This window comes from Rhinoderma darwinii, chromosome 3, assembly GCF_050947455.1.
Source record: "Rhinoderma darwinii isolate aRhiDar2 chromosome 3, aRhiDar2.hap1, whole genome shotgun sequence".
In the NCBI taxonomy this organism is placed as follows: Eukaryota; Metazoa; Chordata; class Amphibia; order Anura; family Rhinodermatidae; genus Rhinoderma; species Rhinoderma darwinii.
The window spans coordinates 126,920,385-127,208,742 of record NC_134689.1 but is presented as its reverse complement, the minus strand read 5'-3'; the positions used below and the strand labels follow the sequence as shown (position 1 = coordinate 127,208,742).

Below are 288,358 nucleotides of genomic sequence, written 5' to 3'. Positions count from 1 at the left end.
TAACGGACAGGAACAGCGATCGCGCTGTTACAGGAGCCTGTAAAAATGACAATATACTGCAATACATTAGTATTGCAGTGTATTGTACCAGCGATCTAATGATCGCTGGTTCAAGTCCCCTAGGGGGATGAATACAATGTGTAAAAAAAAAAAAAAATTGTAAATAAAAGTTATTAGTGGAAAACATGAAATAAATATTTAAAGTCCAAAAATACACAAAATTGGTATTGCTGCGTCCATAAAAGTCCGAGCTATTACAATATACCATTATTCAACTCACACGGTGAACGCCGTAAAAAATAAAGAATTTAAAACGCCAAAATTGCTGTTTTTTGGTCACCTTAGATCTAAAAAAAAATAAAAAAATAAAAAAAGTTGGAAAAAGCGCTTAAAAAGTTGCATGTAAAACTACAGCTCGTCCCGCAAAAAAAGAAGCCCTCACACCGCTCAAATCGACCAAAAAATAAAGTTATGCCTCTCGAATAACAATTATTTTTTTAACAAATAGTTTTTACTTTGTAAAAGTAGTAAAATATATATTAAAAAAAACAACTATATAAATTTGATATCACCGTAACTGTATCGAGTAGCAGAATTTTTTTTAAAGTGGTCATTTTTACTGCACGTGAAAGCAGTAAAAACGAAACCCAAAAGACAATGGAGGAATCGCAGTTTTTTCCAATTTCTGCTTGCAAAGAATTTTATTTTCAGTTTCCCAGTACACTAAATGGTACTTTAAATGGTGTCAATTGAAACTACAACTCCCCCCACAATAAATAAGCCCTCACACCACTCTATTGATGGAAAAATAAAAAAGTTATGGCTCTTGGAAAGAAGGGGGGGGACGACAAAAAATAAATAAAAAAAAGTGCGTCAGTCCAGAAAGGGTTAATTAATTTCTAATAAAGAAAAAACATGTGGGGTATAGTCGTACTCGGGAGAAATTGCTTTACAAATGTTGGGGTGCTTTTTCTCCTTTATGAAAATGAAAAAATGCAACATTTTAGTGGAAATAATGTTGATATTCATTTTCATGGCATAATTCTAATAAATTCTGCAAAAGAACTGCGGGGGTTTAAATGCTCACTATATCCCTAGATAGATTCTTTAAGGGGTATAGTTTCCACTGTTTTTAGTCCCTTAGGGGCTTTTCAAATGCGACGTGACACCCGAAAACCATTTAAGATAAATTTGTGCTCCAAAAGCCAAATAGCGCTCCTTCCCTTCTAAGCCCCGCTGTGGGTCTAAACAGCAGTTTATTACCACATATGGCATATTGCCATAATCAGGTGACATTGCTTTACCAATGGTGGGAAGCTTTTTCTCCTTTAACCCCTTAAGGACGCAGCCTTGTTTTGGCCTTAAGGCTCAGAGCCCATTTTTCAAATCTGACATATTTCAATTTATGTGGTAATAACTCCGGAATACTTTTACCGATCCAAGGGATTCTGAGAATGTTTTCTCATGACACATTGGGCTTTATGTTAGTGGTAAAATTTGGACGATATATTCAGTGTTTATTGGTGAAAAATTGCAAAATTTAGAGAAAATGTATAAAATATAGAATTTTTCAGAATTTAAATGCATTTGCTTGTAAAACAGACGGTTATACCATCCAAAATAGTTACTAGTTCACATTTCCCATATGTCTACTTTAGATTGGCATCGTTTTTTGAACATTCTTTTATTTTTCTTGGACGTTACAAGGCTTAGAACATAAACAGCAATTTCTCATATTTTTAAGAAAATTTCAAAAGCCTTTTTTTTTTTAAAGGTACCTGTTCAGTTCCGAAGTGGCTTTGAGGGGCCTATGTATTAGAAACCCCCATAAACCACCCCATTTTAAAAACTAGACCCCTCAAAGTATTCAAAAGAGCATTTAGAAAGTTTATTTAACCCTTCAGGCATTCCACAGAAATTAAAGCAAAGTAGAGGCGAAATTTGCAAATTTAATTTTTCTTGCTTCATTTCAATTGTATTCAATTTTTTCGGTAACACAGAAGGTTTTACCAGATAAACACTACTAAATATGTATTGTCCAGATTCTGCAGTTTTTAGAAATGTCCCACATATGTCTCTAGTGTGCTCGTGGACTAAAACACAAGCCCCAGAAGCAAAGAAGCACCTAGTGCATTTTGAGGCCTCTTTTTTATTAGAATATATCTTAGGCAGCATGCCAGGTTTGAAGAGGTGTTGAGGTGCCAAAACAGTAGGAATCCCCCAAAAGTGACCCCATTTGGGAAACTACACCCCTCAAGGAATTAATTTATGGTTGTTGTTACCATTTTGACCCCACAGTTTTTACACAGCATGTATTTGAATTGGGCTGTGAAAAAAAAAAAAAAAATGAAATATTTTCCAGGACGACGTAATTTTTTATCAAAATTTCTTATTTTCACAGGGAACAAAATACCCCATTTTGTTGCCCAATTTCTCCTGAGTGCAGCAATACTCCATTTGCGGTGATAAACTGCCGTTTGGGCCCATGGGTGGCCTCAGAAGGGAAGGAGCGCTGTGTGTTCTTTGGAGTGCAGATTTTGCTGGATTGGTTTTCGGGTGCCATGTCACATTTGCAGAGCCCCAGAGGTATCAAAGCATGGAAAGCCACCAGAAGTGACCCCATTTTGGAGACTACACCGCTCAAGGAATTAATTGATGGGTAATGTGACCATTTAGACCCCATAGTTTTTTCACATAACTTATTTGAATTGGGCTGGGAATTCAAACAAAATAAATTTTTTCCAAGAATATGTAGTTTTGGCTAAAAATTTCTTATTTTCACAAGGAATAAAATACCCCATTTTGTTGCCCAATTTGTCCTGAGTGCGGCAATGCCCAATTTGTGGTGATAAACTGACATTTGGGCCCATGGGAGGGCTCAGAAGGAAAGGGCCACCATTTGGCCTACTGGGGATTTTCTGGTGCGAAGTCATGTATGCAGAAGCCCCTGAGGTACAAGTACAGTTGAAACCCCCAAGAAGTGACCCCGTTTTAAAAACTACACCCCTTAAGGCATTCATCTAGAGGTGTAGTGAGCATTTTGACCGGAGACATACACCCCATAAACTGTAATGTGGGTTCTCATGGGTATTGCAATACCCTCAATGTGGCGGTTATCAGCTGCCTGGGCACACAGCAGGGCTCAGAAGGAAAAGATGAGGGGGACAAGCGGTGTGGAGTGTATCAGGGTAAGTAAAACTGGGATAGATTAAAAATCAAGGGATGTAGGATAGATTTTTAAGCACTCTTTCATACGGAGCCTTAGTTTTTCGGGACACGTGTCACATTGATATATTGTGTCCTTCCTTATCCCCCTCTTATAGCAGACTTTGTACCTCTTTTGACTTTTTCCTTTCTTGCCAGTTTGTGGAACTTCTCCTGGAAAGTGTTGCCCTGGTACGATACGTGTGGCCCCGCTTCCAAAAGTACTGGGTGCCCCCCCTTCTTGGTCCCTAAAAATTAGTTTCTTGATAACCAGCTCTTGAAATTCCAGGAAAGTTCCCGTCTGGCCTGCACATCGACGTAGCACGTACGCGTTGTACAATGCCATCTGTATGATGTGCACGGCCAGCTTCTTATACCACACCGCGTGGCGCTGTAGGGCTTCAGGACTTGATCTGACAAGTCCACCCCTCCCATGTACCTATTGTAGTCCAGGATGCAGTCTGGTTTGGGGGTCTCTGTACTGGTACCTCGTACAGGTACATGGGTACTTGTGCGGCATCGCTCTTGTCTTGTACTTGACCCACAAAATGTTGCTGCTAGATTGTGCCCTGCTCTCACCCCTTTTGAGTGTTTGCCCAAGCAGAGTCTTAGGGAGGCCTCTCAGATTTCTTCTAGCAGTGCCGCATGCGGCAGGACTTCTGGAAGCGAGGCAGTTGAAGAGTGGGACGCTAGTATAAAAATTATTCAGGTAGAGGTGGTAATCCTGGTCCAGCAGTGGGTGCACCAAATCCCACACAATTTTTGCATTAACTCCCAGTAAGGGGGGGGGGGCATTCTGGGGGCTGAGCACTGGTGTCCTTCCCTTCATATATCCTAAATTTGTAGGTATACCCTGATGCACTCACACAGCTTATACAACTTCACGCCATACCTTGCCCGCTTACCCGGCAGGTACTGGTGGAATTGAAGCCTCCCTCTAAAATGTACCAAGGACTCATCAATAGAAATACACGTCTCGGTGGTGTATGCTTGGGAAAACCAGGCACTGAAACGGTCTAAAAGGGTTCTCCGTTTATACAAACGGTCAAAAGTGGGGTCATCTTGGAGTAGGCAATGCTCATTAGGAGAAGCGAAGTATTGCCTCATTTTTATTTTTGTTCCAGTTCAGTTCTGAAGTTGCTTTGAGGGGCCTATATATATTAGACACCCCTATGAAACACCCCATTTTAGAAACTAGACCCCTCAAGGTATTCACAACAGCATTTAGAAAGTTTATGAACTCTTTAGGTGTTTCACAGGAATTTAGAGCAAAGTAGAGGTGAAATTTACATATTTATTTTTGGCAGAAAATCCTTTTTATACCATTTTTTTCTATAACACAAAAGGTTTTACCAGAGAAACGCAACTTAATACTTATTGCAAATTCACCGCCTGAAAGAACGATTAAAAGAAAATGTTATTATTGTTTCATTAAAATATGGCTCTACCAGCCACTAGGTCCAAAAAACAGGCAAAAGCAAGTGGTAAGCGAAAGGAGAGGTGTCCAGGAGTGATAGGTATATTGCACCAAAAGACCACCTTTCCCTATTTGTTTTATAATTACTCGCTACACCCTTGCCACAGAAGTCAATTGATCCTACGCGTTTCCGTATCACCAACAGCGTGATACTTCATCAGGGCTTCATTGAAAACATTAATTTTATAAAAGCACAGGATAGCACTGTTTATGTGCGGATTATAGCCTCCTGGCGCGTGTACGACACAGATGTAATGGCCGCACACGCGCCGAGGAAACCACGGACCTTTAAGGTCAAGGGCCCGCCTCTCTAGAGTTGTCACAACGGTCAGCCGCCAATCCGCATTCCACACGACAAGTCCTACGTTCCGGACGCGGAGAGCCTACCTACTGGCGACCAATGCTACTTCTGTGGCAAGGGTGTAGCGAGTAATTATAAAACAAATAGGGAAAGGTGGTCTTTTGGTGCAATATACCTATCACTCCTGGACTCCTCTCCTTTCGCTTACCACTTGCTTTTGCCTGTTTTTTGGACCTAGTGGCTGGTAGAGCCATATTTTAATGAAACAATAATAACATTTTCTTTTAATCGTTCTTTCAGGCGGTGAATTTATAATTTAAAAATTTTGAACGACATTTTGTATCAATCATACTGTGAATTATTAATACTTATTGCCCAGATTCTGCAGTTTTGAGAAATATCCCACATGTGGCCCTAGTGCGGTAATGGACTGAAGCACCGGCCTCCGAAGCAAAGGAGCACCTAGTGGATTTTGAGGCCTCTTTTTTATTAGGCACCATGTCCGGTTTGATGAGGTCTTGTGGTGCCAAAACAGTGGAAACCCCCCAAAAGTGACACCATTTTGGAAACTAGACCCCTTGAGGAATTCATTGTAGTTTTCTTGGGCTGCATGCGACTTTTTGATCAGTTTTTATTCTATTTTTAGGTGGCGTGGTGACTAAAAAACAGCAATTCTAATATTGTTTTTTTATTCTGTTTTTTTTTTACAGCATTCACCGTGCACTATAAATGACATTCACTTTATTCTGCGGGGCGATACGATTCCGGCGATACCATAGGTTTATAGTTTTTTTTAATGTCTTATGGCGTTTGCACAATAAAATAAGTTTTGTAACTTTTTCTGTTACCTTATTCTAAGAGCCAGAACTTTTTTATTTTTCCATCAAGAAAGCCGTGCGAGGACTTATTTTTTGCGTAACGAACTGTAGTTTCAATCATTACCATTTTTAGGTACATGCGACTTTTTGATCTCTTTTTATTCCATTTTTTGGGAGGTGAAGTGACCAAACAATTGTGATACGGTTTATTATTATTTTCTTTTACGACGTTCACCGCGCGGGATAAATAACAAAATAATTTTGTAGTTCAGGCCGTTACGGACGCGGCGATACCAATTATGTATAGTTTGTTTATCTATTTTTATTAATAATTAAGGACTGATAAGGGAAAAAGGGTGATTTTTACTTTTAAATCTTTTATTTTCTTATTTTTACACATCTTTTTTTAACTTTTTCTTACTTTATTACTTTGTCCCACTAGGGGACTTGAGGGCAGGAGGCCCTGATCGCTATTCTAATACACTGCACTACATGCGTAGTGCAGTGTATTAGAGCTGTCAGCTACTCACGGACAGCAAGCATAGTGGGTCCAGACTTTGTCAGGACCCACTAGGATTCCGTCGATGGCATAGCCGGACACCATTGTTTGGTGTCCAGTTGCCATAGTTACAATCGCCAACCACTATCGTGTAGCAGGCCGGCGATTGTAGCTTAACCCCTAAAAAGCTGCGATCCCTATTGAACCTAGGGTTAATCAGAAGGGACACCGCGATCGGTCCCCGCTGCAGCAGCTGCAGTACGAAACAGCAGCTGTCACAGCTCCTGTATGTGTCGGGAGGACGGCCGAAATGGCCGCTACTCCTGTGACGTACTATTAGGTCATGGAGCGCGAACGATACAGCTACCTAATAGTACGTCCAGGAGCGGGAAGGGGTTAATCCTTGTAAAAATTAAACATTTCTGTGTTTTTTCAGGAAAAAAGTAGACTTTCATCTTCACAGATTCATTAAAATACATTTAGAAAAAAAAACCCTGTGGGGTCAAAATGCTAACTATACCCCTAGGTAAATTCCTTGAGGGGTGTAGTTTCCAAAATGGGGTCACTTGTTTTTTTTTTTTTTACTGTTTTGGCACCACAATTCCTCTTCAAACCTGACGTGGTGCCTAAAATATATTCTAAAAAATAAAAAATAAAAAAAGAACGAGGCCCCAAAATCATCTAGGTGCTCCTTTGCGTCTGAGGCCTGTGTATCAGTCCAGTAGCACACTAGGGCCACATGTGGGATGTTTCTAAAAACTGCAGAATCTGGGCAATCAATATGGAGTTGCATTTCTCGGGTAAAACCTTTGGTTTTACAGAAAAATTTGTATTACAAATGAATTTTGGCAAAAAAAAAAAAAAAGACATTTCTAAACTTCACCTCTACATTGCTTTAATTCCTAAGAAATACCTAAAGGGTTAAAACACTTTCTGAATGCAGTTTTGGATACTTTGAGGGGTGCAGTTTTCAAAATGGGGTGATTAATGGGGACTTTAATATATAAGGCCCTCAAAGCCACTTCAGAACTGGACTGGTCCCTAAAAAAAAATAGCCTTTTGAAATTTTCTTGAAAATGTGAGAAATTGCTGCTAAAGTTTTAAACCTTGTAACGTCCTAGAAAAATAAAAGAATGTTCAAAAAACTATGCAAACATAGTAGACATATGGGATATATGAAATGGTAGCTATTTCGTGTGGTATTACCATCTGTTTTACAAGCAGATTAATTTAAATTTAGAAAAATCATAATTTTTGCAAATTTTCTCTTAATTTTGGTGTTTTTCCACACATAAATATTGAATTTATGGACAATTTTTTTTTACTAACATAAAGTACAACATGCCACAAGAAAACAATCTCAGAATCGCTTGGATAGGTAAAAGCATTCCCAAGTTATTACCACATAAAGTGACCCATCAGATTTGAAAAAAATCGGCTTTGTCCTCAAGGCCAATCAGGCTCAGTCCTGAAAGGGTTAAACTTCAAATAAAAAACAAATAATAGCTATAAAAAGTGTAGCAGTGTGTCGGTCATTTGACACTGACAGATTTTCTCATTTTGTAGAAGGGCAGGGAAAAGAGGCATCCAAAAGCCTTCTAAAAACAGCACAACATTTGCATTCAGACTAGCAGACAATACGTAGGGAAGCAGCTGACTCTGGTGTAATATTTCCGTTATTTGGCATGGATCATTCTGCTATCCAGGAAGAGCAACTTGACATGAACATATTGCATTTCATATTAATACTCAGCTATTCTGGGATAAATCACCCCCCCCCCCCCCCCCCCATTAGCATCAGAAAACTACAGATGAAATCATTACAATATAATTAATAGGTCAGTGTCAGGCGCACCTTTAATGTTGCTCAGAGCCAGGTAAACTAGCTGGTTGTCCTCTAACAGTAGGACCATACCCGCATGGAGACGGGATTGTGTTCTATACAACAAAGAAAGTAAAGCGGAAATTTGTTGACACCATTATTGACAAGCAGTCTAATCTAACATCTGGGACTACTGCCACTTTCAGACACCTAGTATCTACTGCCCCTCTTTAATGCACAACAACCTGGAGATGTTTTTTGGCATTACACATCAGCACAATGTGTTGTGTACACCTATTACATGGTGTGAACACAAAAAGTGCTCACATGTTGTAAGTTACATTATGTTAATCTTTTACCACTGAGAGGATCTGCCTCTGGGAGGCAGAAAAGAAGCTCAGAACTGCTGCAAGATTGCTCCGCACACAGCAGGACAAAACTTTACATTAAATAATTTATACAAAATACACCAGTTATATCTACAAACAGAATGCAAATGTCATCCTTCTGCAAATAGAACAAAGACTTACAGAGAAGGGCACGGCACCCTGTGCTATTCTGCTCCAAATGATGGAGAGTTGTAAAGTTTCTAACATGTGTCGGCATAGCTGTGAAGAACTTTGATGCTGGGGGACTTTAGAGTGCTGTGCACCCTGCCGTTTATGTCACATATCCCAGATTACTGGCAGAACATGGACACTGTTCTGGACAAAATAGACGTCTGAAGATTAGACGCGATGCAGAATATTTCTATATTATGTGACTAGACATTTCACTTGTAATCTTCTGTACTTGTCACTTTCATATCCCATGCATGTAGTATCAAAGGCCACAGATATTGTAAAGCAAAGGGCGCCACCTAGAGCTTGAAGTGGCCACAAGTACTGTGGCACATCAGAAATATAACTAAACTTTCATCAGTTTAGAAGTTGTAACAGTGCAAACAAGGGTCGGGCTGAGTTCAAGAAACTGTGTAGTGCTCCGCTGTTTCTGTAACTCCCATTCACTTTTATAATAGTTTCGGAAACTGTGAAGCAAAATGCAACAAAAAGGTGAGAGGGTTTAGGGACCCCATTGTAGAAATTCACAAGCGACTACCGAAATGTGTACACATGAAATCATGTTACAATCGTAGACCAGGTCCATTTTGTATCGCCGAGGCCGATTGTAATAATACGTAATTTAAAGTCATCTTAATGTGACATTCCCAAGCTCACACACATGCGCCCACACACACATCTAGGATTTTACCCGCGCGATACATTTTGTGTAATGCTAACACCGGCAGTCGCCGATAATGAAGATGATAACTTTAAAGTTAAATATCTCAGCGAAAAAATTATATCTCAAAATCGATATATATATATATATATATACACACATATACTGTATAGCTCTAACGATTAGTCTTCTCTCTCAGTCACCCTGGATCGATGAGGGGGGGAGAATGAAGAGGGCTATATACACACATGACCGTGAAAAAAATGGCAGTCAACAACGCATCAACTGTCAGTTTTTCATGGCCGTTTTGCATCAATTTGTCTCAAAATTTGAATCCATTTCCCAGCCGTCTGACCAATTTTAACCGCCATTTGCAATCCGTTTTTCATGGACGTTACAAAAAAAAATAAAAAAATGGATGAATTGTAATCGTCATGGGCTTTTTATCCCAAACCCCTGAAAACGCCACAGTGCCCATGTAGATAGTGACGCATTACCACTGTAAATAGTGCCACATTGCCCACATAGATAGTGCCCACTGTAAATAGTGCCAGTGCCCACAAAGTGCCATAGTTCTCCCTGTAGATAGTGCCACACAGTGCCCATGTACATAGCACCACAGTGTCCCCTGTAGGTAGTGCCAATATAATGCCACAGTGCCCAGGTAGATAGTGCCACACCCCCGGTATATAGCACCCCCTGTAGAGAGCACCACACCCACTGTATATAGTGCCACCACCTGAAAATAGTGCCACCCCCTGTAAATAGCGCAAACCCCCCTGCAGATAGCACCACCCAACCCAGTAAATGGCACCCCCTTCCTGTAAATAGCACCACTGTAGCTCCTTGTAGGAGCGGAATCCCTCTAGCCGGGGATTCCGTTCTGTCCATATATGGACAGTGACGTCACGGGTTAACACTAAAAGCGGAATCCCCTGCCAGAGCGGGGATTCCGCTCCAGGAGTAGCCCCTGACGTCACGGTCCATATATGGATAGTGACACCAGGGACTTCACCAGTAGCGGAATCCCCGGCCAGAGTGTCGGCCTCGGATTCCGCTCCTAGAGAGAGCCACTAACGTCACTGTCGAAATGGACAGTGACGTCAGGGGTTCTCTCTAGAAGCGGAATCCCCGGCCAGTGCGATCTGACACAGAGGATTCCGCTCCTAGAGGGGGTTCAGCTGGCGCGATCTACAGTGGGGGGGGTTGCTATCTGCAGGGGGGTGGCTCTATCTTTAGCGAGGATGGAGAGACGGCGGGGGCTCCCTCTAGTATGGGAATCCTCGGCCAAACCGCTGGCTGGGGATTCCGATGCTGGAAGGAGCTTAGGTGGCGCTATGTACAGAGGGTTTTGCACTACCTACAGGGGGTTGTGTGTGGCACGATCTACAGTGGGGGTGTATTCCGGGGCTCTCAAAGCCATGGCAGCCATGAGAGTGCAGCGCTGCTCACACTGAATCAGCACTACACTCATTAAACCCACTCCAGGTTGTCAACGTCTATATACGTGACAACTGCACGGGGCATTGGCAGTTGGAACATATATAGCCGTATGGCAGTATTGAAGGGGTTAAATATAAATGCACAACCGCTTTAAACTTTTTTTATAAACTGTTTTGCGCCCTTGCTTAATACTGAAATATTGGTAAATGTGGGGGGTTGGCTTACAGCTAATGGACACTAACGTTTCAAACCACTTATGCGAATATAGTATACCTGATATAGATCAACTATGTAATTTATCTATGCAAATTCTCTACATATTTACAGCCACTTGGTGCCTCCTCTCCTGTAATCTGCTGCCCACCCCTATTGTCGAGCAAAGTCTGTCCCTAGTTACGGAGCAGAATTGACAGGCTGCAGAAGGTGAGAATGTGTCACTTCGCTACCTGCCCATAAAAGTCTCTGGAGAGGGGGGGAGAAGCAGGGTGAGGAAGCAGAGCGAGAAAGACATAGATGTGCTAGTAAGTCACCACAGTGCTGGACTCTCAGCTACACTGGTTTGTACCGCTGTATACTCTCCTCCAGGCTGCCGCAGCTTTTATATATTGCATGTGCAAATGTTTTAAGCAGTTGTGGAAAAATAGAATGCTTTAATGTTGTTGTTTTTTTTTGTCAATTAACAAAATGTAAAGTGAACGAACGGAAGAGCAAATCAAATCAATATTTGGGGTGACCAACCTTTGCCTTCAAAACAGCATCAATTCTTCTAGGTACATTTGCACACAGTTTTTGAAGGAACTCGGCAGGAGGTTGTTACAAACATTTTGGAGAACTAACCACAGATCTTCTGTGGATGTAGGCTTCCTCAAATCCTTCTGTCTTTCATGTAATCCCAGACAGACTATGTTGAGATCAGGGCTCTGTGGGGGCCATATCATCACTTCCAGGGCTCCTTGTTCTTTACGCTGAATATAGTTCTTAATGACATTGGCTGTATGTTTGGGGTCGTTGTCCTGCTGCAGAATAAATTTGGAGCCAACCAGACGCCTCCCGGATGGTATCGCATGATGGATAAGTATCTGCCTGTATTTCTCAGCATTGAGGACACTATTAATCCTGACCAAATCTCCAACTCCATTTGCTGAAATGCAGCCCCAAACTTGCAAGGAACCTCCACCATGCTTCACTGTTGCCTGCAGACACTCATTTTTGTACCGGTCTACAGCCCTTCGAAAAACAAACTGCCTTCTGTAACAACCAATATTTTACATTTTGACTCATCAGTCCAGAGCTCATGTTGCTATTTTTTTGCATCCCAGTTCCTATGTTTTCATGCATAGTTGAGTCGCTTGGCCTTGCTTCCACATTGAAGGTATGGTTTTTTGGCCACAATTCTTCCAAGATGACCACTTCTGGCCAGACTTCTCTGAACAGTAGATGGGTGTACCTGGGTCACACTGGTTTCTGCCAGTTCTGAGCAGAGGGCACTGCTGGACACCTTCAGATTTCAAAGGGAAGTAAGAATGATGAGTCCTTGATCTACTACACTAAGTTTCCTTGGCCGACCACTGCGTCTACCGTCCCCAACGTTGACTGTACAGCACATCTTCAAACCCCAGTCCGCTCTGAAATCTTTGCCTGGGAAAGACCTTGCTCGATGCAATATAACTACCTTGTATCTTGTTGCTGTGCTCAGTCTTGCCATGGTGGGCCTGTAACATGAAACGGTCTTCCAATATCTCACCTTTGTAGCAGAGTTTTGCAGTTCCTCACCCAGTTTTAAGGCTCCTACACAGCTGTTTCTGTTACAGTCAATGAGTGTGTTTCAACCTACATATGACGATGATCATTATCACCTGTTAGGAGTATGATTGACCAATTATACTAGATGATAATCCAACAAAATCTATGACTTTGTGCAAGTGTACCTAGAATTTATGCTGTTTTACACACACACACACACACACACACACACACACACACACTCGTAACCATCTTTAGCTTGATTTTTAACGCATTAAATAGTGTCAAGAAACTTTGCACTTTACTTTTTCAATGGCTTTTGTTTTGTGATATGATGCTGCAGCAAGTTATCAGAGTCTAGATAAACTTGGCTACATCTGTGTATGTATGTAAGTAAGTTAGAGATATGAGAGCAGGATTCTGATCTTTTCTATGTGTGCAGTGTATAAGACAAGATATGCTCTGCGCGCTAGTTTAGAGACAAATGAGAACTAGATTGGGAGCCTGCAGAGGCAAAACTGCTAAACAATGCAAAATACTTGTGATATATAGGCCAGAAATAGTGTTATTCCTCATATACACACATATGACCGCTTATTCTGAAAAGACACCTAAAAAGTAAGGTATGCTTTAACATTTGTATTATTACTAGCAAGGTTTAACTTTCAGACAACACAGGGCAAGTCAGACTGCTTAATTCCGCAATACACTAGAATTAGCCAATGGCCGGATTTTGTAGCGTTGATGACAAAGAACTAACAGCACGGAGCAAGCAGAATAGAGCAATTATTATTGTAAAAGGGCAACACCATAAGGGGTAATTTTACAGTTGCTTCCCCAATAGTAAAAACATGTTTACACTATATAAATAAAAATTGTCGCAAAAGGTTTACCAAGGATGAAGCAAACGCTCAACCAAAGAGTGACAAAATATCCCTAAATAACATGCAAAGATTGGTGCTGTAATGCTGCATATGAGGACAAATATGGCTGTTTATTGGAATAAATTTTGGCTGAACTGTCAATTTTCCTGTAATGTTGGTGAAACGGATTGAGATTAAGTGGTAAGGGGCTGTGCGGGGGGATAGGGGAGGGGGACTGTTGGGCGATGGTTGAATTCATATGTTTGTTGCATTATTGCGTTCATGTAATGAGATGCATATGAAGAGACTGATATGTTCTGTTGCTTTTCATGTATGCTGAATTGTTAATAAACTGGAGCGGATAATTTTTTTTTTTTTTAAAAACACATGCAAAGAACTGCAGATCTCATCTACAATTTCCTCAACAGCTGGTATATGGTGTCATCTGGTGACCATTCAGACACAAATAAGTACTTTCTGTATTTTAATAAGCTCGGATAACCCCTTTAAAAATTTATTCTCATCTACAGTATTCCTTAGCATTGGTTGAAAGGCATGAAAAGGCAAAATGCCTAGTGATACAGAATAACTGAACAGTTTTCTTACTTGTTTAATCTTCGAGGACAGACTTTCTGGTAGTTTTGTTTTCAGCTGATTTGTGTCTTTGAATGTTGATGAAAATCCACTAAGGTAAACCAGGTCCTGCATGAGTACCAACCCTGGAGAATCTTTGTCTGTGGTCTGTAGAAAGAAAGCAAGACATTAACTGGTATAGTGCATATAGGTTATAGAGTACATTGGGTAAAAAGAAAACCTCACATTTATACAGTATCCCATACAATATAGTTCAACTCTATTTCGTTACATTTGAGGGGTCATCTGGCTCAGTGGGTATGCAGAATATTCCATATCTGAAGATTCTGACTATTTCCGTATAAAGCGAAACACTGCAAGCCTCCAGATAATGCCTTCTGTCATTTACATTGGAGAAATTAGGTGATAATAGAGCCTTATAAAGTCAGGACCGAAGTCAGAAGTTTAAAGGGGCTTTCCAGTACTAAGAAATTGATGGCCTATCCTCAGGAAAGGCCATCAATATCTTATCAGTGGGGGTCAGTCCCAGCTACCCCGCCAATCAGCTGTTTTGTAGGGGCTGCAGTGCACATCCGAGCGCTGCTTCCCCTTCATTTCAACCTGCTCGTACTGTGAATCGTCACCAAACTTATATCGGCGGTTCACAGTATTACAGCTTTCTCCCATTCAAGTGAATAGGAGAAGGCTGTAGAACTGTGAACCGCTGCTACAAGTTACATAGTTAGTACGGTTGAAAAAAGACACATGTCCATCAAGTTCAACCAAGGGATGGGAAAAGGGAAGGGAAACATTTCTACACATAGGAGCGAATATTTTTTTGTTTTAATAAATTATCTAAACCTTTTTTTAGAGCCATCTACTGTCCCTGCTGTGACCAGCTCCTGCGGCAGACTATTCCATAGATTCACAGTTCTCACAGTAAAGAAGGCTTGACACCTCTTTCACCATATTTTTTGTATGTGCCATTTATATATGTTAATAATTTCCGCCCTTGGTCGTCTTTTTTCAAGGCTAAATAGGTTTAATTATTTTAATCTTTCGTCATAACTTAGATGCTCCATGCCCCTTATTAGCTTTGTTGTTCTTCTTTGTATTTTTCCAACTCCAGGGCATCCTTTCTATGAATTAGAGCCCAGAACTGAACTGCATATTCTAGATGAGGCCTCACTAATGCCTTGTAAAGTGGTAATATTACATCCCTGTCCCACGAGTCCATGCCTCTTTTAATACAAGACAATACCCAGCTGGCCTTTGAAGCAGCTGATTTACATTGGATGTGGTTATTTAGTTTATGATCTACAAGCACACCCAGATCCTTCTGAACAAGTGACTCCCCCAGTGTAGCTCCCCCTAGGACATATGATGCATGCAGATTGTTGGTACCCAGTTGCATAACTTTACATTTATCTACATTAAACTTAATTTGCCAAGTGGATGCCCAAACACTTAGTGTGTTCAAATCAGCTTGCAATTTACGAACATTTTCCATAGACTGAACAATACTACATAGCTTGGTGTCATCTGCAAAAATAGAAGAAGTAGTGCTATTAATCCCATCCTCTATATCATTAATAAATAAGTTGAATAATAGTGGTCCCAGCACTGAACCCTGGGGTACACCACTTATAACCGGGGTCCATTCAGAGTAGGAATCATTGACCACAACTCTCTGGATACGGTCGTTGAGCCAATTCCCAATCCAATTACAAACTATACTTTCTAAACCTATAGTCCTTAAATTTACCCATTAGAAGTCTATGAGGGACAGTGTCAAATGCCTTTGCAAAGTCCAAAAACACTATATCCACAGCGGCCCCTCTGTCTAGGCTTCTTCTCACCTCTTCATAAAAACAGATCAGGTTGGTTTGACAACTTCTGTCCTTAGTATTATAAATGACAGTCAGCACGGTTTTACTATTTTTTGTTACATAATCCTGTATATAGTTCCTCAATAGCCCCTCAAACATATTCCCCACGATGGATGTTAAGCTTACTGGGCTATAATTTCCCGGGGAAGACCTAGAGCCCTTCTTGAAACTAGGCACCACCTTTGCCCTGCGCCAGTCCCTTGGCACTATACCAGTCACTAGAGAATCTCTAAATATTATGAAGTGGGGGACAGAAATAACTGAACTAAGCTCTTTAAGAACTCTAGGGTGTAACCCATCTGGCCCATGGGCCTTGTGTACATTTATTTTATTTAACTTAGCTTCGACCATATCTACATTCATCCAATTCAGTATATCAACGGATATATTAACAGCACTGGCACCAGCTACATCAGCTGCTCTTTTTCTGTTGTATATACAGAGCAAAATAACCCATTTAGTAACTCTGCCTTCTCTTGATCCCCTTCAACCAACTCCCCATTACCATTATTTGGGGGTCCTACATGTTCAGACCTTGGCTTTTTTGCATTTACATACTTGAAGAATTTTTGGGGATTTGTTTTACTCTCGTGCGTCGACGATTCACAGTACGAGCAGGTAAGGAATAAAAGGGGAAGCAGCGCTCGTACAAGCTCCTTCAAAACAGCTAATTTGCAGGGGTGCCGGGAGTCTGACTCCCACTGATCAGGTATTGATGGCCTATCCTGAGAATAGGCCATAAATTTCTTTGGACTGGAAAACCCCTCTAGGTTTATGAAAAAAGGTTTAATGCTCCCCATACCCTATATCCATTTGCACCCATGAAATGAATGACATCAAGATAAAAGCGTAAATCAAATCAATAAACCGATAACCTTTAATAAAATCATAAACTTCACATCTGTGGTGACAATCTGATTCTTTTGGACCAATGGAAATCAGTTTTACTATAATCAAAATGAGTTACAATGGGAAAACTTATTGCCAAATTCTTAACCGCTCTTCCAATCATAACTGGTCTTGCAGAAAAAAAAAAAAGAAACTCAAGCAGATTGTTTGCCTCATAATTCAAGCTAAATCACATTGTATTGTTTAAAACAATGTTGTTGTTTTTTTCTTTATCTTCTGACAGGTAATGGAGACATGTTGAAAGATTTATCAGCCCCTTTATTCTTGAAGTGGCCATGCACACCAGAAAATTTGTGAAAAAAGTGCATGGACCCATTCTGCCACCAAGAACAACGAGGGTTATAGCGTTTCAATAATGCACAGTGATTACAATATAAAGATAGCCGTTCATTAGCAGGCATCTCTCCATGAAAAAGTTGGAAAACACTTTTAATCCCTTAATGACCAGGCCTGAAAATACCCTAATCACCAGCTAAAGTTTAAAATTTTTGCCTCTCAGCAAGAATAACTTCTTTATTTTTACATTGACGTGGCTATACGAGGCCTTGTTATAAGCGGGAGAAACTGTATTTTTTTTTCTGCCAGTTAGGCTTCGTTCAAGCGTTCTGTCTGAGCTTTCCGTTAGGGGAACCCTTGACCGGAACCCTGACTGAAAGAAACGGAAACCATTGGTTTCCGTTTGCATCACCATTGATTTCAAATGGTTGAGTGCAAATGGTTTCCGCTTGTCACCGTTGTTTAAGTGTTCCGTCATTTTGACGTAATAAATACTGTAGTCGACTGCGCTATTGTCAAAACAACGGAACCCTTATACAACGGCGACAAACGTCAACCATTTGCACCGGATCCATCACCATTGAAATCAAGGGTGATGCAAACAGAAACCTGTGGTTTCCGTTTGTTTCAGTCAGGGTTCCGTTCATGGGTTCCCCTGACGGAAAGCTCAGACGGAACACTTGAACGGAGCCCTGACACAGATGTGAACGAAGCCTTAGGGAATACAAATAAATTATTGTGTCACAAGTGATTTTTTTTTGATTTTTTTTTATATCGTTCACATTTCACACTGAATACTCTGTTAAATTAATTCTTCAGGTTATTGCAGTCGTGTAGATACCTAATATGTGTAGCTTTTTTGTTTTTATGTAATTTATGGGCCATAAAATATATTTCATGCTAAATAATGCCTTTTTTTTGCAGACTTTTCTTAATTTTCTTGTTACATTTTTTTTCCCATGAAGTGATAACTTAACAACTTTCTTATTTACTTATAATGTATTAGCATACTCCTGTAAACTAATACATTATACTGTGTCACTATGACATAGTGTTGCCTAACAGAAGGCATACAGAACAGACAGCCCTGGGCATCTTTCTAGGTCCCCATGGCTGACTGCAGAAGGTTTGCATCAACACGAATAATTAAAGGGTTTGTTCGGGCCCGGCTGCCATGGTAACCAAACAGCACCCGCAAATCGCATTGCTGGGCGCCGTTGGGCATACAAAGGGAGCTTCCTCTATCAAGCTCCCAAGATGCTGTGGTGGTTACAGCCTGTGCAATAATCCTGATGCTCTTGTGTGGATACAGCATCATTGAAACAATCACATACATCTACACTCCCTTTACTTGCAATAAAACACACTTCGACATCATCATACATAGAGTCACTTAACCATTGTGAAATAAACCTACCATATAAGCTCTCCATATAGTTTCCTTGCTGGTTTCAAACAGCGCATTCAGCTGTGCAGTTTCCGCTACACAGAAGCCAAAAAAAAATAATATTTTTAGGAAGCCTAATTTATTTTCAATTAAAATACTTGACAATGATATATGACATTAACAAAGATATTACATTAAAAAATGAAATCACACTATTACAGAAAGAATGTTGATGAAATGATTTTATGGATAGAGGGAATAAACATTCTTATTTATTTTTTTTGTCTTGCATGCCACAAAAGGTTTAAAAACCTGGTGTAACGGGATAAAAATCCTCATGTGTCACCAGCATTAAACTTATTTACATGTATCAGACAGGTGATTATTGGAAATTATATGTAATATTTCACCACCAGCCCAGAAGGAATCAAGAAGCTAATAATCCAAGCAGACCGTGAAACTACCAAAGTATCACTTCAGAGGTTTGATATAGCAGCAAAGATCCATAGTAAATATTGCCTTATTATATTCATGCATCTAGAGGCAAAAAACATCAGGCATCACAAATAGTGTAGCACCTACGGTACTTTCACCAGATTCGGTAATTTTAGCTTCTTGGAAGCTGGTGAAGAAACAGAACATAAAATGTCCCATAACAGTAGTTCCCATGATACATTTACGCTGCATTGATGGCACGGGCTTAGCAGCCAAAAATAGAATTGCTGTTTTTTCAACTTAGCCCACAAAAAACAAAGCCCTCACACAGCTCCGCTAAAGGAAAAAAGTTACGGCTCTAAAAAAATAAATCTAAATGTGGTTCATAATCGTACTGACCCGCAAAATAAAATGACATGGCATTCATAGCGAATGGTTAACACCGTAAAATCAAAACCCAAATAACTATGTCGGATTTGCTGTTTTTGTTCACCCCTCACACAAAAAAAAAAAAAAAAAGTATTTCAATATATATGTTCCCCAAAATAGTACCTTTAAAAATGCAACTTGTCTCGCAAAAAAAAAAAAGCCCTCATTTGGCTACGTTTTCAGAAAAAGAAAAAAGTTATGGCTTTTGAAATGCAGAGATGAAAAAATTGCAGTGTCCTGTAGGACAAAATATGCTGCGTTCTTCAGGGATTAAAGCGGGTTTTCTACGTTCTGCCGGATAGGTCATCAGTATATGATCAGTGCGTGTCAGACACCCAGACCCCGCACCGATCCACCACTCCGGCTACCGGATGTTTGGAACGGGATGCAGTAGCTGGAGCCAGAAACAGATAGCTTCGGCCACTGCATAGCGGCGTTCGGTAGAACTGCAGCTCAGCTCCTATTCACTTGAATAGGAACAGGGCTGCAGTACTGCAGTTGGGCCACTATTCTTTGACCGGAGTCACCTGCTTCCAGCAATATCGTCCAGTGACCAGAGGCAGCCGAAGTGGCTGATCAGTGCGGGGTCCGTGTGTCGGACACGCACCGATTATATACGGATGACCTATCCGGTGGATAGGTCATCAGTAGTCAGAACGTGGAAAACCCCTGTAAAGTCAATGTCCCCATTTTAATACTATAAAATTCAAACGACAAGGCAGCACAACTAAAATAAATGGGAATTTATTCATCCACAAGTGCAACGTTTGAGTCCAACAGGACCTTTCTCAAGCATGTGAACATACAGAAAAATCCCAGTATATAAGGACTCAGAGAGTCATAAATACCAATAATACAATCACTTAAAAAGTGTAAAAAAACATAAAATACATCCTAGTATATATCATAAAGTACATCACATAATGCAGATTAACGATAATAAGGGGTAAATATAGTATATGTGCAAGTAATGAGTTTAAGGCCATCATATAATATATAAAAACAGCTAATGTAGCTTATTTACCCAGGTGGAAACAACACAGGAGTGTAGGGTCAGAATCAATAAACACAAGTCGACCATTGGTACGAAGAGACTTGATCTACCGGTCTCCAGTCACTTTGTTAAAGCTGAACACAGTATTAGGGATCTCAAATTCTGGATTATAGACCATGTAGCGCTACATAGGAGAGGGGGCGATAGGACAGCGGAACTCAAAACGTAAGGAATTGGAATGGATCTTCCGGCTCAATACATTATCACCAAATGGTTTTAACCTTGACTTTAAGGTTACCAATGGCGTCACATGAAGGGTATGTTGAGCTATGTTGGTTTCCATGAGAAACGCCTGTATTTTCTGGATATGTCTTGAATACGGTATGGTAAACTGAACCTACATATACTCTATGATAATCTGAACATTTTATATTATATGATCCGATATATAGATTGTATAAATATATATTCATTTTCTCTTTGTACATTTTTTATATTTCTCCCTAGATGGAAATAGATGTGTGAACTTTCCCCTCTGAACTCAATTGTTCCATTCTCCTTATATGCGGACCATCATATTGTGCGTTGTTTCTTGGACCTGTGTAAATTGTACCTTATGTATAAATAGTACACATATCCTTTCAGCTTTTCTTATTAGATTTACATGTTAGGGATATCCTATATTTTTATCCATCAAATATTAACCCATTTTGGGATTAATTTGGCGGCTGGGCATTGAACTTTATTTATGGGGTCCTATATTATAAAAAATGTATTATATACACATACATACATACATATACACACACACACACACACACACACACACACACACAACCGTTCAAAAGTTTGGGGTCACCCAGACAATTTTGTGTTTTCCATGAAAACTCACACTTCTATTTATCAAATGAGTTGCAAAATGACTAGAAAATATAGTCAAGACATTGACAAGGTTAGAAATAATGATTTTTATTTCAAATAAGAATTTTCTCCTTCAAAATTTGCTTTCGTCAAAGAATGCTCCATTTGCAGCAATTACAGCATTGCAGACCTTTGGCATTCTAGCTGTTAATTTGCTGAGGTAAATCGGGAGAAATTTCACCCCATGCTTCCAGAAGCCCCTCCCACTAGTTGGATTGGCTTGATGGGCACTTCTTGCGTACCATACGGTCAAGCTGCTCCCACAACAGCTCTATGGGGTTGAGATCTGGTGACTGCGCTGGCCACTCCATTACAGATAGAATACCAGCTGCCTGCTTCTTCCCTAAATAGTTCTTGCATAATTTGGAGGTGTGCTTTGGGTCATTGTCCTGTTGTAGGATGAAATTGGCTCCAATCAAGCGCTGTCCACAGGGTATGGCATTGCGTTCCTTATTCAAAATCCCTTTTACCTTGTACAAATCTCCCACTTTACCAGCACCAAAGCAACCCCAGACCATCACATTACCTCCACCATGCTTGACAGATGGTGTCAGGCACTCTTCCAGCATCTTTTCAGTTGTTCTGCGTCTCACAAATGTTCTTCTGCGTGATCCAAACACCTCAAACTTCGATTCGTCTGTCCATAACACTTTTTTCCAATCTTCCTCTGTCCAATGTCTGTGTGCTTTTGCCCATATTAATCTTTTCCTTTTATTAGCCAGTCTCAGATATGGCTTTTTCTTTGCCACTCTGCCCTGAAGGCCAGCATCCCGGAGTCGCCTCTTCACTGTAGATGTTGACACTGGCGTTTTGCGGGTATTATTTAATGAAGCTGCCAGTTGAGGACCTGTGGAGGCGTCTATTTCTCAAACTAGAGACTCTAATGTACTTGTCTTGTTGCTCAGTTGTGCAGCGGGGCCTCCCACTTCTCTTTCTACTCTGGTTAGAGCCTGTTTGTGCTGTCCTTTGAAGGGAGTAGTACACACCTTTATAGGAAATCTTCAGTTTCTTGGCAATTTCTCGCATGGAATAGCCTTCATTTCTAAGAACAAAAATAGACTGTCGAGTTTCACATGAAAGCTCTTTTTCTAGCCATTTTGAGAGTTTAATCGAACCCACAAATGTAATGCTCCAGATTCTCAACTAGCTCAAAGAAAGGTCAGTTTTATAGCTCCTCTAAACAGCAAAACTGTTTACAGCAGTGCTAACATAATTGCACAAAGGGTTTTCAAGTGTTTTCTAATCATCCATTAGCCTTCTAACACAGTTAGCAAACACAATGTACCATTAGAACACTGGAGTGATGGTTGCTGGAAATGGGCCTCTATACACCTTGGTAGATATTGCATTAAAAACCAGACGTTTGCAGCTAGAATAGTCATTTAGCACATTAACAATGTATAGAGTGTATTTCTGATTAATTTAATGTTATCTTGATTGAAAAAAACTGCTTTTCTTGCAAAAATAAGGAAATTTCTAAGTGATCCTAAACTTTTGAAGGTAGTGTATATATATATATATTTATATTTATTTATTTCACTACCCCTTGTAAAAGAACAGCCTGTAGCTATGCTCCCCACAATAATGTTGTCCACTCTTAGGTGATATTTGATGTATTTTCGGCAGCACTCTCATTAGTAATATCAGAATGATCTATGCTGATGTATTATAGACTTACTTTTTGGTTCTTAGGGCACGCATGTGCCGTTTTACCTGTTAGTCCCGATATATGCTCTTTCGTTGTACGTATATATTTTTTTATTTCTCAGTTAGGATATCATTTGATATTTCTTACTTATATACAAGTCTATATAATAGAGCATATACTGTTACATGAGATGGTAGCACATAGACCCGTCTTTTGATGCGACTGCAGAATATTGATCGTGGTGCGCATAACACATTGACAGATGAATGACTTACATGGATATGATACAGATGTCTGATCGGTTTCCCGTATGCGCTCTCTGATCTTATTGCGCCCTCTAGGGGTGATTCATCAACAGGTCTTGGATGGACATGCGCAGTAGAGATTTGGAGACGCCAAGACGGAGGCACAGGAAGTCCACACACTCTAATGTATATAGTAATACATTGCAATTTTTGACTCACTCACACCTGGGTAAATAAGGCACTCTAGCTATTTTTAGATAATATATGATAGCCTTAAACGCATTACTTAAACATTTAATATATTTACCCCTTATTATCGTGGACATGCATTATGTGATGTACTTTATTATATATACTAGAATGTATTTTATAGTTTTTTTTACACTTTTTAAGTCGATTGTATTATTGGTATTTATGACTCTGAGTCCTTATATACTATGATTTTTCTGTATGTTCACATGCTTGAGAAAGGTCCTGTTGGACTGAAATGTCGCACTTGTGGGTGAATAAATTCCCATTTATTTTAGATGTGCTGCCTTGTCTTTTGAATATTCCGGTTTCCATTTATGATACCTTCGATCGGGTTCCTGTTGGGCTTGCACCCATTATAATGTACTTTACTCTTTTTTTTCTGCCCCTTTTAATACGGTCTAGTTTTTAGGTCAAACATTCTGTGATTAATTTCTTAACTGGTTGAGGTCTGCCCACTGTATATACGGTGCAGATTTAATTAAGCTTTCTGCCCAAGCAGGCTGAATGTCTGGTGCCAAATCAAAGACTGCCAGGGACCCTGAAGAGAAGACACAAGCAGTTTTCACCAATTATGTCTTCTCTGTACTCACATACACAGCGCTCAATGAGCGATTGGTCCCGGTGATCTCATGAGGACTCACCTCTCCTAATGTACTTACACGGCCTGGTTCTTTTACACTGCCGCGTATTGCATTAACTGTATTCGTATGTGTATTGCTGTCGACTGACAGGTCAGGAGCCGCGTCTAGCGTCTCCTTGTTACTATGGACGCGTTCGGCGTTCAGGAACCCTCACTGGTTGCTAGGCCCGGGGGAGCCGCCTCCGGCACGTCACAGGCTGTCGTGTAGGACGCGGATTGGTGGCTTCCCCCGGGGATGACCTTTTGAGGGCGGGCTCTCAGCCTTTTAAACCATGGGTCTTTTCGGCGCGTGTACGGACAGTGCATTAGAGCCGTGCATGCGCCTGGAGGCTAATAATCAGCACATGAACAGTGCTATCCAGTGCTGTAACATTGCAATCATTGAAACACTTTAGAATTTAACTACAATTTATATCTATGAATCCCTGAGGAAACATCACTTTAAGTGTGATGAGGAAACGCGTAGGATCTATATAGATAGTGATTTTTGGCAAGGATATAGCGGAATTTATACTATTAGCAGGGGAAGTGTTATTTAGGTGTGAGATACATCATTCACTCTGAACCATTTTCTCCTGTCGCTAATCGCTTGCTTATGCCTGGTCTGGTATCAGTGGCTGGTTGAGCCACAATTTTATAAATACTATTAATAAACTTTACATTTTAATCGTTCTTTCAGGCGGTGAACTATATTTAACAATATTGGAACGACATTCATTATCAATTTTTCAGTGAATCTACTATTTAACGATATCATTTAGTGGGGATGGCAGGATTCCTGACGAGTGACATCAATACCGACAAATGGTTTACAGATGCGAGGGAGGTTTTCTCAGACAAAGAACTGATACCGCAGTCTCAAAATTTAAGTATTACTGCTTCTTTTCGACAACTAACTAAAGTATATAAAGACCACATCAGATCCTGGTGGGAAATTCAAACTCTAGAAACGTACATTAAAAACAAAATTGTTCCAAGGGGCCTGAGAATTTCCCTTATCCCTGCAGTGAGGGTTCGCTCCCCTGAGCTTTTAAAAAAGTGGGAGAAAGAATCGATCGAATCCTCATTGAGGTTTATGGGAATTTTGTTAGAGGAGGAACATACCAGCCTGGCACGTAGTAGTCAAGAACTAAAAGAGTGTGTTACTGCAGTTAAAAAATTTAACAACAACTCAGAATACGAAAGAAAGGAGGCTGTTCTACAACAAACAGTTGAGAAGTTCACGTGTCACATTAAAGAAAGGAAACATTTCCAATTTGTACGTGACACTGTGGACTTCAAAGAAGGAAGAATCTTTGACTATAGTGCTAGGACTGGTCTGTCGCATGAACCTGATACCGATCCTTCCTCGTCTGAGCAGGAACAATCGGACTCAGAGTTTGGTAGAAATCCACCCAGAAGAGGTCAGGGAGGGAACGAAACTGGTAGATACCAGACCCGTCAAAACTTTAGAGGCAGAGGCAGAGGAAAGAGTCAGCATCGTGGTGGTTTTTTAGCCAAGAACCACCCGATCTCAGACTACCTTTTGCGAGACAGAAGGGAGCTATAGGCACTTCAGTAGGGAACAGTGATAGACTCCAGATAGTGAACCTCTCCACACGTAATCTCACAGGAGAGGAGGTGGAGGTACTCAGCAAGGGCCTCTCATTTGTCCCAACAAATAAATTTAATCTTTTCACGTGGGTTAAGGATCTCAACCTCTTTGCCAGGAAACTTAAGTGGAAAAAGTTTTTCAAGATGCATAACAAACGGCAATGCCTTGAATTAGGAATCATGGAAGAAGATCTCCCACATTTTAGATTGCTGGAGGATCTATGGGAGGAGGGTCACAGGGAGGAGGGCAAGGGCCCATTTACAGAGCTAAGGGTCCCGTCAACCAAATATGCACCCCTTAGTGACAACACCCCCATTGATGTTTTTGTTAAGGTAGTGGAGGACCAACTTAAATTAATCAATCAAAAGGAGCATGGCTCTAACTTTTCCACTAGAGAGATGGCAGCTCTGTTATCTCTAGAGAGGGATGACAATATCATTATAAAACCCTCTGACAAAGGGGGGAATATAGTGGTGATGAATCGGTCACAATATAGCAGGATGTGTCACGACATTTTGGATGATCATAACTGCTATGGGGTTCTTACCAGTAACCCGATGACCACCTTCAAAGAGAAATTAAAGGACATCCTTGGTCCGGCGAAATCGGATAACCTTATTAATGATAGGGAAATGAAATTCATTCTAACAGAGTACCCGCAAACGGCAACGTTTTACAGCTTACCTAAGGTACACAAGGGGGTGAACCCGTTGAAGGGTCGTCCCATTGTATCGGGGATTGAGAGCCTCACACAAAACGCTAGCCTGTACCTTGATCAGGTGCTTAGGCCGTTCGTTGTGTCCCTGCCATCCTATGTGAGGGACACAATGGATGTGCTGAGAAAGCTTGAGGGTATACGCTGCGATGGTGAGACTCTATTGGCATCTCTTGACGTTGAGTCACTTTATAGCTCCATTCCACATAATCAGGGGTGTAGAGCTATTGAACACTTCTTGATGGATAAAGGGATACAATACCAGGCCCACAATAAATTTGTGATTGAACTACTCAGGTTTGTCCTAGAACACAACTTCTTTTTATTTGATCAGAAGATCTACCATCAACTCAGAGGAGTAGCTATGGGTAGTCCATGTGCACCCACCTTTGCCAACCTATATCTGGGTTGGTGGGAAAAGGAGGTTGTGTTCAGTGAGTTGATGGACAAATGGTCATCATCTATCTTGCTCTGGCTGAGATTTATAGATGATGTCCTTATCCTGTGGACAGGGACCAGGGAGGAATTTAAGGAATTTGTGGAGATCTTGAATGCCAATGAATTAGGTCTTTTCTTTACATCTGAGATTCAAGACACTAGGATCACCTTTCTTGACATTACGATCTCTAAGACGGACATGGGGATTCTGGAGACCAATATGTATCGCAAGGAGACGGCGACCAATAGCCTACTACGGTGGGAAAGCTGGCACCCTTCTAACCTAAAGAGAGGGATACCAAAGGGCCAATACCTCAGGGCACGGAGGAATTGCTCTACTATTACCGATTTTAGGATATCCGCACGTGATCTAGAGAATAGATTTAGACATAGGGGATACCCCAGGGACGTATTGAGAGGGGCATATCAGAATGCACTTGGGTGCAATAGAGAGGACCTGCTTAACCCAAAACCGAGGGAAACAAATGAAGAACAAATCAGGGTCATTGGTACTTTCGACTCGGCCAACAGAGAGGTCAGGGAAGTGCTCAAACGCTTCTGGGGCATTCTTAAGGCAGATCCAGATGTGGGGGCCATGGTTGGGGATGCCCCGCTCATTACCTATAGAAGGGGACGTAATCTCAGGGACCGACTGGTCCATAGCCATTTACAACCGATGACACCGTGTAGTACCTGGCTGGTTAACAGTACCAAAGGGACATACAGATGTGGAACATGCAAAGCCTGTGTGTCCATATTATGTAGCAAGAACTTCACGAGCACCCAAACTGGTAAAACCTTTGACAACAGGTCATTCATAAACTGCAAAACAAAGGGCATTGTTTACTTGATTACCTGTAAGTGTGGCCTACAATATGTGGGTAAGACCAAAAGGGAGTTTAGGAGAAGGATTCGGGACCACATTGGGGATGTCAGAAGGAAAGTGGACACCCCGGTATCAAGACACGTGTGGTCCTGCCATGATGGGGATGCTACTGCCCTTGTCTTCCAGGGAATAGAACATGTGAGACCCCTCCTGAGAGGTGGGGACCTGGATAGGAAGATATTACAAAAAGAGGCAGAATGGATTTTTAGAATGCAGACAATTAACCCTCATGGCATTAACGAACAAATCTCTTATTCTTGTTTCCTTTAATCACATAATGTGACCCTATGGCTTGCTGGGTCATGTAGGGAGTCTTCCATATTTACAATATATGCCACTCCTGGGTATTTGTGGATCAATCGGCCCTTGTCCTCCATGCACACCATGCGTTTTTTGAACGCGGTTTTCCGCGTTTCTCACATGTTCTAGCTCTCCCGGCTCTTCTGACCCAGTATACTCCTACTTGAGTATGTTACCAGTTGATTCTTCCTGTATATCACTGGTCAGTGGGCGCGAGTTGTGCATGTGCGTGCGATCTTCTAAGGAAAACTGGGACGGGATGATTAACATTGTGGATCCCCCATACCTTGCATCTAGCATACCTTTTTGGTGATGCTATATACGCTGTCTGGATGTATCTGTGATCCCTGGCTGACGTCTGGGATAATAGGACACTAACTGTGTCACGTTCGAGAGCGTTGTCTCCTACTAAGACGGCTCTCATGAGGACTCACCTCTCCTAATGTACTTACACGGCCTGGTTCTTTTACACTGCCGCGTATTGCATTAACTGTATTCGTATGTGTATTGCTGTCGACTGACAGGTCAGGAGCCGCGTCTAGCGTCTCCTTGTTACTATGGACGCGTTCGGCGTTCAGGAACCCTCACTGGTTGCTAGGCCCGAGGGAGCCGCCTCCGGCACGTCACAGGCTGTCGTGTAGGACGCGGATTGGTGGCTTCCCCCGGGGATGACCTTTTGAGGGCGGGCTCTCAGCCTTTTAAACCATGGGTCTTTTCGGCGCGTGTACGGACAGTGCATTAGAGCCGTGCATGCGCCTGGAGGCTAATAATCAGCACATGAACAGTGCTATCCAGTGCTGTAACATTGCAATCATTGAAACACTTTAGAATTTAACTACAATTTATATCTATGAATCCCTGAGGAAACATCACTTTAAGTGTGATGAGGAAACGCGTAGGATCTATATAGATAGTGATTTTTGGCAAGGATATAGCGGAATTTATACTATTAGCAGGGGAAGTGTTATTTAGGTGTGAGATACATCATTCACTCTGAACCATTTTCTCCTGTCGCTAATCGCTTGCTTATGCCTGGTCTGGTATCAGTGGCTGGTTGAGCCACAATTTTATAAATACTATTAATAAACTTTACATTTTAATCGTTCTTTCAGGCGGTGAACTATATTTAACAATATTGGAACGACATTCATTATCAATTTTTCAGCGGTCTAGTTTTTAGGTCAAACATTCTGTGATTAATTTCTTAACTGGTTGAGGTCTGCCCACTGTATATACGGTGCAGATTTAATTAAGCTTTCTGCCCAAGAAGGCTGAATGTCTGGTGCCAAATCAAAGACTGCCAGGGACCCTGAAGAGAAGACACAAGCAGTTTTCACCAATTTTGTCTTCTCTGTACGCACATACACAGCGCTCAATGAGCGATTAGTCCCGGTGATCTTGTGACTGGTCATATGATCGCCGGGATGCCGGTAGTAGGAGGCTACTGTTGGGTCTAACAAAATAGTCACCATTATAAGGATGATTTACCCGGTAACTGGGGCTGCTCTGCAGTGCCAGTTACAGTGGAAAAGCAGACAATGACATAACAAAAAAGCCTGTTTTAGGGTAACAATATATTACCATAAAAAAAAAGGCTAAAATGTAAAAAAAAGCATGTTGCTATTACTTGTTTTTAAAAAAAAAAAAACAAAAAAAAACAACAACAATTATCTGTATAAAAATAAGAAAAGAAGCCTGCATTGATTAAGAAACAACATCACAAATATAACATCGGTGGCCCATCAAAAATTATAATTTTTTAGCCGTTTAACACGCATGATAAAAATGACTATACGATGCATGATCCTGAGCCAGTTAATATACTCAGCAAGTCATAGAGTTAAAGGGGTTGTCTCAACAAGACAAAATAGGGCATATGGACTGGGGCAGGGTTAAGCGAAAACATTCTGGTAGACTGAAGCCGCCACTAGGTTGAGCTTAGTTATTTACGAATTACAGTTTTAATGATCAATTCCAATGTATAAATCATACGCAGTAAACTCCTATGCTTCCTCCAGTGTGGGCCGTAGGCAGACATATAATTTAACTCTATGTCAATGTCTTAATGCGCTCTGTAAGCGGAAAATTGGAGCTCCTGTAATAAAGATACATTTTTATAATAGGTCTATGTAGATTTAAAAAAAAGCAAACAAAAAACAAAACAAAATGGTATTCCATGGTGAACATTTACTTTAACCTCCTAACGACCAGATTATTATTATTTTTTCATCCTAACTTTATTTTTCCGTCAACGTAGCTGTATGAGGGCTTGTTTTCGGGGTACATATTTATCGATTAGCTTTTGTTTTATTTTGGAAGATAATACAAAAACCAGCAATTCTACCATTGTTTTTGCGTTTTTTTTTTATTAGTCGTTTACCTTTTATTTTACAGGTCCGTATAAATGCGGCGATACCAAATATGTAAAGGTGTTTTTTTTTTACGTTTTAGATCTTTTGCACAATAAAAGCAAGATTTCTCGTTTAATTCATTGAGGGCACAGCACCATGGGTAAATACTCCTGCCACTAGGAGGAGACACTAGGTAGGAAAGAGTATTGGCTCCGCCTAGGCAGGCCATACCCTTCCCACAGACACTAGATAATTCAGTTTGTACAAAAGGAGTAGGAAACAAGGACACAAACATTGTCCATAGTCCTGGGAGAAAACGAAAACCAAGTACAGGTCTCAGACCTAGAATAAACAAAAAAATCTTTTCTCGTAAATTATTGGGGACAGAGCACCATGGGAGGTCCTAAAGCAGTCCCAGAGGGTGGGGGAAAAAACTAATTGTAAGTACAGCCATGCAAACCGCCTAACACACAGCTGCTTGCCACACGGTGACCTAGACTTGCATTAGCAAAGGCAAAAAAACTAATTTGATTTAAACTTAGTGAAGGTGTGCACAGAACCACAGGTAGCAGCAGTCTTGCAGACCAGAGCAACTGAAAATCAATGCCTGACCGCCCAGGAGGCACCAACAGCCCTTGTAGAATAGGCAGCAACCCGAAGGGGAGAAACTTTACCCTTGGACTGATAGGCTACCAAAATAACAGAACGGATCCCACACGCCATAGTGGCATTGGATGCTGTCAAATGTGTGGCCTTTTAGAATTAACAATCGAAGTGCTGAAATGACTCCATAGAAGCCAGATAGACTCCGACTGCTCTTACCAAATCAAAGCAATGAAAGCCTGTTCCCGCGGATAAGATGGGGAGGGGCAAAAAAAAGGAGAACAATCTCTTCATTAATATGGAAGGTAGAGACTACCTTCAGTAGAAAAGATAGAACAGGTCGGAACACATCCTTATGGATGACCAAATAAGGTGACTTGCAAGACAAGGCAGCAAGTTACGTAACCCACCTGAAAGAAGTGATAGTCACCAGAAAAGCTACCTTCCAGGAAAGGAGAAACAGTGAAATGCATCTCGAAAGGAGTTTCCTTAAGAGCTCAGAGAACAAAATTAAAGATCCTAGGGCTCAATGAAAATAGGGAGTGCATGAGCCACCCTGTGCAAAAAAAGTCGTCTTCTGAGAACGAAAAGCCAGTTTTCAGAAAAAGAATGGACAGAGCAGAAATCTGACCACTCAGGGAAGATAAACCAAGTCCATGTTCAAGGCCTAAATTGTGAGAAACATTTCAAAAGGATAGAAATTATTGCGTTCATACCAGCAGAAATAAGCCTTCCACATACGGTGGTACACCTTGGCGGATTGAAGTCGTCTGGCCTTCAACATTGTCTGGATGACTGGCTCAGAGAGATCCGGAGCCCTCAGAACCTCGGCTACAAAAGACACACTGTTAAATTAATCGGAGATAAAGTGGGGTGGAATAGTGGACATTGGGAATGGAAGTTGGGAAGAAGGGAAAGACACCATGGCCCGTCCGCGAGGCGGTAGATTAGATCTGTGTACCAAGACCGGCGAGGCCAGTCCAGAGACAGCAGAATTGCGGGACCGTCTTACCTCTTGAGCACTCTGGGCAAGAGTGGAGGCAGAGGGAAGAGATACCGAAGAGAACTTTCTCCTGTGAGTGACCGGCACGTCAACTGCGATGACCTTGGTATCCCGTGCCCTGGCCACATAGTTTTAAACCTTGTGGTTGAGAGAGGATGAGATCTACATCTGGGTCAGTTGATGAAATACCCTTGGGTGAAGAAACCTCTCCTGGATCTAGTCTTTTTTAGCTGAGAAAACTTGTGGCCCAATTGTCCACTCCTGGTATGTGGATAGCTAACCATGCTGGAATATGTTGCTCTGCCCAGAGTAGGATCTGAGAGGCTTCCACCAGAGTCACCCTTCTTCTTTTGCCATCCTGGTAGATGAGATAAGCAATCGTCGTGGCGTTGTTGGTCTGGATCCTCACCAACCGACCCTGAAGAAGAATCTAGAGGGAGAGGGCTAGGATTATTGTACTCTATTTTAACAGGTAGATCTGCACGGACCTTTCTTCCTGCAACAATGTCCCCTGAACGGTGTGAGAACCGAAAACTGCACCACACAGTGTGTCCGGAAACTTGTCCCAGAATGAAAGAATTGCCCTCTAAAAGGGACCTGGGGTGCAACTGTGCACATGGAATCGCGTCAATATTTCTCACCATTCTGCCCAGCACTCGTATGCAAAAACAGATAGATTAAAAAAATAAAAAATAAATAAAAGAAGTGTCCTGGTGAAGAGGAGCCCCCTCAGTTTGCATAAAGGCTACCTTGTCCACTGGAAGAAAGCCCATGCTGTCCTGGTGTTGAGTATCATTCCCAAAAACTCCATACTCTTATTTGGAACCAATGAGGATTTTTCCTCCTTGATGATCCATCCGAACCTTCTCGAAGTGTTCAGAGAGATCTGGAGACTAGTCGCCATGAGAGTTGCCAGGACCTTGGTGAAGACCCGAGGAGACGTGGCAAGACCACAAATAATTGGAAATGTAGGGAACCCACTGCGAAACAAAGGAAATATTGGTGGGACCTTGCGATGGGGATATGAAGGTATAGACCCTGAATGTCGATGGAAGAGAGGAATTTTCCCTACTCCAGCGCTGTGATGACTGACCTTACGGATTCCACATAAAACTGTCGAACATGAACAAAGCTGTACAACAGCCTCAAGTCCAGGACTGGGCGAAGAGACCGTCCTTCTTGGGAACTGTAAAAAGATTTAAATAGAACCCTTGAAATCGTTCCAGCTGGGAAACCGGTGCAATATCTTTCCGCAGGAGAAAGCAATAGACCTAAGCCCCGTCCCCAAACTACACCTCTTGAGAAGGTCTTCCTCCAAATCAAGAGCAAACAGGCCATAGGCTGAAACGGAACAACTGACAGGCCGGGGGGCGGAGCCAAAATGAGACAAACGCGGCTTAGGCCACTCACAGGCCGGGGGCCAGATTAGAAATCAAGGCTACAGCAATGATGGGACGAGAATCGAGAACCGCAAAGGAGCAGAAACAAAGCTTCAGAGGTAAGTGGGCACTAAACCGCTAGAAATGCCACTAGAGTAGGTATCACTTCCCAATGAAAAGCAGCCCATAGAGAAGGGACTCACAGCACTTCCCCAGACATCAGGAGAAAGAGGGGGGATGGCAAGATACTTATCCTCAGACTTCTTTGGGTGCATGCAGGGTCACTACTCAGTGACTTCACACACACACACACACACACACACACACACACACACACACACACAGTGAGGTATTTGCTCTTCATCTGCAGAGGCAGAAACTGTAAGTTAGGTCACCGGCGGAGAGGGACAAACAGAACAGAGGACTGCCTGGTTTCCTGACACCCACAGGGGGTTGAAATAGTTTGTAAACAAACTGAAAACCCACAAATCGAAAATAAAAAACACCAGTGGATCTGAGTATCAGGTCATGTCTGCCTCCTATGACACTAGGCTAAAAATTTAATTAGCAGGTATCTGTAGAAAGGGTATAGCCTGTCTGGGCAAAGCAAAAACTCTTCCCTACCTAGTATCACCTCCTAGTGGCAAGAGAATATACCCATGGTGCGTTTTTTTCGGCAGATGAGTTGTAGTTTTTATTGAAATTTTTTTGGGGTACATTGCCAAATTTTTATTAAGAAGATTTGGGGGGGAGGCATGGAAAAAAAATCCATCAGCGTTTTTTTATTACGCCATGCACCGTGCGTAATAAATATGAAATTATCTTTATTCTACTGATCATCACGATTGCAGTGGTACTCAATATGTATATTTGTTTAAGAAGAACCATTTTTAACAAAAAGAAAATATTTTTTATTGAAGAAAGGCTTTGATTTTTTTATCTTGTTCGGTCATGGTGCTTTTTAGTTTTATTAATCTTTATTAAACGAAATTTTTACAAAAAATGTTGTCCCACTAAGGGACTTAAAGGCTACGTACACCTTTGAAATCGTTTGGTTTTTTTTAAAATAAAAATGCCTATCAGTGTGTTTTGTGCAACTTTCTAAATACTTTTTATTAAATATTATTTTTACTTTTTGAGATGCAGCCGCTTTGTATTCTGTACACAGAGCAGCTGTATCGTGTGCGGAGACCTGAATCCGTCAAGTCAGCGGCACTGACGGGTCCAGTGTCAGCAGGTTCTGCGTGTCTCGGACATGCAGGATCCACCTGTTATCGATCACATCTAAGTTATGAATTTAGATGTAAATCGGTAACAACTCAGTCCTGTGTGTCAGAGGCACGCAGGACCCGCTGACACTGAATCAGTCAGTGCCGCTGACCTAACGGATACAGGTTTCTGCGCTAGATACAGCTGCTCTGTATACAGGATACAAAGCAGCTGTATCTCTAAAAGTTAAAATAATTTTTTATAAAAATTATTTAGAAAGCTGCACAAAACACACGGATAGGCATTTTTGTTAAAAAAAAAAAAAAAAAAGGATTTCAAAAGGTCTATATAGTCTTTAAAGAAGCGATTCTTTGATCACTTGTATAATGCATTAGAATATAAAAGTATCACTGATATGTAATCTATTACGTTATGCCTCCGGAATAGCCTAATAGGAAGTTACCGATGGTAGATCTGGGGGACCCTTAGGACCCGGCTGCCAAGGTAACTCATCGGCGCCATTAGATTGCGTCAAGGAGCACTGATAGGCAGACAGAGGGAAACACCTTAGTTGCCGCAGTCGATATTGTTTGCGGCAGCTAGAGGATAAAATGCCGGGGTCAGAATTCTCTACAATTGCAGCAGTAGCCCTGCTGTGTACAACAGCAAAGCTTCTGCTGCTGTTTTTGTCGGTACAGTGGCAGTACCCACGAGATCCTAATGACGGATATATATATCATGATGACCAACTAGAACCTGCTCATGGCAGATATATCCACCATTAGTCATTAAGGGGTCAAACTTTTGAGGTGAAAAAAGAAAAGTTGGTGTGGCGTCGATTTCCCTTTTTTAGTGTTTTCTGTAACAAGAGCTTTCATAATCAACAATAGCAAAATAACCCAAAAGAGTTGTTCTGGTTATACATGATCCCCAATGTGAGAGCTGCTAAAAATATAAACCCTAAATTATCTGAATCAAAGTTTATAGGAAAATTCTGCTTTTGAAAAATAATTTGTTACATTCTGCAATTTAATTAAATGCTTAGTAACTTTAAAAATAGTTTATTTGACCTGCACTGATATTGATGTTGTGTCTTCAATCATGTCTGAAGCTTAATTGAGAAATCTGCTATTTCCTGTTACCCGACCGCAGTGTATTGTGGTAGCTTGGATGACAGTTTATGAGCTAAGCAATTTGTAGAGTGGAGCTAAACTGCTGTCTGTTTCCAAGGGCACCACACACTTTCAGAGTTTCAAGAAAAAAAAAACAAAAAAAAAATGCACAATAGGTACAAAAACAATAAAGGAAAGTTTGAAAAATGTGAAAGCGTGAAATTTTGAAAGTGGAATTACATTTTAATACACATATTCCATATACTAAACCAAATAAATAGCAGTGCATTGAGTAAACAGACATTATACAACAATATTACAAAATGACACAGACGTGGAGTTGCACATGCTTGTGAAAGCGACTGAAAAAAGTGATATAGCCAAATGAAGACCGTTTGTAATGCACTAGGCTGAAATTAAGATGAGATCTTAAAGAGAACCTTTCACCTGCCCATACAGGTGCAGCATGTAATGGGCAGGGCTTCACAAACACTGCCTCACTTGAAATTATTTACATATCGGTGCTGTTATATTTGGCGCCCGATATGTAAATAAGCCCCTGAACTGTCAATGGGGTGTTTATATCTAACTAAATGGTAAGGGGGCATGATGTCTTCGCTCTGACTCTGTCCAATCAGCTACGGACAGTGTCAGGGCGGCTTGCGCTGTGTTCCCTCCCGCGAGAAAACACAGACTGAGAGCGCTCTCTGCAGAACCACCAGTCTGTGTGTGTTCTCGCGAAAGGGAACACAGCGCAAGCCGCCCTGACACTGTCTGTAGCTGATTGCACAGTGTCTGAGCGAATACATCACGCCCCCTTGCCCTTTAGCTGGAGAGAAACGCCCCAATTGACAGTTCAGGGGCTTATTTACATATCGGGCGCCAAATATAACGGCACCGATATGTAAACAAAGGAGGAAGATCGGAAGAAAAAAATGTAAAGCGAGATAGTATTTGTGAAGTCCTGCCCGTTACATACTGCACACGTATGGGCAAGTGAAAGGTTCTCTTTAATTAAAAGTGCTCTTACAATAAAATGCTTACCATCTTGTTGAGATTCAAAGACAAGGATCGTGACATTAGTTGATGGGTTCTTAGGTTTTGCAACATGAAATAATGATATAGTTGCGTGAAAGAAAGGCATGGTTGATTGCAAGTCCTTCATAGTGATGTTGGCAGGAAGGGCTGGGTCCAGCACAAGCATTGGGACACGAATGCAATGTGTAAGTAGACACTCCAGCATCTTGTCACTAGAACTAGAAGACATGCAAGTGTTAGGGTATAAGCAATCTTACATGACCAGCATGCTACGTAGCCTGCTGAATTTGTCACTTGAATTTGAGGCTACATTGTTAGTATGTTATGATAGTTTTCAATTATTCTCTCTGAGTTAAGACAATGAGGTAGATTTTATCTGCAGTCCTATGTAAACCCAGTGTAATAATTTCTTCACCGTGGGTTGTGCCAATGACAGATAAACTGTGCTGCCCATGACAAACTCAGCTATGCTACATTTGTATGGAATAGGAGGGGGTACACTATGGAAGACATAAATACATGTAATATTGATTTGAACAATTTATCTAGGATTTCAAAACATGTTTTCAACATTCTAATGTCTTCCCTCTGCCCTATACTCCTAAGGTTAACCTTCCTGAAAAATGACTGGTCATGTCCCCAGAAAAAGTAAATCTGTCGTCATACCTGTACTGTTGACTTGCCCGATTTCAGTTCTGTTTATTGCATGTTGCTATGTGCCTCCCCGTAATTAGCCTGTGTCCCCCAACAATCAATCCATTCATTTCGGCATCCGATTTGCTAATTTTTTAATAAATTGACAAGTGAGCAGTCTCAACAGGGCACGAGACCTAAGCCGCTCTGCTCTTTAAAGTGTACGTCTAGGTATGTGATCCCGGCAGAAGTTTACATGTGGCATCCGAAGAAACAGTTGCTTAGGTGACTGCACAACAATGAAAGCCTCTCCAGCAAATATCCTATTAACAGTACCAGTGACCAATTCAAAAGTTTATTTGTCCATTAGAATGTGTCATGTGTCAAGCTGTGTTGTGGCCTTCTGGACAGCACAGCCAGGACAACGTGTCAAGATCTCTAGCAGATTCGGAGTCCAGAGCCTGAAATGATCAGGCCGGAGGGTGCTAATAGAAAGAGTAGTTGAGTAACAGCACAGGTTTGATACACAGATAAGCATCAACAGGTTGTAGCTTAAGATTGTAGCTTAAGATAGACGTAGTCAGGAAACAGCCCAAAGGAACTAGACCACAGGCAGGAAGCTCAACAATCTGGCAATCAGGAAGCGCAAGGGCTAGACTTTTATAGCAAGTCACAGGAGGATAACCTGAAAAGAAAACCTCAATAGCAAATTCAGATGTAGATCTGTCCAACATTTTGGACGGCTCAATGACATGAACCACTGCCGGAGACGCAGGAGTCTCTGGGTTCAAAACCTGACAGTACTCCCCTTCTTCAAGGATGTCCTCTGGAGATAGGGGCTGGATTGTTAAAATATCTTTTGCAAGCCTAGGAGAAGGAATGAACACCGGGTGAAGCCCTGTATTCGCATAGAAAGGACTTTGTGATGTTGAACTATGCTCAGTTATAATATGCATAGAAACAAAAAAAAGACAAAAACAACAACAGCAAGAGCCACTGGTGTGCTCACCACATACTTCATCCTGGAATTTGTGGTTCATCAATGGAGTGCAGTCGGAAAGGGGGGCTTGCAGGCACACAAGGAGTTCAATATGAGAAAACATTTAGAAAAATCCTCAGCACATTCAGATTAAAGAATGTAAAAAAAAAAAAAAAGAGCTTTATTATAACATAGGTTTAAAAGTGGACACAGGTAGGGCATGTTACCGCTAATGCGTTTCGAACGAACAGTTCTTACTCATGCGTTTTAAAATCAACTTTAGCCAATCCTGACACATTAAAATAAATAGGGGCAGTATGATCACCATTTTCAGAAACAGATTAATTATACACTGAAATCATAGTGTGGATGAACGTGTATAGAGTTTAGTCTAGGGCATTAAGTGTCAAATCACAGCTTATTATACATTGCTATTTAGAAAAAATACAAATATATAATATGAAAAATGCCCAAAAAATGAAGAAAAAAAATATCACTGTCTATAACACTGAATTGGGGAAAAGTTAGAGATACGCAACTAAATTTATATAAATGGTGGTAGAAGATACAACATTAGAACTTCACTATAAACGTTTTTCGTTCAAGAAAAATTGCATCTAACGAAAATAAGTTGAATTACAATATCGCTATAAGCTGTCGCTTTACAGTACACAGATGTGATATACAAAAAACAAAGTTCAAACTGTTGGAGTTGTACTATAACAAAAAATATGTTTTTTTTAAGGAGAAGAGTATTAGTATTGGTTGAAAACTAGGACCCCCTTATATAAACTTAAATAGAACAAGTATATGATCGGAACTAATAAATAAATCAAAACATTCATTTATTAAAAAAAACCATAAATAAATACGTTTATTATTAATTGTTACTATTGGTTTATTAATAAAACCATATTAACGAGAGTTGATGGAAAAGAGCCTTTACAAAAAATATAATTAATAAAGATATAGGAGATCTCCTCTCCAATTTAACCCTTTGGGATAACGAGTGTCCATTTGGAGAATCCAAAAGACTTCCCTATTGAAAAGATGTCTGTTCCAATAACCCCCTCTAGGAGGTTTTTTAACTAGTTCAATACCAAAAAATGTGAAGTATTCTAAAGAGCTGTGGTGTTTATCAATAAAATATTTGGCAGCTCCAGATGCTTTTGGAGAATTTTTAAGTATGTCTGAGCTGTGTTCTGCTATATGTGTTTTAAGTTTTCTGGTTGTGCAACCTATATAATTAAGATTGCATGAAACACATGAAATTACCGTATTTTTCGGACTATAAAAGGCAGTTTTTAGCAAGAATAAATCTTGCTAAAAAGTCAATAGCGACCGCGGCATTTATATTGGGTTTCCTATGAAGGACATTTATGAAATATCCACAGGATATGTCATAAAGGTCAGATAGATGCGGGTCCCACCTCTGGGGCCCGCATCTATCTCTAGAACGGGGCACCCTAAGCCCCGTTCTATCTTACCCGGCTCCGCTGTCTTCAGTCTACTTCACTTCCTAGTTACATGGCCGAGTTACGCACATAGCGTAACTCTTTGAGCTACGTAGTTTCCGTAACTCCCATAGAACTGAATAGTAGTTACGGAAACAGCGTAGCATGCTATGCTGCTTCTGTAACTGCCATTCCCTACTATGGGAGTTACGGAAATAGCGTAGCTCAGGGAGTTATGCTGTTTCCGTAATTCATCCATGTATTGCAGTGTATTCGAGTCCGCTAGGGGGAACTAATAAAATGTGTGTTAAAAAAAAAATAAAAAAAAATAATGCAATTTTTCCCCAAGCACAATGTAAAAAAATAAATAAAAAAATTGGAATTGCTGCATTCGTAAAAGTCCGAAACTATTACAATATAGCATTATTTTACTCACACAGTGAACGGTGTAAAAAAAATTAAAAAATTAAAACCCCAGAATCGTTGTCTTTTGGTCACCGTAGCGCTAAAAAGAATGAAAATAAAAAGTGATGAAAAAAAATCGTATGTACCAAAAAATGGTGCTAATAAAGCTACACCTCATCCCGCAAAAATAAGCCCTCACACTGCTCAAATGATGGAAAAATACAATTTATGGCTTTCAGAATGTGGTGAAACTGAACAAATTATTTTTTTTTTTACCAATAGTTTTTCTTTGTAAAAGTAAAGTAAAATATGAAATTTTTTCCTATTTTCGGTTGTCTAAAACCTGGGTGCGTCTTCTAGTCCGAAAAATACGGTATACACACACACACACAACATGGTGTGTGTCACAATTCATAACAGAATTGATTGTATGTGTTTTGTTACTTGGTAAATTAAATGCTTTCGTTTTAGTACTGTATATGCAGACATTGCATCTGTCGCCACCACATTTAAAGAAACCCTTTTGGGATAAGCATATTTTGTTGGTGGTACTAGATAGTATAGGCTAGGTGATAAAATATCACCTAGACTTTTGCCTTTTTTGGACACATATTTACAGCCTGAGTTTAAACTTTCAGATAGAATTGTATCCTGGTTTAACATGGGGATATATTTTTTTTATAATATTAATATCCGTATAATTAGAGCTATGAGCAATGGAAAAGACTATAGGGGATATTGGTGGAGGGTTTGTTTTTTTGCTATCTTTCAGAAAGGACTGTTGTGATCTGTTTTTAACATAATTCTAGCCTATATTCCACATACTGTACACTTTTTATAGCCTCTAAGTAACGATCTTTGCTCTAAATCTTTACTCTGTGTATGAAACGATAAATCATCTGAGCATGCTCTTCTAGCTCTAATTAAGTCTCCCTGCGGTATCGCTTTGACAGTGTGACTGGGGTGACCGCTAGATGCATGTAAAATGGTGTTACCTGCCAAAGGTTTGCGATACAAAGAGGTGGAAATACCTTTGTTAATGGTATCACTGCTTAGAAGTACGTTCAAAAAGGCAAATTGAACTTTAGATGTATGAAAGGTGAATTTTAAATTTAAAGTATTCTCATTAATGAAGCTAACAAATAGTGGTATTGACGCTGTGTGTCTGTCCCACACCAAGAGCAGATCAATAAAGCATCCATACCACATGATAATCGCACCAACAAATGGGTTAATTTCAGTATAAATTAATTTTTCCTTCCAATAGGACATATATAAATTAGCCATTGAGGGAGAGAAATTCGAGCCCATTGGTGCTCCTTCAATTTGTATATAGAAAGTGTTATCAAAGCTGAAAAAATTATGATTTAAGAGATATTGAAATCGACCTGCAATTCTAGGGTATATGTGCTATATTTCTCTAAGGCATCATTTACACGAGCGTAATATATGCGCGTGCGACGCGCGTGCTTTTCACGCGTGTCGTACGCACCTACATTACTCTATGGGGCAGTGCAGACAGTCCGTGGGTTTTGCGCAGCGTGAGTGCGCTGCGTAAAACTCGACATGTTCTATATTTCAGCGTTTTTTGCGCATCACGCACCCATTGAAGTCAATGGGTGCGTGAAAACCACGCAGGTCGCACGGAAGCACTTCCGTGCGAACTGCGTGATTCGCGCAACAGCTGTTAAACTTTGAATGTAAACAGAAAAGCACCACGTGCTTTTCTGTTTACAAACATCCAAAAGGAGTGTCATAATGATGGCGGCTGCGCGAAAACCACGCAGCCACGCATCATACACTGATGACACACGCAGCTGTTAAGTGCATTTTTTGAGTGCGCAAAACGCACACGCTCGTGTAAATCAGGCCTAAGTGAAATTCAATGGCATGACGCGCCAGGTCGTTGGGAATGCAAGAATACAGTCCCTCAACATCGCAGGTGAGCCAAGATTTAGAATTAGACCATGTAAAGTGTTGAAAAGATTTGAGAAACTCTTTGCTATCTTTCAAATAACCTGGACATCGCTGGACCAAAGGTTGTAGCAAATTATCTATCCATGCACTTCAATTCTCGTTAAGGGATCCCATGCCTGATATAATTGGGCGTAATGGGCAAGGAAAAATTTCTTTGTGAACCTTTGGAAAGCCATGAAAAATGGGCATGACTGGGAAATCTGGTAAAAGATATTTCAATTTGTTGTCATCTAGAACTCCCAAGGCTACACCCCCTTTTAGTAATTTATTTAGGGATATTATACGCATTGCAGTTGGATTAGACGATAATGTACGATATGTTTTAGTGTTGGATAATAAATCTTGTACTTGATTTTTATAAAGACCAGAATCCAATATTACTACTGCCCCCCCCCCCTTATCAGCTTTGCATATAACAATTTTCTTATTATTCTTAAAACTGTCAAGAGCAACAAATTCATCTTTTGTAAGGTTATATCTCTGACTACTTGAATTTAATTTGATATTTTGTAACCGGGGGGTTGAAGTTTTATCGTGTAGGGATTTTAAATCTCTTTCTACGCAAAATTGGAAATCATCCAAAATACCAACCCTTAATTGGGTGGGATAAATTTTTTGGGTTAGACTTCTTATAACCAAATTGTATGAGAATCATCATATACAGGTACATTACTTTTTTATACAAGGTCATTAGATGTAATAATGATTTTTGTTCTAAAAAATTCAAATTGGTAAATTCGTTGTTGAGCGAAGCGCTTGCATGTGAACCATGGCCAACAAAGTCAATGCTGCTAGGTATTGAAGGAGTTGAGCCAGATTCAATATCAGTATTGAATGGATTTACATCTTGGAAGTTCAATACTCGTTAGGCTTCAAAAAAATGTTTTACTGTCAGTAGACGAGCAAATTTATTCACATTCAATATAGTTTGAAAAATATTGAATTTCGCTGTGTGTACAAAATGGAGTCCCTTTGAAAGAACATGGATTTCATTTTTGTTTAAGATTGTGGGCGATAGAATAATGACACTTTTATTGTGAGAGTGTCTTACTAGGTTGGTCTTTTCATCGTTTGATATCTTTTTATTCCCCTGCCTCCCCTTCGTGTTCGTTTTTTGAACGTGTAATCATATCACTATAGATTGGAGGTATAGATTATTTGAGAGTGCTGGCCTCTTTGTCTGATTCAATGAAATCTCTGTTAGAAATCAGACGTATCAGCTTCAGTTGAAGAAAAGCTGACATGAAGGTCTTGTGAACGATCCTTATTTCTAACAGATTTATTTGGTTGTCTCCTTTTAAGAATGGATCTAGGAGTATTTTGTTTCTCTCAGTTCCAGTTATATACTTGATCATTTGCATAGTCATCAATATTTCCTTTTTTTAATGTCCATAATGACAGTTTCCAATTTAGAGAGGTTATTTTTTACTTTACTTTGCAATGCTTCAAAATCTGAGAAACTTGAATGTTTTTCAAGAGACACTTCTGTGTGTTTCATTTCTGTTTTAATTTCATGAAGTCTCACTTCTTCATATTTGACAATCAATTTAATAAGATGGATAGAACAATTTGTCAAGATTTCATTCCATTCAACCACAAATTGCCAGGAATAGATAGCAGTGGGAATTTTTTTTAGTTCTGAGGCCTCTCTGTATCAGGTTTCGTTCCACATACATTTTTAGGGTATTATGGTAACACCACGTTCGTTGTTCTGAGCTTAGTAGCTTCTTCAGAGTAAGAAAAAGCTCCTTACATTCCATTGTACTGGTATCATGTGGGACTGATTGGCCAAAGACCTGTTCTAATTTAGAAAAGCGTATATCTGTAGTAGTGGTATCATGTATAGATAGAATATTTGTTTCTTCAGTGATCGTAGAAACCAAATCAAAGTTGGAATCGAGCTCGTGATATTTGCGACATATATATATATATATATATATATACACACACACATCTCTACATGTATCTCTACATATATTGAGGAAACAATTGTATCTCATGAATGAAATGGGAGCACCACTAAGTCAAATAGAAACAAAAAAAAAAACAGAGAAAAAACAGCAGCAAAAGCCACTGGTGTGCTCGCCACATACTTCGTCCTGTGATTTGTGGTTCCTCAATGGAGTGCAGTCAGAGTTGGCTTGCAGGCAGACAAGGAGATCAATATGAGAAAAAAACAAAATGTAGAAAAAAATCCTCAGCACATCCACATTAGAGAATGTAAAAAAAGAGCTTTATTATAACATAGGTTTAAAAGTCCAGTTGGTTGGTTTCTACTATCACTGAAGAAACAAATATTCTGTCTATATATGATACCACTACTACAAATATACGCTTTTCTAAATAAGCGTAGATCTACTACAGATATACGCTTTTCTAAATAAGCACAGGTCTTCGGCCAAATCAGCCCCACATGATACCAGTACAATGGAATGTAAGGAGCTTTTTATTACTCCGGAGAAGCTACTAAGCTCAGAACAACGAACGTGGTGGGACTATAACATCCTAAAAATGTATGTGTAATGAAACCTGATACAGAGAGGCCTCAGAATTAAAAAAATTCCCACAACTATCTATTCCTCGCAATTTGAGGTTGAATGGAATGAAATCTTGACAAATTGTTCTATCAATCTTATTAAATTGATTTTCAAATATGAAGAAGTGAGACCATGAAATTAAAACAGTAAATTAAACACACAGAAGTGTCTCTTGAAAAACATTCAAATTTCGCAGATTTTGAAGCATTGCAAAGTAAAGTCAAAAAGAACATCTCTGAATTGGAAACGGTCATTACGAACATTAAAAAAAGGAAATATTGTTGACTATGCAAACGATCAAGTATATAACTGGAACCGAGAGAAACAAAATACTCCTAGATCCATTCTTAAAAGGAGAAAACCAAATCTGTTAGAAATAAGGATCGTTCACAAGACTTTTCTTCAACTGAAGCGGATACGTCTAATTCTAACACAGATTTCATTGAATCAGACAGAGACCAGCACTCTGAAAAAATCTATACCTCCAATCTATAGTGATATGATTACAGTTAAAAAAAAACTAACACGAAGGGGGGGCAGGGGAATAAAAAGATATCAAAAGAGGAAAAGACCAACCCAGTAAGACACACTCACAACAAAAAAAGTGTCATTATTCTATGGCCCACAATCTTAAACAAAAATGAAATCAATGTTCTTTCAAAGGACTCAATTTTGTACCCTCTATGAAATTCAATCTTTCAAACTGTATTTGAAGTAAATAAACTTGCTCGTCTACTGGCAGCAAAGAAAACATTTTTTTGAAGACTATCGAGTATTGAACTTCCAAGATGTAAATCCATGCAATACTGATGTTGAATCTAGTTCAACTCCTTTGATACCTAGCAGCATGGACTCTGTTGGCCATGGTTCACATGCAAGCGCTTCTCTCAACAACGAATCTACCAAATTTAAATTTTTTAGATCAAAAATCATTATTACATCTAATGAACTTGTATAAAAAAAAGTAATGTACCTGTATATGAGGATTCTCATTCAATTGGTTATAAGAAGTAGAATCCCAAATTTTTTTATCCCACCCAATCAAGGATTGAGATTTTGGATGATTTTCAATTTTGCATAGAAAGAGATTTAAAATCCCTACACGATAAAACTTCAATCCCCATGTCACAAAATATCAAATTTAATTCAAGTAGTCAGAGATATAACCTTACAAAAGATGAATTTGTTGCTCTTGACAGTTTTAAGAATAATAAGAATATTGTTATACGCAAAGCTGATAAGGGGGGAGCAGTAGTAATATTGGATTCTGGGCTTTATAAAAATCAAGTAAAAGATTTATTATCCAACACTAAAACATATCGTACATTATCGTCTGATCCAATTGCAATGTGTATAATATCCCTAAATCAACTACTAAAAGGGGGTGTAGCCTTGGGAGTTCTAGATGACAACAAATTGAAATATCTTTTACCAGATTTCCCAGTCATGCCCATTTTTCATGGCTTTCCAAAGGTTCACAAAGAAATTTTTCCTTGCCCATTACGCCCAATTATATCAGGCATGGGATCCCTTAACGAGAATTGAAGTGCATGGATAGATAATTTGCTACAACCTTTGGTCCAGCGATGTCCAGGTTATTTGAAAGATCGCAAAGAGGTTCTCAAATCTTTTCAACACTTTACATGGTCTAATTCTAAATCTTGGCTCACCTGCGATGTCGAGGGACTGTATTCTTGCATTCCCCACGACCTGGCGCGTCATGCCATTGAATTTCACTTAGAGAAATATAGCACACTAGTTTTTATACCCGGCGTTGCTCGGGAGGTTGACTTACGGTATAGATAAAGTAAAAGCTCACTATTTAAATACCTCTCGATATGAATTTAATTGCTAGAGAGTGTAAATAATGCTATTGGAAGCATAAAAGAAATGAAATGAAGCAATATATTCATTACAGATTTATATAGTGTTGATTTAGGACTGCATGTTTCTAATCCAACGCTTTATTGCAAACAATGTTTTTCGTCTTTTGATCCGGTGAGAAGATGTAGAGATTCTTTCCAGTGCCGACTCTGGAGCAAGCAAAGGAGGCAAACTTTGTTCAATGTCTAATCAAAAATAGCTATTCCCTGATTTTAAACCAATGAAAAATCGGGCTTCAAAACAAACAAACTCTCGAAAATATATATTAAATATACCCTAGAATTGCAGGAGTTTATTATAATGTCGATTGAATATCTCTTGAATCATAATTTTTTCAGCTTTGATAACACTTTCTATATACAAATTGAAGGAGCACCAATGGGCTTGAAATTCTCTCCCTCACTGGCTAATTTATATATGTCCTGGTGGGAAGAAAAATTAATTTATTCTGAAATTAACCCATTTGCTGGTGCTATCATGTGGTATGGACGCCTTATTGATGATCTGCTCTTGGTCTGCATCTAAAGTTCAATTTGCCTTTTTGGACCTACTTCTAAGCAGTGATTAACAAAAGGTGTTTCCACCTCTCTATATCGCAAACCTTTGGCAGGTAACACCATTTTACATGAATCTAGCGGTCACCCCAGTCACACTGTCAAAGCGATACCGCAGGGAGAATTAATTAGAGCTAAAAGAGCATGCTCAGATGATTTATCGTTTCATACACAGAGTAAAGATTTACAGCAAAGATTGTTACTTAGGGTCTATATAAAGTGTACAGTATGTGGAATATAGGCTAGAATTATGTTAAAAACAGATCACAACAGTCCTTTCTGAAAGATAGCAAAAAAACAAACCCTCCACCAATATACCCTATGGTCTTTTCCATTGCTCATAGCTCTAATTATACGATTATTAATATTATAAAAAAAATATATCCCCAAGTTAAACCAGGATACCATTCTATCTGAAAGTTTAAACTCAGGCTGTAAATATGTGTCCAAAAAAGGCAAACGTCTAGGTGATATTTTATCACCTAGCCTATACTATCTAGTACCACCAACAAAATATGCTTATCCCAAAAGGGTTTCTTTAAATGTGGTGGACACAGATGCAATGTCTGCATATACAGTACTAAAACTAAACCATTTCATTTACCAAGTAACAAAACACATACAATCAATTATTTTATGAATTGTGACACACACCATGTTGTGTATATAATTTCATGTGTTTCATGCAATTTTTAATTATATAGGTTGCACAACCAGAAAACTTAAAAACACGTATAGCAGAACACATCTCAGACATACTTAAAAATTCTCCAAAAGCATCTGGAGCTGCCGAACATTGATAAACACCACAGCTCTTTAGAATACTTCACATTTTTCGGTATTGAACTAGTTAAAAAACCTCCTAGAGTGGTGATTGGAAGAGACATCTTTTCAATAGGGAAGTCTTTTGGATTCTCCAAATGGATACTCGTTATCTCAAAGGGTTAAATTGGAGAGGAGATCTCCTATATCTTTATTAATCATACTTTTTGTAAAGGCTCTTTTCCATCAACTCTCGTTAATATGGTTTTATTAATAAACCAATAGTAACAATTAATAATAAACAAATATTTATTTAGGGATTTTTTCTAAATGAATGTCTTGATTTATTTATTAGTTCCAATGTTCATATACTTGTTCTATTTTTTAGGTTAATATAAGGGTGTCCTAGTTTTCAACGAATACGAATACTCTTATCCTTAAAAAAAAAATTTTTTGTTATAGTACAACTCCAACAGTTTGAACTTTGTTTTTTTGTAGATCACATATGTATACTGTAAGCTACAGCTTATTGCAATATTGTAATTCAACTACTTTTCCTGTTCATCTAGGTTTTGTGAAATTGTTTGTTGTATTAGGCTATCCATTCCGCTTAGTTTTCGTTAGATACAATTTTTCTTGAACAACAAATATTTATAGTGCAATTCTAATGTTGTATCTTCTACCACCATTCATCTAAATTTAGTTGCGTATCTCTACCTTTTCCCGATTCAGTGTTATAGACAATGATTTTTTCTGTATTTTCTTGGAATTTTTCATATTATATATTTTCTAAATAGCAATGTATAATAAGCTGTGATTTGACACTTAATGCCCTAGACTAAACTCTATACACGTTCATCCACACTATGATTTCAGTGTATAATTAATCTGTTCCTGAAAATGGTGATCGTACTGCCCCTATTTATTTAATGTGTCAGGATTGGCTTAAGTTGATTTTAAAACACGTGTAAAACCAGTGACATTATGCTAGGCGTAACAACACTTTGTTCGAAACGCGTTAGTGGTAACACGCTCTACCTGTGTCCTCTTGGACTATTAAACCTATGTTATAATAAAGCTTGTTTTTTTACATTCTCTAATCTGGATGTGCTGAGGATTTTTTCTACATTTTCTCATATTATAATATGCAAACTGCTGTGGGCAAGTAATCCAACAAATCGTCCTGACAATAACTGATGAACAATAGAAGGTACTGTTCAAGAGTTTGACTAGCTTTTTCAGTTTGTCCATTTCATTGGGGATGAAAGGCAAAAGACAAATTTACTCTTACACCAAGAGCATAGCAATTTTTTTTCCAGAATTTGGAAGTGAACGGTTTCCCTCGATCATAGTCCACATTATCTGCAATTCTATGTCATTTGAATACTACTCAAATCATTAGTTCAACAGTTTGTTCCGCCATGGGTATTCCCTTGATTTAAATAAATTGGACCATCTTTGTAAAACGATCTACGAAAGCCAAGATGGCGTTTACTTCCATTGGTAGCAAGAAGGTCAACCACAAAATCTGTATAAATTGGGCCCCAACGGCGAGATGAAACACGGAACAGCTGTAGCAAACAAAAAGGAGAAGAGCATGGACTTTTATTTAGAGCACAAACCATACATGCAGAAACATATTATTGAATATCCTAATTAAAGTTTGGCCACCGAAAGGAACAGGAAAGATGTTTTTAAGTCTTTTTAATTACTAAATGTCCAGCCAGCTTAGAATCATAGACTAAAAACAGCACGACTTGATGTCGCAACAAGAATATATCTTTAACCCCTTCCCGACATCCGCCGTATATATACGGCGCAGTGATGGTGCGGGCTCAGGAGCAGAGCCGGCACCATCACCGCGGGGTGACAGCTGTATTATACAGCTGGCACCCTCCTGTAACTGCTAGGACCGGAGATATTCTCCGATCCGGCAGATTAACCCCTCAGATGCATCGCTCAATAGGTTTTAACCCGACCGGCAACCCAGTGACGCAATCGCTGGGTTGCTATGGCAATCGGACGCCAGAAAATGGCGTCCGGGTCTGCCTTGTACGGGAGCCGATGAGGACCCGCCTGCGGCGGGTCCTCATAGGCTTGCTGTCAGTGAATAACTGACAGCGCTAATACACTGCACTACGAATGTAGTGCAGTGTATTAGAGTAGCGATCGGGGCATCAGGCCCTCATGTGCCCTAGTGGGACAAGTAAAAAAAGTTAATAAAAATGTGGTAAAACAATAAAAACACACACATTTTAAATAAAAATAAAGCTAAACTGACTTTTTTCCCATAGTAAGGCCTCATGCACACGACCGTAAAAACTCCCGTTATTACGGGTCGTAATCACGACCCGTAATAACGGGCTCATAGACTTCTATTGGCGACGGGTGCCTTCCCGTTTTCTCACGGGAAGGTGCCCGTGCCGTTGAAAAAGATAGAACATGTCCTATTTCAGGCCGTAATAACGGCACGGACAGTCCATAGAAGTCTATGGAGCTCTCGTAATAACGGGTGGCTACATGTGTGCACCCGTCATTACGGCAGCGTTGCTAAGCGACGTCAGTAAATAGTCACTGTCCAGGGAGCTGAAAGAGTTAACTGATCGGCAGTAACTCTTTCAGCACCCTGGACAGTGACTACCGATCAGTATAAACCTGTAAAAAATAAAAATAAAAGACGTTCATACTTACCGACAACTTCCTGCTTCCTCCAGTCCGGTCTCCCGCCCGTTGCCTTGGTGACGCGTCCCTCTCGACATCCGGCCCGACGTCCTGGATGACGTTTCAGGCCATGTGACCGCTGCAGCCAATCACAGGTCAATCACAGGCTGCAGCGGTCACATGGACTGCCGCGTCATCCAGGGATGTCGGGCTGGATGTGAAGAGAGGGACGCGTCACCAAGACAACGGGCGGGTAAGTATGAATTTCTTTAACTTTTATTACAGAAAAGGCTGTCCCTTCTCTCTATCCTGCACTGATAGAGAGAAGGGGCTGCCGATTAGTGCAGTGCTATTTTGCCGCCAAAAACGTGCTCGTAAATACGGGTGGAATACGTGTGACACCGGACCCATATTTACGAGCACGGGTTCGTAAATACTGGTGCAAAACGGGTGGAATACGTGTGACACCGGACCCGTATTTACGCCAGTATTTACGGGTGGGAAAAAATACGGTCGTGTGCATGAGGCCTAAGTCTTTTATTATGGGAAAAACCGTAAAAATTAAAACAAAACTATACATAATTGGTATCGCCGCATCCGTAACGACCCAAACTACAAAACTATTATGTAATTTATCCCGCACGGTGAACGCCGTAAAAAAAACAAACATGAAAAACAACGCCAGAATCTTTGTTTTTAGGTCACATCTCCTTCCAAAAAATGCTATAAAAAGTGATCAAAAAGTCACATTTACTCCAAAATAGTACTAATTAATAAACGACAATCCGTCCCGCAAAAAATAATCCCTGACACCGCTTTGTGCACGCAAAAATAAAAAAGTTATGGGTCTTAGAATATGTCGACACTAAAAACAAATGATTTTATAAAAAAAGTGATTTTATTGTGCAAAAGCTGCAATACATAAAAAAAACTATATAAATTTGGTATCGCCGTAATCGTATCGACCCGCAGAATAAAGCGAACATGTAATTTAGGGCGGATGCTGAAAAAAACCCCAATAAAAAACTATTCCAGAATTGCTTGTTTTTGGTAATTTCCTTTACCAAAAAATGAAATAAAAAGTGATCAAAAAGTCGTACGTGTTCCAAAATGGTACCAATAAAATCTACAGCCCGTCTCGCAAAAAACAAGCCCGCACACCGCTCAATCAACTGAAAAATAAAAAAGTTATGGCACTAGTAATGCGGTGATGAAAAACATCTCAATGCGCAGGCCGGAGGGGAACATTCATTCAGTTTCAGGGCCCTAGTATTTAGGAACTAGGAAAGGGAAGGCACATAGCACATCCGCTGGAAGCGAGGGTGCCCGTATTATACCAGCGCAAAACTTTCCCAGCAATATTTCCCAAACTACGAAGGAGAAAAAGTCCTCAAAAGGTGCAGAGTGTTACAAAAGGGGGATAAGAAAAAAAAACGTTTATCAGTGTGACACCGGCCTGTGTATAACGGATCGCTTCACATCGTAACACACATCTATGGATAATTTTATTATTTACCCCATTATTATACCCTCTTATTATGCCCTGATGTACTCCGCACAGATTACATATGCCCCCACATTATAAACTGAAATACCAGCAAAACCCCAAACAGAACTATTACCAAGCAAAATCCATGCTCAAAATGGCGGTCTTTCCCTTCTTAGTCCTACAGCGTGCCCAAACATCAATTTATGGCCACAAGTAAGGCATTACCATACCCGGGAGAACCCGCTTAACAATTTATGGGGTAATATTCTCTAGGGTCACAACATCTTGTGCGGTGAATAAGCAGATCAGTGGAGAAATTGCAATTTTCACCATGCACTGCGTATTCATTTCTGAAAAACACCTTGTGGAGTCTAAATTCTCACTACACCCCTTGATAAATGCCTTTAGCGGTGTAGTTTCTAAAACGGGGTCACTTTTGTTTCGTACATCAGTGGTTTTGCAAATGCAACATGCTGTCCGCAAACCATTCCAGCAAAATCTACGCTCAAAAAATTAAATACCGCTCCTTTTCTTCTGAATGCCCCCATATATGTAAACAGCTGATTATAACCACATATGGGGTGTTACCGTACTCGGGAGAAATTTCTTTACAAATGTTGGGGTGCTTTTTCTTCTCTATTCCTTGTAAAAATGAAAAATGTTGATCTAAAACTACATCTTGTTGGAAAAAAAAAATATTTTTCATTTTCATGGCTTAATTCTAATTAATTCAGCAAAAAACCTTTGGGATCAAAAGTTTCACTATACCCCTAGATGATTCCTCAGGGGGTGCAGTTCCCCAAATGGAGTCACTTTTGGGGTGTTTCCACTGTACTAGGGGCTCAGCAAATGTGACATGGCGCCCAGAAACCATTCCAAAATCCAAATGGTGCTAGTTCCATTCTGAGCCCTACCGTGTGTCCAAACAGATGTTTGTGACCACATGTGAGGTATTGTTTTACTCGGGAGAAGTTGCTTTACAAATGTTGCGGTGCTTTTTCTCCTTCAGTCCTTGTGGAAATGAAAAAAAAATACCTAAACCTACATTTTATTTGAAAAAATGTAGATTTTCATTTTCACAGCCTACTTCCAAAAATTTCTGCAAGAAACCTGTGGGGTCAAAATGCTCACTGTACCCCTAGATAATTTCCTCAAGGGGTATAGTTTCCAAAATGGGGTCACTTGTTGGGGGTTTACACTGCTTTGTCACCTCAGGGGCTTTGCAAATGTGACATGGCCTCCGCAAACCATCCCTGCTAAATTTGAGCTCCAAGAGCCAAATGGCGCTCTTTCCCTTCTAAGCCCTGCCGTGTGTCCAAACAACCGTTTATTACCACATGTGGGGTATTGTTTTACTCGGGAGAAATTGCTCTACAAATGTTGTGGTGCTTTTTCTACTTTAGTTCTTAGGGAAATGAAAAAAAATTAGCTAAACCTACATTTGAAAAAAGATTTTAATTTTCATGGCCTAGTTCCAAAAATTTTTGCCAAAAAAACTGGCGGGTCAAAATGCTTGCTACACCCCTAAATAAATTCCTCGAGGGGTGTAGTTTCCCAAATGGGGTCACTTTTGGGGGGGTTCCACTGTTTTAGTTCCACAAGATCTGTTCAAAGCTGACATGGTGCCTAAAATATATTCTAATAAAAATCCACCAGGTGCTCCTTTGCTTCGGAGGCCGGTGCTTCAGTCCAGTAGCGCACTAGAGCCACATGTGGGATATTTCCTAAAACTGCAGAACCTGGGCAATAAATATTGAGTTGCATTTCTTGGGTAAAACCTTCTGTGGTACAAAAAAAATGGATTCAAAATGAATTTCTGGAAAAAAATAATGAACTTTGTAAATTTCACCTCTACTTTGCCTTAATTCCTGCGCAATGTCTAAAGGGTTAATAAACTTTCTAAATACTGTTTTGAATACTTTGAGGGGTGCAGTTTTTAAAATGGGGTGACTTATTGGGGGTTTCTAATATCTAAGGACCTCATAGCCACTTCACAACTGAACTGGCCCCTGTAAAAATAGCATTTTTACATTTTCTTGAAAATGTGAGAAATTGCTGCTAAAGTTCTAAGCCTTGTAACGTCCTAGAAAAATAAAATGATGTTCAAAAAACGATGCCAATCTAAAGTAGACATATGGGGGATGTTAGTTAGCAACATTTTTGTGTGGTATAACTGCCTGTCTTACAAGCAGATACATTTAAATTGAGAAAAATGCTAATTTTTACAAATTTTTGCTACATTTTGGTGTTTTTCACAACTAAATACTGAATGTATCGGGCAAATTTTGCCAGTAACATAAAGTCCAATGTGTCACGAGAAACCAATCTCAGAATCGCTTGGATAGGTAAAAGCATTCCGGAGTTATTGCCACATAAATTGAAACATGTCAGATTTGAAAAATGAGGCTCTGTCAAGAAGGTCAAAAGTGGCCAAATAGGGAAGGGGTTAACCCCTCCCGGACATGCGCTATATATATATATATCGCAGTCGAGAAGTGGTTCCTGCAAAACGTATATTACAACTGACACCCTGCTGTAATGGCTAGGCTCCAATCCGGTCGATTAGCCCCTTAGATACCGCGGTCAATAGCGACCACGGTATCCAAGGCGTTTGCAGCCGATCGGCCCCCTGACGACGCGACTGTTAGGGTGGTGATGGTTGCTATGGCAACTGGAGGCCTATCCATGGCCTCCTCGGTACGGAAGCCTAGTAGGACCCGCCAGAGGCTTGCTACTAGGCTTGCTGACCGTGTCGATCTGACCTTTGAATATATTGCACTACATAGGTAAGTGCAATGTATTCGTATAGCATTCAGTGATGTAGGACTTCAAGCCTCCTAGTGGAACAAAAAAAGTTAAAGTGAATAAAAATAAAATTTCAAGTTTAGAAAAAAAATTACTAACATTTAATAAAAATTGCCTTCTTTCCCCATAATATTATTATTGGGAAAAACAAAAAGTTACAAAAATTATACACAATTGGTATCGCTGTGTCCATAACGATACGAACTAAAAAAATATTGTGTCATTTATCCCGCATGGTGAACGTCATAAGAAAAAAAAATATTAAAATATGAAAAACTATACCAAAAAAGTTCTAATGAAAAAAAAAAAATAAGCCCATCCCGCAACAAAAAAGCCCTTACACAGCTTCCTCGACACAAAAAGAAAAGAAAAGTTATGGCGACAGTGAACAATTTAAAAAAAAAAAATAAAAGATTTTAATTGTACAAAAGCTCCAATACATAAAAAAAAAAATATATAAATCGTATCGACCCACAGAATAAAAAGTTAATATGTAATTTATGGCTTGCAGTGAATGTTGAAAATAAACCAATGAAAAATAATTCCAGAATTACAGTTTTTTTGGTAATTTCATCTTCGACAAAATGAAATAAAAACTGATCAAAAAGTCGCAAGCCCCCAAAAATGGTACCAAAAGAAACTACAATTCGTCCTGCAAAAAAAAAAAAAAAAAGCCCTCATGCAGATGCGTAGATGTAAAAACAAAAAAAAAAAAGTTAGGACTCTAGTAAGCCGGGGTTGAAAAAACATCCTGTTTCTTTCAGTTTTAAGAAGTGGTTATCAAGACCGTAGTATTTGGGAACGTGGAAGTGGATGGGCGTAGCACATCTGCTGGAAGCAAGGGCACCCGTATTGTACCAAGACAACACTTTCCCACCAAAGTTTCCCAAACTGCAAAGGAGGAAAAGTCCCAAAAAGGTGAAGAGTGTATTCCAAAAGGAGGAATAATAAAAGGACACCATTTATCTGTGTGACACTGGCCTGTGCACAACGGTTTGCTTCAAAGCGTATTACACATCTATGGCTAATTGTATTATTTACCCCATCATTACACCTTCTTATTGTGCCCTGATGTACTCCGCACAACTTACATATGCCCTCATATTATAAACTGAAATACCAGTAAAACCCCCCAAAAAAATACTACCAAGCAAAATCGGTGCTCCAAAAGCCAAATGGCGCTCCCTCCCTTCTACACCCTACAGTGTGCTCAAAAAGCAGTTTATGTCAACATGTATAGCATTGTCATACCCAGGGGAACCGACTTAACAATTAATGGGGTAAGACTCTTCAGTGGCTCAAGCTGGGCACAAATATTGTGCACTGAAAGGGCATACCAGTGGAAAAATTTACATTTTCACTTTGCATCATTCGCTGCACATTCATTTACGAAAAATACCTGTGGGCTCTAAATGCTCACTACACTTCTTGATAAATGCATTTAGGGGTGCAGTTTCTAAAATGGGGTCACTTCGGTACATCAGGGGTATTGCAAACACAACATGGCGTCCGCAAACCATTACAGCAAAATCTACGCTCCAAAAGTCAAATGGTGGTCTTTCCCTTCTCAGTCCTCCCATGTATCCAAACAGCAGTTTATAACCACACATGTGGTATTTCCGTACTCGGAAGACATTGCTTTACAAATGTTGGGGTGCTTTTTCTCCTTCATTCCTGGTGAAAATGATTTTTTTGTAAAAAAATGGTAAAACTACATCTTATTGGAAAAAGTGTAATTTTTCATTTTCATGACTCGATTAAAGGGGATTCAGAAAAAAACCTTGGGGGGGGGGGGTCGTAATTCTCACAATACCCCTAGATTAATTCCTCAACAGGTGCAGTTTCCCAAATGGAGTCACTTTTAGGGGAGTTTCCACTGTACTGGTACTTCAGGGGCTCTGCAACTGCGACATGACACCCTGAAACCAATCCAGCAAAATCTTCATTCTAAAAGCCAAATGACGCTCCTTCCCTTCTAAGCCCTGCCGTGTGTCCAAATAGCCGTTTCTGACCACATATGGGGTATTGCGTACATTTGAAAATTTTCTTGAAAATGTGAGAAATTGCTGCTAAAGTCTAGGCTTTGTAATACCGTTCAAAAAAATCATACAAACATAAAGCAAGTACAGTAAATGTTAACTAGTAGCTATCTTGTGTGGTATAAATATATTACAAGCAGATACAATTTAGGAATATGCTAATTGTTCAACATTTTCGTTAAATTTTGGCGCTTTTCACAAAAACACTGAATATATCTACGAAATTTTAAAACGAACATAAAAGTAGAATGCGTCACAAGAAAACAATCTCAGAATCGCTTAGATAAGTAAAAGCACTACAAAGTGACATGAGATTTAAAAAAAAAAAAAAGAGGCTCTGTCAGGAAGGTCAAAACTGGCTGTAGCGGAAGAGGGGTTAAAGAACAGATTGACATCACTTGGAGGATGACTGAGCAGTGTGTAATTTTCACATCCAAACTTAAAGAGGCTCTGTCACCACATTATAAGTGGCCTATCTTGTACATAATGTGATTGGCGCTGTAATGTTTATTTAGAAAAACGATCATTTTTGACAGAGTTATGACCTATTTTAGCTTTATGCTAAGGTCTTTCTTACTGGACAACTGGGCGTGTTTTACTTTTTGACCAAGTGGGCGTTGTGGAGAGAAGTGTATGACGCTGACCAATCAGTGTCATACACTTCTCCCCATTCATTAACACAGCAAATAGCGATATAGCTATATCGCTATGTGCAGCCACATAAACATACTAACGTTACTGCAGTGTCCTGACAATGAATATACATTACATCCAGCCAGGACGTCATGTCTATTCACAATCCACTTCTGTAGAGTCTCTGTGAGATTTACAGCAAGGAAAGCGTAATCTCGCGAGATTACGATGTAACCTGTCATTTAAAACGAGATTACGCTTGCCTTGCTGTAAATCTCACAGAGACGCTACAGAAGTGTCAGAATTCTGAATACACATCACATCCTGGCTGGAGGTAATGTATATTCACTGTCAGGACACTTGAGTAACGTTATAGTGTGTTTATGTGGCTGCACATAGCGATATAGCTATATCGCTATGTGCTGTGTAAATGAACAGGGAGAAGTGTATGACGCTGATTGGTCAGCGTCATACACTTCTCTCCACAACGCCCACTTGGTCAAAATGTAAAACACGCCCAGTTGTCCATTAAGAAACTCATTAGCATAAAGCTAAAATAGGTCATAACTCCGTCAAAAATGATAGTTTTTCTAAATAAAAAACACTGCTGTAATCTACATTACAGCGCCGATCATATTATGTACAATATAGGGCACTTATGTGGTGACAGAGCCTCTTTAAGTAGAGTCAGAAACCCTTGAAGTAGTAGTCTCTAAATGTTCTTTTCAGATATAATCTTGCGGTCACACTTGTCTTTCTGTGTGATCTCCCCTAGTGGGACTGGTAATAAAAAAAAAAAGTTTAATAAAGAGTGAAAAAAATAAATAAATGAAAAACCCACTTTTTCCCCTTACAAACTGCTGTATTATTAAAAAAAAACTAAATAAAGTAAAAAAGTTACACATATTTGGTATCGCCGCATCCGTAACGACCCAAACTATAAACTTATTAATAATTTAACCCGCACGGTGTACGTCATAAAAAATAAAAAACAATGCAAATATTGCGGTTTTCTTTAAATCCAGCCGTACAAAAAATGTGATAAAAGGTGATTAAAAAGTCGCATCTACTCCAAAATTGTACCGATAAAAACTACAAGTCGTCCTGCAAAAAAAAAAGCCCTCATACAACTGCATCGGCGAAAATATAAAGTAGTTATGGCTCTTCAAATATGGAGACACAAAAACAAATAATTTTGAAAAAAAAGCGTTTTCACTGTGTAAAAGTAGTAAAACATATAAAACCTATATAAATTTGGTATAGTTGAAATCGCAACAACCCACTGAATAAAGTTATTGCGTTATTTATAACACACGGTAAACAGCATAAATTTAGGACGCAAAAAAGTGTGGCAAAATTGCAGGGTTTTTTTCTATTCCACCCCCAAAAAAAGTCAATAAAAGTTAATAAATTCCATGTACCCCAAAATGGTGCTATTAAAAATTACAACTTGTCCTGCAAAGAACAAGACCTCAGACAGCTATGTCGAGGCAAAAATAAAAAAGTTACAGCTCTTTGAATGAGACGATGGAAAAGCGTAAAAAATGGCTTGGTCCTTAAGGTCTAAAATAGGCTGGCCATTAAGAGGTTAAAGGGAGAGGACATTGTTTTTTTAACGGACACGTTATTAAGCTCCCTATAGTCAATGAAGGGACATAAGGTGGAATCTTTCTTCTCAACCAAGAACAAAAGGGGCTCCTTCAAAATACTCCAAATTCTGTCCAAATATTCTGGTGAGGCTTTTAGTTCTAGTTCAGAAAGAGATGCTCTCAGGTAGTGAAGTAATAGGTTTAGGCAGACAATTTAACGAACAATATTTAGAGGGGAAAAAATGTATACAATGTGTTTACCAGTTAATGGATGGATTGTAGAAGAAAGCCAAGGAATTCCTAAAACAACTGGAGACTCTGAAAAAGCAATCACTTGAAGCTGCATAGTCTCATAAGTAACAGGCACTGATAATAGGGGTGAAGACACATCAACTATTTTCACATCTACTGGTGCTGACTTTGCTGACGATAGTATTACATTCTTAACAAAGTCTACAGTATGTACATGAAATTTTCACCAGCCCCAGAGTGAAGCATAACAGAACAAGAAATTAGTACAGATGTGTATTGGCACTTTAAAATTAGATGCTGGTACCAACTTGTCTTCATTCCGTACCATAGGAGAAATTGTATGTATTTTTGAATCCAACAGATCAACTGTTTCCAGTTTCATCTGTTCTTATACATCAGTGACAGCGATTGTCCTACAAATCTTATTCGGGAAATAAATTGCATAGTGCCTCAAACCCCTTCAATAAAGGCAAAGATTTTCTGTATGTTGTCACTTTTTCTGCTGTAGTTTCGAATAACATCAATTTGCATAGGTTCAGATATAGATTCAATATTTTGCTGGGTCTTCAGTGTTGATCGAAGGAGAAGACAGGATTATTTCCAAACTGCTTTTGCCTTTTGAGCATTATCAAGCTTTTGTTATGGATTCATCACCCACAGTGTTCATGTACACAGACGATCACGTTGACCGGATCATGCAAGGCATTTCAGGGGACATATCCTTCCTCAGTGTACCATCTGTTGACCATGTGAAGAAGAAATGGGAGATGGAATCCAAGCGAGCCATCACCATATATTTACATCTAGTCACCTTGGGGGAATACTTCAAGGTGGACCGTATCCCTAGAGGTATAAAATCAAGCTTGACACCCAATCTTTTTCCCAATAATGCCGAGTTTTGCCATCGCTTTTGTCAGATATCCAACAGATATGCCAGAGGTATCATTTTACTCAATATTGAGTTTCTGCAAATTGAGTTACGGAGCGTGAATGGCGGATTCATGATCTTGAGGAATCACTTACAGCCCTGGTACCGATTGATGATCTGCAGAAGATTAAAGATGGCGCTAAGGAGTGATTTGACAAATTCAGATTACATCTGGAAAACACTAAGCGACAAAAATGGGTACGCGATGTGGAGGATTACATGGAAGGTCGTATCTATAATTAGCAAAAAGAACCCAAGATTGTTAAGGGAGCAGTATATGGCAAAGGATTTCCACCGAACAGGAGACGTCCCCAATCCGTAGTGGATAGTCCCATGGACATTACGGATTATTTTTTGGGGGGACAGTGGACGTAGAAGGAGGCGGTAAACATCGTAGGCGGTTCAAATCCAAGACCAGAGAGAACCAGACGTTATTGGCAGTCAGCACGAAGCAAAGAGAGGAGAGTCAACTAGAACCACTGGCGGTAAATATCTCCTCACGTTCCCTATCCGATGTTGAGTTGAAATTATTGAACAAGGGACTTACAGTCTGCCCTGCATCTAAAATTGACTTGTTTCAATTAGAATTAGATCTTCATGCTTTTTTTCGCAGGATTAAATTGAAACAATTTTTTTGTGACCAGGTTGTGTCTCATGACAATACTGTATCTTGTGAATTTGCTTTAGGCAAATTTGGTCTTTATTCTGCATTCTATATTCAGGACACGACGGATTTTATAGTGCAGTTATCACATGTATCCTTGACTAGTGACATAATTTTAGCGTCTTTTGACGTCTGCAGTCTATACACTTCCATCAACCATAGTAAAGGGCTTGGAGTGGTTAGTGAGGCCCTTGAAGGGTCCGAATATTCAGGAGTAGGCATACAATTTTTGATGGATCTCTTAGAGGTGGTATTTACAGAGAACTATCTCTTGTTCGCTGATTCCTTTTACATTCAAAGAAGGGGGACCGCCATTGGCTCGAATGTGGCTCCTACATATGCCAACATGTTCATGGCGGCCCTCGAGGAACATCACGTCTATGTGTCGCACCACTTCAGTCATGTACTGAGGTGGTGAAGATACATAGACGACGTGTTTGTCATCTGGACTGGCACTATGGTACAGCTGGAAAAGATTTTGGGGTTCTTCAATTCCATCGATGAGAACATTAAAGAAGCTCTGTCACTACATTATAAGTGCCCTATCTCCTACATAATCTGATCAGCGCTGTAATGTAGATAACAGCAGTAGCTTTTAGTTTGAAAAACGATCATTTTTGAGCAAGTTATGAGCAATTTTAGATTTATGCTAATGAGTTTCTTAATGACCAATTGGGCGTGTTTTTACTTTTGACCAAGTGGACGTTGTACAGAGGAGTGTATGACGTTGACCAATCAGTGACCAGTCAGTGTCATACACTTCTCATTGTTCCAGCCCAGCTTCTTTCACTGCACAATCACACTGTGCTGTGGATCTTGCTGTGGACTGTTCACTGATTGGTCAGCGTCATACACTCCTCTGAACAACGCCCAGTTGGTCAAAAGTAAAAACACGCCCAGTTGGTCATTAAGAAACTCATTAGCATAAATCTAAAATTGCTCATAACTTGCTAAAAAATGATCGTTTTTCAAAATAAAAACTACTGCTGTTATCCACATTACAGCGCCGATCAGATTATGTAGGAGATAGGGCACTTAAAATCTGGTGACAGAGCCTCTTCAAATTCACGATGGAATCTTCAACCAGAAGTTTGCATTTTTTGGATACCCTTATTTATAGGGTGGGTGACAAGCTACTACTGATTTATACCACAAGGCCAGTGACCGCAATAGCCTATTACGATACGATAGTCAACAACCTTGGCGGATGGTGGAATCACTGCCCTTTAGCCAAATGCTAAGGGTTAAATAGATAGTAGCAGAACCCCAACACCTTAAACCAAGCCTTGATGAAATGAGCGATAAGTTCGCTCAGCGTAGATACCCATTGGCCCTCCTACAAAAACAGAGGCATAAGGTGGAGACGGTTACAAGAGAACAGCTATTGACATCCCGTAAACGAGAGTCTTCTGGTAGATTGGCTTTTGTTTCTACATAAAAATTGACAACAACCGGCATGATAACTCCCAGTCCCCTAGTAACATCAATACCTTCCAGCCCTCCCTCTTCTTTACGTTCAGCATTTGACCCAAAAACAGAAGAAGTCTCAAGGCTCCTTTCTTCTTCTCATCCTACTACCTGTCCTAGTGATCCTATCCCCTCACACCTTGTCCAGTCCCTCTCCCCGGCTCTCACTAGTCACCTGACTTAAATTTTTAACCTCTCCCTTTCTTCTGGAATCTTTCCCTCCTCTTTTAAACATGCCATGATAAATCCATTACTGAAAAAAAACAACTCTTGACCCATCCAGTGCTGCTAACTACTAAACTGTCTCTAATCTGCCCTTCATCTCCAAACTCCTGGAACACTTGGTCTACTCTCGCCTTATCCGCTATGTCACTGCGAACTCCATTCCCTTACAATCTGGTTTCCGCACTCTACACTCCACAGAAACTGGCCTTACAAATGTCTCAAATGATCTCTTGGCGGCTAAATCTAACGGCAAATACTCTCAACCGATTCTTATGGATCTCTCTGCAGCCTTTGACACTGTAGACCACAGACTCCTACTTAACATGCTCGACTCTTTTGGCCTTAAATACACGGCTCTCTTGGTTTTCTTCCGATCTCTCTGACCGCTCATTCAGTGTGTCATTTGCTGGTTCTACTACTTCTTCTCTTCCCCTTGCGATCGGGGTTCCCCAGGGATCAGTCCTAGGTCGGCTTCGGTTTTCTCCCTACACAGCCCCTATTGGACAAACCATCGGCAGATTTGGCTTCCAGTACCATATATACCTCTTCTCATTACATCACCCCTGCTCTAATACAAAACACCAGTGATTGTCTATCTGCTGTCTCGAGCATCATTAGATATTAAGATTAGCTCCTATGTGTAGAAATTTTACCCTTCCCTTTTCCCATCCCTTGGTTGAACTTGATGGACATGTGTCTTTTTTCAACCGTACTAACTATGTAACTATGTCCTCTTTCTATCTGAAACTGAATCTTCCTAAAACGGAGCTCCTTGTTTTCCCACCATCTACTAACCTACATAAACCTGATGTCTCCAGCTCAGTGTGTGGCACTACCATAACTCCTAAGCAGCACAACCACTGTCTTGGGGTTATTTTTGACTTCCCCAGAATCCGCCCTTTTCTTACTGTGGAAACAGTCAAAACTCTCATTGTCACTCTGATTCACTGTCGTCTTGATTACTGTAAAGCTTTACTAAGCGGTCCTCCATTCACTAAACTCTCCCCTCTCCAATCGATCCTTAATTCAGCAGCCAGGCTCATCTTTCTGACCAACCGCTACACCAATGGCTCTACCCTCTGCCAGTCACTGCACTGGTTGCCAATACCATTCAGAATTAAATTCAAACTTATTACTCTCACCCACAAAGCTCTCCACAGTGCTGCACCTCCTTACATCTCCTCCCTCATCTCAGTTTACCACCCTATTCGCGCTCTATGTTCTGCCCACGACCTCAGATTAACATCTGCCATAATCCTAACCTCCCATTCCAGTCTCAAAGATTTTTCTCGTGCTGCACCAGTCCTCTGGAATACGTTACCCCAGACAATCAAATTAAATTCCCAACTTCCATACTTTTAGACGTGCCCTGAAAATACATCTTTTTAGACAGGCCTATAACATTCCCGAAACTAACTCCTTTCCCTGGCCCCCCTTTACATTAGTAATGAGGCCCGTTCATTCAGCAGTATCCCCCACGCTCCTTGCACCCTAATACACTTCATGTCTGTCATACACGGACACTGGCTAGTGACCGGCTCATGCAGCTTTATGTGTACTACCCCATATGTATAAAAGATGGCTGGACCATTGTACTTAAGCATTTTTTACACTTTGTGTCTCCGTTATTTCCTCATAGATTGTAAGCTCTTGCGACCAGGGTCCTCACTACTCTTGTTTGAATTGTAAATTAGTTTTTGTCAATATGTAATGTCTGATTTGGTCTGTAGAATGTACCTCCTGAACGGTAAAGTGCTGCAGAGTATGTTTATAAGTAAAAATTATTACCCTTTCTTTGTCGGCTCTGTTCCGTTACTTCCAATAAGTTCCCTATATAGAGATTAAAGGATAATTAATATTTATTTTTTTACACACAGTATACATTAATGCACTAATAAAGATCCACTGTTATTTTAGGCTGGGTCACAGAGAAAACAAGAACTGCTCTCTTTCCCTGCCGATTCTCTATAGGCACACCATTTACAGGAGTCTGCATTTTGAGAGGCGAGATACAGCTTCTGTGCATTATATATAGATATATATATATATATGCGCATTATATAAAAAATCCCCCCAAAAATTAAGAGGCAGCACTCCAAGGAAATTAGTGAAAAAAAGTGGTGTGTTTATTCACCCCAGGCAGGCAACGTTTCGATCCGTCTCTATGGGATCTATGTCAAGCTTCTGAAGACCAATTTGGTAGCAATGGCATATCCTAGCAATATGCCTTCACTTCAAATAGTAAGTAAACCCATTTAAAGAGGCTCTGTCACCAGATTATAAGTGCCCTATCTCCTACATAATCTGATCAGCGCTGTAGTGTAGATAACAGTAGTTTTTATTTTGAAAAACGATCATTTTTGAGGAAGTTATGAGCAATTTTAGATTTATGCCAATTAGTTTCTTAATGCCCAGCTGGGCGTTTTTTTAACTTTTGACCAAGTGGGCATTGTAAAGAGAAGTGTATGACGCTGACCAATCAGCGTCATACACTTCTCTCCATTCATATCCATTTGTACTCAGCACAGCATGATCTTGCGAGATCACGCTGTGCTGTCACATACACCCACATTAACTTCGGTAAAGTTTGTTTGGGACTTAATCATAGCACAGCGTGATCTCGCGAGATCACGCTGTGAATGATAGCACAGCATGATCTTGTGAGTAAGTCCCACAAAAACTGGGAATGTGAATAGACATGGCGTCCTGGCTGGAGGCAATGTCTATTCACTCTCAAGACACTTCAGTAAAGTTAAAGGGGTTGTCCGAGATTTAACGAATTTTGTGTTAATGCTTGTAATTTTTAAATTTAAATACATTTGTAATATACTTACATTTTCCAAAGTGGCCCCGTTTCCAGATCCTGCCGTGGGGCACTTGATGGGTGACGTCACTCTCTGCACTGGCTCTGGCCGCTTTGTTGATCTTGAATTCTTTGCCGGGTATACGACACGTCACTTGTGACGTGCCGTGTATGGGTTGTTCTGCTTCACAGCCCGTAACGCGCATGCGCTGTCACTGCTGTTCTCGCGGTCCCTGCTGATCTCTAGATAACAGCAGGGGCTGCACATGCGCGTTACAACAGAACAAGCCGATATACACCACATCACAAGTGACGTGTCGTATACCCGGAAAATAATTCAAGATCAATAATGCGGCCAGAGCCAGTGCAAAGAGTGACGTCACCCGTCAAGTACCCCACGGCAGGATCTGGAAACAGGGCCACTTTGGAAAATGTAAGTATATTACAAATTTATTTACATTTATAAATTACAAGCATTAACACAAAGTCATTAAATCTCTGATAACCCCTTTAATGTGGGTGTATGTGACAGCATGAGTACAAATGGACATGAATGGAGCGAAGTGTATGACGCCGATTGGTCAGCGTCATACACTTCTCTTTACAACACCCACTTGGTCAAGAGTTTAAAAAAAAAAACAGTTGGGCATTAAGAAACGAATTAGCATAAATCTAAAATTGCTCATAACTTGCTCAACAATGATAGTTTTTCAAAATAAAAACCACTCTTGTTATCTACATTACAGCGCCGATCAGATTATGTAGGAAATAGGGCACTTATAATCTGGTGACATAGCCTCTAAGAGCATGGTTACAATTTTATATTACAGAATTATTCAGACATGTGTTTTTATTAAAGGGGGTATCAGTATGTTAAAATACAGTGCAATATACTACAAATATTAAAACTAAAAATTATATACCTACCATATTAATTCTACAACATTCCTGTACCACTGCTCCAGCTCCTTCTGGAGATAGTGACATGTTGCCATGTGACATCACGTCCAACAACCACAACAGCCAACCGCCACCGATGTGACATTAGCATGGACAAAACACTATCACAGTGTGCCACGATTAGTCACTTCGCTCAGGTGACATCACTACATAGAGTTTGTAAAGACTGGGATCAGGGGAGGTTCATTACAGTAATTATATTACAATTTTTTACTAATATTTTGGGCATATTAAACTGTATTTTTACAACCGAGTAATCCCCCTTCATTTCCTAATTATTAAAACATTTAAATGTTCAAGTTTAAATCCTATTTTTGGAGTTTACATAAATTGAATCTTATTGAGACTCTAAGTTAGTGCAAGATGAGTAACACATTGCATTTATAGTTGCTCAACATTTTTTATATATATATATATACACACACACACACATACGAAAAATTATGTTCAAAGGCAAACATACCCTCTCAATCTTTATCATGCATTGTTTCCACAACTGGACTATAATATCAGCAAGAACATTATAGATACTATTAAATACACAAATTCTATATAGAACGTACTTCGTGTCTTACTGAACAATAAAAAAAATAATAAATCCTGCTTGATGTAATTGAATTATTGCCTGGAAAGTACCTCAAAGCCCTCTGCTCTTCTTCCATTCGCTCTCGAACATCCCGTAGCTGCTTTACAAGTTCTGGATCAGTACCATTGACCCAGGTATATACTACATCGATAGGCATTGGGAGACATAGCCTGTATCATGCCCACACAAAGCGAGAAGAAAAAGTAATGAATGAGCAGAAACTAATTAATTTAAACAGAATGATGTATTGTTCATAAAATAACTTTGCGAACAGTAAAACCGAACATAAAATTAAAACCTCAGAGTCCCTCTAATTCCAATCTCACACCTGACATTGGCCTGAAGAGTATAATGCACTGGTCCTATTGTTGAATTGACGGATGCAGCTCAGACATGACTATACAGCTTACATAGATGCTGTATCATAAAAAAGTGAAAACAAATTTAATAAAAGGGATTTTAAAAGTTACATAAAAACACATGCACATTACTCTCAGCCAAAGTCTGTAATGGAGATCAAGAAGCAAGGAAAACGTGATCAGCTGCTGCTCCTGTGACGACACCACCACCGCACAGCCAGGGTAGCTCCACCTCCCCTCACTCCCCGGAGTGGAGGCAAGGTTACGTGACTGTAGGCCAGCATTTGAGGAAGTGTCTCCTTATAGCAGAGCTGCTAACAGCCGGCGCAAGGCCGAAACCGCTGGGCTGCAGCAATAGACGTCACCAGCTCAGCCTCTAATTGGCTTATTTAGCTGGTAACGTCTAGTTATTGACGTTTATTGCTGCAGCCCAGCGGGTCTCGGCATCCACGTAGGCTGTTAGCAACTCTGCTATAAAACACTTCCTTTTACAGCTAGCTCCCATATGAAAATGAATTAAGTGTCATGCGTAGAAATACGCACGAGACCGATTTAAAAAAACTTACAAGATCCTTTAGAGGTGTCAAGGACGCCTGTAGAGGTGTTTTTGCGACCTCTTCTAAAAGCAAACATTTGACCACATCTAACCTCAGAAAAAAGTTATAAAGCTAAAGGGTACCTGGTCACAAAGATCATGCTGCCCAAACCACGAACAGCATGTTTTATGCCTCATGCACACGACAGTGTGTGCCAGCCGACTCCAGTCAGTGATCCATAAAAAGATAAGACATGTTCTATCTTTCCACGAGTCGGAGAATTAGTTTTCATGGACCCGATTCACCCCCTAAAGTGAATGGGTCCGTAAAGACTATCGGATGTCACTCAGGTGCCTTTAATAACGGCCCGAGTGGCATGTCGATCGTGTGCTACTGCCATTAAAGACCAGTCCAATGATCATAACGATCATCTTTTGCTAACTGAATACTAGGGGTCACATGATGTGTGTGTGTGTGTGGGGGGGTTCACAAGACTGACGCCATGTTCCGTATATTAGAAATATTTATATAGGACTATTTTATAAATATTATTTTTTTTTTTTAAACTGTGAACCAGTGTTAAAGGGGTTGTCCAGTCAGTATTATGTGCTGAGCTCGCATAGAAGTATCTGCCCTGCTGTGCAAATCCCATTCGGCTTCACCAGCCCGGCTCACCATGATACGCAGGTCACTCACTATACACAAAAATTCTGTGCGACATTTGCAACATTTTCAGACAGAAAAGCTCCAGATACATTACTTGGTTTTGGTCACGTGTGACCCAGTCAAGGATTCTGGAAGGCTTTTCATATCAGCTCTACCTTCAGATGAAGCCAGTTGTTATATGTAAAGAAGCAATACCATATTATGCAAACAAAACAGTGGCAGCAGTTCACTGACTGACATTCTGTGTAGGCCGCAGATTTTACAAACCCTGCAGTATACATATATGTGTTTCAGAGAAAATAACATGCATTTTTCACTTCTGCCGTGAACACATTACCTGTTCTGGAATGACTTCCCAGCAATGTTATCCCGGTAAGTATCAAATAAAACATGATACTGATCTCGACTCCACTCCAGAACCACCTGAAATAAATGTTATTCTTGTGAGAAATAGGGCTTTATTTTGGCTTCACACTGAATTAAAGTGACAACATGGACATTCTAGGCCTCCCATAGGGGTGCAAACACCTGGCGCTGTAAAAAAAAAAAAACAAAACAAAAAAAAAAAAATAACCTCCTTTCTCCTGCGGGTTACTTAATCTGGCCCACTGTTCAAAACAGAGACAGCAGGCAGGCTCAATAACTTTTGCACAATAAAACCTTTTTTTTTTTTTTATTAAATAATTTGTTTTATGGGTCACATTCTCCGAGCCATTTTTTTTTTTTTTACTGACAACGGAGCTGTATATGGACTTTTTTGCGGGATTAGTTGTATTTTTTACTGCCACCATTTTGGGGTACATATAATTTATTAAATTAACTTTATTAACTTTATTTGGGGGGGGGGGGGGAATGGAAAGGAAAGCAAAGCCCCCGTTTTGTTTTTTTTGCAGTTTATTTACATCGTTCACTGTGTGGTTTAAATAACGTATTAACTTTATTATGCAGGTTCTTACACGTTTTTAGTAAAATAAATGGTTTTATTTTTTATTTTTTTTACCACTAAGGGACTTCACAATGCAATTGTTTGATCGCTTTTATAATGCTACGGTATACTCAGTGTACCAAAGCAATATGACCTGACATTTTTAAACTGATAGACAAGGCTTAAAAGTCTTATAGCATGGCATGCCTAGGGGCCTTTTAACTGAATACATTGAAGTATAAACACCAAAGTCAAAGAGCTATACTTTCTTTACTACAGAATAGGTAATTGCGATCATAACTTTCCTAACTATATAATGGTCTTGTTATCTTTCCAATAAATATGCCATAAAATAAATAAAGTTATGGCTCTTGGAATTAGGCAACAGAAAAACTATTTTTTTCCCCATGAAATGTGCTATTATTGTGCAAAAGCAGTAGAACATTAAAAAAAAACAAAAAACTATAGGACATTTGGTATCGCCACAATCGTACCAAAAGAAAACATCTTCTAATAAGAATATAGTAGGGAATGGAGGGTTTCTTTTTGATGCATTCTATAGTATATTACCATAAGCTATAATGGAGAGAGACCGCACGCACACACAGCCATTGTAGTACTAGAACACGGACCTAGAACCTTCACTGGCTGAGTGGGGGACTGGCTCCTCCAATCTGATTTCCAATAAACATGTCATAAAAGTCTGTGGTCGGAATGTCACCTAAGGGTACACTGACACGGGTCGGATTTGCTGCGGAAATCCAATCCAGAGAGCTTCCACCAAATCGTGTCGGCCGGGTTTGCCGCTGCGTACACAAGATAGTCTCCCATAGAGATACGTCACTCCTCCAAGGGCTGGTGTTTGTGCTGCCAGCCTCCGGGGGTGATGTTTTCTCCCATGTGACCGTTGCAGCATTTGTCATTTGTTGTATAGTCAGCAACAGATATACAACCATTCCGCAGTATAAAATTACATGCTGCGGATTACAAAATCCACACCGCAAGTCAGTTTCTGTGCGTAAATTTTCTGCAGGGTGTAGATTAGTTGGTTAAAATCTCATCCACTTTGAAACTACTGTATTACACTGCAGATTTTCAGTCCGAAAATCCGTAACAAAAATCTGCAGCAATTACACTACATCTGAACATAGCACATTTAAAATCTAAGTGAGCTTAAAAGCAGATTTCAAAAGAAAAAAAAAAAACAGGGCATACATTTACTATATATTATTAGTAGATGTAGTCAAATATCTAGCCAAATTTTTATTTTTTTTACCGGTATCCCAGTTTCTAGCCCAGCTGTTTGTTATTCTTTAGTTCCTGAAGCTGGACGTGTCCGTAGTTTCAGCGATCAGCCACTTTCTCACTAAAGTATTTTCAGTAGTTTTTGAAAGCCAAAGCCAGTAGTGGCACCTACACAGAGAAAAGTATAATGTAAGATATGCACCTCTTTCGTGTCTTGTATCCACTCTTTGTTTTGGCTTACAAATACGGACCAAAATACTGCCGTTTGAAATTGGCCACGAGCATAACACTACAAATCCTATGATGCCCTCATCAGTGTAGCCTCTTCCTTCTTCTCAGTCTAGCCCAGCGTAGCCTTAATAAATTGCAGCGCATATGCAGTATAACGAGTCAGTAAGACAACTAGTCTGCTCACTGAGCATGCGTCGGAGCAATAGTGGTGCGAGATCAGACAGTAGCCCAGAGTAATAACCCAGGCGAATGCACGACATGTAATTAATGACGTGCCGTACATTGGGGGAGTAAGCATACACATAATGGATGTACGTGATGACATCCATCACAGGAACAAGGAAGGCTTAGGGGGGCTGTAATGAAAGTAAAGGTGGTTTTACACAGCGAGACTTCGCCCATGTTTAACCACTTTCAGCGAGTGCCTATTGAAAATGAAGCCTGTTGATCAGCGTTCGTTTGCTCCATTTACAAGGAGCAACGATTGCTAATTACTACAATCGTCACTCCCATACATCTTTAGCACATCTCCCATACACAGGGCAATGATCGGTAACAAGCGGTCGGAAAACATTCAGACCCCAGCTGGTTAAAGAGGCTCTGTCACCACATTATAAGTGGCCTATCTTGTACATGATGTGATCGGCGCTGTAATGAAGATTACAGCAGTTTTTTTTATTTAGAAAAGCGATAATTTTTGACTGAGTTATGACCTATTTTAGCTTTATGCTAATGAGTTTTTCTCAATGGACATGGACTGGGCATGTTTTACTATATGACCAAGTGGGCGTTGTGGAGAGAAGTGTAGGACACTGACCAATCAGCATCATACACTTCTCTCCATTCATTTACTCTGCAGATAGCGATATAGCTATATCGCTATGTGCAGCCACATACACAAACACTAACGTTACTGCAGTGTCCTGACTATGAATATACATTACCTCCAGCCAGGACGGGATGTGTATTCAGAATCCTGACTTCTGTAGCGTCTGTGTGAGACTACAGCACAGCACAGCGAAATCTCGATGTAAATGACAGTTCACAGCGTAATCTCGCGAGACTACGCCTGCTATGCTGTAAATCACAGAGACGCTACAGAAGTGGTCAGGATTCTGAATACACATCATGTCCTGGCTGGAGGTAATGTATATTCATAGTCAGGGCACTGCAGTAATGTTAGTGTGTGTGTATGAGGCTGCACATAGCGATATAACTATATCGCTATCTGCAGAGTAAATGAATGGAGAGAAGTGTATGACGCTGATTGGTCAGCGTCATACACTTCTCTCCACAACGCCCACTTGGCCAAAAAGTAAAACACGCCCAGTTGTCCATTGAGAAACTCATTAGCATAAAGCTAATATAGGTCATAACTCCGTCAAAAATTATTGTTTTTCTAAATAAAAAACACTGCTGTAATCTACATTACAGCGCTGATCACATCATGTACAATATAGGCCACTTATAATGTGGTGACAGAGCCTCTTTGACCCTTTGATAGTGGCAGTCTGTAACAAGATCAAAGGGAACTCTCCTCTTTGATTGTGTCACTGAAATCCGGTGACATGATCAAAGAGCAGGGAATCCCTCTACAGTCAGCCTTGGGGGCCTAGAAAGGACCCCAGGGCTGTCTGTTCAGTTTGCCCGCTGAAAGGGCACACTATGTGCTGCCCTAACAGCAGCCTGTGTCATAGTGACACAGTATGATGTTTTAGCATACAGGAGTATGCTAATACATTACAAGTAAAAAATAAAGTTATAAAGTTATCCCTTAATGGGATTAAAAAAAAGTAACAAAAATAAATATATATAAAAGTCCAAAAAAGAAGTCATTATTTTGCATAAAATATATTTTATTGCCCCTACACTAAATAATAAAAAAAACAACAACACATATTCGGTATCTAAACAACCGTAATAACCTGAAAATAATTTTTTTTCTACATCCAAACAGTAAAAAAATAAATGATGCCATTTCTCCCGCATAAAACTAGGCCTCATATGGCCACGTCAATGAAAAAAATTAAAAAAGTAATGTATGCTGGAATGCAGAGGTAAAAACTGAAATGTAGCTGGTCATTAACCCCTTGAGTACCCAGCTCATTTTGGCCTTGAGGACCAGACCCACTTTTTCAAATCTGACATTTATCACTTTATGTGGTAATAACTCCGGAATGCTTTTACCTATCCAATTGATTCTGAGATTGTTTTCTCGTGACATATTGTACTTTAGTTTAGTGCAAAAATTTGGTCGATAAATTCATTGCTTATTTGTGAAAAACACCAACATTTAGCGAAAATATGAAGAAATTATGATTTTTCCAATTTTAAATGTATCTGCTTGTAAAACAGATGGTAATACCACACAAAATAGTTACCAATTAACATCTCCCATATGTCTACTTTATGTTTGCATCGTTTTTTGAACATCCTTTTATTTTTCTATGACCTCACAAGGCTTAGAACTTTAGCAGCAATTTCTCATATTTTTAAGAAAATTTCAAAAAGCTATTTTTTCAGGGACGAGTTCAGTTCTGAAGTGGTTTTGAGTGCCCTATATATTAGAAACCCCCATAAAACACGCCATTTTGAAAACTGCACCCCTCAAAGTATCCAAAACAGCATTCAGAAAGTGTTTCAACCCTTTACGCGTTTTACAGGAATTGAAGGAAAGTAGAGCTGAAATTTTCAAATTTCATTTTTTTTTACAAAATTCATATGTAATACATTTTCTTCTGTACCACAGAAGCTTTTACCTGAGAAACGCAACTCAATACTTATTGCCCAGATTCTGCAGTTTTTAGAAATATCCCACATGTGGCCCTAGTGCGCTAATGGACTGAAACACAGGCCTCAGAAGCAAAGGAGCACCTCTTGGATTTTGGGGCCTCCTTTTTTCAGAATATATTTTAGGCACCATGTCCGGTTTGAAGAGGTCTTGTGGTGCCAAAACAGTGGAAACCCCCAAAAGTGACCCCCATTTTTTCAACTACACCCCTCAGGGAATTTATCTAGGGGTATAGTTAGCATTTTGACCCCACAGGTATTTTGCTATATTTTCTGGAGTTAGTCTGTGAAAATGAAAATCTACTTTTTTTCTGGAAAAACGTAAAAATTTCTAATTTTTGCAAGAAATAAAGGAGAGAAAGCACCCCAACATTTGTAAAGCAATTTATTGCGATTACAGAAAAACACCATATGTTGTAATAAACTGCTGTTTGGACCCACAGCAGGGTTCAGAAGGGAAGGACCCCCATTTGGATTTTGGAGCTCTGATTTTACTGGAATGGTTTTCAGTGCCATGTCACGTTTGCAATGCCCTGGAGGGACCTAAACAGTGGAATCCCCCCAAAAGTGACCCCATTTTGGAAACTATACCCCTCAAGGAATTTTTCTAGTGGTATAGTTAGCATTTTGACCCCACAGGTTTTTTGCTGAATTTATTGGAATTAGTCTGTGAAGATGAAAAGAGACTTTTTTTTGGAAAAAACACAGAATTTTCTAATTTTTATAAGGAATAAAGGAGAAAAAGCACCTCAACATTTGTAAAGCAATTTCTCCTGATTACGGTAATACCCCATTATGTGGTAATAAACTGCTGTTTGGACCCACGGCAGGGCTCAGAAGGGACGGAGCACCATTTGGATTTTGCAGCTCAGATTTTGCTGAATTGGTTTCTGGGGGCAATGTCGCATTTGCAGAGTCCCTGAAGTACCAGTATAGTAGAAATTCCCCAGGTGTGATCCCAATTTGGAGACTATACCCCTGAAAGAATTAAATTAGAGGTGTAGTGAGCATTTTGAGCCCTCAGGTGTTTTATAGATTTTATTAGAATTGGTCCGTGAAAATGAAAATTTTTTTTTTTCCAATAACCTGTAGCTTTAGCTCAGAATTTTTCATTTCCACAAGGAATACAGGAGAAAAGACACCCCAAAATGTGTTACACAATTTCTCCTGATTACGGAAATACCCCATATGTGGTTGTAAACGGCTATTTGGACATACGGCAAGGGTCTAAACGGAAAAAGTGCAATTTCGTTTTTGGAGTGGAGATTTTACTAAATTTGTTTTTGACGCCATGTTGCATTGCGCTGAGGTACCAGTACAGTGAAAATTCCGGAGAAGTGACCCCATTTAGGAAACTACACCCCTCAAGGAATTCATCTACAAGTGTAGTGAGCATTTTGACCCCCAAAGGTTTTGCAGAAATTAGTGCACAGTGGATGTTGCAGATTGAAAATTGACATTTTCCACATATATGCTATTTCAGTGCCCAATGCGTTGGGCCCAGCTTGTACCACTGGAGACATACGCCCCATAAATTGTTAAGCGGTTCTCCAGAGTACGGTAATACCCCATATGTGGTCATAAACTGCTGTTTGGGCACACTGCCAGGCCCAGAAGGAGCGCCATTTGGCTTTTGGACCGCAGATTTTGCTTGGTAGTAGTTTTGTTTAGTGTTTTACTGGTGTTTCAGTTTATAATGTGGGGGCATATGTAAGCTGGGCAGAGTGTATCAGGGTATATGTAAGCTGTGCGGAGTACATCAGGGTATATGTAAGCTGGGCGGAGTACATCAGGGTATATGTAAGATGCGCGGAGTAGATCAGGGTATATGTAAGCTGTGTGGAGTACATCAGGGCATATGTAAGCTGGGCGGAGTACATCAGGGCATATGTAAGCTGGGCGGAGTACATCAGGGTATATGTAAGCTGGGCGGAGTACATCAGGGTATATGTAAGCTGGGCGGAGTACATCAGGGTATATGTAAGCTGGGCAGAGTTCATCAGGGTATATGTTTGCTGTGCGGAGTACATCAGGGTATATGTAAGCTATGTGGAGTACATCAGGGTATATGTAAGCTATGTGGAGTACATCAGGGTATATGTAATCTGGGCGGAGTGCAATAGGTCATAATAGGATGATGTAATAATGGGGAGAATGAATAATAAAATTAATTATCCCTGGATAGTGACGTACGCTTTGAACCAATCCTTTATGCACAGGCCGGATTATTGGGTGCAGGAGTCGCACTTCTAAAGGGTGTCTGTGGTGTTGTACAAAATATCCGCACTCAAGTATTGCCTAATCTTTGACTTCTTCACTAGCCCCATATGTAGCACAGACCCCAAAATGTCATCGTTTTCGCTGCATTTACAGGGTCTACCAATGGGGGCTGCAAATGATGACGTGGGGTTTTAGGTGAAGAACTGCTGCACATATAAATTAGTCTGGGCCGTCGTTTTGCATTATTGCGTTCCAAGAGTCAGAACTTTTTATTTTTCCGTTGACGAGCTATGTGAGTGCTTGATTTTCATGGAACGAGCTGTCACTTTTATTAGTATCATTTTGGGGTACATGCGATAATTTGATCAGTTTTTATTCCATTTTTTTCTGAGGTGAGGAGACCAAATACCGGAAATTCTTTCACTATTTTTTTTATAATTTTTTACCGGCGTTCTCTGTGCAGTATAAACAACATGTTTACTTTATTCTGCGGTTTGATACGATTATGGCAATACCAAATTTATATAGTTTTTATATGTTTTACTACTTTTACAAAAAAAAAAAACACTTGTGTCACCATGTCCTGAGAGCCATAACTTTTTTATTTTTTTTGTCGACGGAGCTTTGTGAGGGCTTGTTTTTTGCATGACACACTGTAGTTTTCATTGGTACCATGTTTGGCTACGCGCGACTTTTTGATCACTTTTTATTCCATTTTTTTGGAAACAACGTCACCAAAAAAGGAAATTCTGGCATTGTTTTTTATGGTATTTTTTTTTACGGTGTTCACCGTGCGGGATAAATAATATGATAATTTTTTAGGTCAGGCCAATACGAACGCGCCGATACCTATTATGTCTAGTTTTTGTCTTTTTTTTCATTTTTTTTCTAATTATAAAGGGCTTGATCAGGGAAACAAGGCGATTATTGTTTTTATTACGTAAAACTTGTATTTATTTATTTATCTAAAACTTTTTTTTTACTTTTTATTTTACACATACTAGGGGACTGGAAGATCTGATCTTCTGATCCCCTGCACAATACACTGCACTACTTCTGTATGTACTGATGTAGTGCAGTGTATTGTAACTGTCACTTTACAACTGACAGTTGAGCCTATTATGTCCCGCCTTGGGCAGGACCTAATAGGCTCCCGTACCTGGCAACCAGGAAGCCGTTGCTAAGCTTCCTGGTTGCCATTGCAACCATCAGAACCCCGTGATTTTTCGCGGGGGGGGGGGGGGCAATGGGGTGCAGAGGGAGCCCCCTCCCTCTGTATCAATCACTTAAATGCCTCTGTCGCTATTGACAGCGGCGTTTAAGGGGTTAAACTACAGCGATCGGAGAGGACAGTAATCGCTGTAGTTGCAGTGGGATGTCGGCTGTATATTACAGCCGACATCCGATGAAGATGGAGCGAGCACAGCTCCTGTGCCCGCTTCATCCTCAGGGCGTTACTATATGCCCATTTTCGGGAAGGGGTTAATAAAAATAGTGTTTTTTTTTTTTTTTACACCGCTTTCTCTTATCTCCTCACGTATCTCACAGAAGTGAGGAGATCAGAGAAAGTGACAGGAGCTTTCTCCTGCAGACGACGTCACAGACGGCTGTGATTGTTCAGTCTTCAGAGACTGACCAATCACAGCAATCGCCGGCATTGGGGACTGCTAATTGGTCCCCAGGCCGGTAGCAGAGACGGTTAGCTGTCAATGACAGCTGCCGCCGGTGTTATGTCACTATGTGATTTCACATAGTGACAGTTTATTCCTGGGCCGTAATAGTACGGCGAAGGTAAGCTGGAATAAGCGGCCAGCGACGTACTATTACGGCGAAGGTACGCAAGGGGTTAAGGCCTTTACAGGCCCGGTCATTAAGGGGTTAAATACCTGCTCTGAGGACAATGAAAATAAATAAAATCGCAAAACCCCTTTGAAGAGAAGGTGAACATTTGTTGTGGTTTTTGACCCTATTGACCAGATGTTGTCTACAAGTCTGTAGTCGGAAATCTCCCATTCACTGCAATGGGACTGACTTGCAGCTAACAATCTAGCCAATAGGGTCAAATACCACAACAGCAAACACCAATAGTGTCAATTTCTAAGCTGATTAACCCCTTAGTGTCTAAGCCTGTTTTGGCCTTGTGGACACAGCCGATTTTTGCAAATCTGACATGTGTTACTTTATGCGGTAATAACTCCGGAATGCTTTTACCTATCAAAGCGATTCTGTGATTGTTTTCTTGTGACATATTGTACTTTATGATACTGAAAAATGTGGTCGTTAAATTGAATATTTATTTGTAAAAAAACACCAAAAATTGAGAAAATTTCCAAAAATCTGCATTTTTCTAAATTTTAATGTATCTGCTTGTAAAACAGATAATAATACCACACAAAATAGTTACTAGTTTACATTTCCCATATGTCTACTTTAGGTTTGTATCGTTTTTAGAACATCCTTTTATTTTTCTAGGACGTTACAAGGCTTAGGACTTTAGCTGCAATTTCTCACATTTTCAAGAAAATTTCAAAAGGCTATTTTTTCAGGGACAAGTTCAGTTCTGAAGTGGTTTTGAGGGCCTTATATATTAGAAAATCCCATAAATCACCCCATTTTAAAAACTGCACACCTCAAAGTATTCAAAACAGCATTCAGAAATTATTTTAACTCTTTAGGTGTTTCACAGGAAATAAAAGGTGAAATTTCCAAATGTCATTTTTTTTTTTAACGAAATTCATTTGTAATACAGTTTTATCTGTAACACAGAAGGTTTTACCAGAAAAACACAACTCAATAATTATTGCCCAGATTCTGCAGTTTTTAGAAATATCCCATATGTGGTCCTAGTGCGCTAATGGACTGAAACACAGGCCACAGAAGCAAAGGAGCACCTAGAGGATTTTGGGGCCTCTATTTTATTAGAATATATTTTAGGCACCATGTCAGGTTTGAAGAGGTCTTGTGGTGCCAAAACAGTGGAAACCCCCCAAAAGTGACCCCATTTTGGAAACTACACCCCTCAAGGAATTTTTCTAGGGGTATAGTGAGCATTTTTAGCCCACAGGTTTTTTGCTAAATTTATTGGAACTGGTCTGTGAATATGAAAATCAGTTGTTTTTAAAAAAAAAAATAAAAAACATACAATGTTTTAGTTTTTACAAGAAATAAAGGAGAAAAAGCTCCCCAACATTTGTAAAGCAATGTCTCCCGATTACAGCAATACCCCATATGTGGTAATAAACTGCTGTTTGGACCCATGGCAGGGCTCAGAAGGGAATGAGAGCCATTTGGATTTTGGAGCGCAGCTTTTGCTGGAATGGTTTTCGGTGCCATGTCACATTTGCAAAGCCCTGGAGGGACCATAACAGTGGAAACTCCCCAAAAGTGACCCCATTTTGGAAACTAAACCCCTCGAGGAATTTTTGTAGGGGTACAGTTAGCATTTTGACACCACAGTGTTTTTGCAGAATTTATTGGAATTATTCTGTGAAATTGAAAATCTAAATTTTTTCTAATAAAATGTAGTTTTAGCTCAGATTTTTTCATTTTTAGAATAAAGGAGAAAACCCACCTCAACATTTGTAAAGCAAACTCTTCTGAGCACAGCAATACCACATATGTGGCAATAAACTGCTTTTTGGACACATGGTGGGGCTTAGAAAAGACAGAGCACCATTTGACTTTTTGAGCTCAAGTTTTGCTGGAATGGTTTGCGGCCCCATGTCACATTTGCAAAGCCACTGAAGGGCCAAAATAGTGAAATCCCCGCAAAAGTGACCCCATTTGGGAAACTACAACCCTTGTGGAATTTATCTAGCGGTATAGTGAACATTTTGTCCCCACAGTTCTTTTGCTGAATTATTGGAATTATGCAGTGAAAATTAAAATCTACATTCGTCCCACTAAAATGTTGCATTTTTTTCATTTTCACAAGGAATAAAGGAGAAAAAGCGCCCCAACAATTGTAAAGCAATTTCTCCCGAGTGCGGCAATACCCCATATGTGGTCATAAAGTGCTGTTTGGACACACGGCAGGGCTCAGAATGGCAGGAGTGCTGCTTGGCATGTAGATTTTGGTTGATTGTTTTTTGGGCACCATGTCGCAATTGCAGAGCCCTTGAGGTACCAGTACAGTAGAAACCCCTGAGAAGTGACTCCATTTTGGAAACTATACCCCTCAGGGTAATCATCTAGTGGTGTGGGTGAGCATTTTGATCCCACAGGTGTTTCATAGATGGTATTAGAATGAGGCAGTGAAAATGAAAAATGTATTCTTTCCCCCAAAAATATGTAGATTTGCACACAATTTTTTTTTCCCACAAGAGGTAATAGGAGAAAAAAAAACACACACGATTTGTTACCAAATTTCTCCAGAGTATGGCAATACCCAATGGGTGGCCCTAAACTGCTGTTTGGGCACATGGCAGAGCTCAAAATGGAAGGAGCGCCATTTGGCTTTAGAGCGCAGATTTTGCTGGACTGGTGTATGGGCGCCAAGTCGCATTTGCAGAGCTCCCAAAGGGAACCAGAGTAGAGTGTAAAACCCTGAGGAGTGACTCCATTTGGTAAACTAAACACCTCAAGGCATTTATCATTTGCCTGGACATATGATACGGCTAGGAGTGAAAGGCGCTGTGATTGGTCCCCTGCCGTCTTACTGTGGCGATCAACTGCCATAAACAGTTGACGACACAGTAATGTCACCCTGTCCTTTGACAGGGTCAGTTTTTAGCCAGACTGCACCGGTACGTCCAGGTGCCTTAAAGCACTGCAATACCGGGCGTACCGGTGCGGTAAGGAGTTAAGGCCCTGTTCACATCGGTCAATGCTACCGTTCCTTACTAAAGCCACGACGCTGTACCAGCTCCGTCATTTTGACAGTAAAAATAGCACTGCATGCTATACTGTCAACTCTGATGAAACTGCCGATGGAGACTCCAAAAAAGGCCTCCAATGGCAGTGTGAACATAGCCTAAGAAGCAATAAAACCACGCGCTGTAGCCCTTTTATGAAACCATCAGACTATACAATGCTTTCCTATTTTTTTTAACTGCGTTTCTAATAATGTAGCGAAAGGCTAATGTACCATAAGGACTGACCATGCAACTGCAAAGAGGCTCGTGGAGGGGGAAGGGCCCAGTTAAGGTTTTCACTTTCTCAGACTGCAGCAACTTTACCAAAAAAAAGGTGGAAGAAAAAAGCCTGAGACTCATGCCACCCTTCTCTCTAAGGGTATGTTCACATGCAAACGTAAAATACGCCTGCAATTACGGAGCTGTTTTCAGGCGAAAACAGCTCCTGAATTTCTGACATTTTTGCAAGTGCACGCGTTTTTCGCGTCGTCCATTACGGACGTAATTGGAGCGGTTTTTCAATGGAGTCAATGAAAAACGGCTCCAATTACGTCCCAAGAAGTGACATGCAGGTCTTTTGACAGCGGCGCGTAAAAAAAAAAGCCTGTCTGCACAGAACACCGTAAGACCCATTGAATTCAATGGGCAGATGTTTGCAGACGGTTTGGAGACGTTTATTCGGCCGTAAAACGCCTGAATTACATCCGTAAATAGGGAGTGTGAACATACCCTAAGTCTGGATTCACACGAGCATGTTCGGTCCGTAAAGGACGGAACGTATTTTGACCGCAAGTCCTGGACCAAACACACTGCAGGGAGCCGTGCTCCTAGCATCATAGTTATGTACGACGCTAGGAGTCCCTGCCTCTCCGTGGAACTACTGTCCCGTACTGAAAACATGATTACAGTACGGGACAGTTGTCCCGCAGCGAGGCAGGGACAACTGTATTTTTCCAAAGACTGATCAAAACACTGGCGTGTGAAAGAGACCTTACACTGTGCAGGTATTGCCGACAAAATTGAGTGGCCATCGGCCACCACAAAATGGTGCACAGTTTTGTCTGCATGCGGCCGCTAAAGCACGAGATTGTACCCTTAGGGTATGTTCACACGGCTTATTTTCAGCCGTTTTTCGGGCCGTAAACGCCCCGAAATACGGCTGAAAAAACGGAAGCTGAACGCCTCCAAACATCTGCCCATTGATTTCAATGGTAAAAATGGTGTTTTGTTCAGACGGGGCGGTTTTTTATACCGCCATTTTGAAAAAAAGGCACGTATAAAAACGCCCCGTAAAAAGAAGTGCATGATATTTCTTGAGCCATTTTTGGAGCAGTTTTTCACTGTGTCAATAGAAAAACAGCTCCAAAAACGGCCGCAAAAAGCGCCTTAAAAAAACTTTTGTGGTTTCAAAAATGGCTGAAAATCACAGTCGGTTTTCCCTTGAAAACAGCTCCGTATCTTACAGCCGTTTTTAGTTTAGCGTGTGAACATACGTAACTTCAAGCAATAATAACCAAAAAAAGGACATCTAAACCTCTTCACAATTTTCATGTAAACTAAAAGCAATTTTATTTGGTACTGCATAATTATACATATATATATATATATATATATACATACACACACATATATACACAAACACATTACATTATACACACACACATATTACATTATACACACACACACACATATTACATTACACACACACATATTACATTACACACACACATATTACATTACACATTACACACACACACACACACACACACACTACATTATATACACACACACACACACACTACATTATACACACACATTACATTACACACACACACACACACACACACACACACACATTACAACACACACACACGGTAGTTCTTTAAATATTGGCAAACCACAAGTTTGAGTAGCGGATAACAAACAGATTAGATCTCTGACTCAAGAAAGCCAAACTGCCATCAGGCTGATAAACTGTACATAGACGCAGGGATCCAAAATATTTAAGATACAATATTTCGCATTTTCTACATGGGCTCATCCCTGTATATGCTGTACATCGGAGAATCTATATACACCAGTTTTCTCATAAACTTCCAGCATCGCTCCCTATGAGCAGGAGTGAACTAATAACAGAACAGAGAAGTTACAGTTGGCTTTCCTGTCAGCGGACACAGGCAGTTACAGTTAACCCCAATATCTCTCTATTTCTCTATCACACTCACATCTTATCAGGAAGCGGAGATGGTTAGCGGGGAGGGAACACGTTGCGTAAATACTGCAGATTTTCCACAACAGATTTTGTTCTGGAAAATCCGCAGCATAATACAATGGGGCCGTTCAGACATTCCGTGATTTTCACGCAGCATGTGTCCGCTGGGTAAAACTCATGATATGTCCTATACTTGGCTGTTTTTCGCGTATTACACACCCATTGAAGTCAATTGGTGCGTAAAAATCACGCACAGCATATGGAAGCACTTCCGTGTGTCGCGCGTGATTCACACAACAGTAGATCTAGAAATGAAAGAAAAAAAATAAAACCACTTCCTTAATTTATTTTTCAAAACCGCGTGTCATAAGGATGCCATATGCGTGAAAATCACGCAGAAAACACTTATGACACACGGAACTGTGTTTTTTACGCACGCAAAACGCACACCTTCGTGTGAATAAGGCTTAAATAATGAGTGGAAAAAAAACACTCAGACATTGACCTGCGGTGCGTTTTCTTTAATCCGCAGCATGTCAATAGTATTTGCGTAACCACTGCTTAATTCTTGCAGTTTTTCCTTTTGAACTTAATAGGGAGGTAAAACCGGCAACAAACAGCAAATGTTGCGTTTTTTTTTGCGGCGGAAAAGCAGGGATTCCGCTGCAAAAAAAATAAAATCTTTTACTCATCCAGAATTCTGTGTTTCTTCGTTCAGGCTGGCCTCTTGGGATGACATTTCAACCCATGTGACCACTGCAGCCAATCACAGGCTGCAGCAGTCACATGGGATGAAGCATCATCCCAGAAGGCCGGGCTGCGCCGCCATGGCTATACAAGTATAAGTACGTAAGTATGAAACTTTTTTTTTTTGTATGTGCAGTTTGTACAATTTGGTGCAATATTTTGGCCGGAATTTTCTGGGACGCAGAGATTATTCTGTGTGCTTTTACGTAGCGCATCTGCCCTGTGTGAACCTAGGGCGCTTATAATGTGGTGACAGAGCCTCTTTAACCCCTTCCCGACATTTGACGTATCCATACGCCAAAGTCAGGTAGGGGAAGTATGGAGCGGGCTCACGGAGTGAACCCACTTCATACGATGCCGGTGTCGGCTGTTTGTTACAGCCGACACCTCAGAGTAACTAGTGCCATCGCGCACGAGTGCGATCCCGCTAGTTTAACTCGTTAAATGCCGCGGTCAACAGAGACCGCAGCATTTAAATCGTTAGAAAGAGGGGGGTGACCCCCTCTAACAGCTCATTGCGCCCCCCGCAACGCAATCGCGCAGGGAGGGGGGGGGTTGATGGTTGCTATGGCTGCCTGGGGGCCTAATGAAGACCCCCAGGTCCGCCATCTTTGCACACATATTAAGGGCTTAATAGTTGCCTGTCAGAAACACGATATACTGCAATACATTAGTATTGCAGTATATCGTGCAAGTGATCTGACGATCGCTGGTTAAAGTCCCCTAGGGGGACTAATAAAAAAAAAGTAAAAATGAGAGTTAGTTTTTTTTTGTATAAAAAAAAATTAAATATATTAAAAGTTCAAAAAAATCCCCCTTTTCCCATTTTCCCCCTAAAGCATAGTAAAAACAATAAATAAACATAATTGGTATCGCCGCGTCCGTAAAAGTCTGAACTATTAAACTATATCATTATTTAACCCGCACGGTGAACGCCGTAAAGAAAAATAATTGTAAACGCCAGAATCTCTATTTTTTGTTCACCTAATCTCCCGCAAAAAAATGAAATAAAAAGCGATCAAACCGTCGCATTTACACCAAAATGGTATTATTAAAAACTACAGCTTATCCCGCAAAAAATAAGCCCTCATACCACTTAATCGATGGAAAAAATAAAAAAGTTGTGGCTCTCGGAATTTGGCGACACAAAATAAATTTTCTTTTTTACACCATGGTTTTTACTTGTAAAAGTAGTAAAATATAGAAAAAACTATATATATTTGGTATCGCCGTAGTCGTATTGACCCAGAGAATAAAGTTAACTTGTTGTTTTAATTGCACACTGAATTACGTAAAAACGGCGCGCAAAAAAACATGGAGGATTCGCTGTTTTTTTCATTTTCTACCCCACAAATAATTTTTTCCCAGTTTCCTAGTACATTATATGGCAAAATAAATGGTGCTACGAAAAACTACAACTCGTCCCGCAAAAATCAAGCCCTCATAGTACTATATAGACGGAAAAATAAAGGCGTTATGGCCTTTGGAAGGTGGGAAGGGAAAAACGAAAATCTGAAAAAGGGCTGCGGCGGGAAGGGGTTAAGGCTCTGTCACCAGATTATAAGTGCGCTATCTCTGTGATCGGTGTTGTAATGTAGATAACAGCAGTGTTTTTTTATTTTGAAAAACTATCAATTTTGAGCAAGTTGTGAACAATTTTAGATTTATGCTAATTACTTTCTTAATAGACAACTGGGCGTGTTTTTACTTTTTTACCAACTGGGCGTTGTAAAGAGAAGTGTATGATGCTGACCAATCAGTGTCATACACTTCTATCCATTCGTTTTTAGCAGTACACGCAACACAGCGTGATTTTGCAAGATCCCGCTGTACTGTCGCATACTCCCACATTAACTTTACCGAAGTGTCTTGAGAGTGAATAGACATTGCCTCCAGCCAGGATGCGATGTCCATTTACACACCCGACACTTCGCTAACGTTTCTGTGAATGACAGCACAACGTGATCTCGCGAGATCACGCTGTGCTGTGTGAGTAAGTTCCCAAGAAACTTTACCGAAGTGTCGGGAGTGTGAATAGACATCACATCCTGGCTGAAAGCAATGTGTATTCACTCTCAAGACACTTCGGTAAAGTTAACGTGGGAGTATGTGACTGCACAGCATGATCTCGCTGCACTGAGAGTACTGCTAAAAATGAATGGAGAGAAGTGTATGTCACTGATTGGTCAGCATCATACACTCCTCTGTACAACACCCAGTTTGTAAAAAGTAAAAACACGCCCAGTTGTCGATTAAGAAACTAATTAGCATAAATCTAAAATAGGTCATAACCTGCTCAAAATGTATAGTTTTTCAAAATAAAAAACACTTATCTACATTACAGCGCCGATCATGTTATGTAGGAGATAGGGCACTTATAATGTGGTGACAGAGCCTCTTTAAGAGTTGATTTGTAGGGTTCTCATTCTGCCTCTCTCTCTGCAGGGGCCACTGGAGGGGGGGGGGCAGACACCAGTAATTAAAATTTGTGACTAAGGGCCTGTTCACATCAGCTTCCGGTTCCGTTTGGGGCTTCCATTCATCAATTCAGTCAGAGGAACGGAAAGTTAAATGGAAACTATAGCTTTCGTTTTGCATTACCATTGATTTCAATGGTAATGCTTCAGTTTCAGTTGATTTCGTTCCGTAAAGTTTCAGTATTTTTCACGAAAACGTTTCTATTATAAAAACGGAAACCTACTGAAACATTACCATTGAAATCAATGGTAATGCAAACGGAAGTTATAGTTTCCATTTGGCTTTCCGTTCATCAGTTCCTCTGATGGAATAGATGAACGGAAACCCCAAAGGGAACCCGACTGATGTAAACATGTAAACAGGCCCTAATGCCTCATGCACACGACAGTGTGCGCTGTATCCCGTCTGTGATCCGTGGAAAGATAGGACACGTCCTATCTTTCCACGGATCAGAGAATCAGGTTAGTTTTCACAGAGCCGATTCACCCGCTAAAGTGATTGGGTCCGTGTAGACTATCGGGTGCCACTCGGATGCTGTTAAAAACGGCCAGAGTGAAACATCGGTCGTGTGCAACTGGCATAAAACTTCACATCTGTGTTGTGGCTTCCAATAATAATGGAAGCCACGATGTTGTGCAGGTTCCATTGCATGGCGGATCTAAACGGTGCTCAATGGACTCCACTGAATTGACGGAATTTAAATGATGGCTTCAAACTGAGTCCTGAACGCAGATGTAAACATAGCTCAACAAAATAGCCACTCTGCAACTACATTGCTGACTTCTCATTCTTGCAGTACACAACACGGATGATTTTGCATTAGTAGCTCATAAGTATTTCAGCAGTATTATTATAACATAGTCACAAAAGACAGTCCCTTTGAAAAACGGATGCGATACAGATGTAATAGTGATGCAAAACTGATCAAATACAAATCACATACAGATGCATCTGTATTTTAACCCCTTCCCTCCGCAGCCATTTTTTGGATTTCCATTTTGGCTTTCTCCTCCCCACCTTCCAAAAGCCATACATTTTTATTTTTCCGTCGGTATAGCCACATAAGGGTTTGTTTTTTGCGGGACGAGTGGTCATTTTTTACAGCACCATTTATTGTACCATATAATGGTAAAAATGCATTTGTGTAGTGAAATGGAAAAAAAAACTGTGATTCCTACAATTTTTGGGTGTTTCATTTTAACGGCGTTCACGGTGCAGTGAAAGCGACATGTTAACTTTAATAAGTGCAAATCTGCCCAATTTATTTGTTCTCGGTGTTAGTTCTGCTCCTGGTTTCGGCTTCTAAATACTGACTAAACACTGGTGTGAGAAAGAGACTTAAAACAGCAAAAAAAAAAACTCCCTCTCTCTTCACTTCCTAGATGAGAAACGCTGGGGTTAACCTCAAACAATTGATAGGCTGGGTTCACACACCCTATTTACGGACGTAATTCGGGCGTTTTAACCTCGAATTACGTCCGAAAATACGGCTCCAAAGCGTCGGCAAACATCTGCCCATTCATTTGAATGGGTTTTACGATGTACTGTGCCGACAGTCATTTTTTTTACGTAAAAAAAGACACCCGCGTCAAAGAAGTGCATGTCACTTCTTGGGACGTAATTGGAGCCGTTTTCCATTGACTCCATAGAAAAACAGCTCCAATTACGTCCGTAATGGACGCAGCGAAAAACGCCTGCACATGCCATTACGTCTGAAATTCAGGAGCGGTTTTCTCCTGAAAACAGCTCCGTAATTTCAGCCGTAACGGACGTGCACGTGTGAACATACCATTAATGTGATCATTCGTCCCCATACAGTTTGCATATTGCTGACCGCACATCCCCCATTTACACAGGTAGACGTGCTGCAGACAGCGATAAATGCTGCAGCGACGTGTGAAGTCTGGTTAAATGGCCAATTGATCTGAATCAAATCAAGTTTTCTGACAGATGAGACCGATCTGATGTGCTTCAAAATCTGTCTACCAATCACAATGATTGTGGCGTTTTAGAGGCATCTAAAAGAAAACTCCATTATATTGAATAGAAAGGTTTTATTTTAAGACAATCATAATAGTAGACGATCATAATAGAGGAGGAAGCTGTGAATTAGTTCTATCCCAACAAAATATCTGTATATGTAAATTTCTGCCTCAGACCAATTTCATCATCCATAAAATCGGTCTGTAAACCCGGCTTTAGGCATTTCACCTGGCATCTCCCCTGATGATGAGCGGATCTCGGAGTGTCCGGCTGTGGGAATCACAGGAGGTTCCACAGTGAGGCTGGATTCACACGAGCGTGCCGTTTTTGCGCAGGCAAAAAACGCTGCGTTTTGCCTGCGCAAAAGGCACTTAACAGCTCCGTGGGGCAGCAGCATATGATGCGCGGCTGCGTGCTTTTCGCGCAGCCGCCATCATTATGACACTCCATTTGGATGTTTGTAAACAGAAAAGCACGTGGTGCTTTTCTGTTTTCACTCATACTTTTGACAGCTGTTGCGCGAAACACGCAGTTCGCACGGAAATGCTTCCGTGAGGCATGCGTGGTTTTCACGCACCCATTGACTTCAATGGGTGCGTGATGCGCGAAAAACACCCAAAGAACGGACATGTCGTGACTTTTTTTCAGCGGACTCACGCTGAGTAAAAATCACGCACATGTCTGCACGGCCCCATAGACTAACATAGGTCCGTGCGACGCACGTGAAAATCACGCGCGTTGCACGGACGTATTTCCCGTTGTTCTGAATAAGGCCTTAATGGCAGGGAAACTGCCAGCCCGTCCATACACATACATTCTCTGAGCCAAACACTCATTTGGACAATTTTCTGCTCATTCGGTTATTTCTGCCAAGTCCATCATAAACAAGGAGATGGGATAAGCCATTGCCAGAGTTGTCTCCCACGAGATCCAAGGATTGGGCATATTGAAATCCAACATACCCAATCCCTCTTTCATCCAACATCTGCTGTTCGGGGTACAGTCAGCCGGCCCCCAAACAAATGAGATTGTCAGCCAATCCCATCGATATCGTCGAGTACAGACAACTTTATACTGTGCCTGTTGAGTTCAATGGGTGGCAATGTTCTCCTCTAGATAATACGCCCATAGTAGGGCATATAGACCAAGATATGTTCTGATGGCAAAACCAACTTCTCCCGAAAACTACATCAAAACAGCAACTGTTGTACAGAATACAAAGAGCAAAGTGAAAAGTCCTCCACACCACGCCTCCGCTAATCCAGTGCTCTTTGGAATTGCAATCCACAATTTACCGGACAAACAACGAGCAAGAAAATAGTTTCCAAGTCACCGGGTTCTATTAGACCTTAGTTTATTTTCAGGCCACGATCGCTGAGCAATGATGCGCCCCATTATCTTACATAGCACTTTAGCTGGCTGGTACAATGCAATATATGCAGAGTATAGGCTGCAACCGTGTCATCAGTGTGAACGCAGAGTAGGTATGAGAGATGTATTTGTGACTAGTACTAACATGGTACAATAGTCAGGAGAGAAAGCTCGCGATATCGCCCGACCTCAAGTGAGTTTTCAGTTTCTTATATATGTAATTGCACTAAAATAACAAAAAAAATTATCTTGACCGACGAGGATGAAATGCGCGGTCAAGTATGGCGGCTCAAAATGTGGACTTCCTTGTCACTGGGCAGACATGACGGCTCATTCATCGCACAGCTTTCACCTTCACCATGCCATTTCCCATTGAACAGAAGACAACTTTCCCATGAAATCATTATTACCTTGCACCGCCGTATATCGGATATTCAGTAAACGTTATATAGTGTCATTAGCGGAGAAAAAACATTTCATCCTCTTTACCAAACACCATAAAAGCAGATTGTATCACACATAACAGATATTACTAGCAACTGAGATCTAGACTGCAAGCAATGAGTGCTCATATGTTCATCTCCTTACAAAACCGACATAATCTTTATATGATCTGCCATTGTCTCCCTTACGCAGCCTTGATACCATCCACTCATATAGACAACTATGCACACAGCTGGCGGGGACAGGGAAAGGGTTACCCACCTCTCCAAACTGCAGAGCAGAGACGATCATCAGCACCATGCCCCCGAAGCAGAGATAGAGCCCATACCTGTGGGACAGGCAGGTATAGGTCTGTCTCTGCAGGAGTTTCAGCAGGGAGTTGAGCAGCATGGCAGGACGGGCAGCATCCCTTAGCCACCCTCACCAGTACCTGCCACTAAGTCACGTGTAGCACAGCCTGTCGCTGTCACTACGTCCCGGAACCAGACCTGAGCAGTCGAGCGCCGATACTGCGCACACTCACACAATAGCAGCGAGGAAGTAGGCGTTTGATTGTGCGACCTGGGACTGGGGGGCTGAGTTGTGTCTTGTTTCGGGTTTGTACGGAAGTGGCGGAGGGCTCAGACAGGCTACCTCACACTGTAGACAATGTGCACGACGTCTTCTTCCCGGCGCCACAGCTCGGTGTGAATAACGCGCTATGTTTGTGAACACATGCAATATGGACAATATTGTTAATACTACCAATAAGTAGTCCTTGCTTATTATTGATCACGTATTTTTTTTCAGAAAGCTACAAGACTTTTTTTCTGTCATTATGTTTTCAATATTTGTAATTAGTATTTATTTCTTTTTTTTGGGAAACAAAATATTTGCCGCAAAAAAGATGGAGATTGCAAAATGGGTACAGAGCCAACAGCTGTTTGCGCAAGGACTAAGCAACTTTAGTCACGTCATTCTCAGTTGGCGCACGTATAATAAATTTTGCGCATCTTGTTAGACATGTTAGACACTTTTTTTTCTTCCCTACGCTGGTGTACTTTACATCAAATTTTTAAATCTGGCGTAAACGCTGTGGAATTTCTGCAACGTAAATTGTGTACGGAAATTCCGCAGCATTTACAGTAGCAGCAAAGTGGATGAGATTTGGACAATCTCATGCCCACGCTACGGAAAAAAAACAGCGCAAATGTTAATAAATTGACCCGCGCTGCGAAATTTAATTCCGCAGCATGTCAATTTATGCTGCGTTTTAGTTGATTTTCCGTTGCGGGTTTTCCCCATTGAATTCATTGGGGATGCAAATTCTGCAACAGAAAGCCGAGTGTTAAGACTTTTGCGGCATATTCGCAGAGATTGAGATGCAAAAATTGCAACTACGGAACAAAAAACATACATCCTTACCCAGAACGCCCTCCTTCCTGCGGTTCGGCCTCCTGGGATGAAGTTTCACACTATGTGACCGCTGCAGCCAATCACAGGCTGCAGCATCATATGGCCTGCAACGTCGTCGTAGGAGGCTGGACTACATGCAGAGAAGAGGGAGGGGGTAAGTATGAACGGCTTACTTGCGCAGCGGAAATTCCGTTCAAAGAACCGCCCATAATTTGGTGCGATTTTTCGGACGGAATGTACTGCGGGTTCCAGGTCGGACACACTGATTTTTACGCAGCGTATCCGACCCGTGGGAACCCGGCCTTAGCCACGCTCCTTTTCCTAGACACTTTTCAAAACTGTTTAGTAAAGTGCAATAAGTGTCTAAAACACATAAATTTGCCACACATCATGTACACCAACTATTTGCCATTTATCAAAAACGGAAGAGGTACAAATGTTTATTTTACACCTTTTCTATGGTTAGGTTCCCCTCTGCAGAATACTGACATTGTTTGAGCGCTTCACCAGTCTTTTACATTTGTGTAACATGAACCGTATTCCTCATCATGGCGCACACCTGTTTAGACAAATAGCGTTGGCTTCAACCCTTTCGTTGTCAGGGGTTTTGGGAAAATTATTGCACTTTTGACATAAGCAAATAAAACCTGAATTATATATATATATATATATATAGATATATATATAGATATATATATATATATATACAGTGCCCACCAAAGGTTCCGGAACACCCTCATAACTTTTGAACGGCTCGAGGTAGAGGGTTGAAATTTGGTGGGATTTAATGGGGTCATAAAATCTACCAGTTAACGCCCCAAAAAACCACCCCCACCCCCTTGGGGGCAGCAAAATCTTAAATGGCACGGGGGATTGAGTGGGGGCTCATTTGAAAGCTTTTTTCAATACGAAATTAATGGCGCAATCGATTTTGAGATAGGATTTTTTTTTGCTGAGATATTTAACTTTAAAGTTATCATCTTCATTATCGGCTGGTGTTAGCATTACCCAAAATATACCGCGTGGGTAAAATCCTAAATGTGTGTGGGCGTGTGTGCGTGTGTGAGCTTGGGAATGTCACATCAAGGTGACTTTAAAGAGGCTCTCACCAGATTTTGCAACCCCTATCTGCTATTGCAGCAGATCGGCGCTGCAATGTAGATTACAGTAACGTTTTTATTTTTAAAAAACGAGCATTTTTGGCCAAGTTATGACCATTTTTGTATTTATGCAAATGAGGCTTGCAAAAGTACAACTGGGCGTGTTTACAGTAAAAGTACAACTGGGCGTGTATTATGTGCGTACATCGGGGCGTTTTTACTTCTTTTACTAGCTGGCCGTCAGGAATGGGAGTGTATGATGCTGACGAATCAGCATCATCCACTTCTGTTCGTTAACACCCAGCTTCTGGCAGTGCAGACACACAGCTGTTCTCGAGAGATCACGCTGTGACGTCACTCACTTCCTGCCCCAGGTCCTGCATCATGTCGGCCACATCGGCACCAGAGGCTACAGTTGATTCTGCAGCAGCATCAGCGTTTGCAGGTAAGTAGCTACATCGACTTACCTGCAAACGCCGATGCTGCTGCAAAATCAACTGCAGCCCCTGGTGCCGATGTGTCCTCGCTCGTCCGACACGATGCAGGACCTGGGGCAGGAAGTGAGTGACGACACAGCGTGATCTCTCGAGAACACGCTGTGTCTGTGCACTGCCACAAGCTGGGCGTTCTGACGAGAAGTGGATGATACTTCTCGTCAGAACGCCCAGCTAGTAAAAGTAGTAAACACGCCCAGATGTAACACACATAATACACGCCCAGTTGGACTTTTACTTTAAACACGCCCACTTGGACTTTTGCAAGCCTCATTTGCATAAATACAAAAATGGTCATAACTTGGCCAAAAATGCTTGTTTTTTAAAAATAAAAACGTTACTCTTATCTACATTGCAGCGCCGATCTGCTGCAATAGCAGATAGGGGTTGCAAAATCTGGTGACAGAGCCTCTTTAAATTACGTATTATTACAATCGGCCTCAGCGTTACAAAATGGACTTTGTCTACGATTGTAACAAGATTTCATGTGTACACATTTCGGTAGTCGCTTGTGAATTTCGGAGAGCGCTAATTCGTAGAGTAATTTTCATTTTTATTGTCATATCACAAAATGCATTTGACCGAAATGGAAAGGATCACTTTATTGATGATGAGAGTGTATGGCGAAGAAAAAATAAGATCCTATCGAGAAGTAGCGGCTTTATTCAATGCCACTTATCCTATCCGTGATCCAATGTCATTGTCAACTGTTATAAGAACCGTTCATCGTTTTGAAATAACCGGTTCAATTAAAGACGCACCAAGATCCGGAAGACCCAAACATGCGAGTAATGATGAAAAAGCTTTAGATGTTCTGCTCACTGTACATGATAATTCTCATACGTCTGTCTCGAGAGGAGCACAACAAAATGATATCAGCGCCAGATCAGTCCGTCGAATTTTGAAGAGGCATCATTATCATCCTTATAAAATACGTCTAGTCAGGAGCTATCCGAAGATGATTATGACAGAAGAGTGGAATTTTGCGATACAATGATGACACGATTTGATGATAATCATCAGATTTTCAACTGGACCTGTTTTTCGGATGAAGCTAAGTTTGAAATAAACGGTTCTGTACATCAACAGAACATGAGGTATTGGGCAGAGGAAACCCCACATTGGATGAGAGACCATCATACCCAGTATCCTCAGAAGGTTAACGTTTGGACCGGAATATTGCTCAATCTGTAGCGTCCATGGCCGCGGGCCGTCGGGTTCACTCACCTCCCGACGCCCGCAGCTATGGATCTGTGAGCGCTTGTCCCCGTCTCCCTCCTAGGAGACGCCAGCGCTCACTTCTGCTCCATTCGGCTGTGTCCCGTAGGGTGCGCGTGCACGCTCGCGCCCGGCCTTAAAGGGCCAGTGCGTGCAATAAGGAAATCGTCATCATCATCAACTGCCACGATTTCCTGGTCTATAAGAAGGCCCCTGGCCTTCTAATCCTTGCCTGAGCGTTGTTCGTTTTCCCAGTCTGTCTTGCAAATGGTCCCTTAGTGCCTTGTTCCCCGTTCCTGTTTCCCGTGCTTTGCCTTAGTATCAAGTCGTGCCACGTCCTGTGTCGTCTGCCACGTCCAGAGAAATCTGCCACGTCCTGTGTCATCTGAAACGTCCAGAGGTATCTGCCACGTCCTGTGTCATCTGCCACGTCCAGCGGAATCTGCCACGTCCTGTGTCATCTGCCACGTCCAGCGGAATCTGCCACGTCCTGTGTCATCGGCCATGTCCGGAGGAATCCGCCACGTCCTGTGTCATCTGCCACGTCCGGAGGAATCCGCCACGTCTGGCGCAACTTGCGGCTCCTGTGTCATCCGCCACGTTTGGCGCCATCCGCTGCACCCATCTCATCTGTGCCAGAGCTGCGGCCACCATCCGGACTATCCAGGTACCCTTGTGCGGGACATTGTATTTCTGGGGTTTCCTGTGGTTTGGCCAGCTGCCTTCCCGCTACGGCGGTACGGCCTAGTGGGTCCACTAACCCGCTTCGTGACAGTACGCTCAGGCCATGGACCCCCCTGGTCAACCTGAGACTTTGACGACACAAGCCATGCTGGCTGAGATGGAGGATCTCCAGTCATGACAAGACCAGCTCCTCCTGTCGGTGAACGCCATAGCCCATCGGTTGCTCGCTCCAACCACAGTCGTCACCGCACTCTTTCCTGCGGTTCCGCCTGCTACACTTCCTGTCTGTACCGGTACCAACCCCCTGTGTTTCTTGCCGCTACCTCCACGCTATGACGGAGATCCGAGGTCCTGCAGGGGATTTTTTAATCAGTGCCTGATCCATTTCAGACTACATGCCAGGTCCTTCTGTTCAGATGACGTCAGGATCGCCTTCATCATCTCTCTCCTTACTGGCAAAGCCCTGGCATGGGCCAATCCTCTGTGTGAACATCAGGGACCAGAGACCCGGGACTTGCAGCGCTGCTTACGGACCTTCCGCTCGATCTTTGAGGAACCTGGAAGAGTTTCTTCGGCTGCTGCATCCTTGCTAACCCTACACCAGGGAGACTTCTCCGTGGGCGAGTATGCCATCCAGTTCCGTATCCTGGCTGCTGAATTGACCTGGAACAACGAGGCTTTGGTGGCTACATTCTGGCAGGGACTGTCTTCAGGGATCAAGGACGAGCTGGCTGCTCGTGATCTGCCCTGGACGATCTTATCCTACTCGCCTCCCGTGTCGACATGAGGATCCGGGAACGTTCCCAAGAGGTTCTCCGGGGGAGAGAACTCCCCAGGCTGGATTCTGCTGTCCCGCTATCCCCCTCAGTCATCCCACCAGTGGATCAAATGCAGTGCAATTATGTCAAATTGTCCACCCAGGAGAAACAACGCAGACGCACTTCTGGACTTTGTCTGTATTGCAGCCATGGAGGCCATATTGTGCGTCTGTGTCCCCAGAGGCCGGAGAGACCCCATTGCCTATGATTGGTTGGAGAGACAACCCTAGGTGGAACGGAGCCTAACAGAGCATTCGCTTCCAAATTGACTATTCCTGTGACCCTGGTATCCGGCGAGAGGACGCATCAAGTTTTTGCCTATCTTGACTCTGCTGCAAACTTCATCCAGAAAGAGCTGGTGGATCATCTTCAGTTGCCCACAGTTCCCCTGGAGACATCTTTGGCTGTTGCCTCAGTTAATGGACTGCCTCTGCCTGATCCCATCATCTCTAAAACCAAGCCGTTGAAGCTCCAGGTTGGAGTACTTCATTCTGAATATATTTCTTTACTTGTTTTGCCCAAGGCCATCAATCCTGTTCTGCTGGGCCTGCCTTGGCTTCAACTACATGCCCCAGTCCTGGACTGGAATTCTGGAGAGGTTCTCCAATGGGGCCCCAAGTGCCATGGTCGTTGTCTGTTGCAGATCCATCCTGTCAAGCCTCTTCTGCCTCAGTCGTTGGCGGGATTGCCTTCCCAATTTGCTCAGTATGCAGATGTTTTCAGCAAAAGGGAGGCTGAGACGCTGCCTCCACATCGGACTTATGACTGCCCCATTAAACTTGTTCCTAATGCCTCTCTACCCCATGGATGGGTATATCCTCTCTCCTTGCCAGAGTCTCTATCCATGTTGGCCTATATCAAAGAGAATCTGGAGAGGGGTTTTATACGAAAATCTTCCTCCCCGGCCGGGGCTGGATTCTTCTTCGTTAAAAAGAAGAATGGATCCCTTCGTCCCTGCATTGACTACAGTGGCCTCAACCTGATCACAGCCAAAAACAAATACCCGCTGCCTCTCATCTCTGAGCTGTTTGATCGCATACGAGGGGCCAAAATTTTTTCTAAGCTAGACCTGCGTGGGGCTTACAATCTAGTCCGGATTCGCCGGGGTGATGAATGGAAGACAGCATTTAACACCCGGGACGGGCGCTACGAATACCTGGTGATGCCCTTCGGACTGTGTAACGCTCCCTCAATGTTTCAGGAGTTCGTTAACGATATCTTCCGGGATCTACTCTATGTCTGTGTTGTTGTTTATCTCGATGATATTTAGATTTTCTCCCCAGATCCGACGACTCATCGGAGGCATGTCCGTCAGGTTCTACTGCGATTGAGGGAGAATCATTTATACGCCAAGTTGGAGAAGTGCGTCTTTGAGAAGAACTCTCTGCCCTTCCTGGGCTACATCATCTCGGATCAAGGCCTCAAAATGGATCCTGAGAAAGTGAAGGCTGTCCTGGAGTGGCCACGTCCCCAAGGCTTAAGGGCCATACAGCGGTTCCTGGGATTCGCCAATTTCTACCGGCAGTTTATTCCTAACTTCTCTGACGGCTCCCATCTCGACCCTTACCAATAAGGGTGTGAACGCCAAAGTGTGGACTCCAGAGGCAGAGTCCGCATTTATTAGCCTCAAGAAATCCTTCACTTCAGCCTCGATCCTCCATCACCCTGACGTATCTCGGCAGTTCTCACTAGAAGTGGACGCTTCCTCTGTTGGTGCAGGTGCACTTCTGTTCCAGAGGAGCTCCAAAGGAAAGGCAGTAGTATGTGGCTACTACTCAAGACTGTTTTCCTCTGCTGAGCGCAATTACTCCATTGGAGATCGGGAGCTGCTGGCCCTCAAGTTGGCTCTGGAGGAGTGGAGACATCTTTTGGAGGGCGCTGCTCACCCCATCCTGATCTTCACCGACCACAAGAATCTTACTTACCTTCAGTCCGCTCAAAGACTGAATCCTCGTCAAGCCAGGTGGTCGCTGTTCTTCACCCGTTTCCAGTTTCTGCTCCACTACCGTCCCGCGGACAAGAATGTGAGGGACGATGCCCTGTCCAGATCGTTTGAGACGGAAGACTCGGTGGAGTCCCTTCAGACCATCATAGACCCATCCTGCATTGTCACTGCTAATCCTCTGCAGGTTAGAGACATCCCTCCTGGGAGGACTTTTGTTCGGTTGGCAGACAGAAAAAGAATTCTCCGCTGGGGACACAGTTCTAAACTGGCTGGGCACGCCGGTGTCCGTAAAACCCAAGACTTGATTGCTCGTCACTTCTGGTGGCCCACGCTACCTAAAGATGTTCTGGACTTTGTCTCTGCTTGCACGGTGTGTGCCTCTAACAAAGTGACTCACAGCAAGCCTTCCGGCCTGCTTCAACCTCTGCCTGTACCCAACGCCCCCTGGCAGCACATTGCGATGGACTTCGTCACAGACCTTCCCCCCTCAGCAGGAAGTAACACTGTCTGGGTGGTGGTGGACCGGTTCTCTAAGATGGCTCATTTTATCCCGCTGACCGACCTACCTTCTGCTCCTCGTCTGGCGAGTCTCTTCATTCAGCACATCTTCCGCTTGCATGGCTTGCCTCTTCACATCGTGTCAGATCGGGGTGTTCAGTTTACCTCTAAGTTCTGGAGAGCCCTCTGTAAACTCCTGGATGTGAGTGTGGACTTTTTCTCTGCCTATCACCCCCAGTCCAATGGGCAAGTTGAGAGGATCAACCAGATCATGGAAAATTATCTCCGCCACTTCATCTCTTCACAGCACGATAACTGGTTTCAGCTTCTTCCATGGGCCGAGTTTTCTTACAACAACCACACAAGCGAGTCCACCACTTCCACTCCGTTTCACATCGTGTACAGTCAACATCCCAGAGTCCCTCTTCCTGTATCAACTTCATCTCAGGTACCCGCTGCTGACTCTGCATATGGGGACTTTCTGCAAATCTGGCAACAGACCCGGTCCTCTATTTTGCTGGCGGTAGATCGCATGAAGCGTAAGGCGGATACTAGGAGAAGAGTGCCGCCTCAGTATCTTCCTGGGGCTAAAGTCTGGCTGTCTTCTCGGAACATTCGCTTGAGGGTGCCTTCATACAAGTTCGCTCCCAGGTTCCTTGGTCCTTTCGAGATCCTGCAACAAATCAACCCTGTCTCCTATAAGCTGCGGCTCCCTCCTACCCTCAGAATCCCTAACTCCTTCCATGTGTCCCGACTGAAACCAGTGGTCCTGAACCGCTACAGCAAGACTTCTAGTTCCACAGTTGCTTCCTGCGGTCCCTCTGATATATTAGAGGTAAAGGAGATCCTGGACTGCAAAAGGGTAGGAGGAAGGACTTTCTATTTGGTGCACTGGAGAGGGTTTGGTCCTGAGGAGAGGTCCTGGGAGCCAGAAGAGAACCTCAGCGCCCCTGCTCTTATTAAAAAGTTCTTCTCTCACTCTGGCCCCAAGAAGAGGGGGCGTAAGAGGGGGGATACTGTAGCGTCCATGGCCGCGGGCCGTCGGGTTCACTCACCTCCCGACGCCCACAGCCATGGATCTGTGAGCGCTGGTCCCCGTCTCCCTCCTAGGAGATGCCAGCGCTCACTTCCACTCCATTCGGCTGTGTCCCGTAGGGTGCGCGCACACGCTCGCGCCCGGCCTTAAAGGGCCAGTGTGCGCAATAAGGAAATCGTCATCATCATCAACTGTCACGATTTCCTGGTCTATAAGAAGGCCCCTGGCCTTCTAATCCTTGCCTGAGCGTTGTTAGTTTTCCCAGTCTGTCTTGCAAATGGTCCCTTAGTGTTTCCCGTTCCTGTTGTTACCCGTGCCTTGTTCCCCGTTCCTGTTTCCCGTGCTTTGCCTTAGTATCAAGTCGTGCCACGTCCTGTGTCGTCTGCCACGTCCAGAGGAATCTGCCACGTCCTGTGCCATCTGCCACGTCCAGAGGAATCTGCCACGTCCTGTGTCATTGCCACGTCCAGAGGAATCTGCCACGTCCTGTGTCATCTGCCACGTCCAGAGGAATCTGCCACGTCCTGTGTCATCGGCCACGTCCGGAGAAATCCTCCACGTCCTGTGTCATCTGCCACGTCCGGAGGAATCCGCCACGTCTGGCGCAACTTGCGGCTTCTGTGTCATCCGCCACGTTTGGCGCCATCCGCTGCACCCATCTCATCTGTGCCAGAGCTGCGGCCACCATCCGGACTATCCAGGTACCCTGGGGTTTCCTATGGTTTGGCCAGCTGCCTTCCGGCTACGGCGGTACGGCCTAGTGGGTCCACTAACCCGCTTCGTGACACAATCATATTGTAGGACAGTTTTTCATTGAAGGAAACATAAATGCAGAAAATTACTGCAATTTGCTAAGAAACCAAGTGATACTGGCTATTCAAAATATTGCTGGAGAAGCTTTCTGCGATATTTAGTATCAGCAGGATTCAGCTCCAGCTCGTTTTTCTCTGCGAGCTCGAAATCTTCTGAATGATAATTTTCCTGATCAATGGATTGGTAGAAGAGGCCCGATAGAATGGCCACTGAGATTGTCAGGGTTAAACTTCCTTTTCCCTGTTATTTCACACTGAATAACCACCTCCGTAAGTTGGAATCTAAGGGCATGCATGGAGAAAATATACCAGGAGACCAGTTGGTACACATCCTCCCTCAGTCAAGTAGGAAGTAAGAACTGAACTTTTTATTGAACAAAGAAAGAAACACAATCCCCTCCCTAGAGATGTGGGACGTGCTTAACCCTATTGGCTCCTCAGCTGTAAGTTCATCTGTACACTCCTCTTGCATTCCAGGGGCGGTGTCTTCCATAGGCGTGTCCCTGATACATGCTCCATTTTGTTACATTCCAGTTCTTTGTGTAATATACTGATATATATACACATATATGTGAGGATAATATTTTTGCAAACAATATACATGGTAATGATCCCTGACAGTCCCCCCTCAAAATATTATTACTCTATCCCTGAGTCTTGCCTAGCAACCTACTACTGACCACTCGAACCAGGCGGGTAGGGGTTTTGGATTTCTTCACCAGCTTGAGACGAGCTACTCCTTATGAGTAACCCCCCTTTGTACCTGGACTTCCAAGGTTTCGGAGTGGTCCTAACTTTCCCTATTCTCCTCAGGATACCGGATGGTTGTCTTGGTATAATCTACAAATTGCTGCTGGTTGTAATATATACAGTGAAGGAAATAAGTATTTGATCCCTTGCTGATTTTGTAAGTTTGCCCACTGTCAAAGTCATGAACAGTCTAGAATTTTTAGGCTAGGTTAATTTTACCAGTGAGAGATAGATTATATTAAAAAAAACAACAACAGAAAATCACATAGTCAAAATTATATATATTTATTTGCATTGTGCACAGAGAAATATGTATTTGATCCCCTACCAACCATTAAGAGTTCAGCCTCCTCCAGACCAGTTACACGCTCCAAATCAACTTGGTGCCTGCATTAAAGACAGCTGTCTTAAATGGTCACCTGTATAAAAGACTCCTGTCCACAGACTCAATTAATCAGTCTGACTCTAACCTCTACAACATGGGCAAGACCAAAGAGCTTTCTAAGGATGTCAGGGACAATATCATAGACCTGCACAAGGCTGGAATGGGCTACACAACCATAAGTAAGATGCTGGGTGAGAAGGAGACAACTGTTGGTGCAATAGTAAGAAAATGGAAGACATACAAAATGACTGTCAATCGACATCGATCTGGGGCTCCATGCAAAATCTCACCTCGTGGGGTATCCTTGATCCTGAGGAAGGTGAGAGCTCAGCCGAAAACTACACGGGGGGAACTTGTTAATGATCTCAAGGCAGCTGGGACCACAGTCACCAAGAAAACCATTGGTAACACATTACGCCGTAATGGATTAAAATCCTGCATTGCCCGCAAGGTCCCCCTGCTCAAGAAGGCACATGTACAGGCCCGTCTGAAGTTTGCAAATGAACATCTGGATGATTCTGAGAGTGATTGGGAGAAGGTGCTGTGGTCAGATGAGACTAAAATTGAGCTCTTTGGCATTATCTCAACTCGCCGTGTTTGGAGGAAGAGAAATGCTGCCTATGACCCAAAGAACACCGTCCCCACTGTCAAGCATGGAGGTGGAAACATTATGTTTTGGGGGTGTTTCTCTGCTAAGGGCACAGGACTACTTCACCGCATCAATGGGAGAATGGATGGAGCCATGTACCGTCAAATCCTGAGTGACAACCTCCTTCCTTCCACCAGGACATTAAAAATGGCTCGTGGCTGGGTCTTCCAGCACGACAATGACCCAAAACATACAGCCAAGACAACAAAGGAGTGGCTCAAAAAGAAGCACATTAAGGTCATGGAGTGGCCTAGCCAGTCTCCAGACCTTAATCCCATCGAAAACTTATGGAGGGAGCTGAAAATCCGAGTTGCCAAGCGACAGCCTCGAAATCTTAATGATTTACAGATGATCTGCAAAGAGGAGTGGGCCAAAATTCCATCTAACCTGTGTGCAAACCTCATCATCAACTACAAAAAACGTCTGACTGCTGTGCTTGCCAACATGGGTTTTGCCACCAAGTATTAAGTCTTGTTTGCCAAAGGGATCAAATACTTATTTCTCTGTGCACAATGCAAATAAATATATATAATTTTGACTATGTGATTTTCTGTTGTTGTTTTTTTTAATATAATCTATCTCTCACTGGTAAAATTAACCTAGCCTAAAAATTCTAGACTGTTCATGTCTTTGACAGTGGGCAAACTTACAAAATCAGCAAGGGATCAAATACTTATTTCCTTCACTGTATATATATATATATATAATTAAGCCAGTCTACATTTTATTAATGGTAATAATTGTCACACTGTCACTTACTGTCCTTATGGGACTTTTACCCCTGCAGATATAACAGGTCATGGGCAGCATCTTCCCCAAACCTAAAGACACACAGATAACATAACCTCCGGGCTCTCATTGCTGCCATGTACTTCTTACGTATGATTGACAACAACCAGTGACCTTCACCTCACACCTCCACATAAAACTCCTCAGATTGTAATTTGCAGCACCGTGGCATATTTACACACATTATAATTATAAACCTCAGACAATATAAACAATAGGGCCTCAATTAATAATATAAAGCTATCACCAATCTCATGCTATCACCCTCAGGTTTTGGGTCCCATCAGTTCATTGCAAGTCCTGTACATCATCGTCCTCTTCTTCTTCTGTCTTCTGCTCTTCACTGACTGTCGCCCTCAGGGTAACCCACACAATTGTGGAGTCAGACTGCACAGTGGTTTCCAGTGGGGGATTTATTACTATCCTCCACCTGGTCACTTACTTATTAAAACACTTGATACTGCTGACGGATTCACTCAGGTCTTTGGTCTTTACTTCACTTTGCTGATGTCATCAGGACTTGGTTTGGTCCTTCTCATCTGTCAGACACCGTCTCTTTTAGTATATGTCACCGGGCTGTACATAGCACCTCATGCTGTGAGCCTGGGGTGAGTTCCCACGTAGACGGATTAGTGGAGTTTTATTGTGACTACCACAAACCCTCCGCATCTGTCCTCTTCCTCTGGCAAGTTACTTGTCTGGGCGGCTGCTTAGAATTGTGACACTGCTGTCAGTTCATGATAAACGCGTTGTACTGGCTCAGGTTGCGCCTGCCGCATCTGAGTGATGGAGTTCACCATATTAAAAGTTGTTTAGTTCATGTTTACTGGCACTTGCTGGGGACCCCCAACCCTTGTCAATTGTTAAAATAAATACTAATCTGGTGATAACATCATCCGCACACATTATAAATGTTGTTCTAAGTACATACAATAATAATGACAGGCCCTTAAATGACATCAAACAAACACCTTTATGTAAGAAAAACTTCTCTGTTCCACTGGACAGGGCACCTAGAAGATGTTTAATTACTGGGTACATTGTATTTGAACTTGGTGTCACACTTTCCAGCAGGATTTATAACTTGATCTCAGCTGATTACCTGGAACAGCTCCTATTCACAGAAATATACACAGATTCCACATGTTTATCTGACAAGTGTCTCAAACCAATTCCACCCCCCCCCCCTACTCTGGTTCATTCTACCTGGGAAGGCCTCTCAAGGTCTCTTCTCTTTGTGGGAGCCGGGTATGATAAGGTTGACACCGGTCTGCCAGGACTGTTCTGTAGGCAAATCAAACAGCTCTAACAGAATTTAGCAGCTTTAGCTGTAAAGCCTGGGACATACCAATTAGCTCTTACCACATGGATCCTTGCAGTTTTGGGGCATATGTGAGGTCATACACCATCAATGCAAGTGCCATCAAGAGTGCCTTGGGTGCTACCGGTTTACCTTCCTTTATCCGTCCACATTCTGTCAGAATCTGGTTCTCACGCCTTCCTCTCCCAGTTGGACTCTTCCTGTGGAGAACAAGCTTTTCATCGCATAATCAGTAATTGATCTTAATCAGATAATTAATTTGAAGAAAAACATTAACAACTACAGATTTATGTTAAACGTTCACACTGGGCAGTAACTAAACCTGATATATACAAACTGATTCTTCTTCTCTTTATATATATCTATACATACACACATATACACTGCACAGAATTCTCTGCTCTAAAATTTCCCTTTCACAACAAAAATATTTTCAAATGGGAATCTTCTTGCACTGAGAAGTTATCATTTACACAAACATAATACTGACGCACGCCTCCAATAGTCCAATAATAAGGTTGGTCCAGAACTTTACATAAAACTTAACCTCAGTATTTAATATTCCCACAAAACTTTTTGAATATCGTTATTAAACAAACTAACTTTGGGAAAACATCTGGAGAACTGCTAACATCTTATCATTGTACAAACATCAGTTCAATACTTGGGATAACACTGTTCCCCTGTCACTTACACACAACGTCTGCAGTGGAGAAGATACCGGCCGGGCTTCAGGCCCCCCTGAGAACAGGTCTACACATAGGAGCACATTGTCATACACTTCTACCTCGGGTAGTTGTATGTTCTGCAGTCGCTGGGATGGGTAATCTGGCCGGGGTGCACTTTTCACAGGTACCTTTGCTGTTTTACCTATGTCATGCCGTGCGCACATCATGCAGGCTGCTACAAACCTAGTGGTGGCATTATTGTATCCAGGGACAAGCCAATTTACCGACACCTGGCCGCACATACCCTTGTTGTCAGTTCTGTCTTCTCTTGCTCTCTCAATTGGCTTACCCGATGATCCAATAAAGTTCCTACTACCAATGGGCCCATAATTGTGGGCGATACCAAAAGCGTACCTAGAGTCAGTGTAAATGTCGGCCGTCTTACCTTCTGCCAGGTTACAAGCCTCAGCGAGCACCTCCAGCTCTGCTCCTTGAGATGAATGAGAAGGTGAGAGTGGTGTCTGGATAATTTACCTGGTGCCTCATATCCTGTCTTGTACATACTGTATATGATCAAGTATTTCTACATTACAAATTTACATTAAAAACCCATGTCACATATAGATAGAACATTTCAAAGGGGTGGCGTCTTCATTCTCAAAAATAAAAACAAATGTTATACACTTCTCCACACTCATCTGATAATCCAGAACACTTTGAGAATCTCACTTTATCAGGTTCTGTAAATACTTGATTAATACAAAAACAAATACAAATTACTAAAATCTTTACAGAAAATTAACAATATTCAGATAATTTTCACCTCCTTCCCTACTAAATCTATAAAGACTCATCTGTGAGTGACCTCGGCCTCTTGTGTAAATTTGCTGGAGGGGGATGGTCTCTGACACATATTGTAGATCTCCTGGAACCAAATTCATTAATTCAAAACAAACCAAAATTGTACCTGATCAGTTGCTCACTACTCCCCCCTTTTTGGACTCTGCGAAAGTAATGTAGCAGGGTTCAAAACTACATGTCAACATAATAAGGTCGGGCACTCTATCTGGGGGGCACTAGTTTGGCCCCCTGTAATACACAACAGCCTGGAGCAAAAATGACTTTCTCCTGACAAAAATACATCTTATCTATAAAATGACTTGCATTCATTTACCTGTAAAACATCTCACTTTTTCCAAAATAACATTTAGGCAGCACCATAGCACGTGCCTCATGTGTGAAAACAAAAACAAAACAATTGTAATTAGTGATCTGACCCCATTAGACTTTTTATACTGGGGTATTTAAAAAGTAAAGTCTATGAGACTAGGAACGCAAACTTAGACGAGCTGCGGGAAAGAATAGTGAACATTTCAAATTCAATCACACCAGATGTTATAAATATCGTTATCGATACGTTTTACGTTCGCTTAGGACACTGTCAAATTGTTGAAGTACATCAGTTCGAACATTTGATTTAATACAGTAATTGTTATGTTTGTACTAATACACATAATACATGTCCACGGTCTTGCTTTGGTTGGCCGGAAAACACACAAACACACACACAGAAACACACATACACATACACACACACAGCAGAGAGGGTTTGCGGTCGTTAAATACCGGGGGAATTGGGCGGTGTACACACACGCGCGCGCGCACACACACACACACACACACACACACACACACACACATAAAAGTGAGAGTCAAGGGGACTCACATTAATCTAGCACCCCGATGAGATGTAAATCCGACCGTGCGACCTCCGTGCGGTACATTTTGGGTAATGCTAACATCGGCGGTAGCCGATAATGAAGATAACTTTAACGTTAAATATCTCAGCGAAATAAAATACAATCTCAAAATCGTTTGCAGCATTGTTTTTGTATTGAAAACAGCTTTCAAATGAGCCCCCACTCGACCCCCCATGCCATTTAAGATTTTGCTCTTGACCAAGTGGGCGTTGTGGAGAGAAGTGTATGACGCTGACGAATCAGTGACTAATCACCAATCACACACTTCTCCCTATTCATGTAATCAGCACAGAGTGATCCTGCGTTGTTCACTATGTGCAGTCACATACTCACACATTAACGTTACTGAAGTGTCTTGACAGTAACCAGGACGGGATGTCTATTCACATTCCCGACACTTTGGTAAAGTTTGTGTGGTACTTACAGCACAGCAAGCGTAATCTCGCTGTAAGCTGTCATTTACAGCGTGATCTCGTGAGATCACGCTTGCTGTGCTGTAAGTCCCACACAAACGTTACCACAGTGTCAGGATTGTGAATAGACATCCCATCCTAGCTGGATGGGATGTCTATTCACTGTCAAGACACTTCAGTAACGTTAATGTGGGTGTATGTGACAGCACATAGTGACCAACATGCACCTCTTTTTTACAGAGCGGTTTTTCATGCACCTTTTTTACAAAGGGGCGTGTAAAAAAATGCCCCGTGGAAACGAAGCGCCGTTTTTCCATTTAAATCAATGGGCAGATATGTGGAGGCATTTAGCCTACGCATTTTTAGCCGATTTTCGGGGCGTTTACGGCCCGAAAAATGGCTGAAAATAATTTGTGGGAACATACTCTAATAGAAGAGCTGAACTTTATATGGGGTTACTCAGAATCACTTTAAAGGGAATGTATCGCGAATTAAACCTTTTTTTTTTTTTAAGTAAGTTACTTATTTCTATTATATTTTTTACGTTTTTTGTTCTATTTTTGGGGGTGGGGGGTTTTTTTTTTGGCATTAACTGGTAGATTTTATGACCCCATTAAATCCCACCAAATTTCAACCCTGTACCTCGAGCCGTTCAAAAGTTGTGAGGGTTTTTTGGGGGGGGCTGTGTGACACTATATTCAAGGGGAGGAGCAGGGTGGCACTATATACAAGGGGGGAGCAGGGTGGCACTATATACGAGGGGGGAGCAGAGTGGCACTATATACAGCAGGGTGGCACTATATACAAGGGGGGCAGGGTGGCACTGTATACAAGGGGGGCTGTGTGGCACCATTCAGGGGGGGTTGTGTGGCACTACTAAGCGATGGCTGTGTGGCACTACTAAGGGGGGCTATGTGGCACTACTAAGGGGGGCTGTGTGGCACTATCTACAGGGGGGCTGCATGTCACTATTTACAAGGGGGAGAGCTGTGTGTGGCACAATCTACAGGGGTCTGTGTGTGGCACTATCAACTAAGTGGGGGCGGTGTGGCACTATCTACTAAGGTGGGGCTATGTGGTACTATATACAAGGCAGGGGGGCTGTGTGTCACAATATACAGGGGGGAGCTATATGGCGCTATATACAGGGGGGCTTTATGCCGATATCTACAAGGGGGCTGTATGGCACTATCTACAAGGGGGTGGTGGGGGCGCTATCTACAAGTTGAGTGTGACACTGTCTACAGGGGGGCTGTATAGCACTGTCTACAGGGGGGCTGTATGGCACAATCTACAGGGTGCACTATCTATAAAGGGGGCTGTGTGTGGCACTAGGGGGTGTCCCAGTCAAAAGTTTGCTATGGGGCCCAATCTTTCCTAGTTACGCCCCTGACTGTTATCTAGGTTGTCACTTTATGCATCTCCCCCCACACCGTACAAGTTTCTTGTTTCTGTAAGGGGCCTTATTCACACAAGTGTGTCAGACTTCTGCAAAAAACGGTCCGTTTATCATGCACATGACTGTTCGTGTGGTGTCAATGTGGTTTTCGTGTGGCATCTGTGTTTCTGTATTTTTTTCTCTTTATTTCTTAAAGGGAAGGTGTCATGAACATTTTTTTTTTTTTTTTTATATATATAATATTGCTTTTAGTATGATATTAAAATAAATGTTATTTATTTGTGTTCTTGTGTTGTACTTTTTATTTTTTTCTTACTTTTACTTGTCTGTGGGGGCTACCATTTTTTTTTTCATCTCTGTATGTGTCGATTAACGACACATACAGAGATGGAATACGGCACATCCAACCCCACTAAAGAATGCGAACGGGAGCCGTTCCATTCACTGCAGTGTACGCAGTCTGTGTGGGAACGGCGCATGCGCCGCTCCCACACAGACCAAAAGGAAGGTCTTTGGCAGAGTGTAAACCGGCGCCATTTTCATGTGGACCGGAAGCCGCTGCCGGACAGTAAGATGACGAATTTCGTCCGCGGCTTCCGGCCATATGTTCAAGGAAGCGAAGGCGCAAGGAGTAGGATCAGAGGCGGCAGCGGCGGCAGGAGCAGGTAATTTATGTTCGTGTATGTGATGTGTGTATTGTGTTCGTGTATGTTTGTGTTATACTGTCTGCTGATCACTGTATCTAATCCTCCTACACTGTGCAGTCGCTCAGAAAATGGCGGCACACAGTGTAGGTTTGAAGATTCAAACCCTTCCTTCTCCTTGCACTAGCCAGAATAAGGGAGGGGGGATTGTGTGAGGACACTAGAGCGAGTGTGTCTACCCCAAATTTGCAGCATAAAGCAATGAGGTTGCTTTACCACATTGACCATGCTGCAATTTTGGGATCTGCTCCCTCTAGTGACCAGCACATGGAAATGTTATAAATGAGAATCTAATTTATACTATTTCCTGACTTGTGAAAAAAAAAGAATAATTAAAACAATGTTTATTCACTTAGATAATAATTGTTTAACTAAAAAAAAAAAATTCTAGTGACACATTCCCTTTAAGCAACTGATGCATAAGAAACACAGACAGCACACAGATGTCGTCCATGCACTGTCCGTTGTTTTCACGTACCCATTCACTTTATTGGGCGACGTGATCCGCAGAAACAGACTAGAATAGTAGATGGAGTGAGTTTCCCACAACAGACACACGCTCCGTAAAAAAACCTCATACGTCTGAATATCCCCATTGAATTGCATTGGTCAGTGTGCGGTCAGTTATTTCAACGGACAATGGACAAATCTGAAACTTGCTCATCTGAATGACATCTTAGCATGTAGCACATTAAAGGGAATGCATCTCCTAGATTTTTCTTCCTACTTAAACTAGACAGTGAAGCATATTATTTTTTTCTAATCTGTTTTTATTTTTTGGTTGTAGATTTTGAACAGGAGGGGACCCATTGACTTCTATGGGAGTGTTTTCTAGGCATGCTCTGTGACCGGTGCAGAGGTCATTGTGCAGGAAGGGATAGGAGGGGAGCTTTGTCCATCACCTATTTTCAATTGTGGATCCTGTGTTGTCTATATAGAGGTGTTATCTTTCATTGTAATGTAATCCACAGGGATGGTAATGCCTTTGCTGTTGTCGCAGTATCCGGGCCAGTCAGCAGGGGGCGGTGGCACTCTGGTCAAGGGTATGGGAGTAGCAGAGTACCAGTGATGATAATGAGATGACTGCTAAGTAGAGATCTCTACAGGATAAGACGTTTGAGGCTTAGTGGCCAGAGTGAAAACTGAAAGATATTAGCATTATTTTTTAATATAGATAATGTCATAGAATTATTTTTTTAGCAAGAATTTTTAAAAAATATATTTAACATAAAAACTTGATTTAAACAATAGGTAATTTTCTGATGACACATTCCCTTTATCCCCTTGGCGATATGTCACGTACATGTATGTAACAGCCACCATGGGGAAGTGTGAAGCGCGCTCACTGGCTGAGCGCGCTTTATACTGAGCGGGTGTCGGTTGTATGTTACAGCCGACCCTCCCCCACCACTGCAAAGGCGGAATTGAATTTGGTACTTTCCGTAATCGTATCGGCCCGTAGAATAATGTTAACATGTAATTTTTTCCTGCACGATAAATGCCGTAAATACAAAATCCCAAAAACAAAAGGCGGAATCGGTTTCTTTTGCCCATTTTACCCCACAAATATTTTTTTCCGTTTCCCAGTAGATTTTATGGTACATTAACCCATTAATGACAATTTTTGTTTTTTCCTTTTTGTTATTTCCTCCCCGCCTTCCAAAAGCGATAACAATTTTCTTTTTACGTAGACATAGCCGTATGAGGTCTTGTTTTTTGAGGGACAAGTTGTAGTTTTTCATGGCAATATTTACCGTACCATATAATGTACTGGGAAACTGAAGAAAATGTAATGGGCAAAAAACAGCGATTGTGTCATTTTTTGGGGGGTTTCGTTTTTATGACGTTTATTGTGCAGTAAAGACTACATGTTCACTTTTTTCTATGGGTTGATACGATTACGGCTATACCAAATTTATGTTATTTTATGTTTTACTACTTTTATAAATAAAAAACTCTTTGTTAAAAAAAAAATGTAAGACCCATAACTTTTATTTTTTCCGTTGATTGAGCATTGTGAGGGCTCATTTTTGTTTATTTTTTTTGTAGTTTTTATTGGCACTATTTTGGGGTACATGTGACTTTTTGATTCCTTTGTATTCCATTTTTTTTGGGGAAGCTAAGGTGGCCAAAAAACAGCAACTTGAGCTTTTTTTGTTTTTTTTTGTAATGGCGTTCACTGAGAAGGTTAATAACTTTATATTGTCATAGTTTGGACTTTTACAGACGTGCTGATATCAGGTAAGTTAACTTTTATTGAACCAGAATGGTGAATATGAACAAATGGAAGATATGTATAAATTAGATATAATCCTTGAGGTGGGCTGGCTTTATAATTGTTCTGCCAGCTCGCGTAACATACAATATTGTATCTACGTACATCTTGTTGTTCTTCTGATTCTGGCAATACGTTTTCTGGGATTGCCTTTCTCTGGCCCGAGTCCTCACTCTGATCCTCAGCAGTCCCTGTTGCTTTGTTTACTGTACTTGCCATCTCATTGCTTTGAGTGTCCATATACTGTTCAAAGGGTCATGCATCATCTCGTTCTTCAAAGGGCCATGCGTCATCTCTTTCTTCAGAGGGCCATGCATCATCTCATTCTTGTGTTTTTCTCAGCTGTTTCTCCTCAGTCTTCTTCCTTACCCTCTTACAGTTTCATAGGACTGAGGTCCAAGTTTCTGAACAACCTTTGCTTTTTTTCAGTGTTTGTCATATTTTGGCAATTGGCTGAATCCGTACATTTTCATTTCTCTGAAGATCAGGCAGATAATTTGCTGATTTAGGTCTCATGCACACGACCGTAGCCATGTGCACGAACATGACTTTCGGGTCGGCCGGGGCGGAGTGTCACCCGCAAGCCGCCCGCAAAGCGCGGACCGTGCACATGGCCGCAACCATTATTTTCTATGAGCCTGGACCGCAGAACACGTCTGTAATAAGACTTGCCCGTTCTTTCTGCGGTCTGGGCTCCTGGGCCATGCAAGGACCGTGGAAACGCTCGTGTGCATGGCCCCATAGGAATGAATGGGGCCGCAATTCTCCCGTGGATTTTCGGGGGAATTGCGGCCGCAAAAGCACGTTCGTGTGGATGGGGCCTTATTGTAATAATATGCTTGCCTATCTTGACTCTTCTTCAGTTTGGCTCTAACCTTACCCACAAGCTTTGGCTTTAGCAGTTAGTAAGGGAGTGCCTGTGCATCTACTCATGAGCCTCTTTGCCGGACTGCTGTCTAGGCCTTGTGTAGGTGTGTTTCTGTGATCTACAGTAGTATAGACAAGTATATAACCTGCCTGTTTTGCTTTCCGCATCAGTCTTTTTGCTGTTCTCACTGCTGACTCTGCTATGCCATTACTTTGATGATATCCTGGAAATAGTGTCTGCTGCTCAAATTCCAACCTCTCACTGAATTTTTTTTTAACTTTTCACATTTAAATTGAGCAGCATTGTCTGAGTACACAATTTCAGAAATTCCATACCTGGAAAAATGGGCCCTGAGTTTTTAATCAATATTTTTGCCCTTGTGTCCTATAAATAGTCCATCTCCTAAAAGTTGGAAAAATAGTCCATAGTTATCAGGTATTCTTTCTCATTCCACGTGAACAGATCTGTTCCTATTTTTGACCTTTACATGTGGATGCAATGTCTCCTTCAGGTGCTTATCATTGCATGATGCACATATTTAACATTGTGCTAAAAAAATGTTTGTAGTCATTCATTCCAGGCCAATAAACACATTTTCATACACGGCGTAGACATCCTTCTATGCCTAAGTGAGTAGAATGCAAACTTTCCATTATGTCTCTTCTGAGAGATTCTGGTATAACAGCCCTTTCTCCTTTAGGCCTAATTCACACGAACGTGTGCGTTTTTCGCGCGTTGCAGTACCGTGTGTCATCAGTGTTTGGTGCGTGTCTGCATTATTTTCGCGCGTATGCCATCCTTATGTCACGCGGTTTGACGTTTACAAAATGAAATGAAGGAGGTGGTTTTCTTTTTCCCCTCATTTCTTGAGCAACTGTAGCGCGAATCACGCACAGCACACGGATGTGCGCCTGTGTGTTGTCCGTGATTTTCACGCACCCATTGACTTCAATGGGTGCGTGATGCGCAAAAAACGCTCAAGTATAGGACATGCAGTGAGTTTCACGCAGCGGACACTCGCTGCGTGAAAAACACAGAATGTCTGAATGGCCCCATTCACTTGCATAGGTCCGTGTGACGTGCGTGATTTTCACGCGCGTATCACGGACGTGAAATACGCTCGTGTAAATAAGGCCTTAAAGGGGTTTGCCCATCAGGGACATTTATGGCATATTCACAGGATATGCCATAATTGTCAGATAGATGCAGGTCACAGAGGGGTTCTCTAGAACGGGGTTCCCTAAACCCTGTTTTACCTTTCTGGCTTCTCGCTGCCAATTGTAATTTCCAACCATGTAATCAGAAAACAGTGTGGCTCGCTGAGCTACGCTGTTTCCGTAACTCCCATAGAAGTGAATGGCAGTTACAGAAGTAGGGTAGCACGCTAGCTATGCTGTTTCCGTAACTGCCATTCACTTCTATGGGAGCTCTGAAAACAGCGTAGCTCAGTGAGCAATGCTGGTATCTGATTACATAGTAGCAAATTTATGGTTCTGAGCTAGCTGAATTAAGTGGCTTGTGATATAAGTGGAGTTATAAAACCGGATTCTGTTGCTGTATTCCTGTGTGTGTGAACATGTGAGAGATAACTTAATTGAGTGTTTGCAAATAGAAACTAGCAAAAACTGACACAATTTAAAAACCTTTTTTTGTTTGCAGCTGCCTTCCTACTGATTAGCTGACTAGGGGGAGTGGTTAACTGGTCACAGGTGGTATAAATTAGCCTGCAAAACTCAGTCTGAGCTAAAAAGAGGAGTTAAAGCCCCTGTAAGTACTCTTCTTTTACTTTAACAATTGTTCAGTTTTTTTGTAACTGGGATAATGGACAGCAAGATTGGAGGTTTTCTTCAGTGCACAGTTTGCCATATGTATGCACGACTGGAGCCGGAGTTCCAGGGTGAATAATACTGTGGCAGATGTGAGCATGTTGTTCACCTGGAAGCTCGTATTAGAGATCTGGAGAAGCAAAATGCAACACTGACGGCGATAGATAATCTTGAGCGGAGCATACTGCTGACGGAACAAGCAGTTAGTGGGGTAGAATTGGAGGGTGAAGACATGAGTCAGCAGGACCAGGCAAGTAGCTGGGTTAATGTAGTTAGGGGCAGTAGAAAGGGGTCCAAGAAAAGGAAGGCCAATCCTGTTTCTGATATTCCAAGCAAAATTGCCAAGTTGGGTGATGATGCGAGGGTGTCAGTCTCACAAATGGCAGCCCTTATGGATACTGATCTCCCTAAAAGCCGGGAGAACAGCCCAGCTAGTAGTCGGCGGAATGGTAATGCAGGTAAGGCAAGACAATTGATAGTTGTAGGGGATTCCATAATCAGAAAGACGGATAGAATAATTTGTCGCCAAGACCACCTCAACCGAATGGTTTGTTGTCTCCCTGGTGCCAGGGTTCGGCATGTGGTGGAACGGGTGGACAAATTGCTGGGAGGGACTGGTGATGATCCAGCGGTTGTGGTCCAAGTAGGTACCAACGACAGAATAAATGGTAGGTGGAGGAGCCTTAAGAAGGAGGGAGGCCAATGTGGAAAAAAAAGGGGTAGTTAGGTTAGAGAGGGGTCAGACTATATTGGTGGGGGCAGAAACAGACTGTGGGGAGAGGACTAGGTAACAAGATAAGGAGATCCTTTCGTTACAAAACAGCAATGAAAATAAAAATGCCCAAATAATGTCAAATAATCACATTTCTGATACTGAAAGTGAAAAATTGAAAGGCAAGTTATAGTGTATGTTCACAAGTGCTAGAAGTCTAGCAAGCAAAATGGGGGGGCTGGAGGCCTTGGTACTGGAAGAAAATATAGATATAGTTGGTGTTGCTGAAACATGACTGGACTCTTCACACGACTGGGCTGTAAATCTATAGGGTTTTACACTGTTTCGGAAAGACAGGACAAATAGGAAAGGCGGTGGTATATGTCTGTAAGTGAGAAGTGATATGAAGGCGAGTGTGAAAGAGACAATAGTGAGTGAAGATGCTGAGGAGATTGAAACCTTGTGGGTGGAATTACAAAGGGAGGTAAACACTGCAAAAAATTACTTTTGGTGTAATCTATAGACCCCCCAATATAACTGAGGAGATGGAATGGCAGCTATATAAACAGATGGAGCGGGCTGCACAGGCAGGTACAGTAGTGATAATGGGAGATTTTAATTACCGGCATACTAATTGGCGTCATGGTTCGACTTCAACTGCAAAGGGGAGACATTTCCTCAACCTGTTGCATGAAAATTTTATGGGCCAGTTTGTGGAAGACCCGAGTAAATGGAATGACATTGCAGCTTGCTCCACAATCCAGCTGAAATCTAATGGGCTGTTCATCTAACAAAAAAGGTGACAAATAGTTGCTTTGCAGCCAGTGGCGTAACTACCGCGGTAGCAGCAGTAGCGGCTGCTACGGGGCCCGGGGCTTGAGGGGGCCCGTGCCGCCAGCCGACACGCCCTCTCAAATGCCCGGTGGCGCCGCTAGCAGCCGTTATGGCTGCTACAGGGGTAGCACCGCTACTGTGGGGCCCGCGCCACCGAGCCTTACACAGGCACTCTCATGCCTGTAGGTGTCGCTAGCACCGGAGGGGGCCCCGGTGCTAGCGGCAGCCAAATACATGTATTAGCACTGAATGGCCGGGCATGTTCCGTGCCTGACCATCCAGTGCCTTACAATGACACTGATTGGCTAGCGGCGCAATGACATCATCGCGCTGCTTCCATGCTTGGAAGGTGCTGATTGGCGGGGCAAGTCATTCTGCCCCGCCAATCAGCGTCATTGAAGGACGCTCATTCAGCTCCTGCAGACATGCTCAGAAGAGAGCATGTCTGCATCGCCAGTGAACAGCGTGGGAACCGGAGAATGTGAGTATGTCAACTTTATATATTTTTTTCCTCATAAAAATGTGAATGGCATTATCTATAGTGGGGGGGTCTATCTACAGGGGGGAGGTCGTCTTTATGTGGGATATTATATATAGGGGGGTCTATATGTGGGGCAGTAGCTACAGGGGGGTCTATATGTGGGGCAGTAGCTACAGGGGGGTCTATATGTGGGGGTGTGGGCCACTATATACAGGGGGGTCTATATGTGGGCCACTATATACAGGGGGGGTCTATATGTGGGGCACTAGCTACAGGGGAGGTCTGTATGTGGGGATGTGGGCCACTATCTACAGGGGGTCTATATGTGGGGCAGTATATGTGAGACACTATACAGGGGTGGGCTATATGTAGAGCACTATCTATAGGGGAGCTATTTTTTAGGGTACTTTCTATAGGGGTGGGCTATGTGTGGGACACTATATACAGGGGTGGGTTACCTGTGGGGCACTAGCAACAGGGTGGCTATATGTAGTGCACAGTCTACAGGGGTGGGCTATATGTGGGACAATATCTACAGAGGTGGGCTATACGTGGAGCACTAACTATAGGGGAAGCTATATGTAGGGCAGCACGGTGGCTCAGTGGTTAGCACTATTGCCTTGCAGCTCTGGAGTCCATATGTGGGCACTATCTACAGGGGCTTCTATGTAGGTCACTATCTACAGGGGGCACTATCTACAGGGGGCACGGTGTGTGTGTGTGTGTGTGTGTGACAGTTATATTTAGAGGTGTTGAGAATTTTAACTTTGTTTACAGGTGCAGAAATGTTTTAAAAGTGAGAAGCTGAAGACATCTAAACGGAAAACTGCAGAAATGGGTCATGGCCGGGAGAAATCCATCATAGATGTCTGAACCGGAGTGAGAAGAAAAGAACTAGAATCTGAGACGTCACCGGTGAGTCACTTAATGTAAATGTTTATTCTGCCTCTAATCAGTATTGTAGTCACTGTATGATCTGCAGCGAGATGATGGTGGTATGATTTTTTTGTGTGAAACCGCATCTCCCAGCATATCCTTATCATTGTTTCGGCCATGCTGGGAGCTGTAGTTTTACGCCGTACAAACCTATGCGCAGTGGCGTAACTACCGCTATAGCAGCCGTAGCGACTTCTACGTTGCCTGCAGCATGAGGGGGCCCGTGCCACCTGCCGGCACGGCCCCTCCCATGGCCGCAGGCTCCGCTAACAGCCGCTATGGCTGCTACAGCGCGACGCCACTGAAGGGGTTGTTCCTACAAAAGACATGCATCCCCTAACCACAGGATAGGGGATACATGTGGGATCGCTGGGACGCCCAGCGATGAGGAGAACGGGGGACCGAAAGTCCCCCCTAAGTTCTCCATGACAAACCTCGGACTTCTGTAGTCTGTCTGCAGCTCCATGGAAATGACTTGCGCACCGGTCATGCTTGTGCGCATGCGTGACCAGCGCTCCTTTCATTTTTATTGAACTGCGCAGACGCCGGAAGTCCGAGGTTAGTCATGGAGAACTTCGGGGGACTTTCGGTCCCCCGTTCTCCTTATCGCTGCCAGCGATCACACATGTATCCCCTATCCTGTGGATAGGGGATGCATGTCTTTTATAGGACAAACTATAGGCCGTTGTTTTTTTTGGCGGGGGTCTGTATGGCGTTATCTACAGAGGGGCCTGTATGGCGTTATCTACAGGGGGCTGTGTATGGTGCTATCTATAGGGGGGCGCTGTGTGGTGGAATCTATAGGGAGGCACTATCTACAAGGGGGGGGGGGTTGTGTGATACCCAGCAGAGGGGGGGGGCCCCAGTCAAAAGTTTGCTATGGGGCCCAGTCTTTCCTAGTTACGCCCCTGTTTGCAGCATTGACTACTGGCTGCTTGACTACATTAACATTCTCTGTTACAGGCTGCAGCCATGTTACCTCCTCTGCGCTCTCACTGTCTGTGTGCTGGGTCACTGTGTGGATTTGTCTGTACTGTTCGCCTGTTTTTAGTCTGCACAGAGCTGAGAAATGATTCTTCTTGCCACAAGTCCTGCAGGTCTGCCCACTATGCTGGACTTTTCTTTTTGTCTCTCTCATGTCTTTTGCCCTAATATTCACAATGGACACAGATACTGAATGTAGTGTGGCATCTCTGGTGGCTTCCATCATCTTCAGGCTGTCTCTAGTCAGTTCAGCAGATTTGCATGCATCTCTAATGCCAGCTCTTCCTCTCTCAGTAATCCTTGTCTGAGGTGAGGGTCTCTGATGCCACACACTATCCTGTCTATGATGAGGGAGTCTTTTATGTCCCCTAATCCACAGGTTGCAGCCTCCTGATTCCGTCAGAAGAACTTGTATTTCTCCAGTCTCATTTTTTTGAGGGTCACAGTGTTTGTCTAATGCCAGCAGTATGTCTGCCTAGGGCAGGCTGTCTGTGAGGTCTGGGCTATTTCTCTGCCTCTTTCCCCAATTAGGTAATTAAACCGCTTTACTTTACTTTTCTCCCATACAGAGTAAACTCTTCCTTCCAGTGTCTGTGAGAGATTGGAAGAAGGGACACCCAGTTTCTGAGGGGGTTTCAGTCCAGTTTCCATAGTGCAGTGTGATAGATACTCTGAACCTGAAGTTGCTGTGATGCTCTGTAACAGTCAGTCTCCCACACTCTCAGTATTTGCAGATAGAAGACTAATGAGAAGTCCTGTGCCCAGCTGCCACAATGTTAGGTAGTTCTTCTTCTGAGATGATTACACGCAGTAGTTGACAGCAGACATTTTATTTTATAGAGATGTTAGCTGCCATTACATATAAGGCTGCTTGGTGAACTCCAACCAACAAGTCTGACAAAGACTTAGCACTCCAACGTAGTTTTGCAAAATATGATATTTATTAATCCATATAATAGATAGTAAACCAATTAATTAACGTTACGGTCCCCATTCAGACCTTCATCAGACACTACAAAATCGTGTAATACAAAATCAAATTAACATTTAGATACATAAATTCTATACATGTCCTCCTTGTTCATGGAAAAGACGTGGTGAAACAATAACACAGGTAAAACATTACATGTAAACCCAGTTTACAATATTTTGCATATTGTTTGTAGTATATAAAGTTGGTGTATCAAGAAGGCCTCTCTAATTTTCAATTTTTTTAATCCTATCCTCTCCCCTGCGTGGTGTTGGAATATGTTCCAGAACCTGAAATTGTAGCTGAGCTATGTTGTGTCTTTGATGGTGGAAGTGCACTGGGAGTGGCAGTAGAAGTTTCTTACATCGGATGGTCAATTTGTGTTGGGAAATCTGGTCTCTTACACGTTGGGTGGTCTCCCCCACATATACGAGACTGCACGGGCAAGTAGACAATGAAGTTACTATCGCAGGAGAAATAATCATAGAGGGGAAAGTTCTTGCCGGTCTGTTGGTGTCTGATCTTGACGCTCCTGAGGACATGAGAAGACTAAGCAGTGAAGGCAGGGAAAAGTGCCCTTCTTCGGGATGCGTAGAAACATCTGTCTGGCTAACAAGATATTGGATCCCTCATCTGCCTTAATCAACATGTCCCTCAAGTTTTTAGGTCATCTATTGCATGGTAACAGGAGAGTGGAGAATTCCTCTACTGTGGGATACGCTTTCATTAGGAGTTGCCAGTGACCCCGGATAATATTTAGGACTTTACCCGCATATGGGTGATAAGTCTGTACAAATAGTATACGTTTACCCATTTGTCTCCTAGCTGTGTGTGGGTTTCTGGGCATCTTTAATTATCCGTGGTGGGTATCCACGCTGCAAGAACATATTTGTAATTTCTTCCATATGTAAGTTTTTGGGGGTGTCGTGTCTACAATTCTGCCCACTATCATATTGTGATCTAGGTAATGATTTTAGGGTGGCAACAGGGTGAAAGCTGGAATATAAAAGGAGGCTATTGCGGTCAGTGTCTTTAGTATATAAATCTGTGCTCAAGTGTCCTCGAACGTATTTCGATATGTGTATCAAGAAAACTGACTTGACTTCCGGTTCCGGCGCTGGCGATGCAGGACGCGAGTGACTGAGCTCCCGCTCCCGTCTAGCCTGCTTGATCGCAATAGTCGCTCCGGCGATGACAATCAGCTGTGAAGCCACCAGCCCTGCACACAGAAACATACCCGGTGGTGCCTGTATGGACAGGTACCTCCTCAGAAGTGCGTATAAGCCAGCCATGGAAGATTCAGCCGCGGCCGTGGAAAAGGGAGGTAAGATGGCGGCGCTTCCCGCCACTGCTCCCCTGCTATACACACAGGAAGATGAGCTACAGCAGTCTCAGTCCCAGCTTTCAAGCCATGCAGACCCTATAGCCTCTTCTCATCCTGCACCTATTGATTACATAGCCCTGGCCCGTGAAGTGGCCAAGCAGATAGCGCCAGACCTGCAAAAGGCACTGGAAAAAACGGTGCAAGATTCCCTGAACCGCGTGCATGCGGACCTGGCACAAGTCACTTCCAGGACTGATGAATTAGAACAGCGTATGACGTTGCTGGAGGATGAAAATGAGCGCCTGCAATCCAAACTTAAAGTGGTGCTGTCTGCTACTACGCAGTTGGGGGACAAGGTGGAGGATCTGGAAAACCGCTCCAGGAGGAGCAACCTACGACTGGTGGGTCTGAAAGAAGCGGTGATCCCTTCTGATTTACAGCGATTATGTGAGAGGACATTGCCAGCAGCTTTAGGTCTTCCATGTCCTTGCCGGGTGGAGAGGGCACACAGGGTGGGGCTGGACCCCAGAAATCTCCCAGCAGCAGATGACAACAGTTCGCTTCGTCCCAGACAAGTCATCTTTAAACTGCTGGATTACAATGATAAGGTGGCACTTATGAAGGCATTCCGCAGCAGATCGCGTCCTTTGGAAATAATGGGCATGAAAGTGCTACTTTTCGAGGACTATTCTACGGAGGTCGCAAAACGCAGACGTTCTTTCAGCAAGATCTGTACCGCGCTGTTCCAAGCGAAAGTTAGTTTTAACCTACAGTACCCAGCCATCTTACGGGTGTTTCAAGAAAACGGGCGGACCAAGATTTTCGCCACACCGAAGGAAGCGGAGGACACACTTACAGAGCTTTGCAGACACAGACCCCAGCACGAGGAGCGTCGCAGCTTAACACACAGTCCAAATCGCAAGTCACGAGAAGTCAAACGGAATCGACTAGATATGGAGCGAACCTGGGCAGAAGCTTTAATGCCCACACCAGGAAGATCTCGAGGAGGTCGATCCGGAAATGGAGGGGACTCTCCGAAGCCGCAGAGGCGACCGCGGGACCGCACTCGATCTACGTCTCTTGATTGACGGGCGAAGTTTTCTCAGCACCATTTTATCTGATGTGATGATGGTCATGTGGACACTGTAGATCAATCGCAGGTTCCGATCGGCTGCAGATAAGTTTGCAGATAAGTTTGCAGATAATTTTAAAGTTATGAGGGCGGCATTTGGCGGTCTTATAAGGCACCTTGTACCGGTCAGCAACTGACCTAATGTTCTAACGTTATAATGTTAAAATGTATGCATTTTGTTATTTTCCCGCATTTTCACTACAGGGGATTAGAGAGTGAGTTAGGGCATGATCTGAGACCTCTCCTTGTGGGCGTGCTCGACCGGGAATGATACAGGGCCTCCCCTACGCAAGGGATTAGTTATATCTGCCACAGAGCGCATACCTGGGGAAGGTTCGGTAGGGGATCTGGGAAAAGGAGGCAGGGAAGCCTAGCGGTGAAGCAGGATTCATTTTGACATGTTATGTTATAGTCCAAACGGAATCTATGATGTTAATCCGATGGTATAAGAATGTATAAATTTGTGTACCGGCGGCAAAGGGTTAATGAGGTGGTAAGGGCAGGTGCAGCTTACTCATTAAAGGTGATATATATGCAGGTCTGGGGGGGAGGGGAGGGATGTGTTTTGGCACAACAGAAAAAAGTGGAGTCTCTTACGCCAATGGGTATTAAGGGGCTGGTGACCCTTGCCGCAGGTGATTTTTCGTTTTTTTTAGGTAATGGCCTGATGGCCTTGATATGGAGTTTAGTTTTGGTTTTTAAGCCGGGTTTTGGCTTTGTTCTTAATGTTCACGCATGGCTGTTGGGAAAAGATGGATCTGACTCCCCGAACCTATCACGACTTTTAGACATTTTAGCTCATCTTATGCACTGCCCAATAACATGAAAATAATCTCATGGAACGTTAAGGGGCTTAGGTCCCCACAGAAACGGACCAAACTTTTGCGACACATGAAACGATTACACCCAGATGTAGCCCTATTACAGGAAACTCACCTTACCGAGCCAGAATTTAAGTATTTGCAAAAATTCTGGGTGGGCCAGGTTTTTGGCTCGCCGGCAAGGGAGGGTAAGGCAGGAGTTATAATTTTGGTACATAAAAATTTTACGTTTACGCTGGTGTCCCAGGAGCGTGATGATGAGGGCCGTTGGATCCATCTAGTGGTGGAACATGCAGGGGAAACTATCAGTATTCATAATGTGTATGGCCCAAATGCGGTTAACACAGGTTTTTTTGGTCATTTGGAAGCCCAACTCCAGCAAGATCGTACTAGGCTTTTAATTCTAGGGGGAGACCTTAACACTGTAAGCTCCTCCAGGGAAGATAGGAGCGCAGAGACTAGCTCGCAGAGAAATAGGGATAAGATCTTGCCAGACTTTTTAAGACACACTGCCCTAACTGATGCTTGGAGGAGTCTACACCCTGATGCGCGGGAATACACACATTTTTCTCATGTCCATCAGTCATGGTCGCGTATTGATTACTTGCTAGTTAATGATGCCTTATCTCAACGGTTACGTGAAGCGGCGATTGAGGATCTCGTTATTTCGGACCATGCCCCGGTTACCATTACTTTGGCCGACACAATAGCTAGGGGAACAGATTTTATTTGGAGGTTCCCCTCCTTTCTGGCAAAGGATGAGGGCTTTCTACAGAAGCTAAAGGGGTGGTGGACGGAATTTGATGGGGATAATGCATCACATCGTTCGGACCCGTCACTGTATTGGCGTACAGCCAAAGTGGTAATACGAGGAAAAATTATGCAATTTATGTCTAATCTTAAACGCAGGACTACCGAAGGGTACAAGGCAGCGAGTGACCGATTACGGTGTGCATACACAGCATTTCTACACTCTCCATCAACGTCTTTGGGGGAGAAATGGAGGGAAGCTAAGCGGCAATTTGATCAGTGGTTAGACAAAAGAGAAAGTATTTATCGGTCCCAATTTGATGCAGATCGAATGCGTTTCGGCAATAAAGCGGGCAAATTATTAGCGCGACTAGCGAAGGGGAGGTTTGCACCGTCACACATTTCAACACTTAACGACTCCAATGGAAATCCTACATCAGACCCAAAAAAATTAACACTATATTAAGTAAATACTATCAAGCCCTTTACTCAGACACGCCCATAGACCCCCAAAAGGGCAGGGAATTTTTGGAGAAGGTAAAGCTGCCAGGGCTCACTCAGGAGTAGAGATGAGCGAACCGGGACAACCGAACCCGGTTTCGGTCCGAACTTCAGGAAAAGTTCGGTTCGCAGCGAATCCGAACTTTACCGGGTTCGGCCGAACCCGTTTTGACCGAACCCGGCTACATTTTGGCGCCTGCCACATGTTACATCTAAAATGGAGGATTACAGAAGATCACCTGACATCAGGCTACCCCATAATGCCTTGCAAACGGCTCTCCCAGCCAATCGGGAGGCAGCATAGGGGCGGGCTCAAGCCTGCAATAAAAGTCTATGCACGGAGCTCAGCGGCCATTTTACAGACAGGAGCTGTAGGGATAGCATCTCTGTGCAGTAAGGGAAAGCTTTAGGAATCTAAAAGGCAGGAATTCAGAAATCGAAGGGGCTCATCCACTACTCACTACTCAGCCAGTGTGTGAATACGCTTTTATAAGGGGCTCATCCCCATTGCATCCAACTTGCAATACAGGCAGCCTTTGTAGTAGTGGTAGTAGAAATTCTCATTCATTGCCATTTGCCAAGCCAGTGTCCGTGTGTGAATACGCTTTTAAAAGGGACTCATCCCTGGCCGTTATTAACAGGAATAACAATCCAACTTGCCATACAGGCAGCCTAGTAGTACTACAAGGCCCAGCATTCCCTGAGTGCACTGCAGCGAGGCTGATTGAAATTCTCATTCATTGCCATTTGCCAAGCCAGTGTCCGTGTGTGAATACGCTTTTAAAAGGGGCTCATCCCTGGCCGTTATTAACAGGAATAACAATCCAACTTGCCATACAGGCAGCCTAGTAGTACTACAAGGCCCAGCATTCCCTGAGTGCACTGCCGCGAGGCTGATTGAAATTCTCATTCATTGCCATTTGCCAAGCCAGTGTCCGTGTGTGAATACGCTTTTAAAAGGGGCTCATCCCTGGCCGTTATTAACAGGATAACAATCCAACTTGCCATACAGGCAGCCTAGTAGTACTACAAGGCCCAGCATTCCCTGAGTGCACTGCAGCGAGGCTGATTGAAATTCTTCTCATTCATTGCCATTTGCCAAGCCAGTGTCCGTGTGTGAATACGCTTTTAAAAGGGGCTCATCCCTGGCCGTTATTAACAGGATAACAATCCAACTTGCCATACAGGCAGCCTACTAGTACTACAAGGCCCAGCATTCCCTGAGTGCACTGCAGCGAGGCTGATTGAAATTCTCATTCATTGCCATTTGCCAAGCCAGTGTCCGTGTGTGAATACGCTTTTAAAAGGGACTCATCCCTGGCCGTTATTAACAGGAATAACAATCCAACTTGCCATACAGGCAGCCTAGTAGTACTACAAGGCCCAGCATTCCCTGAGTGCACTGCAGCGAGGCTGATTGAAATTCTCATTCATTGCCATTTGCCAAGCCAGTGTCCGTGTGTGAATACGCTTTTAAAAGGGGCTCATCCCTGGCCGTTATTAACAGGAATAACAATCCAACTTGCCATACAGGCAGCCTAGAAGTACTACAACGCCCAGCATTCCCTGAGTGCACTGCCGCGAGGCTGATTGAAATTCTCATTCATTGCCATTTGCCAAGCCAGTGTCCGTGTGTGAATACGCTTTTAATAGGGGCTCATCCCTGGCCGTTATTAACAGGATAACAATCCAACTTGCCATACAGGCAGCCTAGTAGTACTACAAGGCCCAGCATTCCCTGAGTGCACTGCAGCGAGGCTGATTGAAATTCTCATTCATTGCCATTTGCCAAGCCAGTGTCAGTGTGTGAATACGCTTTTAGAAGGGGCTCTGAAATGTCTGGGAAAAAAAAGGTTGTGAAAGGACGGGGTAGAGGAAGAAACACCCATGCCGTCTCCTCTTCCAGTCCAAATGTTGGATCTGTTGGTGCCAGACCCAGTAGCAGCATTTGTGGCACAAGACATGTGCCCAGTTCCACTAGTAGCAGCTGCCATGTGCCTGCTCGTAGTAGTATCAGCAAGCCAGACTTGTCCATCTCCTCCGGTGGGCGGGTTACTTTAGACAATACGGCCATTGTGGACTGGTTGGCTGGCTCGCGGTCATCTCAGCAGGAAGACTCTGACGATCTGGCTTCAAGCCAGGTTTCGTTGGATTCCAGATCCTCCACAGTTCCTTGGCACGGTGACAGTAGTAATATAGGTATTTCTAGCGTTTCCATTCCATCATCTATGTCTTCGCTCCCCATTCCTAGCGGGAAGCCATCTTTCCTGAGAGTCCTAAGAGACATCTCCTCGGGTGCGAAGGAAGATACTGAACAACATAGTGATGATGATGATTTGTTTTCCGCGAGTCAGCCAACGGAGTGTGTTGCGGCGGTGGTGGAGGTGGAAGCGGTGACCGAGACGCATAGCTGCGGTAGTGGGGGTGTTGGTGGTGGTAGCCGTGGTGGCAGACGCAGTAATGAGGGGGGGCATGGAGCCCGCCATGATGTCACATCACATTCACAACACAGTGACAGAAGTGGCGGGGATGATGAGGAAGGCTATGATGATGATGTTGTTTTAGACAGGACGTGGGAACCAGGTGACGAGGTGATGACGGCGTCAGAGGAGGAGGGTAGTAGTGGCGGCACTGGATGTGATAAACAGCCAAGCCGAGGTAGGGGCAGAAGTCAATCTGCAAAACGTTGCAGCGGTAGGGTCAGCTCAGGAGCCGGTGACGGCGACACAGATGCTGGTGTAGGCTCCCGAAAAAAGCCTGCCAGACAAGGGGCAAGCTCGGGTGGTTGTGGTGGTGGTGGTGGTGGTGGTGGACGTGGTACTACCTCTTTACGGTACTCTGCCGTGTGGCAATTTTTCTGTACCTTCCCGGAGGAGGAAAACATGGCACAGTGCCGTATCTGCAAGCAGAAAGTAAGGCGTGGGCAGGGCAGCAATGTAGGAACTACTGCTCTACGTAAACACATGGAACGGCATCACAAGGCCATGTGGGACAATCAACATGCCCCACCATCATGTACATCTAATGAAGACCCCTCTTCCGCTGCTGCTGCTGCTGCTCCGAGTCCCTGTCATCTAAGTAGTAGCCAGGCCTTATCCACCATGTCGTTGTCATCATCATCATCACTGTCATCTAGTGCTCCTCCTATGTCCCGTCAGTTATCCATTACGGAATCGTTGTCCAATAAGTAACAATATATACCCAGTCATCCACTTGTCGTGCGGCTTAATTCACATCTGGCTAAGTTGTTGGTGGTGCAGTCGCTGCCGTACCACCTGGTCGACTCCGCCGGCTTCAAGCAATTGATGGCGTGCGCTCAGCCTAGGTGGCGAATACCTAGCCGACATTACTTCTCCAAAACAGCTGTCCCTGCCTTGCACAAGCATGTGGAGGAAAAGGTGTCCAAGTCCTTGCAATTATCCGTGTGCAGCAGGGTACATGCCACCGTCGACACGTGGAGCAGCAACTATGGGCAGGGACAGTACATGTCTTTCACGGCCCACTGGGTCAATATTTTGCAGTCCGATGCACCACCGCAGCAATGCCAGGCATTACCACCTCCACGCTTGTATGTTTCTAGTTCAACTCCGGACACCAGGCGCCTACCATCCTTCTCCTCCTACTCCTCCTCCTCCTCCTTGCCTTCCTCCTTGGAGGTCTTCCCGTCCCCGACAGGACACAGCGTATCTTCCACTCCTCCTCCCTCCTCTTTTCATAGGTGCAAGGTGAAGCGCCACAACGCAGTCTTACACCTGCTGAGCCTGGGCGAGAAAAGCCACACAGGGCAGGAGCTGCTGCTGTGCATCAAGGAGGAAATCGCACGCTGGCTGTCTCCTCTGAAACTCACACTGGGCAATGTTGTCTCTGATAACGGCAAGAACGTTGTGGCTGCACTGCGTCTAGGTCACCTGACACACGCTCCTTGCATGGCACATGTGATCAATCTGGTCATAACACGCTTCTTAAAGTCATATGTTGGTTTGAAGGGTGTGCTGGCCATGTCCAGGAGGGTTTGCGTTCGCTTTAGACGTTCGTATGCATTTAAGCACGCCCTCCTGGACTTGCAGCGTCAAAACAATCTCCCAGAACACAGCCTGATTTGCGACGTTCCAACACGATGGAATTCCACCCTGCACATGTTGGACCGTCTGTACGAACAGCGGAAAGCCGTGAATGATTTCCTGATGCAGCAGACGGGCAGCGTTTGGAGCCAGTGTAATTTCGAGCTCAGGCACTGCCAGCTGGTTAGAGACGCATGTCGCGTTTTGAGGCCCTTTGAAGAGGCCACACGATTTGTGAGCCGTGACGCTAGCGGAATGAACGATGTTATGCCGCTGATATTCATTATGGAGCAAACGCTCACAGCGATGATTCAGCAAAGGATGGAGGAAGGATCACATCTGGCTATGGATGTTGAGGAGGAGGAGGAGGAGGAGGAGGAGGAGGAGGATGAGGAAACAGGACCTGAAGAGGAGCTGGATTTGGAGATGGAATCACAGGAAGGGATAGGGGACGAGGCAGCCGCACAACATGACAGTGATGGTGGTGATGACGAGTCTGACGACGACCTTGATGATGGACAACCATGGCAGTATGGGGCGGAGATGGAACCAACCGGGCCCTCTGAAACGCTGGCCAGGATGGCGAGCTGTATGCTTCGTTACTTGCGCGCTGACTGTCGTATTGTTAGCATGAAGCAAAGAGATGACTACTGGATAGCCACACTTTTAGACCCTCGGTATAAAGCCAGAATGGGGGAGTTTTTTGCGCCTTCCGAGAGGGAGGCAAAATTGGCTTATTATAGAGAGAAGCTATGCAGCCAGCTTGTCACGGCTTTCAAACGGCAGACACCCGCTGCAAGCATGTCTGACCGGGGGGCCACTCTCCGCTCCCCACTGTCTCATCGTTCCACCGCCTCTGGCAGAGCTACCTCTGCAATAGGCGGCAGCCGTGGCAGCAGCGGCAGCAGCAGCAGCCAATTCAGTTTGGAAAATATGATGACAACATTTTTACATCCAATACCCCGACCTGACACACATCGTAGTACTAGTCACCAAAGGGATGTTCACCATCTCCAGGTGCAGCACCTAAACAACCAGGTTCACTCGTACCTGGACTGTGCCCTTTCTCCGTCAGAAATGCTGATCCCAGACCCCATGGACTTCTGGGTCAGCAGATTGGATCATTGGCAAGAACTGGCCCAGTTTGCCATGGGTGTACTGTCTTGTCCACCCTCCAGTGTAGCGTCAGAGAGGGTATTCAGCGCAGCAGGGGGCTTCGTCACCCCTAAGCGAACAAGATTGTCCGCCAACAGCTTGGAAAATCTCACGTTTCTGAAAATGAATCAAGCGTGGATCGGTGAGGATTTTAAAACCCCTGTGCCTGATGCCACTGATTAGATCTGACATTGCTGCTGCTGCTGCCGCTGCCGCCTGCTACTGCCGCCTGCTACTACGGGATTCTGTCCTGTCCACTCTTTTTTTAATGTGCCGCTGTTGGTGCTGCAGCTGCTACTACTTCTACCACCAATCCACCCCAGTGCCGTCTGCTACAAGCAGGCCTGCCCCACCAGAGGGCTTTGTCCTGTGACTCTCCAGTCTCTTTTTTTAATGTGCTGCTACTACTGCTACTACTGCTTGCACCCTTGCTGTCTGTGTTGGCTAGTACCTCTACTACCACCAATACACCTACACTGCCATCTGCTACAAGCAGGCCTGAGGCCTGCCCCACTACAGGGCTTTGTCCTCCTGTGACTGTCCAGTCTCTTTTTTTTAATGTGCTGCTACTACTGCTACTACTGCTTGCACCCTTGCTGTCTGTGTTGGCTACCTCGACTACTACCACCAATACACCTCCACTGCCGCCCGTCTGCTACAAGCAGGCCTGCCCCACCACAGGGCTTTGTCCTGTGACTGTCGTCCAGTATCTTTTAATGTGCTGCTACTACTGCTAATACTGCTTGCACCCTTGCTGTCTGTGTTGGCTACCTCGACTACTACCACCAATACACCTCCACTGCCGCCCGTCTGCTACAAGCAGGCCTGAGGCCTGCCCCACCACAGGGCTTTGTCCTCCTGTGACTGTCCAGTCTCTTTTTTTAATGTGCTGCTACTACTGCTACTACTGCTTGCACCCTTTCTGTCTGTGTTGGCTACCTCGACTACTACCACCAATACACCTCCACTGCCGCCCGTCTGCTACAAGCAGGCCTGAGGCCTGCCCCACCACAGGGCTTTGTCCTCCTGTGATTGTCCAGTCTCTTTTTTTAATGTGCTACTACTACTACTACCACCCTTGCTGTCTGTGTTGGCTACCTCTACTACCACCAATACACTTCCACTGCCGCCCGTCTGCTACAAAGAGGCCTACCCCACCATAGGGCTTTGTCCTGTGACTGTCGTCCTGTCTCTTTTTTTAATGTGCTGCTGCTACTACCAGTCTACCACCCTTGCTGTCTGTGTTGGCTAGTCTACCTCTACTACCACCAATACACCTCCACTGCCGTCTGCTACAAGCAGGCCTGAGGCCTGCCCCACTACAGGGCTTTGTCCTCCTGTGACTGTCCAGTCTCTTTTTTTTAATGTGCTGCTACTACTGCTACTACTGCTTGCACCCTTGCTGTCTGTGTTGGCTACCTCGACTACTACCACCAATACACCTCCACTGCCGCCCGTCTGCTACAAGCAGGCCTGCCCCACCACAGGGCTTTGTCCTGTGACTGTCGTCCAGTATCTTTTAATGTGCTGCTACTACTGCTAATACTGCTTGCACCCTTGCTGTCTGTGTTGGCTACCTCGACTACTACCACCAATACACCTCCACTGCCGCCCGTCTGCTACAAGCAGGCCTGAGGCCTGCCCCACCACAGGGCTTTGTCCTCCTGTGACTGTCCAGTCTCTTTTTTTAATGTGCTGCTACTACTGCTACTACTGCTTGCACCCTTGCTGTCTGTGTTGGCTACCTCGACTACTACCACCAATACACCTCCACTGCCGCCCGTCTGCTACAAGCAGGCCTGAGGCCTGCCCCACCACAGGGCTTTGTCCTACTGTGACTGTCCAGTCTCTTTTTTTAATGTGCTACTACTACTACTACTACTACCACCCTTGCTGTCTGTGTTGGCTACCTCTACTACCACCAATACACCTCCACTGCCGCCCGTCTGCTACAAGCAGGCCTACCCCACCACAGGGCTATGTCCTGTGACTGTCGTCCAGTCTCTTTTTTTAATGTGCTGCTGCTACTACCAGTCTACCACCCTTGCTGTCTGTGTTGGCTAGTCTACCTCTACTACCACCAATACCCCTCCACTGCCGTCTGCTACAAGCAGGCCTGAGGCCTGCCCCACCACAGGGCTATGTCCTCCTGTGACTGTCCAGTCTCTTTTTTTAATGTGCTGCTACTACTGCTACTACTGCTTGCACCCTTGCTGTCTGTGTTGGCTACCTCGACTACTACCACCAATACACCTCCACTGCCGCCCGTCTGCTACAAGCAGGCCTGAGGCCTGCCCCACCACAGGGCTTTGTCCTCCTGTGACTGTCCAGTCTCTTTTTTTAATGTGCTGCTACTACTGCTACTACTGCTTGCACCCTTGCTGTCTGTGTTGGCTACCTCGACTAGTACCACCAATACACCTCCACTGCCGCCCGTCTGCTACAAGCAGGCCTGAGGCCTGCCCCACCACAGGGCTTTGTCCTCCTGTGACTGTCCAGTCTCTTTTTTTAATGTGCTACTACTACTACTACTACTACTACTACCACCCTTGCTGTCTGTGTTGGCTACCTCTACTACCACCAATACACCTCCACTGCCGCCCGTCTGCTACAAGTAGGCCTACCCCACCACAGGGCTTTGTCCTGTGACTGTCGTCCAGTCTCTTTTTTTAATGTGCTGCTGCTACTACCAGTCTACCACCCTTGCTGTCTGTGTTGGCTAGTCTACCTCTACTACCACCAATACACCTCCACTGCCGTCTGCTACAAGCAGGCCTGAGGCCTGCCCCACTACAGGGCTTTGTCCTCCTGTGACTGTCCAGTCTCTTTTTTTTAATGTGCTGCTACTACTGCTACTACTGCTTGCACCCTTGCTGTCTGTGTTGGCTAGTACCTCTACTACCACCAATACACCTACACTGCCGCCCGTCTGCTACAAGCAGGCCTACCCCACCACAGGGCTATGTCCTGTGACTGTCGTCCAGTCTCTTTTTTTAATGTGCTGCTGCTACTACCAGTCTACCACCCTTGCTGTCTGTGTTGGCTAGTCTACCTCTACTACCACCAATACACCTCCACTGCCGTCTGCTACAAGCAGGCCTGAGGCCTGCCCCACCACAGGGCTATGTCCTCCTGTGACTGTCGAGTCTCTTTTTTTAATGTGCTGCTACTACTGCTACTACTGCTTGCACCCTTGCTGTCTGTGTTGGCTACCTCGACTACTACCACCAATACACCTCCACTGCCGCCCGTCTGCTACAAACAGGCCTGCCCCACCACAGGGCTTTGTCCTGTGACTGTCGTCCAGTGTCTTTTAATGTGCTGCTACTACTCACCCTTGCCAATAAAAAGGGTCAATTTTTGGAGGGCTTGTGAAAAGCCATTGCTTGTTGCTTTTACATCCATGTATGGAAGAACCCCGGCAGGCATCTGCCAATAAAAAGGGTCAATTTTTGGAGGGCTTGTGAAAAGCCATTGCTTGTTACTTTAATGCTTTTACATCCATGTATGGAAGAACCCCGGCAGGCATCTGCCAATAAAAAGGGTCAATTTTTGGAGGGCTTGTGAAAAGCCATTGCTTGTTGCTTTTACATCCATGTATGGAAGAACCCCGGCAGGCATCTGCCAATAAAAAGGGTCAATTTTTGGAGGGCTTGTCAAAAGCCATTGCTTGTTGCTTTAATGCTTTTACATCCATGTATGGAAGAACCCCGGCAGGCATCTGCCAATAAAAAGGGTCAATTTTTGGAGGGCTTGTGAAAAGCCATTGCTTGTTGCTTTTACATCCATGTATGGAAGAACCCCGGCAGGCATCTGCCAATAAAAAGGGTCAATTTTTGGAGGGCTTGTCAAAAGCCATTGCTTGTTGCTTTAATGCTTTTACATCCATGTATGGAAGAACCCCGGCAGGCATCTGCCAATAAAAAGGGTCAATTTTTGGAGGACTTGTGAAAAGCCATTGCTTGTTGCTTTAATGCTTTTACATCCATGTATGGAAGAACCCCGGCAGGCATCTGCCAATAAAAAGGGTCAATTTTTGGAGGGCTTGTGAAAAGCCATTGCTTGTTGCTTTTACATCCATGTATGGAAGAACCCCGGCAGGCATCTGCCAATAAAAAGGGTCAATTTTTGGAGGGCTTGTCAAAAGCCATTGCTTGTTGCTTTAATGCTTTTACATCCATGTATGGAAGAACCCCGGCAGGCATCTGCCAATAAAAAGGGTCAATTTTTGGAGGGCTTGTGAAAAGCCATTGCTTGTTGCTTTTACATCCATGTATGGAAGAACCCCGGCAGGCATCTGCCAATAAAAAGGGTCAATTTTTGGAGGGCTTGTCAAAAGCCATTGCTTGTTGCTTTAATGCTTTTACATCCATGTATGGAAGAACCCCGGCAGGCATCTGCCAATAAAAAGGGTCAATTTTTGGAGGGCTTGTGAAAAGCCATTGCTTGTTGCTTTTACATCCATGTATGGAAGAACCCCGGCAGGCATCTGCCAATAAAAAGGGTCAATTTTTGGAGGGCTTGTCAAAAGCCATTGCTTGTTGCTTTAATGCTTTTACATCCATGTATGAAAGAACCCCGGCAGGCATCTGCCAATAAAAAGGGTCAATTTTTGGAGGGCTTGTGAAAAGCCATTGCTTGTTGCTGTTACATCCATGTATGGAAGAACCCCGGCAGGCATCTGCCAATAAAAAGGGTCAATTTTTGGAGGGCTTGTGAAAAGCCATTGCTTGTTGCTTTAATGCTTTTACATCCATGTATGGAAGAACCCCGGCAGGCATCTGCCAATAAAAAGGGTCAATTTTTGGAGGGCTTGTCAAAAGCCATTGCTTCTTCTTTTACCACCTTATATGTATGAACCCTGGCAGGCATCAGCCGCCTAAAATGGTTAATTTTTGTACTTTTTTTAACAATGCATTAAGCATACAACATGCACAAGTGCAGTGGTTTCTGTTAGTTATCTCCGTGTCCCATCCGTTTTCCTAGAGCCATACATGTTGGCGTAACTTTGACACCAACTTTGCATTAAAGACAGCTCAAAAGTACTTGGATACACTCATGGGTGACCTAAGAGTGTTATACAGGGCTTCGAGGGCTTTAAAACAGTGTTATACACGATTTTTAGGGGCTTTCTTGTATTACAGGTTCGGTCAGAACTAGTTCGGTCCGAATCGAACTTTTGCACGAAATTCGGCGAACTTGCCGAACCGAACTTTTCATAAGTTCGCTCATCTCTACTCAGGAGCAGAACGACCACTTGAGCGCAGAGATTACCTTAGAGGAAATCCAGAGCACCATTAAGACCTTATCCAACGGAAAGGCCCCGGGTCCAGATGGATTTACAGGAAAGTTTTTTAAATCTCTGAGAGAAGAAATTAGCCCTACCTTGGTGGCATACTATAATATTCTACTAAGGACCGGTGTTCTCCCAGCAGAGGCCAAAATAGCGCATATAAAGGTATTACCCAAGAAGGGGAAGGATCCTCTTGACCCGGGGTCGTACCGTCCTATATCACTGATAGACCAAGACCAGAAATTACTCACAAAAGTTTTGGCCAATCGTCTGGCTACGTATCTACCCACATTGGTGGGAAAATCCCAAGTAGGATTTGTAAAGGGCAGGGCAGCAGTGACTAATTTACGCAAAGTGTTGACGGTGCTAGAAACAGTTAGGCACGATCCCCAGCCAGGTACCCGGCTGGCACTCTTAGCGCTAGACGCAGAGAAAGCCTTTGATAACATACAGTGGGAATGGCTGGGGATGGTGCTGGACAAAATGAATGTCCAGGGAGCCTTCCAGGTCTTCTTGAAGGGTGTTTACAATAATCCACAGGCCCGCGTTCACTCCTCAGGATTTCTGTCGGATCCCTTTCAATTGCATAAAGGAACCCGGCAGGGATGCCCCCTGTCGCCATTGTTATTCAATCTAGCACTGGAACCTATGGCTAGATTCCTGGAGGAATCCGATATATTCAGAGGTATTCAGGTAGGGTCTCTGGCAGTTAAGTTAGCCTTGTTTGCTGATGACGTTATACTTTTTATGTCAAATCCTCAAGAGCATTTAATGCCGGTTTTTCACTTTTTACAGGAATTTGGGCAATGCTCGGGGTATAAAGTCAACCTAGCTAAAAGCGAACTGCTGGAGTTGGGCAAGCCATTGCCTAAAACCTGTTGGCAATCCTTGGGATGTGGGATATCCCCGGTTGAACAATGCATTACTTATCTGGGCATCAAGATAGGGAAGGTGCCAGACACCCTGTATGGCCTAAATTATCCCCCGTTATTAAAAAAAATACAAGTGGAACTCACCCGATGGTGCCAATTGCCGCTATTCCTCCTGGGGAGGTGCCACCTGATTAAGATGGTTAGTTTCCCCAGATTGCTATACCCCTTTCAAACGCTTCCTCTCCTATTGAAACATGTGGATGTCTCTAAACTGACTTCCACATTCAAAAAATTTATATGGGCAGGAAAAAGGCCTCGCATTGCACTCACCAAGCTCATGATGGGCAAACAAGAAGGGGGTTTGAACTTCCCGAACATCAGGGGCTATAACGTGGTCTGTCTTTTTCGTCATGTTGTAGATTGGCTTCACGAAACGAGCCATTATTTCAACATAGATCTGGAGGGGGAGTATGCCTCACCCTGGAACCTGAAGGCTTTGCTACATTGTAGAGTTGCTTCTCTTCCGTGCCGTCTCAAAACCTCAATTGTACTGAGAGATACAGTCCTAGCTTGGAAAGCGGTACGTAAGCATTTTGATCTACCTCACCTGGTATCGAAATATATGCCGTTGAGCGGACACCCAGAATTTCCACCAGGAATAGGCAAGGGAGACAGATTTGCCTCTTGGGGGACGGCAGGCATCAATAACGCAGGGGATCTTATGCATAGAGAGGAAAGGAGATGGTTAACCGGGGCGGAAATCACCACTAAACTCAGACCCCTAGAAGGTAGGGTTAATTTTTTACAAATTATGTGCGCGAGCATTTTGCACCTCTAGGCTCAGGGACTTGAATAAGGAAGCCACCTCGCACACTCTAGATGAGGTCATAGGTCCAACGACTGGGCGTGCGACAATTTCAGGGTTGTATAGAGCACTGGGAGATGGTTTTGTTCGTCCACAATCAAGGGTTAGTTTCAAAGTCTGGGAACGGTGGACTCAAGATCCAGGTATAGGTGAGATCATATTGGGGGGTTGGGAGACGGTACGGAAGAGTGTTATAAACGAGAGCTGGAGGGAAACCTATTTTAAATTGATGCATTCGGCTATATATGGCTTTAATATTTTGCCTTCACAATCTTTCCCCGACCGCATTACTTGTTGTCCCAAATGCAACACCCCCCTGACGAATTTATGGCATGGAGTTTGGGGGTGTGTTCATGCGAAGCGATTTTGGGGGATGGTACACAAATATATTGCGGATCATTGGAAAACGAATCTCCCAATGACGCCTCAAGCGCTACTGTTCCATCAGGCGCGACCGCCGGAGGAAGAGGGTGCTCGAGGGGTGAGATCACCTCCCCTGCTGGTGCACACGATTTTATTGGTGGCCTTGAGATGCCTCCTGAGTAAATGGCTGGAAACAGACACGCCGGGGTTAGACCTGATTGTGTCTCATCTGAAACAGTTACTAGTTCTAGAGAGGGTGGAGGTGGAAAGACGGAAGGAAACGGGAAGCAAGAAGTTATTAGATAAATGGAAAATATTCATAGAATCGCAGTGCACAGCAGCCGAGGTAGTGGAAATTGTTATGCCTTTCAGGCACACAGAGTGGTATTATACGCAGCTCTTGGCAGGCACTTTAGGGGGTCTGCAACTTTGATCTAGTCAGGGGATAAATGAAACGTAGCTACTCATTGATGACCTAAGTTGTGTCGGGGATGGGGGAAGTCATGTTTTCGGTATATATGAAGATCGACACTTATGCCATGTTTGTATGTTATATTATGTTGTATTTAATTCAAGGTTAATTTAATGACAGTTGAGTGCTGCGCACTCATGATGCAACCTTTACGTGAAATGTTTGTAAGAAAATGTGAAAACTGTTAGGGCATGCCCCCACGTTGCAGATTCTGCTGCGGATCTGCCCAAAATGTGCAGTAAATTGATGCGGACTAGCTGCTGCGGACTGCGGTAAAAGTACTTCCCTTCTCCCTATCAGTGCAGGATAGAGAGAAGGGACAGCACTTTCCCTTGTGAAAGTCAAAGAAATTCATACTTACCGGCCGTTGTCTTGGTGACGCGTCCCTCCTTCGGCATCCAGCCCGACCTCCCTGGATGACGCGGCAGTCCATGTGACCGCTGCAGCCTGTTATTGGCCTGTGATTGGCTGCAGCCGTCACTTAGACTGAAACGTCATCCTGGGAGGCCGGACTGGAGACAGAAGCAGGGATTTCTCGGTAAGTATGAACTTCAATTTTTTTTACAGGTAGCTGTATATTGGGATCGGTAGTCACTGTCCCGGGTGCAGAAACAGTTACTGCCGATCGCTTAACTCTTTCAGCACCCTGGACAGTGACTATTTACTGACGTCTCCTAGCAACGCTCCCGTCATTACGGGAGCCCCATTGACTTCCTCAGTCTGGCTGTAGACCTAGAAATACATAGGTCCAGCCAGAATGAAGAAATGTCAAGTTAAAAAAGCAAGACGCATCTGCAGCACACATAACATGTGCATGACAGCTGCGGACTTCATTGCGGAAATTAGAATCTCCATTGAAGTCAATGGAGAAATTCCGCCATGAGTCCGCAACCAGTCCGCCACTGCTCCGCAACAGACAGAGCATGCTGCGGACACCAAATTCCGCTCCGCAGCCTATGCTCCGCAGCAGAATTTTACGCATCGTCTAAACGAACACTGCTAAATTAAAGTGGAAGTCAATGGAGAAACGGCTCCGCTGCGGATTAACGCTGCGGAGTGTCCGCAGCGGAATTTAAGTGAAATTCCGCCACGTGTGAACCCAGCCTTAATAAAAATGATGTTTTAAAAAAAAAAAAAGAAAACTGACTTGTCGTTAGTCTATGTGTGCAGAAAATTGAAGTTCTGGCCAAATGAAATTGAGCTACTGGCAGAAAATATCCAAGGACTCCCTAGGGCCTCCCCATATGAAAAAAATGCTGTCAATGTATCTTTTCCATGTTATGACATGTTTTTTCATTAGTATAAACAAATATTTCCTTGAAGTTAGACATATAGCAATTTGCATATGGGGGCCACATTGGACCCCATGGCGGTGCCCTGAATCTGCAGTAAAAAGTCATCCTGAAAGAGAAAGAAATTCCTACACCAACATTAGTCCCTTGAACAATTAGGATGAACAGAGATTATGAAGTTTCAAGCTTTATGTAATTCTTATTTTTATAATGTGTACCTCATATAATCCCGATATTTACCATGTTCATTTGCTGCACGTATACCTATAGATAATAAGCTGCTGTGTTTTCCATATATGCTAATATGCGATTCATCACTGTGGCTTATCTACAAGTCACGAGAACAGATGCACTTCCTCACGCTTGAATAGAGACCCCCTTGTCTAGTATTCTGCTATGTCGGCTTCACAGTATGCACAGTTTATCTATGCACACACGGAGGACTGTATACCCTATCCTTATACTGCAGAATTTGGACCATCACCCCTTTTAAGTTGACTATATGACTTACTATTGATTGACCCACATTTTTCATCTCCTGGTATAATAATAAATTTATACATCATTGGCTAGTTACCTTTCCATACACGGCACTTTTAAGCCATGCCCCTGGCCTGACAGACACCCACATGCCCAATCGGGATGCTGGCCTGCTACTGCATCCCTTCCCAACTACAGGAACGTATGTTATGTCACCCCATCCGCAACCGATCATGTGACCGGAACCAGGACACATAAAAAGTGAGAGAATGCGATCACGGACAGCGCCATTTCCCAACAGCGACTGAGGTTGCAAGTGCCACTATACAGAATACCAAGACAGAATCCGGTAAGCAACTACCTCCTGAACCCCTGACAGCTCTCCTATTATACTCAATGTGGACGTACCACAGCCACTGTACTCAATACTTTGCAGACGGTTACTCTGTATGCCCCCCTTTTACTTCCATTTTTTCGTGTGGGACAATTTGAGTCATAAGTACGTAAGATATATTGAAGTCTCATGTACTTGTGGTATCTACGTCTATATCTGTAATGGGACACACTATAATGGTTATACTAGAATTTTATTAGTTCAGTGGACACTGAAATTTCAGTTAGTAGGATATATAGGTCCTCCCACACCATTTTGCACCACCTTAGGTACACATTACTACTAATACAGAAAACAGTGTATTGCATTATCCCTGTTAACATTATAGACCAACAGATCAATTGTCTATTTACAACCTATACACTCCCTCATTACCCTTTCCCCATTTCATGTGACCTTTTATGGATCCACTTGTATACTACAAACAATATGCAAAATATTGTAGACTGGGTTTAAATGCTATACCTATGTTATGGTTTTATCCCGTCTCCTCCAGGAACAAGGAGGACATGTATATATGATACAATGTGTATAATTTATGTATATAAATGTTAATTTGATTTTGTATTACACTATTTTGTAGTGTCTGATGAAGGTCTGAATGAGGACCGAAACGTTAATTAATTGGTTTACCTACTATCATATTTTGCAAAACTATGTGGGAGTGCTAAGTCTTTGTCTGATTACACTGGCGTAGAAGCTTACTTATGCACCCGAAGGACCAGAGTGCTAAAGGAGTAAAACACAACTCAAACCAACAATTGAAAATATCCTAGTTGTTCCCACATAAATAGTGAGACCCCTAGAGACCATACACATCATATAACATATTGCTACAAGCTCCTCGCTCACCTGTCCTCTTCTGCTCTGGGCATTGCTGCCGCACTGGTTGCTGAGTGCAGCCGAAGCAGCACCCGGAGCAGAATAGGGGCAAGTGTAAGTGGAGGCGCACCGCCTTCTGAATTGGCTGTATTATTGTTACAGTATTTCAGCATTTGGGGCCCCACTTTTAACTTTACGCAGGGCCACACTTTGTCTAAAACTGGCCCTGAATGTATGGCAGTCTTTATGGTCTTTGTATAGTGGTAGCATACACCTGTCCCTGACTGTAAAGGCAAGTGTGCCTCCGGCAGGGCTTCATAGTGGACTGTCAGTATAATGATATAATGCAATACAATAGTCTCTAGTATCACCGCGTCCGTAAAAGTGTGAACGATCACAATATAACATTATTTAACCCGCACTATGAACGCCGTTAAAAAAATTAAGCACCAGAATCGCTGTTTTTTGGTCACTTCAGCTACCACAAAAAATGGAATAAAAAGTGATCAAAACAACGCTTGTACCCCAAAATGGTACCAATAGAAAATACAGCTTGCCTTGCAAAAAATAAGCCCTCATACCGCTCAATCGACATAAAAAACCCGAGTTCTGGCTCTCTGAATATAGCAACAAAACATACATTTTATTTTTACAATCAGTTTTTTCCATGTAAAAGTAATAAAACATAAAAAAATATATAAATATGGTATCGCTGTAATCGTATTGACCCACAGAATAAAGGTAAAATTTCATTTTTAACGCATGGTGAACGCCGTAAAAAAGAAACCCCCCAAAATATGTAGGAATCGCTGTTTTTTTGCAATTCCACCCCACAAATATTTTTTTTTACAGTTTTCCACTACATTATATGGTACAACAAATGGTGCCATGAAAATCTACAGTTCGTCACGCAAAAGACAAGCCCTCATATGGCTATATAGATGGAAAAAAAACACAAAATCCGAAAAATGTCTGCGGCGGGAAGGGGTTAAATTATATTTCCCGTTGAAATAACAGAATAGTCAAATAATATGAATTTTCTATTTCTATTTATTATATTAATTTATTGTTGTTTTTTGCCTTTAAAATGTGTTTAAACCGTTTTTTTTTTCTTCTTAATAATACAGATGGTAGTTTTGAAAAGATTCCATGGGGGGGGGGGGGGGGGGTGTTCAATTTGCCTAATGTGTCTAGGGCACCAAAATGCCTTGTCATGGTCCTTGGTCCTACAGCCATAGGTCCTGATCACACTTGCAATGACTGCAACCCGTATTTCTATTAAACTATCACTAAGAAAATTTTCATTTATTTATAAGCAGTAGCATTACAGGACAGCGAAAAAAAATGGCAGTTTTAAAAACGGATCAACTGTCAGGGGCATTGCGGCTCAAACTACATGCGCACTTTGTTGTTTTCAGGGAGCTGGGACAAAAAAGCCTTCATAAATAAACCACGGGCATATTGTACGCATATTTTACGCCTCGTAATATGCTCCAAAATACGCCTAGAAACCGCTCCCATAAACTAGGCATTTTTGAGACAGTTTTACCAAATGCTTTTGAAGTTTCTTCAAAGCGTTTTCAGCTGAGTCCAAAGAAAATTGTCAAAATCTGCCTCAAAAACACCTCAAGAAGTGAGATGCACTACTTTTTTACGAGGCGTATTTTTACGCTGTTTTTTGAAACAGCAGCGGAAACTTACGTCTGGTATGCCCTACCCAGCTTTTAACCGTTGAAAACCATGGGAAGCTGTTTGCAGACATCTTTAAGGCATATTTCCGAGCGTAATCCAACCATTTTACTCTTCGAAATACGACTAAAAAACGATGTGAACATAACCTAAGTATATTGACGGTAATTATAGTTATCCATTTTTATATACAAAATATGTTATTAAAGCTATGTTAAGCTGTCCTCATCTAAGGTCACCAAGGCAAAGTATATCTTTTTTCACCACTGCAGTGATGTTTAGTCATCAACTTCAACATGTACAAGCTAATATTTACATTCTTAGCATATCTCCTATTAAGAACAGCAAGAGACGTCATTCTGTTGCCAGAACACTTATGATATCTGTAAGTGTACTGTGATGGTCTACCAGCATAAAACTATGTTGAACGTTTATTCTCTATAGTGGTAGTTCCCTTCTGCTTAAATTCATTAAACAGGGTGAGTGGATTGATCATATTACGGTAACGCCATTGATTCTGATGACTGAATTATCTGCCTGCTCAGCATGTGCGTACATAATAAATTGGATGGTATGTGGCCATTTGGTGTTAAAATAAAGCAATCAGATTTGTTACTTAGAACTGTTAACATACTATTAATGTAAATTTTAAAATGTGTTTGTCAAAATATTAATTAATATCCTGAGTGGATAATTATTGGGTATGGGTGTCTGCTGGGTCTATAAACAAGTGATAATACTATGTTCACACCACAGTTGTATACTCCAGGACATGCTCACGATGTATGCACCTAACGTATCCGCAGCCTATAATTGGCCACACATGTACCCGAAGAGTGTCCTTGGCATACATTGGGGCGGTATACATTGGAATACCTTTCATTTAACTGTATTAAAAAGAATAGTCGACAACATTATGCATCCCGTAAAAAAAATACGCGTATACGCGTGGTATGTGGTGTCTTTACAATGGGAGTCATTGGGCGATGTATGCAACTGTGGGGTATATGATTTTGAACGTTGGGGGCTATACGAATATATTCATTAACTTTTATTAACTTTTTTTGGGGGATGGATGTAACAGCAATTCTGCTGCTGTTTTTTTTACATTTTAAAGAGGCTCTGTCACCAGATTATAAGTGCCCTATCTCCAGTGCCGCATCTGCCATGAGGCCAGGTGAGCCGACGGCCTCAGGCGGCACCACCTACCCAAAGGGGGGGCGGCATTTTCAGCCCAGGACGGACTGGACCGGGGGGAGGGGCCATGCAGACGCACATAGCAGACGTGCCGATCGTCTGTAACACTCCTCCTCCTCTCTGACGCTGCACACAGCACATGCAGCCAGAGAGGAGCAAGTCTGCAGGAGGAGCGACGAGCGACGAGCAGCACCAGAAGCACGAGGTAAGTTCCTGCCTTGCTGGGACCGGGACCCGTGATGTGAGTATACTGTAAGGGGGTGTCTGGGCATTTTACCGACAGCAGAGGGCTCTATGGGGCTGGAATAATCCACCCCATAGAGCCCTCACATCACTATAATGCAACGATTAGTGTGGGTGGGGGAGGGTCTGAGCGTCTGACTTACTGCAGAGAGCTCTATAGGGGGGGATTCTGCCCCCCCCCTTTAGAGCAGTCAGTCAGATGCTCAGACCCCCCTAACCTTTCAGTATAGTAACTAGTCAGGGCTCTATGGTGGGGGGATAATTCCCCCCTATAGAGCCCTCTGCTGTCAGTAAAACGCCCCCCCCCCTCCCTGCAGTATACTCCTGGCTTTGTAGCTTTCCTGTGCTTAATTAGCGTGGGAAAGCTACAAATAGGGCTGTGACTGGTGAGTCTCACAGTCACTCACAGTGCACACTGCATGCAGCAGCTGCGGCAGCCAGTCTGACTGTGAGTCTCTGACCAGTCACCACCCACACGCAGCAGAGAGACAGGAGAGACTAATAGTAAACCCTCAACTACTACAGTTTCACAGGCATTGATTATGACAGATTCTATAGAGTAGTGGTTAGCTTGTCTGCCTTACACATGAAGGTTACTGGTTCAAATCCCAGCTGGGTTTTTTTTTTTTTAATATTAATATCTTGTATTGGGCTTCTTTCACACTAGCATTAATATACGTTTACCTCTCTTCCGTCAGAGGGAGAGGATCGATACGTTAAACGGAAAGCAACGGTTCCATTAGAATTACCATTGCTTTCAATGGTAATTCTTTTGTATCAGTTGCTTTCCGTTTGTCTCCGTTCGCTAGGTTTCCGTTCTTTTGAACGGAAATAAAAGTTCTGCAGACTGCACTTTTGTTTCCTTTAAAAAAAACTGAAACTTAGCGAACGGAGACAAACGGAAAGCAACTGATACAAAAGAATTACCATTGAAACCAATGGTAATTCTAATGGAGTCGTTGCTTTCCGTTTAACCTATCGATCCTCTCCCTCTGACGGAAGAGAGGTAAACGTATATTAATGCTAGTGTGAAAGAAGCCTTAGGGCCTGTTCACATCAGCATTGGCTTTCCGTTCTGGGGTTCCGTTGGAGGTAACCCCGCAACGGAAAGTCAAACTGAAACCACAGCTTCCGTTTCCGTCACCATTAGCGCAGTCAACTGCGCTATTGATTCCGTCACAAAAACGGAAACCTGCCGGAATGGTAACGAACGGAAACCATTAGCAATGTTTCCATCACCATGGATTTCAATGGTGACTGAAACGGAAGCTGTGGTTTCAGTTTGACTTTCCGTTGCGGGGTTCACCCGACGGAAACCTCCCACGGAACCCCGGAACGGAAAGCCAACGCTGATGTGAACAGGCCCTAATCCTTCCCCATAAACCTGCCCCCGCTAATTAAAATAAATATATTATATAATGTATATAGCGCTGTATCCTGTATCCGTCAGGTCAGCGGGACTGACTGATTCAGTGTCAGCGAGTCCTGCCGGATCGATCTGTTACCGATCACATCTAAGTTCATAACTTAGATGTGATCGGTAATAGGTGACCTAATGCATTCAGGTCCCAGCGCTATATACAGCTGCTCTGTATACAGGATACAAAGCAGCTGTATCTCAAAAAGTGCAAATCATTTTCAATAAAAAGTAATTAAAACTTGCACCAATCGCATTAATAGATATCTTTATATATCATACTGACATGTCCGAAGTTTTCATCGGTGGGGGACCGAGCACTGAGGCCCCCACCAATCGCTAAAACGAAGCAGCAGAAGTGCTCGGGTGAGCGCTGTGCCGCTTCATTTATGATCGACTTTCAGCCGAGTGAGCGGTCTACGGACTCCTAGACTTTCTATTGAGCCCGTACACTGCTCCAAGGAAAGCCAAACAGAATTGAAGCGGCACACCGTTCACCCGAGCACTTCTGCTGCTTCGTTTTAGCGACTAGTGGGGGGTCTCAGTGTTCGGACGCCACTGATCAAAACTTCTGACATGTCAAAAGTTTTTTAAAAAGTTGTCACACTTTAAAGAGAATCTTTCACCTGCCCACAGATTTGTATTTGAGTGCAGCATGTAATGGGGAGGGCTGCACAAACTCTGGGGCACTTTTAATTTTTTTTCCTACCCTCTTTCCTTACTTAGATATCGGTGCTGTAATACTTGACGCCCGATATTTAAATAACCCCATAGACTGCCAATGGGGCGGTAATTGGCAAGGGGACGTGTAACATCGCTGTGACACAATCCGCTACAGACAATGTCAACAGCATGAGCTGGAGAGAGGAGATCATGTGCGCGTGCACGCTCTCACTCTTCAGCTCTCGGCAGGCAAGTACAAGACTGTGATCTCAGGTGAGAGATCAGTCTTGTCGTCCTTGTCTGCCGAGAGCTAAAGAGTGAGAGCGTGCGTGCGCGCACAGCTCCGATGCCATGGAACAGAAGAAGAATTCACACTCTTCTTCTCCTCTTGTGTTCCTTAGTGGTGGCGGAGCTGCGCGCACACGCTCTCTCTCCAGCTCTTGCTGTAACGCTGACCGTAGCTGATTGGACAGTGTCACAGCGATGTTACACGCCCCCTTGCCAATTACCTCCCCATTGACAGTTCATGGGGTTATTTAAATATCGGGCGCCAAATATTACAGCACTGATATCTAAATAACGAAGGAGGCTAGGAAAAAAATGTAAAGTGCCCCAGAGTTTGTGCAGCCCTCCCCATTACATGCTGCACTCAGCTGTACATGTATGGGGAGGTGAAAGGTTCTCTTTAAAAGAAAGGTGTTCTAATTTTTTTTTTTTTATTTGATATGTTTTATTTTATGGGCCTAATTTTTCTAAGTATTTTAATATGTTTCCGAAGGTAACTATTTATTCATATGTTTGTACGTCTGTGGGGACAGCCAACTTTATTTTTATTTTTCATACTGCTCATTTTTGTTTTGCAGGTTCCGCTGGACCATTTGGACTACGTCGTAGATTCGTTGGACTACTTCGCTGATTTAAGCTTTATTACTTTTTTTTTTTAATAAAATGGTTAAAGTGGATTGTGTGGAAGAGTTGTTATTTCAATAAAATAAATGTCTTTATGTCTCTGTTTTTTAATACTTCATTACCGCCTTAGTAATGGCTGCTGTCTGATTGAGAGCGTCCATTACTAAGAAGGGGCTTAGTGTTAGCCAGTAATAAGGCTAGCACTAACCCCTATTATTACCCCGGTACCCACCGCCACCAGGAGTACTGGGAAGAGCTGGGTACGATCGAGCACCCGACTGTCTGAAGAGAAGGGCGGGTACTGGCATGGCTGCAGGCTGGTACTATCAGGCTCGGAATGGCCAAAAACCATGGCCCTTTCCACCCTGGTAATGCTAGGCTGCTGCTGCTTTATTGTATCTGGCTGGTTATGAAAAATGGAGGGGATCTCACGTAATTTTTTTTCTATTTTTTTTTTTTAAAAGACGTGGGGTTCCCGCTATTTTTCACAACCAGCCAGATACAATAAAGCAGCTGCAGCCTAGCATCCCCAGGGTGGGAAGGGCCACGTTTTTTATCCCTTCCCAGCCTGGTAAAACCAGCCTGTGGCCGCCCTGCTGCCTTGCCGTCGCTTCAGATGGTCGGGTACTGGATCGTACTCCGCTCGCGGCAGTGAGAACCGGGGTAATAATAGTGGTTAGTGATAGCCTTTTTACTGGCTATCACTAAGCCCCTTCTTAGTAATGGATGCTCTCAATCAGACAGCAGCCATTACTAAGGCCATAATAAAGTATTAAAAAAAAACAGACAAGAAAAACTTTTATTGAAATCTAAACTCCCCCATGCAATCCTCTTTCACCATTTTTTTTTTTTAAAAGTAGATCATCGGAGTAGTCCAATGAATCTACGACGTAGTCCAAACGCTCCAGCGCAACCTACCAAAAAAAAGAAGTATAAAAATTTTAAAAACGTAAAAATTTTCCACAATAGTCACTCAATATAACTATACTGTAATCACTTATATGGTTTGCAGATATCTTGTGTATAACTGGCATCTACCTGTATAAGGTCACTATATGGTGGTAATATTGGTCTATATATAGTGTGATTTATTCACTAACAGTATGGTGGGTTTTTTCTGACACAATGTTGTAGTAATATGTGATCATGGTTTGGTAGTTTTATTCAGTAACCGTATGGAGGTATTATTCAGTAACAGTATGGAGGTATTATTCAGTAACAGTATGGAGGTATTATTCAGTAACAGTATGGAGGTATTATTCAGTAACAGTATGGAGGTATTATTCAGTAACAGTATGGGGGTATTATTCAGTAACAGTATGGGGGTATTATTCAGTAACAGTATGGGGGTATTATTCAGTAACAGTATGGGGGTATTATTCAGTAACAGTATGGGGGTATTATTCAGTAACAGTATGGGGGTATTATTCAGTAACAGTATGGAGGTATTATTCAGTAACAGTATGGTGGTATTATTCAGTAACAGTATGGGGGTATTATTCAGTAACAGTATGGAGGTATTATTCAGTAACAGTATGGGGGTATTATTCAGTAACAGTATGGGGTATTATTCAGTAACAATATGGAGGTATTATTCAGTAACAGTATGGCGGTATTATTCAGTAACAGTATGGAGGTATTATTCACTATTAGTATGAAGGTATTATTCAGTAACTGTATGGAGGTATTATTCAGTAACAGTATGGGGATATTATTCAGTAACAGTATGGAGGTATTATTCAGTATTAGTATGAAGGTATTATTCAGTAACTGTATGGAGGTATTATTCAGTAACAGTATGGAGGTATTATTCAGTAACAGTATGGTGGTATTATTCAGTAACAGTAGAGGTATTATTCAGTAACAGCATGGGGGTATTATTCAGTATCAGTATGGGGTATTATTCAGTAACAGTATGGGGGTATTATTCAGTAACAGTATGAAGGTATTATTCAGTAACTGTATGGAGGTATTATTCAGTAACAGTATGGAGGTATTATTCAGTAACAGTATAGGGGTATTATTCAGTAACAGTATGGGGGTATTATTCAGTAACAGTATGGGAGTATTATTCAGTAACTGTATGGAGGTATTATTCAGTAACAGTATGGGGGTATTATTCAGTAACAGTATGGGAGTATTATTCAGTAACAGTATGGAGGTATTATTCAGTAACATTATGGAGGTATTATTCAGTAACAGTATGGAAGTCTTATTCAGTATCAGTATGGAGGTATTATTCAGTAACATTATGGAGGTATTATTCAGTAACAGTATGGAGGTATTATTCAGTATCGGTATGGAGGTATTATTCAGTAACGTTATGGAGGTATTATTCAGTAACGGTATGGAGGTATTATTCAGTAACGGTATGGAGGTATTATTCAGTAACGGTATGGAGGTATTATTCAGTAACGGTATGGAGGTATTATTCAGTAATGGTATGGGGGTATTATTCAGTAACAGTATGGAGGTATTATTCAGTAACTGTATGGAGGTATTATTCAGTAACAGTATGGAGGTATTATTCAGTAACAGTATGGGGGTATTATTCAGTAACAGTATGGGAGTATTATTCAGTAACAGTATGGAGGTATTATTCAGTAACATTATGGAGGTATTATTCAGTAACTGTATGGAGGTATTATTCAGTATTAGTATGGAGGTATTATTCAGTAACATAATGGAGGTATTATTCAGTAACATTATGGAGGTATTATTCAGTAACAGTATGGAGGTATTATTCAGTATCGGTATGGAGGTATTATTCAGTAACGTTATGGAGGTATTATTCAGTAACGGTATGGAGGTATTATTCAGTAACGGTATGGAGGTATTATTCAGTAACGGTATGGGGGTATTATTCAGTAACAGTATGGAGGTATTATTCAGTAACTGTATGGAAGTATTATTCAGTAACAGTATGGAGGTATTATTCAGTAACGGTATGGAGGTATTATTCAGTAATGGTATGGGGGTATTATTCAGTAACAGTATGGAGGTATTATTCAGTAACTGTATGGAGGTATTATTCAGTAACAGTATGGAGGTATTATTCAGTAACAGTATGGGGGGTATTATTCAGTAACAGTATGGGGGTATTATTCAGTAACAGTATGGGGGTATTATTCAGTAACAGTATGGGGGTATTATTCAGTAACAGTATGGGGGTATTATTCAGTATTAGTATGGAGGTATTATTCAGTAACATAATGGAGGTATTATTCAGTAACATTATGGAGGTATTATTCAGTAACAGTATGGAGGTATTATTCAGTATCGGTATGGAGGTATTATTCAGTAACAGTATGGAGGTATTATTCAGTAACAGTATGGGGTATTATTGATAATGTTGGTCTTACAATCTATGTACATTACTGTGGTGGGGGCTGTGGCGAAGTGTGAGTGGCAGCAGATGATCAGGCTAAGAGACAGTCTGCAGAGTGGCATGTGATGTACTTTGACATGTAGGTGATACTTACGTGTAGGTTGTGGGCACATAACTTGTTTACAGCCCAGGGCCTAAGATCATATTAATCCACCACTGGCATCGAGCCAGCACAGGCCGACCACAACAATACAGCAGGTAGAGAAAAGAAATCGGCCCAGGATGTGCCGCTTCAAAACAGCGCTAAGCGCGATCCGTCCTGGACTGGCCTGAATGTAATTGCAGAGAGTGACGCCGCAAATGAGACTGGCTGCCGAGGAAAGATATGGGGCAGTGCAGGGCAGACTGTACTATTTGCACTGCACTGATTGGCAGTAAGAATAATTCTTTCAATATTTTCCATACTTCAAACAGCACTTTAAGGCTATGATCACACTGAGTTTTTTGCAGGAGGAATATCTGCCTCAAAATTCCGTTTGGAAGTTTGAGGCAGATTTTCCTCTCCCTGCACGCCGATTTTCGCAGAGTTTTTCGCAGCGTTTTTCGCCCGCGGCCATTGAGCGCCGCGGGCATAAAACACAGTGAAATACGCTTTCTCTGTCGCCCATTGAAGTCAATGGGAGGTCAGAGGCGGAAGCTCCCGAAGATAGGGCATGTCGCTTCTTTTTCCCGCGAGGCAGTTTTACTGCTCGCGGGAAAAAGATGACGACGCCTCCCATTGAAATCAATGGGAGGCATTTTCGGGCCGTTTTTGCCGAGTTTTGCAACGCGGTTTCTGCGTCAAAAATCTCGGCAAAATACTCTGTGTGAACATAGACTAAGGCTATGTTCACACTGAGTTTTTTGCAGGAGGAAAATTCTGCCTCAAAATTCTGTTTGGGATTTTGAGGCAGATTTTGTCCTTCCTGCACGTCGTTCGCCGCGATTTTCACCGCGTTTTTCGCTCACGGCCATTGAGTGCTACGGGCAAAAAACTCTGCGAAATACCCTTTCTCTGCCTCCCATTGATGTCAATAGGAGGTCAGAGGCGTAAACGTGCGAAGATAGGGCATGTCCCTTCTTTCTCGGGAGGCATTTTCGGTCGGTTTTTGACGAGTTTTGCGGAGCGGTTTCCGTGCCCAAAAACTCGTCAAAATACTCTGTGTGAACAGGGCCTAACAAATAAACATCAAATGTTTTCCTATTTAAAAAATGTATATATTGCGTGTTTGATGTGTACAGCTAGGAATGAGAAAACTTTGATAGATTTGGGGGGGGCGCCTTTTTATAGTTCGCCTCAGGCAGCAGACGGGCTAGGTTCACCCCTGCCTATCTCCTACATAATCTGATCGGCGCTGTAATGTAGATAACAGCAGTGGTTTTTATTTTGAAAAACTTTCATTTTTTCTGCAAGTTATGAGCAATTTTAGATTTAGTTTCTTAACCCCTTCAGGACTGAGCCACTTTTGGACCAAATGACAGAGCCTCATTTTTTAAATCTGACGTGTGTTACTTTATGTGGTAATAGCTCGGGAATGCTTTTACCTATCCAAGCGATTCTGAGACTGTTTTCTCGTGACATATTGTACTTTAAGTTAGTGAAAAAATTTGGTCGATATATTCAATATTTTTGTGTGAAAAACACAAAAATTTAGAGAAAATTTGCAAAAAATTAGCATTTTCTAAATTCAAATGTATATGCTTGTAAGACAGATAGTTATACCACACAAAATAGTTACTAGCTAACTTTTCCAATATGTCTACTTTAGATTGGCATCATTTTTTGAACATCCTTTTATTTTTCTAGGACGTTACAAGGCTTATAAGTTTAGCAGCAATTTCTCACATTTTCAAGAAAATTTCAAAAACCCATTTTTTTAGGGAACAGTTCAGTTGTTAAGTGGCTTTGAGGGCCTTATATATTAGAAACCCCCACAAATCACCCCACTTTAAAAACTGCACCCCTCAAAGTATTCAAAACAGCATTCAGAAAGTTTTTTTTAACCCTTTAGGCGTTTCACAGGAATTAAAGCAAAGTAGCGGGGAAATTTACAAATTTCATTTTTTTTGCAGAAATTCCATTTTAATCCATTTTTCCTGTAATACTGAAGGTTTTTAGCGGAGAAGCACAACTGAATATTTATTGCCCTGATTCTGCAGTTTTTACAAATATTCCACATGTGGCCCTAGTGCGCTACTGGACTGAAATACCGGCCTCAGAAGCAAAGGAGCACCTAGAGGATTTTAGGGCCTTCCTTTTCTTAGATTATATTTCAGGCACCATGTCAGGTTAGAAGAGGTCTTGTGGTGCCGAATCAAAGGAAACACCCCAAAAAATACCCCATTTTGGAAACTACACGCCTTGAGGAAATCATCTAGGGGTGTAGTGAGCATTTTGACCCCACAGGTGTTTCATAGATTTCATTAGAATTGGGCAGTGAAAATGAAAAATGACATTATTTTCCAATACCATGTAGCTTTACCTCAAAATTTTTAATTTTTTCAACAAATAAATGATGAAAAGCACCCCAGCATTTGTAAAGCAACTTCTCCAGAGTACGGAAATACCCAACATGTGGTTATAAACGGGTGTTTGGAGAAGCGGCAGGACTCAGAAGGGAAGGCACGCCATTTAGCTTTTGGAGCGCTGATTTTGCTGGATTCATTTCTTTGCACCATGTCACATTTGTAAAGCACCTAAGGTACCAGAACAGTGGAAACCCCCCAAAAGTGACTCCATTTAGGAAACTACACCCCTTGAGGAATTCATCTAGGGGTGTAATGAGCATTTTGACCCCACAGGTGTTTCATAGATTTAATTAGAATTGGGCAGTGAAATTGAAAAATTACATTATTTTCCAATAAGATGTAGCTTTACCTCAAAATTTTTATTTTTTACAACAAATAAATGATGAAAAGCACCCCAACATTTGTAAAGCAACTTCTCCAGAGTACGGAAATACCCAACATGTGGTCATAAACTGCTGTTTGGGGAAGCGGCAGGACTCAGAATGGAAGGCACGCCATTTAGCTTTTGGAGTACAGATTTTGCTGGTTTGATTTCTCGGCACCATGTCGCATTTGTAAAGCTCCTAAGGTACCAGTACAGTGGAAACCCCCCAAAAGTGACTCCATTTGGGAAACTACACCCCTTGAGGAATTCAACTAGGGGTGTAGTGAGCATTTTGACCCCCCAGGTGTTTTATAGATTTCATTAGAATTGGGCAGTAAACATGAAAAATTTCATTTTTTTCCACTAAGACGTAGCTTTAGGTAAAAATGTTTCATTTTCTCATCAAATAAAGGAGAAAAATCACCGTAATATTTGTAAAGCAACTTCTCCAGAGTACGGAAATACCCCATATGTGGTAATAAAGTACTGTATGAATACACATCAGGGCTCAGAAGGGAAGGAACGCCATTTGGCTTTTGGAGAGCAGATTTTGCTGGATTGGTTTTTCTGCGCCATGTCGCTTTTGCAAAGCCCCTTAGGTAGCAGTACAGTGGAAGCTACCTAAAAGTGACTCCATTTGGCAAACTACACCCATTGAGGAATTTATCTAGGGGTGGAGTGAGCATTTTGACCCCACAGGTGTCTCATAGATTTTATTAGAAATGGGCAGTGAAAATGAAAAATTACATTATTTTCCAATAAGACGTAGCATTAGTTAAAATTTTTTCATTTTCTCAACAAATAAAGGAGAAAAAGCACCGTAACATTTGTAAAGCAACATCTTCAGAGTACGGAAATACCCCACACGTGGTCATAAACTGCTATTTGGACACACAGCAAGGGTCTAAAGGGAAGGAGCGCCATTTAGTATTTGGAGTGGAGATTTTACAAGATTCGTTTTTTGACACCATGTTGCATTGAGCTATAGTACCCGTACAGTGGTACCCCCCGAAAAATTACCCCATTTTGGAAACTAGATCCCTCAAAGAATTTATCTAGGGGTGTAGTGAGCATTTTGACTGCACAAGTGTTTTGCAAAAATGAGTAAACAATAGATATTGCAGATTGAAAATGGCTGTTTTCAACAAATATGCCATTTCAGTGCCCAATGTGTTGTGCCCAGCTTGTACCACCGTAGACACACATCCCATAAATTGTTAAGCGGGTTCTCCAGAATACCCCATATGTGGTCATAAAGTGCCGTTTGGGTACACTGCCAGGCTCAGTTGGACCACCATTTGGCTTTTGAAGCGCAGATTTTGCTTGGTGTATTAGTGGTATTTCAGCTTATAATGTGGGGGCATATGTGAGCTGGGCGGAGTACATCAAGGGTATATGTAAGCTGGGCAGAGTACATCAGGGTATATGTAATATGCGCGGGTACATCAGGCTATATGTAATCTGTGCGGAGTACATCAGGGTATATGTAAGCTGTGCGTAGTACATCAGGATATATGTAAGCTGTGCGTAGTACATCAGGGTATATGTAAGCTGTGCGGAGTACATCAGGGTATATGTAATATGTGAGGAGTACATCAGGGTATATGTAAGCTGTGCGGAGTACATCAGGGTATATGTAATATGTGCGTGTACATCAGGCTATATGTAAGCTGGGCTGAGTATATCAGGGCATATGTAAGCTGGGCAGAGTACATCAGGGTATATGTAAGCTCGGCGGTGTACATCAGGGTATATGTAAACTGGGCGGAGTACATCAGGGTATATGTAAACTGTGCAGAGTACATCAGGGTATATGTAATCTGAGCGGAGTGCATCAGGGTATATGTAAGCTGGGTGGAGTGCAACAGGTCATAATAGGATGATGTAATAATGGGGAGAATGAATAATCCATGGATTGGTGTGGTACGCTTTGAACCAATCCTTTATACACAGGCCGGGTTTATTGGGTATTATACAAAATATCTGCGCTCCAGTGTTGCCTAATCTTTGACTTCTTCACCAGCCCTATAAGCCGCACAAGGCCCTAAAGTTTCCTTATCTCTGCTGCATCTACCGGGTCCACCTGTGGGGTCCAGCAAATGACGATGTGGGGTATTTAGTGAAATTCTACTGGACCTAAAAGTGAGTCTGGGCCGTGATTTAGAATCATTTTGCATCATTGCGTTTTGAGAGTCATAACGTGTTATTTTTCCGTTGACGGAGCTGTGTGAGGGCGCGTTTTTCGTGGAACGAGCTGTAATTTTTATTGGTTCTATTTTGAGGTACATGCGATTTTTTTTTTTATCACTATTTATTCCATTTTTTGGGAGATGAGGAAACCAAAAAACAGCTATTCCAGCACGTGTCTTTTTTGTTTTTTTTACAGTGCTCACCGTGCAGTATAAACAACATGTTAACTTTATTCTACGGGGCGATACGATTACAGCGACACCAAATTTATTTCATTTTTACTTTTGTATTATGCCTCGTTTTACGTCTGAAAATACGGCTCCAATACGTCCGCAAACATCTGCCCATTCATTTGAATGGCTTTGCCGACGTACTGTGCCGACGACCTGTAATTTACGCGTATTCGTTTGACAGCTGTCAAACGACGACGCGTAAAATGACTGCCTCGTCAAAGAAGTGCAGGACACTTCTTTGGACGTTTTTGGAGCCATTTTTTCATAGACTCCAATGAAAACAGCTCCAAAAACGGACGTAAAAAACGCAGCGAAAAATGCGAGTTGCTCAAAAAACTTCTGAAAATCAGGGGCTGTTTTCCCTTGAAAACAGCTCCATATTTTCAGACGTTTTTGGTCACTACGTGTGCACATACCCTATGGGGGAAATGGAAAAAGAAAGCAATTTTGCCATTGTTTTTGCACGTTTTATTTACGTCATTCACATGCGGTTTAAAATAACGTGCTGACTTTGTTATACGGGTGGTTACGATTACGGTGATACATATATGTGGAATTATTTTTTTTCTCTTCTTTTTTTGTTTTTACTACTGTTTTTTTTTTTAGTCCCCCTAGGGGATTTCACAATGCGATCTACTGATCTCTTTCATAATGCTTTAGTATACTCAGTGTACCAAAGCAATATTGACTGCCAGTGATGAACTGACAAGCAATGTATTAGGCTGCGACAAGCAAAATCTATGGACAATGCGAAGGTTAGCGATCAGGACAGAATGTGGAATAGACACAGGCTAGTGGCAATGAAATGTACCATAATACTCAGGAAACTGTTCCAACTTTAAATCTTTTAAAATGCTGCCAAGCATGATGTTATCAGAGGGAGCCAGTCGCCATAAGAAGCCTGTCGTGGCCGGCAGCTATGACCAGAGAACCAGCAGCCGTAAGGAAGAGTTACATGAATTAAAGGGAAGGTGTCACGAAAAAATATTTTTTATATAATATTGCTTTTAATATGTCATTAAAATAAATTTTATATATTTGTGTTGTACTTTTTACTTTTTTCTTTCTTTTACTTCTCTATGGGGGCAGCCATTTTTTTCATCTCTGTATGTGTCGATTAACGACACATACAGAGATGGAATACGGCACGTACATCCCCATAGAGAATGCGAACGGGAGCCGTTCCATTCACTATAGCGTACGCTGTCTGTGTGGGAACGGCGCAGGTAAGTTATGTTTGTGTATGTGATGTGTGTGTATGTTAGTGTTATACTGTCTGATTACCACTGTGTCTAATCCTCCTACACTGTGCATTCGCTCAGAAAATGGCGGCACACAGTGTAGGAGGTTTGAACATTTTTGGGAATTGCTCCCTCTAGTGACCAGCACATGGAAATGTTATAAATTAGAATCTAATTTATAATATTTCCTGACTTGTGAAAAAATTAAAAAAATTAAAACAATGTGTAATCATTTATATACTAACTGTTTAACTGAAAAAAAAAAATAATTCTAGCGACACATTCCCTTTAAGGGGTCTGCGTACAAAAAGGTCTTTGCATTACTCACGTATAGACATGCTGGATATAAAAACTGTGTGGTCTATTGTGTTTTGATGCCATAAGTCTTCTCTTGGGAACCAAATTAACATGGCGTATGTTTGACAAACCTTGAGCAATCTTGTGCTTAGTTCAAGTGCATTTATTTATAAAAATCCTTGAGAACCCCTTTATTGCAGATAAAAAAAAAGCTTGCTATAGTTTGAAGCTGGCCATGGACATGGGATGTAAAGGAGTTTAAAACCAAATCTCTGGCTGCTGTGTATGGACTAGCTGCACGGGAACGGTGAGAAATTTAAGCTCTCCCGCTGGCTATGGGGGGAATATTTTAGCATTTTATGGTTTTGCTGTGATGTGCGCAAATCAAGACAAACCCAAATCTAAAAAAGGTGCAGGACCTTTGGTGACATTAGAAGGTTGTGTAGCAACCCCTCCCCAGTAAATATACTACTATTCCTTAAATATAAAAAATTGCGTTGTTTAAAAGGTGTTGTCTATTACCGGACAACTGAGGACCTATCCACCGGATAGGTCATTAGTATATCATCGGTGGGTCCGACCCTGCACCGATCAGCTGCTTCGGCTGCCAATGGGCATCGGACGTCATTGCACAGTATGCAGTGTACGGAGCCTAAAGCAGTTGGCTCCATACATTGCATAGCGGCCGTGCTGCAGAACTGCAGCTCTGCTCCTATTCACTTCGTTCCCCAAATAAAAGGATGATGGTTCTTCGTCACCTAAAAAAATTGCATACTGACATCGCTCTCCTACAGGAGACTCACTTGGAGGAGAGTGACTTCCACCGCATGAAAAAATTGTGGGTGGGTACAGTATACGGCTCTTCGGCTTGTGGCCGTAAAGCAGGTGTACTCATTTTTATCAATAGAAATCGAGTACATGGGGTGATGCACATAGACTCTGACAATGAAGGACGTTTGCTCCATGTTGTTCTTGACACTACTTGCGGGGTTTTAAGCATTTACAATATATATGGACCCAATGATGATAATGTTTCCTTCTATAACAGTTTAGAAAGCTCCTTGTTAACAGATGATGTCCCACATAAACTGGTGGGGGGCGATTTCAACTCTGTTTTAGATAATAGAGAGGAAAGGAGTTCACGCAAAGCTCAGGACCTGGGTTCCATTCCTACAGGGGCCCCTAGAAAACATGACAGGGCCTTGGGCCCTCTGCTGGAGAGCACGCACCTAATAGACGCTTGGCGGGTGGGTAATCCCGATACAAGGGAATTCACGCACTAGTCGCACTCTAGGATAGATTATTTTTTCGTGTCTTCACCCCTGCAACAACGGCTAGGATCTTCTACCATAGGGGATCTAGTGATTTCAGATCATGCCCCAATATTGCTATCCCTTCAGGAGATCTACCCGAGAGGTTCTGATTTTATATGGCGGTTCCCGGCCCACTTAGCATTAGATGACACATTCAAATGTTTGTTGCAGGGGTGGTGGTTGGAATACGCTTCCGCGAATGAAGGGCATAGGGACAATCCTTCCCTTTTCTGGGACACGGCTAAGGCCGTGATGAGGGGCAGGATACTCTGAGTAAAAAACGGGAAATAACACAAAAATGTAACTCATCTAGTCTCACCTTGAGGACAGCTTACACAACTTACCTAACTCAATTAACGGAGGAAACTAGACAGGCCTGGGTACAGGCCAAACAGAATTTTGATGAATGGGCTTCTCAGAAAGAATTGATGTGCAGTCACGAGTTTGAGGCTACACTGCATAGGTATGGTAATAAGGCGGGAAAGCTGCTGGCAAATGTAGCCCGAGGACAACGCCCTACACAACATATAGCTAAATTGCGGGACTCTACGGGACAAAACCATAGTGATCCTTCTCGTATTAATGCTATACTGGCTAGATTTTATGAGGAGCTGTACTCCGACGAATCTTCCCCATCGTTGGATGATACGCTCTTGGACAAAACCACCCTTCCTGCCATCTCGGAGGGTCAGCTGCAACTACTGAATGCACAGATTACTAGAGAGGAGGTAGATGGGGCTATTAGAAACCTGAAATATTCAAAAGCACCTGGCCTAGATGGACTGTCAGGAGAATTCTATAAGGCCATAAGGGAACAGGTGACTGAGACTTTGGTTTTGCTCTTTAGCAATGCTTTGGGTAGTGAGGGATTGCCACCATTTGCAGACATGTCTTATATCAAACTTTTATTAAAACCTGGAAAGGATCCCCTAATGCCGGGGTCATACCGACCCATATCTCTGATTAAAGTAGATGCTAAGCTTCTTTCTAAAATCATTGCAAATAGGCTGGCGAGTATAATGCCACATCTCATAGCCCCCGAACAGGTGGGTTTCATTAAGGGGAGATCAGCGGTCACCAATATTAGGACGGTCCTGGCGGTATTAGATAGGGTGCAGCCAGGGGCGTAACTAGGAAAGACTGGGCCCCATAGCAAACTTTTGACTGGGGCCCCCCCTCCCCCGGGTGTCACACAACCCCCCCCCTTGTAGATAGTGTCTTTTTTACAAACCCCCCCTTTTGATAACGCCATACAGCCCCCCTGTAGATAACGGCATACAGCCCCCTTGTAGATATCTACAGACTGGGCTGTATGGTGCTATCTACAGAGGGGGCTGTATGGTGTTATCTACGGAGGGACTGTATGGCGTTCCCTACAGGGGGGGGTGTATGGCGTTCCCTACAGGGGGGACTGTATGGCGTTCCCTACAGGGGGGACTGTATGGCGTTCCCTACAGGGGGGACTGTATGGCGTTCACTACAGGGGGGGACTGTATGGCGTTCCCTACAGGGGGGCTGTATGGCACTATCTACAGGGGGGCTGTATGGCGCTATCTACAGGGGGGCTGTATGGCGCTATCTACAGGGGGGCTGTATGGCGCTATCTACAGGGGGGCTGTATGGCGCTATCTACAGGGGGCTGTATGGCGCTATCTACAGGGGGGCTGTATGGCGCTATCTACAGGGGGCTGTATGGCGCTATCTACAGGGGGGCTGTATGGCGCTATCTACAGGGGGGCTGTATGGCGTTATCTACAGGGGGACTGTATGGCGCGATCTACAGAGGGGGCTGTATGGCGTTATCTAGAGGGGGGACTGTATGGTGTTATCTATGGGGGGGCTGTATGGCGTTCCCTACAGAGGGGGCTGTATGGCGTTACCTACAGGGAGTCTGTATGGCGTTCCCTACAGGGAGGGTCTGTAGGGAGAACGCCATACAGCCCCCCCTGTAGGGAACGCCATACAGCCCCCCCCCTGGAGGGAACGCCATACAGCCTCCCCCTGTAGGGAACACCATACAGCGCCCCTCCCTGTAGGGAATGCCATACAGCATCCCCCCCTGTAGGGAACGCCATACAGCCCCCCCTGTAGGGAACGCCATACAGCGTCCCCCCTCCCAAAAAAATGCGACCCACAGTGTGTCCTAATAAAAGACATGTATCCCCTCTCCACAGGACAGGGGATACATGTGTGATCGCTGGCAGTGATAGGGAGAACGGGGGACTGAAAGTCCCCTGAAGTTCTCCATGACTAACCTCTGACTTCCGGCGTCTGCGCAGCTCACTAAAAATGAAAGGAGCGCGGGTCACGCATGCGCACAAGCGTGACCGGCGCTCCATTCATTTCTCCGGAGCTGCCGACACAGACCCCGGAAGACCGAGGTTTGTGATGGAGAACTTCAGGGGACTTTCAGTCCCCCGTTCTCCCTATCACTGCCAGCGATCACACATGTATCCCTTATCCTGTGAATATCCTGTGGATAGGGGATACATGTCTTTTGTTTAATGGCAGAGCGGGGAGATACCTCCCTGCTCTGCCGTACTGTTCAGTGGCGTCCCGCTGTAGCGGCCATAGCGGCTGCTAGCGGAGCCTCCGGCCATGGTGGGGGCCCGTGCCGGCGGGCGACTTGGGCCCCCTCATGCCGCGGCCCCGTAGCAGCCGCTACTGCTACTATGGCGGTAGTTACGCCACTGGGTGCAGCATAGCCCAATTCCGGATGAACACCCTGCACTACTCTTGTTAGATGCAGAGAAAGCTTTTGACAATGTCAGATGGAAATGGTTGGATGCTGTTCTGGATAAAATAGGGATTACCGGGGCTTTTCAAAACTTACTGCGCCACATCTACAAGTCCCCTAAAGCTAGGATATATATACTACAGGGTTCCTATCCCAACCATTTAGCTTGTATAAGGGTACTAAGCAGGGCTGTCCGTTGTCTCTTTGCTATTTAACCTGGCATTGGAGCCATTGGCATGGTATCTGGCGTCATCGGATGTGTTTAGGGGCATTTCGGTAGGGAATATGGAGGTTAAGGAAACATTGTTTGCGGACGACATACTCTTATTTCTAGCACATCCCTTGCAAGATGTTCAGCTTATCTTCCAGGCCTTGTGTGAATTTGGGACATATTCGGGGTATAAAGTTAACTATTCAAAATGCCAGCTGTTGGACTTGGGACTGCAGGAGTCCAGTCATATGCGCCTGTTGGACGCACTGGACGTTGAGATTAAGCGGACACAAATCACGTACCTGGGTATCAAGATAGGTCGGGTGCCTAGATCCCTTTACGAGCTGAACTATCCTCCACTGATCCGGGACATTCAGGCTGATCTTCTGAGATGGCATAGTCTGCCTCTTTCACTTCTGGGAAGGTGCTGCTTGGTCAAAATGTCGGGGTTTACGAAATTACTGTACCCTTTACAGACCATTCCTTTACTGATTAAGCATGTGGATATCAACATGCTCAATTCGTCCTTCACTAAATTCATTTGGGGGGGAGAAAACCGAGAATAGCGCTAGCAAAACTTATGCTACGGAAAGAAGAGGGTGGCACACATTTTCCTAACATCCGGGGGTACAACCTGGCATGTTTGAGTAGACATTTACTGGATTGGAAACATGGTTACGGGGTGTCATTCCAACATCAGCCTAGAACGGCAGCTAGCCTAGCCATGGGATCTTATGGCCCTGGCTCACACAATAGACGCTTGGCGGGTGGGTAATCCCGATACAAGGGAATTCACGCACTAGTCGCACTCTAGGATAGATTATTTTTTCGTGTCTTCACCCCTGCAACAACGGCTAGGATCTTCTACCATAGGGGATCTAGTGATTTCAGATCATGCCCCAATATTGCTATCCCTTCAGGAGATCTACCCGAGAGGTTCTGATTTTATATGGCGGTTCCCGGCCCACTTAGCATTAGATGACACATTCAAATGTTTGTTGCAGGGGTGGTGGTTGGAATACGCTTCCGCGAATGAAGGGCATAGGGACAATCCTTCCCTTTTCTGGGACACGGCTAAGGCCGTGATGAGGGGCAGGATACTCTGAGTAAAAAACGGGAAATAACACAAAAATGTAACTCATCTAGTCTCACCTTGAGGACAGCTTACACAACTTACCTAACTCAATTAACGGAGGAAACTAGACAGGCCTGGGTACAGGCCAAACAGAATTTTGATGAATGGGCTTCTCAGAAAGAATTGATGTGCAGTCACGAGTTTGAGGCTACACTGCATAGGTATGGTAATAAGGCGGGAAAGCTGCTGGCAAATGTAGCCCGAGGACAACGCCCTACACAACATATAGCTAAATTGCGGGACTCTACGGGACAAAACCATAGTGATCCTTCTCGTATTAATGCTATACTGGCTAGATTTTATGAGGAGCTGTACTCCGACGAATCTTCCCCATCGTTGGATGATACGCTCTTGGACAAAACCACCCTTCCTGCCATCTCGGAGGGTCAGCTGCAACTACTGAATGCACAGATTACTAGAGAGGAGGTAGATGGGGCTATTAGAAACCTGAAATATTCAAAAGCACCTGGCCTAGATGGACTGTCAGGAGAATTCTATAAGGCCATAAGGGAACAGGTGACTGAGACTTTGGTTTTGCTCTTTAGCAATGCTTTGGGTAGTGAGGGATTGCCACCATTTGCAGACATGTCTTATATCAAACTTTTATTAAAACCTGGAAAGGATCCCCTAATGCCGGGGTCATACCGACCCATATCTCTGATTAAAGTAGATGCTAAGCTTCTTTCTAAAATCATTGCAAATAGGCTGGCGAGTATAATGCCACATCTCATAGCCCCCGAACAGGTGGGTTTCATTAAGGGGAGATCAGCGGTCACCAATATTAGGACGGTCCTGGCGGTATTAGATAGGGTGCAGCCAGGGGCGTAACTAGGAAAGACTGGGCCCCATAGCAAACTTTTGACTGGGGCCCCCCCTCCCCCGGGTGTCACACAACCCCCCCCCTTGTAGATAGTGTCTTTTTTACAAACCCCCCCTTTTGATAACGCCATACAGCCCCCCTGTAGATAACGGCATACAGCCCCCTTGTAGATATCTACAGACTGGGCTGTATGGTGCTATCTACAGAGGGGGCTGTATGGTGTTATCTACGGAGGGACTGTATGGCGTTCCCTACAGGGGGGGGTGTATGGCGTTCCCTACAGGGGGGACTGTATGGCGTTCCCTACAGGGGGGACTGTATGGCGTTCCCTACAGGGGGGACTGTATGGCGTTCACTACAGGGGGGGACTGTATGGCGTTCCCTACAGGGGGGCTGTATGGCACTATCTACAGGGGGGCTGTATGGCGCTATCTACAGGGGGGCTGTATGGCGCTATCTACAGGGGGGCTGTATGGCGCTATCTACAGGGGGGCTGTATGGCGCTATCTACAGGGGGCTGTATGGCGCTATCTACAGGGGGGCTGTATGGCGCTATCTACAGGGGGCTGTATGGCGCTATCTACAGGGGGGCTGTATGGCGCTATCTACAGGGGGGCTGTATGGCGTTATCTACAGGGGGACTGTATGGCGCGATCTACAGAGGGGGCTGTATGGCGTTATCTAGAGGGGGGACTGTATGGTGTTATCTATGGGGGGGCTGTATGGCGTTCCCTACAGAGGGGGCTGTATGGCGTTACCTACAGGGAGTCTGTATGGCGTTCCCTACAGGGAGGGTCTGTAGGGAGAACGCCATACAGCCCCCCCTGTAGGGAACGCCATACAGCCCCCCCCCTGGAGGGAACGCCATACAGCCTCCCCCTGTAGGGAACACCATACAGCGCCCCTCCCTGTAGGGAATGCCATACAGCATCCCCCCCTGTAGGGAACGCCATACAGCCCCCCCTGTAGGGAACGCCATACAGCGTCCCCCCTCCCAAAAAAATGCGACCCACAGTGTGTCCTAATAAAAGACATGTATCCCCTCTCCACAGGACAGGGGATACATGTGTGATCGCTGGCAGTGATAGGGAGAACGGGGGACTGAAAGTCCCCTGAAGTTCTCCATGACTAACCTCTGACTTCCGGCGTCTGCGCAGCTCACTAAAAATGAAAGGAGCGCGGGTCACGCATGCGCACAAGCGTGACCGGCGCTCCATTCATTTCTCCGGAGCTGCCGACACAGACCCCGGAAGACCGAGGTTTGTGATGGAGAACTTCAGGGGACTTTCAGTCCCCCGTTCTCCCTATCACTGCCAGCGATCACACATGTATCCCTTATCCTGTGAATATCCTGTGGATAGGGGATACATGTCTTTTGTTTAATGGCAGAGCGGGGAGATACCTCCCTGCTCTGCCGTACTGTTCAGTGGCGTCCCGCTGTAGCGGCCATAGCGGCTGCTAGCGGAGCCTCCGGCCATGGTGGGGGCCCGTGCCGGCGGGCGACTTGGGCCCCCTCATGCCGCGGCCCCGTAGCAGCCGCTACTGCTACTATGGCGGTAGTTACGCCACTGGGTGCAGCATAGCCCAATTCCGGATGAACACCCTGCACTACTCTTGTTAGATGCAGAGAAAGCTTTTGACAATGTCAGATGGAAATGGTTGGATGCTGTTCTGGATAAAATAGGGATTACCGGGGCTTTTCAAAACTTACTGCGCCACATCTACAAGTCCCCTAAAGCTAGGATATATATACTACAGGGTTCCTATCCCAACCATTTAGCTTGTATAAGGGTACTAAGCAGGGCTGTCCGTTGTCTCTTTGCTATTTAACCTGGCATTGGAGCCATTGGCATGGTATCTGGCGTCATCGGATGTGTTTAGGGGCATTTCGGTAGGGAATATGGAGGTTAAGGAAACATTGTTTGCGGACGACATACTCTTATTTCTAGCACATCCCTTGCAAGATGTTCAGCTTATCTTCCAGGCCTTGTGTGAATTTGGGACATATTCGGGGTATAAAGTTAACTATTCAAAATGCCAGCTGTTGGACTTGGGACTGCAGGAGTCCAGTCATATGCGCCTGTTGGACGCACTGGACGTTGAGATTAAGCGGACACAAATCACGTACCTGGGTATCAAGATAGGTCGGGTGCCTAGATCCCTTTACGAGCTGAACTATCCTCCACTGATCCGGGACATTCAGGCTGATCTTCTGAGATGGCATAGTCTGCCTCTTTCACTTCTGGGAAGGTGCTGCTTGGTCAAAATGTCGGGGTTTACGAAATTACTGTACCCTTTACAGACCATTCCTTTACTGATTAAGCATGTGGATATCAACATGCTCAATTCGTCCTTCACTAAATTCATTTGGGGGGGAGAAAACCGAGAATAGCGCTAGCAAAACTTATGCTACGGAAAGAAGAGGGTGGCACACATTTTCCTAACATCCGGGGGTACAACCTGGCATGTTTGAGTAGACATTTACTGGATTGGAAACATGGTTACGGGGTGTCATTCCAACATCAGCCTAGAACGGCAGCTAGCCTAGCCATGGGATCTTATGGCCCTGGCTCACACAGCCTTTGCATCCCTCCCTACAGCCATTAAGAGATCATCCTTATTACGAGACACCATCATTACTTGGAAAGTATTACGCAAACAATATGGTCTTTCATACCGTATCTCAAAACACAAGCCCTTATGGAAGCACCCAGATTTTGCAGCGGGAAGATACAGTCAGTTACTGTTGAAATGGAGAGAGAGAGGGATAGTGACATTGGGAGATATGTTCAATGATCAGGAGGGGAGGTGGTTGACCTTACAAGAAATTCAGACAAAATACAACTTCGAACATCCCCAACATTTACAGTATTATCATATATTATCCTCTTGTAAAACTAAACTGGCTGATATCACATGTGAAGTTCCCTCTAACTTGTTCGACTCATGGTTCTTGGGCACGCACAGCAGGTCCATATCACAACTGTATAACACTTTGAGACCGTTGCTATTGAAGATATCACCTGATCAGGCATTTGTGAGATGGGAAAAACTGTTTAGCTTGCCGGGTATTGCAAAACATGTTGAGATGGGGTTAAAAGATTTTAGGGCCCATGTTACGAATGAGAAATAGAGGGAAACTCATCTAAAAATCCTCCATCATGCAATATATGCTTATACTTTGCCCCCTTCTATAACCAAACCCAATAGGAAGACTTCTTGCCCGAGGTTCAGTTCATCACGCACAGACTTGTATCATGACTTCTGGGCATGCTCAAACATACAGCCATTTTGGAGAGAGATAGCGTCTCTATTGCAGCAAGTGAGCAAATTTAAGGGGATTTTGGGGCCAATGGAGGTATTTTTTCATGTCTAGCATGATGGAGAGTTGGAGGATGCGGAGGTGACCCATCTTCCTCCCATATCGCATGCCGCACTGATGGTGGCAAAACGTTGTATACTTCAAAATTGGTTGATAGTGGATATCCCACGCCTGAGTGTGGTTATTCAGGGGATGAGAAATTTGTTCTACTTGGACATCTCGAACATAATATCTATAGTTTTGATGTCATATATTAGCCGACTCGGTCAGGAATGTAGCTTCATGGGGCTCCAGTTTATAATTAGAAAGTTATGGTACATTGTTTCACAGGGATACTCATTAACAGTGCTGTTTACATAGTGTCATGAGAAATTCTGCGATGGCTATCAATATCTGTTTCATACTGATATTACAATTCTGGTCTCGATGTCATTGTAAGGATGTAACTTCAGTAACTTCTGACACATATGAATGTATTCCTGAAATTGTATGACGTATTTTTTGTTATTTGAAATAATTATTTTGAAAAGCAATAAAAATATGTTTAAAAAATAAATAAATATATATGATTTTCGATTATACTTTCTGTACAGTTTTCACGATTTCTGCTTGTTGTTATTCAGTAGGAACATTCGGTTTTTAATTCCAGTAGATAAAATTCAGTCCATGTGCATGGCTTGTTACAGTATGTGTATCAGAGCTGTCTTCTAACGATCTGTGTGTACATCACATGACCATGGACAGAATTTTAACCACTCCAAGTAAACAATAAATGTTCCTACTTAATAACAACAATCATGTATGAGGATTTTTTTTTTAATATAGATTGAGGGGGTTGGAGAAATGTATGCATAGATTGGTTCATGGATAAAACTCTTCTCTCTGTGTAGCATTGAGTTTATATTTATACATACATCCTAACCCGCCTGTGCACCAGCATGTGGTTTCACCAGTTACTTAGTATTGGAAATGCCCTATACCTCTGTTGATCCTCGTGGCCGTAACACCACTACCATTCACGGATCCTTACTATCCTCTGCTTCAACCGTGCAGTGTGCACATTGCAACCATGAGTTGAATTCTGTGGTCTCTTAAACTGCATTAACCCCTAGGCGCACCAAGACGCAACTGTACGTCCATGTGGCCAGTGTCTTAAGGCACAGGGACGTACAGTTACTGCGAAGTTCCCGGTGCACACTGTCGGCGACAGTGTGTACCGGGAACCGGGTGGCCAGCTGTCCCTGACAGCTGACACTCCACTGTATGTCGATCAGCGGCTTATTTCCACTGATTCCGGCAATTAACCCCTTGATTGCGGTGATCGATTGCAATCACCGCATTCAGGGGTTTCTAGCTCATCGGCAGACAGCTGACACTCCACTAGTTGCCGATCAGCGGCTCATTGCCGCTGATTTCGGCAATTAACCCATTACATGCGGGGCTCGATTGCGATCTCCGCATGTAGGGGGTTTGTAGCACATCAGCAGCCCCCATGCAATTGTGGGGGCTGCTGATGCTTGTGATGGCACCCGGGGGCCAGACAACGGCCCCCGGGTCTGCCATGTATGGAAGCCTATGAGGACCAGCCTCTGGCTGGTCCTCGTAGATTAACTGTCAGAGTGACTGTGACGTCACACTGACAGTTGGAATACATTACACTACTTAGGTAGTGTAATGTATTCTAGCAGCGATCAGAGCTGCAGGTAAAAAAAGAAAGTGTAAAAAGTAAAGAAAAAATTAAAAAAAAGTTAAGAAAAATGTTTTACAAAAGTGTAAAAATAAAAGATTTTTTTTCCTATAATAAGTCTCTTATTATAGGGAAAAAATAAAACCGTTAAAAAACAGTACACATATTTGGTATCACCGCGTTCGTAACGACCCAATCTATAAAACTGTAATGTTATTTTTAACGCACGGTGAACGCCGCAAAAAAAATAAACTAAAAACCATGCCAGAATCACTATTTTTTGGTCACTACCCCTACCAAAATATAGAATAAAAAGTGATCAAAAAGTCGCATGTACCCGAAAATAGTACCAATAAAAACTACAACTACAACCCGCAAAAAATAAGCCCTTACACCGCTTTTTTGACTGAAAATTAAAAAAGTTACGGCTCTCAGAATATGGTGACACAGAAAATAAATTATTTTATAAAGAAGTGATTTTATTGTGCAAACACTGCAAAACATAAAAAAACCTATATACATATGGTATCGCCGTAATCGTACCGACCAGCAGAATAAAGTAAAATTGTCATTTATAGCGCATTATGAACGCCGTAAGAAATAAAGAATTTAAAACTCCAAAATCACTGTTTTTGGCCACTAAAGCTCTAAATAAAATGTAATAAAAAGTGATCAAAAATTTGCATCTACCAAAAAAATGCTTACTATACCCCTAGAAAAATTCCTTGAGGGGTCTAGTTTGCAAAATGTGGTCACTTTTGGGGTGTTTCCATTATTTTGTTCCCTCCAGGGGGTTGCAATCGCGATATGGCACTAAAAACCAATCCAGCAAAATCTGTGCTCCAAAATCCAAATGGCACTCCCTCCCTTCTGAGCGCTGCCGTGGGTCCAAATAGCAGTTTATTACGACATATGGGGTATTGCCGTAATTGGGAGAAGATGCTTTACAAATGTTGGGGTGAATTTTCTTCTTTATTCCTTGTAAATTTTAAAAATGTCTATGTTATTTCAGAAAAAAAGTAGATTTTCATTTTCACAGACTAACTCCAATAAATATAGAAAAATACCTGTGGGGTCAAAGTGCTAACTATACCCCTAGATAAATTCCTTGTGGGGTCTAGTTTCCAAAATGGGATCACTTTTGGGGAGTTTCCACTGTTTTGGCACCACAAGACCTCTTCAAACTCGACATGGTGCCTAAAATATAATCTAAAAATAAGCAGGCCCCAAAATCCACTAGGTGCTCCTTTGCTTCTGAGGCCGGTGTTTCGGTCCATTACCGCACTAGGGCCACATGTGGGATATTTCCTAAAAACTGGAGGACCTGGGCAATAAATATTGAGTTGTATTTCTCTGGTAAAACCTTCTGTGTTACACAATTTTTTTTATTACAAATGAATTTCGGCAAAAAAAAAGAGAAATTTGTAAATTTCCCCTCTACTTTGCTTTATTTCCTGTGAAACGCCTAAAGGGTTAAAATACTTTCTGAATGCTGTTTTGAATACTTTGAGGGGTGCAGTTTTTAAAATGGGTTGATTTATTGGGGTATTATAATATATAAGGCCCTCAAAGCCACTTCAGAACTGAACGGGTCCCTGTAAAAATAGCCTTTTGAAATTTTCTTGAAAATGTGAGAAATTGCTGCTAAAGTTTTAAGCCTTGTAACGTCCTAGAAAAATAAAAGGATGTTCAAAAAACAATGCAAATATAAAGTACACATATGGGAAATGGTAACTAGTGACTATTTTGTGTGGTATTACTATCGGTTTTACAAGCAGATACATTTAAATTTAGAAAAATGCACATTTTTGCAAATTTTCTCAAAATTTTGGTGTTTTTCACAAATAAATATTGAATTTATCGACCAAATTTTTCCACTATTATAAAGTACAATATGTCATGAGAAAATAGTCTCAGAATAGCTTGGATAGGTAAAAGCATTCCGGAGTTATTACCACATAAAGTGACACATGTCAGATTTGAAAAATTCGGCTGCGTCCACAAGGCCAAAACAGGCTGTGTCCTAAAGGGCTTAACCCCTATCCGCACCAGGACGTAACTGTACGTCGTTGCGGGAAGTTACTTCCCGCACGAGGACGTACAGTTACTGAGTTAATCCCGGTGCACACTGTCGGCGACAGTGTGCACCGGGAATCGGGAGGTCAGCTGTCGCCGACAGCTGACACTCCCCTCTTGCCGGCCAGCGGTCCTTTGCCGCTGATTTCGGCGCATTAACCCCTTAAATTCGGCGATCGGGTGCAATCGCCGAATTTTAGGGGTTTCTAACATATCGGCAGACCCCCGTCCGAAATCGCGGGGTCTGCCGATAGTTAGTATGGCAAACGGAAGCCAAACAATGGCTTCCGGGTCTGCCATGGATGGAAGCCCATCAGGACCAACCTTCGGCTGGTCCTGATAGGCTTCCTGTCAGAGTGACAGAAAGTCACTGTGTCGTTCCCGATGCACACTGTCGGCGACAGTGTGCATCGGGAACTTGGAGATCAGCTGTCCCCGACAGCTGACACTCTCCAGTGTTGCCGATCAGCGGCTCATCGCCGCTGATTTCGGCAATTAACCCGTTACATGCGGGGCTCGATTGCGATCTCCGCATGTAGCGGGTTTGTAGCGCATCAGCAGCCCCCATGCAATCGTGGGGGCTTCTGATGCTTGTGATGGCACCCGGGGGCCAGACAACGGCCCCCAGGTCTGCCATGTATGTCAGCCTATGAGGATCAGCCTCTGCTGATCCTCGTAGACCAACTGTCAGAGTGACTGTGACGTCACACTGACAGTTGGAATACGTTACACTACCTAGGTAGTGTAATGTATTCTAGCAGCGATCAGAGCTGCAGGTCAAAAAAAGAAAGTGTAAAAAGTAAAAGAAAAGTTAATAAACAAAAATATAAAGTGTAAAAAGTAAAAAAAAGTTTATAAAAATGTTTTATAAAAGTGTAAAAATAAAAGGTTTTGTTTTCCTATAATAAGTCATTTATTATAGGGAAAAAATGAAAACGTTAAAAAAAAGTACACATATTTGGTATCGCCGCATTCGTAACGACCCAATCTATGAAACTATAATGTTAATTTTTCCGCACGGTGAACGCCGCAAACAAAATAAACGGAAAACTGTCAGCGTCGCTATTTTTTGCTCACCACCCCTCCCAAGATAGAGAATAAAAAGTGATCAAAAAGTCGCATTTACCCCAAAATGGTACCAATAAAAACTACAACCCGTCCCGCAAAAAACAAGACCTCCCACAGCTTTTTTGACGAAAAAATAAAAACGTTACGGCTCAAAATAGCGTGTCCCAGAAAATAAATTATTTTATAGAAACGTAATTTTATTGTGCAAACGCTGCAAAACTTAAAAAAATCTATACACATATGGTATCGCCATAATCGTACCGACCGGCAGAATAAATTAAAACGTAATTTATTGCGCACGGTGAACGCTGTAAGAAATAAAGAATTTAAAGCGCCAAAATCGCTGTTTTTTGGTCACCTTAGCTCTACAAAAGATCCTGAGGGGCCAAAATGCTCACTATACAGCTAGAAAAATTCCTTGAGGGGTGTAGATTCCAAAATGGGGTCACTTTTGGGGGTTTCCACTGTTTTGGTCCCTCCGGGGCGTTGCAAACCCGACATGGCACTGAAAACCAATCCAGCAAAATCTGCGCTCCAAAATCCAAAAGGCGCTCCCTCCCTTCTGAGCCCTGCTGTGGGTCCAAACATCAGTTTACGACCACATATGGGGTATTGCCGTAATCGGGAGAAATTGCTTTACAAATTTTGGGGTGCTTTTTCTCCTTTATTCCTTGTAAAAATGAAAAAATTCTATGTTTCCACAGAAAAATAGGTGATTTTCATCTTCACAGACTAATTCCACTAAATTCTGCAAAAAAACTGTGGGGTCAATATGCTAACTATACCCATAGAAAAATGCCTTGAGGGGTGTAGTTTCCAAAATGGGGTCACTTTGGGGGGGTTTCGACTGTTTAGGTACTACAAGACCTCCTCAAACCTGACATGGTGCCTAAAATATATTCCTAAAAAAAGGAGGCCCCAAAATCCTCTAGGTGCTCCTTTGCTTCTGAGGCCGGTATTTCAGTCCATTACCGCACTAGGGCCACATGTTGGATATTTCTAAAATCTGCAGAATCTGGGCAATAAATATTGAGTTGCGTTTCTCTGGTAATACCTTCTGTGTTACAGATTTTTTTTTATTACAAATGAATTTCGGCAAAAAAAATGAAATTCGTAAATTTCACCTCTACTTTGCCTTAATTCCTGTGAAACGCCTAAAGGGTTAAAATATTTTCTGAATGTGGTTTTGAATACCTTGAGGGGTACAGTTTTCAAAATGGGGTGATTTATGGGGACTTTCTAATATATAAGGCCCTCAAAGCCACTTCAGAACTGAACTGGTCCCTGAAAAAATAGCCTTTTGAAATTTTATTGAAAATATGAGAAATTGCTGCTAAAGTTCTAAGCCTTGTAACGTCCTAGAAAAATAAAAGTACGTGAAAAAAAATGATGCAAACACAAAGTAGACATATGGGGGATGTTAACTAGTAACTATTTTATGTGGTATTACTATCTGTTTCACAAGCAAATACATTTAAATTTAGAAAAATGCAAATTTTTGCAAATTTTTGCTAAAATTTGAAGTTTTTCACAAATAAATATTGAATTTATCGACCAAATTTTTTCACTAACATAAATTATAATATGTCACGAGAAAACAATCTCAGAATCGCTTGGATAGGTAAAACCGTTCCGGAGTTATTACCACATAAATTGACACATGTCAGATTTGAAAAAATCATCTGTGTCCACAAGGCCAAAACAGGCTGTGTCCTAAAGGGGTTAAACAGTTTGCAACAACAATAATAAATGCTTGATTTTTGCAGAACTTGTTTGTATACATCTACTTTCAGATATGTAGGAAGAGGCTCTATGTTCTTGAACTTAACAGGTTACTTGCACTTGTTACTTAAACTTGTAGGTAGGACTAGTCATTGGTTCCCTTTATGCTCCAACAGTCCACTCACTCTTTATGGCTGGAGGATTAGGCCCCTCAGCTGGCTCCCGAGTCAGCCAGGCTCCCTCTCTTTTGCTTCAGCCGGTTCTGGGCACAGCCACCTTCAGAATTAGTTTCTGGATATACTGTATAGTCTCTACTTCTCCTCTTTTCTGTTATAGCGCCTCACCAACTGTAAACTGTCCCTGCCCTCACACTCCGCCTCACCTTCCTCCTCTCCTCCCACTAGCTACCAGTACCGTGTCCTATTAGACGCCGTGGCAGCAGTTCCACAGACAATGGGGAAATGGGGACCACAGAAGAAGCTCACTATCACTACACAAAAAGTGTAGACACAACAAGGCATGTATGTAGAAATTTAAAGGGACCGCACCCACGACTGTGCGCATACCACCATCGTGTACAGGCCAGGGTGGGTTTACCTCAACCACATAAATAATTAGACCGACACCAATTTAACTTTTAAACGTGGGTTGACACGAGGGTTGGCCACAGCTTTATTTATTATTCCAATATTCCAAATAAACCGTTAACCGCTTATACCCGTATGCCAGCCTGCCTAAGGCAGGGCATGTAGGTCCCTTCTTTTAACCCCTTCCCCCTGCTTGCATTCTGGGCCCTAATGTCCAAGCCATTTTTTACATTTTTCCATTGTCACATTCGAAGAGCTGTAACTTTTTTATTTTTGCGTCGGCATAGCTGTATAAGGTCTTGTTTTTTGCGGGACGACTTGCAGTTTTTATTGGTACCATTTGAGAGTAGATGCGACTTTTTGATCACTTTTTATCACATTTTTTTAAAGTCAGGATTAACAGAAAACAGCAATTTTTCCATTGTTTTTTATTATATTTTTTTACGGCATTCACAGTGCGGGTTAAATAATGTAACAGCTTTATATTCGGGGTCGTTACGGACGCGGCGATACCAAATATGTGTAACTTTTTTGCTTTATTGTAGTTTTTTTTTTAATAGTAAAGCATTTTGTAAGGGGAAAAAGTGGGTTTTTCATTTTTTTTTTTCACTTTTTTTTTTTAATTAACTTTATTAAACTTTTTTTACTTTTTTACTAGTCCCACTAGGGGAATTCACTATCCTCCGATCGCTATTATAATACACTGCAATACTTTTGTATTGCAGTGTATTACTGCCTGTCCGTTTAAAACGGACAGGCATCTGCTAGGTCATGCCTCCGGCATGATCTAGCAGGCATTCGCTCCAGGCAGACCTGGGGGCCTTTATTAGACCCCCGGCTGCCATAGAAGACACAGACACTCGGCGATTTTATCGCCGGGTGTCGGTGGGAGAGAGAGGGAGCTCCGTCCCTCTCTCCAAAACCATTCAGATGCGGTGCACGCTATTGTGCACCACATCTGAAGGGTTAAACGGGTGAGATCGATACTAAAATCGATCTCACCCGGCAGAGCAGGGACGCCCCTAGCCCTCAGCTGCCTCCGGCAGCTGAGAGCAGGGAGATTTGACAGCTCCCTGCTCTGTTTACTTTATTCTACAGCAGCGCCGTAGAATGGCGGCGCTGTAGAATAAAGCCCATTAATGACTGCCGTGAAAAGGCTTATCGGCGGTCATTAAAGGGTTAATACAAAATACCGCCTGCTGTGACATGAGATTCCAAACAAATACTCGCCTCAAGACCACAAAATGTACAATGGCCATTACAAACATGGAAACGATCAACAAAATGACCATTGAACGGAATACAATCCGCATAAAATATACTCATTGCTCCAGAGACAACACGTATTAACATCTTGGTACATGTCTCCCCCTTTTTTTTAAATTATTATTTATTTATTTATTTTTTTTAAAAGGAAAACATATTGTATAAACAAACTTTCCCCGCTCTACTTCTCCCTTTTTTTTTTTCTTTTTTTTTAAATAAATTCAACACCACAATTAGGGAGGGAGGGTGGGACAACTAACGGCCAGAAGAGGAAGATGTCTGCCCGCCCTTGGCTTATAAAACCCGGAAAAGGAGGGTGGGCAAGCCCGCCCACCAGACTGCCCCCAAAATGCCCAGTGGGGCAGATGCCCTCCGTCCTTATAAGGGCCTGCACCCCCGCTGCCTAACCTAAACGGCCCGCCCTAGCCAGCAATGTCCCTTTTTTATCCCCTTCCGTGCCGCACAGTCATGAGCCCAACGGCTACTACACCTGAGGGCTTCCAGTCCTTACACATATAATTAAAATCAATCTTTATAAACATAGTAAATTTCATGTTCTGTTGAGAGCACTGTATGGGGTATTATTTAGACATAGTATGGTCATGTTTTTTTTGCCCTCTACATGGAGGTATAATTGACTACTATAGCTATTAGCTCAGCATCACTTTCTTTTATTACATAGAAGCCGTATTATTTTTAGGAATTGTATAGTGTTAGACGCTTACTGCATAATATTTGTGCACTGAATGACAACAATTTGAGATTGATTAGGTGGTATTATTAGTATTTATTATGTTTATATTGAATGGACTTTTTTTTACTATATAATATTGTAAAAAAAAAAAAAGAAAGTGGAGCACATTGACTATATGGGGATGTATTTAGTATAAATACTTTTGACTGCATTAGAGTTAAATGTGCTCCTGCCTGGTAAAGGGATATTGTGCTGAAGAAATAAGCAAAGTGTAAAAGGTAGCAAGATTCTGATGTGAGATAAGAGTCTTTTATGTACAGGGTGGGCCATTTATATGGATACACCTAAATAAAATGGGAATGGTTGGTGATATTAACTTCCTGTTTGTGGCATATTAGTATATGGGAGGGGGGAAACTTTTCAAGCTGGGTGTTGACCATGGCGGCCATTTTGAAGTCGGACATTTTGTATCCAACTTTAGTTTTTTCAATGGGAAGAGGGTCATGTGACGCATCAAACTTATCGAGAATTTCACAAGAAAAACAATGATGTGCTTGGTTTTAACGTTACTTTATTCTTTCATGAGTTATTTACAAGTTTCTGACCACTTATAAAAGGTGTTCAAAGTGCTGCCCATTGTGTTGGAGTGTCAATGCAACCCTCTTCTCCCACTCTTCACACACTGATAGCAACACCGCAGAAGAAATGCTAGCACAGGCTTCCAGTATCCGTAGTTTCAGTTGCTGCACATCTCGTATCTTCACAGCATAGACAATCAATGGAAACCTCAAGGCCACGGGATATCTGAAATTGCTACATGATGATGTGTTTCCCTCTTTATGCACTGAAGCTGGCACGTTCCCTGAGTTTTTCCAGCAAGATGGTGCCCCACCACATTATGGGTGTCAGGTCCGAGCATTCCTAGATGAACAGTTTCCTGGAAAGTGGATTGGTCGTCGTGGGCCAGTTGAATGGCGCCCTAGGTCTCCCGATCTGACCCCCTTAGACTTTTATCTTTGGGGTCATCTGAAGGCAATTGTCTATGCTGTGAAGATACGAGATGTGCAGCAACTGAAACTACGGATACTGGAAGCCTGTGCAAGCATTTCTTCTGCGGTGTTGCTATCAGTGTGTGAAGAGTGGGAGAAGAGGGTTACATTGACAATCCAACACAATGGGCAGCACTTTGAACACATTTTATAAGTGGTCAGAAACTTGTAAATAACTCATGAAAGAATAAAGTAACGTTAAAACCAAGCGCACCATTGTTTTTCTTGTGAAATTCTCGATAAGTTTGATGTGTCACATGACCCTCTTCCCATTGAAAAAACTAAAGTTGGATACAAAATGGCCGACTTCAAAATGGCCGCCATGGTCAACACTCAGCTTGAAAAGTTTCCCCCCTCCCATATACTAATGTGCCTGTAATGATGGGGGTAGGGAAACGGACAAGTGAGCCCTAATCTACCCGCCACTCTGTCCCTGCCTACTTGCAACGACCCGCCCTAGGCGACGGGGTACAACTGGGCGGCGGTCCCTACGCTCAGTAAGTGCACGAGACAAACAGACAAGGGTACACAAAGCTAAGGGAAATGGGGCAGTTGCCCACGGCAACACCGTGAGCAAAAAGAGAGGTGAATGAGCCGAGTCAAACCAGGAGTGCACGAGGTACCAAACGCAGAGCAGGAGAGTAGTCAGTATGCCAGGGTCAGTATGGAGCAGGATCAAATAGTCAGAAGCTGGAGCTGGGCAAGGAAACCACACGAGAAGAATCACAAGCAAAGGAGAAACAGGAAAGGCAGGTATAAATAGACAGAGGGCGGGAGCTAGCTCCGTCTGGCCAGGCTGCGATAGGCTCTCGCACTCCTAAGCCTGCCATCCTGAGTGGTGGAAGATGGAGTCAGTCTCAGAGACATAGACTCAGGTGCAGACTGATTACCTATGGGCGTATACACAGAAGATGTGCCTGGCAGATCCTTTACAGTACCCCCCCCCCTTTTATGAGGGGCCACCGGACCCTTTCTAAGGGGACCTGGTTTATTGGGGAAATGAAGGTGGAACTTCCTGACCAATACCCCAGCGTGAACATCCCGGGCGGGTACCCAAGTCCTCTCCTCAGGCCCGTATCCTCTCCAATGGACCAGGTACTGGAGGGAGCCTTGGACCATCTTGCTGTCCACAATCTTGGCCACCTCGAATTCCACCCCCTCAGGGGTGAGAACGGGAACAGGAGGTTTCCTCGAGGGAGCCAAGGACGGGGAGCAGCGTTTAAGGAGGGAGGCATGAAACACGTCGTGTATTCGAAAAGATGGGGGCAACTCCAGTCGGAAGGAGACAGGATTGAGGACTTCAATGACCTTATACGGCCCAATAAACCGGGGAGCAAACTTCTTAGACGGGACCTTAAGGCGCAAGTTCCTAGACGATAACCACACCAGATCCCCGACCATAAACAAGGGGTTAGCAGAACGTCTTCTATCAGCCTGAGTTTTTTGTATGCTCTGGGACGCCTCTAGGTTCTTCTGAACCTGGGCCCAGACTGTGCACAGTTCCCGATGAACGACCTCTACCTCGGGATTGTTGGAACTACCAGATGAAACGGAGGAGAACCGTGGATTAAACCCAAAATTACAGAAAAAGGGGGAGACCCCTGACGAGTTACTGACCCGGTTATTAAGGGAAAATTCGGCGAGGGGAATGAATGAGACCAAATCATATTGACACTCAGAGATAAAACACCTTAAATATTGTTCTAGAGATTGATTAGTCCTCTCAGTTTGGCCATTAGTTTCAGGATGGAAGGCAGAGGAGAAGGACAGATCAATCTCCAACTTTTTACAGAAGGCTCTCCAAAACAATGAAACAAATTGTACCCCTCTGTCCGAAACAATATTGACAGGGACCCCATGGAGACGCAGGATGTGTTTGACAAACAAGGTAGCTAACGTCTTGGCATTGGGTAGTTTCTTGAGGGGCACAAAGTGGCACATCTTACTGAAGCGGTCTACTACAACCCACACCACCGACTTGCCTTGAGATGGAGGCAAATCGGTGATAAAATCCATGGAGATATGGGTCCAAGGTCTCTGGGGAATGGGCAAAGAACATAGTAAGCCCGCTGGTCGGGACCTGGGAGTCATGGACCTAGCACAAACCTCACAAGCGGCGACGTAGGCCTTAACATCTTTAGGCAACCCAGGCCACCAATAGTTTCTGGCAATTAGGTGTTTGGTACCCAGGACGCCTGGATGACCAGATAGTGCGGAGTCATGATTTTCCCTAAGTACCCTTAGCCGGAATTGCAGGGGAACAAACAGCTTGTCCTCAGGAAGGTTCCCGGGAGCTGAACCTTCATCAGCCGCAATTTCAGAGACTAAATCAGAATCAATAGAAGAAATGATTATACCAGGAGGCAAAATACAAGCAGGATCTTCCTCCGAAGGAGGGCTGGCCATGAAGCTACGCGACAGTGCATCAGCCTTAATATTTTTAGACCCAGCCCTATAGGTAACCAAAAAGTTGAATCTGGTAAAAAATAGCGCCCATCGAGTTTGTCTCAGGTTTAGCCTCCGGGCAGATTCTAGGAAAACCAGATTCTTGTGGTCGGTAAGGACCGTTACCTGATGCCTAGCCCCCTCCAGGAAGTGGCGCCACTCTTCAAATGCCCATTTAATGGCTAAGAGTTCGCGGTTGCCAATATCATAGTTACTCTCAGTGGGCGAAAACTTCCTGGAGAAGTAGGCACAGGGACGGAGATGGGTGAGGGACCTGGTACCCTGGGACAAGACAGCCCCCACTCCCACCTCGGATGCGTCAACTTCCACGATAAATGGCTCCATTTGGTTGGGCTGAACCAGCACCGGGGCCGAGATAAAGCACTTCTTAAGGACCTCAAAGGCCTGAACAGCCTCAGGAGGCCAGTGGAGGAGATCAGCACCTTTGCGAGTGAGGTCCGTAAGAGGCTTAGCGATGACCGAGAAGTTAGCAATAAATCTCCTGTAATAATTAGCGAACCCCAAGAAACACTGTAACGCCTTCAGGGAGGCAGGTTGGACCCATTCCGCCACAGCCTGGACCTTGGCGGGGTTCATGCGGAATTCATGAGGAGTGAGGATTTGACCCAAAAATTGTATCTCCTGTACCCCAAACACACATTTTTCGGTTTTCGCAAACAGTTTGTTTTCCCGAAGGACCTGGAGCACCTTCCTGACATGCTCAATGTGGGAGGACAAGTCCTTGGAAAACACCAGTATGTCATAAAGGTACACTACAAGAAATACCCCCAGGTAATCTCTTAAAATCTCATTTATGAAATTCTGGAAGACCGCAGGAGCATTACACAACCCAAAGGGCATGACGAGGTATTCGAAATGACCTTCGGGCGTGTTAAACGCAGTCTTCCACTCATCCCCCTCTTTGATGCGGATAAGGTTATACGCCCCCCGTAGATCAAACTTAGAGAACCATTGGGCCCCCTGAACCTGATTAAAGAGATCAGGAATCAAAGGAAGGGGATACTGGTTCCTTACAGTGACCTTATTCAAGTTACGGTAGTCAATGCATGGCCTAAGACCACCATCCTTCTTCCCTATGAAGAAGAAGCCAGCACCTACCGGAGAAGTAGAGGGGCGAATGTAACCCTTGGCCAGGCATTCCTGGATATACTCTCTCATGGCTTCACGTTCGGGACAAGAAAGATTAAATATCCTACCCTTAGGGAGCTTAGCTCCTGGTACCAATTCGATAGCGCAATCGTATTCTCTATGAGGAGGTAACACTTCGGAGGCCTCCTTAGAGAAAACATCAGCGAAGTCCTGAACAAACTCAGGTAGCGTGTTCACCTCCTCAGGGGGAGAAATAGAATTAACAGAAAAACATGACGTCAAGCATTCATTACCCCATTTGGTAAGCTCCCCAGTATTCCAGTCAAACGTGGGATTATGCAACTGAAACCAGGGAAGGCCTAAAACCAAATCGGACGATAATCCCTGCATCAACAGTACAGAGCACTGCTCCAAATGCATGGAGCCAACAAGGAGTTCAAAAACAGGGGTATGCTGTGTAAAATAACCATTAGCAAGAGGAGTGGAATCGATACCCACTACCGGGACAGGTTTAGGCAAATCAATCAAAGGCATAGCTAGAGACATAGCAAATTCCACAGACATGATATTAGCAGAAGACCCTGAATCCACGAAGGCACTGCCGGTAGCAGACCTACCACCAAAAGAGACCTGAAAGGGAAGCAAGATTTTATTACGTTTCAGATTTACGGGAAATACCTGTGCGCCCAAGTGACCTCCCCGATGATCACTTAGGCGCGGAAGTTTTCCGGCTGCTTATTCTTACACCTTGGACAGGTGTTCACTTGATGCTTGTCATCCCCACAATAGAAGCAGAGACCATTCTTCCTGCGGAACTCTCTACGTTGTCGGGGGGACACGGAGGCCCCGAGTTGCATAGGTACCTCCGAGTCTTCCGTGGAAGAGCGAAGCAGCGGGACCTCAGGAGGCATCATGGGGGAGTCAGAGGGGAAAACACAAAAACGTTCAAGTTGTCGTTCCCTGAGACGTCGGTCAAGTCGTACCGCTAAAGCCATAACCTGGTCTAGGGAGTCAGAAGAGGGATAGCTAACTAGCAGGTCTTTCAGGGCGTTCGACAGACCCAACCTAAACTGGCACCTTAAGGCAGGGTCATTCCACCGAGAAGCTACGCACCACTTCCTAAAGTCAGAACAATACTCCTCAACAGGTCTCTTACCCTGACGTAAGGTCACCAGCTGACTCTCGGCAAAGGCAGTCCTGTCAGTCTCGTCATAAATGAGTCCGAGAGCAGAAAAGAAACGATCAACAGAGGAAAGTTCAGGGGCGTCACGAGCCAAGGAGAAGGCCCACTCTTGGGGCCCTTCCTGAAGCCGGGACATAATTATACCCACCCTCTGGCTCTCAGAACCTGAGGAGTGAGGCTTTAAGCGAAAGTAGAGCCTACAACTCTCCCAAAAGGAGAGAAAAGTCCTCCGGTCCCCTGAGAACCGGTCGGGCAACTTGAGGTGGGGTTCAAGAGGTGAGTTGAGGGGCACTACCATGGTAGCGTCAGGCTGGTTGACCCTCTGAGCCAGGGCCTGGACCTGTAGGGAGAGACCCTGCATTTGCTGGGCCAGGGTCTCTAGGGGGTCCATAGTAGTGTCAGGGATAAGGGTAGACTAGGTATATAGGCTTGTGATTATGTAATGATGGGGGTAGGGAAACGGACAAGTGAGCCCTAATCTACCCGCCACTCTGTCCCTGCCTACTTGCAACGACCCGCCCTAGGCGACGGGGTACAACTGGGCGGCGGTCCCTACGCTCAGTAAGTGCACGAGACAAACAGACAAGGGTACACAAAGCTAAGGGAAATGGGGCAGTTGCCCACGGCAACACCGTGAGCAACAAGAGAGGTGAACGAGCCGAGTCAAACCAGGAGTGCACGAGGTACCAAACGCAGAGCAGGTGAGTAGTCAGTAAGCCAGGGTCAGTATGGAGCAGGATCAAATAGTCAGAAGCTGTAGCTGGGCCAGGAAACCACACGAGAAGAATCACAAGCAAAGGAGGAACAGGAAAGGCAGGTATAAATAGACAGAGGGCGGGAGCTAGCTCCGTCTGGCCAGGCTGCGATAGGCTCTCCCACTCCTAAGCCTGCCATCCTGAGTGGTGGAAGATGGAGTCAGTCTCAGAGACATAGACTCAGGTGCAGACTGATTACCTATGGGCGTATACACAGAAGATGTGCCTGGCAGATCATTTACAGTGCCACAAACAGGAAGTTAATATCACCAACCATTCCCATTTTATTTAGGTGTATCCATATAAATGGCCCACCCTGTATTTCAAGCAATATATTGTGAATCATATATGTTAAAATGTGATTCCTTTATGTTTGTCTGGAGTTGGTGGAGGTCCCTAAGTAAGTTGGGGGAAGGATAAAGTAAAAGCCTCGTAAACCTCTGCAGACTTTTTTTTTTTTTTTTTAAATGTATGTATTTTGTGATTACATTTTATTGTAAGTGACTTTTCTTAAAAATTCTCTTTACTTTTACGTCTATGTATGCACTACACATAGAATCTGCATAGCTCCGCTGTAAGCTGAAACTGTCAATCTGCTGGACCAACGGCTTGGCTGACAGTGGCTCTGGTGTCTCTCATCTATGTGTCACATTTATCTGTTTGAATGAAAAAATTGTTCTCCCTGTGATTGTGTGCGTTTTCTCCAGGTACTCGAGTTTACTCCCACACTCAACAAACCATACTGATAGGTTAATTGGTTTCCTATGAAACTGTCTCTAGTGTGTGTCTTGAGAATCTTTATACAGCGCTGCAAAATATGTTGGTGCTATACACCGATCAGCCATAACATTAAAGGGGTTTTCCAGTCCCAAAAAATTGATGGCCTATCCTCAGGATGTATAGGGCTGCGTAACTGCAGACCGTTCAGAGTGCTCATGCTGATCCCTGTCCACTGCTGAATGTGCCTACAGTGGGCACATGAGCATAAGAACTGGACCATGGCACAATGGATGAAGGTGGCCTGGTCTGATTAATCACGTCTTCGTTTACAACATGTGGACGAACGGTTATTGTGCGTCGCTTACCTGGGGAAGAGATGGCACAAACATGGACCATGGGCAATTTTTTGTTGGGAAACCTTGGGAACTAGCATTCATGTGGATGTTACTTTAGTGTCAAAAACAACTTTAGTATAATCTTTCAGAATGTCTTCAAACAGTGAGGGCTAATACAATACGAACGTATCAAACTATAAAAACGAATAGACAAACTCTTGACTACTGTTTTACAGTATTCCTTCGTTTGTAGTCCGGCATTAGCGTTACTTAATATTGGAGTCGCTGACTTTCATTCTCATGATAGAACAATCATATTTCATGTTTTGACCTCTGCAAAGATTCTGATAGCTAAATATTGGAAGCAGACTGCCACTCCTACCATATCTGAAGTAATTCAATATGTCAATTCAACTTGCATTATGGAAAGAACGGTTTCTACTGTACATGGGTATCAATTCTCTCAGGGCTTATCTTGGGACAAATGGCAGTCCTCTAGGTACTTTATGGACGCTCTTCATACCTAATTGTACATGACTGTATCTCTGTCTTTCTCCTATCTCATTTATAACTGGTGAGTTTTGTTTTTGTTAAGGTTTGTTTTTGTTTGGCTTTTTCTTTCTTTCTTTTTATAATAAACCTCAGCATGTCCTTACTCTTCTTTATATACACATGTATGTATTATTGGAATGTATAATGGTTTATTTTTGTAAACTTGCGGATGTGTACTGCTATGGAATTTTGTTTTAGCTACTGTTCCTGATACATTTTGTACATTCCTATTCTGTAACATCTCTGATGAACTTTATGGTTCAATATCCTACTGTGTATTTTCTATTTTGTCAATAAAAAATATGTTTAAAAAAATAAATAAAAAATATATAAAAACAAATCTAATGGGCAATCATATATAAATGTGAAAAAAAAGAATTATCACAAAAAGTATAGAGCAGTTAAGCACATAAGTAAGAAGGGCCTCTCATTACCATACTAAATGTGGTAAGCCTGGGGAGTGGCTCTGATCTATCCACGATTGCCATGCAATCAAGAATGGATCCATATTATAAGTTCAGAGAGCAGATAACTTTTCATAAACTTTAATTTTACTAATTCTCTCCTTTACTAAATCGTTTGTGCTGCTGGTTATTCAAGCCAGCGGCTTATCCCCCCCCCCCCCCCAATATTAAAACAGACTAGGATTTAGGAACAATTTACCCAACCGTAACACTAATTGTATTACAGACCAGAAGGTAATGACAATCAGGCACGACCACCAAATATAGAGGTGCGAACCTGTCTCCTGGCGACCCCGAAAAGAAATGAAGAAAATGGATAGATCCGATGCATTCGTGAGGGGACCAGTTAAGTATGGTGAATGACTTTTATACAGGACTCAGCCAAGCTAATTCGATGACTGCCCTTAGATATACTTGTGTAGTAATGCCGCCATGGAGGGAGGGATCAGATCACCCCTAAATCTTGGTTAGAATGATTGGTTCCCTGGTTGGAATGAACAGTTCTGGCATATCAGTTTGAACTGAGTGGAATTGGTGTTCTCTATGTCCTGAGGGAGATAGGAGCTGAGCCGGGCAATCGACCACCATTACTTGAGCAATTTGAGCACCTTAAAATCAAGTAGATGAGGTACTGAGGGGCCTCCCAGACACTTATGGTAATACATTGGTTTATTCTAAATCTGTGGGCGGTTATACTTCCAAGTCTGTTAATTTTGGATTGAAAATGAACGATGTCCGTTTTGGCTAAAGAAATGCAAAGACAGGAATAGGTTTAGTATGCGAGATAACGTTACATTTTTATCACATTTATACGATCTCCCTATGATAAAAGAGGAGAGTTCCATTCCAAGAGAGCTTTGGCTAGTTTATGTAGCAAAGAGGGGTAATTATGTCAATATAAGGACTCTATAGTTGGGGTCAATTTTACTCCCAAATATGGAATAGCGTGAGCGTGTAACTGAAAGTTAAAATTAAGTCGTATTAGGTTTGCTTCATGTAGGGATATATTGCATGGTAGAAATTCGGACTTGTTATAATTGATATTTAGTCCTGACATTATGGAAAATGTCTCCAATACTGTTATCAATTTGGGGAGGGATAGCAGTGGTTTCGTGATGATGAGCAGTAAATCATCTGCAAAGACACTAAGTTTTTATATTGCCTGGGACCTATGGATAAACCTGATATCGGGATGAGATCTTATATAATTGGCTATGGGCTCCATCGCAATGGCAAATATCGCCAGAGAAAGAGGGCATCCTTGCCTCGTGCCCTGTTGGATATGGATAGGATATTTTTATTTAAGAAGGTAACTTTAAAGTAGCTCATGTATTAGAGTAAAATATTCGTACAGAAAAAACAAAGAGACCAGCAAACCCCATGACACTCAATACCTCAAACAGGTAAATCCAGGATAGACTTTCAAAAGCCTTTGTAATGTTCAGGGCTAAAACCGCTAGTGGGATCTTCTTTTGGTTTAAAGCATGAATAAGATTTAATATGTTTCTAATATTATAAGGTGCTTAGTGGGAAGGAATGAAACCCACCTGGTCCTAATGTATCAAGGAGGGGAGTAATCTGTTGAGGCGCAAGGCAAGGATGGAAGGGAGTAGTTTATAGTCCAAATTTAAGAGGAATTTGGGCCTATGGTTGGAGGGTAGAAGATGGTCCTTTTGGGGCTTAGGAATGATTGTGATTTTTGCAGACAGGAATTCTTCCCGTATTGGAGATTCCTGAAGAATATAGTTATAGATGTCCGCCAAAGGCCAGATATGATTTCTAGAATTTCTTTTTGTAATAAATGGCTGTGAAGCCATCCTTCCAAGAAGTTTTGCCAAGTTTAAAAAATATAACTGCTAACTATCTCTTGAGATTACAGGACGATTTAAGGTGTCGAGTTCATGAGAAGACAGTTTAGATAAACCTACAGCAGTTCAAAAGGAATTCAGGGATGTCTGGAGGTGGAAGGGGAAAGGTAGGTATACAATTTATGGTATGTTAAATAGATCTTACCTGGATTAGCTGAAATATATCACCTGAGGGTAAACTCATTTTGAAAACACTATTATTGGTGCGCAAGGCTCTCATGACTTTAAGGACAGAAGATTGACACCCGTCTCTACCATGGCCCCACCTTTTCTCCCCCAATAAAGACTCCACTGCCATTGTTAGAGAAAGGCCATAGAAGCCATATTTATTAACAACATTTTTATATAAACAACTTTTCCATAAACAACTTTCATAAATAATTTTCCAAAATAACTTTACATAAAATACAATGTAAGATGACAAATAATCAACAAAAACATCCTAGAAGATATTCCCTGTTCTATCTTCTCCATTTTTGGGGAGAAAAAAACATCCTTAGAGGCAGTCTCCAATTTTAACCCCTACTCTCCAAGTAAGGTAAAACTCCTTACCCTTAGCCGTCCACACCTGGCCTAAGGGCACCAAAATACAACTCTCCAACTATTCCTGGGGGACTCCCTCCCCCCAGGACTCCATTCGTTGTATTACACCTTCAGATGCATGGCCCATTTTAGTGCACCTGACCATAAAATTTCTGTCTCCAAGGACCCCTTCTCCCCACCACAGACGGACCACAGTGAAACCTTACTGGAGGCCGTCCCGCCAAACCTTGAGGGCTAATTCCAATCCATCCTGCAGGCCCAAGCACCACATGTCTATGCCAACCGGGCAAAGGTGAACCCCATCGCTGCGGCGAAATCCCAGGGACAGTATCTCCAATTCTTTGTGCCGCACTGCGAACTCCCCATTACGTCAAACAAAACGTGACACCTCCACACTCCTCGCATTCCGCCACGCCTGTCTGGCCACGATATCCGACCAGATCACAATCAATTTAGGAAATGCTGACCAGTGCCTTAACAGGTCTAATTTGATGTCCCGCAAATCGTTACCCCCGACGTGTAGCAATAAGATATCCGGCGCCCTATCCATGCCTGCATAGAACTGTACCTCCGACAACACCCTGTTCCACAGCATTCCCCGCAGCCCTAACCAGCGAACCTGCATATCTGCCCTGTGAAAACCCAATTGCCGCCCGTCGGGTCGAACATCGGCGCGCAGTGCGCCCCAGTGCATGTAAGAATGACCCACAATCCACGCCAGACACAGCGCCGCTCCTGAAATAGAAATAACAACGTAGTATACAAAGACTCAACCATAACACCTCGTAATTTTTTAAGCAGGAACACCCCTACTATAACAACTGAGGACGGACATACCACCGGGATGCCTCCGTAGCTGCCCCAATCCGAAAGGAATGCGAACAGAAATCCCTACCATCCAAACCCAGGGCCACCAAACACTTTCTGAAAATTGCAATAAACTGAAACTGAGACAATGACTTGCCATTCCCGTGTATAAAGAAAGAGCCACCGCCCGTCTTCCGAATATTCAAGAAGCACTCCACACACCCTACCGGGCACCATGGGGAGCCCTCCAAACGTGAAAGCACCACTTTCACCCCTTTACCCATCTGGTCCGTTTTTGACCGCCTAATTAAACAAGAAACAATGTCACCAAGTACTGCCACGTCATCCAATAGCAAACCCCCGACCACCAAGCCACTCCGTGCAACCAACTCAGAAATCCGGAAAGCCCCAAAAAACGCTAATGAAAATGCTGCCTGGAACAAATACACCTCATACTGTGAAGTACACACACCCCCGAGACTGACACACAACTTTCCCAGTAACTCGAATGATATGGGGCGCCTAACATCCCGCCGCGCCCCGCCTTTTCGTTAGCCCCTAAGCGCCTGCCGTGCCAAAAAGGACTCGGACACATCGCGTACTCCGTGTAACTTACACCAAAAGGCCACTGCAGCCACTCTTTGCGACGCCACTGAAATAGATGCCCCTTCGCTAAACGACAAACCAATAAAATATAACAACAAAGTTTCCAAGGAGTCATCCGCCACCGGCACACCCACTTGTTGCATCAAGCCTTCCCAACGAGACCACACCCTGGAATAAGACCGTCTAATCAGCGCTGCCGATACCCCTAGACCACGTCCCACAGCCAGGGAGGGCAGGAGTTCCCAGGAATGGCAGGACTATCCAAGTTACATTTTTCTAGAGGCAACAACGAGAAGATTTCAACAAATTCGTCCTTCCAAATTTTCTCCTTGGTCTCTATTTTTAAATGAGTGCCTAACTGACCTTCAAAGCACACGTATATCTCCACTTTTGCCGCGTCCGCCAACCTCACTTCCTCCGCCGCTTTAGCTTTTTCAATGCCGTACCCCGTTTTACTCGTACTTGCGAGTGCATCCCCCCCTCAGACGCGACGCTCACTACAGTCGCAGCCCCCGGAGCACCCACCGCAACCTCTCCAGCTCCCCCCGCAGTTACCGGTAACGCAACAGGCGGCCGCGCAACTACCACACTGACATCAGGCTGCGACCCTAACGCTGACCACGCCATCGCGGGGGACCCTAACCCCCCGTACTCCCCCCCCCCAACACGTGCTAACCATTCGAACATACCCGACAAAACTCCCTGAATTATACGCTCATGCCCCACAACCCCCACAGGTAAAACAGCCCCCCTGCTTTGACATTTCCCCATTTGCGCCGAAGCGCCCTCACCTTTGCTGTCCCTGGGCAGGATCCCAAGCAGCCGCCGAGAAGACTCCGTCCCGACATCCAGGCCGTCTAGTAGGTCTAACGGCTGTCGCATCTCCTGGAGGAGGACCCCTCCGTGTTGGCACGTCATCTTAATCCGTGAGTTCACCCTCTTCCTGGGGCTCTCCAGCCGCTATTGCACGTGCGGCAGCAGGGAATACAGGCTCCGCCCCCCCTCTTTGGCCAAGCCGCCGGCCAGCCGGACTGTGCAGGCCGCGGCGCTGTGCGACCAGATATGCAGAGCCCACGCTCCCTCCTGCTCCTGCAAGTGAAGCTGCAGTCGCCCTCTTCCTCCGAGAGCCCGCCCGCCGCAGGGAACGGGTGGCTCCCGTAGCAGGTACGTCCCCCTGCATGGCTGCCTCCCCGGCCAGTCTCTCACCTGGGGATACAGCCGCCGATTCCTCTGCTTCAATGCGACGATTAGAAGGGGGAGGAGGGGCGGCCCCCATCCCACGTTCTGCTGGGTCCCGCCGGCGCACAGGATTCCTTCCCGACCGCAGGCCCACCGGAGCAGACCGCTGCCGGCCTGCAACTATGTGTGGGTCCCTGGTGGGGCTCTCAAGCTGGCGCCGAACCCCGGGCGTGGGCTCCGGACTAGGGCGGCCGGGTGGCCTGAAACGCCGGGCCCGCTCCTGGACCGGAAGTGCTGTCCTCGCTTCCCCAGGACCGGCCACTGCAGCCATTAGCGTGGCCTGCACCCAGTCCTGTCCTCGCTGAGTCACTGCCTGCCGGACGGCCGCCAAAAATTCATCCATGGAGGACGCTATGCTTCCTAAGGCTAACTAGCTACTCCTGCAGCAACCTACAACTTCTCTACACTGCTACTAAATGAGGTAAGCTCCCTTTGTTCTCCTTTATATATCCCCTCCCAGGCCATACCCATACCCCATCTAGTGGCCAAAATTAAGAATTACACGCCTCCACTAAAAATCCCACTAAACCCCATTACTGATCCTGGTACCTCTGCCCCAGTCAAGCCGCACTCCGCTACGGTTTCACCCCGCTCAATTGCTCTCCTTCTAACCGACAGCAATTTATTGGGTTTGTTGGCATACTTAAAGGGAATGTGTCATAAACAAAATAAACCTAGTGTTTGAATTAAGTTTTTATGTTAAAGCGTGCCTCCACTTTCAAAGTAAATCTATAGAATCCTATTGTAATGATGGGGGTAGGGAAATGGACAAGTGAGCCCTAATCTACCCGCCACTCTGTCCCTGCCTACTTGCAACGACCCGCCCTAGGCGACGGGGTACAACTGGGCGGCGGTCCCTACGCTCAGTAAGTGCACGAGACAAACAGACAAGGGTACACAAAGCTAAGGGAAATGGGGCAGTTGCCCACGGCAACACCGTGAGCAACAAGAGTGGTGAACGAGCCGAGTCAAACCAGGAGTGCACGAGGTACCAAACGCAGAGCAGGAGGGTAGTCAGTAAGCCGGGGTCAGTATGGAGCAGGATCAAATAGTCAGAAGCTGTAGCTGGGCCAGGAAACCACACGAGAAGAATCACAAGCAAAGGAGGAACAGGAAAGGCAGGTATAAATAGACAGAGGGCGGGAGCTAGCTCCGTCTGGCCAGGCTGCGATAGGCTCTCCCACTCCTAAGCCTGCCATCCTGAGTGGTGGAAGATGGAGTCAGTCTCAGAGACATAGACTCAGGTGCAGACTGATTACCTATGGGCGTATACACAGAAGTTGTGTCTGGCAGATCCTTTACACCTATAGTGCTAACGGCCATTCTGCATGCGGGAGCCATGGACACGAGATGTCTCCCGCTGAAGAGTTATGAGCAGCCAGCAGCACAGACTTTACATAGTATTACTAGGACTTTACTAGCATTAATCGGGTATACCACAGGAAATTAATTAAAATACTACGCTAACCAAAGGATGTTATTTTAACACGTACCTACCTATGTAAACATTGTTGCAAATCAAGTTCACCTCTTCATGGCAGCAGTATTTCCTAATGCCAGCGGCCTCTCAGCAGAATAATGTGCCCTGCCACAATGAAACTTTTTTTAAGGAATGCATTGAGGAGCATGACAAAGCGTTCAAGGTGTTGACCTGATATCCAAATTCCCGAGATCTCAATCTGACCAGGTTTTTGTTCTATATGCTGGAAAAAAAAGTCTGATCCATGGACACCCCACCTCACAAGGTTTAGGACTTGAAGGATCTGCCAGATACCACGTATTTAATAGAGGAAAATCCGCAGTGTGGTTCAGTAGCAGCAGAGTGGATGAGATCTGAACAAATCTCATCCACATGAAAAATCAGCCGAAAAACAGTTCATAAATTGAGCGTCTTTTTAATCTGCATAATGTCAATTTAGGCCTTATTCACACGGGCGTATTTCACGTCCGTGTTACTCGCGTTAAAACAACGCAAGTCACACGGACCAATGCAATTCAATGGGGCCATTCAGACATTCAGTGTTTTTCACGCAGCGTGTATCCGCTGCGTGAAACTCACTGCATGTCCTATACTTGTGCGTTTTTTGCGCATCACACACCCATTGAAGTCAATGGCTGCGTGAAAATCACGGACAGCATACGGACGTACATCCGTGTGCTGTCTGTGATTCACGCAACAGTTGCTAAAGAAATGATGAGAAAAAGAAAACCACCTCCTTCAGTTTATTTTGCAGACGTAAAAAACGCGTGACATACGCGCGTTAAAACGCAGACACGCACTGTACACGGATGTCACACGGAACTGCAACGAATGAAAAACGCTGCATTTTTTACGTGCGCTAAACGGACACGTTCGTGTGAATAAGGCCTTATGCTGTGGAATCGCTGGTTTTCTGGTGCGGTTTTCCCCATTGAATTCAATGGGGAGGTAAAAACTCCAACAAATCACAAATGTTGCAATTTTTGCGGCAGGAAAGCGGCTATTCAACAAAAAAAAAAGCCTACCAGATCCCTATACTATTCCATCCAGGCCGGTCTCCTGGGGTGACGTTTCATCCAATGTGACTGCTGCTGCCAATCACAGGCTGCAGCGGTCACATGGGTTGAAACATCATCCCAGGAGGTCGGGCTGCACAGACTGACTGCACTGACTATTAGAGGTCTTGTGGAGTCCATACCTCAGTGGGTCAGAGCTGTTTTGGCGGCACAAAGGGGACTTACAAAATATTAGGCAGGTGGTTTTCGGTGATCGGTGTTTAAAAGAACTGTAAATACAAAAGCATTAGGGTATGTTCATACAGAGTTTTTTGACGATTTTTTTGACGCGGTAACCGCGCCGCAAAACTCGTGAAAAACCGGCCGAAAATGCCTCCTATTGATTTCAATGGGAGGCGGAGGCGTCTTTTTCCCGCGAGCGGTAAAACCGTCTTGCGGGAGAAAGAAGGGGCATGCCCTATCTTCGGGTGTTTACACTTGTGACCTCCCATTGACATCAATGGGAGGCAGAGAAAGCGTATTTCGCTGCGTTTTATGCCCGCGACGCTCAATAGCCATGAAAATCAGTGTGCAGGCAGAGGAAAATCTGCCTCAAACTTCCAAACGGAATTTTGAGGCAGAATTTCTGCCTGCAAAAAACTCTGTGTGAACCCAGCCTTATTAATGTTTGACTAAAGAATACAGTCAGAATTGTATGTTTCAGCTGACAATCAGCGCATGGATATGGCAAGCTTTATTCAGATGATATTTTCCAACTTTGGAACCCACGTTCGCACCTCTGTCCTATAATGGATGACATAATTTATATTATTCATACATTTTTTACTTAAGACATGTATTCATTTAAATTTAGTATCTTTAATTCTACATGTTGTCTCCGATCACTATGAAAAAATATTCTAATGTTATTATATGTTACTATAAGTAGATGATCCTCATGTTACTAGAAGTACATTGTTATTTTTCCACATGTGGATTCTTATCAATAGGATCTTCTACAGAGTTTTTTTGCAGGCAGAAAATTCAGTGTTTTTTGCCTGTGGCCATTGAGCGCGGTGGACAAAAACGCTGTGAAAAACTCTTTCTCTGCTTCCCATTGATGTCAATGGGAGGTCAGAGACGAAAACGCCCGAAGATAGTGCATGTCGCTTCTTTCTCCCGCGAGCTGGTTTTACCCCTCACGGGGGAAAACTCCTCTGCCTCCCATTGAAATCAATGGGTGGCGTTTCCAAACTTTTTTGGCGCATTTTCCAATGCGGTTTCCGCGTCAAAAAACTTGTAAAAAAACTCAGTGTAAACAAGGCCTAAGTATCTCATGTTATTACAATGTATAGTGTCAGTCTTTATTTCATAATCAGTTCCACAGTACATTTTTCAATCTTGTGATTTATTGTGTAAATCTTCCCCGCCAGGAAATGGTAACTATGTCACTGAAACAAACATCTGCTTGGAATTTTTGTTACCCTTTATTTCTAATTCTCAGTACTCAGATTAACATGAATCAGGAAATGAGAATAAAGTATGGCATGTCTGGTTAAAAGAACCTCCCAACAGAATATATTGATAATTTTAACCTAAGCACTTTTCTGTTTAGAGCATTTACCACTGTCAAAAAATACAAGACCACTTGCTTAACATTAATACACATTACTTTATATGTGCCTCCCAAAAATGTTTACAATCAGGTAGAGCTTGACTAGAGTTAGGGCCTGTTCACATCACCGTTCGCTTTCATTTCCAGGGTTCCGTCTGAGGTTTCCGTCGGGTGAACCCCGCAACCAGGGCCGCCATCAGGAATTTCAGGGCCCCATACAGCTACATTTTCTGGGCCCCCCTACCGTGGCACCGCCTGTTAACGGTACTCCGTCCAGCAGTATATATCATGCTACCCAGGACCGCCCTCAGGGGGGTATTAGGGGTACTGATGTGAGGGGCCCGGCCAAACCTAATTGAAAGGGGGGCCTGGCAACTGCCGCGACTTGCCTTTGGTAGAAAAAAAAACAGGCCCCTACAATGGGGCCCGTTTTTTTCATCAAAAGAATGTCGTGAGCTGCGGGCCCCCCCTCTCGTCATGGGGGCCGTCAAACACCGGCCGTGCGACCGATCGCGCACACCCCCAAACTCCCGCGCATGCGCACTCGCGAGCGTCCGCGAGCGTGCACCCGCGACCGCACGCACCCGCGACCGCCTGGAAGCGCGCACCGAATTTTGAGGCAGATTTTGACCTGCCCACACTATCTTGCCGCGTTTTTTGCCTGCGGCGATTGAGGACAGCAGACAAAAAACGCAGCGAAAAATGCTTTTTCTGCCTCCCATTGATTTTGATGGGAGGTCAGAGGTGGAACCGCGGCAAGAAAGGATGTGCTGCTTTTTCTTTTTTCCGCGACTGGCTCCCATTGATTTCAGATTAAATCAATGGGAGGCGGTTTTGGAAGTTGTTTGGTGCTGATTCTGACGCAGTTGTCCGAGTCAATATCAAGGCCCAAAAACTCTGTGAACTGGGCCTTATTGTTAGGGCTTATTCAGACAAACGTGTAATACGTCCGTGCAACGCGCATGATTTTCACGCGCCTCGCACGGACCTATGTTACTCTATGGGGCCGTGCAGACTGTCAGTGATTTTCATGCAGCGTGTGTCCGCTGCGTAAAACTCACGACATGTCCTATATTTGTGCGCTGTTCGCACATCACGCACCCATTGAAGTCAATGGGTGCGTGAAAATCAGGCCCAGCACTTCCGCAGCAGTATAAACTATGAATGAATCATACAAACAGAGTGTCATAATGATGGCGGCTGCGCGAAAATCACGCAGCCGTGCATCATACGCTGCTGCCACACGGAGCTGTTATGGACCTTTTGCATGCGCAAAACACCACGTTTTTTGCACGCACAAAAAGCACACGCTTGTGTAAATCCGGCCTTAGGGTAGGAACACACTAGGCATGAACATTGCAGATTTTATGCAACACATTTTATTGCGGAAAATCTGCAGCGTATTACAGTCGCAGCAGAGTGGATGAGATTTGAACAAATCTCATTCACACGCTGCAAAAAAAATGGAACTGCAGTGTGGCTTTTTAAGCCGCAGCATGTCAATTTATTCTGTAGAATCGCTGCTCCTCAGTTCACCCGCTGCATGGACACGAAATCCCGCAAATTCTCCAGGCAATCCAAGCCACATTCCCCAGTTTCTGGGGCCAGCTGACGGAACCGCGCCCACTGCGACCTATAAAGAGCATCAGTGATGGAATTCTCAACCCCGGGCACATGTACCGCCACCACCCAAGCATTCAGTGACAAACATGCTAACACCAGATGATGCAATAAGCTAACCACCAGTGGGGAAGAAGCAGAAACATTAATGGCCTTCACCACCGCAAGGTTGTCGCAGTGAAAACTGACTTTTATTTCCCTTGAGCCTGCTCCCCCAAGTGGTCACCACGTCCACGATGGGAAACAGCTCAAATAGGGCCAGATTCCTTGTCATCCCCGTCTCCATTTATTGCGGCGGGCAAAGACCCCACACACGAGCTGCAGCAGGATCCAGCTGCATCCGTGAAGAGTTCTAGGTCTACGTTATCCAACACCTTGGACATCCATAGCCACCTACCATTTTACTTGCAAAGAAAATTCACCCACACCCGCAGATCCGTCCGATGATCTTCTACCAGACGCACAAAACGATGAGGTTCGCACCCCCCCCACTGTAGCTGGCACTAAGCGACGACAAAAACCCTCCCCATTGGCATAATGCGCCATACGAAATTGAGTTTTCCCAACAGGTACTGCAAATCTCTAAACGAAATGTTTTGAAGATTGCAAGCCCGCTCATCTTCCTGATGTAGAGCATTCAACGTATCCTCTGTTAGTCGACATTCCATAGCCAAAGCATCTTTGGTAATGCCCAAAAAACAGAGGAACGTGCAAGGCCCCTCCGTTTTTTCGGGTGCAAGCGGAACCTCAAAATCTCGAGCCACCTTCTGCAACGTCCGAAGCAAACTAATACAAATCAGGGATCCCGCCGGGCCCGACACATAGAAAATCATCGAGGTAATGATTGACGGAGTCCACTCCTGCAACCTCCCTCACCACCCATTCCAAGAAAGAACTGAAAGTTTTGAAGTAGGTGCAGGAGATCAGACAACCCATGGGAAGGCAATAATCCACATAGAAATCCCCCTCCCAAAAACACCCTGGACTGACTATCCGGATGAACCGGCAACAGGCGGAACGCGGCCTCAATGTCCATTTTTGTCAACAACGCTCCCCTACCATAAGACTGGACCCACGCCACCGCCGAATCAAAAGGCGTATAAACCACGAACATAGTGGTAACCCATCATTAACCGACTAACCCCTCGGGTAGGATAAATGATGTATGAGGCAAAAAAAATTTGCCTCCCGTTTTGGCACCACCCCCAGCTGGGACACCACCAAACAGAAAATGGGAAGGACTGGGAAAGGTCCGGACATACGACCCAAAAAAATCCTCTTTGTACAATTTGTCCCTAACAACTTCGGGAAACTGATAAGCGGACTTTCGATTTTTGAGGGTAAAGGGGACTACATGCAACGGAGGTGGAATTCGAAAACCAAACGCAAAACAGTCAGACAACAACGCAGCTCCGGCCTTATCCGGGTATCTACGTAGAAACAGAGCAATCTTTCCCAGTTTCACTGGAGACACCCCCATGACCGGGGCAATAACTTTGTGATCCCACCGGATTTTCGCCCTAACCGCCTTCCGCTGCCGGAACTGGTCGTTGTAATGCAGTCAGGCCTGGCTGCCATAAATCCGATGAGCCTCCCCTATAGAGTCCATATAACACAATAGGGTGGAACAGTGTTCCAGTGCCTTTTCTCCAATAACGCTGGCCAGTATCGCAAACGCCTGTGACCAATTCACAAACGTCTGCGGTATCATGCGATAACGCTACTTTTCCTACGCTTTGTTACTCTTATCTCGTTTGCCTTTGTCAAAATTAAACTTAGCAAGCGGTAGTAGAGAAAAAATTTCAACGTATTCGTATTTCCAAATATGCCCCCTAACTTCTTGTTTCAGGTGAGCCCCCAGCAGGCACAAAGAACAAACGTACACCTTGTCACAAGCCCTATCATTCAAACGCACCCTGTCCCCATCGTTAGGGGAGTCATTCTTTACTGATAGCGCCACTGCCTCCCGAAGCACTGCAGCACTACCCATCGATAAGGAAGGACTTTCCTGACCCCCAGTTAACCCTGGGGTAGAAATCCATGCGGCCACGGGAGATGCATCAACAGTCGACGCTCGAGGGGCCCCATCCAAACTTCCAACCAGCTCGCGCAAACACTCCACTAACCCTCAGCGCACCACCCCCCCCCCCGATACTAAAACATCCAGCCCACACCATTACATTTGAGACATGAAAACAACAGGAAAAGGTAAAGAGGGAGTTAGACACTCACCAGGCCGCACAGGAGCTGTGATTCTGCTAGCCGTATTGACCTGTCCACGAGGCTGCACCAGTTTTCCGTCCTCCGATGTAAAGTATCTCGGGAAGTTGAAAGGCCAGCACACTGACACCCGGCGGACCGTTGCAGCACTACCAACCGCAGTTTGAGGCCGACCCCTTCCATTCTTCTCCTACCACAATCTCCTTTCCGCCGGCTGGCTGACCCCTGGGCTGGAGTAAACGTCCTCCTGCCTCGATCCGGTGGAACTAAGGGTCACAGGCAGACAAGGCCATCCGTCCCCGATGCCACCGAGCTCCGGCGCATCTGGGGATTCCTCCCGGACCTAGTCCGTGGATGCTAGCAGACTCACCTGCCGTTAGGCCTGGATCATCCCTGAAGGGTCTTCCCCTACAGCGCCGCGCTTACGGGATGACATCTGGACTGGTGCACGAGAACGCCGGGCCCAGCAAGTCTCTTTCACCACAGATGTGGCGGGTGTCCCGACCATCACCGCCACTTGGGCCTCCAGTCAGCCAGGGTCCCCAGGACGCAGCAGCCGCCCGGAGCTGAAAGAGCAGGGACTCGACGGAGGCCATAACCTTTCTCCTGTGTGTGCTGCTCCGGGAGGGCTGCAGCATCGGAAGAGGTGAGAATATAAAACTCCGAACGCCTCCCACTAACTAACTACACCCACCCCTACCCATCCTATCCTTCCCACACGGCGCTAAGCCATTAACCCCTTCCCTCTTATCTCTGTCATTAACCCCTTCCCTTCTATCTCTGTCATGTAGGCCTTATGCTGCTCCCTAGTACAGCCTTGTCTTGTCTAGCAGGGTAAGGCTGCATTAATACAGCCGTAGCACGAATCAATGCAGAAGCCATATATTTAACCCATTAAAGCAAAGCTTCTGTGTTTTTTTTTTCTCACGTATAAACAGCAGGTTCCCTAGAATCCTGAATAAAAAAACACCAATCTACTGTATGCAAACATATACAGTACCTCCTTCTCATGTATTGTTGCCGTAATGCTACACCTACACTAGCAAAAAAGCACTTCCCCAGTTTTTGCACTGGCTTCTGTGGTTGGCAGACTCTAAGGGACAACAGCTTTTCAACTTTTAACCCCTGTACTTAGGACTTGGAGTTCACTGCTTTCAATTCCCCAATTGTTTGCAGCGTAGCCTCTAACTGGTAGAGTAAATAGGTTGATAAAACGAAAGTCAAGGTCAATGCCAGGATGTCAGAGGGATCATCAAAACCGAAACAAAATCCAAAACCCAAGGAAAATCCGAGTCAAAACCGGAGAAGCTAGAAAAAATGAACAAAAATCCAATGACAGGGTTAGGTAATAATCGCAAGATAGCACTTAAACCAGGGTTATAATAATAACTGCCAAGGAAATAGAGGGACAACAGACTTCAACTAGAGCGCCAAGCTCACTAATTACGTTGCTGACCAAGCCTCCTAGACTGCCTGCCAGATGATTGATCGGGAAAGCCAAGCCTTCCAGGTGTGTAACTAGGAAAGACTGGGCCCCATAGCAAACTTTTGACTGGGCCCCCCTCCCCTGGGTGCCACACACAGCCCCCCTTAGATAGTGCCATACAGCCAGTCCTGTAGATAGTGCCATACACCCCCCTGTAGATTCTGCCATACACCCCCGGTTGATTCTGCCATACAGCCCCCCATGTAGAGTCTGCCATACAGCCCCCTGTAGATTGTGTCATACAGTCCCCCCAGTAGATTGTGCCATACAGTCCCCCCTGTAGATAGTGCCATACAGCCCCCCTGTAGATAGCACCCCACCTCCCCCTTGAGGATAGTGCCCACTAAACAAATAAAACTAAAAAATCTATGTTCACCTCCAAAGTACACCATGTTCCAAATTATTATGCACATTGGATTTAAGTGTCATAAACATTTATTTATTAGTTTTTCAATTAAACTCATGGATGGTATTGTATCTTAGGGCTCTTTGGATCATTGTAATCAATCTCAGACACCTGTGATAATTAGTTTGCCAGGTGTGCCCAATAAAAGGAAAACTACAATGGGGGGTGACGTTCCACATTATTAAGCAGGCCACAGGTTTCAAGCAATATGGGAAAGAAAGAGGATCTCTCTGCTGCCGAAAAGCGTGAAATAGTGCAATACCTTGGACAAGGTATGAAAACATTGGATATTTCAAGAAAACTTAAGCGTGATCATTGTACTGTGAAAAGATTTGTGGCTGATTCAGAGCACAGACGGGTTCGTTCAGATAAAGGCATGATGAGGAAGGTTTCTGCTAGACAAATTAATAGGATTAGGAGAGCAGCTGCTAAAATGCCATTGCAAAGCAGCAAACAGGTATTTGAAGCCGCTGGTGCCTCTGGAGTCCCGCGAACCTCAAGGTGTAGGATCCTCCAGAGGTTTGCAAGTGTGCATAGAGCTATTATTCGGCCACCCCTAAACAATACTCACAAGCAGAAACGGTTGCAGCGGGCTCAGAAATACATGAAGACTAATTTTCAAACCGTGTTGTTTACTGATAAGTGCCGTGCAACCCTGGATGGTCCAGATGGATGGAGTAGTGGATGGTTGGTGAATGGCCACCATGTCCCAACAAGGCGGCGACGTCAGCAAGGAGGTGGCTGAGTCATGTTTTGGGCTGGAATAATGGGGAGAGAGCTGGTAGACCCCTTTAGGGTCCCTGACGGTGTGAAAATTACCTCTGCAAAGTACGTAGAGTTTATGACTGACCACTTTCTTCCATGGTACAAAAAGAAGAACCGTGCCTCATGCAAAATATCTATGAGGGTGGGAGGCAGTTCACATCAAAACAGAAGTTCTGGGATGCTATTCTGACATCCTGCAAAGATATTCAAGCAGAAACTGTCCAAATACTCACAAATGCAATGGATGCAATAATTGTGAAGGTGAGATCAAAGAAGGGGTCCTATGTTAACATGTAACTTGGCCTGTTAAGTTTTTTTTGATTGAAAGAGCTTTTGATTTCTGTAAATATGACCTCCTGATGCTGCAAATTCAACAAATTACCATTTTAGTTCTCTTTACAACCTTTAAAATGTTTTGATCTCTATTGTGCATAATAATTTGAAACTGTGCATTTTGAGTTTTTTACTTCTAAAAAAAAATCTGTTATCATTAAGAGATTTGTTCAATAAAATTCGCATTATACCCCAACGGTTGATGGCTTGAAGATTATACTGGCTGTCATTTGCATCGACTATTTAGGAAAATCAGCGAAAAATAACATTTGCCTAATAATTTGGAACGCGGTGTACATGAACGTGATGGTGATCTCGCGGGGCACAGAGGCTGTGCCCGCGGGATCACATGCTAGAAGGCAGTTGTAAGTGACAGCTGCCCTCCTGCACTAACGGCCAGGACCAGAGAAAACTCCAATCCTGGCTGTTTGACCCATTCTGCACTGCATTGCTAATCGTGGTGTTGACAAAGGGAGGAGTATCCCTTTTTATCTTTTCCAGTCAGCCATGGTAGCCTGGTGTTTACAAAGGATGATTGATGTAATGCGGTGAGACAAAAACATAAATCCTGCAGTCCATAAAAGGGGCTGTGTAGGATTAGAAAAACATGACTACTTTCTTCCAGAAACAGCACCACACGTGTCCATGGGTTGTATCTGGTATTGTGGTTCAGCTTCATTAAAGAAAATGAGGTTAAACTACAATACCTCACACAACCTGTGGACAGCTGTGATGCTGTTTTTGGTAGATAGTAGCCATGCACATCTAATCCTGCACATCCACTTTGAGACAGAATTGGCTTGGTCCTTATGGAGTAAAAGAGATTAATTCCCTCAAAAAAATAAAAGTGTCCTATTTTATCAAATTTATAAAAATTATTTTCAACCGTCTCTAAGGGCCTGTTCACATCACCGTTCATTTCCGTTTCGGGGTTCCGTCGGAGGTTTCCGTCTGGTGAACCCCACAACGGAAAGTGAAAGTGAAAGCACAGCTTCCGTTTCAGTCACCATTGATCTCAATAGTGACGGAAACATCGCTAATGCTTTCCGTTCGTCACCATTTCGGCAGGTTTCCGGTTTTCCGACGGAATCAATAGCGGAGTCGACTGCGCTATTGATTCCATCGTAAAAACGGAAACCTCCGACTGAACCCCAGAACGGAAATGAACGGTGATGTGAACAGGCCCTTAGTTATATCTGTTTTTGGGAAAGCTGGGAAAGCTAATTTAGCTAACATAACAACTCCCACAAAGTTTATAACATTCTTTCCCAGAGTGCTGAATGTCAAATCTGTCTGGTCATGTATCGATATGGGGCCAGAAGTTAAATCACTGCATAACTATTTTAAGTGGTTCATTTAAAACTCCATGTCAGCTTAGTCAACAGATTTTACATTCTATTGCTTTGTGTGTAATTGAATGCTACAATTATGCCATATTGCTTGCTAAAATATTCGAAAGCAGAACAATGTTCAGGAATTTCTCAACTATTAGCCATAAACATTCTTCTGTTTTTGCGATATAATTATGTACTAAAAACTGGCATCAGATGCATGAAATATGTTGAGATAGCAAATTGCAGTGGCCTATATTTCCAATTCAGTTTTGTTGCAGTTTTTGTGGCAGTTTCTGGCTATTTTTTTTTAGCCAAAGTCAGAAGTGGATCCAAAAGGAAGGAAAGGTATGAAGAAAAGACTGGTGTAATCATGTCCTTCTGCTTGATCGACAAGGAATTTGAGTTCACTAGAATAACTGTTAGGTGAAATATGTTTTTATTCTTGATTGAAATATTTTCTTTAGGCCAGAATAACACACACACACACACACACACACACACTCAGTTTTGTTGCCGTTTTTTGCCGGTTTCTGACTCAATTTTAGATATGTATGTCGTTGGCTGAAAACTGCAATAAAACTGTGTGTGTGTGTGTGTGTGTGTGTGTGTGTGTGTGTGTGTGTGTGTGTGTGTGTGTATGTGATCCTGGCCTTGAGGATTTTGAGGTCCAAGTATTCAAGGTGCTTAACCCCTTCAGGACCCAGCAACTTTTGGACCAAATGACACAGCCTCATTTTTTAAATCTGACGTGTGTTACTATATGTGGTAATAACTTGGGAATGCTTTTACCTATCCAAGCGATTCTGAGATTGTTTTCTCGTGACATATTGTACTTTAAGTTAGTGAAAAAATTTGGTCGATATATTCAATATTTTTGTGTGAAAAACACCAAAATTTAGAGAAAATTTGCAAAAAATTAGCATTTTCTAAATTCAAATGTATCTGCTTGTAAGACAGATGGTTATACCACACAAAATAATTACTAGCTAACATTTCCCATATGTCTACTTTAGATTGGCATCATTTTTTTAACATCCTTTTATTTTTCTAGGACGTTACAAAGCTTATAAGTTTAGCAGCAATTTCTCAAATTTTCAAGAAAATTTCAAAAGCCTATTTTTTTAGGGATTAGTTCAGTTCTGAAGTAGCTTTGAGGGCCTTATACAGTGAAGGAAATAAGTATTTGATCCCTTGCTGATTTTGTAAGTTTGCCCACTGTCAAAGTCATGAACAGTCTAGAATTTTTAGGCTAGGTTAATTTTACCAGTGAGAGATAGATTATATAAAAAAAACAACAGAAAATCACATAGTCAGAATGATATATATTTATTTGCATTGTGCACAGAGAAATAAGTATTTGATCTCTTACCAACCATTAAGAGTTCAGCCTCCTCCAGACCAGTTACACGCTCCAAATAAACTGGGTGCCTGCATTAAAGACAGCTGTCTTAAATGGTCACCTGTATAAAAGACTCCTGTCCACAGACTCAATTAATCATTCTGACTCTAACCTCTACAACATGGGCAAGACCAAAGAGCTTTCTAAGGATGTCAGGGACAAGATCATAGACCTGCACAAGGCTGGAATGGGCTACAAAACCATAAGTAAGACGCTGGATGAGAAGGAGACAACTGTTGGTGCAATAGTAAGAAAATGGAAGACATACAAAATGACTGTCAATCGACATCGATCTGGGGCTCCATGCAAAATCTCACCTCGTGGGGTATCCTTGATCCTGAGGAAGGTGAGAGCTCATCCGAAAACTAAACGGGGGGAAATTGTTAATAATCTCAAGGCAGCTGGGACCACAGTCACCAAGAAAACCATTGGTAACACATTACGCCGTAATGGATTAAAATCCTGCAGTGCCCGCAAGGTCCCCCTGCTCAAGAAGGCACATGTACAGGCCCGTCTGAAGTTTTCAAATGAACATCTGGATGATTCTGAGAGTGATTGGGAGAAGGTGCTGTGGTCAGATGAGACTAAAATTGAGCTCTTTGGCATTAACTCAACTCGCCGTGTTTGGAGGAAGAGAAATGCTGCCTATGACCCAAAGAACACCGTCCCCACTGTCAAGCATGGAGGTGGAAACATTATGTTTTGGGGGTGTTTCTCTGCTAAGGGCACAGGACTACTTCACCGCATCAATGGGAGAATGGATGGAGCCATGTACCGTCAAATCCTAAGTGACAACCTCCTTCCCTCCACCAGGACATTAATAATGGCTCGTGGCTGGGTCTTCCAGCACAACAATGACCCGAAACATACAGCCAAGGCAACAAAGGAGTGGCTCAAAAAGAAGCACATTAAGGTCATGGAGTGGCCTAGCCAGTCTCCAGACCTTAATCCCATCGAAAATTTATGGAGGGAGCTGAAGATCCGAGTTTCCAAGCGACAGCCTCGAAATCTTAATGATTTACAGATGATCTGCAAAGAGGAGTGGGCCAAAATTCCATCTAACATGTGTGCAAACCTCATCATCAACTACAAAAAATGTCTGACTACTGTGCTTGCCAACAAGCGTTTTGCCACCAAGTATTAAAGAGGCTCTGTCACCAGATTTTGCAACCCCTATCTGCTATTGCAGCAGATAGGCGCTGCAATGTAGATTACAGTAACGTTTTTATTTTTAAAAAACGAGCATTTTTGGCCAAGTTATGACCATTTTTGTAGTTATGCAAATGAGGCTTGCAAAAGTCCAAGTGGGTGTGTTTAAAAGTAAAAGTCCAAGTGGGCGTGTATTATGTGCGTACATCGGGGCGTTTTTAATACTTTTACTAGCTGGGCGCTCTGAAGAGAAGTATCATCCACTTCTCTTCAGAACGCCCAGCTTCTGACAGTGCAGATCTGTGACGTCACTCACAGGTCCTGCATCGTGTCGGCCACATCGGCACCAAAAGCTACAGTTGATTCTGCAGCAGCATCAGCGTTTGCAGGTAAGTCGATCTTACCTGCAAACGCTGATGCTGCTGCATCTGTCAGAAGCTGGGCGTTCTGAAGAGAAGTGGATGATACTTCTCTTCAGAGCGCCCAGCTAGTAAAAGTATTAAAAACGCCCCGATGTACGCACACAATACACGCCCACTTGGACTTTTACTTTTAAACACACCCACTTGGACTTTTGCAAGCCTCATTTGCATAACTACAAAAATGGTCCTAACTTGGCCAAAAATGCTCGTTTTTTAAAAATAAAAACGTTACTGTAATCTACATTGCAGCGCCTATCTGCTGCAATAGCAGATAGGGGTTGCAAAATCTGGTGACAGAGCCTCTTTAAGTCTGTGCACAATGCAAATAAATATATATAATTTTGACAATGTGATTTTCTTTTTTTTTTTCTTATATAATCTATCTCTCACTGGTAAAATTAACCTAGCCTAAAAATTCTAGACTGTTCATGACTTTGACAGTGGGCAAACTTACAAAATCAGCAAGGGATCAAATACTTATTTCCTTCACTGTATATTAGGAACCCCACAAATGCCCCATTTTAAAAACTGCACCCCTTAAAGTATTCAAAACAGCATTTAGAAAGTTTCTTAACCCTTTATGCGTTTCACAGGAATTAAAACAAAGTGGAGGGAAATTTGCAAATTTCATTTTATTTTGCAGAAATTCCATTTTAATCAATTTTTCCTGTAATACTGAAGGTTTTTACCAGAGAAACACAACTGAATATTTATTGCCCTGATTCTGAAGTTTTTAGAAATATCCCACATGTGGCCCTAGTGTGCTACGGGCCTGAAACAAAAGCCCCAGAAGCAAAGGAGCACCTAGAGGATTTTTGGGCCTTCCTTTTCTTAAATTATATTTCAGGCACCATGTCAGGTTAGAAGAGGTCTTGTGGTGCAAAAATAAAGGAAACACCCCAAAAAAGACCCCATTTTGGAAACTACACCGCTTTTTTCAACAAATAAATGAGGAAAAGCACCCCAACATTTGTAAAGCAACTTCTCCAGAGTACAGATATACCAAACATATGGTCATAAACTGCTGTTTGGGCAAGCGGCAGGACTCGGAAGGGAAGGCACGCCATTTAGCTTTTGGAGCGCTGATTTTGCTGGATTGGTTTCTCTGCACCATGTCACATTTGTAAAGCTCCTAAGGTACCAGTACAGTGGAAACCCCCCAAAAGTGACTCCATTTAGGAAACTACACCCCTTGAGGAATTAATCTAGGGGTGCAGTGAGCATTTTGACCCCACAGGTGTTTCATAGATTTCCTTAGAATTGGGCAGTGAAAATGAAAAATTACATTATTTTCCACTAAGACGTAGCTTTAGGTAAAACTGTTTCATTTTCTCATCAAATAAAGGAGAAAAATCACTGTAACATTTGTAAAGCAACTTCTCCAGAGTACGGAAATACCCCATATGTGGTAATAAAGTACTGTATGAATACACATCACGGCTCAGAAGGGAAGGAGCGCCATTTGGCTTTTGGAGAGCAGATTTTGCTGGATTGGTTTATCTGCGCCATGTCGCTTTTGCAAAGCCCCTTAGGTAGCAGTACAGTGGAAACTACCCAAAAGTGACTCCATTTGGCAAACTACACCCATTGAGGAATTAATCTAGGGGTGTAGTGAGCATTTTGACCCCACATGTGTTTCATAGATTTCATTAGAATTGGGCAGTGAAAAAGAAAAATCACATTATTTTCCAATAAGATGTAGCTTTACCTCAAAATTTTTATTTTTTTCAACAAATAAATGATGAAAAGCACCATAACATTTGTAAAGCAACTTCTCCAGAGTACGGAAATACCCAACATGTGGTCATAAACTGCTGTTTGGGCAAGCAGCAGGACTCAGAAGGGAAGGCACGCCATTTCGCTTTTGGAGTACAGATTTTGCTGGTTTGATTTCTCGGCACCATGTCGCATTTGTAAAGCTCCTAAGGTACCAGTACAGTGCAAAAAAAGTGACTCCATTTGGCAAACTACACCCATTGAGGAATTCATCTAGGGGTGTAGTGAGCATTTTGACCCCACAGGTGTCTCATATATTTTATTAGAAATGGGCAGTGAAAATGAAAAATTACATTATTTTCCAATAAGACGCAGCATTGGTTCAAAATCTTTCATTTTCTCATCAAATAAAGGAGAAAAAGCACCGTAACATTTGTAAAGCAACTTCTTCAGAGTACGGAAATACCCCACATGTGGTCGTAAACTGCTATTTGGACACACAGCAAGGCTCTAAAGGGAAGGAGCGCCATTTAGTATTTGGAGTGGAGATTTTACAAGATTCGTTTTTTGACCCCATGTTGCATTGAGCTATAGTACCAGTACAGTGGTACCCCCGATAAATTACCCCGTTTTGGAAACTAGATCCCTCAAAGAATTTATCTAGGGGTGTAGTGAGCATTTTGACTGCACAAGTGTTTTGCAAAAATGAGTAAACAATAGATGTTGCAGATTGAAAATTGCTGTTTTCCACAGATATGCCATTTCAGTGCCCAATGTGTTGTGCCCAGCTTGTACCACCGTAGACACACATCCCATAAATTGTTAAGCGGGTTCTCCAGAATACAGTAATACCACATATGTGGTCATAAATTGCCGTTTGTGTACACTGCCAGTCTCAGTTGGACCACCATTTGGCTTTTGAAGCGCAGATTTTGCTTGGTGTTTTAGTGGTATTTTATCTTATAATGTGGGGGCATATGTAAGCTGGGCAGAGTACATCAGGGTATATGTAAGCTGGGCGGAGTACATCAGGGTATATGTAAGCTTGGTGGAGTACATCAGGGTATATGTAATCTGTGGAGTACATCAGGGTATATGTAATATGTGCGGAGTACATCAGGCTATATGTAATATGTGCGGAGTACATCAGGGTATATGTAATAAGTGAGGAGTACATCAGGGTATATGTAATATGTGCGGAGTACATCAGGGTATATGTAATATGTGTGGAGTACATCAGGGTATATGTAAGCTGTGCGGAGTACATCAGGGTATATGTAATCTGTGCGGAGTACATCAGGGCATATGTAATCTGTGCGGAGTACATCAGGGTATATATAAACTGGGCGGAGTACATCAGGGCATATGTAAGCTGGGCGGAGTACATCAGGGTATATGTAAGCTGGGCGGAGTACATCAGGGTATATATAAACTGGGCGGAGTGCATCAGGTCATAATAGGATGATGTAATAATGGGGTGAATGAACAATCCATGGATAGTGACGTACGCTTTGAACCAATCCTTTATGCACAGGCCGGGTTTATTGGGTATTATACAAAATATCTGCGCTCACTTATTGCCTAATCTTTGACTTCTTCACTAGCCCTATAAGCCGCACAAGGCCCTAAAGTTTCCTCATCACCGCTGTGTCCATGGGGTCCACCTGGGGGTCCAGCAAATGACGATGTGAGGTGTTTAGTGAAATTCTACTGGACCTAAAAATGAGTCTGGGCCGTCATTTAGAATCATTTTGCATCATTGCGTTTTGAGAGTCATAACGTGTTATTTTTCCGTTAGGGCGTGTGTGAGGGCGCGTTTTTTGTGGAACGAGCTGTCATTTTTATTGGTTCCATTTTGGGGGACATGAGATTTTTTTATCACTATTTATTCCATTTTTTGGGAGATGAGGAAACCAAAAAACAGCCATTTCAGCACGTGTCTTTTTTTTTTTTTTTTTTACAGTGTTCACCGTGCAGTATAAGCAACATGTTAACTTTATTCTGCGGGGCGATACGATTACAGCGACACCAAATTTATATCTTTTTTTTACGTTTCACTACGTTCCCACAATAATAATACTCTTTTCTAAAAAAATCATGTTTTAGTGTCGCCATTTTCTGACAGCCATAACTTTTTTATTTTTTAGTTGATATCGCTGCGGGACGGCTTGTTTTATGCGTGACGAACTGTAGTTTACATTGGTACCATTTTGCGTTACTTGCAACTTTTAGATCACTTTTTATTAAAAAAATTTTGAGACAAGATGACCAAAAAATAAAATACTGTCATTGTTTTTTATTAAAAAATTTTACGGTGTTCACCGTGCGGTAAAAATAATGTGATATTTTTATAGATCAGGCCGTTCTGAACGCGGCGATACCTATTATGTATAGTTTTTTTCATATTTTTATTTTTTTTCTAATAATAAAGGAGTTGATCAGGGAAACAGGGCAAGTGTTGTTTTTATTATTTATTTATTATTTATTAATTAATTAATTTATTTTTCTTTCACATTTTTTACTTTTTCTTTTACACTGACCTGGGGACTTGAAGATCTGGTCTTCTGATCCCCGCTACGATGCACTGCACTACTTATGTAGTGCAGTGCATCGTAACTGTCATTTTTCATTTGACAGTTAGCCGATTAGGTCCTGCCTCGGGCAGCACCTAATAGGCTACCGTACCTTGGCAACCAGGAAGCCTCCCTCTGTAAACCACTTCAATGCGGCGGACGTCACTGACAGGGGTTAAATGGCTGCGATCGGCGGTAACAGCCATCGCAGCCATTGCAGCGGCATGTCAGCTGTGTATAACAGCTGACAGCCGCTGAAGATAAAGCGCGCACAGCTCCTGTGCTCGCTTTATCTGCCGGGCGTAACTGTACGCCCGAGTGCGGGAAATCACTTGGAATTTGAACGTACAGTTACGCCCAATCGCGGGAAGGGGTTAAAGATTGTGTTTCAGTGAATACCAAGCCCCAATCATTATGGTTCAGGAAAGAGACAAAATTTAAATGCTTTGTTTCCGTACCATCCCATATGATTGAGGTAATCTATGTAACATTGAAACAATACGATGTTTAGCTTCCATTCGTGATTGCTGTAAATAAACTTTTCTTCAAATAATCCAATGTACAGGGTGGCGAAGCTTGGGGCAAATCGTGTGCCCATTGCAGCTCCATGCGTTTGCCTGCACATTTGGCCGTTGAAGTTAAAATAATTATGTTTGAGAGAGAATCTTATACCCTATAATATAAAATCCCTCTGGGATCAACGCAATGGCCCTATTGTTTCCCCCAAAAAATGGGCTATTGCATTGATCTCCCGTTCATGTGGAATGAGTATATGGAGATCACATCAAATGACATCCATATATAGATAGGTCACTTTCCAGGTCATTTCCTTTAAAATAGCAATGAAATTTCCTAAGTCTTTAAGATAGGATTTCAGCTTCAAGACATATCTTTGCAATATTACGTCAATGTAATGAGAGAGATTACATGTGAGAGAGGAAATACTTGAAATTATTGGTCTACCCGGTTGATCAGTTAGTTTTTAATGCACTTTAGGTAGGTGAAAAAACATGGCTAAAACTGGATTTGTTACAAAAATTTACCCTTTTTCTTTTTTAGTAATCACTTACCCATGTCCTCCCGATTGATCTACAAGGGATTTGTGTTCATTAGAATAACTAAGTGTTAGGTCGTGATCCAAAGTGTCATAGTAAGCCATATCTGACAATATTCGTAGTGCTTCTTTAATATACTCATTTCGATTCTATGCTATCCCACTTGTCTGCGCTTCTAATTACAATTTATTGTACTTACATAGGGTTGTGAAGCGCGTGTCTCTCACTTTTGCTTTGATTGTCTGTGAGTTGTACACCCTGATTGATGTTCCTGAGGTCTTTCGATACCAATGAAAAAAATGGTTCCATATGACTGCCTGTACTGTGTAAGGCCCAATCCACACGACCGTAATTTTGATCTGCAATTACGGACCGTAATAGTGGATCAAAATACTGATCCATTCGTTTCTATGGCCCACAGACACCTTCCCGTATATTTACGGGAGGGTGTCCGGGCTGTAGAAATAATCGGCAAAAAACAGTTCATGTCCTATTTTTTTATTTTACGGACTGTTCTCCCATACTTTATGGGAGCAACTGCGGGTGACTGTCCGTGGTTGGCCGTGCCCGTCATCACGGACCGTGCACACGGCTATAGCCATGTGCAGGGGGCCTATTGGATAAAAATGTATCTAGTTTTGAGATTAGTAGTGATGGGGGGTGGGGAACACGGCTGATTATTAGGATTTATAGGATTGTGTTTGGGTGGGAACTAATTTGTAGGCAGGGCAAAGTGTATTTTCAGAGCCAACTTTCTAACAAAAGAGTTAAGGTCTAGGAATAAAACAAATTAGTTGAATTTAGTAATTGACAGAAAGGTAATCCCTTCCCTTCCTGTCATATGTGAGTGGACGAGATGACTAATTTAATATTTTAGTGTCGTGTTTTGTTCCCTTTTGGACTTGGGGTAAGTATGTAAAGATCCTTCAGTCTTTGGTTTCTGTGGCCAGTTTTGCTTACGCATCCACTTTTTTGTTTTTTCTTTTTTGACTTTTCCGGCTCAGTAATTGATTTTTTTTTTTGTATATTTTGTAGTATTTAGACTTTCAAGAATCAAATATGTTGCCATAGGGGTAAACACCTGAGAGAGTGATATAAAATAGACTGAATTTGGAGAACATAATGAACCAATGGATTGTATGGATAACAGTGCCCCAGATGGTGGTGCATCGGTAGGCAGTGGCGTAACTATAGGGGTCACAACGGTCGCGGGACCCCTAAGCCTGGGGGGACCAGGGGGTGGGGGGTGGGTAAGACGGATGATTATTAGGATTTATAGGATTGTGTTTGGGTGGGAACTAATTTGTAGGCAGGGCAAAGTGTATTTTCAGAGCCAACTTTCTAACAAAAGAGTTAAGGTCTAGGAATAAAACAAATTAGTTGAATTTAGTAATTGACAGAAAGATAATCCCTTCCTTAATAGGGATAATTTGTCATATGTGAGTGGACGAGATGACTAATTTAATATCTTTACTGTCGTGTTTTGTTCCCTTTTTGACTTGGGGTAAGTATGTAAAGATCCTTCAGTCTTTGGTTTCTGTGGCCAATTTTGCTTACGCATCCACTTTTTGTTTTTTCTTTTTTGACTTTTCCGGCTCAGTAATTGAATTTTTTTTTGTATATTTTGTAGTATTTAGACTTTCAAGAATCAAATATGTCGCCATAGGGGTAAACACCTGAGACAGTGATAAAAAATAGACTGAATTTGGAGAACATAATGAACTAATGTATTGTATGGATAACAGTGCCCCAGATGGTGGTGCATTGGTAGGCAGTGACGTAACTATAGGGGTCGCAACGGTCGCAGGACCCCTAAGCCTGGAGGGACCACCTGGAGGGAGCCCTCAGGACGCAGATACAGTTCAATCCAATGCTGGAGCCTTGCTCCAGCATTTACTGTGCCGTGTGTGGCCCGGCGCAGGCGGGCGGGATGTAGTGACGTCATCGCGCCTGTCTGCGCCGAGTCATTCACAGCATAGTGCAGAGGAGGAGAGGGATCTCCTCCACCTGTCTTGGGAACGGAGATAGGTAAGGTATGATTATGTTATTGTTTTGTTATTAGGCACATATGAGGGCATTATACTGGGAATGGGAGGGGGGCTGATATGGTAGCTGCTGAGGAAGCATTATACTGTATGGGGGCATTATATTGTATGGGGCAGCTATTGGGGCATTATACTATATGGGGGGCCTTATACTGTATGGGGCAGCTACGGGGGGCATTATACTGTATGGGTCAGCTATGGGGGGCATTGCATTGTATGGGGGCATTTTATTGTATAGGGTGCATTATACTGTATGGGGCCATTATACTCTATGGGGCAGCTATGGGTGGCAATATACTGTGGGGGCAGCTATAGGAGGCATTATATTGTGTGGGAGCAGCTATGGGGACATTATACTGTGTGGGAGCAGCTATGGGGTCATTAGACTGTGTGGGGGCAGCCATTGGGGGCATTTTACTATGTGGGGGCAGCTATGGGGGGCATTATTATAAAATTCAATGTGTTCTGTTAAACTTAAGTCCTTTGTTAAGCGGACTGTGGCCGCTATTTCAGCTATTTCAGACAGGCAGTGTGGTCATCAGAGGTGTTAGTTTGACCCGGCACTCAGTTAGCACAGACTACAGAGTAATAGTAGCATTGCTATATAGGGACTTTCAGCTCACATTGCGCTTTTCTTTACGTGTAATTTTCACTTGTATGCTGAATAGTTATTTCTAAATAAAGTTATACATTTAATACAAGTAAGAATTCAATAGGTACCTGGGAAACAAGGGCTAATATTTTTGCCTTTGGCAATATTGATGTGTTTTGCAATATACTATGGGGGTAGCTATGGGGGGCATTATACTGTGGGGGCAGCTATGGGGGGCATTATAATGTGGGGGCATCTATGGGGGTCATTATACTGTGGGGGCAGCTATGAGGAGCATTATACTGTGGTGGTCAGCTATGTCGGGCATTATACTGTGGGGGGCAGCTATGGGGGCATTATACTGTGTGGGGGCAGCTATGGGGGGCATTATACTGTGTGAGGGCAGCTATGGGGGCATTATACTGAGTGGGGCAGATATGGGGGGCATTATACTGTGTGGGGCAGCTATGGGAAGCTTTATACTGTGGAGGCAGCCATGGGGAGCATTATACTGTGGGGGCATCCATGGGGGCTGTCGGGCAATGCGGCTGAGCATAGGCATAGTGTTGGGGAGGGGTAGGGGGGCCCAAGCTGAATTTTTGCACTAGGGCTCATGAGCCTTTAGCTATGCCTCTGTCGTTTCATGTATGCAAAATAATGAGTGTTCAAAGTCATCATTCGGAGATGCGTGTAATGTGATGTCAGTATAAAGTGTAATTGGGGTTTTATTGTCAAGTCCAATCACATGGTGAATGTAAAGGGAAATGTTTTATATATTTATATCTATGTACATGTGAGTGTAGATATATATATTTGTTCCTCCAGAAAGGTGTATATTCCTCCCCTCATGCGGTAATGAGACACCCTGGGGGATGGACGCCATAAGCAGTGAACAAATCCAGGAAGCAGGAAGTTCCAACTGCCCTTCCATCCCCCTATCAGGTAATGGTATTCCATGAGGTAGCCATAAGCAGATGTGCACGGGACGGGACGGGACGGGGGGGGGGGGGCGGTTTAAAAGGACAAACGGTCCCAAAGTTCTCTCTCTTATTATTTCCTGCTCCCAACGGACTCCCCGTCCCTCCTGGCCTGCTCTTTTCCTGCCTACCTGAAGACACACCAACTCACCAACTTGGACCACATGGACCGCTAAGTATCTTCTACCCCTTGCGGTCCTAAGTAACCCCTGCAGTAACTTACTAGCCCTGCTTTACCTGCATATCCCCTGGTACATGTTTAACACTTTCCCACCATTTACCTGCTACACAGCAACCCATTCCCCTTCTTAACCCTTTATCCCCTGCTGTCCCTGGTAACCCTTGCTGTCCCTAGTGACCCTTGCTATTAACCCTTAGTGTACAGGGATAGTTATTGCTAGGTGGAAGTGGGACAGAAACAGTGAGCATGTGCATGTGTATTGTGTTGTAACGTAACTTCTATTTATGTTTAGGTAAGTGGGTGGCGGTATAATTAGGATTAGGATACCGTGTTTATACTGTACTACGTATAGTGTGAGTATACTCAGTATATATTAATTGTTATATGTATTGGGGTATACTGATACTATACGGTGATGGGTTACTGTGTTCTGTGTTTAGTTGGTGTATTTTATATGTAAGTGTGATTATTGTTAGTAATAAATATTACCTTTATTCACTATACAATTGTATTTACTGAGTCGTATACACTTACGTAGCAGCAAAGCAAGTAGATTAACGTTAGTATAAGGAAAAGGTAGGGGAACTAGGCATAACCCTAGTGACCCTGAATATAAAGGAGGTAGTAATAGTGGGTGACACAAGTAGGTGGAATCTGCTATTACACCAGCCCTTTTACACACGTGTGTGTGTGTGTGTGTGTGTGTGTGTGTGTGTGTGTGTGTGTGTGTGTGTGTGTGTGTGTGTGTGTGTGTATATATATTATATGTATATTATACCAGCTCTTTTTCAGTGAACATGTTTGTTAGAAAGAAATATGGTACGTTCAGTGTACCACAATCGGTGATGTTCAGTTCAGAGAATTTTTGCTTGTAGTGGTTTCCATATACATCCACACTCACCAGAATAAGTGAGTATCTAAGGAAAATTGGTACCAAGAGTCCTAATACTTAGGGTTGAAAGCTCTTTCAAAGAGGATGTAGTGTTCTCTGAGGATTGAGAGATATACATGCTAACATGTGCACCAGGTATGATGGAAAGGGAAGCGGTGTGTAAAATCCCAAATCACAGAGTGCCGTGCCCATTTAGAAAATTATAGAGAACACACCAGCTTCTCTTTGACAGTCTAATCACATCGAGAATAAAAAAATGTGAAATAGACACTCTAGACACAAAATCCAACATGGCAAAAATCCTAAACAGTCTGCTAGCACCCAGCAAACTTGGGAATAAACAAAAAAATCCTGAGGGTTAAGAACACCACCCCATTCCCTACACTGAAGGGTAGTCTTAAATGCAAGCAAAAGAGGTATAAATGTTGTATGAATTTTAAAAACAACGAGAAAACATTTCAAAGTAATGCAACTGGAGAAAAATTTAACATAAGCTTGCTCCGAACTTGTTCACCAACATATGTAATATACTTGATGGAATGTACTTGTGGGTTAAAATATATAGGGCGCACCATTCAAATAATTTGTGCAAGAATCAACAAACACAGATGTAATATAACATATGGCTACATAGTGTTTCAAAACATACTTCACAGATACATAGTTGCAGCTTTTCCGCATTCAATGTATTACCTATCGAAGAGATACTAGATGATGCTCCTGACCGTTTCCAACGACTGAGGAGACGCAAAATGTTTTGGATCTATAAAACCACTAGTCTGATGCCCCATGGATTTCATGAAAGCATTGAAAGTAACCTCTAACCCAGCAGCCCCTCTAACTCCATGGTATGATAACTAATTGCTATTTCCGTATAACGTGGTGTTCATCTATACCAGGAGTACTCAAGTGTTTTTAGTTAAAGTCCATTTACCTGGGTTTGCCATTCAGTGAATGTCCGAGCTGAGCACCAACAGTAATGCTATATTCATATGGGTCAGAGATTTGCTATAGACAATTCCGACCCGTGGATCTGTGGCATAAATCAGAGGCTTATCCGTCCCCCTGTAGATAGTGCCACACAACTCCCCTTTTAGATAGTACCAGTGTCCTACAGTGCCAGACAATGACACTTGTAGATAGTGTCCTATAGTTCCTCCTTCTAGATAGTGCTGTACACAGCCCCCTGTATATATTGCCACACATCCCCTTGTAGATAGTGCCACAGTGCCCCCTGTAGAAAGTGTCCCTAACCAAATAAATCAAATTTGTACTTACCTAGCTGTGTTCCCACAACAAATGGAGCTGCTCTGTAGGCCTCCTCAGTCAAGTTAGGCTTGCAGCCTATGAGACACCAAGATGGGACCCTTGCATAGGCCAGCGCAATGCAGTGACGTCATCGTGCCGGCCTGCGCAGGGATCCTGATCCAGCATCTTATAGGCTGCAGGCTTAACATCGGCTATAGCCTCGTGAATGTTGGAGCATGGAGCTGATAGCTTCATGCTCCGCCATAGTATTCAATTTTATATGTGTCCTGAGTACTCAGATACAAGTTAATGTAGCATTCGCCTGGCGATCCGAAGCACCAGGCCAAAAATCCAGCCCTCTGCCTGTTGGTAGCAACGCAACTGGTCCAGACAAATGGCGTTCACGGTCAGGGTTCAGACTGTAGTCAGCCAGTTGGCGACCCCTCATCTATAAAAAAAAAGTTCAGAATTGTATAATTTGTTAATAAAGGTAATAGCCACCAGAACCAGTATAGAAACTAACCTTTTGGTATCCTTAACAGCACCTCAACTTTTACTTTTAATAATTGTCATACCAGTGTTCATACCATTCAATTATGCCACCAATACATACATATATTTTATTATAGCTCTAAATAATCTAGTGCTAACTATTCTAGCAATTGTGTTGCAGAAGACCTCTCAGACATCTATTGTTTTATTATATACCCTGTCCATCATTTTAATTTTATGTAGGTGTAGGCAATAGACTCCATGGCATAGCATCTAGGTGCGCTAGTTACTTCTGTCACCACTCCTATTCAAATTCCTCCAATCGACCCTCCTGCTACACCGCCTGGCAGCCCCAGTTCGGACTCTCGGTTCTCGCTGCCATTGCCACCTCGGTTCCATGGAGATGCAAGTTCGTGCAGGGGGTTTCTGAATCAATGCCAAATCCATTTCACTCTGCACGCCCGAGCATTTCCTTCGGACGAAACCAGGATCGCCTTCATTAAATCCCTACTCGCCAGCAAGGCCCTGGCGTGGGCGAATCCAATCTGGGAACAACAGGGACCCAAGACCCAAGACAGGGTTTGTGCGGTTATTCCATTCCATATTTGAGGAGCCTGGACGAGCCCCATCGGCAGCCACTGCTATATTTAACCTGCGTCAGGAGGACGCCTCCGTGGGCGAATACACCATCCAGTTCTGGACTCTGGCAGGAGAATTGTCCTGGAACAATGAGGCCCTGGTAGCATCCTTCAGGCATGGCTTATCGCCTGAGATCAAAGACGAACTGGCTGCTCGAGATCTCCCAGCTGCCCTGGATGACCTGATTATACTGGCTATCCATGTGAACATAAGGCTCAGAGAGAGATCTCAAGAGATTCTACAGGAGAAACGTCTTCCTAGACTGGCGCCCAACTTCCAGCAACCCCTCTTGCCTTGTTCTTCTGCTGCGCCCGAGGTTCCGATGCAGGTGGATCGGCTTAAACTGTCCGATCAATAAAAACAGCGCAGGCGCACCTCTGGACTCTGCCTATATTGCGGCCTCTGTGTTCCCAGAGGCCAAAGAAACCCCAATGCCTGGGATTGGTTGGAGAGACAACCCTGGGCGCTACTGCACTTAATAGAGAACTCTCTTCCAAGCTGTTTATTCCTGTGACCATCGTCGCTGGCGAGAGACCTCATATAGTCTCTGCCTACCTGGACTCTGGCTCCGCAGCCAATTTCATCTGTCAAGACCTTGTGGATCTTCTTCAATTGCCTACAGTTTTGCTGGAGAGACCTTTGATCATTGCCTCGGTAGATGGACTGCCTTTGCCTGACCCAGTATTGTCAGTGACCAAGCCATTGAGACTCCAAGTGGGAGCATTTGAAACCTTAAAAAAGGCCTTCACGTCAGCCTCCACCCTGATCTATCCTTACAGTTTTCATTAGAGGTGGACGCTTCCTCTGTTGGTGCCGGTGCACTATTGTTCCAGAGAGGTTCGAAAGGCAAGATGGTGGTATGTGGTTACTACTCCAGGAGGTTTTCTTCTGCAGAGCATAACTACTCGATTGGAGATCGGGAGTTACTGGCCATCAAGCTGGCCCTGCAGGAGTGGAGACACCTACTGGAGGGCGCAGCTCATCCTATCCTGGTCTTCACGGATCACAAGAACTTGACCTACCTACAGACGGCTCAACGGCTGAATCCTCATCAAGCCAGGTGGTCATTGTTTTTTGCATGGTTCCGGTTCGAACTCCACTACCGACCTGCCGACAAGAATGTGAGGGCCGATGCCTTGTCTAGGTCATTTGAGACAGAAGATACTGTGGAGTCCCCACAGAATATTATAGATCCTTCCTGCATCTACTCTGTTAACCCTCTGCAGGTTAGAGACATTCCTCCGGGAAAGACTTTTGTACGGCTGGCAGACAGAAGAAGAATCTTTTGCTGGGGTCACAGTTCCAAGCTGGCAGGTCACGCGGGTGCCCGTAAGACCCAAGACCTAATTGCCCGTCAGTTCTGGTGGCCCACGCTGCCCAAAGACGTCATGGACTTTGTCTCCTCCTGTACGATGTGTGTAGCAAACAAAGTTACCCACTCCAGACCTGCTGGTCTGCTCTAACCACTGCCTGTGCCCGATGACCCCTGGCGGCATATTGCTATAGACTTCGTCACAGATTTGCCTCTCTCTGCAGGATGCGGTGTGATCTGGGTGGTGGTGGATCGTTTTTCTAAAATGGCTCATTTTGTTCCTCTGACTGGCCTGCCTTCTGCCGCTCAACTGGCTGATGTCTTCATGCAACACATCTTCCGTCTGCACGGATTACCCCTGCATATTGTCTCGGATCGAGGAATCCATTTCACCTCAAAGTTTTGGAGAGCACTCTGCGGCCTACTCAGTGTAAAGTTGGACTTCTCCTCAGCTTACTACCCACTTTGTCTCAAGACGACATGATGACTGGGTGCAGCTGCTCCCGTGGGCGGAGTTCTCTTATAATAACCATACCAGTGAGTCCACCACCTCCAGTCCGTTCTTCATAGTCTGCGGCCAACATCCTCGAATACCCCTGCTCGGCTCTACTATGTCTCAGGTGCCTGCAGCTGACTCTACCTTCAGGAACTTTCTGCAGATACGGCAGCAGACACGATCTTCTATTCTACTGGAGGTGGACCGCATGAAGAGAAAGGCAGACACTAGAAGACGAGACCCTCCCCAGTTTCTTCCAGGTACTAAAATCTGGCTGTCTTCCAGGAATATCCGGCTGAGGGTGCCATCTTGCAAGTTTGCTCCCAGGTTCCTTGGACCCTTCGAGATTCTACTACAGATCAATCCTGTGTCGTACAAGCTTCGACTGCCTCCTTCCCTCAAGATCCCTAACTCCTTGCACGTCTCTTTGCTAAAACCCGTGGTCCTGAACCGCTACTCCAGGACGCCTAGTTCCACAGTGGCTCCTGGCGGTTCATCCGGAACTTTCGAAGTGAGGGAGATCCTGGCCACCAAGAAAGTAGGAGGAAGGACGTTTTATTTGGTGGATTGGAGGGGATTTGGTCCAGAGGAAAGGTCTTAGGAGCCAGAGGAGAACATCGATGCTCCTGTCCTCGTGAAGAAATTTCTTTCCCGCCCCGGTCCCAAGAAGAGGGGGCGTAAGAGGGGGGATACTGTTACGTCTATGGCCGGGGGTCGTCGTTCAGACTTACCTCTGGACGGCCCCGGTCATGGACATCTCTCTTCACGGCGTCTGCTCCCTCCAGGGAGACGCCGGCACTCACTTCCGTGTCCTCGTACTGATTCCCGCAGGGCGCACGCACCCGCGCGTGCACGGCCTTAAAGGGCCAGTACGCGTCCAGCTGTCACCTATCAATTATTAGCCCAAATGGCTGCTGGAGTATAAAAAGGGGCTCTGCCCACTGGTTCTTTGCCTGAGCGTGGTTGTATACCTAAGTTTGTCTTGCAAATGGTCTCCCAGTGTTTTCCAGTTCCCAGTGTTACCCGTTCTTGCTGCCTGTACCCTGTATCCCGTGCTATCGTATCTACAAGTGAAAGTCAAGTCGTGCCTTCTGCTGCACCCATGGTCCCACCTACTGATACAGCCAAGTCGTGTCTTCCGCTGCACCCACGGTGTCACCTGCTGTGAAAATAATGTCGTGCTCCCGCTACTGTCTACATTGCCTCAGGTACCCGTTTCCGAACTATAGACATTATTTTGTACCTTGTTGGCCAGCTGCTACTCCGCTACGCGGTACGGCCCAGTGGGTCCACACCCCGTGCCGTGACACATATTAGCACAACACGACAAGTCTGAGTCTCTACAATCGATTGCAAGCTGAACAACTCACCCTATAAAGCGCCATTCTTTCCTTTTTCTCCAGCCCTCTTTATAGTAAATACTTTGGATATGTTTAGAGATTTTCATATTTCCAAATAAAATTAAATGGAAAAATAATGTGCAGGGTACATTTTCACTGGCTATATAATTTGCTACGTAGCACTATACACGGGATACTTTGAGAATTTACTTTTGAGGTAAATACACTATATGGACAAAAGTATTTGGACACCTACACATTACACCTATAGGAGCTTTTATGACATCCCATTCTAAATCCACAGGCATTAATATGGAGTTGATCCCCCCTTTGCAGCTAAAACAGTTTCCACTCTTCTGGGAAGGCTTTCTACAAGATTTTGGAGTGTGATTTTTTTCCCATTCATTCAGAAGAGCATTTGTGAGATCAGACACTGATGTTGGACGAGAGGGCCTAGGTCACAATCTCCGTTCTAGTTTATCCCAAAGGTGTGCGATTGGGTGGAGGTCAGGGCTCTATGCGGACCAGTCAAGTTTTTCTCACCAAACTCCCCCAACCATGTCTTTATGGACCTTGCTTTGTGCACTGGGGCACAGTCATGCTGGAAAAGAAAAGAGCCTTCCCCAAACTGTTTCCATAAAGTTGGAAGTATACAATTGTCCAACATGTCTTTGTATGCTAAATTATTAAGATTTTCTTCACTGGAACTAAGGGTCCTAGTCCAACCCCTGAAAAATAACCCCATAGCATTATCACTTCTCCACCAAATTTTACATCTGGCACAATGCAGTCAGGCAGGTAGCGTTTTCCTGGCAATCGCCAAACCCAGACTCGTCCATTAGACTGCCAGACAGAGAAGTGTGATTAATCACTCCACAGAACACGTATCCACTGCTACAGAGTCCAGTGGCGGTGTGCTTTACACCACTCCATCCAAACCCATGCCATGAAACTGCTGGTGCACAGGGAAGAAATTTCGCAAAGTTGCAACGGTGACATTCTATTACAATTGCATCTTATTACAGTACCACAATCGAATTCAGTGAGCTCTTGGGAACGGAAAAATATATTTGTATTATTTCTACCCTCCATATAAGGAGTCTTTACAAGGAGGACCAACATTATTTAGTCATGAATGGGTTAATATCATCTTTTTCACATAATTAATCTACTCAAAAAAAGGCATTTCTGTGGTAAAACAGAAGTTTCCGCAGGGTGTCATGTTTTTGATGTCTCAGGCAATTCGAACACTATCACTGTGTATATGGGAAGAGCAGGATTATTACTGGAGGAGGCGTGACTTGTGAAATGTTAGTTTCAGAACAGCTCTATGGGCTGTATAAATGTTAACATTAAGGCAAACAGAAAATGCTGAAGAAAAGGGAAGTGCATAGTAGGGGGAGCAACATTAAGGTGACTATGAAACTTCACAGAGATCACATGAAAACGGATATGTGCTTAAAGACCTTGAAGAAATAAGTTTCATACTGTTTTTGGTATACACTTGTATTTAATAGTGATTCTTTTACACAAAGGAGACTTCCTCCAAGAGCTCAGTGACTGCTGCATACCAGCTGCAAAGGAAGAAGACCCCATGGTTGTTTGGTGTATGGACAGTGTGGCTCTGTTGCCATGTGTCTTGGTCACTTGGTCCTCAGCGGCATTTATTTTCTCTTACGTCTTTGCAGTGCTTGAGGGACATGTGGTGCCTTTTGTACCTTATATAAGGTAAGACGTGAACAAATGTATTAGGACTTTCCATTCATGAAACCTACAGTATATTAGTATATAGGATGTTTTTTATTTTCACATCTCTTCTAGTATTACTTTAGTATAATTGATCATACTGTGATTGCTTTGTGATTGTTCGAGAATTTGCAAATCAAATCTGTGATATTTTGTCATTTCCTTTTCGTTGTCGTATCACTTCAGCTGCGGTTTCTCAACCCTTGCCTGTTACTGAAACAAGATACATGTTCTATTGGCAGAGTTGAATGTGCATGCTGATGGGGAGCTGTTGGTTATGTCTATGGCTAGCTTAAAAGCTATATGCACTTTTGAAAAAAAATGTTTTTAAATAAAATGTGTATCATTGCCTTTTATTAAAAATTATTTTAACTTTTTTAGATACAGCTGCTTTGCATCCTGTATACAGAGCAGTTGTATCTAGCGCTGAAACCTATATCCATCAGGTCAGCAGCAGTGACGGGTTCCTGTGACAGCGGGTCCTGCGTGTTTCGTGATTGATAACAGGTGGATCCTGCGTGAGTGCCGCTGACCTGACGGATTCAGGTCTCAGCGCATGATACAGCTGCTCTGGATACAGTATACAAAACAGCTGTATATCAAAAAAGTAAAAAAATGTTTTTAATAATATGTAATTAGAAAGTTGCACCAATCACACTGATACACATTTTCATTTTTCGTTTTCAAAGGTTCACAGAGCCTTTAGTACTATAAATCTAAATATAACAGATGTCTCTTAAATTGAGCATTGTTAATGCTCACCAGTTATTTAAAAGTAATGATATTTGATGTGTTTGTTAATTGGAATTATCACTTATTTTTTATCTGGATTATCATTCTTTCATCCACAGACCATATTAGAATGTCACCTTACTAGGCGTGCAGTAAGGTTGCAATAAACGTTAGATATCTGTCTGTTGAACGCTTATTTTGCTGACAGCTATCTCTCCTAGGCATCATTCACACAACCGTTTCGTGGATGGCAAAACGCGGAACCTAGTGGCTTCCATGTGCTGTCTATTTTTTTTTGCGGACACATGCAATAGGTAAGGTGGACTGCAAATACGGACAAATATAGGACCTGTTTTCGGAACAGACGCACGGATCCGTAAAAAAAACGATGTGTGCATGGCCCCATAGAAAGTAGTGTTTCAGTTGCTATCTGCAAAAAAAACTGAGAGGACACTGAAGAAAACAGCAGTCGTGTGCATGAGCCCTTTCATGCACGCCTGTCTCGTCTAATGTTTTTCAGCGTGTTAGCTGCAGTGACTGAATGAATTAAGGCATAGATTAACTTTTCATGAACCTACGCTTACATATTAGGAAATTGTATAAACTGTGATACCTTGTTATCAAATTTGTGGCCTTTATAATTTGGCCAAATAACTGAGCAAGGCAGTGGCAAGGAATGTGAATTCTTGGCAACCTGGGTTCCGCCTTTCGAGCAGCATACACACACTTTTATCTGCTTGTAAACCTGTATCTGTGGAAAGATTGCTCTATTATCAAACTGTTCCTTGTAAAGGGAGTGATTGACTTGATTGTTTTTGTTAAATTTTGTTCTACACAAGTGTCATAAGTTAAGGGACCTTTTACGCCAGCCAATTATTGCAGTAAAAACGAGTGCCGATCAATGACACATCTCGTTGATCGGTGATCGTTTGCTCCTTTTACAAGGAGCTATGATCAGTAATGTCTGCGGATGAGCGATCGTTACTACCCCATGCATTTCCACAATGTCGGCAGCACATCTCCCTGTTTACACAGGAAGATGTGCTGCCGACAACGATAATATGTTGTGCTGCATAAACGATACGATCAGCCGGTGAACGAGCTCGTAAACACGGCAATGATAGAAATGAGGGTTCACATGAACGCTCATTTGCTCGATCCTTGGCTTATGTAAAAGGGTATTAAAGGGAACCTGTCACCAGCATTTCACTTTTTAAACTGTACTCAACCCTCGCTGGCCGCTGCTGTCAAAAGTTCATTGTCGTTATCCCCTCTCGTAAACTCCTCCTCCGACCGTAAATAAAGGTCTGCAAACATTTTGTACCCTTTATGGTAATAATCCGGCAGTCCCGTTCTTATGCCCGCACACCCCCGAAAACTGGCCTGCCCTGAATGTCGAAGTTTTGCACGCGCCGTCATGTGTGGTCCGACACCCTTCCCTGCTTCATCCAGGCCTCAAATCTAGTTACTGCGCATGCGCCACTGTGGTGTCCCATTGTGTGCATGCATCAGAACCGGACATCGATGTGTAAGCGCGGGATGTCGTGTGTTCTGGGGGAGGCGAGGAGCTGTCGATCAAAAGTAAGGAGGCGGGGTTATCTTGAAAAGGCTTGAGGAATGAAGATATGACTCTTTTCAAATGAAGATATGGATCTTTTATGCTCATTAGCATACGGCACGGGAACACTAAAAAAGGTACAGAGCCTACTTAGAAGATAATTATAGGTTACATAAAAATTATTTTTCACCCACTTCCACCAGGTATTGCTGGTTTAATAGGTGAAATGCTGGTGACAGGTTCCCTTTAAGCGTACCTACACTTAGGATAGTCAATAAGTGTCAACCATAACTAAAGGGCAGTATCTGCAGTTAAACAATGACAAGACAAATAATAAAAAGCAGAACATTCTCATCACCTCTGAGAGTTGTAACTAATTACCTTCGTCAATCACATGACAATATGTACAGATAGGTATACACTGATTTCCTATGGTTGGTTTTAACCCCTTAAGGATGCAGCTATTTAACCCCTTTTTTGTTTTGTTTATCAATACGTTCCGAGAGCCATAACTTTTTTAAAAATTTCCATCAACATAGCCGTATGAGGGCTTGTTTTTTGCAGGATAAGATGTATTTTTAATGGCACAATTGTGGGGTAAATATAATATATTGAAAAACTTGTATTTTTTGGGGGGGAATAGAAAATAAACAGTCATTGCATAATTGTTTTTTGGGTTTCCTTTTTGTGGCGTTCTCTATGCTGTATAAATGACATGTAACCTTTATTCTGCGGATTGTTACGATTAGGGCAAAACCAAATTTAGTTTTTTTAGGTGGTTCAAGTTGTACAATTAAAAAAACTTTTTTGTGAATTCACTGATAACTGCTGCATATGGTGCGTGCAAAGCTCCTGGGCCTGCAACAACCCTACGCAGTACATTTATGGCACTTAGCGCTAACAACATAGCACCAGGGTTGTAAATGTATGTTCAATGTTGCCAGTGGGTTTAAATGCGATATATAACCTGCTTGAGACCCTCTGCTGCAAAGAGCCTAATTTTTGGGGATCTGTTCAAACTGGGAAACTCATAAATTTCACTTTGAATAACTGATTTCTGGTATCCTAATTTACAAAACAACGGTGTACAGAACAATAAGGGTATGTTCACACGGCGGGGGTCCGTAACGGCTGAAATTACGGGGATGTTTCAGCCTGAAAACATCCCCGTAATTTCAGCCGTACCGGCATGTGCAGGCGCTTGAACGCCGCGTCAATTACGGCCGTAATTAGCGCTGCTATTCATTGGAGTCAATGAATAGCGGCTCCAATTACGGCCAAAGAAGTGACAGGTCACTTCTTTGACGCGGGCGTCTAGTTACGCGCCGTCATTTGACAGCGGCGCGTAAATATACGCCTCGTGTGAACAGACAAACGTCTGCCCATTGCTTTCAATGGGCAGATGTTTGTCAGCGCTATTGAGGCGCTATTTTCAGACGTAATTCGGGGCCAAAACGCCCGAATTACGTCCGTAAATAGGCCGTGTGAACATACCCTAAATCACAATAAGACAGATGTAATAGCATGACATGTTCATACAGACCAACATTTAAATCCCAAATGGCTGTAATAAAAAAGCTGCAATAACAGAGACAGCTCGTGGTCTAAAGTGGCGTTGTTTATGGAAATAAAACAGACCTTTTTTTCGATCTCAAACAACCTCTTTAAATCCACATAATTTCAAAATACTCAACAATTGAGATCAAGGACTTGACAGGTCATTGATATATCGTATATTGTAATATTTCTGAGAACAAACAGAATTTTTAAAATGACACTGGATAAAAATAAAAAATCCAGCTTTTGCCCAGAGTGGAGAAGCGCATTCCACCCACAAGGTTTAATTTACCCGTTCCATACAGTTCTTGTGAGAGTTGTTTCCTGTAAAGGTTCCCAGTTGGGTCATCCACTGCAAGGGAGCTGAGCGTGTTACCACGAGCAGCCTGGGAACAGGTAAGTAAAACTTAAAGGGTAGGGTGGGTGTAACGTCCTGACAGCCGCAGCCATGAGTCGGCAAGCACTAGCCCCAGCCTCCTCCTCAGGAGACGCCAGCGCTCGCGTCCACTCACCTCAGCCGGATACGTAGGGACTTCTGATGAACTTGACTGTGAGTACCCTGGACTACAGTATAAGACGGCTCCAGTCCCCTGCTTCTATGCCTGAGCATTGTTGATGTTTCCTAAGTTTGTCTATGTGATGGCCTCCTAGCGTGTTCCTGTTCCTGCATTCCATATTATCCTGGTCGAGCACTGTGCTGTGCCAAAGTCGTGTCGTGCTGTATCCACGTCTTACCTGCTTCACCTCGCCTGACGTCTACCTGCTGCCTAGTCCCAGCCGAGCCTGCCTTGCTGCTGTCCGAGCTGCCACAGGTACCTATACGAACTATAGACATTTACCTGCGCCCTGTTTGTCAGCTGCCTTACCGCCAAGGCGGTACGGCCCAGTGGGTCCACAGACCCTTCGTGACAGTACGCTCAGGCCATGGACCCCGCTGGTCGATTCAAGACTATGACGACGTTTCAAGAGATGCGGGCCGATATGCTAGACCTCCGGTCTCGACAGGACCAACTCCTCCAGGCATTGAACATTCTTGCACGTCGGCAGGAGGCACAAGCTGCTCTTCCTACTACTACACCTCCTGGCAGTGTTGATCCTCAGACTACACCTCTTGGCAGTGTTGACCCGCGTGTTTCTTTGCCACTTCCTGACCGCCATGATGGAGAAGCAAGTACCTGTCGTGGTTTTCTGAATCAGTGCCAAATCCACTACAGCTTGTATAATAGGACATTTTCGTCTGATGGCGCAAGGGTCGCTTTCATCATCTCTCTCCTCACTGGCATGGCTCTTGCATGGGCGAACCCTATCTGGGAGAGACAAGGACCAGAGACCCGTGACTTCCAAGCCTTCCTCCGGACTTTTCGTATGGTGTTTGAGGAGCCTGGTTGGGTCTCATCTGCAGCGGCTTCCTTGATTAACCTACACCAAGGAGACACCTCCGTGAGTGAATACGCCATCCACTTCCGTACCCTGGCGGGAGAGCTGTTATGGGACAATGAGGCTCTGGTGGCTATATTCTGGCATGGACTGGCTCCTAAAATTAAGGACGAACTTGCCGCTCGGGATCTGCCGTCTATCCTGGATGACCTCATCCTTCTGTCCGCCCGGATTGATATACGGATCTGAGAACGCCTCCAAGAGGTTCGACGGGTGGGAGTCCTTCCCAGTCTGGCTCCTACTTTGCAGCAACCCCTGCTGTCCTCAGATGTCGATCCTCCTAAGGAGTCTGTGATAATGGACCAGTGTAAGTTATCCACCCAAGAGAGACAACGCAGACGCACGTCTGGACTGTTTTTATTGCGGCCTCGGTGGCCATCTTGTGCGCATGTGTCCCAAAAGATCCCAAAACCTAGGGTTGCTAGGAGTGACAGCCTTGGGTAAGAATGGACTTCCGTCTAAATTGTCCATACCTGTGACCATAGTCTCCGGTGAGAGAACGTATCGGGTCTCTGCATATCTGGACTCTGGATCCGCTGCTAATTTAATCCGTAGAGACCTGGTGGACCTTCTGCAATTACCCACCACCCCTCTGGAGAGCCCATTGACAGTTGCTTCAGTAAATGGACTACCTCTGCCAGACCCAGTTATAGCTGTGACCAAGCCGCTGAGGCTCCAAGTAGGGGCTCTTCACTCCGAACTTCTGTCGTTCTATGTCCTTTCCAAAGCTGTTAACCCTGTGTTGCTGGGCGTGCCTTGGCTCCGAATGCATGCCCCAGACCAGGACTGGAATTCTGGAGAGGTTCTCCAGTGGGGCCCTGAGTGTCAAGGCCGTTGCCTGGTGCAGATTTGTTCGGCTCAGCCTTCGCTGCCTCGGTCATTGGCAGGATTGCCGAGTCATTATGCTGCATTTTTGGACGTCTTCAGCAAGAGGGAGGCGGAGAAATTGCCTCCACATCAGGCATATGACTGCCCTATCGAACTGATTCCTGGTGCATCCCTTCCCCGTGGTAGGGTATATCCTCTCTCCTTGTCAGAGACTATGTCCGCCTATGTGAAAGAGTACTTGGAGAGGGGCTTCATACGAAAGTCTTCCTCCCCGGCAGGAGCTGGGTTCTTCTTTGTCAAAAAGAAAGATGGCTCTCTTCGTATTTGTATCGACTACCGAGGCCTCAACCAGATCACGGTGAAGAATAAATATCCGTTGCCACTGATCTCTGAACTGTTTGATCGTATATGTGGTGGCAAGATTTTTTCTAAACTAGACCTGCGTGGGGCTTACAACCTAGTCCGGATTCGCCAGGGTGATGAATGGAAGACTGCATTTAACACCCCCGTGATGGACACTATGAGTATCTAGTAATGCCCTTCGGCCTGTGTAATGCTCCCGCGGACTTCGAGGAGTTTGTTAATGACATTTTCTGTGACCTCCTCTATGTTTGTGTAATAGTCTACCTTGATGACATCTTGATTTTTTCTCCAGATTCTATGACGCACCAGAGACATGTCCGTCAAGTTCTGCGATAGTTAAGGGAGAATCGTCTGTACGCCAAGTTGGAGAAGTGCGTTTTTGACAGAGATGCTGACCCTTCCTGGGCTACATCGTCTCGAATCGAGGTTTCGAGATGGATCCTGAGAAGGTAAAGTCTGTTCTGGAATGGCCACATCCTCAAGGCTTGAGGGCCATACAGCGCTTTTTGGGAATCGCTAATTTTTACTGACTTCTCCCATCTCTAACCTCACTAAAAAGGGTATGAACGCCAAGGTGTGGACTCCCGAACCAGAGTCCGCATTCTATAGCCTGAAGAGTGCCTTCAAGTCAGCCTCTATCCTCTATCATCCAGATGTCTCTCTGCAGTTCTCGCTGGAGGTGGACGCATCCTCTGTCGGTGCTGGTGCACTCCTGTTCCAGAGAGGTCCCAAGGGCAAGTCAAGTGTATGTGGATATTTCTCTAATCTCTTCTCTTCCACAGAACGCAACTACTCGATTGGGGATCGGGAGTTACTGGCCATCAAATTGGCTCTGGAAGAGTGGAGACATCTACTAGAGGGCGCAGCTCATCCGATCCTAATTTTTACAGACCACAAGAATCTGACCTACCTCCAGACGGCCCAGCGGCTGAACCCTCATCAGGCCAGGTGGTCACTGTTCTTTACCAGGTTCCAGTTTGAGCTCCATTATCGCCCGGCCGACAAAAATGTGAGGGCCGATGCCTTGTCCAGGTCTTTCGAGACGGAAGACACCTTGGAGAGTACACAGAACATTATTGATCCGTCTTGCATTGTCTCTGTCAATCCTCTGCAAGTTAGGTACATTCCTCCAGGGAGGACTTTTGTGTGCCTGGCTGATCGTGGAAGAATCCTCCGCTGGGGACACTCCTCTAGACTGGCAGGTCACGCGGGGGTCCGTAAGACCCGGGATCTGATTGATCTTCATTTCTGGTGGCCCACGCTGCCCAAGGACATTATGGACTTCGTTTCTTCCTGTTCTGTATGTGCAGCCAACAAGGCCGCTCACTCCAGACCTGCTGGTCTGCTCCAGCCATTGCCTGTGCCCAATGCTCCCTGGCAGCATATAGCTATGGACTTTATTACGGACCTGCCTCTCTCTGCTGGATGCAGTGCTGTCTGGCTGGTGGTGGATCGATTTTCAAAGATGGCCCACTTCGTTCCTCTGACCGGTCTTCCTTCTGCTCCTAAGCCGGCCAAGCTGTTCATCCAACACATCTTCCACCTGCACGGCTTTCCGCAGTATATTGTGTCTGATCGGGGGGTTCAGTTTACCTCGAAGTTCTGGAGAGCCCTCTGCAGACTCCTCGGTGTGAAGTTGGAGTTTTCATCAGCCTACCATCCTCAGTCTAATGGTTAGGTCGAGAGGATTAATCAGATCTTGGAGAACTACCTACGCCACTTCATCTCCAAGCAGCATGATGACTGGGTGCAGTTGCTCCCATGGGCTCCTACATGGGCTCCTACCCAATTCTCCTACAATAATCACACCAGCGAGTCTATAAGGAATACAACGTTCTTCATTGTCTACGGTCAGCACCCACGAATTCCTCTCCCGGTGCCTGATACTACCGAGGTACCAGCGGCAGATTCCGCTTTTAGACACTTCCTGCAGATCTGGCAGCAGTCTCGATCCTCCATCCTAATGGCAGTCGACCGCATGAAACGGAAGGCTGACACAAGGAGAAGAGAACCTCCTCAGTTTCTTCCTGGCACAAAGGTCTGGCTGTCTTCTAGGAATATCCGACTAAGGGTGCCGTCGTGCAAATTTGCTCCCAGGTTCCTCGGACCCTTCGAGATCCTGCAGCAGATCAACCCTGTTGCCTACAAGCTTCGGATGCCTCCTACACTCAGGATCCCCAACTCCTTCTATGTCTCCCTCCTTAAAGCGGTGGTTCTGAAACGCTATACCAAGACTCCTAGCCCTGCGGTAGCCTCCAGCGGCCCTTCGGACACCTTTGAGGTTAAGGAGATCTTGGACACCAAGAATGTGAGAGGAAAGACTTTTTATTTGGTGGATTGGAGGGGGTTTAGTCCTGAAGAGAAGTCCTGGGAGCCAGAGGAGAACCTCAATGCTCCTACTTTTCTGAAGAAGTTTCTCTCTCGCTCTGGTCCCAAGAAGAGGGGGCGTAAGAGGGGGATACCGTAACGTCCTTGGCTTTGGGCCGTCAGCTCCATTCTCCTCCTGACAGCCGCAGCAACGAGTTGGCAAGCGCTGGCCCCAGCCTCCTCCTCAAGAGACGCCACCGCTTGCATCCACTCACCTCAGCCAGATCCCGTAGGGTGCGCGCGCACGCTCGTGCCCGCTCTTAAAGGGGCTGCGCGCGCACCAGACTTCTGATGAACTTGACCATGTGTACCCTGGACTATTAGAGGGCTCCAGTCCCTTGCTTCTATGCCTGAGCGTTGTTGATGTTTCCTATGTTTGTCTATGTGATGGCCTCCTAGTGTGTTCCTGTTCCTATTCCTGTTCCTGCATTCCATAATATCCTGGTCGAGCACTGTGCTGTGCCAAAGTTGTGTCCTGCTTCACCTCGCCTGACGTCTACCTGCTGCCTAGTCCCAGCCAATCCTGCCTTGCTGCTGTCTGAGCTGCCACATGTACCTATATGAACTATAGACATTTACCTGCGCCCTGTTGGCTAGCTGTCTTACCACCAAGGCGGTGGGCAAAGCTGGATTTTCAGCTTTTGTCTAGAGTTTTATTTTAAAGAGTCACTTAACTTAATGTACAATGTACATTTATAGACGTCACGTGTAGTATTGCTACATGCTTCAATATTTAGATGCTAGTACCAAGGGACCTGAAAAACTTCTGTAATGGCGGATAATAGCTCTAAGAAATCATGTTGTTTCTACCATCAACATGATGGAACTAGGCTAAATTTTCTCAAGACTGGAAAATGTTCTTGATTCTGCTGACAAAAGAGAAACTAAGTATGGTTGCCTGCCTCTAAAATTTATGACATTAGAATAAAGGATTTTTATGTGGGAAAATTTTGTACTGTGCTGATTTGAGTGGTTGTGGCGAGGCTGCTGCATGGCATAAAATATTTTTTTTAAATATTTTTTTTGTCCTCATCTAGTAAGTTGTTTTAAACAACAGGAATTCTATTGAGTGGCATTCCCGGGAAAGTGTTGAAATTGATTGGCATGAAAGGTGTGATGTGATAACATAATTCTGCCTGCCAATGCCAGACTGCTCAGGCCACAGGCCAGAACGGGCCTGATTTTCCACAGGGGCCCTCTGCTATATGTGTGGGACCCTGGGCATGTGATACTATTGTGATGTCACAGGTTTCTATAACAAAGGCCCTAATGTGAAAGATTTATTCCTACATTTGCCTCCCAATACTAAATGCAGCACTCCTGACCTAGAACCCAGAACTTGGATTAAAACTACGCTACAGGACTTTTTTTGTGGTCTGTTCTGTTACTTTGAGGAACTTGGATCAATCGTTGAAATTACTAATAAAACTGTAAAGAGTTTCTCTAGACTGTGAGGTGCAACTCACTAGTTCAAACCAATAAATTATATACATTTTTTTAAAAATAAGATGACTGGGAAGGGCATTTCAATTATCTCCAATATCCATGTCAGCTTGGCTATATGGTAAAATGGGGAAAAGAGACTAATAAGAGTTTTGATATTGGGAAGGTCGATCAAATCGAATATGTAAAATTCTGTCTAGCTAAACTTAGCTTTTTTAACTTCAAACATTCTAATTCCAATAAATGTTGGCAGAACGGCAGAATGACTAATGCTAAGTTATATATTTGATGGACTTTCGCACTGACTGTATATTGTGAATTATCCCAGAAATGCAGCTAATGAATATCAGATTTATTTATCTACAAACAGAGGCAAATGTGGATATTTAAGACCCACCCTACCTTGCTGATCACTGATGATTTGCATTAGGAAAGATATTCCACAGATTAACTTTACTTTTTATGTATTCTGTAAAAATGATGACTGAATATTTTAGTTTCAGCATTTTCTACCTCTAAGGCTTCATTCACATCTGCGCCATGGGTTCTGTCAGAACTTTTCATTAGGGGAACCCATGAATGGAATCCAAACTGAAACAAATGGAAACCATAGGTTTCCGTTTGAATCACTATTGATTTTAATGGTGACGGATGCGGTGCAAATGGTTTCTGTTTGTCACTGTTGTTTAAGGGTTCCGTTGTTTTGCCGGAATGAATAGTGCAGTCGACTTTGGTGTTGATTCCGTTAAAACGACGGAACCCTTAAACAACGGTGACAAACGGAAACCATTTGCACCGGATCCGTCACCATTGAAATCAATGGTGATTCAAACGGAAACCTATGGTTTCCGTTTGTTTCAGTTTGGATTCCGTTCATGGGTTCCCCTGATGGAAAGCTCAGACGGAACCCATCAACGGATTCCCAATGCAGATGTGAACGAAGCCTTGAGCTGAGTTCACATGGGGCGGATGTGCTGCGTAAAATCATGCAGCGTATCCGCCCTGTATGGCACAGGGAATTTAGGGCGAACAATCGCGCCAAACTGTGGTGCAGTTTTTCACCCGGAATGACTGTTGTGGAAAACTGCAGCACTTAGCCAGCCTCCAGAGCGCTGCAGCCTGTGATTGGCTTCAGTTGCGGTCACATGGGATGAAGCGTCATCCCGGGAGGCTGGCCCTCAGACGTCATCCAGGCCAGCTTCCTGGGATGACGTTTCATCCCATATGACCACTGATTGGCTGCACCGGTCACATTTGATGAAACGTTATCCCAGGAGGCCACGCTGGAGGGAGGAACACAGACTTCTTGGTAAGTATGAGTTGGTTTTTTTTCTCTGAGTTGCGTTTTTTGCGGTGGGATCACTGCTATTTGTTGCGGATTTTACCTCCCTATTGAATTCAATGGGGGAAACTTGAAACAAATAAGCAGCGTTTACGCAAATAGAATTGACATGTTGCAGAATAATTTTCTGCACTGCAGGTCAATTTCAGAGTGGTTTTTCCGCTCAGTATTTACCCAGCGTGTGGATGAGTTTTGTTTTATCTCATTCACTTTCCTGCTACTCTATTTGCTGCAGATTTTCCGCAACTAATTCCGTTGCGGAAAAACCACAGTATTTACGCAATGTGTGAACTGACCCTAAATGTCACAATTTCAAAACCAATTGTGTGTATTCTCCTTGATAGGAAGACGGCATAGAAAATAGGTATGTCATTTCAGAGATTATTATCTTGAAGTATGAGAAATTAGGAGAGGGTTTGATATATAATTTTTAGGTAGTCCATAGAGGGGTACTGATGCCTACCTTCAATTTCTAAATAATTGGGAATGAGTGAGGTCTCAGAGTATGGATGTTATAAATGAAGATGGTGCGGTAGATATGAATGAGTAAGTATATGTGCGGTTATAGATGGTGCTCTCTACTATTGCAGTAAAGTTAGAGCTGATTCAGGTTACGTGTCACTTCCTGCAGGAGGTGTGGTTGTGGAGAGGGCTTTTTTAGATTAGGTATCAGTTCCGGTGTGAGAAGGGAGATATAGAAGTGGAGGTATCGGTTCCGGGGTGAGAAGAGAGATGTAGAAGTGGAGATAGTGGTGTTTGAGGTCATGTGTCACTTCCTGTAGGAGGTGTGGCTGATGGATAGGGTTCAAATTAGGAGTCACTTCCGGTGTGAGAAAGGAGACATGGGAGCGTAGATAGAGCAGTTTCAGATTTTGTGTCACTTCCTGTGGGAGGAGCTAGATGTCAGAGGCTGAATCGCATTATAGAGGGGTTGCAGCTTTACGTCACTTCCCGTTAGGGGAGGCGGTAATAAGGGGAAAGTGGGTATTTAAACGTGTTAGTATATGACAGCTAATGATTCCTCATGAAGGGGGTTGCCCCGATATGCGTGGAATGTTTGGCCATTTTATATTTGTTTTTATATTCAAATGTTATTAAAATCACCTTTTTACTTCGGTTGACGATTCTGCCTGCTGCATTATTGAAACAGTCACCAGGGAAGTTATATTTAAAGTGAACGAGGATCGGAGGGGCTCTCCTCACACATGTGAGTATGATTCCATTTGCATGCTCATTTGACTGCATTGCATTGAACTTCAATACAGCCGCTTTTACTAAGTTTTTGTTCTATATTTTTGCACTCCTTGATATATAGGAAAAAACTAAAATATTTATATATGTGTAAAAAAAAAATGCTTTAAAACATTAAGCCGCATGCCCTCTCTGAATCAAGAGACACCAGTATTCAGTCAGGTGTGTCCAAACTTTTGACATTATATATATATATAAACTTATTTATTCTATATTAAATGATTTTCTTCTAAATGTCAATGTCTAAAAAAAAAAATGATTAGTGTCATTTAGGTGCGCTAAGCATGCGGCATTCTAGTCTTCTAGTCATCTGTTGAAGTGGTATAAATAAATATTTAGCACAACTTTGGTGTGCTGCGTCCATCTTCTCCACCTATAACATGGGCAGAGTGCATTACCAAATTAAAAATCACCATTATTTTTGTGACACCCCCCCCCCCCCCCCGCAGGTCCCGCAATGGAAGTATCCCTGAGTCTCCATTCTCAGAGAGGTGGGCCCTATAAGTTTTATTTAAAAAAAAATATTTTAATGTAATCTTAGTTTAGCATCCATTTATATTTTGTTATAGTATGTTTCATGAAAAAAAAAACTTGTATGACATAAGAAATGGAAAACATAATAATGCAGGATAGGTGGATAACATGCACTTCTATTGTCATAAAAATAACTAGTTGCATCCTTGTATTATCTGCTTCCTCCTTGGTTATTATCTCTTCCTTCTTTTGAGCAATAAAAAGAATAATAAAATATATATTAGTAGTATTGGTAGCAGTAGAAGTGAATTAATATAGTGAAAATTTACTTCTTCTACACAATTCCTCTCTCCTGTAGTCCAAACAGCAGCACAAACATATGGGGATTCAGATTTACCCCCCTGCTGTATGCTTAGACAGGGTATAGTTAATTTAAAAATAACCAAACATACAAAAGTGTCCTAGCTCCTCCTCTACCCTGTGCATTTGAAAAGAGAACGATTGAACTAATTCAAAAAACATTTTTATAGAGAGGAAGAAAAAGACTAGCTAACACTTCAGGAAAGAAGATTTACGTAATAAATTCAAACTTTCCTGAACGTCCTTAGAAAGCACAAAAAAAGGCCATACTTACTGACACAAGAGCAAGGTCTCAAACACCAGTTCCCAACAGGATGAAGACAAGCCGCAATGCTACAGAAGGAGATTGCACAGGTGCAAAATACTGATGAACAGCCACTCTCACACCTACCATTTATGAGGGGATGGCTGCTCAATACTATCATTGCATACAGATAAGGCTTATATAAGAGTTCCAGTCACACGGTTACGTGTAGTGCACCATGCTAGCTTGAAGCCTATTGATCACGTCCCATACTATTAGATCAGGCGGGCTGTCCAGCACCTTCCTGAATGTCCTGAGCTGCAGCACAAACATATGGGTATGTAACATAATCCAAAATGGTGGGGAACCTCAACCCACAAGGCTTCACGATTTATATAAGCCACAGTGAGGGTGTTGTCTGACTGGGCTCTCACAGCTCTGTTCAAGAGCAGCTAATGGAAGTGGTAGTTTGCTCTGGATACTACCAGAAACACCTTGGCATTGGATGGTAAGACACTCTCTTTCAAAGTCCAGAGAGGCTAGGCTGATGTCCCTACGACATGAGCACCCCATGCTCTGATGGATGCGACGGTGGTCATGAGATCATGCCCTGCTGTCTCTCAAATCCAACCACCAATGGAGGGAGTACCTGGCCTCTTGTGAGAGAAAGTAAGACCAATTCAGTATGTCCCTCTGTCTGTTTCACCTCTGTAAGATTTTTAGCTGTAAAGGTCTCGTGTCATCTGGACCAACGTACTGCATCTATGGCCACAGACATGCTTAGAACCCACATAGATTATTGAAAAGAGGTTGGTCTGAGTTCGAACAGACTTTGGATCTGGGATGTTAACGGGACACTCTCTCTGAGCCCGGACTGAGAATCATTTTCCACCACAAACTCTAGGAACTGGCAACTGCTGGTGGGTGAACGATCGTACTTTTCCAGAATGTGGACCCAACCAAAGATAGAGAAGAAAGAGATGACCTGATCCATCTGTTTATGCATGTGAGAGATGTAAGTGGCCTTGATAAACCAGTCGTCCAGATAAGGGACGATAATTATTCCCTCGAAGTTAAGTCTGCATATCATAGTCTGAACTTGAATATTATAGGGGCTGTGAATATCCTAAAGGGATGGACCACAAATTGGTAGTGGCAGAGCCATTCTCTCTCTCCCAACCTTATTAATTTCGTGTGGCCTTGTTCCATAGGTAAATGGAGATAGGTATCTATCAGGTCTGGGTCTATTAGAGACACTACTGATAGAATAGTCCCCATCCTGAAATGCTCCCCACAGATATAGGTAGTGTACCTGAGATCTATTATTGTCCTGAACCACCCATCTGGCTTAGGAATCAGGAAAATGATCTAGTAGATGCCTTGATGCTAATATTCTACCGCAACCTCCTTTATGACATTTTTGCGAAAGAATTGTTCCAGTGCCTGCAATATGGCGAGTCTTCTTGCTGGCATGGAAGGCGGGGTGATAGAGACATACCTGTCTCTTGGAGGGGAAACAACATCTATAATGTATCCATGTTTCACTATGCTTATGGCTCAAGGTGTAAAGGATTTGCCAGACACAGCTTCTGTGTCGACGCCCATGGGCAATCAGTCTGCACCTGCTCCTATGTCTGTGAGACTGACTCCATCTTCCACCACTTAGGATGGCAGGCTTAGGAGTGGGAGAGTCTATCACAGCCTGGCCAGACGGAGCTAGCTCCCGCTCACTGTCTATTTATACCTGCCTTTCCTGTTCCTCCTTTGCCTGTGACTCTTCTATGTTTGTTTCCTGGCTTGCTGCTGCTGCTTGTTATTGACCTTGGCTTTCTGACCACTCTCCTGCTCAGCGTTTTGTACCTCGTTCTCTCCTGGTTTGACTCGGCTCGTTCACTACTCTTGTTGCTCACGGTGTCTCCGTGGGAAGCTGCCCCGTTTCCCTCGCTTCTGTGTACCCTTGTCTGTTTGTCTTCTTGCACTTACTGAGCATAGGGACCGTCGCCCAGTTGTACCCCGTCGCTTAGGACGGGTCGTTGCAAGTAGGCAGGGACTGAGTGGCGGGTAGATTAGGGCTCACCTGTCTGTCTCCCTACCCTGTCATTAAATAATCACAGGCCCATATACCTAGTCTACCCTGGTCCCTGACACATCTATGGACCCCCTTGAGACCCTGGCTCAGCAGATGCAGGGCCTCTCCCTACAGGTCCAGGCCCTGGCTCAGAGGGACAACCTGCGTGATGCTTCCCTGGTAGTGCCCCCCACCTCACCTCTCGAACCCCACCTCAAGTTGCCTGACCGGTTCTCAGGGGACCGGAACTTTTTTCTCCTTTCGGGAGAGTTGTAGGCTCTATTTCCGCTTAAAGCCCCACTCCTCAGTTTCTGAGAGCCAGTGGGTGGGTATAATTATGTCCCGGCTCCAGGACGGGCCCCAAGAATGGGCCTTCTCCTTGGCTCCTGACGCCCCTGAACTTTCCTCCGTTGATCTTTTCTTTTCTGCTCTCGGGCTCATTTATGACGAGACTGACAAGACTGCCTTTGCCGAGAGTCAGCTGGTGACCTTATGTCAGGGTAAGAGACCTGTAGAGGAGTATTGTTCTGACTTTAGGAAGTGGTGTGTAGCTTCTCGGTGGAATGACCCTGCCTTGAGGTGTCAGTTTAGATTGGGTCTGTCGAACGCCCTGAAAGACCTGCTAGTTAGCTATCCCTCTGCTGACTCCCTAGATCAGGTTATGGCTTTAGCGGTACGACTTGACCGACGTCTCAGGGAACGACAACTTGAACGTTTTTGTGCCTTCTCCTCTGGTTGCTTCGTTCTTCCATGGAAGACTCGGATGTACCTATGCAACTCGGGGCCTCCGTGTCCCCCCAACAACGTAGTGAGTTCTACTGTGGGGATGACTAGCATCAAGTGAACAACTGTCCTAGGCGTAAAAATAAGCAGCCGGAATAACTTCCGCTCCTAAGTAATCATCGGGGAGGTCACTTGGGCGCACAGGTATTTCCCGTAAAGATGAAACCTAATAAAATCTTGCTTCCCTTTAAGGTCTCTTTTGGTGGTAGGTCTGCTACCGGCAGTGCCTTCGTGGATTCAGGGTCTTCTGCTAATATTATGTCTGTGGAATTTGCTATGTCTCTAGCTATGCCATTGATTGAGTTGCCTAAACCTGTCCCAGTAGTGGGTATCGACTCCACTCCTCTTGCTAATGGTTATTTTACACAGCATACCCCTGTTTTTGAACTCCTTGTTGGCTCCATGCATTTGGAGCAGTGCTCTGTAATGGTGATGCAGGGATTATCGTCCGATTTGGTTTTAGGCCTTCCCTGGTTGCAGATGCATAATCCCATGTTTAACTGGAATACTGGGGATCTTACCAAATGGGGTAATGAATGCATGACGTCATGTTTTTCTGTTAATTCTATTTCTCTCCCTGAGGAGGTGAACACTCTACCTGAGTTTGTTCAGGACTTCGCTGATGTTTTCTCTAAAGAGGCCTCGGAAGTGTTACCTCCTCATAGAGAATTCGATTGCGCAATCGATTTGGTACCAGGAGCTAAGCTCCCTAAGGGTAGGATATTCAAACTCTCTTGTCCCGAACGTGAAGCCATGAGAGAGTATATCCAGGAATGCCTGGCCAAGGGTTACATTCGCCCCTCTACTTCTCCGGTAGGTGCTGGCTTCTTCTTCGTAGGGAAGAAGGATGGTGGTCTTAGGCCGTACATCGACTACCGGAACTTGAATAAGGTCACTGTAAGGAACCAGTACCCCCTTCCTTTGATTCCTGATCTCTTCAATCAGGTTCAGGGGGCCCAATGGTTCTCTAAGTTTGATCTACGGGGGGCTTATAACCTTATCCGCATCAAATAGGGGGATGAGTGGAAGACTGCGTTTAACACACCCGAAGGTCATTTCGAATACCTCGTCATGCCCTTTGGGTTGTGTAATGCTCCCGCGGTCTTCCAGAATTTCATAAATGAGATTTTAAGAGACTACCTGGGGGTATTTCTTGTAGTGTACATTGATGACATACTTGTGTTTTCCAAAGACTGGTCCTCCCACATTGAGCATGTCAGGAAGGTGCTACAGGTCATTCGGGAAAACAAACTGTTTGCTAAGACCGAAAAATGTGTGTTTGGGGTGCAAGAGATACGATTTTTGGGTCAAATCCTCACTCCTCATGAATTCCGCATGGACCCCGCCAAGGTCCAGGCTGTGGCGGAATGGGTCCAACCTGCCTCCCTGAAGGCGTTACAGTGCTTCCTGGGATTCGCTAATTATTACAGGAGATTTATTGCTAACTTCTCGGTCGTCGCTAAGCCTCTTACGGATCTCACTCGCAAAGGTGCTGATCTCCTCCACTGGCCTCCTGAGGCTGTCCAGGCTTTTGAGGTCCTTAAGAAGTGCTTTATCTCGGCCCCGGTGCTGGTTCAGCCCAACCAAATGGAGCCATTCATCGTGGAGGTTGACGCCTCCGAGATGGGAGTGGGTGCTGTCTTGTCCCAGGGTACCAGGTCCCTCACCCATCTCCGTCCCTGTGCCTACTTCTCCAGGAAGTTTTCACCCACTGAGAGTAACTACGACATTGGCAACCGCGAACTCTTAGCCATTAAATGGGAAAATGAAGAGTGGTGCCACCAGGTAACGGTCCTTACCGACCACAAGAATCTGGTTTTCTTGGAGTCTGCCCGGAGGCTAAACCCGAGACAAGCTCGATGGGCGTTATTTTTTACCAGATTAAATTTTTTGGTCACCTATAGGGCTGGGTCTAAAAATATTAAGGCTGTCGCACTGTCGCGTAGCTTCATGGCCAGCCCTCCTTCAGGGGAAGATCCTGCTTGTATTTTGCCTCCAGGTATAATCATTTCCTCTATTGATTCTGATTTAGTCTCCGAAATTGCGGCTGATCAAGGTTCAGCTCCCGGGAACCTTCCTGAGAACAAGCTGTTTGTTCCCCTGCAACTCCGGCTAAGGGTACTTAGGGAAAATCATGACTCTGCACTTTCTGGCCATCCAGGCATCCTGGGTACCAAGCACCTCATTGCCAGAAACTACTGGTGGCCTGGGTTGCTTAAAGACGTTAAGGCCTACGTCGCTGCTTGTGAGGTTTGTGCTAGGTCCAAGACTCCCAGGTCCCGACCAGCGGGCTTCCTATGTTCTTTGCCCTATCCCCAGAGACCTTGGACCCATATCTCCATGGATTTTATCACCGATTTGCCTCCATCTCAAGGCAAGTCGGTGGTGTGGGTTGTAGTAGACCGCTTCAGTAAGATGTGCCACTTTGTGCCCCTCAAGAAACTACTCAATGCTAAGACGTTAGCTACCTTGTTTGTCAAACACATCCTGCCTCTCCATGGGGTTCCTGTCAATATTGTTTCTGACAGAGGGGTACAATTTGTTTCATTGTTTTAGAGAGCCTTCTGTAAAAAGTTGGAGATTGATCTGTCCTTCTCCTCTGCCTTCCATCCTGAAACTAATGGCCAAACGGAGAGGATTAATCAGTCTCTAGAACAATATTTAAGGTGTTTTATCTCTGACTGTCAACATGATTGGGTCTCATTCATTCCCCTCGCCGAATTTCCCCTTAATAACCGGGTTAGTAACTCGTCAGGGGTCTCCCCCTTTTTCTGTAATTTTGGGTTTAATCCACGGTTCTCCTCCGTTTCACCTGGTAGTTCCAACAATCCCGAGGTAGATGTCGTTCATCAGGAACTGTGCACAGTCTGGGCCCAGGTTCAGAAGAACCTAGAGGCGTCCCAGAGCATACAAAAGCCTCAGGCAGATAGAAAACCTTCTGCTAACCCCTTGTCTGTGGTCGGGGATCTGGTGTGGCTATCTTCTAAAAATTTGCGCTTTAAAGCTCCGTCCAAGAAGTTTGCTCCCCGGTTTATAGGGCCGTACGAGGTCATTGAAGTCCTTAACCCTGTCTCCTTCCGACTGGATTTGCCCCCGACTTTTCGAGTGCACGACGTCTTTCATGCCTCCCTCCTTAAACGCTGCTCCCCGTCCTTGGCTCCCTCGAGGAAACCTCCGGTCCCTGTTCTCACCCGTGAGGGGGTAGAATTCGAGGTGGCCAAGATTGTGGACAGCAGGCTGGTCCAAGGCTCCCTCCAGTACCTGGTCCATTGGAGGGGATACGGGCCTGAGGAGAGGACTTGGGTACCCGCCCAGGATGTTCACGCTGGGGTATTGCTCAGGAGGTTCCACCTTCGTTTCCTCAATAAACCAGGTCCACCTAGAAAGTGTGCGGTGGCCCCTCATAAAAGGGGGGGGGGTACTGTAAAGGATTTGCCAGACACAGCTTCTGTGTCGACGCCCGTGGGCAATCAGTCTGCACCTGCTTCTATGTCTGTGAGACTGACTCCATCTTCACCACTTAGGATGGCAGGCTTAGGAGTGGGAGAGCCTATCACAGCCTGGCCAGACGGAGCTATCTCCCGCCCACTGTCTATTTATACCTGCCTTTCCTGTTCCTCCTTTGCCTGTGACTCTTCTATGCTTGTTTCCTGGCTTGCTGCTGCTGCTTGTACTACTCATCATCTGCTTCTTATTGACCTTGGCTTTCTGACCACTCTCCTGCTCAGTGTTTTGTACCTCGGCTCGTTCACTACTCTTGTTGCTCACGGTGTCTCCGTGGGCAGCTGCCCCGTTTCCCTCGCTTCTGTGTACCCTTGTCTGTTTGTCTGTCTTGCACTTACTGAGCATAGGGACCGTCGCCCAGTTGTACCCCGTCGCTTAGGACGGGTCGTTGCAAGTAGGCAGGGACTGAGTGGCGGGTAGATTAGGGCTCACCTGTCTGTCTCCCTACCCTGTCATTACACAAGGTTCCTGCATTAAATCTTGCTATTGAGGAGTAAAAAAGCCCAACCTGCCTCTTACTGGGATCTCTGTTGCATCATAGATGCCTCCCCTACAGATGCGGAGGCAGGCTTGCTCTTCCTCCTGGCACCTCTATGCATATTCCTCTGGGAAGGAGATCTGGAGCGCTTTCCACTGGATGCAGCTGGAGCTCTGAAAGATCGTGGTACTGAGTTGAGGCAGAAAATACAAGTAAAAACATGACTAGTACTATAGTGGTCAGTAGAAATGTCAAAAAAGGAGCCGGAATTACTACAAAGACGATCTTTGCATCCATCAGGTAAAGAGACATTGTAATTTCTGCAAGAGAGCCGATGACGCTTTGTCAATGCTCTCCTGTCACAATAATCCTCTTGGCACAAAACCTCAGAATCCTCGCTCGACATGCTCAGAGACCAAGGAGAGCATAACTGCCGTAAGGGAACCAAAAGATATGTATGAGTTAAAAGCAAAACAGAAAAACCACTTGCCATACTGCACATTGCATCCAGGCAACTGCAGCCCCAGGTACAGGTGGTTTCAATATCCTACCAACAATTCAGGTTGGAGGCCCATGGGCATGTCAAAGGCAGCCCCCACTGTTCATACTTCTGAACACTGCCTATCAGCTAAACTAACAACTAAAGCACCCAGCTAACAGCTAAGTGTGCCAAGAGAGCGTATTAAGGCACCCCTAAACCTGAGGTACGTACCTGTGTGGGCTAGAGAACGGAACATTTTTAATTCCGTCTCCCTGCCTTAATTTAAATACCCACGACCTGTGGCTCACTGGTACTACAGCATCTGGCGCATGCATGAAAGTGACAGAACCACAACTGAACCCAGTCGCTGTCAAAGCATTAAGCACTGCCTGGGACTTAACATAGGAACACCAGCGATCTCAGTCCAGCCCCAAGACACCAAGAAAGAGCCCCCAAACTCAAAGTACACCAAACTTTCCCTGCAAAGATAATACCTAAGGAGGAGAAGTCACCTGTCTGATCGCACCATAGGTAAAAGAGAAAACACGATGGAGGAGGAGCTAGGACCCTTTTTATACGGTTGGTTGTTTTATGAACTCTTCGTGTTCCCTCAATTCCTGACAGATATTGACATTGTTCCAGTAATAGGAGCAGATATTGACACATTTGGCGGAATTGCCCAGAAGTCCCAACTATGTGCAATTGGGTGATCTATCTTATACAATACATTTTCTTCAACCAAGTCTCCCTATCTCCAAGATATTGTCCTGCTGTCTTTAATCCCAGGTTTTTTGTCTATCTTGAAAAGGTCTGCTCAGACTCCGTTTGGCAGCGGCTCACCAGACTATTGTTGGTCATTGAAAGACGTCAGTATCACCCCCGTAGGTGCCTTCTTTTAACGCCTTAACCATGCAGTGGGAATTGAGGCTCTTTATTCTTTACTGCATGGTAGCACTAGATGCATCTCAAAGATTTTGATGGGTTTTGGTACTGGTTGACTTCCAATTCTCCATAAGCCATCTAGTCCCAAAAGTGTCTGTTACCACAAACGTAATATTTCTTTTTCAACATAACATCTGTACCCATATTCCTACTCCTTTACTTCTTTATCCGCTCTTTCCTATCATCTTTCTACTTTTTATGTTTGCGTGTGATCTTGATGATATCCTCTATAGCTGTTTGAGGGCCAGTTTGTTCTGTTTATTTGAGAGGTTCTTATTCTATCACGCAGAAATAACTATTGACCTATAATTGCTATTCCTGAAAATGTTTGCACTGATAAGTTTTGACCTTGTATTGTCTACTAGTTATACAGTATGTTACTCATGTTACTATTCAATATTCCGTCTTTTTCACTGTGTATATTTTTACACTTTGTACAGTCATGTACTACTTTGTCTAAAAATTTGAATGACTATTAATTTAGCCTCACTTTTCATGTCATCTGTCCAAAGATACAGCAGGGAGATGAATCCCCATATATTTGTGCTGCTGTGCAGGATTTCTAGAAAAGTTAAATTCAGCTAATCACTCTGGATTAAACAACCCCTTTATTTGCAATCACGTAAAAATGTTGGACACCGTTCAGATTCTCAGATTGTTCAGCTTTATTTTATGATAACTTGAATGAAAAAAACATCTAAGTCCATGTGAAATATTCATATCTGCCAGTCAGAAACTTTGTAGGTAGGTTTTCTAATTATTAATTAAACAAGAAAAAAATATGTGTTGTCCTATATATTTATTAATGTATAGTTTTCACGCACCCATTGACTTCAATGGGCATGTAGGTGCGTGAAAATGCACCAATATAGGACATGCAGTGAGTTTCACGGAGCGGACTCTCGCTACGTGAAAATTCATGCATGTGTGAACGGCCCCATTGAAATCAATGAGTGCGTGTGCTGTGCGTGATTTCCATGCGCAGCACACGGACGATATTCACGCTCGTGTGAATGGGCCCTAAGGCTATGACAATAGTACAGTGAGAGAAAGCAATGTTGAGATGCTGGGTTCAAGTTGGGGGCAGAGTAGTCATCGGTAAAACTGGTCCTATTTTTAACTGGGTAACCTTCTAAAAAATATATGTCTCCTGTAATTCTTCCCCTTTTTTCTCAAGCTAAGCTTGCAAAGCTGAATAAGGAAATAGTTATGTGGCCAAGTTTAAAAAAAGATAATCTTGTGGTTGCACTGAGTCAAGATAAGTGTTTTCAAATTGTAGATAAAATTCTTGGATTTGTGGTTCATTGATAAAGCTGTGTTCCAATATCTACATATAGAGGAGCCATACAGGGCTGGTATCACCTTAAAATGAGACCCACCATTGCGACCACCTCCGAGTTTGCTGGCTGATATTGCTGAGGCAAGTTGCCATCGGCTGCTCATTACTACAAGTAATACACGGTTAGATTGGGTCCACAACAGCCCCTGCTGATTTATGATTTTTTTGCTCTGGCTCATAGAGGTGGTGTCCCGAGTTGAAGGGATGTCAAGGTGTCCCTATGTGGTACCCACCAAGGCGCATACATTTCTCCTGGGTTGTAAGTGTAGGATCTCTTTTAAATCATATCCTAACCTACTATCAGAGATTTATGAATGCTACATGCACTAATTTAACAGAAACCTATAAATTCCTGTGAAATGTAATGAAATAATAGGAGACCAAAATATAAAAACTTTCTGAAATATATACCATTAGGAAAATTAAACATTTCCTCTGTAATTTAGTGATAAAAGCTCTTTTCCTTAAAGAGGCTCTGTCACCAGATTTTGCAACCCCTATCTCCTATTGGAGCAGATCCAGTGGCGGATTATAATATAGGCGTTTCGGGCGGCCGCCCGGGGCCCAAGCTTTTAGGGGGCCCATCGCAACCCGAAACGCACATCATTTTAAATCCGGTCGGACTCACTAATGGCCGTTCACAAGAAGCGTCGCTAATGGCCGTTGAGAGGGAGGGGCGGGCGGACTGCAGCAGAGGGCAGCGCAGTGCTGATGAGGAGGAGGGGGATGGATATCAATGTCTGGATAGGACTAGCAGACGTGCGTCTGCTAGTCGTGGTAGAACACGCCCCTCTGACGCTTCACGTACCGCCAGTGAGGAACAGACGAGAAGGGCGGTGGTCGAGCAACGAGGAGGTTAGTGTTCATGTTCGTCTCCATCTTAATTTACATCTAAGTGACTCCAGAGGACTCCATGAAGGGGGGAATAACCCCCCATCCCATCCCCCATAGAGCTCTCAGGATTTCAGTATTTATTATACAGCAGGGGGGGTTTGAGCGGTGTAACTCACTGCAGAGGACTCTATGGGGGGACAATAATTTCCCTCCATAGACACTCAGCAGTGAGTTACACGCTCAAATCTCCCTGCTGTATAATAAATACTGAAATACTGAGGGCTCTATGGGGGATGGGATGGGGGGGTTATTCCCCCCTTCATGGAGTCCTCTGGAGTCACTTAGATGGTTAGAACCCCCCTCCCCCATTCAGTATAATCCCCCCTTCTCATAGAGCCCTCACTAGTTACTAATATATTACAAGGGTAAGTCAAATTGTCTGACTTCTGGGGGCTGTATAGGGGGGTCTGAGCGACGGGCTCTATGGGGGGGGGGCTACCCCCCCCCCACAGAGATGTCAGAATCAGACACTCAGACCTCCCTATAGAGCCCCCAGAAGTCAGACAAACTCACCTCCCCTTGCAATATAATCCCCCCATACAGCCCTCAGTTTTCCCATAAGAAAAATGTATGACATATCCACCATCCGTAAGTCCCATAAAACTGAATGATGGTTACGGAAGCAGTGTCTCTCGCCGACTCCCTCTGATCACTAAAACTAAGCGTCGGAAGCACTCGTGTGAGCGCTGAGCCACTTGGTTTCTGTTTCCGGAAAGCTGAGCAGCTTATGTACGGTCTCATAGAAAGTCAATGAGCCCGTACACCGCTACTTTGGCTTTCCGGAAAAAGCCAAACAGAAATGAATTGGCTCTTTGCTCACATGAGCGCTTCTGCCGCTTAGTCTCCGCACCCGGACCCCCACCCATCAAAAGTTCTGACATGTCACTATGACATGTTAGAAGTTTGTTAAAAATTGACTTACCCTTTAGGCCTCATTTACACGAGCGTGTGCGTTTTGCTCACGCAAAAACTGCGGCGTTTTCCGTGCGCAAAAGGCACTTAACGGCTCCATGTGTCATCAGTGTATGATGCGCGGCTGCGAGATTTTCGCGCAGCCGCCATCATTATGACTAGAGATGAGCGAACTTCTGAAAAGTTCGGTTCGGCTAGTTCGCCGAATTTCACGAAAAAGTTTGTTTCGGACCGAACCTGTAATTTCCGTGCGCCGAGCATGTTACTGTCCAGGGTGCTGATAGAGTTAATGGGCTGCACTAACTCTTTCAACAACCTTGACAGTACATGCTCGGCGCACGGAAAATACAATTTTAATGTAATAAAAAAAAATAAAAAATACGTTCATACTTACATTCCTCCTGTCCGGCCTCCAGCGGTGACGTGTCATCCATGTCGCCGCTGCAGCCAATCACAGGCTGTAGTGGCGGTCACGCACGTCAGGATGACGTCAGAAGGCCGGCCTGCAGGGATGACGCTTCATCCCACGTGACCGCCTCTGCAGCCAATCACAGGCTGCAGCGGCCTCTGCAACCAATCACAGGCTGCAGCGGCCTCTGCAACCAATCTCAGGCTGCAGCGGCCTCTGCAGCCAATCACAGGCTCCTCTCCTGAAATACTCTGTGCTGCCTTAAACTCTGTGGACAGGTCAGGATCCTGTTTCTTTTAAATGCTGCTGGGGAACCCGCTCGATCCATTATATAAGGCTGCGCTACAGTGCAGCATTTAAAAAAAAACAGGATCCTGACCTGTCCACAGAGTTTAAGGCAGCACAGAGTATTTCAGGAGATGAGCGTGCAGATTCAGTGCTGCTGTAAACTCTGCTCTTACCATTACGTAGCTCAGTCTGTTACCACTCCTCCACTCCTGTCCTCAATAACACCTTCAAATGATTGGCAAGTCACCACGTAATGGTAAGAGCAGAGTTCACAGCAGCACAGAGTATTTCAGGAGAGGAGCGTGCAGATTCTGTGCTGCTGTGAACTCTGTGTGAGGGGGGCCCAAGTTGTATCAACAGCCCAGGGCCCATGGTACACTTAATCCGCCACTGAGCAGATCGGCGCTGCAATGTAGATTACAGTAACGTTTTTATTTTTAAAAAACTAGCATTTTTGGCCAAGTTATGACCATTTTTGTATTTATGCAAATGAGGCTTGCAAAAGTACAACTGGGCGTGTTTACAGTAAAAGTCCAACTGGGCGTGTATTATGTGTGTTACATCTGGGCTTGTTTACTTCTTTTACTAGCTGGGCGTTCTGACGAGAAGTATCATCCACTTCTCTTCAGAACGCCCAGCTTCTGGCAGTGCACAGACACACAGCGTGTTCTCGAGAGATCACGCTGTGACGTCACTCACTTCCTGCCCCAGGTCCTGCATCCAGGGGGACCTTGCGGGCACTGCAGGATTTTAATCCATTACGGCGTAATGTGTTACCAATGGTTTTCTTGGTGATTGTGGTCCCAGCTGCCTTGAGATCATTAACAAGTTCCCCCCGTGTAGTTTTCGGCTGAGCTCTCACCTTCCTCAGGATCAAGGATACCCCACGAGGTGAGATTTTGCATGGAGCCCCAGATCGATGTCGATTGACAGTCATTTTGTATGTCTTCCATTTTCTTACTATTGCACCAACAGTTGTCTCCTACTCACCCAGCGTCTTACTTATGGTTTTGTAGCCCATTCCAGCCTTGTGCATGTCTATGATCTTGTCCCTGACATCCTTAGAAAGCTCTTTGGTCTTGCCCATGTTGTAGAGGTTAGAGTCATGGAGTCCTCTGGAGTCACTTAGATGGTTAGAACCCCCCTCCCCCATTCAGTATAATCCCCCCTTCTCATAGAGCCCTCACTAGTTACTAATATATTACAAGGGTAAGTCAAATTGTCTGACTTCTGGGGGCTGTATAGGGGGGTCTGAGCGACGGGCTCTATGGGGGGGGGGCTACCCCCCCCCCACAGAGATGTCAGAATCAGACACTCAGACCTCCCTATAGAGCCCCCAGAAGTCAGACAAACTCACCTCCCCTTGCAATATAATCCCCCCATACAGCCCTCAGTTTTCCCATAAGAAAAATGTATGACATATCCACCATCCGTAAGTCCCATAAAACTGAATGATGGTTACGGAAGCAGTGTCTCTCGCCGACTCCCTCTGATCACTAAAACTAAGCGTCGGAAGCACTCGTGTGAGCGCTGAGCCACTTGGTTTCTGTTTCCGGAAAGCTGAGCAGCTTATGTACGGTCTCATAGAAAGTCAATGAGCCCGTACACCGCTACTTTGGCTTTCCGGAAAAAGCCAAACAGAAATGAATTGGCTCTTTGCTCACATGAGCGCTTCTGCCGCTTAGTCTCCGCACCCGGACCCCCACCCATCAAAAGTTCTGACATGTCACTATGACATGTTAGAAGTTTGTTAAAAATTGACTTACCCTTTAGGCCTCATTTACACGAGCGTGTGCGTTTTGCTCACGCAAAAACTGCGGCGTTTTCCGTGCGCAAAAGGCACTTAACGGCTCCATGTGTCATCAGTGTATGATGCGCGGCTGCGAGATTTTCGCGCAGCCGCCATCATTATGACTAGAGATGAGCGAACTTCTGAAAAGTTCGGTTCGGCTAGTTCGCCGAATTTCACGAAAAAGTTTGTTTCGGACCGAACCTGTAATTTCCGTGCGCCGAGCATGTTACTGTCCAGGGTGCTGATAGAGTTAATGGGCTGCACTAACTCTTTCAACAACCTTGACAGTACATGCTCGGCGCACGGAAAATACAATTTTAATGTAATAAAAAAAAATAAAAAATACGTTCATACTTACATTCCTCCTGTCCGGCCTCCAGCGGTGACGTGTCATCCATGTCGCCGCTGCAGCCAATCACAGGCTGTAGTGGCGGTCACGCACGTCAGGATGACGTCAGAAGGCCGGCCTGCAGGGATGACGCTTCATCCCACGTGACCGCCTCTGCAGCCAATCACAGGCTGCAGCGGCCTCTGCAACCAATCACAGGCTGCAGCGGCCTCTGCAACCAATCTCAGGCTGCAGCGGCCTCTGCAGCCAATCACAGGCTCCTCTCCTGAAATACTCTGTGCTGCCTTAAACTCTGTGGACAGGTCAGGATCCTGTTTCTTTTAAATGCTGCTGGGGAACCCGCTCGATCCATTATATAAGGCTGCGCTACAGTGCAGCATTTAAAAAAAAACAGGATCCTGACCTGTCCACAGAGTTTAAGGCAGCACAGAGTATTTCAGGAGATGAGCGTGCAGATTCAGTGCTGCTGTAAACTCTGCTCTTACCATTACGTAGCTCAGTCTGTTACCACTCCTCCACTCCTGTCCTCAATAACACCTTCAAATGATTGGCAAGTCACCACGTAATGGTAAGAGCAGAGTTCACAGCAGCACAGAGTATTTCAGGAGAGGAGCGTGCAGATTCTGTGCTGCTGTGAACTCTGTGTGAGGGGGGCCCAAGTTGTATCAACAGCCCAGGGCCCATGGTACACTTAATCCGCCACTGAGCAGATCGGCGCTGCAATGTAGATTACAGTAACGTTTTTATTTTTAAAAAACTAGCATTTTTGGCCAAGTTATGACCATTTTTGTATTTATGCAAATGAGGCTTGCAAAAGTACAACTGGGCGTGTTTACAGTAAAAGTCCAACTGGGCGTGTATTATGTGTGTTACATCTGGGCTTGTTTACTTCTTTTACTAGCTGGGCGTTCTGACGAGAAGTATCATCCACTTCTCTTCAGAACGCCCAGCTTCTGGCAGTGCACAGACACACAGCGTGTTCTCGAGAGATCACGCTGTGACGTCACTCACTTCCTGCCCCAGGTCCTGCATCCAGGGGGACCTTGCGGGCACTGCAGGATTTGAATCCATTACGGCGTAATGTGTTACCAATGGTTTTCTTGGTGATTGTGGTCCCAGCTGCCTTGAGATCATTAACAAGTTCCCCCCGTGTAGTTTTCGGCTGAGCTCTCACCTTCCTCAGGATCAAGGATACCCCACGAGGTGAGATTTTGCATGGAGCCCCAGATCGATGTCGATTGACAGTCATTTTGTATGTCTTCCATTTTCTTACTATTGCACCAACAGTTGTCTCCTACTCACCCAGCGTCTTACTTATGGTTTTGTAGCCCATTCCAGCCTTGTGCATGTCTATGATCTTGTCCCTGACATCCTTAGAAAGCTCTTTGGTCTTGCCCATGTTGTAGAGGTTAGAGTCAGACTGATTCATTGAGTCTGTGGACAGGAGTCTTTTATACAGGTGACCATTTAAGACCGCTGTCTTTAATGCAATCACCAAGTTGATTTGGAGCGTGTAACTGGTCTGGAGGAGGCTGAACTCTTAATGGTTGGTAGGGGATCAAATACTTATTTCTCTGTGCACAATGCAAATAAATATATATAATTTTGACAATGTGATTTTCTTATTTTTTTTTAATATAATCTATCTCTCACTGGTAAAATTAACCTAGCCTAAAAATTCTAGACTGTTCATGTCTCTGACAGTGGGCAAACTTACAAAATCAGCAAGGGATCAAATACTCTTTTCCTCCACTATAAGCATCTGTGAACTAGCTCTAATAATGCAGGTATTAGGGCTGCTCACTGCTGAGGGAAATTCTTTTCATATCTCTGCATTGTAATTTCAGAATTTCCCGTGTAAATGAGGAAGTATATAAAGCTGACACTGAGTAATATATGTCACGATCCTTGTATCTGGAGGTGTACTAAGGTTGTGAGAAATGAAATCTTAAAAAAAGTTGTCTTAACACGTCAGCAATAACTTAAACAATTAAGCAGAAAATTAAGTGCGAAAATTTCCAGTTGCCAGTTATAATCTAATAGATCATTCAGTTCTACAATGCTGACTATAGTACCAAAGTCCTGGTATAGGAGCCAAATGGCAGTGATATGTTCTTCGTCTGATGTCAACTGCAAGTGACATAGTTCCGATTCTTGTGCCACTGGTTGGCTAAGACACTGCTTTGCAGAGTGCTTGGGACAAGTGGGAAGAGAGAAGGATGGTGACCATGCCTCCCGCTGTATGATGATTTCACAGTAAACAAGAAATCTCCATTCTTTATCAGTTGCCTTTTAAAAGCGGCTAATGTAGAATGTTGTGATTGGAATTAATGTTCTCTGCAATTTAAGTGGGCTTCTTGTGTGGTAGCAGTTAAAGAAAGCAGCTATAAAAACTAACTTCTAAAAATTCCATAGTGATTCAAATAGGGCAAACGAAAAGAATGAATCAACAAAAGCTGGTAGAGTGAGTCAGTCCAACCTCCTGCCACACGTTTGGCAATCCTACCACTTTGGACCCTTTTACCTGAAACCTGTATTACTTTGTCACTGATGAAGATAGCAAGGAAATCAGAGCACCAGTTAAGAATACATTGCATCTCAATCTCCGTGTCAGCCCATCTAATGACATATACAGAGTCGTGAGAAGCAGAGGCAGCAGTATCACAGCAAGGGAACGTCTCTAAGGTACTCATGGTAGAGAAGTCTCCCTGTGATAGTGTTCTGTGGTGAGACAGATTTATGAACTTGTCATCCTATCAGTGATTATCTCCAGTGCCAAGTAAAGAACACCAGTAAAATCTTGCTAGGCTCAGCAATGGGCAAGCACACTAGTCTGTTTCCGTAACTCCAGCTTTCCAGTTCACCTCCTCCTATTTGCGCATTTCCGAATGGGAGTCAGGGGACACCTGCTATATAAGGGGATGATAGCTGGTATACACAGGAATGATAGGGGTTAATGCAGGGATGATGGCTGGACTACTCATCATCCCTGTATATAACAACCATCATCCCTGTATATAATAACCATAATCCCTGTATATAACAAACCATCATTTCTGTATTTAAACCCTATCATCCCTGTATTTACCAGCCAGGCTACCCCTGCCGTAGAGGTTTGTACGGTGTAAAACTGTTCCCAGCATGACCCGAACAATGGTAAGGATATGCTGGGAATTGCTATTTAAAAAAAAAAATCATACCACCCATCATCTCACTGCAGATAATACAGTGACTACAGTACTTATTAGAGGCAGCATAAACATTAACATTACGTGACTCATCGGTGACGTCTTTTCAGATTCTAGTTGTTCTTTTTCTCTTTTCTTCTCCATCCAGTCCAGACCTCTCTGATGACTTCTCATGGCCACAGCCCATTTCTGCAGTTTGCTGCTCAGATGTCTTTAGCTTCTCACTTTTCAAATATTTATGCACCTATAAACAAAGATAAGATTCTCATGGTGCCACACACTACTCCCGAAAATATACTAGTATTACACACTACACCTCTAATTATAATAGCACCATACACTGTGTCCCTGATTATAATAGCACCATACACTGTGTCCCTTATTATAATTGCACCATACATTAGATCAACCCTTTGGTGCAGTGTTTGTGTCATCCTATTGAATAGCCATTGCTTTTCTTAGGTAGAAGGCTGCGTTCACCTGTTGAAGTGAATTGCTTACCTTAAAGGTTATGTACACCTCTGAAATAGTTTTTAGTTTGTTTGTTTTTTAATAAAATTGTCCATCAGTGTGGTTGGTGCAACTTCCTAAATACATTTTATTAAAACTTAATTTAACTTTTTGAGATACAGCTGCTTTGTATTCTGTATACAGAGCTGCTATATCATTCGCTAAGACCTGAATCCGTCAGGTCCATTCGGACACTCTGTCCTATGACTACATAAAATATACCTGGTAAATGGAGATAGTATATACTGATATTATTCAGTGATGTTCACCCATTGCGGTGTCAGTATGCCCAGACGCCATTTGGTCATAGATTACTATCTACTGCCTTATTAGCATTTCAAAGGTTCTCAGTACAGAAAGGAGACATTGTAAACTGGATGTGGAGGCATTTGGGCATACTGGGCATAGATTTACCTACACTGTACAGATGCACATTGGAAGGTTTATGGGTGGTCCCAGGGAGGAGTTAATGGAGTGGGCAGAGTCAACTCAGAGATAGGAACATTTAGGCCATTTGAAGCTCTGGGTTCTCTCTGTTTTCCTGCTACCGCTGGACGAACAGCACTTACATCAGGACCAGGCTAAGTTATATTATATGTGTATTTTCTGTGTATGTATATAAATATAAGTATAATACTTACATTTTGCAGTCTGTTTGCAGTCACAGCATGCTTGCACCTGCACATTTTTCATTTTCTTAGGGTGTGCTGACCCACCTCTTTTGTGTTACATGTATGGGTGTGGTGACTGCCTCCATTTTTGGTCGTGCGCTCCTCCCACTCTGCCCAAGGGTGAATTTAATTAGAGTAAAGCTGGTTCCTACCTACCCCAAGTATATTCTGCAGGCTTAGGGTATGTTCACACGTAGTGTTTTCAGCCATTTTTCGGGCCGTAAATGTCCCGAAAAACTGCTGAAAAATCGGAAGCAGAACACCTACAAACATCTGCCCATTGATTTCAATGGGAAATACGGCGTTCTGTACCGATGGTGCGATTTTCTACACCTCGTTTTCCGAAAACGGCACGTTTTTGGAGCCGTTTTTCATTGACTCATGAAAAACAGCTCCAAAAATGGCCGTAAAATATGCAGCGAAAAACCCGAGTTGCTCAAAAAGCGTCTGAAAATCAGGAGCTGTTTTCCCTTGAAAACAGCTCCGTATTTTCAGAAGTTTTTGAGTTTGCGTGTGAACATACCCTTAGACTCAGAACAGAGGTGTATTTTTAGGTTAGGGACTCACTTAACCCCTTCCCCCTGCTGGCATTCTGGGCCCTAATGTCCAAGCCATTTTTTAGATTTTTCCATTGTCACATTCGAAGAGCTGTAACTTTTTTATTTTTGCGTCGGCATAGCTGTATAAGGTCTTGTTTTTTGCGGGACGACTTGCAGTTTTTATTGGTACCATTTGAGAGTAGATGCGACTTTTTGATCACTTTCTATCACATTTTTTTTAAGTCAGGATTAACAGAAAACAGCAATTTTTCCATTGTTTTTTATTTTATTTTTTACGACGTTCACCGTGCGGGTTAAATAATGTAACAGCTTTATAGTCGGGGTCGTTACGGACGCGGCGATACCAAATATGTGTAACTTTTTTGCTTTATTGTAGTTTTTTTTAATAGTAAAGCATTTTGTAAGGGGAAAAGCTGGGTTTTTCATTTTTTTTTTTTTCACTTTTTTTTTTAATTAACTTTATTAAACTTTTTTTACTTTTTTACTAGTCCCACTAGGGGACTTCCCTATCCTCCGATCGCTATTATAATACACTGCAATACTTTTGTATTGCAGTGTATTACTGCCTGTCCGTTTAAAACGGACAGGCATCTGCTAGGTCATGCCTGCGGCATGATCTAGCAGGCATTCGCTGCAGGCAGACCTGGGGGTCTTTATTAGACCCCCGGCTGCCATAGAAGACACAGACACTCGGCGATTTTATCGCCGGGTGTCAGTGAGATGAGAGGGAGCTCCCTCCCTCTCTGCAAAACCATTCAGATGCGGTGCTCGCTATTGTGCACCGCATCTGAAGGGTTAAACAGGTGAGATCGATACTAATATCGATCTCACCCGGCAGAGCAGGGACGCCCCCAGCCCTCAGCTGCTTCTGGCAGCTGAGAGCAGGGAGATTTCACGGCTCCCTGCTCTGTTTACTTTATTCTAATGCAGCGACGTAGTTTGGCGGCGCTCTAGAATAAAGCCCACTAATGACCGCCGTAAAAAGACGTATCGGCGGTCATTAAGGGGTTAAAAGAGGTTGCCTTGTTGTGGCAGGTGGGCCCACACAATTTAATCAAACTGTGCGCTAGGAACCTCACTTTAGAAAGTAAACGTCGTAATAATGCAAATGTATATATATATATATATATATCATCAGTGCCACTGATCTGATGGATACAGGATTCAGCGCAAGATATAGCTGCTCTGTTTACAGAATAAAAAGCAGCTGTATTTAAAAAAGTTAAAAGAAATTTTAATAAAATGTATTTTGGAAATTTCACCAATCACACTGATGGACAATTTGATTAAAAAGCAAACATATACAGTGGAACTAGAATGCGCTGGGCCCCATACATTTTTTTTTAACTGCCCCCCCCTTCTTTAAACAATTACCAGATCCATGTGAAAGTTGTTACCACACACATCAGCCACATAAGTAGAAAATTCAGGATAGGGGCATGGGAGACATCAAAGCCCAGATTAGACCGGAAAATAAATTCAGACCAGCGATCGGACCTCTATATTCAGACCCAAAGATTGAGACCCCTGATCAGACTTCAAAATGAATTGAGACCCGAGATCAGACCCTAGAATTAATTGAGACCCCATACCCCTAAATTAAGTCGGACCTCAGACCAGACCTCTAAATTATTTCAGACACCAGATCAGACCACAACATAAATTCAGACACCCAGACTAGGCCTTAAAATCAATTGAGAACCCAAACCAGATCCCAAAATAAATTCACATCCTAGATTAGACAAAAAAGATAAATTGACACCGTCAGGAGCTTCTGTGACGGGCCCAGAAGTGCTTGATATTGGGGGGGACTGTGGGCCCCTTAAGCTTTGAGGATCAGTTGCAACTGCGATGACAGCGATTTCTATAGCTACGCCACTGCTCAAAATGCCAAAAATATTATTATTATTATTAGGGTATGTTCACACGGCAACGCAAAATACGTCTGAAGTTACGGAGCTGTTTTCGGGAGAAAACAGCTCCTGAATTTCAGACGTTTTTGCATGTACTCGCGTTTTTCGCGGCGTCTATTATGGACGTAATTGGAGCTGTTCTTCATTGGAGTCAATGAAAAACGGCTCCACATACATCCCAAGAAGTGTCCTGCACTTCTTTGACGCGGGCGTAATTTTACGCGCCGTCTTTTGACAGCCATGCGTAAAATTACATCTCGTCTGCACAGAACATCGTAAAACCCATTGCAGGCAATGGGCAGATGTTTGCAGACGTATTGGAGCCGTCATTTCAGGCGTAATTCGAGACGTAAAACGCCTCCATTACGTCTGAAAATAGGTCGTGTGCACATGCTCTAATTATTCTCATCCCACAACCCCATTTTTTTAACCCCTTAAAAACCAGGAAAATTTGATTTTTTCATTTTCGTTTTTTTCCTCCCCGCCTTCCAAAAGCCTTAACTTTTCTATTTCTTCGACGACATAGCCATATGAGGTCTTGTTTTTTGCGGGACAAGTTGTAGTTTTTCATGGCACTATTTATTGTACTACATAATGTACTGGGAATCGGAAAAAAAAAATATTTGTGGGGTGAAATGGGCAAAAAACAGCGATTACACAATTTTTGGGGGGGTTTTGTTTTTACGGCGTCCACCAGGCGGTAAAAACTGCATATTCACCTTATTCTACAGGTTGATATGATTACGGAAATATCAAATTTATATGTTTTGTTTTATGTTTTACCACTTTTAAAAATCTAAAACTATTTGCTAAAAAAAAAAAATGTTTTGTGTTTCCATATTCTGAGAGCCGAAACTTTTTTATTTTTCCATCAATTTAGAGGTGTGAGTGCTTAAATGTTGCGGGGCGAGCTGTAGTTTTTACCGATACCATTTAGCGGTACATGCGACTTTTTAATCACCTTTTTATTCCTTTTTTTGGAGAGCTAAGGAAGGTGACCAAAAAACAGCAATTTGCATGTTTTATATATATATATATATATTTATTTGTTTTTTTCACGTTGTTCCCCAAGCGGGTTAAATAACGCTATATTGTGATAGTTCGGACTTTTATGGACGCGGTGATACAAGTTATGTTAACTTTTATTTTTTTAACATTGCTTTAGGGAAAAAATGGGAAAAGGTTTTTTTTTTTTTTAACTTCTAATATTTTTTTGGGACCATTATAAAAATCTTTATTTAACTATTAATCCCCCAAGGGGACTTGAGGCAGCGATCGTGGGATCGCTTGCATGATATACTGCAATACTAATGTATTGCAGTATATCGTGATTCTGACAGTCTTCTTTGAAGCCCTGCCGGAGGCATGGCTTTAAAGGAGTACAAAGATCGCAGACCTGAGGGCCTTTATTAGGCCCCCAGGCTGCCATAACAACCACTGTAAACGGCCGATCGTACCGTTGAGGGTGCGATGGCGTGTTTGAGGGGGCGCCCCCTGATTCTAACAATTTAAATGCCATGTTCACAATTCACCGTGGCATTAAAGGTGAACTTTGATTCCGCCCTTTGCAGTGAGATGTCGGCTGTGTCACACAGCCGTCACCTGCTGTGTATGAGCGCGCTCAGCCCATGAGCCCGCTCCATACTTCCCCTTAACGGCTGCTACGTACCAGTTAAGGGGTTAAAGCTTCAGTAAATAGCTAAAGACAGAAGCAGTGTGATAGCAACACATAGGCAAATATATTGATTTCAATTAAACCAACTAGAATAGTGTGGCATTATTCCTATCATGCAGACATTTGAACAAATTAAGAATACAATTCATTCTGAGTCTTCTTTCTATGCCAGCTGGATCCTGGTACTGATTTATAAGGGACAGTGGAAGTATGGTGTTGCAAAATGATGTACACAGTCCATTAGACAATAGTGATGGTAAATCCCATTCATTTCAGTCTTTGGCCACTTTAACCATAATAGCAATTCAGAAGTAGAATAGTTTGTACTTAGCTGATAAGCATTAAGAGTCATGCCATTTACATGTAAAACCAGAACACTACAATATGAAACAGGGGAGCGGCATGGCAGTCAAATGGCAGATCTTGCCAATACATTTGTCCATAGTCTCGCTCTGCCGCATTACCTACTTAACGGAATGTGGAATACTAATGGTTCAGCCTTAACATCTTCTGCTTCTAGGGGAGATTACCTTCAAATATTCTGTATCAATCTATGAGAAAAAAAATCTCTGTATGCCTCCGTAAATAAATCAGGTACATGCGGAAGTACAGAATGGGCCCATAGCAAGCTATGTGTGTTGTTTTATGGATCTGCAGTACTACTATGTATATGAGCCCTAAATAACAATTCCCTAATATTATGGGATTCTGAAAATGATTCCTGCTAGATGTGGAATCAATCCAAAAATCCTGCTAATTATCTTTACAACCTATCTGCAGTTTGTGGATGGGATCCCAGCTAAAGACTGGCTTAAGATCAGTTCGTAGTCTGCTGACAGGAAACATGGTAGCGGAGGGTAATTGGAAAATTCCTAGACAACCCTGCTGTATTTTCAGACCAGTCACCCACATATCAAGAATAATGCAGATACTAATAATATTTTGGGGAATATCTAATATAAACTGCTGCCAAATATTTTCTGAAAAGTCAAACTGTACCCTACAAATTAACTGTGGGCATTGTTGCATTGTGAAGACAGTTTACATTCTCAATTTGTATACCTTTGTTTCTTATCTAGTGATACTGGCACATGCATTCCAGAAAGTGGACTTTTTGGATTTATGATCAGTATTACTGCCATGTTAGGTAAGTGCCTCTTGTTAAAATATCTTATATAACTTTTTCGCCTTAAATGTCTGTTTTAGTAAATACTTGTATTCCCAATGAAATAACAATTCTGCAGCTTTTTTTCTTAGAGCTTTGCACTGTGCCATTCCTCTGCTATTGCTCCTGGGTGCTACCATATCCCTCCTACATAGTTTGACACGGTCAGCACTGATTGTCAATTTATTCATGTATTTCTAGGAGGAATAAGAGAGGAAGAGACTAACGCAACGTTCTAACAAAAGATGCTCCAGATTTGTTATATTATTGGAAATGCAAGTTTTTACCGGCAGGTCCTCTTTAAAGTGAAAGTTTATCAATAGACATTTAATGACCGTTCAAAATATGTCACCTGGCAATGTGTGTGTGTGGGGGGGGGGGTAGCCATTAACCCTTTAGTCGGGAGATCATTGGACCTCATAGCATTTCTCATTGACACATCAGAAAATGTCTACAGGTTAACCTTCACATTGAACATTATTGTTAGTGAAAATACAAATCAATATAAAAGTTTGATTTTATAGTAGCCAGTGGCGTAACTACCGCCGTAACAGCCGTAGCGGCTGCTACGGGGCCCGCGGCATGAGGGGCCAGGTGTCGCCCGTCGGCACGGGGCCCCCACCATGGCCGGAGGCTCCGCTAGCAGCCGCTATGGCTGCTACAGCGCGACGCCACTGAACACTACGGCAGAGCAGGGAGGTATCTCCCCGCTCTGCCATTAAACAAAAGACATGTATCCCCTATCCAGGGGATACATGTGTGATCACTGGCATTGATAGGGAGAACGGGGGACTGAAAGTCCCCTGAAGTTCTCCATCACAAACCTCGGACTTCCGGGGTCTGTGTCGGCAGCTCCGTAGAAATGAATGGAGTGCCGGTCGCGCTTGTGCGCATGCGTGACCAGCGCTCCTTTCATTTTTATTGAGCTGCGCAGACGCCGGAAGTCCGAGGTTAATCATGGAGAACTTCGGTGGACTTTCAGTCCCCCGTTCTCCCTATCGCTGCCAGCGATCACACATGTATCCCCTATCCTGTGGATAGGGGATACATGTCTTTTGTAGGACACACTGTAGGTTGGATTTTTGGGGGGGGTTGGGGCTGCATGGCGTTACCTACAGGGGGGGGCTGTATGGCGTTACCTACAGGGGGCTGTATGGAGTTACCTACAGGGGGGCTGTATGGCGTTACCTACAGGGGGGCAGTATGGCGTTACCTACAGGGGGGCTGTATGGCGTTACCTACAGGGGGGCTGTATGGCGTTACCTACAGTGGGGGCTGTATGGCGTTACCTACAGGGGGGGCTGTATGGCGTTACCTACAGGGGGGCTGTATGGCGTTCTCTAAATTGGGGGCTGTATGGCGTTCTCTACAGTGGGGGCTGTATGGCGTTAGCGCCATACAGCCCCCTCTGTAGATAACGCCATACAGCTCCCACTGTAGAGAACGCCATACAGCCCCCTCTGTAGATAACGCCATACAGCCCCCCCTGTAGAGAACGCCATACAGCCCCCTCTGTAGATAACGCCATACAGCCCCCTGTAGATAACGCCATCCAGCCCCCCCTGTAGGTAACGCCATACAGCCCCCCTGTAGGTAACGCCATACAGCCTCCCTGTAGGTAACGCCATACAGCCCCCACTGTAGAGAACGCCATACAGCCCCCCTGTAGGTAACGCCATACAGCCCCCCTGTAGGTAACGCCATACAGCCCCCCCCCCCTGTAGGTAACGCCATGCAGCCCCAACCCCCCAAAAAAAATCCAACCTACAGTGTGTCCTACAAAAGACATGTATATATATATAAATTTCTTAAAACTAATCATAGATGTAACAAGAAAGTAGGAGCCCACTGTGTTAGTACTTTACTGTCTTAAGATTTAGACAGCGTAAAAATAGACCAGGCAGTCAGAAGATGCGCCGAATTTATCAAAGTGGTGCACGCTGTATAATAAATTTGGTGCATCTTGCTAGACATTCTAGGCACTTTTATCTTCCTTATACCACCTATTAGTTGGATTAGTTTACGCCACTTTTTTTGCACCAAAATGTTGGCGTATTTTTGGCGCATAGTGCCACATTTTAAGGCACGCCTACTTTCCGGTAGGCCACACCCTTTTATCGCTTTATCGCTCCTTGTCACATGCGTATAGTAAAAATTGTCTAAAGCAGTTAAACGTTTTTTCCAGTTAGAATAAATTGATGGTCTATCCTCAGAATATGCTATCAATATCTGATTGGTGGGGTTCAACTCTCAGCAACCCCACCGATCAGCTGTTTTGAAGAGGCAGCATTTCCCATGCAAGTGTTGCTTCCCGTCACTGCTTGTTCTTTGAATCACTGACGCACTTTTAGCGGCGATTCACATTGTGGAGCAGGTAAGGAAGTCAAGGGGAAGCGCTGCTTGCGGGGTGATTGCGGGGTGCAAAGAGTCTGACCCCCATTGATCAGATATTGATGGCCTATCCTCAGGATATCCTTCAATTTCTGCTAACTGGAAAACCCTTTTAATAAACGTGGCGCACAGGATGTACGCCAGAATTCTGGCACATATTGAATAGTAAATCTGCCCCAATGTGCACACATTTATTGGCTTCAATATGAGCATTCTAGATGTAAAACAAGGAAAATGTTTCTGTTAGACAATTGTATGGATACCATAGTGCTGTTCCTAAAGCAAGGCCAGAAGGGGTGGTATTTGACAAAGTGATTTAAAGAACACGAAAAAGGAGATCCTTCTGTCATGCACCACTCCCCCAGGTTCTGCTCTAGGTATTACACAGTGTAGCACTAAATAATATATTTTGAGTAATACATGTTTAACCTACTGAACAAATATAATAAGATATGAAAGTATAATTTAAACTTGTGTTTCTGTCACATCAGGTGCTGCTACAATGTATGTAAGGTATAAAATAATCCAGACTCAAAATTTAAGAATCTTCTTTCTGAGTTACTGGCTCAACTTGATATCATTGCTAATTGGAGTACTTGGCTGCATTGGGATGGGCATTGTGGCTTCTTTTCAGGTGGGTTAGTCGCTGAAAATCTGGTAATCAATACTCAGTATATTACAATGTGGGAAATTTATTAAAATGATTGGAATCCCCCATAGCAACCAATCTGATTCCAGCTCTCATTTTCCTTTTCCCTGAAAGCAAAAAAGAAGCAGCTGTGGGCAACTCCTCCACCTTTCCTTTGCAGTAGTTTTAATACATTTTCGCCAATGTGTTTTACAGTGTAGAGTATGTGGATAAAGAAATCATAGTTATCAAGTAAAGCTTACAACTGTTCACACTGCGTTTTCACTGTACAATTGACTTATGAGTTGGGAAATCTGCCGGTGCATACGTCAAATGTACATATAGGCTCCCATTATATCAGTGTCCCATTTGCCTCCGTCAGGTATACAATTTCTGGCTGGATAGAATAGCTTAGTCAACTATGCTATTCTATCTAGAGGCATCCAGTATGAAACGTTTAAGTTTAAAGTAATAGGCTATGGGTTGCGGATACCACTGTATGGCAACCGTCACAGGCCTCCATTGAACGTATGTCGGGAAGCTCCAGTGACATAACCATTATGGACAGTAATCACTGGAGCTTCCCGGGTGAATGTTAACCCATCATAAAGAGAATGATCCCGATCCAGGACAGAGGGAGGGTGCTGAGATTTCGCCACCCGACACTGCTCTCAAAGAACAGAGGGAGGGAGGGACGCTGTCACTAAAAGGGCATCAGCAGTAGTAGAAACATTGGGTGACGGGATCCTGGTGAGCTGTGTCGGGTGACCGTATACCAGCACCCTTCCTGTATCATTTCCCCTGTGCTTCCCCTCAAAGCGCTGTCATGTGTAAGCAGTATCAAAGCTCGCCCGACGATCCCCCTTAAAAATTTTCTTCAAAGCAGCCATAGTCCCCCTCCTGCTTATCCTCATGCAGGAGTAGCTACATCACTGGAGCTTCCCTGGGGTAGCCCCAGCAACGTAGCTGTCCATTTATAGAGCTGTCAGTTACGTCACTAAAGATTTCCTGGGGTAATCCCAGTAACGTAATTGTTCAAATAGGGACAGTTAAAGGGGATCTGTCACTAGTTTATTAATGCCCTATCTCCTAACTAATCTAATAAGCACTCTGATGCTGATAACTACAGTGTAATTTTTTTGCAAACATTTTTAATATTTGCAAAGTTATGAGCATTTTTCTAAATATGCTAATTTAGCTATGCTTGCCATATAGGAGGTTATTCTTTCTTTTCACTCTGGGTGGTGTAATGTTTTCTGTATGACGCTGTCCTATCAGCGTCATACAGTTCTCCTCTTTCCACCCCACAACACAACATGATCATATAGTATACAGCTTCCATTCCCAACTTTATTTTCAGCTGGTGATACTTCCGGTTGTTTCGATTAGAATCTCATCTTTCATATGACACCGGAACCACTGTTCTAGGTGGTCCCCAGCCCGAGATATAGCTGTTTTAAGTGATCCCCCTTCCCTCCGGCCTCAGTCTCTCACACTGTGTGAAGCAGCTTCATACTGATAGGACAGAGCCAGTGGCTGTGATGTAGCTCCACCTCAGGAGAATCACTGGTGTTGACAAAAAAAAGCTATTATCAGTGTGACAGCACCTATTAGATTAGCTAGGAGATAGGGAATTACAAAACTAGTGACAGATTCTCTTTAAGTTGCTGAGGCTATTCCAGGGAAGCTCGGTGACATAGCTTCCCTGATTTAAGATAAGCTTCCCTTGGATACCTTCAGTGATGTAATTGTGCATATTGAAGCTACCGGCTAGTGCAGGGGACTGGGTCTGACAGGGAAGCTCCAATGATAACTATCCATATATGGACAGTCACATCACTGGAGCTCTCTGACGTATCTGTTAAACGGAGGCAGTGACGGATGCCTAACCGTGGCATCGTCACCCATAGGCTACAATGCTACTCGTTTAATGTATATGTCATTAACAGTCAAGAGAGTTCACGATATATACCTTAAACGAATACCATTATAGTCAATGTGTGACGGATGCCACTGTATTGAATTATCACAGCCTCCGTATAGCGTATACATCGGGAAATTTGCCCAATGTATACGTTGAAACAGATACCAAAATGCAGTGTGTACAGGGCTTTACGTAGCTGGTTTGTGTTTATTTTCAGTCATTAATAAATTATTTATTACAAGACTGTAGAGATAAGCGAATATTTTTGGCAATTAGACAATCCACAAAGGATGTATTAATAAATAGATTTGTCAGTTTTCCGATTCACTTTTGGCGAATTTAAGAAAATAATAGACACATCAATTCTTTAAGTCTATTTACTTGCAATTCTGAGGAATGGCATATCAGTTAAATTGATAAAACAGTCGAGATAATTCGCTTATCTCTACTAGACAATTAAAAAAAATGAATTAAAAGGAATATTTGTTGAAGGTGTCCAATGAAAACTGTGAATACAAATCTTGGAAATGATCAAGGCCGACAATAGGCTGGTGCAGCGAGCTTCGCTCAACGAAACGCTAGTTTGGACCTGTCACACGGAGCTATGGATGGGGATGAGCAGTCGTTACTCCTATCGCTCGTCCCCATACATTATTATCATGTGGCCAGCGTGCTGCCAACAACGATAATATTTAACTTTTTTAAAACGTTACGACCAGCAGATGATCAAGCGTTTGCACTTTCATCTTCTGATCGCTGCCCTTTTTACACAGGGAAATTATCGGTAAGGAGCGTTCTAAAAAACTCTCGTCTGCACGATAATCGCCCAGTGTAAAGCCCCCTTTAGGATCAGTACAAGGTAAGTGATGAAAGTTGTTAGGCCTCATGAACACGACCGTAGCCATGTGCACGGCCGTGATTTTCGGGTCGGGCGGCTGCGGACTGTCAGCGGACTGTCAGCCGCGGGCCGCCCGCAAATCGTACGACATGCACAAGGCTGCCGTCATTGTTTTCAATGAGCCCGGACCGCAGAAGATGTCCGTAATAGGACATGCCCGTTCTTTCTGCGGTGCGGGTTCCCGGGCCATGCACGGACCGTAAAAACTACGGTCGTGTGCATGGCCCCATAGAAAAGAATGGGGCCGCAATTCTCCCGTGGATTTTCCGGGGAATTGCGGCCGCAAAAACACGTTCGTGTGCATGGGGCCTAACTCTGTAAATACGTTGCATCTGTTTCTGAAGATTTTATGTATACAGAATTTGTAAAATGGAGAACACATGCTTTACAGTAGGCCCTGTACACGCGGTGGATTTTGTGTGGCGGGTCCCGTCACAAAATCCGCTGTGGAGCAAGTCCTGCCGTCGGCAGGAAGACTCCTCCCTCCCATTGACTTGAATGGGAGGTACGGGCGGAATACACCTCAAGATCGAGAAGTACGCTTCTTTTTCCCTGAAAAAATCAACTAACGGGAAAAAGAAGCGTCCAATTCCCATTGAAAGGAAAAAGGAATGGGAGGCGGTATTTTGCGGATTCTGCTGCAAATTTCCTCTGTGTGAACATACCCTAAATTTCTAGCCACAACCTAAAAAACTGTGCTATTCCAACATAAATATGCTTTTATATTGCATTTATACTTTCGCCTTCACTTTCTTCAGGCCCACCCGTGGAAAGCCTTCAGCTCTAGAGAAAATATATATATTTCTGCTTTTCACTGCATTGTAAATTGTGCTGTTTTCATGACAACACAAGTCATATGATGAATGAGACTGATTGGTTGTTTGTGCAATAACCACAAAAGTGATAAACCACAGCAGGAAGTGATCGAGAGGTTGCCCTTTGCTGAACCTTTTACTGTCGCTGTGTCTCATTACTGCATGGGAACCTGGGTTTCCCATAGGATACTGTGGTCTTCTGATGGGGCAATCATTTAATAACTTTGCTTAAAAGTTAACCTGTATGTTGTCTTACAGGAGACCTCTGTCACAACAGTGCATGATGTGGGAGCCCTCATCACATTCATCTGTGGGGTTGCATATATATTTCTTCAATCCATTATCACCTGCAAAGCCTGCCCACAGTGGAACAAAAAGGGAACTTGCTTTGTACGAATGACCATTTCTGTGATATCGATAATTGCTTTATTTCCTAGTATCCTTTTTCTACTATTTTCTTATTGTGTGCGTATATGTGTATATATATATATATATATATATATATATATATATATATATATATATATATATATTCACGTATTTCATATTGAGAAATTGTACTATACTCTTTTGTTCCTGCAGACTTTATGTATATAGTTAACACTGTTATAATTGTATAATTCTTGTGTCTCTATAGATATTACATTTTTCTTATCTATCTATCTATCTATCTATCTATCTATCTATCTATCTATCTATCTATCTATCTATCTATCTATCTATCTATCTATCTATCTATTAACACACATTTATGGATCTAATTAAATAAAAGAAAACAAAATGACAGTGACACTAACCACTTCTTCATGGTAGGCCACGTGGAATATACTATTTAACCCTATTACTGCCCTAGAGCACCACAGATAATACCACTACACTTTGCTAGCACTATTGTTTATAGAGGGCACTCTGTTGGCATTGTGGTGTATGGGTTGCACTCTGTGGGCCCTATTGTTATGTGATAGCACTATTAAAGGGCTATTAATGACAGACCTAACTAGGTCTTTTAAGGGCGTGTACATAGATTTGTATGTGTCCACTGTGTATGCAAAACCGTACCTGTCAACCCCCCTTACCAAAATATTGCGCACTTCACAATTATAGTTATATTATAAATTGTTTAGTATGAATGTGTGTGTATATATATATATATATATATATATATATATATATATATATATATTAAAAAAATTGAATTTATCACTGCTGTATTGATAGCAGCCATTTTTCAGATTTTCATTTTCGCTTTTTGCTCCCCACCTTCCAAAAGTCATAAACATTTTTATTTTCCATTGCTATAGCTGTATGAGGGCTTGTTTTTTCAGTGAAAAGTTGTCGTTTTTCACTGTACCATTAATTGTACCATATAATGTAATGGAAAACTATAAAAAAAAATATTTGTGGGGTGGAATGTGAAAAATAGAGCGATCGCCCATTGTTTTTTGGGTTTCATTTTTCTGGTGTTCATTATGCGGTAAAGACAACATGTTAGTTCATTCTGCGGGTCCATCTGAATACGGTGATACCAAATTTATATTGTTTTTATATTTTACTACTTTTACAAGGAAAAAATTAATTGTTAAAAATAAAACTGTGTTTTGTCGCCATATTCTGAAAGCCATAACCTTTTTATTTTTTCGTCAGTAGCAGTATGGAGGCTTATTTTTTGCGAGGCGAACTGTAGTTTCTCTTGGTACAATTTTGGGGTACATGAGACTTTTTGATCACTTTTTTTATTCCATTTTTAGTGGGAGATGAGGTGAACGAAAACATTTTTTTTCTTACAGCGTTCACCATGCGGGTTAAATAATGCTTTATTTAACTAGTTCAGACTATTACGGAAACTGCGATTTAACCAGTTATGTTAATTTTCCTTTTTTTTTTTACATTGCTTTTAGGGGAAAATGGTTATTTTTTATTTGTTTTACTGTGCAGATTCTCAGTTTTAATTTGAGGGTATTCACATCCTACTTTGAGGAAGCCTCTTTTTCAAGGGACCTAAAGTAATTGGACAATTATCTCAAAAGCTATTTAATGGGCTGCATGGGCTATTCCCTCGTTAATCCATCATCACTTAAGCCCGTAAAAGGTATAGAAAATATAAAAAAAATAGAAAGGCCAGATTAGACTTTGCCAAACAACATGTAAAGAAGCCAGCCCAGTTATGGATCAGCATTCTTTGGACAGATGAAACTAAGATCAACTTGTACCAGAATGATGGGAGGAAGAAAGTATGGAGAAGGCTTGGAATGGCTCATGATCCAAAGCACACCACATCCTCTGTAAAACATGGTGGAGGCAGTGTGGTGGCATGGGCATGCATGGCTGCCAAAGGCACTGGGTCACTAGTGTTTATTGATGATGTAACTGAAGACAGAAGCAGCCGGATGAATTCTGAAGTGTTCTGGGATATACTTTCTGCTCAGATTCAACCAAATGCAGCAAGGATGATTGGACGTCGCTTCACAGTACAGATGGACAATGACCCTAAACATACTGCGAAAGCAACCCAGGAGTTTTTTAAGGCAAAGAAGTAGAATATTCTGCAATGGCCAAGTCAATCACCAGATCTCATCCCGATCGACCATGCATTTCACTTGCTTAAGACAAAACTTAAGGCAGAAAGACCCATAAACAAGCAACAACTGAAGACAGCTGCAGTAAAGGCTTGGCAAAGCATCACAAAGGAGGAAACCCAGCGTTTGGTGATGTCCATGGGTTCCAGACTTCAAGCAGTCAATGCCTGCAAAGGATTCTCTACAAAGTATTTAAAAAAAAAAACATTTTATTTATGGTAATGTTAATTTGTCCAATTACTTTTGAGCCCCTGAAATGAGGAGGTTGTGTAGAAAAATGGTTGCAATTCCTAAACAAATCACAGGATATTTTTGTTCAACCCCTTGAATTGAACCTGAAAGTCTACACTTCAATTGCATTTCAGTTGTTTCTTTTCAAATCCAATGTGGTGGCATGCAGAGCCCAAATTATAAAGATTGTGTCACTGTCCAAATAATTCTGGACCTAACATATATATATATATATGTATATATATATATATATATATATATATATTTATATATACACACATATATATATATATATATATACAGTGTATATATATATATATATATATATATATGTGTGTGTATATACAGTGAAGGAAATAAGTATTTGATCCCTTGCTGATTTTGTAAGTTTGCCCACTGTCAAAGACATGAACAGTCTAGAATTTTTAGGCTAGGTTAATTTTACCAGTGAGAGATAGATTATATTTAAAAAAAATCAGAAAATCACATTGTCAAAATTATATATATTTATTTGCATTGTGCACAGAGAAATAAGTATTTGATCCCTTTGGCAAACAAGACTTAATACTTGGTGGCAAAACCCTTGTTGGCAAGCACAGCAGTCAGACGTTTTTTTGTAGTTGATGATGAGGTTTGCACACATGTTAGATGGAATTTTGGCCCTCTCCTCTTTGCAGATCATCTGTAAATCATTAAGATTTCGAGGCTGTCGCTTGGCAACTCAGATCTTCAGCTCCCTCCATAAGTTTTCGATGGGATTAAGGTCTGGAGACTGGCTAGGCCACTCCATGACCTTAATGTGTTTCTTTTTGAGCCACTCCTTTGTTGCCTTGGCTGTATGTTTCGGGTCATTATCGTGCTGGAAGACCCAGCCACGAGCCATTTTTAATGTCCTGGTGGAGGGAAGGAGGTTGTCACTCAGGATTTGACGGTACATGGCTGCATCCATTCTCCCATTGATGCGGTGAAGTAGTCCTGTGCCCTTAGCAGAGAAACACCCCCAAAACATAATGTTTCCACCTCCATGCTTGACAGTGGGGACGGTGTTCTTTGGGTCATAGGCAGCATTTCTCTTCCTCCAAAGACGGCGAGTTGAGTTAATGCCAAAGAGCTCAATTTTAGTCTCATCTGACCACAGCACCTTCTCCCAATCACTCTCAGAATCATCCAGATGTTCATTTGCAAACGAGACGGGCCTGTACATGTGCCTTCTTGAGCAGGGGGACCTTGCAGGCACTGCAGGATTTTAATCCATTACGGCGTAATGTGTTACCAATGGTTTTCTTGGTGACTGTGGTCCCAGCTGCCTTGAGATCATTAACAAGTTCCCCCCGTGTAGTTTTCGGCTGAGCTCTCACCTTTCTCAATATCAAGGATACCCCACGAGGTGAGATTTTGCATGGAGCCCCAGATCGATGTCGATTGACAGTCATTTTGTATGTCTTCCATTTTCTTACTATTGCACCAACAGTTGTCTCCTTCTCACCCAGCGTCTTACTTATGGTTTTGTAGCCCATTCCAGCCTTGTGCAGGTCTATGATCTTGTCCCTGACATCCTTAGAAAGCTCTTTGGTCTTGCCCATGTTGTAGAGGTTAGAGTCAGACTGATTAATTGAGTCTGTGGACAGGAGTCTTTTATACAGGTGACCATTTAAGACAGCTGTCTTTAATGCAGGCACCAAGTTGATTTGGAGCGTGTAACTGGTCTGGAGGAGCCTGAACTCTTAATGGTTGGTAGAGGATCAAATACTTATTTCTCTGTGCACAATGCAAATAAATATATATAATTTTGACAATGTGATTTTCAGGTTTTTTTAAAATATAATCTATCTCTCACTAGTAAAATTAACCTAGCCTAAAAATTCTAGACTGTTCATGTCTTTGACAGTGGGCAAACTTACAAAATCAGCAAGGGATCAAATACTTATTTCCTTCACTGTATATATATATATATATATATATATATTGAGCTTTGTTCTGGTGCTGTATATATGTATTGAGCTCGGTTCTGGTACTGTGTATATATATTGAGCTCCGTTCTGGTGCAGTATATATGTATTGAGCTTGGTTCTGGTGCTGTATATAGAACTGTATCGCTTGTAAAATGTACAAATGGTTTTATGCTCGAGTTACACATAAAAAGAATGTGGAAAAAAATTACACCGCATTGATTGGTAGAAAAAACAAACATGGCGAGGGGGAAGGAGTGTAACCATATATACGTACCTTTACTAGTATCAGTACATTCCTTAACATGTACATCTAACAGTGATAATATGTGGCTTATTGGATGGTATGAAAATGTACCGCTGTGTAATTGGCGAAGAGGTATGACATGTTACTTACATTTTATGCATTTAATTTGTTTACTTTTGAACAGTATCCATCTATATATATTAGTTTTCTCTTCTATCAAAAAAACAGGAGACAACATCATCATGTACTGCAGTGATTCCCATTCTTTTGTAGGCCATGAACCACTATTACTTATGACAAGTGATATCGAACCACACTGAATATTAAAAGAGAAAAATCTATTAAAATCATGACTAAGTGAAATGGCTCTTACCGTAAGGTTTTGACCCTGGTACCAGGTTCTACTAATAACTTACATAGTTAAATATGTTGAAAAAAGACACAGGTCCATCAAGTTTAACCCTTCTCAGATCAATTATATGTCATTCATTGCTTGATTATTTATAACCCTCAATACCATTTGTCAGTTAATAAACATCTAGCCTCTTTTTAAATACTGACATATTATCTGCCATCACTACCTCTTGTGGTAGGACATTTCATTGTTTGACTACTCTAACTGTAAAGAACCCTTTCATATGTTGATGACTGAAACTTATTTCTTCCACATGCAATGAATGCCCCCTGGTCTATTTAAGGTTTTTGGATAAACTAGATTTTGTGCTAGTTCTTTGTATTGCCCACAAATATATTTATACATGTTAATAAGATCACCTCTGAGGCGACTTTTTTTTTCCATGCTTGAACATGCCCAATTTTATTGAGCCTTTCATTGTAAGAACCACCTCCTATTCTATTTAGTAATCTTGTTGCCCGCCTTTGAACCCTTTCCAACTCTATATCCTTTTTACAATTTGGCTCCCAAAACTAAATTGCATATTCAAGATGTGGCCTTATAAGGGATTTATAGAGGGGTAATATTACATTTGAATGACAGGTTTTTATACACCCTAAAATCCTATTTGCTTTTGCAGCTGCTGATTGTGATAGAGTGCTATGATCTCCCTGGCAACACTTGTGCAGAACACTATCTTGAGTTGCCAGCCAATAGGGATCCACATGTAGGGGGGCTTAAGAGTCACAAGTAGCTCTCTTGCCCCTGGTTGGGGAACACTGATCTACTGCATGTTTAATTTCTTTGAAGGTAGATCTTTGGTAAATCACTGAAAGTGGAATCAAAATTGCAATATCACAGAAAAATGGCATCTATGACCACATGGATGTGATGTCACTAAAGTATTTTTATTTTTTTTTACAAACAAAAACAATCAATCCAAAGTTTTAAAAACTCTTGACTTAAATGTATCTGTAAATGATTATTCTCTGATAATGTTGTATAACTACTAAGTGGTATATTCCCTCTCTCTGGATACAGCCCTCTCCATATCACCAGGCAAGTGCAGTTTGTGAGTGGATTGTAGCTTTTGGATTTGTTACCTACTTCTTGACTTACATAAAGGATTTTCAGGTTGGTCTCAATAAAGATGAATCTATTTAGATTTCACATTACATCATGCCTTGCGAGTTAATTACTATTGATTAATGAAAGAATTTTTTTTCCTGATAATTAACTTGTCACTTTGTTTTATTTAGTACTTATTTTACTTCTTTATTTACTTCTTACTTACTATTTGTGCCTAGTTTTTTACAGCGTTCACCGTGAGCTATAAATGACATATTCACTTTATTCTGCGGGGTGATATGATTACGGCGATACCATATGTTTATAGTTTTTTTTATGTCTTATGGCGTTTGCGCAATAAAATACTTTTTATAAAAAAATGATTTACCTTTTGTGTTGCCTTATTCTAAGAGCCATAACTTTTTTATTTTTCCATCAAGAAAGCGGTGTGAAGACTTGTTTTTTGCATAACGAACTGTAGTTTCAATCAGTACCATTTTTAGGTACATGTGCCTTTTTTTTAAATTGTCAAATTTTTATTCAACACAATGTGAAATTTTTACAGGAATAGAATCACTTTGAAAACATAATATTGCAATACACGCTTTATAATACAAAATGACTTTTAAATCTTTTACTACAACACTTGACACCCATCCCCCCAATAAAGCCCCCCACCCTTACCCACCCTTATCCACCCCATGGAATCAGACTACTTGAAAATTACTAGAAATTACACAGGAATAGAATCACTACCATTGGCCCCGTAGCAATTTTTAAGGTTACTCCAGGAGGTACTATTATTGTTTATTTTTTCATATCTTATGATTGTTTTCACATTATGGATCCATGCTTCTACAGCCAGAGGAGTGTTAGATATCCATTTTCTAACGATCTGAAGTTTGACGATAAACAATAACTTTAGTACACCATTTTTCCTATCTCTATGTACATTGAAAGCAGAACATCTCCCAGTAATACTAATTGGGGAGAGAAGAGAATATCCACTTCCTGACTGTCCGAAATTTCTTTAAAAATTGCTACCCACAATTTTACAACTGCCGGACAGCCCCATAGGATGTGCATATAGTACATGCGACTTTTTGATCTCTTTTTATTCAATTTTTTGGGAGGTTAAGTGACCAAAAAATAGTGATTCTGGTATGGTTTATTATTATTTTCTTTTATAGTGTTCGCCGTGCGGGATAAATAACAAAATACTTTTGTAGTTCATGCCGTTATGGATGCGGAGATTATGTACAGTTTATATGTTTATTTATTTAATAATAAAGGACTAATAAGGGAAAAAGGGGGATTAAACTTTTATTTTTTTTATTTTTACACAAGTTTTTTTTAACTTTTTTATTTTGTCCCACTAGGGGACTTGAGGGCAGGAGGCCCTGATCGCAATTCTAATACACTGCACTACATGCGTAGTGCAGTGTATTAGAGCTGTCAGCTACTCGCTGACAGCAAGCATAGTGGGTCCTGACTCTGTCAGGACCCACTAGGCTTCCATAGATGGCATAGCCGGAGGCCATTGTTAGGCCTCCGGTTGCCATAGCAACCATCGCCGCCCGCTGTCATGTAGTGGGTCGTCGATGGTGGTTTAACCCCTTAGAAGCTGCGGTCGCTATTGGAACACCGCGATCGGTCCCCGCTGACAGAGTTGCTGCAACTGCTGTGCGAGACAGCAGTTGTCACAGCTCCTGTATGTGTCAGGAGGACAGCTGAAATGGCCGTTACTCCCACGACGTACTATTCCATCATTGAGCGCGAACTATGTGCTTACCATGACGGAATAGTACGTCAAGGAACGGGAAGAGGTTAAACTACAAATAATTGGTATTGTTGCATTTCTAACAACCCATATTATAAAAGGAAAACATTATTTATCCTGCACGGTTAATGCAGAATTGCTCTTTTGTTTTTATAATCTCATCTCCCAAATAAAAAGTAATCAAAAAGTCATATGTACCCTAAAATGGTACCAAGGTTAACTACAACTCGCTATACTACGCTGTTTCCGTAACCCGCATTCCTTCTATGGGAGTTCCAGAAACAGCTTAGCAAAGTGCGCTCGGCTGTCTCCGAAACACCCGGCCACCTCATAACTCAGTGGCTGGATCCCAGCAACAGTGCCTGAAGGTAGGATATGGGTCAGGGGGCCCTGTTCTAGAGATCGGTTGGACCTGCATCTTTCAAACCTTTTCAGAGTTTCCGCTTGGCGAGACAGTTAAGATATGTATAAACAGTTGAATATGTCTGCCATAGACTACCATTAAAAGAAGTATACAATTTTTTTTATGTTTATAGCTGTATTAAAAAAGGAAACAATGCTTTTTATTACAGTTCGGGCCGTCGGATCCTGGCCAAACATGTGCTAAAAGAATGTAGTGCCTTCAGGGTTGATCAAATTTGGTATTTATTATACACAGAAATAAATTACAACAATTGCAATCCAAGGACTAAATCATATTCTTGTCAACTGTAATCCGCCAAGAAGAGATGGCTTTTTAATTTTATAATCCACAGGGAATAAATTACAGTTTTGTAAACTATAATCCGCCAAGAACACATGGCTTTGTTAGAGTAGAAAAACGCAGGATAGAAAATGGTGGGTGTCTGTCAGAATTGAACAAATATGTCATATTGTCCACAGGTACTTAAGGAGATACTATTTTGTAATTGTGAATACAATATTGGTGTTTACTTACACCAGTTTTGTCTAACTCACTTTCCTTTCTTTTAATATCCAGTTTTTCTCAACCTTTCTTTTTGTCTACTTCTCTGATGCACCTCACAAAAATCCTCCCTCTCTCTAGCTCTCTTCAACTGCCTTCCCTCATGCTTCCCGCTCTTTCCTCTCATCCCTCTAGCTCCTCCCCTTTTTCTCTCGCGACCAATCACAATAGAGGGCCGGACTACTCTCAGTCCATACCCTCTGTTCTCTGGCATTCCGCCTTACAACGAGGCCATGCTCCACTGGAGTTAGCCTCCCCCTCTGTTCCGGCCACACTTTGTCTGTACACCGATGCGGCCACTGTGACAGGTGTGGCCACACACACCCGATCGGATGCCTGCTTCCCTCATTAAGTTTAGACACAGTGAAGGGATCATACTCTATCTGAGCCAATCCCCTCACTATTCTAAACCCACTGATGCCGCACTCAGACGCGGGGACCGTCCCAGGACTGCAGGCAGTCTGAACCAGTCCCCGCACTTCTCTTATTGGCGTCACACAAGAGGAGCCGTGCTCAATTAGAGCCGATCTCCTTCTCTCCTCTGTCGCGGCTTTCCACAAGAAGCCGTCCCGCTCTGCACTCCACTCCGCCGTCTCTACAACTCCGGCAAGACTGTTAAGGGAACTGTAGTAAGTTCCCTTAAAGAGGCTCTGTCACCACATTATAAGTGCCCTATTTCCTACATAAGGAGATCGGCGCTATAATGTAGGTGACAGCAGTGCTTTTTATTTAGAAAAATTATCAATTTGTACCACTTTATGAGCGATTTTTAGCTTTATGCTAATGAGTTTCTTAATGCCCAAGTGGGCGTATATTTTTACTTTAGACCAAGTGGGCGTTGTACAGAGGAGTGTATGACGCTGACCAATCAGCGTCATACACTTCTCTCCGTTCATTTACACAGCACTAGCGATATAGCTATATCGTTATGTGCAGCCACATAAACACAGTATAACATTACTGCAGTGTCATGACAATGAATATACATTACCTCCAGCCAGGACGTGATGTGTATTCAGACTCCTGTCACTTCTGTAGCATCTCTGTGAGATTTACAGCAAGGCAAGAATAATCTCGCTAGATTACGATGTAAACTGTCATTTCAAACGAGATTACGTTTGCCTTGCTGGAAATCTCACAGAAAAGATTCAGAAGTGTCAGGATTCTGAATACACATGACGTCCAGGCTGGATGGTCATGTGTATTCATTATCAGGACACTGAAGTAAAGTTAGTGTGTGTGTGTATGAGGCTGCACATAACGATATAACTATATCGCTAGTGTAATGTAAATGAATGGAGAGAAGTGTATTACGCTGATTGGTCAGCGTCATACACTCCTCTGTACAACGCCCACTTGGTCTAAAGTAAAAACACGCCCACTTGGGCATTAAGAAACTAATTAGCATAAAGCTAAAAATCGCTCATAAGGTGGTAAAAATAGATAGATTTTCTAAATAAAAAGCACTGCTGTCCCCTACATTATAGCGCCGATCTCCTTATGTAGGAGATAGGGCACTTATAATGTGGTGACAGAGCCTCTTTAACGTGTACAAGAACACCCTTTTGGCATACATTTGCTCATTAAAGTCTATGGGCACATCGACGTACATGTTCATTAGTGTGAATTAAGCCTGAAATTAACAGAATTTTTAAAATGCAGTCCAATATATAAAAGCCATTTTGTGTATTTATATGTTGCATCTGATTCTCATGAGAAGTTTCACATGCTGCATTGTGCTAATGATTATATTTATTATTCTCTTGCAGGCTGTTACTTTTACAATTTCTACAGAAATCCATGATGATTTTTGACAATTGCTCCAGTCCAGTGTACAGAAAGATGGAATATTAAAAAATGACTTTACAAGTTAATAAGAGCATTAACCATACACAGTTTGCACAATCTGCTTTGTTTGCAGAGATATAAATTTACTTTGTATGTGTTTTAGTAAATTATATCAGTCCAATATTTCTGGATTTTTTTTTGTATTTGTTCATAAATAATTGATATAACCGTGTTCTGAGTAATTTATTTTTAAATATAATCAAACTATATTGTCTGTATTTACGGGCTTTTACCTGAATTTAGTTTTGTGTCTCTGATATTTTGGAGACCTCAGTGATTGACTGTAGATTTGATTGTGACTCCAGTGTTCCTATTTCATTATTCTGCATTCTTATGTATTATTACTATTATTTTACTACGGACCTCTTTTGCGTTGATAGGTGATAGTTTTAGGTCCTGTTTACACTACCATTAAAATGCATTATGTTATGGTAAGTGTCTCAGTTAAAGGTAATGTGTCGCTAGAATTTTTTTTAATTTTTTTTAGTTAAATGATTAAATGATTAAATATTGTTCTAATTTTTTTAATTTTTTCACGAGTCAGGAAATATTATAAATTAGATTCTAATTTATAACATTTCCCAGTGCTGGTCACTAGATGGAGCAATTCCCAAAATTGCAGCATTGGCATGTGGTAAAGCATTGCTTTATGCTGCAAAATTTGAGAAAACACACTCGCTCTAGTGAGCTCACACAATCCCCCCTTCCTTATCCTGGCTAGTGCCAGGAGAAAGGAGGGGATTGAACGGTCAAACCTCCTACACTGTGTCGCCATTTTTTTAACTAACTCACAGTGTAGTAGGTTTACATACAGTAGTAAACACACAGTAAAACACGTACATACACAGAAATAACTTACCTGCTCCTGCCGCCGCCGCTCCCTCCGGTCCGTCCGCTCCGTCTGCTCCCTCCGCTCCAAGTGCTTGCATTAGAACACAAGTCCGGAAGCCGCCACCGGAAGTAGTAATCTTACATGCGCCGTTCCCACACAGACGGAGTACAGCATAGTGAATGGAACGGGTCCCGTTCGCATTCTCTATGGGGCTATATGTGCCGTATTCCATGTCTGTATGTGTCGTTAATTAACGACACATACAGAGATTAAAAAAAAAATGGCAGCCCCCATAGACAAGAAAAAGTTCAAAGATAAAAAAAAGTAAAACACAAACACACAAATAAATAAAACATTTTTTAATAAAACACTAAAGGCAAATTGATATAAGAATTATTTTTTTCGCGACACTCGTTCTTTAAATCTTCCACTTCCTATAGATTACAATTCTACTTGAATGGGAAGAAGCTGTAATACTGTGCTCCGCCGCTACGAATGTGTCAGCGTTGTACATTATGGAGCAGTGTAAGGCCCTGTTAACGTCACATTATAGCCTTCCGTCGGAGGTATACGGGGTAAAGACTCTCAACTTATACATCCAACAGAAGGATGAAACATATGCCACTGAAAAGGTATACAGTGGGATACGTCGCCATTACCCCCTTTCCAGAGCGCTACCTAAAGTGCTGTGCCCAGCGAAGGTCCTGATTTCATTGTCCATATTTGCACAGTTATGTCAGAAGCTACAAGGCCGGAGAGCCCGGCCAGAGCAGCGCAAGGGCCTGGAGAAGTGCCTGACGTCACTGTTCATATATGTTAGGAGCTTCCGCCGGGTCAAAGTCCGCAGGCAGAGCCTTTCGATGCTCTGCCCTGGGACACTGGCATTGGGAAGCTCCTGACATCACTGTCCATATGTGGACAGTGATTTTGGAAGCTTGCTGATGTATACGTTTAACATATGCCTGTGATGGATGTCATACAGTGGCATCCAGAACCTATAGGATTCCATGTTACAAAAAACGTATACCACGCGGTATGTTATTTTTTGCGGGATCCCTCAAAATGGAATAGCGTAGTTTACTACGCTATTCCATCATACAAAAAAAAAAAGGTATACTGATGTATACCAGCCCGATGGAGACCAAAAGGAGCCTCTTTTGCTCTTCATTGGGCTAATGGAGCCTTATGGACATGTTTAGAGTGTACAACAGGAGTTGTCCCAACATACACGCTAAACATAAAGACAATACGTTATGTCAACTTGGCCCTAAGTGCCATGGCCCCTTCAAACAGCTGATCGTCAAGAGTTAGACCACCACCGATGAGATATTGATGGCCTATCCTGGGGATAGGCCATCAATTTTCTGTCACCGGAAACCCCTTTAAGGAGAACCTGTCACCTTTACTTAAAGGGGTTGTCCAGGCATGGGGCGGTTTTTCATACTAATGACCACATGATAGGTCATCAGCATATGATCGGCGGGGTTCCGACACCCGAACCACGCATCGATCAGCTGTTCCGGCTGCCTTTATGCAGTGGTCGGTGCCAGAAGCAGATGGTACACTGCATAGTGGCTGTGGCGCAGTACTGCATCTCTGCTCCTTTTCACTTGAATAGGAGCAGAACTGCAGTACTGCAGCACAACCGCTATACTGTGACTGGAGCCATCTGATTCCGGCACGACTACTGCATAACAACTGGTGTCCGGAGGCAGCCAAAACAGCTGATCGTGCTCGGTCCAGGTGTCACTCCATGCCTGGTCAACCCCTTTAAATTAAAACATTGGTGTGATGCCCCCCAAAGTGCAAAACGGGGCTTAAAAGATAACTTTGTTAAGTCACATGATGTATCACATAATGCCTCTCATTAATTCCCATTTAATGACATTACACATCATACTCCTGCTGTAATATACTGTATTGCGTGAGATGGCCCTATTAAATTTCTTCCAGCTACATGTGCTGCTTTTTCTCTATTTTTATATGCATTTCTTTGTATTCTGTTCTTCTCTCTTTTATTACCAGTAAAGTTCATGTTTATGTTTTGAAGTATCTTTTGTTATAAGTTTTGGGTGTTTAACTAGACTATTAAAATAAAGAAATCCAAGAAAAAAAATTCAACAATAAGTAATCATCTTTACCAGCAGATGGCACTATTAACAAGCTCATAATATGTAGGTCACTTATAATGTACTAAAATTTGTAAAATTGAAATTCTGAAGCATTGTCTCAAGCCTCTCACAGTATTCAGCAGACTCATAGGCTGGGTTCACACGACCTATTTTCAGACGTAAACGAGGCGTATTATGTCTCGTTTTACGTCTGAAAATAGGGCTACAATACGTCGGCAAACATCTGCCCATTCATTTGAATGGGTTTGCCGACGTACTGTGCAGACAACCTGTCATTTACGCGTCGTCGTTTGACAGCTGTCAAACAACGACGCGTAAAAATACGGCCTCGTCAAAAGAAGTGCAGGACACTTATATACATTATATGCAGGACACTTCTTTCAGACGTAATATGAGCCGTTCTTCATTGAACTCAATGAAGAGCAGCTCAAAATTTACGGCTGTCAGAGAAGCCTCGCAAAATGCGAGGAGGAGCATTTACGTCTGAAACGAGGCAGCTGTTTTCTCCTGAAAACAGTCTGTCTTTTCAGACGTAAATGCCTGCTATCGTGTGCACATACCCTTACAGTCTGCTGTATTCACGAGGGCAGCTATTTTGTTATCTGCTGGTCAGGTATATATGCTGCAGTACCTTTTTTTTTTTTTTTTTTAACTATATTGGAAAGTGTAGCCTACAGCACTTTCCTAAACTGTTGGCTATCGCAAAAAAAATAAAAATGTATACTGTGCAGTATACTTTCATTTTAGGATATGGGCTTATTGGCGACATATGCCACTGTATGGTATTTACATCAGGGCATTTTGTGCTTGTATACATTTGGGAGTTGTCCCTGATGTACATGCGTGATGAGAACAGAGCTTTATGGGCAGGTAGTCTATGTGCGTGTGTTTATATGTAGAGACTATAGATGAACTACTATATAGGCCTATTGGTAAACAGACATATGATATCTAGGGTTACAGAAGTTTTAGTCCATATTTATGAGAAACATTACTATAGAACCCTTTAATGGAAATCGTAATAACATACAGTATATAACTGGACTTTGATAATTACAATGGCTGATAATTTTTATATCTATAATCCTAAAATATGCTTTTTCTGTCCAGCCCCTAGGACTCCTTTGAGCCTGCCGAAGCAATCGACTGAAATACATGATACAATTTTTTTGTTAAGTTCCATTTACATGTATTGTTTTTACCACGTAAATGTAAACACAGCGGCCATTAATCAATGGTGGGAGCGGCAGGGGGCGGTAAGGAAATAGTCAGTGGAAGGGCTAATGAATAGCCTCATGAAAAGCGGGTATTGACGCCTGCTAATAACCAAATAGCACACAATATTATTTTTTAGTTTCATTCTAAAAAGGGAAGCCATGTACACATGTTAAGGATTTGATGAGGAGTTAGGTGCGGATTCCGTGCCTAAATCTTCATCAAATCCCTTCATATTCCGCATTCAATGCAAGAGAATGGGGTATTTTATACCCTATTCACATACAGCGGGAAAAAACCCATGCCGATTTTTGTCTGCACCATGGGAAAAAAAATAAGTGACATGTGAATTCCGCATGGAAAAGCAGCAGAGTAGTCCCATTGAAACACTATGGGGCCAATATATGTGCAGGTTCGCTGGCACATCTGCAGTAGAAATCTGAGTGTCAGCCTTGGATTTCTGCCGCGAATTCTATGTAATATACATGTCAGCATTTGCCATGGGCAAATCCTGAACATGTGACCATAGCCTAATCAATAGCATTTTATCATAACATTCTGTCGAAATTGTCCAGTGTTCTAAATATCAGAGATGAAAACCCTATAAAAAAACAATAAAGATTGATTAAAACTGGTGCAAAGAAAAGATGAAGCAGTTGCCCATATCAACCAGATTACTCCTCTATTCCTTTGCACCAGTTTAGATAAATCTCCCCCAATGTTTGCATTGAAGAGTTTTAGTATCAGAAATCTCTGAACAATTTCAGAAAGGTTTGGAAGCTCTACAGTGTACATGTGGTCCTATTTTCTAGGGGATTGCTAGGGGTCTGAGATTATGGACCTGTGTTATTATGTTCTGTCTTCATGATATGCGAAAATATATTTTAGCTGGATTTCCAGTTTAAGGTGCCAGAGTTCGCCATTGAAGATTGTGATAGATTTTCTCTTGCTGATGTCAAGACATTTCAACTATCGTCAGCCATTTTGCAGGCCATGGTGACCTCTTTTGTCAACCAGTCCCTCAAAATTCATACAATTATACTCAAACTTTTTTTCTTTAAAAGGATCCAAACAATTACTATGCTAAAGTAAGAAAACCTATATGTTGTATATGATACACAACAAATTCTATCATATACTTTCTTGTATACCTTTTCTTTGTGGGTTTACAAAAATGGGTAGTGGCTTACGCTTCTCAGTGTCTTCAAGAAAAAGGTATCCAGATGTAAACCTACCAGACACATGCCAAAAGAACACTTTTGTCACATACATCTACACAATAGAAGCCTACGGGTACATTGTATAAAACGAGTTTATATGGTTTTTTTTACACAGATAAATTCACCTGACTTAGACCGAAAACATTGTGGGAACAGATCTTTATGCCCATAATATGCATTTGTACCTTCTGTTCCTACTTGGATTAGTACACAAGGAGAAGGCAAACAGTTGTAGGAATGGCCACTTGACTTAAAATAATAATTCATTACAATGTAAGGAGAAGTCAGATAGAAAACAACTATAACAAGCAGCGGCATAACAATATGGAGCCGAGCCCCGTGTCGGGTCCCATACCCCCGCAATCAAACTCCCCCTAACTAGGACAAAACATTTTTACTGATTGCACCTCTTCTCTTGTCTGTGGGGGCTCTCTGGATCCCCTCAGACTGCCACATCAAGCCATGGCGCATACAAGGTCCACATGTCCGGAAGCACCACCACTTATAGGCGACACAGCACACATCCTTGATGTGTGCTGCATCACATACAATGTCTTGCCGCTGCCCGGCGTCAGGACCTTGTATGCGCTGCGGCGCATACTTTTGCCAAGGCCTGATCTGGCAGCCTGAGGGGATCCTGGATGAGCCCCTATGGGCCCCATTCCCCTCGAGGTCCAGTTGCGATCTCACCCCTTGCGACCACGATTGTTACACCCCTGATAACAAGTTAAGACATGCACATTTTTTATAAAAAATATAGATATTCAATGGTGCGGCTTGAGCCAAATCTCTGAAAGACATTTCACATAAATAGCTTGAAATACCCTTTTTTAATTCCAGTTTACAGAAGATGTTAAAGGCCTCCTTCACACATACTATTTTTTTGTGCAACTAAGGTTTTTATTGACTTTCCGTTTTTGTGGTAACATACAAATAAACAAGTAGAAAGAAATCAAGGTCAATGTGACCAAAATAGCTCTACGAGTATTTCACAGTAAAAATAGAAAACTGTTACATACATGACAGTCTATCTAAATTTGTGGAAAACCATAAACTGCGGTTGAGGCTGCAACTAGTGACAGGAAAGAATATCTAAATACAGGGTGCAAAGAAAGATAGAAGGGGTGTGAAGTATTTTAGAGAGGGGGAAAAAGAAAGAGGGAAAAAAAACGGGATGCACAAGCTCACAGCCGCCGGATCCCTAGTGCATGCGCGCTCTAGTCGCCACCCCTGCTGTTTCCCAGGACTACTTTAGGCACATTCACCATCTCCTAAGTGCCTGAGCAATGTTGTAACTAACCCAGTGTTAGTCTGCGAAGGTTCCGTAAACTGTTCCTAAACACTGTGTCCATGAATAGTCCTGTATCAGTGTCCTGTCCTGTACCGAGTCCAGTTTCTGTTACCAGTCCTACATCCTGAGTCCAGTGTCCGTGACCAGTCCTATAATCTGAGTCCAGTGTCTGTGACCAGTCCTAAATCCTGAGTCCAGTGTTTGTGTCCAGCTACCCTGCACCAGCTTGCTTCCAGCTACCCTGCACAAGCCTGCTTCCAGTAATCCAGCACCAGCCTGCTTCCAGTAATCCAGCACCAGACTGCTTCCAGTAATCCGGCACCAGCCTTCTTCCAGTAATCCGGCACCAGCCTTCTTCCAGTAATCCGGCACCAGCCTGCTTCCAGAAATCCGGCACCAGCATGCTTCCAATAATCCGGCACCAGCCTGCTTCCAGTAATCCGGCACCAGTCTGCTTCCAGTCATTCGGCACCAGCCTGCTTCCAGTCATTCGGCACATGCCCGTTTCCACTACCGTCAATCTGACCGTGTCCAGCCTGCCACCACGGCAGAAGCGTAGCTAGGTTTTACAGCAAGAATCAGTTTGGCACCCCCCTGAACCTCTTTCCCGACATCTCCTTCCCCCTCGCCATGTTTGTTTTTTCTACCAATCAATGCGGTGTAATTTTTTTACACATTCTTTTTATGTGTAACTCGAGCATAAAACCATTTGTACATTTTACAAGCGATACAGTTCTATATACAGCACCAGAACCAAGCTCAATACATATATACAGCACCAGAACGGAGCTCAATATATATACACAGTACTAGAACCAAGCTCAATACATATATACAGCACCAGAACAAAGCTCAATATATATATATATATATATATATATATATATAATCAATGCATACAGTACCAGAACAAAGTTCAGTACATATATACAGCACCAGAACAAAGCTCAGTACATCAATACAACACCAGCACAAATACAGCTCAATTTAGTGCAACCCCTGCCGTATAGGTTTGCAGTAAATTGTATACAGCTCCCAGCATGGCCCAAACAATGGTAAGGATATGCTGTTTCACAAACAAAATCATACCACCCATCATCTCGCTGCAGATCATACAGTGACTACAGTACAGATTAGAGGCAGAATAAACATTTACATTAAGTGACTCACAGATGACGTCAGATTCTAGTTGTTCTTTTTCTCGTTTCTTCTCCATCTGGTCCAGACCTCTATAATAATTTCTCCCGGTAACAGCCCATTTCTGGAGTTTGCCACTCAGCTTCTGTCTTCAGCTTCTCTCTTTTCAAAATTTTTTGCACCTTTAAACAAAGATAAAGTCCTCATGATGCCACACACTGTACCCCTAAATATAATTGTGCCATACACTGCACCTCTAATTATAATAGCTCCATATACTGTGTACCACACACACCATGTCCCCTGTAGATAGTGCCCCCCATAGATCCCCCTGTAGATACTGCCCTACATACATCCCCCAGTAGATAGTGACCCCCATAGAGCCCCTGTAGATAGTGCCCCACATGCAGCCCTCTGTATATAGTGTTCCACCTATAGTGCCCCCGGTATATAGTGGCCCACACATAGCTCCCCCTGTATATAGTGCCCCACATATAGCTCCCCCTGTAGATAGTGCTTCACATATAGCCCACCCCTGTAGATTGTGCGCCACATATAGCCCACCTCTGTTTATAGTGCCCTACATATATCTCCCCTATAAATAGTGCTCCACATATAGCCCACCCCTGTACATAGCCCCCTGTAGATATAGCCCACTTGTATATTGTGTCCAACATATAGGCCACCCCTGTAGATAGTGCCCTACATATATCTCCCCTTATAAATAGTGCTCCACATATAGCCCACACCTGTGTATATAGTGCCTCACATATAGCTCCCCCTGTAGTGCTCCACATATAGCTCACCCCTGTATATAGCCCCCCTGCAGATAGAGCCCCTCTGTAGATAATGCCACTCACATTTTTATTAGGATAATAAAAGGTCTGCTGGGGTTGAATGACGCAAGCGGTGGATGACGCTTGCATCGTTGAAATGCGCTGATTGACAGGGCAAGTCATTCTGCCCTACCAATCAGTGCCTTTCATATATGCAAACGCTGCCTTGACAAAGCGCTTCTGGAGTGAAACGGTCGTTGGCAACCTCCACATTATAACAGACCGAGATCAACTTCAATAAATCGTTTTATTGCTACTGTGGTGAGTGCCTCGTATTTTCTACAGAAAAAAACATTAGGCAGTTGTCCATAGCACACAATCAGATCACAGTGATACTTTTCCCGGTGAAATCTGTGTGTTGCTATGGGCAACTGCTGCACTTTTTATATTACAGACACCAGACCACATACAAATATATAGATATCCAGATACCCTAAGTAAATACAGAACCGAGACCAGACCCCCTAAATAAAGACCACAGACCAGACTCCCCTTAAATAAAGACCCCAGACCAGACTTGCCCTAAATAAAGACTCCAGACCAGACCATCTCTTTATTCAGACCACAGACCAGATTATCTACTTATACAGACTCCAGATCTCCACACAAATCCTGTTCAGCCCCCAGACTCCCCACAAATACTGTTCAGACCCCCAGACCTGTGTGATCAGACCTCTGACTCAGACGCCACACACTTTTCGGTCAGAAAATTTCTGATCTGAGGTCTGATGGATCAGACAGAGATACCTGTGCCATCACGACAGAGACAATATTTCCAGGATTGTAGCTACAATATTTAGAACTGCATGATGCAGCCCACAGTGCCTGTGCCCCAACGCCGGGGCTGAGTTTGATTACACAGTACCCAGCGACAGGGTTAGAAGTGAGAAGTTGCCCCTGTACGTGGGAAAATTGTCAACTCCTTTAGGAGGCCAGATCTCCCCTTTTTCTGGGGGTCTTGCAGACATTTCAGGACAGTTGGTTAGCCCGCATAAAACCCCCTGCCAATCTTACTACTAAGCTGGCTAAACCCATGATAGTTGAAAGACAAGTTTTGCTTACAGTTATCCCCAACTCCTTCTGTCCTCCCAATGGGATCACAGACGCCATAATAATAGCATAAATATAATAATGAATAATATATCGACACGAGATTAATTGAATGAATAAAGGCTGCAGTATTTATTAAGGCTTACCAATAAAACTCCATTAACTACCATTAATTTAAATTTAAATAACCAACAGCAACAAGGCTTAGTCCTAAAGACTCAGTCTCAAACCTATTAGTCAAAATGAAAGTGATCACAACTAAGCGACCTTGTCGATCAAATATTTTAAATGGTCAACAACCTCACAAGCCATGACCCCCTAAACACCGGTTTATCAGAAGCTGGCTTGTGCTGGATTATCGGAAGCTGGTTTGTGCTGAGTTATTGGAAGCTGACTTGTGCTGGATTACTGAAAGCAGGACTGGTCATTGACACTGGACTCAGGATGTGGGACTGGTCGCGAGCACTGGACTCGGAGGACTGGTCACGGACACTGGACTAGTCACTGACACTGGATTTACGATACAGGACTGGACACGGGTACAGGACTGTCACAGACACTGGACTCAGGATACAGGACCTAAAGTTCTAGTTAGGGACTCGCAAGGCATTGGGGACCCTTAACAACTAATATCCCGTGTTTTTCATGGATATTTTTACTATATATACTTTTTTCAGGACGCAGCCAGGTCTTATAATGCTGGGAGAGCATGATGTGCTAGTGTTTGGTTTGACATTCAGAGCAGCCCGCCTTAGCTGACAGCATGGGCGTTACAAATAAGCTGTGATTCGGCGAGATATGCTATGCCTGACGACTGGCACATTATTTCTCCATGTATTACACATAGTACTGACACCCCTTGTACTATTCAAAGCACTGACACCCATTTATCACATTTATTTTTTATTACATTATTACACACAGTTTTGACACTTATATACCACACACAGTTCATTTATACCATACATTCACATCTTTGTACTACACTAATACTGACACCCATTTATCGCAAACTTGTGTGCAATGATAGCACTTAGTTCGCCACTCCCCCCAAGATTAGTGGGAGTGGCTATCACTATTTAATGCACTCTCCTTCTGACGCATTTTTTACTTGTCTGCGTCCTGCTGGGAACGGGTTTTCACCTACCCACTTAGTAAGTATGGCCTTTTCTATGTTTTTAAAGTTTATCAATGTCCAATTTTTTCTGCAGGATACAGGACTTGACACGGATACAGGACTGGTCACAGACACTGGACTCAGAATACAGGACTGAACACGGATACAGGATAGTCATAAACACATGTTTCAGGGAACAGGATACGGAACCTTCGCAGACTAACTCTGGGTTAGAAATAACATTGCTCAGGCACTGGGGCAGAGGACAGGTCCAACTATATAGCCCACGGTGTACAGGGATAGGCTGGGGACACTTTAGTGGTGCACACGCTGGCCCTTTAATAAACCACCAGAGCATGTGCGCGTGCTCACTATACGGGAATCAGAAGCAGGAGGAAGAGCGCACCGGTGTCCCAGGGGAGGAGGAAGGAGATGCAGTCGGTGAGTAGAAACAAACTGACGGCCTCGGGGGAAGGGGAGATGCTGGCGGTCCACGGCCATCGGTGCTACATTAAATACATTTAAAGAGGCTCTGTCACCACATTATAAGTGCCCTATCTCCTACATAAGGAGATCGGCGCTATAATGTAGGTGACCGCAGTGCTTTTTATTTAAATAAACGATCTATTTTTACCACTTTATTAGCATTTTTAGATTTATGCTAATGAGTTGCTTAATGCCCAAGTGGGCGTATTTTCACTTTAGACCAAGTGGGCGATGTACAGGGAGTGTATGACGCTGACCAATCAGCATCATGCACTCCTCTCCATTCATTTACACAGCGCATAGGGATCCTGTTAGATCGCTATGTGCTGTCTTATACTAACATATTAACAATACAGAAGAGGCTGGACGCAGCTGCAGGCTTGAGGGAAGCCGACATGACCGTCCTGGTAGGGAAAGGGTTAATGTTAAGAGGTGAGGGAAAGGTGAAGGAGCTGAAGGAGGGACGGGGAGGAGCTAGGGGGGACGGGGGGGCCGTTACTGCGCTTCCCGCTGTTTCTCGGCATTGAGCCGGAAGCAGCGGGAGGAGTAATACACAAGAAGCAAAGCTCCCCGTTGCCCGGCTTTTTAGTATGGCAGAGGCCCTGATTTTAGAGCGGCTGCGTGCCGCTGCTGTGCACCACGGTCCCGGATGGCTGGAGGAGACCGTGGCTGCATTAACGCGGATCCCGGACGCCGTTTCGCCACGTCGGGCACGGCGTTCGGGGTCTGTTGTAAGGGACAGGCTCCCCTCCCCCGGCCCCCCTACGAGCATGGCTATGGCGGCGGGGGGGGAGTCGGCAACAACCGCTCCTGCGCTGGGCAGGCAGAGAGCGGTAGCAGGGGTGACGGCGATGCAGGCTGTGTCGACCCGTCCCTCTCGGCGGTCCCGACCTCCAGAGCGCCTGAGTCCGGAGGTAGTCCCGCGGACACGGCGTCGCAGAGGGAGCCCGATCCCGGACGCTGCAGGCCAGGCAGCTGGGAGGACCG

At 43.3% G+C, this 288,358-nt stretch overlaps 2 protein-coding genes across 3 annotated transcripts in view; one reads left to right on the top strand and one right to left on the bottom strand.

The window, feature by feature from the left end:
• Positions 1-90,437, bottom strand: part of GNPTAB (N-acetylglucosamine-1-phosphate transferase subunits alpha and beta) — a 126,824-nt gene extending 36,387 nt beyond the window's left edge. Inside the window, exons 1-7 of one of the 2 annotated variants that reach the window (XM_075856688.1) lie at positions 90,225-90,437; positions 68,802-68,887; positions 66,954-67,073; positions 64,343-64,384; positions 36,624-36,835; positions 18,456-18,520; positions 13,998-14,132 (exon numbers count right to left, since the gene is read on the bottom strand). In XM_075856688.1, coding sequence (XP_075712803.1) covers positions 13,998-14,132; positions 18,456-18,520; positions 36,624-36,835; positions 64,343-64,384; positions 66,954-67,073; positions 68,802-68,887; positions 90,225-90,353 — 789 coding nt within the window. In that variant the 5' untranslated portion in view covers positions 90,354-90,437. Of the gene's footprint in view, positions 1-13,997; positions 14,133-18,455; positions 18,521-36,623; positions 36,836-64,342; positions 64,385-66,953; positions 67,074-68,801; positions 68,888-70,665; positions 70,749-90,224 lie in introns of those variants that run through there. The other variant, XM_075856689.1, reaches the window with a different exon arrangement.
• A 51,864-nt stretch (positions 90,438-142,301) lies between these two features.
• DRAM1 (DNA damage regulated autophagy modulator 1) lies at positions 142,302-276,164 on the top strand. Its single transcript, XM_075860072.1, has 9 exons — positions 142,302-142,375; positions 183,101-183,229; positions 184,754-184,849; positions 258,257-258,324; positions 261,225-261,367; positions 265,257-265,434; positions 270,075-270,133; positions 271,437-271,529; positions 275,977-276,164. The coding sequence occupies exons 4-9, from the start codon at positions 258,300-258,302 to the stop codon at positions 276,019-276,021; spliced, it is 543 nt and encodes a 180-aa protein (XP_075716187.1). The 5' UTR covers positions 142,302-142,375; positions 183,101-183,229; positions 184,754-184,849; positions 258,257-258,299; the 3' UTR covers positions 276,022-276,164.
• Positions 276,165-288,358: the final 12,194 nt, after the last annotated feature.

Excerpts from the sequence above, each read along its gene's own strand:
- DRAM1 (XM_075860072.1), top strand. The coding sequence starts at position 258,300 with ATGATCAGTATTACTGCCATGTTAG. Across the intron at positions 261,368-265,256 it reads GCATTGTGGCTTCTTTTCAG|GAGACCTCTGTCACAACAGT; the intron begins GTGGGTTAGTCG and ends GTTGTCTTACAG. Across the intron at positions 265,435-270,074 it reads GATAATTGCTTTATTTCCTA|TGATAATATGTGGCTTATTG; the intron begins GTATCCTTTTTC and ends TACATCTAACAG.